The sequence below is a fragment of the Takifugu flavidus genome, chromosome 11 (genome assembly GCF_003711565.1).
Source record: "Takifugu flavidus isolate HTHZ2018 chromosome 11, ASM371156v2, whole genome shotgun sequence".
NCBI lineage: Eukaryota > Metazoa > Chordata > Actinopteri > Tetraodontiformes > Tetraodontidae > Takifugu > Takifugu flavidus.
In genome coordinates, this window is record NC_079530.1 from 13,995,377 (window position 1) to 14,206,335 (window position 210,959).

The 210,959-nt window shown below is 46.1% G+C and overlaps 11 protein-coding genes and 4 long non-coding RNA genes across 35 annotated transcripts; 9 read left to right on the forward strand and 6 right to left on the reverse strand.

Annotated features, from left to right (window-relative positions):
• Positions 1–542: 542 nt before the first annotated feature.
• LOC130533749 (uncharacterized) lies at positions 543–19,908 on the forward strand. Its single transcript, XR_008952649.1, has 6 exons — positions 543–1,399; positions 1,487–1,597; positions 6,833–6,921; positions 7,056–7,173; positions 18,786–18,917; positions 19,022–19,908. It is a non-coding gene; the product is annotated as an uncharacterized LOC130533749 (long non-coding RNA).
• A 9,027-nt stretch (positions 19,909–28,935) lies between these two features.
• On the forward strand, positions 28,936–77,484 carry LOC130533725 (Kv channel-interacting protein 2). Of its 6 annotated transcripts, XM_057047385.1 has the most exons (9): positions 28,939–29,392; positions 73,465–73,567; positions 74,184–74,304; positions 74,437–74,506; positions 74,836–74,906; positions 75,031–75,138; positions 75,237–75,341; positions 75,413–75,475; positions 75,597–77,484. In XM_057047385.1, the coding sequence occupies exons 1-9, from the start codon at positions 29,320–29,322 to the stop codon at positions 75,642–75,644; spliced, it is 762 nt and encodes a 253-aa protein (XP_056903365.1). In that variant the 5' UTR covers positions 28,939–29,319; the 3' UTR covers positions 75,645–77,484. The 6 variants fall into 6 exon arrangements, with proteins under 6 accessions (XP_056903370.1, XP_056903365.1, XP_056903369.1 ...); XM_057047390.1 differs by lacking the exon at positions 73,465–73,567 and having other exon boundaries at positions 28,936–29,392; positions 74,180–74,304; XM_057047389.1 differs by lacking the exons at positions 28,939–29,392; positions 73,465–73,567 and adding an exon at positions 47,208–47,706 and having other exon boundaries at positions 74,180–74,304.
• Positions 77,485–80,597, reverse strand: LOC130533701 (cytochrome c oxidase assembly protein COX15 homolog). Its single transcript, XM_057047342.1, has 9 exons — positions 80,290–80,597; positions 79,607–79,800; positions 79,398–79,520; positions 79,133–79,319; positions 78,847–79,014; positions 78,674–78,755; positions 78,416–78,570; positions 78,216–78,329; positions 77,485–78,135 (listed from the first exon to the last, which is right to left on the reverse strand). The coding sequence occupies exons 1-9, from the start codon at positions 80,362–80,364 to the stop codon at positions 78,004–78,006; spliced, it is 1,230 nt and encodes a 409-aa protein (XP_056903322.1). The 5' UTR covers positions 80,365–80,597; the 3' UTR covers positions 77,485–78,003.
• A 105-nt stretch (positions 80,598–80,702) lies between these two features.
• cutc (cutC copper transporter homolog (E. coli)) lies at positions 80,703–83,061 on the forward strand. 2 transcript variants are annotated; one of them, XM_057047377.1, is made up of 9 exons: positions 80,703–80,857; positions 80,953–81,032; positions 81,199–81,258; positions 81,353–81,562; positions 81,711–81,746; positions 82,026–82,189; positions 82,270–82,297; positions 82,371–82,476; positions 82,559–83,061. In XM_057047377.1, exons 2-9 carry the CDS (start codon positions 80,963–80,965, stop codon positions 82,668–82,670), a joined length of 786 nt encoding a protein of 261 aa, XP_056903357.1. In that variant the 5' UTR covers positions 80,703–80,857; positions 80,953–80,962; the 3' UTR covers positions 82,671–83,061. The 2 variants fall into 2 exon arrangements, with proteins under 2 accessions (XP_056903357.1, XP_056903358.1); XM_057047378.1 differs by having other exon boundaries at positions 80,753–81,032; positions 82,056–82,189.
• On the reverse strand, positions 81,121–82,155 carry LOC130533748 (uncharacterized). Its single transcript, XR_008952648.1, has 2 exons — positions 81,977–82,155; positions 81,121–81,558 (listed from the first exon to the last, which is right to left on the reverse strand). It is a non-coding gene; the product is annotated as an uncharacterized LOC130533748 (long non-coding RNA).
• Positions 83,062–85,608: 2,547 nt separating the features above from the next.
• abcc2 (ATP-binding cassette, sub-family C (CFTR/MRP), member 2) lies at positions 85,609–98,176 on the forward strand. The gene is made up of 32 exons (XM_057047228.1): positions 85,609–86,041; positions 87,497–87,673; positions 87,805–87,951; positions 88,035–88,172; positions 88,272–88,394; positions 88,509–88,564; positions 88,637–88,880; positions 88,958–89,145; positions 89,534–89,711; positions 89,881–90,135; positions 90,632–90,697; positions 90,858–90,995; positions 91,071–91,217; positions 91,288–91,372; positions 91,475–91,541; positions 91,969–92,095; positions 92,284–92,460; positions 92,576–92,743; positions 92,839–93,022; positions 93,097–93,226; positions 93,330–93,426; positions 93,510–93,729; positions 94,178–94,332; positions 94,606–94,761; positions 94,865–95,064; positions 95,150–95,276; positions 95,357–95,458; positions 95,547–95,690; positions 96,218–96,376; positions 96,449–96,615; positions 97,040–97,234; positions 97,853–98,176. Exons 1-32 carry the CDS (start codon positions 85,997–85,999, stop codon positions 97,977–97,979), a joined length of 4,689 nt encoding a protein of 1,562 aa, XP_056903208.1. The 5' UTR covers positions 85,609–85,996; the 3' UTR covers positions 97,980–98,176.
• A 271-nt stretch (positions 98,177–98,447) lies between these two features.
• LOC130533704 (pyrokinin-1 receptor-like) lies at positions 98,448–102,050 on the forward strand. The gene is made up of 7 exons (XM_057047348.1): positions 98,448–98,631; positions 99,118–99,277; positions 99,365–99,461; positions 100,158–100,363; positions 100,694–100,915; positions 100,986–101,163; positions 101,356–102,050. Exons 2-7 carry the CDS (start codon positions 99,128–99,130, stop codon positions 101,670–101,672), a joined length of 1,170 nt encoding a protein of 389 aa, XP_056903328.1. The 5' UTR covers positions 98,448–98,631; positions 99,118–99,127; the 3' UTR covers positions 101,673–102,050.
• Positions 102,051–102,152: 102 nt separating this feature from the next.
• LOC130533692 (rho GTPase-activating protein 19-like) lies at positions 102,153–107,041 on the forward strand. The gene is made up of 11 exons (XM_057047323.1): positions 102,153–102,238; positions 102,501–102,754; positions 103,197–103,277; positions 103,658–103,867; positions 103,961–104,187; positions 104,285–104,371; positions 104,613–104,678; positions 104,779–104,970; positions 105,048–105,143; positions 105,228–105,331; positions 105,698–107,041. The coding sequence occupies exons 1-11, from the start codon at positions 102,192–102,194 to the stop codon at positions 105,711–105,713; spliced, it is 1,380 nt and encodes a 459-aa protein (XP_056903303.1). The 5' UTR covers positions 102,153–102,191; the 3' UTR covers positions 105,714–107,041.
• Positions 107,042–109,682: 2,641 nt separating this feature from the next.
• Positions 109,683–174,293, forward strand: slit1a (slit homolog 1a (Drosophila)). 4 transcript variants are annotated; one of them, XM_057047229.1, is made up of 37 exons: positions 109,684–110,243; positions 118,342–118,413; positions 120,479–120,550; positions 121,980–122,051; positions 145,593–145,664; positions 146,160–146,231; positions 147,273–147,344; positions 148,037–148,200; positions 151,467–151,614; positions 154,988–155,059; positions 156,431–156,502; positions 156,588–156,659; positions 156,915–157,058; positions 157,550–157,713; positions 158,579–158,602; positions 160,929–161,073; positions 161,158–161,232; positions 161,299–161,442; positions 161,520–161,663; positions 161,754–161,920; positions 162,629–162,761; positions 163,774–163,842; positions 163,930–164,001; positions 164,105–164,176; positions 166,871–166,942; positions 167,895–168,058; positions 168,135–168,259; positions 168,329–168,420; positions 168,500–168,639; positions 168,722–168,815; positions 168,892–169,029; positions 169,106–169,334; positions 169,411–169,541; positions 169,634–169,827; positions 170,488–170,776; positions 170,947–171,158; positions 171,238–174,293. In XM_057047229.1, the coding sequence occupies exons 1-37, from the start codon at positions 110,035–110,037 to the stop codon at positions 171,474–171,476; spliced, it is 4,641 nt and encodes a 1,546-aa protein (XP_056903209.1). In that variant the 5' UTR covers positions 109,684–110,034; the 3' UTR covers positions 171,477–174,293. The 4 variants fall into 4 exon arrangements, with proteins under 4 accessions (XP_056903210.1, XP_056903209.1, XP_056903211.1 ...); XM_057047231.1 differs by having other exon boundaries at positions 169,634–169,788; XM_057047230.1 differs by lacking the exon at positions 158,579–158,602 and having other exon boundaries at positions 109,683–110,243.
• LOC130533747 (uncharacterized) lies at positions 120,739–121,496 on the reverse strand. The gene is made up of 2 exons (XR_008952647.1): positions 120,945–121,496; positions 120,739–120,870 (listed from the first exon to the last, which is right to left on the reverse strand). It is a non-coding gene; the product is annotated as an uncharacterized LOC130533747 (long non-coding RNA).
• LOC130533750 (uncharacterized) lies at positions 154,591–160,201 on the reverse strand. Its single transcript, XR_008952650.1, has 2 exons — positions 159,986–160,201; positions 154,591–159,905 (listed from the first exon to the last, which is right to left on the reverse strand). It is a non-coding gene; the product is annotated as an uncharacterized LOC130533750 (long non-coding RNA).
• Positions 174,294–174,440: 147 nt separating the features above from the next.
• Positions 174,441–195,084, reverse strand: wu:fc17b08 (nascent polypeptide-associated complex subunit alpha, muscle-specific form). 3 transcript variants are annotated; one of them, XM_057047224.1, is made up of 7 exons: positions 194,900–195,084; positions 188,460–188,525; positions 187,928–188,007; positions 187,692–187,824; positions 187,216–187,530; positions 187,036–187,132; positions 174,441–180,399 (listed from the first exon to the last, which is right to left on the reverse strand). In XM_057047224.1, the coding sequence occupies exons 1-7, from the start codon at positions 194,994–194,996 to the stop codon at positions 175,956–175,958; spliced, it is 5,232 nt and encodes a 1,743-aa protein (XP_056903204.1). In that variant the 5' UTR covers positions 194,997–195,084; the 3' UTR covers positions 174,441–175,955. The 3 variants fall into 3 exon arrangements, with proteins under 3 accessions (XP_056903204.1, XP_056903205.1, XP_056903206.1); XM_057047225.1 differs by having other exon boundaries at positions 194,904–195,058; XM_057047226.1 differs by lacking the exons at positions 187,036–187,132; positions 187,216–187,530; positions 187,692–187,824; ... (1 more) ...; positions 188,460–188,525; positions 194,900–195,084 and adding an exon at positions 184,817–184,958.
• A 1,603-nt stretch (positions 195,085–196,687) lies between these two features.
• morn4 (MORN repeat containing 4) lies at positions 196,688–201,003 on the forward strand. Of its 3 annotated transcripts, none has more exons than XM_057048136.1 (5): positions 196,688–196,820; positions 197,489–197,562; positions 198,591–198,705; positions 198,782–198,891; positions 198,964–201,003. In XM_057048136.1, exons 2-5 carry the CDS (start codon positions 197,496–197,498, stop codon positions 199,110–199,112), a joined length of 441 nt encoding a protein of 146 aa, XP_056904116.1. In that variant the 5' UTR covers positions 196,688–196,820; positions 197,489–197,495; the 3' UTR covers positions 199,113–201,003. The 3 variants fall into 3 exon arrangements, with proteins under 3 accessions (XP_056904116.1, XP_056904114.1, XP_056904115.1); XM_057048134.1 differs by having other exon boundaries at positions 196,696–196,842; XM_057048135.1 differs by having other exon boundaries at positions 196,704–196,846.
• A 1,510-nt stretch (positions 201,004–202,513) lies between these two features.
• st3gal7 (ST3 beta-galactoside alpha-2,3-sialyltransferase 7) lies at positions 202,514–205,286 on the forward strand. 3 transcript variants are annotated; one of them, XM_057048020.1, is made up of 8 exons: positions 202,514–202,622; positions 202,758–202,914; positions 202,985–203,102; positions 203,164–203,501; positions 203,566–203,752; positions 203,818–203,958; positions 204,033–204,182; positions 204,249–205,286. In XM_057048020.1, the coding sequence occupies exons 1-8, from the start codon at positions 202,529–202,531 to the stop codon at positions 204,333–204,335; spliced, it is 1,272 nt and encodes a 423-aa protein (XP_056904000.1). In that variant the 5' UTR covers positions 202,514–202,528; the 3' UTR covers positions 204,336–205,286. The 3 variants fall into 3 exon arrangements, with proteins under 3 accessions (XP_056904000.1, XP_056904001.1, XP_056904002.1); XM_057048021.1 differs by having other exon boundaries at positions 204,033–204,089; XM_057048022.1 differs by having other exon boundaries at positions 202,563–202,626.
• Positions 204,395–210,532, reverse strand: hps1 (HPS1 biogenesis of lysosomal organelles complex 3 subunit 1). 6 transcript variants are annotated; one of them, XM_057048017.1, is made up of 18 exons: positions 210,272–210,532; positions 209,326–209,507; positions 209,113–209,247; positions 208,082–208,224; positions 207,900–208,008; positions 207,148–207,308; positions 206,932–207,034; positions 206,746–206,830; positions 206,608–206,663; positions 206,363–206,530; positions 206,084–206,263; positions 205,908–205,984; positions 205,697–205,834; positions 205,495–205,560; positions 205,249–205,393; positions 204,988–205,101; positions 204,826–204,908; positions 204,395–204,750 (listed from the first exon to the last, which is right to left on the reverse strand). In XM_057048017.1, exons 2-18 carry the CDS (start codon positions 209,440–209,442, stop codon positions 204,588–204,590), a joined length of 2,043 nt encoding a protein of 680 aa, XP_056903997.1. In that variant the 5' UTR covers positions 209,443–209,507; positions 210,272–210,532; the 3' UTR covers positions 204,395–204,587. The 6 variants fall into 6 exon arrangements, with proteins under 6 accessions (XP_056903997.1, XP_056903993.1, XP_056903996.1 ...); XM_057048013.1 differs by having other exon boundaries at positions 204,395–204,753; XM_057048016.1 differs by having other exon boundaries at positions 204,395–204,753; positions 205,249–205,389; positions 205,491–205,560.
• Between the last annotated feature and the right edge of the window lie 427 nt (positions 210,533–210,959).

Here is a 210,959-nt window from a genome sequence, read left to right on the forward strand (position 1 = left end):
CTGTTGTCGTCATCAGCAGCGTAGTCGTATGAAGTGTCCAAGGCTGCACAGCTGTCGTCAGACCCTCCTTTATACGTGAGCTTATAACTGATTAATGAAATCATTCTTGCAGGCACAGGCCTGACAGTAATGTGATTACACTCCCTCGGTATTCACACGTTTCATCTTAAGATAAGAGGTATCGCAGTGATTGACGGGACGTCTGAGTTCAGCAGATGGCGAGCGTTACAGCCCCCAGTTGACGAGCAGACGCTCCGTCGCGGCGTCCCGCCATCTTGAAAGCCTTTTATGATTCAGCGATCTATTACTGTGTTTTGGAGATAATGTGACTTTGGGGGGATTTATTCAAGTAGGTGTTGCGTTCCTCCCTCATGGCGGCAGGGTTTCGCTGGTGTGTGGTGGGAGGTGTTTGATTGCGAGCTGCTCTCTAATACCTTGGCACTGGCTGCTCAAACTGGGACTGGAGGATTTGGAAGGCCGCTTATCCAATATCAACGAGGATATGAGCCAGACTGATCTAAAATGCTGCGTGACTAATTGTAATGGGCTTTTCCAGAACTTAGTTGGCCAAGTGGCTCTTTTTTTAGGTTTAAAAAAGGAGGAAATGTTGATTTTTCTTTCATTTTAACAGGCATTATGTGTGAATTCACAGGTGGAATTACCTCCAGGTGTCAGTGGCATCAAAGCAGAAGCTGCCTGGAACATTTTACATCTTATTATTTTTTTCTGCACGCTATAGTTCACACACAAGTCCCATGTAGAAGTCAACTGAAACATAAGAGACCGTTTTGATTGTTGAACAACTTTAAGTGGCTCTTGTCAACTAACAGCGTTGTGAGAGTCAGTTTTAAGGACAGAATGTTTGAAGTTATCTTTGCACAGAGCCGGATTCATCATCATCATCATCATCATCATCATCATCATCATCATCACAGAGGTCTTTGAATTACGAAGATAAAGATGACACATGCTACATTGACCTGATCAACCTGCTGTTCAGTTGTGTTGTTTTCTTTGTGTTGTGTAATTTGATTTAATAATTGGATATTTGTTTTGACGTATCTCCCTCTCTCTCTCACACACTATGTCTCTCACTCTTTCTTTCTTTCTTTCTTTCTCACAGGCCCATGCAAAATCTCAGAATTAAACCAGTATTACACTCCCATGGAATCACGCGCTCACCCATTGCTCATCTAACTGACAAGCTGTCTGATGTTCGTTCGTTCCCTACCTGAAGGAAATAATGTGATGTCGATATAAAACCCCTCCACGCTGCTCCTTCACCCCGTGTAGCTACGCAGACATGGTGCTCGCTTTAATGGTGACAGGATGCTGAGATGGGAGCTCTCCTCCAATTACCCAATTATCCCTGAGGATAGCAGTGTGTGCGTGTGTGCCGGTAGGTGTGTGTGTGTGCGTCTATGTGCTCGTTTGTGACTTTGACCATGCGTATGCTTATGGATGACTCTCTGCTTCTCACTTGGAGATCATTAGGGAAGCACTTGGATCCCCGTGGGGAGAGGCAGGAGCAAGAGGTAAAAGGAGGAGGCGAGTGCTTCTTCTTCGAGGAAGGAGGAGCCTTTCTACCTTTGTCTGAGTGAGTTTGGATCTATAGGGCGACAGACAGTAAACCAGCCGTGCAGATGTCACCGCAGGTACCAACATGCCATCGACACCATCTGTCACACTTAAGGAAATACAAGGTTTTCTATAGCAGCTCTCTGTCTGTGGCCCACGCAGTTGAAGAGTGATCCTGCGTGGAGTTGGACACGCGTGCGTCTCCTTCTCTTGCTGCTGTGCTAAAGAAGCAAAGGAGACGTTACAATAATTGAGTGACGTCTCACAACGGCACAGTTGTGGTTCAGTTTAGCTGCTCTGTTCATCGGAGAAGCTTCGTTTTCACCTAGTTTGCTTCTCCATCTGCCCGAGTCTGGAAATGTGCTTTTGTGTTACTATTCCGGTGTAAAATGTTCATTTATGAGCACTTGTGCAGAGAATGCTGTTAACAGCCGGGAATAAGGGCACTAATGCTGTTGTACGTCCTGGGTTTCTTGAACTCTATTTCTCTCTCTATTGAACTCTATTCAGTCCTGCAGGAAGTAGCAAGTGTTGGCCATTTCCAGTTTTCAGACTCATTTTCACTGACCCAGAGGAGCTGTTTGAGGTACCGCTTGGGAAATAAAGTAAACATCATATTTGCTTTTGTGATAGTACAGCTGTCCTGCTGTAGGCAGCTAATGTTCTGGTGCACATAAACCGACATGAATTGCTCCTTAAGTTTTCCTGCTTCTTTTTCTTTCATGCAAGGAAAAGACACTCCAGGGTTCAGGAAGAACACTTATTAAGGTTTATTTCTTTTCTTTGCTCGACACCAGTGGCTCGGGTCAGCGCAAATACAGAAGGGAACTTTATTCAATATAATGAGCAACTAGGGCTGCGACTGTTCTAGCTTATTATGCTGCCCAGGGGCCCACATGTCTTTAACAGCGATACAGGACACACTTAACCAGATGGAGAGAGAGCACTTCAGATGACAGGTACAGAGAGTCCCAATGTTAGACATCATGAGGCTGTCACCCGGCATTGTTAAAGTGACATTAGTGTCATTGTTTCACCTTGAAAGCTTGTTTGTTGTCCATGTGTGGAGCAGATGAGGCTATTAGAGGAGTTATTAGTTAATGTCACTCTGAATTAACGTAGGAAGTTCTGACATTAGCTTCGCTCCTCACATTCAAGCACTGTGCACTCGTGCCTCCTGCACACAGCTCTGCAACCTTAAAAGGTTAATCCAGGACAGCTGATTCCAATGTTTGTTTGGGGATTTGAAGAAATTTCCTAATTATCTGATGCATTTCTGGAAACGATTTCTTTGTATTCCTGCATATCTATAAACCCCTTCACTGTTTACCTTCCACCCAAACCCAACAAAATGAAAGTTATACAGGAAAAAGTGTAGAAAGTTCCATGGAATATCACAAATGGCCACTAGGAACAAGGAAATCAGCACAAAGAGTAAAGCCAACATGCTAATACACTGATTACAGGAAATACACTCTTAACCCTGACAATGTTTCAACTCCAGAATGTTAAATACTGTATAAATAAAATGGAAAACTTATATACTGTAGGTTCATGATGTAAAAACAGCACACTGGAGCTTGCTGAAGCATCTTAAGGGTATCTTGAATTTGTAATGATAATAACAATAGTATTACATTTTCATACTATTTTGATGTAATATGCTTTATTTAGCTCTGTCCATGGTGCTGAATTCTCTTTCTCTTTTTTAAGGTTATATTAACGCGCTTTATATCTAATATTTAATGGTAGTTATGCAGCTTTTCTGAATGTGAACCAATTTCAAAATTGTTACGTTGAGAATAGATGCATCTGAGGTCCCGAGATAATGCAAAACCTTTCAGAGGAATCTATTTGCAAATGTGAGAAATGTCAAAAGCTTTGCCTTTTTGAGGTTAAATTGGCCTTTTCAGTGACATCATGTGTTTGAAAAGTGGGTGAATTTGAGGAGTTTTGAGATTATAAATAGTTGCACAGGCTCACAGATAGAAGCTTCTGAGTTACCACCAAACCCTCGAGGATGTTTATGCAAAGTCTGAGTGTTCCAGACAACCGTAATCAATATTTGGCCCTCATTAGTGGATTTTAAATTATTTAATTCCTGCCGTCTCTAGATATCTTATCTGTGTAGCTTTATATTGCTACTCTGGAGCTGTGCTGCTTTCATTGGGGGGGAGGGGGGGATGTGATTAAAATAAGAGTGAATGCTAGTAGTAACCTTGGAAAATAATTGGGTTATTTTTCAGCGTGTGCCAAAGAGAGTGAGTTGTAATAATCTGCTCTAACTCACAATTTCCCTCCATTATTTCACTGACGTCAGCGATGAATCAAAATACACACACAGAGCGCATATTCTTCCACACATACACATCTACATACAGACAAATCTTTCTTTTCTGTTTGCAAAGCAGGAAAAAAAAAAGGAAAATTTGAATTAATTTTTGGGGTACATTTCCATAAAAACAGAACGATTTCCCGGTTCTCTTCTGCTTCAGTGAGTTGACAAAATGGAAGTAGTTCTTCAGCTGAATTTTGGTACAGCCTGGAGGTTGTTTAGCCACCAGCTTGATTTACTGCTCTAAAAACTCCACGTGGTGTTTGTCCCTGCGGGCGCGGCAGCTTCCTGCAGGTACGCAGGGAGGAAAAGGCGCGGAATAATGCATGAAGGGCTTTTTAGCCGCAGGTTAAAGTGCTGCAGAATGTGGAAGAGTGATAATATTTGGGAAGGTGTCATTTCTGGGTGGGGACAGCCTGTACATGCCACTCAACTTTCAAGAAGCACCTGAAAACAACAATCCCTTTGTATATACATTTTCTTACAACTATGAAGCAGTTTTTAAAAAAGAATACTTGGATAATGTCATCAGATGTCTCTGCACATGTGTTGCTGTCTGGCTGTTGTCTCCATCTGTATCCTGTTTTGAGTGTCATTTCCCCCAGTGCTCTTTTATATCAATTAATCAGCTCTATTATCAAAGCGTCTCAGATGATTATGACTATAATTTACTGTAGTGAAATCCCTGGTGGGTGTTTCACAGTGTAAACACTATTGAGAGGAAACGGCAATCATTTTCATTTGTGGTGAATAGAAGAACAATGAGACACGAGGAGGTCTGAAGGAACACCAGTTGGAGCCTGTGATACAGGCGGGATGCGATATCCTCGTAGGGATTAGTAATTAGTTTGATAAGTAATAAAAAATCACTTACTGGAAAATCATATGCAAATAAAGACTTAGAAGCGGGGTCACGGCAGTGGTGGTTATATTATATATAATAATTGTCTCTTTAAATATGCAAAACAAAGTCCAAATGACCAATGACCCGACCCAGTTCTGGGTTGTTATCATAGCTTCTGTTAGGAGTCCCGGGTGTTTTCCCTCTCTCCGTCTCCTTCTGTGTCTTGTCTGTCTCCCGTGTTTGTCTGTTTTCAGGCTGGGCAGAGCGGTTTCCTGACTCTCCCCCGTTGGGCAAGCAAAGCGCACCTGAGACCGATCTCTTGTCATTACCCACACCTGCCGTTCTCCATAAAAGCCCGATCAACTCGCCGCTCTTCACTAATTAGTTGCTAACCCCCACATGGAGCAGCCTGGCTCCTAAAACTCTGCTGCAAGTTTGTTTCCTCGAACCTGTTACCTGTCTGGAACCAATCGTCCGTCTTTCCCTCAGATGGTCTCTCGGATGCCTGCTCCAGTCTGACCGTGTTTGTCTCTCACCTGCACCCTTTGGCTCTGTTCAGAACTCGGACCTCAGTACACTTGTTTTCCACCGTGTGTGTCTGATTGGTGGCCGCAGATCCTAACGGCTTCTACTTGTACAGTAGCTCTAAGTGACATGTTCTCTTGTTATGTGCTGAAAGTCCATATTTGTGCAATTTTTGTACCTTCTAATTCTGCTGATTATGTCAGAAGAGCAACAGCAAATTCCTAGATGTCAGGATGAGTTTTACAGGGAATCCGGAAGCAGCTGTCTCCTCCATAGACATTTATGTGATGTTTTAACATGGTCAGCAGTATAGTAATTACCACCACTGACATTTTATCCGAATTTTTTTCTCACTTAATTGTTTTAACTTTGCTTGTTTTTCTTGTATTTGAATAATATTAAACGTTACTCATTACTTTCAGTGTTTGTTGGAAACTTGGATAAATTAGGGCTTTAACTTCAAATGGCTTTATGAATATGGAGGTTGTTTATGATTATTTCATGCCGTCTTATTTAGGTTCATGAATCATTGAAGACATGTCATGGGCAGAGAGGCTTGCGCTGCGAGGAACCCAGATATGTGTTGGTGGCTGAGGAAACGGGTTCATGTGAGGCTTTGTGGTGACTGCAGCGGTGGAAGAGGGAGATTTGGAAGAAATATTCTTATAGAAAGACAGAAAAAAGACAGGAAAAAAAGGCAACGCTGCTATTTAAACCAGATGAGTCTAAGTCTCGTGGGGTAAGTTTTAAAGTCACAAACAAGTTCACAAAAGACTCTGCACATGTCAGCAGAGGCTGTAAAAGTGTGTGTTTAATAATGCATCAGCTCGCCCGTCTTCTCTTTTGTGTTTCAAAGATTAGGCAAAGTTCCCCAGCACAAAGCCTCCAACCCAGACTGTTGTATAGTACACACGCCTGACAAGAGGAGGTCTTAAACACACACGCACACATGCAGAGCGGCTTGGCTTGCAGAATTTTAAATCAATTATAGATGTTATTGGAGGAAGGAGGAGCCCACAGCCTCACAGTCAATACGGCTAATCACTCTAATGTGTTTTAAAAAAAAATCAAAATCAAAATCTCTCGCAGCTGTAAATATAAATGCGCTTCCATCAGGCTGACTGATTGGTTTAACAAGCTTTTTAAGTGATTTCCGTTTTCCATGTTTAGTCTTTATTGATAAAAAGCCACAAATCAAATAATAAAACGTCTGCTTGTATTAGCGCGGTTGAGGTTTTTCATTTTTTCGCAAACTAAACCTTTTTATCTTAATGGTTACCGTTTTATTTAGAATTGATGTGCCTGTTGCCTTTTAACTGCATTTCAAATGATCTGGCCAACAGACCAGAGGAAGGTTGTTTAAGGGCCACCCTGCTGACCTGCACGCGGGTGTGTAACGAGTTTAAAAATGAGAGTTACACAATCTTTGGGTGAACATCTTCAGGAATCAGATTTAAAATGTGCTCTCTGCAGATGGTCCGTCACTTTCATTTTATCGGACAGAAAATTGCTTCATTGGGTGCCTGACTTGGGCATTTCTTTCCCCTCAGGATGTCTTTGGATGGGATCTCTCAGGCCTTGTGTCTGCTCCACGAAGCACCATCCTGTCGGTTTTTCAGCTTTTGTGTAAACATGAGCGGTGAGTATCGCTCTAAACCTTTTTTGCCTTCCAGTTTTCTAAGCTGCTCTTCACTTCCAGCCTTTGTTTTGGCCTTTTCCAGAAGGATTTTACTCTTTAAAGGACTCCTCCTCTGATTGCTGTCTTCTCCTCAGGTTGTTCGTTATCGGTTCTTTGTTCCCTGGGTCTGCAACAGCTTCCTGACAGAGATGGAGGCCAGGATCCCTGCAGCTCCTCCACGGCGGACTGATAAATTCATCAGGGTTCCTTCAGGTGCTAAAACTTGACAGTCTGCCAGAGGTTCGGATCAGAACTGTGTGTACTGTGATATTTATAGTAGCAGCAGTCTGCCATTCAGGAAATAAAGAGAGTTTAGATAATAAGGCCACGGGATAAGAAACATAAATTGGCAAGATTATGTTTCTTCTCAATGAAACAAACCTTGATTCATTTAGGTTATTCACATTCAGGGTCACTGAGCTGGAAATGAGAAAATAGCTCAAACTCAAACCACCAAAGTGAGAAACAGCACATTTTCCTCTGGATTAAAATAGGGAATAATTATGATTTTACAAAGAAGTGCTCATACTCCCAGACGGAATACAGTCGGCAGCAGTTTTTAATCAAAGATGGTACCTCTGTTAGTGTTTTTAGTGACATTCCAGTGAAATCCAATCCATCCAACTTGGCATCTGTCAGTTATCCTGTTGTGGGAGGAAAGCCTGGAGGCTCATATTGACTCATCACTCTTATAGTGCGCACGTGTATGTGCGCGCGCGTGTGTGTGTTTGAGAGGTGGCGTTGAATCCCCCATGACGTCTATACAGTTACACAACAACCCAGCACAGAACAGATGTCAGAAAGCTCCATCTGTTTTATTTTTGCTGTTGGAAGAAATGCTGGTAACAACATTTTGGCAGTTTTATTTGAATTGAATGTTTAAATGGTCCTCTAAGGGTTTGGACACATAAATGTTTCAGCATCTGTGAAGAGGAAGACAGCATGATGGTGTTTCAATTGCTTTTTGAGCCTTTAGGTTTCAGTGCTGGAAATAAGCTTCCGTTTCATCATTTTATGCTAAAGCTGCTCCAAACTAGTCTCGTTTTTCCTTTACTTTCCAAATGGGCCTGAGCCTGATCCCCATTTGTTATGTAACAGTGTATAATTATATGTTTTGTCCACGGATCTCATTTGTATCCTTCAGATATTTTTACATTTAACAGATTTTTTTCCCAGATTTTGAGTTGACAATCAGAACTTTTGAAGACATTTAGATGTATTTGTATAGATCCAGTGTTTGGTGGGTGGTGTCAGAAGGGATAGCCTAGCAAAAACATGCACGTCATGTTGACTTGTGTGTGAATTTGTGAATGAATGGTGTGTGTCCTGTGATGGACTGGTGTTCGGCCCTGGATGTACTTCTGCCTGTCTTTCAGTGACGGTTTGGACAGGCTCCAGCATCCCTGTTATCTTGATTAGGAAAAGGATGGATATCCAAGAGTGCCACATAGCTGTAAGCCAAATAGTTTACAGTAAAACAATTAATAATCCTCATCTTCCTCTACTGTTTAGGTAGATTTTTATCGAATGCTCAGAGCCTCCCTGAAATTAGCTTCTGTATCAATCCTTTCACTAAAGCCTCATTGTTGTGGGTGGACAGACGGGAGTTTAGGCTTTTTATTGCCCGCAAAGTTATTTATTAGATACGCTGCCGCGTCAGTTGGATTCATGACTGTGCATCGATCGTCTGTGGATGTATGTAACGGTATCTCACACCCGGAGTTGGTCTATTTCTCCGAGAGATTTTCCCATTAAACCGTGTGTGAGGCGACATTGACATAAAGCAAACAGTCGATTTCTTTTATTGGCGTTGTTGCTTAATTGGCCACAGTGTTAGCATTTCCACCGTATTTGCCTCTGTTTGTTCACAGACTGAAAAATAGAACAGAACTAGGCAAAGTTAAAGTCAACTATAGTAAATTCAGGTGTAAATGCTGCAGTTTTTCTCTAGTATATAACCGTAACGGAACCACTGAGACAAATGCAATTTTGTGCTAAAGATGGAATTTGTGCAGGAGAGAAAAAGCAATCAGTGGTCAGGCACGTAAACGGGGCACACGCACGGGGGAGATTGAGAAAAAGACCTAAAGGAGTCTGGGAGAAGGCAGAAGGAAGTGATACAGATAGAGAGAAGATGTTTAATTTGGCACAATGTTCCACCGAGACACTTAATCTCCTTCGGCTCTTGAGGAAGGTGAAAGCAGGACAGCACAGGATGTGTTATCTTGCCAGGCAGGGAAGCTACAGGAAAAACTGCTGTGTGTGTGTCCTCAAATATCAGATAATATAAAAATATTTCCCCTCGTTAAACACGCTTTCCTCCAACTGATCTGTAAATGACTGTTGACCCTGGTCGTTCTAAACGTGATATCTGTGATATCTGTTCTGCTTTACCTCCACCTGAGGACAGTGTGGTTGAGAGAGAGAGAAAAAGTAGGCCCTTCTCTCTCTCTTTTTCTGCCATCTTTCCGTCCAGCTTTGATCAGAGATGTCCTGGCCTGGTCCATATGGTTGTCAGCTACAGTGGGCTCCCTATTCAGGGGACCATATGTGTCCATTTAGTCAGATCCGGTGACAAATTTTCACCTATCCTTTGATGAGCCGCAACACTTTTATTAGTTCACCTTAGTTCACATTCACCTTAAAATGGGAAGACTGGCTTTTCCTTTTCAGGCGGTGGGAGACTCTCTAAGAGCCACCGTTGTGCTTCTGTGCATGTATGCTTTGCTGCTAAGCCACATCCTGCTTGCAAATCAGTTTTTTTGTTAAGCCATTACCGCTGGTGAGTCATTGCCGCTCCTTTGGCGTGCAGGTAATGAATGTCTGTGCGGTGTCAATTTCTTCAGGTTAGAACACGGGACGATGTAAAGTCAGGTGGAGTGATAAGTAGACGGCGTAATTGTGACATTCCTGATGTGTAAAACTGATAGGGTTACATTTGTTACCCTGGGGGGCAAGTATGCTGAGATAGGGGCTTAATTAGATGTGTGAAATACCTGTAGAGGGTGGGTGGATTGATCACCTGACCTTGACCCCACTGCACCGTCTGCTCATCCTCACCAGGGGTTTACCCAGCTCAGTCAAGGTGCAGATGGCCCAGCAGCATAAAAGACCTTTGTTGCGAGTCACTGAGCCACATAATCTGTTTCAGAAACGACTGATTTCAACTTTTTGTCGACCAAAGAAACGACAGAAGGAAAGCCATATTCTATATGAAGCATTTGACTGAGCATTTACGGCTTTTATCTCATTCAGAAAGCACAAATAAGCAAAGAGTGTAAATATACTGGGATATTTGTCAGAGATCCATATATAAAACTGACAATCAATGCAAAATTTGTTGCATTTTTGAAAATATACATTTAAGAATGTCTATTCCACTAAATATTGAGATACAAGTATTGTTTTTGCTGCATAGATGTGACTGTAACTCCAGTCCCTGCAGACCTACTTTAGCATTAGCAGCATATTGATATAATTTACCTCCTCTGTCGCATGATTTTATGTAAATGATTCAGAGGCTGTATGCTTTTTGCGAGACATTGTCCTCCTACTCATTTTGTCTGGCTTCGAATATATTGTGCGTGAATTATTGATAGGCAAAAAATAATGGTTAAGTACCACCCAGATGTCTCTATTTTTATGCAGCCAGTAAGGCACAATTAAAGTGCCAGCGCTGAATGGCTGATATGAAGGCAGATGATATATGTTGACGTTATGACTGCAGCGTTCTGCATTATTTGCACAGCTAAATGAAGCCAGACATACATGATGCTTTATTGATCACAGTTAAAAGGCAAATTAGGTTTTTAATGGTCATAGCGGACGGAACGTTTCATCCAATTAAAGCCTTTGTCAGCTGCTGGTCCCTCAGTGCCTCTCATTAATGTAAAGGCTATTTATTTCAGCCACGGCCTTTAGTGTATGAGAGGGAGAGAGATGGAGGTGGAGGTAATCAGACCTGTAATCGACAGCAGCAGGGTAGTGGTTTCAGTGTTTGGTCTGATTAAGGTTATTGAGCATGCATTTCGTTTTGCACTCTGCAAACATGGAGCACGTCACAGACACATTAAACTGTAAATGTACCTGAGGATTCGAGACGCTAACACCTTTGGAACAGAATGGAGACGGGCATGTTTGGTGTGAGATAAACAAAAAGTATCCTTTCTCAGGAAAGTGTTTTGTTTCCATGGCTACACACCTACAGCTCTCATTTATGAAGGTAATTTTATTTGCAAATGAAGCCAGCCCCGCCGCAGCAGGTCTTGAGAGACGCCACGGCAGCTTCCGCTTTGACTGCGGTTTATATTTTTGAGTTTTAAATAACCGTCTGTTCTATCTCCTGGATTCAATCAAGTGGCTGCCAAAGCTGGAGCGAGGGGGGGGGGGGGGGGGCGTGCCGCGTGCCAGGTAGAGAATGAGGTTGCTGTCTGTCGGCGAAGGTTAAATTCTGTGTTTAATGCATGAAGAGTCAGCAACGAGAAGAAAAGGGGCTAGAAATGAAGCCGAGAGCTGTTGAGCCTGTGGATCAGCGCGTCACAGCACAGCTGAGGCAGCACGACCCTGTTTGAACCAAAGCGATGCGGTCCCGCCTTACTGTCTTTATTTTATAGCACCCCCCCCCCTTCCCCCCCGAACACCAATGAAAATCCAAAATGAAAATCCCATTAAAAGTTTTAGCCCAGAGAGAGGAGATTACAAAGGCAGATGGGAGAAATAAATCAGGGATGAGAGAAGAGGAAGCTGGTTTACTACAACAGCAGAACATCTTTGCTTCACTTTGATTACATTTGATTTATTTAGCATCAATAATAACACGCTGTTATACCCACAGCAACACTGAGGCAACAGTTGGGAAGGAAAAACTCCCATTTGACAGGAAGAAACCCTGAGCAGAACCCTGCTCTAACGATAGGGTCGCGTCTCCTCGAGGTCGGCTGTCTAGAGAGATAATAAAGGGAGTTCGCCATTGCTGCTTCTTCTAAAAAAACAAAACGTCAAATTATCTGCAGCTCCATTCATAGATTCCTGCATAGATACAACCCTGCACAACCTTAAATCCTGCACACCAGTGTTAACAGGACGTAGGTCAAGAGGGCAAATGCTTGTCTGGAGCTGCAGCGCTCCCCAATAAGAAAGAAAACTTACAATCCTTTCTCCTAATGTTCGAAACGCCTGAGTCATAGTTGCCGATCTGCTGTGAAAAGGCTCTTTCCATCTAAATGTTCTTTCCTTCTCACTGATTCCTCATTTTCTCTTTGTGCTCTTTCATCTTTTTTGGCTTCGTTTTGGCACTTATGTTCTTTCTTTAAACTCTCCTTTTTTTAAACAGAATTTAATCATAGGATCATACGGATCACAAAAAAAATAAACACACAATCAAAACGGGAGGACTCACAGCTAAAGCAAATGGGTCCGTTGTAATTAGAGTTATAACTCAGTGTGTAGTAGCTAGTGACATACATCACATCTCCTCTCTAGGCTGCCTCAGTCCGCTGCTCCACACAGACAGCTCACCGCCTGTTTCAGAAATTGCTGTCTTGAGGAATCTGACTCAAGAAATAAAACATGACCTATTTCCACTTTTGATTTGATGGCATTTTTCCGCTTCATGGATTTTTCATAGAGGGAAGAAAAGGTGTTCCGTGTGTGTGTGTGTGTGTGTGTGCGTGTGTGTGTGTGTGCGTGTGTGTGTGCATTGTTTAAAGATTGAGAATATGAATCAATCAATGGCTCCCAGTCTCTGCTCTGTTTCATCCCAAAGGTTTTATTTTTTGGTTTGAGATCAGGACTCAGGACTTTGGTGGCACTGGTGTTGGAACCAAACTGTTCCCACAAAATTTGGAGAATGAAACTGTCCAAAATGCCTCAGTATGCTGACACACTAGTAGTTAATCTCAGGAATTTAGGTTGTCATAACAACCCCGCACCATAAACCCCAGATCCACCAAACTTTACACAGGTAGCATCCCCCCGACATCCTCCAAAGCCAGTCCTTTAGACGGCTGGGCAGAGAAGCGTGATTAATCACTCCATAGAACGTCTCCGCTGCTCTAGTGATGGCGTGTTTTACACCACTGCACCGACGCTTTATATCACACCCGGCGATGTCGGGCTCGGATGCAGCTGCTCGGCCATGGAAAATCTCAATCTGAAGGCCACGCGAAGTTTGGAGGCCTGCAGCTTCTGACTCTGCAGAACATTGGCAACCTCTGACCTTTATGAATATGAATCTATGGCCTCCGGTACTTTCATGTTTACTAGAAAATATATTGGACTATTTAAAGCACATAAGTCATAATCACGCAGCCCTGTTCAAAAATATCCGACCTGGCAAACGAATGTCTGATGTTTTGTCATTGAAGCAGAAATGAACTTCCTGCGCACACACACACACACACACACACACACACACTACACACACACACACACACAACACACACACACACACACACACACACACACACACACACACAGGCTCACAACCACATCTCCACTACATCCCCCCATGTCACTTCAGGCAGATAAGCGATCTTTGTGTTTATTGGTTACTCAGAAATCCTGGTCCGCTACATGGCACCCCCCGGAAACACTGCATATGAGTGACATTTGTAGATTATTAACACCCACTGCCATTACCATTGAACAAATGTGGTGATTAATTTTCCTGAAGTCAATTTAGTCACCTGACATTTAAACCTGCGGGTTTACGGGGGGCCCCGCAGCCCAGTCCTCAACCAATGAGCAGAGACATGTAGTTGTTGCAACGTATTGTGTGTGTCTGCGTGCAAGCAAAATGATGTAGCTTGGCTGTCAGTAAAGACTTTGTATAGCTAATCTCACCGAATGAATAATATGATTAATCCACGGATAAAAATAGCAAAAACAAAATGAACCCCTTCAGGTGTGCCCGTGTGCGCCCGTATCTGTGTGCGCGCGTGTGCGCAAGCGCATGCGTGTTTTTATTATTCATGGTTCACTATCTGGGAGGTAATTAAAAACATTAGCACACTTCCACGATCAATTTGTCAATGTTTCCCCTGTGATAAAAGCACAAATCTCTGTATATATTCAGTAAGTACACAACCTTATCACAGATGGGCCTGATATTTTCACACACACACACACACACTACACAGACTGTAGCTGTATCTGCATCTGCTATACCACCAAGGGGCCCTTGATTAATGTTAAGTTGCGCAGTGTCGGCGGAGCTAATCGCCGTGCACGCTAAGACTGCGTGAAGACCGGCGACACAATAGAATATGCAGCAAGCAGCTTTATGATATTCACCCAGCATGACGGAGCAGCAGGCATCACTCTATTTTTCCTTTTTCCCGCATCATCAAAACAATTTTTTTGAAGGTTGTATATTCTGTTGCAGTGGGTGGGAGGCAGGAGTTGTGCATGAGCGACAGCACTGAGCAGCTAAAACTACATTTCATAAGAAGTGCGATCTGAGCTGGGGGAATCTGAAATGTTCACTTTTTCACTCCTTCTTCCCCCCAGCCCTTCTCTGCCTGGCTGTATTTTTGGACTACCTGTTCTGATTGTGACTATTTTATCAGTTCAGACCGCCAGTATGGTTTTCAAGCTCAATACTCTTTGATTTCTTGAAGGAAATTAGTGGAATATATATTTTTTCCAACATCAGAAGCTATGAATAATTCATGATTATTTGATGGAGAGCAACCGGAAGTCGGACGCTCGCTGTTCCTCTTCTAATCAACAACTGTTACTGGAACTATCCAGTAAAATCAGACTGACTGTCACAGAACCTTCTTTTGATGATCTCAGATTATATCAATCAAACGAAGCCCCACTTCTAAAACTGGTAGTGCAGCTCGTGTCTTACTGTATTTGCCATAATGTTCTTTCCCTTAGATTAACAGAGGTGTCTTTTTTTTAAAAGTAATGCTGCTGTTGTGACCCTATGAGGACATCATTGATTGAATATTGAGCTTTTATCAACGGTACCAACAATGCTGGGATGGTGGTGTAAAAATATTCAGTTTAGTTAAACAGTATGGAATAACTTCCTACAGCTGCTTACTTAAAGTTACACCAGATCTGTTCCTTATTTAATCAGTTTGAATTGTGACTGCTGCTATCCTGCTGTTTAATTTAAATTTGCCTTGTATGAATGCGGCGCTGTAGGCTGGTTCCTTTTCAAAGTGCTGTAATTAGAACTGAAATAGAAAAGGTCTTGGAGAAACCTGTTTCCCAGGGATACTGGTAACATAAGAATCTGGAACGAGGTTTTGTCTTCTGATCATCATAGCAACAGTCTGCCGCGCTGCACCCGATTCCTTCCCCTCGGTTCACTTCCTGCTGACGCTACATCCACCTTCATCTCCTCCACCACAATTTGAGGTTTGTTCTGACGTTTGCCACTCCTGCTGCGAGATTAATTAGTTCTGTAATGTTGACATCGCCGTGGCAACCTGGTGTCATCCCGACTCTCATTTCAATTCCAAACAAAACTCCGCCACTGCAGATATGGAGAGGAAGGAAAAGATAAACGTCTACTTCATGCTCTTGAAGCAGGCTGCATTATTGAAGAGTTCATCTGCATTCCAACCACGCGGCCTCCTGCAGGGCTCGTGCTGTCTGCACAAAGGTTGTAAAGCATACAGCCACCAGAGAGAAAACCTTAAGCTTTTGTTGATAAAAGGATCAATCTCCGCGCTGGAGGGAAAGATCAAGAGGGTTCAGAAAGATTTGTAGCGTTGTTTGACCCATTAGCGATACGGCCGTGTTCAGGATTGTCAGAGGAGCGACGCAGAAGCGCATTTTCATCTCCTTCTAAATCAGAAGGCAGACGTCAGGCCCCGGCGGTTCAAGCACTCGGCACGTAAAAAATAGTTTCATATAATTTTATACTCTTGGAAAACCAAATTGAAGGGGTTCCTTGTCCTTTTTACATAACCAACAGCATTTTAAACTTTTATGTGCTTCCAGAGTGAGTGCACGGAGGAGAAAGCGCTGGGGGCCGAGGTCTTGTCATGCTACCTTCAGAAATTCAACCAGAGAGGTTTGATTGCTTTGCACAATATTTGGGCAACATCTCACATGTTGTAGGAAGCGTCATCTCATTGCTGCTAGAATAATGCCCAAATTGTGGAGGGGAAAAGACAATTCATTCAGACAGATCAAAGATGAGGCAGATGGAAGAAAACTGAGCTGAAGCTTCTCTCCGGCTGGTGTAAACTACGTTGCATTTCCTCCCACGTGTTGATTAAAAAACCAGAAGTGCCACTCATTCACTTTGCATGAGGGACTAAAAGGTTGAAATATTGATGATTTCCCTATATTTTATGTTTTTCACACGTGCAGGTTTGCAACACTTCGCCGCCAGGCTCTCAGCTGGCATGAAAATTTAAAGTTTGAGGTCAGAGGGGCAGTCTCTAAAACTCTTTCCTAAATCAACCACTGCACAGGATGGATTAAGTGGCATTTAATCTAATCTAATGGTATTTAATCTAATTATGCCTACTCCTGCATTCTACATTTACATCAGTTCAAACAGAGGTGTGAACCTTTGGGTCAGCCTTATGCTAGACTAGACATCTGAGATATTACTCATGTTTGTGGATGGTACAAGGACACATTATTGATAGGACTCGTGTTTATATCTGTTGCTTCATCCATGCTGACAGACGCTGATTTGTACCATTCACAGCCATGCGTGGAAGTTTGGAATTTCCCACGTCTTTATGGATATTGAGCCCCCTGTGATGAATCCAAATGATTTTTCTCCATTTTCAATCACACTGATCTCATTAGAGCGGAGTGTGATAAATGTAGCCGAGCCCCAAAGTGATCGCTGAGATTTGAGCTTTGGCAGGAACAATGCAGACGATTACTGTGCAGTCACACAGGCGGCATCCTCTCATTCTTTCCTTCCAGTCGGAGAACCGCAGCTTGTTGAATCCTTTCATTAACACAATGACAAAGCCTTACTGGGACTTTTTTTTTGGTCCAATTTTCCTTCCCTTAAGATCATCGATGTCCTTTTTGGGCTTTAGCTGTGCTTTAAAAGAGAATGCATGAAACAAAAATGTTTTGTTTCAACCCAATCACTGGCTATTTTTCTCACATGAACACAACTTTCCCTGCCTGCTGCCCTTTCATTCTCAGCCAGCCTCGTCACAATTCTATTTCTTTTTTAATTTGCTCTTGATATGAAGTCTTCGTATTGATGTCCAAAAACTTTGAAAGAATAAACTCATCCCAGCTCTCTTTATGTGCTTGCACTGTCTTGCACGACAATAATATAAATGTCATAAATCAATAGGTAAGAGGTGCTATGAACTGGACTGTTTATTAGATGCTATGAACGAGTCGGGTGGATGGCTCAGAGGCACAAGATTGAAATTGATTGTTAATGGTTAAGATCCAGTGGAGGTGTGCTGGTGATCGATCGGACGAGCCCGCTGGGCCCCAGGGCCCCAGCTTTGTGTGGGAATGTACTTTCACCTAAAGCCTAGAGGCAGCCCAGCATGTGAAAAAACCTACTCACGCCCACAGACCCCATGGACAAAGCACACAAAGAAAACCCCACGTCGTCTCTAAACCTGCCAGAGATCCTCATTCGATCAATGCGAACCTGTCGCTGAGCCCTTGAATTTATTACTTCACAGCAGGGGCAAACAGCAAGGATTGCTGTAAAACCTGGATTAAAGACTAATCCTTGACGGCATTTTCACAGTTATATTCTGTGAAACGATTTTGTCAGAGTTCTGGTGATTCGGACACATTTCACCAGGACAAAAATGCTGTTGCCACGTTTGGAAAGAGCACAGAACCCTCGGGTGGTTCAAAACTAGCAGGTGATTGACAGCTGACCTGCCTGGAGGAACAAGGGACATTTGCTGTGATAGGAAAGCAAGCGGTTGTCAACTGTACATTTCAGTTCAACTTTATTTATACAGCATCGTTACAACAGTTGTGTCACAGAAACCCAGAGCTTGACCCTGTAACAAGCAACAGGAATAAACCTAAAGCGGGACCACGCTGATTCGGAGAGCAACCCTCCTGTTGATGGCTGGCGTGTTCGAGGAGGAGGAGGGAAATAGGCTAGGATAGACACATACGTCATCCATTGGTTAGGTTCACGCTGTAAATGCTGAAGATGTCAATGAGTTTGTTAGTTTTTTTTGTTTTTGAAAGGTTGAAAGGTTTTATTTACACAGTATCTAATATATACAGGTATTTAGGTTTTTATTCTACTCCTCATCTCATGATATTGTCTCCTCACATGCAAAGTGGTGGCAACAATGTGTCTCGTGTCTGAACTAGCATCTTTGCTGTAGCGGTAGTATAAAAAATTCAAGAGCTGGACTGTTTTTTTTTGTAAAGTTAAGGTACCAGACAACCTCTGAAGCCAGAATGGGACCGTTCTCAATATAGATTTGGGCTCCAGTCTAAAAAAAAGGCACAGCCCTTCCTTCCCTTCCAGACCAGTAACCAGCCACCACTTCTTATGTGAAAGCAGCTGCTATCTGTTTCCCCCGCTCCACTCCTCTTCATCCTCGACCCCATTCCCTTTGGGTGTAATAGCCTCCACTCCTCTGCACATGTAGCTTCCCTTTTCTACAGCTCGTTTATCAAGCCGAACGGGAAACCTCGACTCCACGGGCGTCCCAGGGGAGGAGAGGAGAGGAGGGGGGAGGAGGGGGAGAGAAGAGTTGATGGCTAACAGATGGCGGTCCTGTTTCAGTTGCCATTGTTTTAGCTGTATGAGACTGGAAATACTGCAGGAATATACATCAGGCTAATGTTTCTGAGATCATAACTGGAGGCCTTCTCTACCTTGTCTTCAGATAAAAGAGAGGAGTGGCCCGTGTGATTTGTGTACATGCTCCATAGTGTGGAATCACTCCAATTCTGCCCCACCCAGACTCCTTCAGCATCACCAGCAGTATGAAACACTGGCGGAGGGAATAAAATAGTTGGTAAGCTGCCAAAGCGGTTTGGATAGAGATAAAAGATGTGCTTTTAATCACAATTTGTCTCCTGATGAATTTCTTGTCCATTTTGCCATTTATTCCTTTTCTAGCTCTCTCCTTCTCTCTTTGATCTACTCATTCGTATTCTCCTTTTCTTCCTGCCTGTCTCTGCTGTCTGTCAGTGTCAGACTCAGGGTCAGAGCCAAAGGGAATGCTGTCCAGTTTTAGATGTAGCTAACTCAATTAGGAGGTCTAGCCATTTTTGTATTTCACTCTGTTGTGTGTATCACTCTTTAAATGTCCTTTCTCTGTCTTTTTTTCGACTTGTCGCTACTTGTCCATTTTTCCCCGCCGCCAATATGAATTGTAAATATGGAGGAAATCCAGAAATCTTACAATGAAGTCATTATTTTAAAGCCAGTCATTATTTTTAGTCCTTATTTTTCGCCAACTCATCACTGCACCAATCTTTTAGAATAACCTCATACAGATCCTCACATAAGGATGTACAATTTGAGCCTTCTTAAAATGTGATTACCCTTATCTGTATAGCTGCATATAAGAAATGTGCTTCTTGTCCCCCAATAATCTACGCTGGGCCAAAAAGACGATTAAATGCTTCCCAAAGAAAGTGAAAATATTTTGGTGGGTGATGTATGTTCATATTAGAGTTTGGATTCTCTTGTAAAGATGAGTGTGTGAACTGGAAGGATTAATCCAGCCCACACCAGCCTGTAAATACAGAAATCCGCCAACCGATGGGGTCGGAAGCATGAAACAAAAACACAAACTGGATTATGGTTTATCTCCCTCCTTGCAACCTTCTCACGCTGCTGGATGCATATCTGCCACTGAACAGACGCTGTTTGACCTTCAACTTCCCTCCCAGCACCCACTTCACGAGTGATCTCACCTCAGATTAGCACATTTAATCCACTCCTCTTCCCATCGTCCCTCATTCCTGCAGACAGGGGTCTAGGGACCACAAACACCCAGGGATTAGAGGGGCCCTTTTCATTATGTAATTCTTTCACCTGCATGGGTGCGAGAGCACACGTGTGGATATTTATAATTGCGTGTGATGTGAAGTGAGTGACTTGCGCTGCTCTTTGGACACGGCGTGCGTGCGCTAATGTAGCTGGGCTGCATGTGTCTGTGTATTCATGCGCGCAGGTGTGCCCTAGCAAATGTTATCCTCCAGAGAAACCTCCATGATGGGCTGATTTATTTGTGGAGTAGATTCATCTTCTGGCTGGCATATCTGCTTCTCTACCGGGGGCCGCTGCAGATTAGTTGGCCCTGGAGTTGTGCAAACCAAAATGAGTCTGCATGCTGAGCGGCCGTGCGTAAGGCATTACAGCCCACCCTGGCTGTAATTGTGCATACATCGATACCTAGTGGCTCGGCCTGCCCTGCCTCGAAGTGAGATTAAACCCTGGTCGTCAATACTTGCTCGATGTGGAAGCATTAGGCCGTAATCCAGCAAATACTCAGCATGTGCTGAGCGTTAACCCCCCCGGAATTTTAAGATTATAAACAAATTATTACAGATTGAAAGTTGCGGTGTGCTTTTACACATGTCGTCGCGTCAATAATTCGCCATCAATGAGCGTAAGCGAGATTTCCTCCGTGTTTGTCGCTTCTAGAGCCGTTGCGTGTTTGCGTGGGGGATCTTTTCTTGGCACGTTTCTTGTGCTGTCGGAGCGTATTTTGTGTGAGTGATTACCTGTCATCGCCAGCCCCGAGCTCTTTTTACTCCCTAGTCATGCCTCTGCTGTTGCTTTTCCATCCCCTCTCCCACTCTCTCTCTCTCTCTCTCTTTCTAACCTCTGCCATCCTTTTGTCTTGTTTTCATCTCTGTTATTTTCTCAGGCTGTGTATCCTGCCAAAAAAAATGACACCAGGGTCTCGGGGTTGGTGGTTCCTTTGATCTGTTTATTATATTTGTGTGTGTGTGTGTGTTTTTTTAAGAATCCTTAACACCATTTTCGACCTGAAAACAACCACAGTAGATCTTCACAGTAGGCCAGGTTGCCGTTTCAATTTTTTACGCTGTACAACAGAACAGTCCAGAGGTGATGCTGATGATGGCAGGTCTATAGCCTGCCTCCACGGGGCTGTTAGCAGCGTGGGAAGATGACATTTTCCACCAGTGCTTTATCTTCGCTGCGTTCGCTTCTCATGATATACAGTAAGATGAGTGAGATGGACTGACAGAAGTTATAAAGCTGATTTGGATCTTCATTAGTCAAAGGTGTAGCACACAGCTGAGTGTTCCGTAATATCAGCAGCTAATGGAAGGCAGCCCAGTGCCACATTGATAGCATCGGTATGATATTTAGCATTGTGAAGACTGTGTGTATTTGTTTTTTAAGTATGCTGGAATCAATGACAGTGAGACCATTAAACTTTGGCCAAAACCAACAGAAACGCTACACAAAAGCGTATGTGCATGCCAGTGTGTGTTAGCCAGTGATCTCACAGCTGACGTTGCCATCTGGGCTGGGTCCTGTGCCAGGCCAACCTCCTGCAGCGGTGAGGGAGGTGGTCGTGTCCGAGTCCGTGACTGACGTTGCCGCTGAGGCTCTTCTGGAAGCAACAATGGCTCATGGGGAATTGACTTAGATTCTACGTATCAATATGAGGTGGAGCAGACAAGGTCTCTCCACTATAAATAGATCCTATTCCTTTGGTCAGGGTCTTTATTGATATGATGCTGGTTGTCCTGCTCCTCATCGCTGACGGCTGAAGGTCTGAGCCTCCCTGTAGGACAACTGTTGCCTGTGGGAGGAAACAGCAGGAAATCACATCCCCCTCTGCAAGGTGTGTGGAACGCTACGCTGCTTATCTGCAGGGGTTTAATGCAACCATAGAAACCAGAAAGCTAAATATCTGATGGAAATGACTTTCAAAATAAAGGTCAAATTGATGAAATATTCTCATTTGATGAAATATTCTCATTTGATGAAATATAAATCTCATTTATACTATCTATTAAAAATAATTTCATGTCTCTTCACCCTATAATTGAACGTCCGGAGGGCTGAATGATTCCTGATAGGCGGTGTGATGGTAGAGACATCTCTTCTATTTCACTGATTGCCGGGTCATTAGAAGTCCGAGCACACCCCCCCTCTACTCTTCCAGACGACATTTAAGGACAGATGGAAGCCCTGGGGCAGAAGTTTGCTTGCATTCAGACAATAGACAGGAAACCTATTTTCATTACTGTGTGTTAATCAGCGATGCCACTCACATGAATCAAAGAGATGACACCTCAAAGGTTTATAATGGTATCGACCACACCGAGTAAATGCCAGCCCTAACTGGGGTGACACAGAGAAATGGGGCTTTTATGGATGATAGAGTACAGCCATTGGAGTACGTGCTTGTGTTTAGATGGGTACGTTTGGAAGGTTGACAAGAATTTTTACAGCTTAAAAACACACCAATTAGGGCTGTGAATGGTTGATTGCTTTGTCTTTCTGTTTTAAAATAACTAATGTGATAACCTGACTGAGCTGTAAATTGGTGAAATATAAATGAAAAGACACCAGTGGTTTTGAAATATGTGGTTATGTATTTAAATGGGGCAGGTTGGAGAGCAGCTGGCTACCTTTGCTGCACATTCTCCACTTCTAGATGTTTTGATATTCAATATGCTACAGACAGTTTCCCTTCTAATGATTTAAAATCCCAAAGGAGTTGTGTGACCTCCTTATTTAGATCCACGAGGTGGGAGAGGTTATCAAAGTGCAACACATGCACAGCATTAAGAGACCAGTGATCAGTGGTGTGCTTCAGTGAAGAACATAATCAGTAGCTTCATGCTCAACTGCTTCAGGCAGCGCAGGGAAAGCTCACATACGGGCTGTGAAAAACCATGTCCAATAATCAATTTTTATATGTACAAGGCCCAACTCGTTTTTGTCCTCGCCTCTCTCTTTCCCCGGGATAAACACTTTTATCTGTATATCTGTCTTCTACACTGTCTTGTAGGTTCCTCCAGCAGATGAGTTCCTCCTTCATCCTCTTCCATCCGCTCCCATTATGTGCCGTTCATTTCCATCTACAGGTTTGCTTCCTAACAACCTTCAGCTGTGTCAGTCCTCTTTATCAGCTGTACTTGCCCTTGCTGGGAACAGGGGTGTGTGTGTGTGTGTGTGTGTCTTTGTGTCTCAGTCGTAAGGCTCATTAATGCTTATCTGCTAGTGCATCTCAACAGGAACCAAGGAGACCCCTCTCTCTCTCTCTCTCTCTCTCTCTCTCTCTCTCTCTCTCTCTCTCCTTTTCTCTGCTCCTTTCTGCGCTCCATTAACTAACTTTCATTCTCAACCAGCTCTGCTTTCTCCTGCCTCACTTGTGCATTGTTTTGGCTCGCGCTATTTTTAGCCTCGCCGTCATTCGCTAAATCACAGAAGCGTCGACCTCACCACGGAAAGAACACGGATGCCAAGAGTAAAAGCACATGAATGATGTTGGTGACAGAGATTTGTGATGACTAAATGCAGATGCTAATCCTCCCTCCCAAGCCTTTGGATGTATGGCCACTTAGGGTTGGCTGTTGTGTTCCCTTTCATCTACGCTGCTAATCTGCAGGCAGCTCAAGTGGTTGATGAGGCGTTTCACCGGTTCTCAGGGTATACGCAAACAATGCATCCACCAGAGCTCTTTTTGTTTATATTGTGCATACTCGTACATTTGTGTCGTACGTGTGCGCGTGAATGTGTGCGAAGATGCGCCAGTGTGAGTCACAGGGTAGGAATTAAAGCCTGGGATGATCCCTTCTTCGTTGAACAAACACTTCATTTTGACAGATCATTACCTAGACATTATTGTTCATTAGGCGCCTCTGCATTACTTATTCAACACCCCCAGGTCCCACATGCACATTCACAAGCACCGGCATTTGAACAGACACCCCCCTCCATCTCCTCCCACCAAATCTATGGACTGGAGGTGAGACTAGAACAGCCCTGACCACCGATCAGTGGGCATTTTGCTTTTGGTTAGATTTAACAAATTGTGCGTTAACATCAAATTTCTCTGGCTTCCATTCTGAACATTCATTCCCCAGCGGTATCATCACACGCTGGCCACACACCCACTTTACAGATGGTCAGAGTAATTAGATTGTCAATGCGTTTAACAAGAGAGGAGCCGGCAGATTTGCAAACAGAATCCCGATTAAAAGAAGCGTGGCGCTCTTAATACTCGTGATCAGAGAGCATTACATCATGCAGTGGTAATTCAGACGCCTGCTGCTGCGCATGGAGCGGGAGCAACAATGCTAAGTAATGCAGGTCTCCCCCGCAGTAGTATTGGCACTTATTGTGGCAGCATGAGAAATCAACCCCGCCGGCGACATTAATGGGACCACACAGTTCAGAGAGGAGGATGGGGCAGTTTCTGACCCGCCAGGCTTAATCCATCTGTCTGCCCAGCAGATTGGCGTCTTTCCTGTGTACCCTCCACATCACATCCTGCACCCGGCCAGACTCCTCCACCTCTCATCCATCTCCGAAGCGGCTCTCATCCCCTACCTGGGAGAATAAAAAAACCCCGCTCCTGTCTCGGTCGAACACACCCTGGTCATCTATCAGATGGTGATTTTATGGGCTTTCCCCACTACTGGTAGATATTTAGCGGGCCTTTATCTGGCCAGGATGATTCCTTATTGTTTGTGTTTTTTCGACACAAGCGCGCTTCTTAGTCCGACAGCGTGGTGACGAAAAACGGGAATGTTTTATGGAAAGTTATGGCAATTTATTACGCTGAAGGATCCATGAGACCCGAGGGAACAGGGAGCGATAATGAGATTGTTGCGAAAGGATATTGAACATATAACAGATCGAGTTGAGGGCTGTGAGGAGATGTTGAGATAAATGAGTCTAGACTCAAGGATAAAAGCTTAACAGTACCTCCCCACTTAAATCCCACCTTTTCTTTCTGGTTTTGGAGGACTTTAACAGCTGCAGTATGCCTGAGGGTCGGAATTACCATTCAGAAACAAGACCTGGTACCTGGTACTATTATATCCTATTTGCTTCAAGTGTCAGACGTGTTCTTCTTCATTCTTCAGTCACAACAAACTGTGACTTGATTGTAACAAGCTGTTGCATGATTTACCTGGTCACCATTCTTCTGGCTCCGTTCTTTTCTTTTTCTAATCACTCTCTTTAAATCACAGAAACGGTTGTGTTTGAATCTTAGTAGATCATCAGTTTCTAAAATGTGCAGAGAAAGCACCCGACTATGGACGGGTCATAGAGATGTTTAACAAAACCACTTTGGTTTTCCCACCATCAGCCCGTACTTGAAGGACACGTGGTGAATAACAGATGGAAGATTTTGTAATTGACAACAGTTGATTAGGCATCACAGAGGGCACCTCTCCATAATAATCATCAATCTGGATGTAAGTGTGTGGGTGTGTGTGTGTTTATGTGATTTAAACTCAAAGGCCTCAGGGCAGGTATAAAAAGTTAAACAAATACACACACCAGCAATTGAGGATTACAATATGATGCTTTTTATAATTGTTACAGCTTTTCTATAAAGCCCAATTAAATCATTAAGCAGCAGTTCTAATCCTGAAAGATGCATCACAGTAAATCGGAACCTGCAACCACAACCGCGCCGTCACGAACTCGGCGCTCAGATGAGCAGCCGGGTGTGCACGTGACACTCTCAGGGGGCGTCGTCCCTCAGGCATGAGGTGACGTCGGTAGCAGCAGCCCATCTGACACCTGCCAAGAGCTATCCCAGGTTTTAAATGCTCCATGAGACGGGAAGAGTACCTGAGGGGGGAGGTTTGATGTTCTGCCTCTTTTCCCATGAGAGAGCTAAATAAAAACAGTTATGCCAAAGTGCTGTCAAAGAATAATGCAAATGTAAGACAGGAGAGAGGTGATCAGTGGATGTATCCTGAAGGTCACAGACTCGCTCTATCCTGATCAACGGGGACCTTAGAGGGCCAACAGGAGAGCCAGAGATGTTAGGGAGATAGGGAAAGGAGGGCGGGCAGTCACTTTGGATTAGGCTAACTGCTTTGATGGTATGTTCAGATGGTAATGTGGATGAAAGAAAAGGAGGGTGCAGAGGAAATATGATTCTTTCAAACATTCTGATGCTGAGAGGACACAGCTGTTCGGTGCTGTTTGGAGGATTCTTATTTCCTGTCACTCCTCATCATGTTAATATTAACCAACAGCGGTTTATCTTAAAGTAAAAGGCTTTAAAACTGACATTTTAATGCTGATTGGTCAGGATTTGTGTGTGTGTGCCACTCATTTGACATCATCAATCATTCCTTGGACCATATTGGCTGTTTGACTCCCAACAGGAAGACAGTTGGTCGTTGGAGGTCGTGCCCTTGGGTGAATAATGAAAAGAAAGTGCCATTCAGATGTTTGAAGTGCGTTTTAATGCTGCTTAATAAGGACGGTTTCCCTTTCTGCTTTCGGAGGCTGGAGCCTTTTGAAATACCACTGGCGACAGGTTTTTCATCGTTAATCCTACTTATTCCCTCTTTTTTTTGCCGAGGAGCGGAATTGTGCTGCCAGCGAGTCCTCTCTCCACCATGACGACACAGAAATGGTGATAAAAACATCCAGCGGTGAAGGAAAAAAAAAAAACTGGATCAAATCACTCTGCATTGTAATTTGCAGCCTTGTACCGTTGTGTCTCGCACACGCGTGCACACACGCACCCACACACACACACTTCAGGATTATGGAAATCCCAGTGTCCTCTGTTTCTGTTGTTCCGACAGATTTGGATGTGGGACTAACCTCGGCTTTGCCCTGAGAGCCAGATGATGCACGTCAACGGTTTGATGAGGGCTCTCTTTGATTTTCCCTTTCATCTTGCAGCAGCAGACGCCACCTGCATGTTCGCGTGTCTTTTGAGCCCCTGAGTGTAAATAATCCGGTAACAGTGGGTCTTGAATGAATTTCTACTCTCGCACTTACCGTGCACGCTCATGACTTGTTTATTTGTCGCGTTGTCATGTTGTTTTGACCGTCCCATTAACCGAATCGATAACATTTCCAATCATTGAACAACAAAGTGATGGTTTTGTCCTTTTGCATTGGGGTCCACTTAAAGTCCAACCCTGCTCCACTGCACGTGGACTTTCTCAAGATAATTCAGCAAAGAGGGGATGAGCTTGAGAGCTAATTCTCTGAGATGATGCATCAGGATGCAACTGTAATCCCCACTGACATAAATTGGCCGGATTAGTTTCAAGAGTAATTGGATGTCATCTTGTCGGGCTATTTGACCTTGTATTCCTCACTGGGGGACATGTTGAGGCCACATTCACAGGCAGCCTCTCGACCAAAGACTGAATTTTCTCAGGCTGAAATTCTTTATTTTGGCTCTAATTCTCTAAGAACCACCTAACTAACCATGAATTGATCTCTGCACTTAACCCGTCCCTCTTTTTTTTGCACTCCTCCTCACTTTAATTTAGAATCCACCCCTACTTGTCTCCTTTCATTTACTACACACAGGAATCCAATCACCAGCCGATCGTGCGTGTCTGTGAAATATTCAGCTGGTATTAGATGACAGAAAAAGTAGGCCTTTTGATTATTATGGGCCTCACGGTTTGTTTTTTTTCCCCCAGACATACCGTTTATAAATGACCTGCAGTTATAAGTAACTCACCCCTTCTCAAAGGGAAATTGTTGGCTTTTGGCCATTCTACACTGAAAATGTAAATGATCTCAAATAAATCAACCATGCAGGCATTTATATGGTAATGAGAAAAGTAGCCAGAGTACTCTGTATCAGGATGTGGTCATCCATCTGCTGCTCTTAAGGTTCCATCAAATAAGCAAAGTTATACAGCATTGGTGCTTTTAAAGCTCTGGGATGACTAAAAGGTCGACGTCATAACAGATATGGACCAAGTACTTGTCTATTTTTGCACATTCTAGATGATTTCTAGCTTCTTATTCTTGTCACAGTTGCCTGTTTCACATATTAAAACAGTCGCTTTTGCTCTCTGTTAAATTAAATGAATGACTTTCATGTTTCCATCGTGATTCTTATCCAGAGAATCAAGCTTGCAAAGGAAAACTTTAGCCATTTGTTTCATACAGGATTAGTTAAGTGTGGCAGACAGCCCACGGACCTTCATCAATAATGTCACTTTTAAATTGCAAAACTTGTGACTGTCATATTGCCTCTAGCTAAAAATTGAAGGAACTAATTTGAAAGGGAACTGGAGACAGAGCCAGCCAGCAACCAAGGTCAAATGACTAATGGTCCGGAGTGTCACAGTGCACGGGCAAATAACATCACCCATGTAAATATAATATTTCCATCCTGTAATGTCAGTAACGTGTTTGAAGTGTGCTTTATTTCGCTTGAACTGCACATTAACACAAGATTTTATGACACATTTAGATGATCGAGTGGTAATTTTAATGACAGACAGGAGACTTAAAACAGCTATTTCTGAAAACAAGGTCCTCTGGATCAAACAAGACCAGCAGATAAAGCAGATCAGGATGGATGACCGAGCAGACGGATGGAGGAGGAGAGAATGTATCATCCCACATGCGCCTAGCTGACACATTCCCTTGCAAGGGTGCAAGGGGCGTACGATTTTAAATGAAATAACCCCACTGCAGAATGAACACCAGCTCTCAAGCCTGAAACGAACAAGTTAAAGGACGGAGCGACGGGCGGGCAGAGTACAGTATCGAACGTAAATTGCCTGACAAAATTGTGACCAAACGTGGAGCGCAAGCAGGAGCAAGACAATGTGAGGAGAGGATGTGGGTGGGGGGGGGGGGATTCCCTTGTGTGTATTTATAGATAAGATATATCAGAAGCTAATTCAGTGCTCCTGGTGATGTTGTACTCATCTGGAGAACATTAGGACGTGGGACGGGGGGGGCACGGTGGATGTTCTGCGTGAATAAAGGCAGAACTGGAGGAAACTTCTGTTGCATCTGCTGCTGATGTTGATGGAGGCAGGCGGCTCAGAGGTGACTCGCGCACGGAGAGGAACGAATTGTGCCAAAGAGGAAAGAGTATCAAACTCGAATGACTAAAAACCTTCAAAAAAACCGGAGCGGATTAGTTTGATTCTTGCTGTCCTTTCGCGCGTGTGCGTGCGTACGTAGGTGTGCACTCGCGCGCGCTCTTGGCAGCCCGTGCCAGAGAGTGCCGAGCAGAAGCGCGCGTGGCTCACTCCGCTCCTCGAGCCTGAGGGCGCACGCACCCAAAAGAAAGATACAAGCGGCAGGAAATTTCAGCCTTTATCAGACACCAACTATGATTTAGACACAGTCTCGTCAGTGTTCTTCGTGAGGGACGACGGCAACAACACTGGTTGTGTTTTAACTGAGGATCCACCAAACAGTTCGACATTCCGGCGCACACGGGGAAAATGAAGGCGAAAAACCGTGACCAAAGCTTGTCGGACTCCAGAGAGCTGGACGGATCTTATGACCAGCTGACAGGTAAGTGAGACGGGCCGGTGGGTGTCCCGAGTGCCCCCTAGAAACTAAGAAAGATTCAATTTGCCTGGTTTCCACTTCGAATGGAACCCTGAACATCCAACTTCGGCATATATCGCAACCTGTTTTCCATCCCCTGAAATGTGACGTGTAGTTTATTTGAGGGCGCGAATCAAGCCTCAAGTTGATCTGGTTTGCATCGTCAAAGGGGAACTTAAGTTTGAGATTTTTCTTTAAAGATGATTTTTTTCTGAGAGGTGTCACCAGCATGTTGAATCTTTTGTCGGTGTTGCATGTCCGTGTTGTGTAACGCCGTGCGTAATGTTGGTGGATGCTCGGCTTTGGGAGATCACATTGTCGCGGATTTACTGTCGCGGAAAGCTGGTTCGTCTCGATGGAGGCTAAATGTGTTGGTCAGATATTTTTCTGCATCGCTTTGGCTCAGGAATGGTGATACTTGCGTGTGTTTGAGTTTATGGAGATGCGTTTGCGCGCCTCTCCGGTTGTGTTTTCTCTTCTGTGAATTTAATGGATGGCTCTTGGCACAAATGAACCAGACAATCGGCTGTCCCCATCTTTGGCATTACTTCATATTAATTCATTAAAGTCTCTGAAGAAAGTCTGGAAGTGCCGGTCCTGTTGGGTGAGTGCGGTTATTATAGTGTGGACTTTAATCCGGAGGTGATGTTTGATGGGGTTTTATTCAGCGTATGAAAGGAAATTTTAATTAAAGTTCCAAAAGTTGTAGCAGAGATCCATCTTTCTACCCCGCATTTTCTTCAGCAGCAATTGCTCCGTCCACTGACTTTGCCGTGATTTTCTCTCCAGTATGTGCAGATTAACCCGAGATTTACAGTATCAGATTTATGGGCTCTTAAAATGGAACCCGCGTAAGCCCCATTTCTCTGATAAATGCCAGATGCTTAGATAACAATTTGTTGTTTTATGCTTGAGCACATTTGGGGCCTGCAGAGGGCAACTCAGTGTGTTGGAACAGCTGCGTGCTCGGAGTTCAAACAGTCATCATCTCATGCACGACACAGGCCCGCACCACAGGCTGAAGAGCTGCCTCTGCCACAAGTTCCAGATGAAGAAGAGATTGCCTCAGTGAGGCCAGATCGATGTGATTCATGCCGCGATTGCTGCAGACACACAACACTTGTGAAGTGTGTGTGTGTAGTCCAATATTGCCGAGTTCACAAGGATACACTGACACAAGGACCTCAACTTCAGGAGATTTTCTTTCTTCTTAAATCATCACAACTGTGATGCAGGAATGCTCCTCTGTGTCTGACTGTCCTCCAGAAGTCATATTGCATTTTGTACTAGGAGTGTGTGTGTGTGTGTGTGTGTGTGTATGGGGGGTCATTCAGTGTGGTGGAACAATTTACTCCTGGCATACTTTTAATGACTTTTTCAAAGCAGCTGATTGCGCGGTTAATTCATCTTTGTAGACGCTGACAACTCTGAAGCATTCTTAGCCCTGATAGCTCGCAGGGTTATTAAGACCCGCTGCCTCTGGAGGCGGCGGGATGAAGATGTGCTGCTCTTGAAGCTGCTGTGGAGGTATCCCTGCTCTTTTGTTTATGACATTTTTCATCTCGTGGAAGTGGCTGGCCATAAAAATGGTTGCGTGTGTGTGTGTGTGTGTGTGTGGCTGAGTACAGGGAGCGGCTGACAGAGTTTCTGCATAATTCCCAGGAAAATGAAAAAGGTACAGTGCCACAGTGTGATGTAAGGGCATGACTTGTGAAAATGTATTCTTAAGTGGGCTTTTGTGTGGGAAGGACAGCTACAGGTGAGTCATTCTTCTTGCTTAAAAAACAATAAGACAGAGTGTGTGTACAGTGAGTGTGTGTGTGCTGACCTGCGTTGCTTCAGTGTACCAGTGTGGGTGGTCTCCAGTGAAATAACCCTCTAGAAATATCTCCCTGTTAGCTGGCTACACGGTACTGAAGTGTGCCCCACAGTGTGTGTCTATGTGTGTGTGTGTGTCAGTGGGGTGGCCTGGTATTCCCCGTTGTGTATAAGTGCACTAACAGAGATGAGAGGTAATTATAGAAGTGTGGTGCACTAATCTACTCTTCCACCTCAGAAAACACACTCGTATTCAAGAGGAATCGTACAGTAATCCTGACTCTGTCGCTCTCCATCTTCCTGTCTCTCACGCACATTTTCTTTTCTGCAGCTATTACTTCAACATTTTATCTTCTCTCCTGCTCAACTTCCAAAATATTATCTAATAACTGAGTCATAAGTGCATGGCTGAGCTCCAATCATCTCTGTCTCATATAAATAGTGTGTCTGACTTTATATGAAAAGGCCCAGGGTGTTTATGTTCCTGCACAGGGGTTCGTGGTTGGTTACTTAGTTTAATCTGATTAGCACTAGCTACATCTCTTCTTGGGGCCTGGTGCAAATTAAAATAATATTCTTGAGCTGGCACATTCCTGCCTGTGGTCCATTTCCTCTGGTCTTGATGAAGCTGGGTTGTATCCAAACCACGACCTTCCCTTAAAGAGTGGAAGTAAATAGTAAGTTTTTTTTGGGGACGTTTTGGTGAGTCAGGTCCCATCTTATACTGTGTTTCTTTCATGCACATGGGTGGAATGCATTTTGAATTACAGAGCTGTGCATGGAACTCAAGCAGGTTTTAAATGCATCAGGCGAGTTGAAGCTGGTGGGTTTTATTTTCATCTGGAACTCAGCTGCCAGTCAGGTTTCTGCATTTAAACGAGTGGCACCTGGCATGATCACCACTGAGAGCCCGAGATGCTTTGGCCTCCGTTTTGTCGTCCATCTTTATTTACACTCTACGGTGCACACAAGAATAGACCCAGACGGGCAAACATGCTGTTATTGCTGTTTAAGTGATTGAATCTGCAGGCTGCGCAGACCTTCGAGGTTAATTCAGGTGCCATTTCTACCCATTCATTCCGGTCTCCTAAACTGGACGCACTATTCCTTCCAGAACCGTTTCCACATCGCTATTTTTAGCGCTGCTGTTGAAACGGCTGCTTTTCACAAGGCTGCAAAGTAGCGGCAACAAGAAAAGTCAAATCCGTTCTTTTATGGAATCAGAATCATGTTTATTTTGCCAAGTATGTGCACACAAACAAGGAAGTTGTTTTTTGAAACTTGTAAACATATGCAGAATGAGGACAACAACTGATCATTGGTACACTACACATAATAACACACATAATGATACATATAATTAAATCTAACTTATTTAATAAAGTGACCTGTGGATTCAAGTTGGTAAGGAGGAATAGTGCAAAATAACAGTCAAGCAGTCGGGCAAATAGCCTTTGGGTCTGGCTGTGCTGGCATACCAAGTTCAGTCGCCCCCCCCCACAGGGGAGGAGTGAATAAAGGTTGTGTCCATTGTGTACAAGATTCAGATCATCTGCAGAGAGGAAGTGCATCCTCTGTTGGGCCTTTTGAGTTTATAGTGGAAGGCACTTCAGGTCCTGGGAGATGACACTTCCCAGGAACCTGACAGATTCCACAGTGACCACAGCGTTAGCAAGTATGGTGATGGGAAGTAGTAAAGGGGGGGGGGGGGGGGGGGTCCTACCATCTCCGCTGTGGTGACTGGGCTCAGCTCCAGGGTGTTCTGACCACACCAGCTGTTCAACCCCTCGTCTGTATGCAGACTGGCCGCCGTCTCTGCTCAGGCTGATGCCTGCTGTGCCATCTGCAAACAGACGGTCTCTGAAGTGCAGTGTAGAGGGCGAAGAGCGGTACACATCTTTGGGGGGGCACCAAGGCCGATTCTGCCCCCTATCTGTCGGGTAGGTTGGTATCCACTAACATGTTGAGGCTGGATCTGTGAGCTGGGGCACTTTGGTGTGGAGGACTTCTGGGATGGTGCTGATGTTGCCTAAATCTGTTGCCTTAAATCCGCGTCCTTCATGGATTAGAGCTTCCTGTTTTGGTTTAACCATAGTTCTGATGTCGAGGTAAAACTATCGGTTGGCCTCGCACAGGAGCCATCTTGCTGATGGATAAAGAAACTCCCGTAGTGAAAACAATTTACAGTCACTCCGACAACCCGACTCCAGGAATCAGATTGCCTCTGTAATTGAGTCTGTCAGAAGGAGTTTAGCCTGGAGTCACCTTCACGGCATGACGGTTTTCACTGTAGATACAATCGTGATGGCCACTGGCACTAATTAAAAGTGGTGATTTAATGTTATCTGATTTGCCGGGACATGGGTGACACACGGGGATCATTGGGGATCATTTCTGATATCCTGTACTCCTCCAAGTGCCAAAAATGCTGATGGAAGGCGAAATGTGGAGAGATTGCAGGGCTTTACTCCAGTCTGTCTGTCAAATAAATAATTGAAGTATTTTTTTCCATGTTAATGAAGCCTCACTTCAGCCGTCCATCCTGGAATAACTCCCACCTTCGTCCCCCTGTCCTCTGTTTCAGCCACGGCAGCACTGTAGCACTAAGAACCGCGAAAACCGAAGTGGATCCTAATGAGTTTTAATCGTTGAGTGAATCTGAGGAAGGCCAGCTGATCGTTAACTCACCTCTACCCTGCCCCCCCCTCCATCCTCTTCTCTTTCTCTGTGAACCAAATGCCTGCAGGGGATTTGGAGAGAAGAACGGCGGGGGGAAGCAAGGGGAGATGGGAAGGAGTGCAGAGTTTGGCAGGGGGGAAAGAATATTTTCCCAGAGTTAATGAGGAGCAGGGAGGAAGAATCGAAACGTGTTTGATCGTGTGTCTTACAGCTTCTTCTGATTCGTAACATGGAGCCGTCTCCCTGCACAATATCACCAAGCAGTTGGTTGATTGACAGGTCTCAGAGCCTTGTGCCATTTACCGTCTCCGCCACTCATATCGGTCCATTAGCTCAGCTATTCCCTGTTAGATGGATCAGTCTGACAGGGACCGTCCAGCAAACCGTATTTTCTTGTAGGTCACGACCCCATTTTCTGTTTTAAATCACTAAATCAATCCTTTTTTTACATACGTATTTATACACGGAGAGAGATTTATATGGGGAGTTTCCAGGGCTAAGTAATTTGAGAGATAACCTAAGGTCCCACTGGATGACATTATTTATTTATTTATTTTGCAGGGAAAAAATAAGACTATTGCCTGTTGCAGAGGAATTTAGATTCATTTAGATATTAAATATTCAGCATCCACTTTCATTTTAAGTGTAGCGTACTCTTTTATATTACATCTTGTGAAATTCTTTATTTATAGCTGCAGTTATGAGCTGCACAGCCAAGATAATTATTATGTTCAGTTTTCGGTGAACCAATGTGACAACCTTTCCTTTGCATGTATGCTTCCTCTCCTGTAAGTAGATTGCCATCAGGTCCCTCTTCACCTTTACTGCAACTCATATCTCAGTTCTCCAGCTGGATATTGACGCCTACACAAGCCACATAAGCTCTTTAGAGAAGAGCTGGTGTTTTCCAGGTTGCTGGAATATTTAAGGGAGCAGGTTCTAACTTCCAATGCTGTCGGCGTCCTCGTGTCAGCCGGCGGACGGGCCGTCACGGGGACATTTTCTGACCGCTCGGTCTTGATCTCTCCCAGGAGAGGTGCTGAAGTCAGCCAAATTTTCTGACCACACATGCAGCGTGACAAGGTGGAGGGACCCAAGGGTCCAATTTTATCTCCATTACGGTTGAAGATAGGCCGGGTCAGATGGTTTTCAGAAACGCTGAGACGAGATTTTTGTTTTTAAAGGCTCGCAACCTTACTCGTGCTCCCTGTCAGGCAGCCATCTTTAATCCAACATCATATTTGTGCACGCTGACTGCTATAATCACCTCTGCTGCACATTTCTGGTTGGCTGTTTTAAAATCCCCCGTCTCCTCCCCAAGCTTTTGCTTTTTCCATCTGGCAACGGGTAAACCGATTACTCACGCCGCAAACCGACATGCGCGTCTCCCCAGACACTGTGGCCTAGTACCAGAGTGGAGTCTACTAATCAACACGCACGCGCTCACGTGCACGCGGTTGACTGATTGGTAGTGTGACAGCGATGACAGCGGTGAGATTGTTGTGGACCCCCCCCCCCTCCCGAAACTGGAGGTATAGAGGAGGTGTGCTAGATGGCGCCTGTTATATTGTCAGGTACTAGCTGGCAACTTATAAATGAAGAATTATTGCACGCCACAAAAGGGTCGGACTCGCACAGCTTCATAGCCTGAAGGTCCCGAGTTGGATTCCAGGCATTGCCAAACTTACGTGTCTATGTACCTCATTTTTTTTGAGTCAAATTCAGGTTCAACATTTATATTCAGTGTGGAAAGTTCTTGAAAAAGTCTCAAGGTCGCTTATTTTGTCGCTGTGGCTTTCTTTGCACTCTCGAGATGATGAGATGCAGCACAGCCGCAGGTCATTAAGAGGGGTAACGAATATTAATGATGCCCGTATAAAACTCATGAAATGAGTTACGGGCCTGTTGTTGCCGACCTGTGTGTCCATGACTGAGCGAGAACCTGCTAGATTTTGGCGTCAGAGGGGGCGTGGCGGGGCCACGGAGCATTAGCGAACGCCGAGGCACGAAGCATCCGCAAAAGCTTCAGTGTTTGTGTCATTGTCAAGCCATTTTTCGGATTTGACGCGATCGTTTGTTCTGTGTTGTCCAGGCCGCCTCATTTCAGTCTGGAGTCCGGGCAGTTTTTCCCGCTCAAACGTCGCCTCTGTTCTCCGTGTGCAAAACCGGAGTGCTCATTTGCAAATGCTGTGCTGCCTCATTGTAATTCCTGACCAGATCTTGACATTAGGCTGCCACTGGAGTTTGACAAGGAGGAGGCAGAGGGCCATTGCCGAGTCTTCACTTTTCGCCCTCATTAATCTCTGCCCGCAAACTTTTTGGCCTCCACACGCAGTGGTTTAATGAATGAGACGCTCATTAAAGGAGAGTGTCTAGTCATGTATACATATTTATCTGACGGCGTCTCTCTCAACATAGGTTTTAAGCCGGCAAACCAAATAAAACTTAAGCAAATGACTGCAGCCTCAGTTTGCACAGCTCCAGAGCATCCAGCCATCAGTCAGTAGAAGCAACATGCACCTCTCCCGGCGCCCCCACCCGTCAGAAGCGCGCTGATCTGTTGACTCTGAACTATAATACCACAGCTGCTCTCTGTCAGCGCCTGCACGCAGCTAGAAAAGAAGCTCTGTCACCACTCGCCTGCCTCGTAGTCGGGCTTTACGTCCGCCTTGCTAGGGAAATATTCATAACACCTTTTTAATTCTTTCCTTTGAAGCGCTGTATCGCAGCAGTTGCATGTAAACATGTCTTTCAGATTGGATTTGTCTTAAAAACCATCCGTCTGTCACAGTCTAATGCCGCCATGGAGCCATGCAGGAATTGTAGATGCTGTTTCTCTTCTTAATTGTTTGTCAATTTTAGAAACGATTAATCTCCGAGCAGTCGTTTACAGCTTTTAGGACACAAACGTGATGTGATGAGCTCTTAGTTTGAAGACCAAGGGTACTGCCGGAGGTATTTTTACTCACTTAGTCCCACTGCTTCAGTCCTTTGAGAAATATTTTACATAAAATCTTGATGGGACGCCAGCGGGAGATAAAAATAACCTCAATGTTGCCTCATAAGTAACTGCGCGTGTCTGTTAGCATCTGTGTGTGTCTGCAGCAGAGGAGTGAGGAAAGACTTGACAGCCGCTCTTAGTGGAGCATCACAGCCTTAACAGAACCCCTGTGCCTCTTATTTTCTTCAGTCAGAGTTGCAGCCGTCTGGACCCAGTAGGAGCGCCTCCCTCTATCACTTTCTCCTGAATTTGAAAGCAGCATTGTGGAAGCAAAGCCGTGACAGTAATCCCCCCTCCTCTGTTCGTCTCCTCACCTTCTTTACCAGCCTCTCGGCAACAACAAAGCCCGTTTGGTGCCACGAGAAGACAGCTGCCGTGTTGGAGGTTTCCGCTACACTTGCTCAGGCGGGAACGATTATCATATTGTGTTACGGCTGAAGTGTTGAACTTCGGCACACTCGGCTGTCGCCTATACACTCACAAATGGTTCCGCAGGTCCCTTTTCGGGCTTTGTGTGGCTCCACCCTCCATCCTCAGCAGCCTGCACACTTCTTGATGCTGTTTTTGTCGACCTGACTCATCTAATGGATGCAAGTCCTTCATTTTTCCACCGTGGAGTCGGAACCATGTGAAATTTTGGCTAAATACGAACAGATGTTTTTGATTCACTGTATTTTCTCCCCTCCTTTCACATTTAGAGTTGTTTGTCTTCTGTCCTGTCTCGGTACGTGACGGTCCATCTACATTTCGAGTCATTCTTTGTGTGAGTCACACTCGCTTTGAGGGACACGGCAGATTGTTCTTCACTCGTGGTTGGCCTGGGTGGAGGCTGACATTTTGAGCACTGTGCTTTAATGAAGGAAAAATTTATAGGGAAATAAGGCTCGATCATGACTCAATTGCACTTTCTCACTCTCTTATACACACACACACACAGATGTGCACGCGGGTCCAATGTAGGACTGATAAAAGTCTGACATTTGCCACCTCCTCCTCTCCTCCCCGCACTTTTTCTCCTCCACTGCTCCCATTCAGCTGCGTTCTAGTCAGAGAGCCGGTCGGTCTTATCTGGTTCAGCCAGCTGGGTTTGGGATTGGAGATCTTGGGGGTCTCTCTGCCCCTCTGCTCTCCCTACACTAAAATGGGGACAAACGGGGATGGCGATGATTTGGCACGCTTCACGCAAACTCATCAACAAATACAACGGGCACGAGGGGAGCACAAAGGCGGACAAACACGGACGCGTGCGCATACATCCCAATTTTCACAGCGGCGAGTTAAGCAGAAGAGAAGAAGGGATATTGAAGAGAAATTATTGTTGGCTTTTCCTCCGTCCTGCTGTCATTAGGTGTTTATTTTGTTGGAGCGTCTAATGCCACCTGTCTGTGGCTCTTAATGACTACAGCTGCTCTCTATTCCCTCATTTTCCCCACTCACTTAAACACCTTAATGATCCACCTGTACCGCGAGCTCGCCTGTCCATGCCCGTATGCATCACAACCAATTATCTTTACTTACTTCTGTCGAACAATCGCGTTCTAGAATGAGAGTTCTGAGAATCTTCTGGCAAGTGCAGGCAGCTTATTCCCCCGCATGATTCAGGCAGGTGACTCCAGCAAAGAATTCCTTTTTTAAAATATATTTGATTTCAATTGCCAGTCTTTTCCTTTTCTATTTTAATGATATATTATTTAAATCTGATTTTTTTCTCGCCTCCCTGGCTGCTCACATAAATTATAGCTTTTATCATACATCAAAAGTTTCCAAATCATAGAACCAAGAAATGATCATTGATGCTTTAAGTATTTTTCCCTTTTTATGAGAAAACTAAGAAAAAGAATGTTCAACTACTTAAGTCACTGTGAGCTTGTCGTTCATCACTGTGAATCACAGGACTTGAGCACTTAAAACCCCCCTCGAAGCCACATTATCTTACTTTCTGGTGAAGTATTTGTTGGTTTTTAGCTCAACACGCTGCATTTGAGGTTGGTGAACGAGCTACCAAGATCTTCTGATTCACCTGTTTCCTTCCCTTACGTCACAAACCTGTTGGACTGGTCAGTTTGTGGGCTAGCGGTCGACCCAACACGCCAGACAAAACAGTCACCCGGCCCGTTAACATTATATAACTTTCAGTGCAACTTTATTCATCTTAACATTTGGCTGTGTTTAGCACTAGAGGACAGAATGCCATGAGGAAAACAAGAGCAAACTTTTTGCCTGGAGTGGAGGCTGTAATTAGATTGTCGCTCAAAATCTTACCCAGGGCTGTCTAATTATCCCTCCACAAACTGCAGCCATTTTCCCATTACTTCGTTCCTCCGATGAGATCTAAAGACTGCATCATAGCGCCTTTGGTTGCTTCGCTCTTCATCACTTTCAGACTATCCAAATGGCAGAGGCGGCAGCTCCTCTTCACTCCATACTCATAATAAATGAAGAGGGTTTATTCGCTGCCTCGTAGCACCAATATGGTGGCGGACTCAGGTCAGTTTGGTGAAACTAGACTCAGGTTCCTCACTATCAACATATAGTCTATATGGTCTTGTATTAAAATATACAGATGGAAGGAACTGGAGAAGGGTTAGGGTTAGGGTCTTTAAGCAAATGTCTTTAAGCTAATTCATGCTAATCGTCTTAAATCTCTTCTTATTCTATGGAAAAACCACGAGAGGTCTCATTTTACCCAATGTGGAGTAAAGAGATTCTGTGTTTTGGTGGGGGGGCGGGGGGACAGCCTCAGAAAGTCAGCTGTCATTGCAGCTCTCCAGATGGAAACCTGCCCTGAAAGCACCTTCAGGACTCCCAGACAGTGAGCAACTAGATTCTCTGGTCTGACAGAACTGAGAGGGAAGCTCCTGACGTGCACCCTAAGTATCATGCTTGGAGGAAACCAGGCAGCAGCATCATCAGCTGTCCCACTCCATCCCTGCAGTGAAGCCTGATGGTGGCAGCATCCTGCTGTGGGGGTGTTGTGGAGACTTCGTCGCACCCTTCGGGAAAACGGTGGACCAGCCAGAACCTAATGAAACATCTCTGCAGAGACCTGAAGACCAACGGCTCTGATCCAACCAGACAGAGTTTGGTTATTGTTGGATATGGTGAGAGTCCTAGGTTTTTGGGTTCTTTTTTAGCATAAAGTTGCAAGAAAGTAACAAGTTAAAAAGTGAAAGGGTGTGAAAGCTCCTGATTACATAGTAAATATGTCAGGCCAACAGTGCGTTCGTGCAGACATCCCATTTATTTTTAGATTCTAGATGACATTGTACGTGTAATTTCAGCTCTCAGCCTGATTCGTGGCTTGATATCATCTTAGATCGGGACAGTCTCAGCTCTCTCTCTGTCCCTCTCTTCCCTTCTCTCTCTCACACACACACACCCTTGTGTGTATTTACCGTATGCGCGCTGTGTTTTTCACCGTGGCTTAAAATGTGTCCGTGGTGTTTGCTCAGATAGAGGTCATCTCAACAATTAACCTTGTGGGACGAGTGTGGAAGCAAACAGAGGGATTGATGCTCGCTGCCCGCTAGCAGCCAGACGGCCTGAGCCTAAACAAACAGACGTTTATACCTATAGGCCTGGCACACACACACACACACACACACACCACACACACACACACTAGAAGACTGATGGCTGTGGGTGAAGGTTTGTGATCATTCCATCATATCCTCTTTGGTCATTTCAGCAGTGGCCTCAGTCTGACAGCGAGCCAACAAAATGAAGAGTCCGCACCAACACAGATCTCTCACGACAGCACGACACAGATACGCGCAGTCACACTCATACACACACACACACATACGTACACACAGATGTCAGTCGATGCCAGAATGGCCTTTGTGTTGAAATGTCACACTTCTGCACTTCCTACTGCTTCCCAGTCTGTGTCGCACCCACACAAATGCTCTCAGCTTATCCACTGTATCATTTACAATAAAGCAAAAAAAACAAAACCTATCACTTGGGCGTTTATATTACAACTTAATCGTTTTAAGACAAATTCCTAAAGCCTCAACAGTGTCGTGCTCGACATTGTTAAGGCAAAGACGGCGACGAGCAGAAGTGTGGGCGAGCCTGTAGAAATTGATCGTCTGTTCCGCTGAAGTATCGAGTGTCAGACTTATTCCCTCAGAGAGGATGATTGGTAGTGCTCACTGTCAGAAGACTGACATTTATTCCCTCTGTAGTGGAGCCTCTCTTGCCTCCCTCGGCGCCTCTGCTGTCGTTTCCACTTACTCACCCACTCGGTTTTTAGGTCCGGTTTGGAGGTCTGCCTATCGATCGGCTCTATCGATCGGATCGATTATGAGATGATGCTGTCGACTATTGATGTAGGATGACCATACGTCCTCTTGCATGCTAATGCAAAGCTTGCTACAGTAAACCATCTTGGAACGTGGGAGGGCGTCAGCGATGCGTCTCCAGCCACATCCCGGCCCTTTGCTCCGCGCATGAATCTGCAGGAGTGCGTTTCCTAATCCTTCTCATTATGCCTCATTATGCCGAGCTTCTAAGAACAAAAGCAACGAAGCGTCTGGCAAATTGTTCATGACAGCCACAGCATCAATCATCTGTGCAGCTCTTTTTGATACCATGAATTTACTCTCTCCTACAATTGAACCGTTTTGATGCTCCCGAGTGAGAAATGGCTGCTCTGATAGACCAAATGGCTTGGCAGAGATGGGATCAATTAAAGGCGGATGGACACAGGATCATAAAAGGAAAGCCTCGTTTTGGTGCAGCGGAGTTGAAGCTTGGACTTTTCACAGACAGGAGTTTTGGAATGGAAGAGCCCTTTCTCAGTGAAGCCTGGAGATGAGGGAACACGGGCCCGTGCTGCTGCATTTCTTATGAGCCACATTGTATAGAACACATAGAGGGTCCAATGAAAAGGGTTTCTTTTCCTGGTGCTGCTGGCCTGCGTGGGTCACCTCGTGCTGCTTCTGTGCCATTCGCACAACGAAAGAGGAGAGCGGGGAAAACACATTAAAATACACAAGGCAAACTTCAGTAATGTACCTGAGACCTTACATTTTTAGATATTTATTGAGCTGAGTGCTTCTTTTTGCGATAATGAGTCTTTCTCAGAGTGAAACACAGTCGTTAATTACGCAATCTGGTGGTTTTGTATTGCGAAAGAGTTAAAGATGGGTTTGACCCTTCGTCGGCTGGAGCAGGTTTTTCTCCCACGGATGACTGTTGGACTCGACCGCTCGGAACAGCTTCAGTCATTTTGGCGCGAGGAAGAGAGACGAGCAGAGCGTTTGATGTTTGTCAATTATAATCGTCCCGGGATGTCTGTTAAAGTGCCGCAGAGTCGGTTAAATGTCAAGACTGTCATCAATGTGTTGTCACAGTAGGAGGCAGTTCACCCCTCTTCACCCCTACTGGCCTCAGACAGGGACACACACACACACACACACACACACACACACACACACACACACACGTGCCCAGAACCACTCAGTAAAACAGGGAAAAACGAAAGCACTTAAGAGTCCCAGCAATAGATGTGAGGCAACGCTAAAACAGAGTTGAGAGCGGGGTGGAAAGTTCAGCGGCGCCGAAAAAGACTGATGGGAGCGGCTCTTCGCAGCAGCTTAACGTGCTGTTGAGAGTTGCATTAGTAAAGTTTGCAGTTTGCTGGCACTTGTCCCGATCAGAGCTGCTATTAGCGCCGATCGAATCCAACGCGTGGATGGAGTAATACGAGCCTTGGCGGGGAATTTTAACGCATTTTCCTTCACATTCTGTTGAAGCGCGTGGCTTCGTTTCAATGTGACAAAGCAGTTTCTGTCTCAGGAAGTCACCCTAAATGCCCCGGCTGGACTCGGGTTCAGTGCAACTGTATTAACTCTGCCCTGATGAACTATCCCCCCAGGTGTATTTGCAAACACCTCCCTGACGATGCACCCGATGCCAGACCTGCATCACAGGCTACAACTGAAGGGTGGAGCGGACGGACGCACGGCTTCAGGCACGTTTAACCAGCAGTTGCTTCCTCACGTAGAGCGAAGGTGACTTTGTGTTCTGTGATGGCTGGCCGCGTTGGGATGGATCTGTCCCACTTTTATTAGAACTGATTGTTTCATTTAGATACAGATGGGTTGTTTAACCCAGCAGCTGCTCATCAGACTGAGCTGCCTGGTTAATGACCCCCAAGAACTCACGAATCTGGCAGAGAAGACAAAATGCACATTTAATGGAACAGTGGGACCAGCAGGCGGGGTTGTTTCTCAGGTAATGTATGTTTCTGGAGGTCCTTAGGAAAGAAGTGGTCTGGGATTGATACCTTTGGAAATGAAAGACTAATGAAATTCATAAAACTGCTCACAAGCCTCATTAGCAATAAGCAGTGGTTAGCAGAAGCTTAACGAAAGCTTAGAGAAAAAGAAGAGAGGGCATCACCGAAAGCCATTTCAGGTCAGACATGAGGAAAAGCCCTGCTTAATCTGCATTTTTCTAAATATTCCAGCCTCACAGTGGATGGAGGGATGGGCAGAGCAGATAGAGGAAACCAGGTATCAGCATCAGTTAATTCAACACTAACTTCTTATTGGTATTGTTACTTCTGCAAAGACTCTTTTTAAATAGCGATGCTAAATAGAAACGCCGCTGTGATTGCACGCACAGTTGCGGGCCAGTAAACGTCTCAGAAAACAAACATTCGGGGGGAATTAATTGCGAGTCATCCTCCAAAACAACCCAGCTGCATCGCAGATCCCCGAATGTGCGACTATTTACTGGAAACATTTCCGCAAGATTAGGCAGTATATTAAGTGGCGTTTAATCCAAGGGCAAGAAATATGATTCGCTCTGCATCTGTTTGAACGGTTGGAATTAAATATCCAAAGGGCAGCTGCGCGGGGGCAGGTTAATGAAGAAGGTGTGCCTGCAATGTTAGGTAGATTGGGACAGTGATGTGGTTGAGGGCAGGAGCAACGGAGGACAGGATGGAGGGATTAATTTCAGCAAAAAAAGCGCTCTCCTCCTCGCCCAACTTTCACCAGAGGTTAATATCTGTCGCTGCCTCTCCGTCTTTCCTCCTCCTCTTTCCCGTATCAGTGGGAGCGCGCATGCACCCACGCTGCCTTTCTCCCTAGTGACACCTCAACTTAGCAGCCAGTAGCTCACATGTTCCTTGATAAAAGCAGCTCCTCGCTCGGGGCTCTATTTTAGTGCTGCGCAGCGCCAGCCTCGGCACAGGCGCGGGTGTGGGTGTGTTGGTAATTTGGTAGCCAAAGTGCCGCTTTCTTTCTCCAGATTGCAAAGGGAAAGTTCATTAAAGGCTCTGTGGAGCTGAGGAGACACATCAGACGCGTCCCCGAGTGTTTTCAGGACGTTCTCATTGCTTCTGCACCGTCTTCCGTGCAACAGTTCTCAGGAATGAGCCGTGTCAAAATCCAAGAAGTTTCCCACCTAACCAAGCCGCCACTCCGCAGATACACCAGAACACCGAAGTGTGCACGTACATGTACTGAGCTCCTCCTGTGCTGCCCACGGGCGCATGGAAATACAGCCCCCGGTCTGCAAGCAACAGTCGTGAACGTGTAACATACGTGCACTGAACCGGTGCTGCTGTTATCTGGGGGTGGGATAGGCGAAAGGAGAGACTCTGAAAATGGAAGCATTTTCTCTCCTCCTACACAGGCAGTGGAGCTCAGGGGGGGCCCGTCTCTCCAAGATTCTCTGATCTCCGAGTCACAAAACACCTGCTGCCTGCCTGACGGATAATGGGGAGGGGAGACGCTGGGTGCTGCAGCGAGCGGAAGAGAGGCACAAGTTTCTGAGGGACAGTGGGTTAGAAGATAACCTTTAAAACCAGAGCGGGGAAAGTTTTTTGGCAAAGGCGAGAAGGTGCATGTTGTACGCAGTCACTCGAGGAGTATCAGGCACCTGTTCTGTTTTGCAAGGCTTAAAACGGAAGCGGTTTCTGGGGGAGCAGGATAAATCTCCCCTGTGGATTATGTGTACCCCTGCTGGATGCAGGATGTGCTCCTGTCCCCATTGTGAGCTCTTTATCTGTCATTCTTGGCTCCAGAGCCCATATTCATTAAGCGTCCACTAACCCCGGCTTTCTCCAACAGAATAAATAAGACTGTCCCATGGGGTTTTAAAGCTGAGAACAGCAAAGAACAATGTGTCTGTGCCATCATAATGGCAGATTGTGGGGTTAAGAGCCAGCCAATTAGGTGAGTAAAAACAGTCAGCAGTAATGTGGAGGCAGGAGCACCCCTCTCCCAGTCACCACACTACCAGTATCACAACGTATATCATTTGAAAGGTATCTTAAATGCCTTTTTTGTTGTTGTCTTGAGTAAAATGGAATTCAGATTAGCAGCAGTTATTAATTTACTGGTTTTAGTCTGCCCCCTAGTGTTCCATATGCGCTAGTACAGCAACTTTTCAATTCAGTGCACAGATTGTCCCCTTCAGAAAACCAGGTAATGGATGTTCATTTGAACTTTCAGTCATTCGTTAAAAATCCGTTTCACTTATACTATGTAGAAAGTTATTCTAAATATTATGATGTGGTTCGAATGCTGCTTTCGTTATGCAATTGGAGGATTTGACCGATAGATGGCAGCAGAGCCCCGGAGTTTGTGCTGCTGTAGGGAGACTGTGCCAGGTGAGGTCGTAAAACATAAACCAGTTATGATCACATCCCAGTTTCAATACACGTACTCCGCAGAGTTATTTTGATATTATTTTATAACACACACACATGACTCCTTTTCACTGATGCACCGTATTTGGCTGCACTGGTATCAACTTGTGAATCAACCTCCATGACATTTTAATTGTTACTGACTGGCACTGATGCTGTAGAGATATGTGGCAGTTATTTATTTGTGTTTTTTCAAAATCCTATACTTTTAAGTTTTATTTTGATTTAGGCTGTTGAAGACAGTTGAAATTGACTTTTACTAATGCAAATGATTGCTTTATGAAGCACAAACTCCAGCCTGTCAGGACTGTCAGGACTTCAAATTTGCTTCATGTGTGATGCTGATTTTAGACCAGAAGATTATCGTCCCCAAATATGTCGGAACACGGGATGCCGAAGCAAGAACCAGCTTCATCAAGACCCCTGTCAACAGTCAGAAACAGTGATTTCTAACGAATCACTCAGAGTTCCTAAAGACATCCTTGAGTCCATGTTTGAGCTAAAGCCTTGATTATTTATTGTCTTCCTGTATTCTTGCCGATGACTTATTCTTATTTATAGCTGGCCAACTTGCTAACTCTAACCAGATATCTACGAAGACTGGTGATGTCGCGTATCACTGACGGGAGCTGCAGGATGCATCCGAGTCTCCACAGTGAGGCAACAGAGTTCTTTCTGCTGTTTCTGCATCCTCTCAATACAAGTATCCTTTCTCTGCTTTGTGGTGCATTTACAGGCCAGACTGACGTGTATTCACACTCTGCTCATACTCCAGCCATCAGGCTCTACTGTGTTGTATCGTTAGGATGTCTCGCTGTTAAACTTTGACTGGTGAGGTTGTGCATGAGCAGGAGAGTTCATCTACAGGAGGTGACGTCTTCCTCGTGTCTGATTGACTAGCTGTCCGATCGAACAGGAGATGTTGGTATATTCAAATCCAAGTGTGTGTGTGTGTGTGTGTGTGCGCATCTCTGTCAGACCACCGGTAAAAAAAAAATCCATGGGGTTGCTGTGGTAACGGCAATCACTTTTAATCCCGCTTTAGGGAGGAGGAGAGGGGATAAAGGTGGAGTGACAGCAGGTTAACAGGGTAATTAGGGAGTCGTGGGTAAAAACAGTGAAAGGCATCGACAGGGAAAAGGAGGTGAGCACCATTCCTCGTGCACACTGAACAGATCTGAGTGTGCATGCAGTAAGTGCGTTCCTATCTCCACACCTGCAGATTTAATGCGCCTCAGATTTCTCCTTCCTCGGCTTCTTGTGAGATGTGTTTTTCCTCTTTAGTTATAGCACACAGGAGACAAAAGGGAAATATAAATTATGCATTCCTTTTTTTGCCCCATCTTCACCTCACCTTCTGTCTCCCTTCAATTTGTCCTACCCCCCCCCCCCCGTGTGACCACTAATGAGCGAGTGAGGGACGAGTCGGAAGAGTGATGTTTATTAATGCTATATCTGGTTTCTTCTCCCTGCTTTACTCAACCTCCTGCTGTATAAACACACCATGATGCCTCTGTATGAACCATGACCTCATTATTGAGGTCATCACTGAGGTCATCGTTGAGATCGAGAAAAACGCCACCTGCCTTGTGGTGCTTTACACACCCCTACACCCTCTCCCTCTCTCTCTCTCTTTAACATGTGCACCGGTCTGTAATTCAGCCCCGCTCCAATAAGAATCCAGAACGAGACTTCTCAGATTGTAAAAGGGGGAGGGGACAGTGCGCTGCTGGCTGATTGACAGCTGGAGCCCTACAGGTGGAGACAAGAGCGGAGGGAGGAACACAGAAGGGGGAGAGTGAGGACGGGAAGAGAGGCAGCAGCAGCCTGACTTCCCCACATTCATACACACTCACACTCACACTCACACTCACACACATATACTGTACACCGTCACCAGCAGCGCTCCGTTCCTTCCTTCCTTCCCCTCCTACCTGGAGAGCTCGCGTCCTCCTGGCAGACTTGCCCACTAACAACACCACCACCGCTGTCACCTCCGCCTCCAGCACAGCTGCACCAAGATGAGCCAGTGCAGGAAAAGGTGCAAGAGGCAGCTCACCAAGGTGGCTCGTTATTTCTACCACTTCCTCATGGGAACGCTCACCCAAGGTAGGCATGCAAAACTTCACTCAGATTCATGGGGGGGGGGAGGGGGAGAAGTTAATACTGTACACGGCATCAAGGGTGTCCAGACACTGGCGCTCTGGTCCTGGTGGGGTTCTGCAAACACATCGCAGCTTTTATCAATAACTTAGCAACTTTGTTTTTGAGAACGGCAGCGCTGAATGATTTACTGAACGTGTGTGCGTGCACGTGCGTGTGCGTGCTGTTTCATCTCCAGACAAAAGATTCTATTAAAAGCAAAGGCGGATTACAGTATTCACTGCACAGTCCCTGTTCACGTGCACTTAATATGTCTACAGCATATATGTACATTATGCCAAAAATGCCTGTGGCCATTAGATCATTCATAATGCATCACATGATCAATATGCACATAGAATTAGAAAGTCTTTGGGGCTGAATGAACAAAGTCTCTTTTCTCCCAGCCTTTTGACCTCCCATCCTCCTCCCCCTCCTGCTCCTCTCCTCCAGCTTTGACTGTCAGATTGGCCTCTGGAAGCATGTGGCAGCCCACTTCCATTGAGCATCTCTCTGTGGGTGAAAAGGCTCACACGTTCACACCTTTCATCCACTCCTGCTAGCTCACAGTATGACATCAGCTCAGCTACCCAGCGCGTTAGCTCCAGCGACAACTTTGCCATGCTAATAATGTACAGTCCCACCACAGCCTGCTCTCAGAGGCGTGGAAATGCTTATTTCCTATCAGTCCTCGGTGTCGTTGACATTTGTAGAGCTATGAAAGGAAGCGATCAGAACAGAACTGGTGTTCAGGGAAGTCTTTATCCGTCACGGTGATTCCATAAATAGTGTACAGAAGCAAATGTGTGTGGTTCTCAGAGTGTAGAGACTCAAAATCAAATTTCTGTGCCGGCTGTGTAGCATTCTACTGTACTCATCCCGGTGTTGCTGTCAGATGAGTGAGTGAGTCTCCTTGTTAGCCGTAACATCCAGGAACATGAAGTCCCCAAAGCTTTTCGCTCTTCTTTCACTGAATTAAAGTTTACAGCTCATTTTTCCACAGTTCCTCCTTCATTATGTACACAGTTTTTACCAGGTTGCCCACACCTGCCTGCTCCCCCCCCCCAGCTCTGAGTAACCAGCGCGGTCAGATATGACGTCATATAAATGTTTAAAATGTCTAACTTGTTCCTGGATGAGCCGAGCTGAAACACGAGCTACCCGGCGTCAACACGCGGGTGTCTCCCGGGCGGTGCGTCCATCCCAGCGGAGCAGCTGCGCCACGCAGCCCTCTTGTGGCCCGACGCCACACTTACTTAGACAAACTCAAATCCTGTGACAGAGTCGGCGTAGTAGGTAACAATAAGCCCGGGCGCCGCTGATGTGGCTCCGCAGCCATGGGCAGCTGTCAGTGAGTGTTCTGGTGAGGATAATCTGACAGCCCGGATCAGATCCTGTCTATTGAGATTAATTAGGCTTCACCATTATGGTGATTTCGACATTAATGTGGCTAAATTTAGACACATGGTGTTTACGCGCTGTAAACAGTTTGATCCGGTACAATGGGCAAAGCCCCACCTTTGTTGTTCCGGATTTAGTTGTGGAACCAGTTCTCTGTTGAACTTCTCAGGTTCTCCTTGGCCTCGTCCGTCTACAAAGTTTACCTTCTTCTCATCCGTGTCCATAAAGCCCAACCCTTTGCATTCATGGCAAACGTGCGTTATTTGGACGGAGCAGTTGGTGGTTTCTGCGCTGGGTGCATCAGCCCTCCCAGCCTTGTTGTTCTTCTGCAACCCCTCCTGGGTGGATCTTTTAGAAAGAAGCTATCAATGCGATTTATTGTGTCTCCCTCAGACTTTGTCCCTGGTTATTGAATTGCCTTCCTATGTGTTCTACGGTGCTCATTGAAGTATATGAAAGGGTTTAATAATTGTATTATTATTGATATTAGAGCCTTTGTGCCTAACAAAGCACCCCCCCTCCACACACACACACACCACACACACACACACACACACACACACACACACACCCTGCCCCACCCCACCCTGCCACTCCTTTACCATCCTCCACCCGTGAGGTATTTATTAAAGCCAGTCATTTGTGTCTATTAGTGCACGTATACATGCAGCACCCGCTGATTGTTAAGTTTACTCAGAAAAGGAGTTGCCATGACTACTGGCTTTCTGTGCGAGGGAGAGAGAGGGAGAGATTTGCCTCTGTGCAATGGCAGTGCGCGAGGGTTGAACTGTATAATGACTGTGCTACATGGAGACTTCATCAAGGCCATTCACAGTTTGGTATTTAGGTTTTGTGGCGTTTCTGGCTGAGCGAAAGTGCTCAGGGACGTGCCATTTCAGCCAGAATTCCCCTCTGAGCGGTTGGTTGTGCCAAAAGGGCAATTGGCCATTTGGCCTCCTCTAATGATTTAGGTGGAAATGTATTTATGATATATAATTCTAATTACATGCATCTGTCCCACTGCAGACAGTGAAAATGAGCTCAACCATGTGTGATTATAAGCTGCTGGTGTTTGTCTGGAGATTACTGATGACAGTAATTTGGAGCCTCCCCACCCCGTGCCCCGACAATACCCACTTATTAGTTTGTTTCATGAGGGAAAATAAGGTTTCTCTGCTCCGTCTGTGTGTGTGTGTGTGTGTGTCCACCCTCGATCTTTATGTCAATTCACCTTAGCAATGTATTAGATATTGTTAACCTGGTCCCCAGCGCACACATTTATTAAGCAAACACGTTTAGACCACAGAAAATGGCACACACCCTCACAATTTAATTTTCCCGTACTATTATGGGAAGTGTTTTCAGTGCATGTGGTCTCCATTATCTGCCTCTATGAATGTGGCACCGGTGGTTGAGACCTGGGAAATAAGAAAAATATTGCTGTAAATTAAAGATCCTCCATTTGAAACACATTTTAAAAGGGGGGAAAGTATTCAAATTAGTTTTATATGGCCAGACACATAATGAAAACCCTTCTTGATTATGAGTACATGGCATAATTATATCAGTTGTTTTTACATGTGTAATTTATTGGTCTATTAGTATTTCTGTTGCTTCAAAATGACCATCGATGGAACGATAAACCTAAATGTGAAAGCCTCGGTAGCTGTGATGAGATTGTGGTGGCTGGAGACGGCATCTCCAAAGCCGAGGCTCCCGCGGTCCAAGCGGTGAACCAGCAAACAATTCAGACCCCCGGAGGGCCCCTCTCTAAACCCATCTGCTAACATCTGGGCGTCAGCTACACCAGCCAACCTTAGGGGCTCCAGCGGAGCCGAGTCGGGGCTGTTTTGGCAGGAAAAAGTCACTTTCATTTTCCTTTTTATAGAGCTGAGTCATTTATTAGCCACTTTGACATTTTTCTTAATGAAACTGTGTGTTAGTCTTCCTCCAGAGGCTAATATGAAAAAGTAAGTACTTTTTAATTAATAACCTCAAATAACCTCCACCATATCCTATTTCAGCTACATTCCCTCTCAGGGCAGATTTACAGAGAAACTCAGTGCACGACGCCTCGTGCTTTTTCTCTGCTTCTTTAAAACACCTGTTTAAAGCAGTACAGTACAGTATCAGTGTGTGATGTCATCACACATCGGTCTGGCCTTTATTAAGCTCACGTTCTAACCAAAATGTGTCATTAAATTTCAATTTGACAATAAATAAAAGACACACACACCCACACACACACACAGGGGGCTGTGTTCGTATCCGTGTGCACCGACCCACATGCCAGTGCGGGGTAATGGTGCTCCCGGTGGGGGGAGCGTCGTGCATTACCATAAAGATAACTTACTCTACGCGTGTGTGCTTTGCCGTGTGATGAAGAGGAACCCCGCTGCTGTCTCATATCACTGCACAATAGGCAATATGAAAAGCCGGCAGGAAGCCGAGCCGACGCTTCGGGCTTGGGTGGCGGACGACTTTGTGTTTGGCTTGATTTACGCGTTTTTTTGTTCCACTCCATTTGAAGCCTCGCCTGCTGCACGCTGCAACAACTCTTTTTGCCATTTAAGTTGGCCGGGAAACCTAAAAAAAAAAGACCTTGAACTGTGAGACAGGAGGGCTAAAGTGGCCCAAGCCGAACGGCGCTCGTTTCCGGTGAAATATCGGTCTGGTTCTGCACCAGACAGGGAGATTCTGATTTATCCTGCTGGTGCTGATTGTTCGCTTCTGCCTCTGTTTTCGGTACCTCGTGACTTGTTCTTTCCCAGGCAAGATAAAAAAGAGAGCTAAAATAGAACTTTAAGGTCAACACTTTGGCAGAGGGGAAAAAAAGTGATCCCTTTTAAAAAAATCTCTTTCCCGCAATCTGTCTCAGCACCAGCAGTGGATTTCCAGATCCAGCTATTTAAAGAAACGCGACAGTTGGTTTACAGTTATTTGTGTTCCTTGTACGAACAATCCCTCCACGTATCTGTTGCTTCCTTTTCTTTGTCCTTTGTTTTACTCTGGCGTCTGTCCCACTATTTTAGTCCTGAACAGCTTCACGCTGTTTGTGTTTGCCGACCGCGTGCGCGATGCTGTGCTGCCGACGTGTCCGTTGTTTTTCCTGCTTCGATTACCCCCCCATCCTTCTGATTTGAAACAGATTCAGACTCCTCGCCTTTGACCAGCTGTCAGACTCTCCTCCCCGTGAGTAGGCAGCTGAAGACGAGACGCCAGAAACTGAGTTAATTTCAGTCTTAGCCCAAAGTCCGTGCCAGGATGCTGCTGTACGCTGTGTTTTAATTGGCTGGTGCTCTGGGCTGGTTCTGTCAGCCCTCATATGTCTGAAGAAGAGCATGAGCAGCCTGTTGAGCTTGAGCTGCCAGGTCAGCTTCCTGTAGTGGGGAGGCTTTTATCTGAACGGCTTGTGTTTTTCCCCACCTTACACCCTTGAGCTCCACACTTCCTGAGCACTAAAATCATTTCTAATCCTCCTCCTTGAGTTCCTCTTTCAGACTCGGCTACGTTCACTTCTGTCCCTCACTCCAGAGAGCGATGGGAGCGATCGCCTCCATCCTTCATGTGTGTACACACACACACACACACCTATTATGTGCTAAAAATAATCCCCTATTAGCAGCAATCTTGAGAGAGAGGGGTGGCGGGGGCAAAAGGTGTGACTGGTGCTGAGAGGTGAAAAGTGAAGTGTGGTGCAGAGAAGAAGAGGGAGGGAAAGATGAGGCTTTTATGTCTTGGTTGTCTTTCACTTATTGGAGTCTCTTCTCACATGAGAGGATTGATGATGTGTGAATGCATTTATGGCTTTGATATATTGGCTCCAGAGATAGCTGCTGAAAGTTGATATTCTTTTAAAATGTGAGAGTGTTTTCATTGACTTTTTCCATCCAGAGCGATCTTTTTTTTTATATTTGCACCCGTTATTTGCATATAAATGGAGTGTAGTGGTGACAGTGAGCAGTGATGACAGTTTTAGATCAGGTCTCGCTTTTTGTGTTTTCTTTTGGTTGTTTTTCTTTAAAAAAAAGGGTCCAAAGTGTACTTCTTAATATCGTTCTGCAGAGAGACGGAGCGTATCGATGGTGCAGTGTTTCCCAGAATCACCTCATAGCAATTAGGTTTTAGGTCTGTCTCTCACCTCTCTGTGTTTCCATCCACAGTCCAAAAACAGGAATATTAGATTGGCTAGAGACTCTAAACTGACCCTCAATGTGTGTGAGATTCAGTTATGACTAGTTTAGAAATCTGAATAGCTACGATACACAGCCTGAATGAAAAAAGCCGCAACCTAGATTCGAGTGTTCTCTTGTATAATTAGTGCAGGGGTGATCATCTTCATCATCTTTCAGCTGACAACAAGTCATTTCATGATAACTGATGCGATGAGTCTCTTCTCATGAAACAACTGTGTCAAAAGCCGCATCGTGTGGTCATGGAAAAGCTGTTGGTTTGTTTGAGAAGGTTCAGAGAAAACATCTTCGGACAGTGGTCTATGAAGTGTCCAACTCAGTGGAAGGGTAGCGGGGAACCATCGTCCGGAAAAATTCTGAATGATCGGGATTGGTGGATCACTTCAAGCTTTGGTGAAAACAAATCGTAGGAAGACAACAGCAGAACTCATTCAGTAGTGAAAGTTAGAGCCTGTCCACCTGCAGAAGGGAACTCAGGGGATTGAGACGGAACAGCTGCGTAGCCTTAAGAAAACCACTAATCAGTGAGGCTAATCGGAAAAAAGGCTTCAGTTTGCTAGGAAGCAAAAGATTGGGCTCCGATGCAACAGAAGAAGGTCATGTGATCTGAGGAGTCCAGATTTACCCTGTGACAGAGTGATGGGGCATCAGGGTAGGAAAAGAGGCAGATGAGGTGGTGCAGCCATCATGCCTAGTGCCTCCTGTACAAGCCAGGGGGCGCTGCTATGATCTGGGGTGGAAGCAGCTGCGGAGCTCCAGCTTCAGCAACATCATGTGCCCAAAGGAGGAGGCCAGACCTGAATATACTGGCTGACCAGGTTATGGTGCAATAACCGGGCATATTCCAAGATGAGAAAGTCAGTACAGAGAGGTTCAGGGAGCATGAGACATCATTTTCACTCATGGGAAAAAAAAATACTGTGTATATATATCATTACATTTACACCATGAACACCTGTGCAGCTGGTGACACTGAATCTAAAGAAGTGGAACAACAAGCCTGTTTCCATGACCATGACCAATCAATAACTAGGATTAGCAAGATTACTGATCTGATGCTTTTATATGCATGTGTGAACTGTTATTATCTAAAATCCCTTTTTCAGTCTATTTCTCTGATATCACGTGTCTGCTAATGGATTCAGGGTCGGCTACACACTGCTGCTGTCCTTCATTGATCCTTCATGCCTGTTGTATTTTGTCTTCCAATCACATTGTGGTTGCGTCACATTTTCTACTATATTTTCCCACGTGTAAATATAATGGAAGAAAATAAATCAGAGTAACGGAGACATGCACAGAGCTGTCAGAGAATTGGAGAGAAATGAAGGCGTGTTGAACTGATTTCTCATAATCGGATAAATTCCTGTATCTGATGAAGCATATCGCATCCCGCTGTTTACAAGATCACTGGAATAATCGGATTACTCCAGAAATCGGATGGTAATCGGCTCTTATGCTCGTCTAAACAGGCCAAAGGCAGGAATGGCTCCGTGTCTCTGTCCAAGGTGCTAAAATCCAACCACTAGTGAACTACTACAGTGTGTCAACATGACTGAGTGAGAGGCTGTAAAGATCCAAATTAAGGATGAAATTTGTACTTCTTCATTATACATTTTTGAACTTGTTCGCCTTAAATTAACTAAAGACACAGAACTATAAAATGTACACACTTCTGATATTCCAGCTTTTGTTCAACACCCAACATGACTGAGGCAGCAGCATACCGTACAGAAACTCTTGCACACATGTGTATAAAAAGAATTAGAGACTTGATTCACACCTTCCCCACTTGTCCTCAATTTTTCAGCTTTCCTGGGAAATTTTTAGTAGTGTTTTGATAAATAATTAATTTTCTAATCAGCTCGTTCTAGCAGGCCCCTCAGTCATTAAAGGCCAAGTAAGTCAAAGTAACCGCAAGTACGTTTAACTGTCTTTATTGACAAGTTCCCTTTGGAACGTAGATAAATGAAGTGCTAACTATAGAGATCAGAGACGCAGCTAATGAAGGTCTCTGGGCGGCTCCAATGCTAATTTGTGTGTTTGGTTGAAAGGCCACGTGTTAATTAAAAATCATAGTGTGATTAATCTGAATCTAGCTAGAACCCCCCCGATTGTTGCGTTAACAATGACGAAAAAAGAACGTTAACTTCATATCTGGATAAACACAAAACCCATCATGAACAGAACCGGACACCCGCTCCTTATAGAGCATTGCTTTAGTTACCAGGTGTAAAAAGTTATGGAGAATACTTGCTTCTGCACAAGTCATTTAATTTCCACCATCCGTATCCTCCTCCCCCCATCTTTCCATCTGTGTCTCCCTCTACGTAATGGACAGGGGTGAATGGTAACAAAGAGAAGATGCACATCAGAGCCAAACCACACGGGAGGCCAGTGGTCAGAGTCACTAAAAGTCCGACGGTCCCCAGCTGGGACAGAACTGTCGGTTCCACTCAGCCACCCAGGCATGAGCACGCCACACCTCAGACAGGGACAACCTTGAGAGAATGTGCCAATGACCTCTACAAATGCAGAGGTACGGAGGGGATGAGAGGAGGTTCATGGGGATGGAGGCACCCCAATGACAGAAATGATCCCAAACTGAAATATACACATATTCATAAATAAATGAACTGAACATCAACACTCTTTTCACACACAACACCTCTCTCCTGAGGTGTTTGTTGATTGACAAATCCTGACAAATTATCTTAATATTTCCCATCATCTGTGCTGTCAGCCCCCCCCCAACTTTGCGTCCCTCAATGTCGCATCACATGATCCTCTCAGTCGTAGTGATGCTGTCAGTCTGCTTCACCCTCCCGCTGTTTTGTCAGCTGCTTTGTCTCCGAGTCTGCATGTCAGTCTGACTCCCTCCCTCTCTCTCTCACACACACACACCACACACACACACACACACACACACACGGTGTAGGGTTTATGTGTGATCTCATCAGTTACCACCTCCGGTTCTCTGAATCTGATTCCTCTCCAGCTATTTATAGCCACGGCGCTCACTTCACACTGTGTGACACGTCACGGCTCGTGTTCCTGAGCGTTTGGCACTTAGTGGCAATTTCGGGAGCGCTTTGTGTGTCCGTCTGTGTCGGCTCTGTAGCAGTTTGTCTGGAATATTCTCCACCCGTGTTTGTTCCTGAATGCGGCGCTAACGGTAACGTCTGGGGCTGCTGCGAAGGCCTTTGTCATATAATAGATGCAACAGATGGGGTAGGGTTTAAATCCCTACGTTTTAATGTTAGGAAGTCAAATTCGGTTCAATTCAATTTCATTTACATAACGTCTGTTACCGGCAAGATTGTCGAACAAGCAGCAGGGAGGAACACAGAACAAGAAAAAACACTCCCTTTTAACAGGAAGAAACCTCGAGCAGGACCAGGCTCGTGTCAGTGTTAGTGATTGGTTCATGTGATTGGTCCTGCAGTCTTTTGATGAGTTCGCCACCCAAGAGTTTGAGTTTGACCTCCCCCTCTGATGTGGAAGCCACAGGCCTTTTGCGAGACTTATTTATTATTTTTCCAAATGTTCCAAAGCCCGTATCGCTGCCACACCATCACACAGTGGTTTGAATACACAAACCAAAAGCTAAGAACTAAAAAATATAAAGTTTGACACTTTGGGATAGAACCTTTATCCCAAAACAAGAACTCAATAACTGAAACAAAACCCTACACCAGGGGTGTCCAAACTTTTTGCAAAGAGGGCCAGATTTGATAACGTGGAGATGCCCGGGGGCCAGTAGATCCTTCTGATGTTTTTTTAACCAGAAAAGTTACATGCAAATGTACACTATTATAAAACAATTTTCATTGTCACAATTCTCTTTATTTTTCAAATGGCAGTGTAACCAAATATAAGCCACTCAGGCAGACGTGAACAACTCTAAAAACACAATTCTGCCTTTAATTCATATCTGGAGAGTCAGATAACATTGAACACTGAACTGAATGGAATACCTTAAATTTCCATGAGTTTGATAAATGTAATGCAAAGTTGTCTGTTATCATTCAAGTTTAAAACAAGTAAATTTTGCTCTTGTCTTTTACAAGAGCTACAAGAAAGGAGGAATTACATTTTAGTGATTTATTTATTCTGTTAGTGCCATTGGGCCATAAATAATACATTGGAAGACTGAAGTTGCGGGCCGTATGAAATCTTACCGTGGGCCGTGATTGGCCCCCGGGCCAGACTTTGGACATGCCTGCCCTACACCAAATAAAGGCAGTACGTCAAGTGCGATAAACCTCACTTTGCAACCCTGTGTAGAGTAAATGCATTCACGGATACCTTTGTGGCTTTTTCCTGAGGTGTTGAGCTTTTCAAACTTTTGCTTCCTTATATTATAAAAGCCAAAGGGGCTTCTAAAATTTAACCCCCTCTCTGGGTTTTTACATTGCTTCATCTCTACAAACTGCATTATTTTCCCAGCTGGGATGGCAAAATATGAAGTCATTTGTAGAAATGTCATCTCAGTGCAACAAACATTTGATTTCCTCCAATTGAAATCATATATACATTTATACATTACACAGAAACCTCCTGTGATGCTCTATAGGTCTCCAGTATGTGACTACTCCACATTTAAGTGGGACAGGCTGCATGCAGATATCTACAGTATGGCTGCATTCATGTACTGGAATACTGTGCAGAATACTAATGACGCCATGGCTACGTCAATCAGGTTTTTCACATCCGAGAGGTCCAGCGACATCGAGGAGAACTACAGTGTGTGGAACCACAACCAGTGATGCGAGTGTGTGTGTGTGTGTGTCTGTGTGTGTGTGTGTGTTATAGCGTGTCATGTACGCAGGATCGATATGCTCATTGGCTGCAATATCACAGGTGAAATGGGAACGTCTGCCTGTCATTTTCACCAATAGAGCAGAGGGAAAGTAGATGAGGTGTGTGTGTGTGTGTGGTGTGTGTGTGTGTGTGTGTGTGTGTGTGTGTGTCCAGCTTTGTGTGGTTGCACAGACCTGGGGAATTGATGCTATGTGTCGTGTCCATGACAACCGCCTCTCTTTCTTTTCCTCTCCTCCCTTCTTCCCCTCACCATTAGCCCCTCCCCTCATCAGGAGAAGCTTGACACTTTTCCTGCGACAGAGGACTGAAACGGTATCGACTCGTCAACACAATCACCATGCCACCATTCCTGATATTTACCTTCGTCTCCACCTGATTGTGCACTAAAGCCCGCATTCACGAGTGATCAACATTGCGTTCCTCTCGATCAATCCTGTGTGTGTGTGTGTGTGTGTGTGTGTGTGTGTGTGTGTGTGCAGGTTTGTCCTCTGCTATAGGTTGAACCACTTTGCACCTTCTGTCCTGTCCAGTCAGCCTGTTCCACGCACTTGTTGTCATTGTCCCCTCATCCACTGGGAGTAATTGAATCCAATCACGCAGAGTTTTCTTTTTTAATGAGTCAGGCACAATAATTAAGGATGAAAAGAGTTTGTTTTGTCTGCCGCACCTGTCTGATCATTTGTTGCGGGGTGTTTTTTGAGGGGAACTGATCTCAGCGTCTCTTCACTCATTACTTTATCTTGCTGGGCGCTGGGCTGCCCGCCAGGATGAGCTTAAAGGTTCACCAGAGGACTCACTGCTGATAAGATGGAGAGACAGACTTGGCATCGACTCAACAAAAAGCACAAAATAAGAGTTTCTTTTCCTATCGCATTTACTGTAGCCGTGCGAGGGAGCAGTGTCTGCCTAAATAAAGTGTTTAGGATGTAAATGCTTTAATCTCTACTGACCTCAAGTGGATGCTGATTGAAGTTGCAGGCGTTTGGACTTGAGTGCCATTAACAAAGTTGATGTTCTCGCTGTATTTCGCGGTGCTTTAACACCAGGTTTTCCATTCCCTCCCCACTCCTGCCTTATTTTGCTATTCTCTTTCCTCTCCTACAGTTTGTTGGTCTATCTCTTCCCCACAAACCTCTCCCCCATTCTCTTTCTTCTTTCCCTGCAGACTTCGAGCTATCCAGCACCTGTTCTCCCGCTTCTACGAGTTCTCACTCTGGGTCCGAGCCGCCCCATAAATAATACATTGTTTACTTCACACCTTGCAAAGTCTGCTGTATAATTTTCACACACACACCCCCCCCCCCACCCCCCCCCCCCCCCCCTTTCCGACTGAAGAAGTGGAAATTTCCTTCTTATCGTCGGATCTGCAGGTATCTGCCCGGCTGTAAGCTCCTGGTGAGTGTGTGTTGTGTCTACTCGCGGAGCAGCGGTGACACAAATTAACGAAACACACTGTCAGTGTAAGAAAAACAGACCTCCAGGGTCATATTCAGACTGTCTGAATAGGTGATTTAGAGGTGGCGGCTCTATGTAAACATATAGAACACACACCATTATGTGGAGAAAACTGCCCTGCCAGACAGGTGCTATTTCTTTATAATATATGTGCAGGTGTACTTGAGACAAATAAGACATGTTTAATATAAAAATTTGCTTCATATTATAATAACTTAAGAGAGGGGAGAGGTATAAAGATACTTCATCAGAATATGGAAGCCACAGCCCACTAAACTATGGACGCCTACGCCCACTGAGGGAGGTGGAAACGCCGTCCTGCTCCCTGGATTAGTTTTCTTTTTATACAGTTTTAACCACTTGGTGGGACCATGTCAGCCGCGGTCAGCTTGAGCACCTCTGAAGAGGACATGGGAGGTTTTTACGCACTCATCCTCATGTCAGTTTTCCCACTGTCTTACCTGCTGAGGAGGAAAGGTGAGAGGCACTTTCTTCTGTCTGTGCAACCGTCAGTAACGCCATAAAAAATGTATGATATTACTGTTGACGCCCACCATATGGCTCCTTTCTGGCTGAGCAACCATTAAAAGATTTCCAGTCACGTATGTGAGTTTGCCATCCGTGGTGTCGTATCGCTGCTGCATTGATCGTCTAGATACAGATCAGCTCACGTTTGACTAAAAACGACATGTTGTCATGGATAACTACTCGGTTACTACTGACAAACGTGTTCTGCTAATTCACAATCTCACGATATGATTTTAGTTTGCATGAGTACCTGTGGCTCCTGTTTTAATCAGCGGTATCTCAAGAATGGAGACCATCCATTACAGTATATGTGTGTGTGTGTGTGTGTGTACATGCTACGTCATGAGGAGCAGAATTTGCATTCCACCTGCAAAAGGGAGAACCTCAATGGCCTGTTTGAAGGTTAAGGGTTTAACCTTGAGGATACAGTTTGGCAATTAGCCGTGATATTCCGGGACAAGATAATGGTGTGAGTCCTCACAAAGATAGGAGTACAAACATGGTGTGTCAATAATCATGTTGTTCCATCGCCATTTTCTGTAAATAAGAAACGTGTCTCGATCGATCCACCTTCCTGGCGCCATAGCAACGGCACACCTGTCTCGGTGTGGTATCAAACAGGTATCAAACAGACTAGCCGTCAGGTAGCCGTGTGACAAATCTCCGGTGCATATGTCAGGAGGTATACAACGCAGGCTTCCCCTGCCAGCAGCAGATTGATCAACACTCCGGTATCAGCTGACTTCACCTCTTTAATCATTACTTAGCGTATATTTAGCAGCAGAAGGAGTTTGGAAAGATCGATAATTGCCTGATGGGAAGCCGCGTAACTTCTGTTAATACAGGTCGAGGACATCACATATTTGTGTGTAGAAGGATTTCCTGGTGTTGAAGGACATTGGTAATCTGTTTTGACACTCATGGGAGGGATTGTTTATGTTATATTTGCACCAGATTATTCTTAAGTGTCTCTAACGAATGACCTCTGCTGCCCCGAGTGGTTGCCCGGACTGTTGTGACTCAATGGATCTTCCCGACGACTGTCCGTCCCCAGGAGACTAAAATCCGTCACCTTTTAGTCGCGCCAGCCTTGACCCTCAAACCGCCGTGGCTGACGTTCTCATAAACTTGATGAGGAAAAGAAGAGGACTCGGGGCAGCAGATAGAGTCGGGGACACATCTGCAGGGCCAATTTTCTATTGTGACAACCAGAATGAGGTGAAAAATCCTCCAGGAGGGGGGACGTGCTGAAGGGTAATAAAGAATAGATGCATCTCTCCTTGGCGCTTTAAAGAAAGCTGCAGATGGATGTAACCTCCCTCACTCTCCAGTTTGTCCTTCCTTTGTTCCTTCGGGTTCTGCTTCTCCCTGTCTTCTGTTACTTATCATTATTCTCCCGCAGCGTCCCGCACCCCCTCTCCAGCCCTCCTCCTCTCTGTTTTTCCACTCAAATGGCACATTTCTCCAGCTCATAGACGACATTTTCAGCCGACGTGTCAGCCTGGCGTCTCTGGTGCCGCTCTGCGTTCATAAGGTCCTCGATCGCAGCCCAACTTCAAAGCAGCCAGCGCGCGTTAGCCAAAGGACGAGGAGGGTTTGGTCCGTGCTTGTCTTTGCGCCGTGTCACTGCTTGGGCGGCGTGACATCACCAGAGATTAGGTTTCCAGTCACCTTGTAGATGACGGACCGTCTCTGTAATGAGGTCCTCCGCTGCACCGTCCAGCTGGAATTGGACAAGAACGTCACCAAACCAGCGACGCAGGCAGTGGATGCAGTCACAGCCCACCTGTCAGGATTCATCTGCCCCCCCCCCCACCAAAAAAAAAGCAGACGTGGATTCATCGGGTGAAAACAAATAACGAGGCACCACCCGAACTTTTTTTTTCCAGTTTCTGTTTCTGTTATTTTTGCAGCCGTGGGTGAAGTGATACCCTCGCTGGGAGGCCTGCTGGGACGGCACATCGACTGGTGGCTAAGAGTAGCAGCCTGCACCGGTTCGTGCTGAAAATTTGATTAAACCAACTTCACCTGATGGCATACACAATGGAAATCCAATATTTAACTCCAGGTTCTTACAGTTCATGGCTGGAGCTTCGCTCTGGCTCTTTACCCGTCTATCCTACATAAATGGAAGCCAATAAAAATCTACTTTAAAGGCACCTCTATAAGCCCAGTTAGAGATGCTGCAGCTATTCAGTGGATACACCAAATGTATCTATATATAACATCGTAATATTCTACTGGTCATTCCATGAATTATGAATCATTCCAAGTGCATAATGATTGACAGGCAACCTCATAATTTGAATGATGCAAAGCAAAAGTACCTTCCCACAAACAGAGCAGCTCATTAATGTGCATTTACATATTTAAAGAAGCATTTAAAGGTTTTATACAGCTCACGTGAGTGAAAATTACAGAAATAAAAATCAGGTTGCCGACGGAGACCAAATTTATTTAATTAATCAAAGATAACACTGTTTCGTAGAAGTCTGTCTTCACTGTTACCTTTGAATCAATGGATTTAATTAAAAGGATGTTGTTTTCCCTCCATATGTGTCTTCTAAACATCCCGCTTGCATAACTCCAACAAAGAAATCTTTTTTTTTCCACATTCATCTCGGATGGGAACTTATTTCTGAAGTGTAATGAGGCGACGCATCGAGCGGGAGAGCTGCAGAAGCAGATGCGACAGCCTCCGACCGTCTCCACCGCGTGAACGTGCAGTTTGAGATCAGACTTGATAGTTATTTTCTTTTCATCTGTTAAATCTGGGCCTTTAAAAACATCCTCCAGTTACCAAGGAAACCGCGTTAGACAAATCAATGTAGGTAATGTCACTGGATAGCAAGAGTTTGCTCTCTCTCTCTCCCCCTCTCTTTCCCCTCTAATTTTCATTGCTTTCTCTCCCACTCATCCGCTCCCCTTGCCTTTCTCTCTCCATCCGCTCCCTCCCTCCCTCCCTCCCTCCCTCATTCACTCCTACTCCCCCCTCACAACACTCCTGACAACCACTGCCAAAGGACTACCAAGCACAGCACATCCCAAGTTTTCATACCTCATCGGGGGCCCTGGTGCAAGAGGAAAAAAAGAGGAGAAAAATAAGAAAAGAACAGGTTCTTCAAACTTTAGTTTGGTTTTTTGACAGTGAGTCCTGCAGCCTGTAGCTCCAGCAGCGCTGTGGCCTCCAGGACATGGGAGGAATTCCCCATCTGCGTTTCTCAACTCACAACATTGGATCAAAGTGAGTAAAAGTGAGGACGTCGGACAAGAAGGAACGCTTCAGAAAAGTTAGACAAAGTCCTCAGGTTGGCTCTGGGACTTGTTTCGGTGGCCCGACTCGGCCCGACTTGATCCGGGGCGGCTCCCCGGGGCAGTGGTGGGCAATGACAGACGGCGGTCTCCCAAGATGTTGACTCTGGATGGCCTGGAGATCATCGCTGTTCTGGTGGTCATGGGGCTCTTCATCAAAGTCCTGGAGCAGTTCGGGATGTTTGAGCCTGTCGGTGGGGAAGGTAATGGAACTTATGGCAGATTTGACACTTTATTAACAATTGACAAGTTGCGGTTTGAAGGCAGGGCGGGTGTGTGGGTGCGTATGTGAGTTGGCACTTGGATCTGCAGTCTCCAGTCCCTCCGGTCCTGAGCGGCTGCAGTCCTGTCTGAGGGTTTTAGTTACTCCAGTGCATCCCAGCATCTTCCCTGAGCCTCTCACACACACAAACATATACAGAGTAACTTTAGCTGTTTGTGAGGCCTCCTTTGCCCCAGGGGTGAGTGCTTTTACCCTTTAATCAATAACACTATGGGCAGAGTGGGTCTGAGTGCTGAGAGGGAGTGTCAGACAACCTCTCAGTGCTCCTGTTAGCATATAGCCTCGTATGGAGCTGCGGCAGGACTGAATACAGAGATGTTTCATTTGCATCTTATCTGACCTGATACCAGGATTAATGGAGTTGAACACATTTTTTCATTTGCTTTGAGCTTATTCATCTGTAGGTAATCAGTTCCTGCTCCCATGGTGGCTCCATTCACACATTAGTAACACAACGATGACCACTGCTCCGCCCAGTCGACTGTCCTGTCTGCTCTCTTATCTGCTCTCTGTTGGTGGCGGTAGGGAAGATGACATTCTCATTTTAGCTCAGATCCTTTCCCAGGATGCACCTAGTCGCTCTGGGTATATCAGACAGCAGCTGTACTCGCAGCGTATCCCAAGTTCTGGCCCGAGGAATCTTTTCCCGACCCACGTCACATCACGCTCTGCAGATCGGACATGCGCTGTCATTGTAATCCCCGGATTGTTGGGGGATTTGCTATGGTTGGAGGTTCTGGACACCACAGTGACACACCTGCTGGATCGAACCCAGCCATCAGCTTCTGCCAACACCTCTGCTAATGCCAGATCACCTTGGAAACACGTATACACTGTTTGACACATGCATTATCAGTGTTCATTTGACAGTTCTTTACAGAACACCGCTGACCTCATCGCTGTTTGGGGGTGTGCCAGCTTAGTGAATACTTAAACTAATGAATTTTGGGTAACTGAGAGCAGAACCTCATCCAGTTGACAGAATGCAACCAGTGATTGGAGTCACTTCATTTTATTTTTCACCATTTCTTTGATTCAGTTTGATCAAAGTGGAGTTATAAGAAAGCTGTGAATTGTCCATTACTCTAATGAGCACTGTGGCAGATCTTCTCCTCCGCACACACACACACACACACACACACACACACACACACACACACACACACACACACACACACACTGAATGTAAAACATGCTGATGTAGGTGATGGGCCAGTGCACAGTATATGGACAAGGTGCACTCCTGTCTGTGGGTTAACATGGAATTGATAGATTCAGAGCTAATGGCTAATTGCTGCAGTGAGTTTTTAAAAGTTCAGGATGTGGAAACTGATGTCTGAATGATGGGATGTTCTTCAGACTAAAAGAGTTTCCAATAACAACACACCGGTGTAGCCCCCCCACCCCTGCTATTGGAACGTGTCCGGTATAGAATGTGTGTACCGCTAAATGTCTGCAGTATTCAGAACAACCGAGACAACATAGCAGGTAACAAAGCTGCCTCTAGAATCTCTAAAATTAGATGTACTTGACATTCAGATCCACTCCAAGGTGACTTCCACCTTGCGGTTAGCTTCATATTTAAATGGTGCCCATGCTCACCTCATGACGTATAATAATTGTTGCCATATTTTCCCCTTTCCTAATCCCACCAATCAATGGCCATACCTAATTATATAGGCAAAAGCTCTCTCTCTTAATCTTTTCTTTGATTGGGGGGTCTGAACTTGATTGGGCACGTCAGTAAAAAGAAAAACAAATAAATTAAGGCTGTCAACTATAATTGATTTCAGGGAGATGTAAATATTGAGTATCATTAAGTCGTTAATGAAGTGAATATAATCTCGCTCCGAACTAGAACAGCATTGTATTATTACCGTCTCCATAGATTTACTGTATTAATTAACTACGGAATGAGAGACACGCCGGGCTGAATTCAGGAACACTCAGTAAAATAATGATTAAACAATCAAGAAAAACATTCCCAACAGTAACAGCAACGCGATCCTCTAAAAACGTTTTTCACATTCAGATTCGCAGCATTTCTGCAGCATTTCAGCAACGTTTCACCAGTAAACAAAAGCTAATGATATATAAACTAACAATTTACAATCCTGGGTGTAACTGCAAAGAACAATAAATGAACTTTATAAATGAACGCACCATATCTGAGGTGCAGCTAAACACATTCTTATTTCCTGTTAGTAAATCAGAAAAAAAAAGAATCTATGTGAGGAAAACTTTCTGAAGCAGCGTGTGGAGGAAACGGTCCTGTTGTCCCTGTGTGTCCTCTCCCTCTGATGGTCAGCCAACCACAAGATGAGACCCTGGGACGATCAGGCCGAGGATATTTAATACACAATTCACTCCATTCTCTGCTTCTTTCTGTGTTGCTTCCCTGGCCCTATCCTTCCATTCTTAAAGTGTGTGTCTGTGTGTGTTTGTGTGTGCGTGTGTGTGTTTGAATCCATTAGTTTGTTCTCAATGTTATCATCTTTCTGCAGACATGTGTCAGATAAAATAGAGCAGAACCCAACAACTGTTGTTCTTTTATCCATATAGACACATCTCTCTCTCTCACTCACACACACACACACACACACACACACGTGCGTGCGTGTTAAACCTGTTCTTGAATCCATTCCTCGCTAACTTGTCTGGGAGATTTGCATTAATACAGCTTAGCTTTGTGTCTCTTATGCAGCCTAACCTGGAACCGTTCAGCACTTTTTAATGTCACATTTGAAATGAGGCCTGAGATGCTGAAACAGACAGAAGGCAGCTTTAAGGAATATTGTTGCATTTCTCTCGGAGCGATCAAAGCAGGTGAAACTTGGTCACCCTTGCTGTCCATACAAAGGCAAACTAACTGATTGTAGCAAGGAAAGTTAGCAAACATTTCCAGAGCAGAAGTAAATGTTGGAACAGCGTAGACAAAACAACAAAATGTGTGCAAAGGTTTCTGAATTTTTGAAATTGCTGTTTACCATCAAAACATGGCTGTTTAAACCTCATGTACCTGTCAAAAGAGGCTTTACCCCACCATAGCACACGCTCTTAATTGCTAATTTTGTACACACACACAAACAGGCTGCAGATGTTGTTATTCAGTGATCAGTTTAACAGCCAATTTGTAGTTTATTCTTGACTGATTCCTCATTACCATTCTGGATGGTGCACTTTCCTGCGAGCGGCTGCCAGCTCATTTCAATTAACTTTACATTTAATGTTTGATTGTCTTTCATTCCAATATTGTGATGCTTTGTCTGGCTTCAAAGTACTGCTGGCTTTCTCCCTAAACCAATTTCTGTGGCAGTAATTTCCCTTTTAGATTTGTCTGACTGGTCTTTCAGGAAGCAAACGTTACAGCGGCCGACGTCAACCCTTCAGAGATTCAAACGCCGTTAGCCTCCACAGTTCCTAATGTTTGATGTGTTGTTCTGTTTCTGCATATCGACCCGTTTACCTGAGTGTGCTCCTGGCAGGAAACAGTGTTTATGATGTGATGGAAATAAGTTTAGAGAGAATGTTGTCGGCTATGCAATTAAGATTGACTACTTTGGGCTGTTCGGGCACACAGGATGCCTTCTTAAAAGCTGAGTACCAGAAGAGGAACTTCAAAATAGCGCAGCTCTAATGTTGATTTGCCAGCTGTGGCTTGATCTGAAGGGTTATCAGAAGAGCTGACATCATTTTAAACATGTCAGGAGCATTTGAAACGGTGCAAAAGTGGCTCATCTATAATTAGCCTCCTCCATTTGGTGTGTAGGACAAAATAAAAAACATTAAGAGGAGAAATGAGCTGTACTTATAGTAGGGAGAGAGCGCCCTCTTCAGGTTAAATATGTCATCACAGCAGTTTTATAGCCCGATTCAAAAACCAATATAAATGGACTACTTTTAGGATTTTATTTTATTTTTACAACTAATCACCAATGTTACAGTGTGACCTCTTCCCTTCAAGGAGAGATGATCTCTCCCACATCTGCGTCTCACCCCATTGAGTTTATGCTCCTCATTTTCCAGCTGTTTGCAGTTTGTGGGGACAGAATCAGGCCTCAGCAGGATCAAGTCTGTTTTTGTCTCGCGTCATAGTCATAAAAATATCCTCAGTCGCTAATTATCCGTGCAGACGGATCGCCGCTTTCGCTTCTCTAATTGGAAACACACAATCCAGTTGTGAGCACCATTTAGCGATGACCTCCTCTGTGAGCAGAGGAGCGTGTGCACACGTGTGTGTGTGTGTGCTCGCGCTTCTGAGATGTTGTAATCAGTTTTGTGCGAGGTAATTGCCCAGGTAGACATCTAAATCTGGAGGTATTTCAATTATTCTGGGTCTGGCTGCAGGCACGATATGCCTCACAGAGACTAATCAGCTGAGACTCATTACCATACTGTAATGGTTTATTACCACCCAAGTGTGTGTGCGCAGGGGTGTGTGTACCTGTCAAAATCTCAAATTAAAGCCCAAGTAATAAGCTGGCCCATGTTATGATGCTGTGACCTCTCACTCTTGGTCACATGTGATGCTTTTTTACCTGTTCTTCAATGTTACTGTATTGAGTGTTGTGACAATATCAGTAGATGGTAAAAGAACACTGAACACAAACAGGGAAACCCTGAATCTGCGTTATTACGCCGATAACAATCTGTGTCCCCACACCATGAAGACCAAGGAGCTCATCATTGATGTCAGAAGGAAGGCCTTCACCCACCATCCCATCCACATCGATGGTACTGAGGTGGTATTGTCCCTCGTTGGGACACTAAATTGCTCCAACAACCAAATCCTGAGAAGGCCACGTCTTCAGACATCCTGCTGCACTATTGAGAGCATCCTGACCAAGTGTATTACTGTCGGATATGGGAACTATTGGGACCTGTTGTTGCATAAGGTGGTGAAAACCTCCCACGCCTCCTCACCGCATCGCTGGAGCATCACTTCCTTTTATTGGAGACATCTACAGAAACACAACGTCCTTTACTAATGACTCCAACCTGCAGACAGTTTGTTTGCCCTCCTGCCCTCCAGAGGGCGCTACAGGAGCCCCTAACCACCAACACCAGGTTCAGGAACACCTTTTTATCCCTCATCTGTCTCCCTGCTGAGCTCTGCCCACCAGTGCCCGACCCCACGCACACACGGATATCCATCGAGGACTGGTATAAAGTTTACTGTAGGTCATCGTGACAGCTTTGGCTGATTTCCTCTTGTGTAGGTTTTGATGCCTTAAACTTTTAAACACACCCAGGCTTCAGAAAGTGGCTCTATGTGGAGTCCTGCTGCACAGAGTCTCTAAAAGTGTTTGGAAATGACCTCCAGTGCTTCAGCCATCTTGTTCTGTCTTGTTCGATGATAAATACACAACCGGAATCTCTCAGACTCCCTTCCTTGATTTGACTTTGGCTGCAGACTCTGCTGGCCTGAAAATGTCACCATAATTAGGAATTTATCCGGCCTGTGTGATTAAGTGCACCCATAAATACATGTAAGGTACATGGTACCAATTAGGTAAAATAATTTGGCTCTCAGGTGATTAAAGAAATCCAATTAAGCACACGACTGCTGATTAATTACATCGTAGAAAATCAGTTTTTCAAGTTCAAGTCCATTTTGATAAATAACAGTCAGAAATATGAGCTGATGTGTGGAGGAAACAGCGTCCTGCTGTTTGAGATGGAATTAAATCAGATGGCATGAAAATGCTTCCGTGTCGAGACTGCTGAGACTAATGTCCACTCATCCGTCTTCTGTTAGCCGCCGCTGGAGGCGAGAGGCAGGAATCCACCCTGGACAGGTCATCACTCCATCACAGGACACACACATACACACACTCCAGTCAACCTGATGTGGGAGGAAAGCAGCGTACTGCGGCGCTGTGGCGTAGATAAACCAGTACTGAGCAACAATTTAGTCTTTCTGCAGCGTTTTCACAAAGATCTCATTCTGGATGAAATGATTACCAACCGGCTCCACTCCTCTAAACGCGCTGCTCTTTTTGTTCCATTACTTTTGAGATGAGTCTCTGTCAGGGCGCCAGACGTCGACAACAGAACCCCCCCCACACCCCCCAGTCCCCACCGCACATGTTTTATATGTTATAGCCAGATTTACCCTCCAGGCCGTGTGTGTGTGTGTGTGTGTGTGCGTGCGTGTCACTCGGGAGACTGGCACATCTGTGAGTTTAGCTGTTGGGTCAGATGTTTCTCCTCTCTGTCGTCACTCGTCTCTCTCACTCTTTCTCCACATCATCTACTTATTTTGTCCTTTTTTTTGCTTTTTCTTCACCCCTTCACAGGTTTCTCTCCCCTCCTTTGCTCTTCTTGTACTCCTCCTGTGCATCCCTCCTTTTAACTCACTAGTAGCATCCTCTTGTGGTATCCTCTCCCCCTTTTCTGAAATCTCTCCTCCTCTTTCCTGTTCCTTACTCAGTCCAATCAGTGACCCAATTAAACATGGGGAGGGACGCAGCAGAGGGAGAGTGACGGGGTTTGGGTGAGAACAGGAGGAGAGGCAGGACAGGCGGAGAGAGCGCAGGAGACAGTTGGAGACTGTGTAGCTGGAGAATTGGAAGGAGTCAGAAGAGAATCGTGGCAGGGCTGCCAGGGTGCTCCCCATCGCCCCAACTTCGCCTGGAACTTAAACAACCTCTGACAGGTTCTTCAGCAGCGGGGGTGGAGCAGCCGGTCCACAGTCCTGCTGCGACTGACTTGCTGTTTCTGGATGAAGAAATGAGGAGAATAACAATAAACCCTCAGTGAGAGAGCAGGCGGAGAGCCGCGCAGAGACAGGATGGCCACATCCCGACACATAGACGGAGACTGAGGCGACCGAGGCGGTCCGTACCTGGCTGGAGCCGCACGGCTGGAGGGACGTGCTTCTCCTCGCGGCACGTGAACAATTTCTCTAGGCAGCAACAGAGAGGGGAGAGGGGGAAAAGGATGCATCTGTTTTTCCGAGAGAAATGGGAGGTGGAGGGGCTGCAGACAGTAGGCATTCTGTTGGTGGTCTGCAGCTCCCTCAAACTGATGCACTTTCTGGGGCTAATCGACCTCACTACGGCAGGTAAGACAAATGGTAAGAGAGCAAAGCAGAGAAGTCCGAAGTCCGAAGTCCAGATGTTGAATATGGTGAGGGCTGCTGCCGCTGGGATGTGGAGTGTCTGCGTGTGTTTTTCTAAAGTGAATCGGACGCAACAAAGTGAAACGGCCTCATTTCGTCACTAAACAGCCGTCTTTGTCGCACCTATTTATGGTTCTGTCACCTGTGTGTGTGTGTGTGTGTGTGGGGGGGGGAGGGGGTGCTTTGACTGAAATACAAAAATATCTCCTGCTTTGAAAATGATTTTTCTGAATTGAAGACAAAAGAAAATCAAACCTTCATCAGCCAAGTGTGTCTTCATTAAACTTGCAAAGGTGGCCCCTGAACCAGCGCCACCGTAGCTTAATAATAGGAGTCCCAACCTTCTGGTTCAGTCTCACCGCAGCACCAGCTGAGACGTGGTTTTACGGCACCTCGAAAGACTCCAACTCTCCAGAGTTTACAGCACGCACAGCTCCTTCAAAAGTTCTTGAATATCGCCTCTAAACAAATCGCCGTCGTGCTAAAAATAGAGCTGCCCCCCCCACCGATCATCTGTCATTGCATCCAGGGGCAGACTATCGCGATCAGGCCACTCGGGGTGCGAGTCTCATAATGCAGCCAAATAAAGTGCCAAGAGTTGCTTTTTCTGATATGATGACAAATGAATTTTATTTCCTACCTGGTCTGTCTCAGATAAAAACCATCTGATCTGGTTGTCAGGGCCACAGCAGCTTTAGAGGGGAAAACCAGCTGTTTTATGTTCATGGACACACCAGCAGGTGTGGCATCAGACACAATTCCGTGTGTCTTTATGTGTAATAGAGACCTTTAAAGTGAGGCAAGCCTTTCCCTAAAATCAGGTTGTTCCCGCTGAGATCCAATATATCTTCCAAGGCAGCTGGGGAACATTTGCTCAGAGACAAGCAAGCCAGAAATTTCATCACCAGCAAAGAACAAAAAACCCTGAGACAGAAAGAGGCAAGATGGAGAGAAGACTGAGGGACTGGGGAGGAGGGTCTGCCTGCGTACTAAAGCAAGCATATATAAACATTGACAGCTTCTGGCTGATTCGGCTTTTATGGCTCTCACAAATATCTGCAGCTCCATGTTTCATGCAGAGGAGGCTGAATTTATGTTGTTAATGTTGTTTTAAACTGCGTTGTTCAGGACTTCAGTACAAATGCTCACAGCCTGGGAAAATCACAGCTTTGGCACTTTAACTTTTTCAACAGTTATGACGCGATTCCTCACTGAAACTGGTTGTGTCGACTTCTGGTTGTGAGAAGAAGTGGAAAGATCCTTCCAAAGCAGTTTCTGAAGAGGGCACGTGTGTACGTTGGGTCATATATGCATTAATGAGGGCCCCTAGCTGGTCCTAAAGACCCTCAGAGTGGTACAGGGACCTTCTGCGTTATCTGCTAATAACATGCAAATGTCTCTCCAGTAAAGGCGCCTGGATTCTAACCACTGAAGAAAGTAAATATATTCAACTGTTAAGGGAGGTGTCCCCAGAATCACTTTGCACATAATTCTGTTCTTCCTGTGCTTATGTGGGTCGGGGTCAAAGGTCATTTCAAACGGGAGCCCAGCCCTCTCCCCAGCCGCCTCCGCCAGGTAGCGAGCTGCTCCAGGGCGAGATGGGAGATGTAATCCCTGCAGCCTATCCCCGGTCTGCCTCTGAGTCTCCTCCAGGCTGGACATATCTGAAACTCCTCCCCAGAGAGATGTCTAAGAGGCATCCTAAACACAAACTGCCTCCCCTGGAAGAGAGGCAGCCCTCAAGTCTCTACTTCACGGTTCATTTGTTAATCCAATGTTCTTCAAACCAAATCTCATCCACGTCGGCTTCCTCCATGCAAGTGACAGCACAGGTTCCCATCAAGGTCGCTGCGCAGCTTTCGTGAATTTTGTCCCGGCTTGCAATTAGATTTCCTCTGTTTGCTGAGTACAGGCAGAAGCTGAATTTGAATGACTACCAGTACTTTTCCAAATGGCTTTTCCATGTAAATCTGAGCCTTAATCTCAGTCCTGTCGCACATGTAGACAAACAAGTGTCCACAGAGCCTGGAGCATGCAGGGGCCGCGTGTGTGTGTGTGTGTGTGTGTGTGTGTGTGTGTGGCAGTGAGATGTTCAGTATTAATCTGGTAACCACTGAACGGTGTGTTCTGTCTGCTCTGGCAGCAGCGGAGCGCTTCAGGCTCTTCCAGATGACACGGTGACACATCACAGAGGCCGTGGAGGCTCCGTTTTTCCTTGTTCCCCCTCTTTCACCTCTCAAGTTCTTAAATCTGTTGGGTGTGCATGTGGGTATTGCTTCCTTTTGGACTCGAACATTCTTTTAAACGAAGCAAAACGCGTCAGAACTGCTGTTTGGGCCTGAACTGCGGCGGAGTGTGTTTAGAACTCGCTGTTTTTTTCCTCGCTGTGCGTCCCCCGCGTTGCTCTCGTCTACTTTTCGAGGCGATAATCGTGGTCTCCCATCGCCGAGCCAGGTCAGCCGGGACGTCGGCGACATGTCCGAACACGCAACAAGCATGTGTGTTGTTGCATCTGTCTGCTGCATGGAGTGTTTTCACCAGGCATGCGTGTGTGTACGTCTGCTGATGTGTGTGTCTAACGTTTCTGCTATGGTTGGTGCTTGCAGGGAATCCTTCCACCAGCCAAAGCAAAAAAACCATAAAGCAGCGATTCCTCAAGCTGCTGCCGTGCTGCCAGCCCTCGGCTGCCCCCTCAGTCAGTCAAAGCAAGTGCTCCTTCATTCTCTACACATCTCTTCTTCCTTCGCCGTGTCTGGTCGTTGCGGATGATTGAGCAGATCCTTTCGCTGGCGCAGTCGCGCTCACACCCACACACACGCCCCCACACACACGTCAACCCGCACACGGAGCCTCAGATTTCAAAGGGCGTGTGTGGACGCGTGCGTTCGGCCACCGAGACACCGGGATGATTTAGGTGCCGTCAGAAATTATGTGCTGTAAAGGTCAAAGAGACTTTTTTTGTTTTGTTTTTAAAAGTGGCCTGGGATGAGCTGACGCTTCCTGCTCGAGTGACAGATGAGGAGAGGCCTCTTCACTTTAAAGGTCTCTTCGTTAGTGTTTCGGGTTTTTTTCTCGTGGCTCTGCTCACTTTGTCCACTGTACTTGAACTTTACAGGACACTACTGTGTTTTTTATCGTGGTCTACTGTTCAGGTTTTTACATATATAATAAGGAGGTTCCAAGTGTTTTGATGTTGACTTCTGTATAGTTAACGTCTTCCTTTTGTCCATAAACGAGTTCCATATCATTCCGGGAGGTTGTCCAGGTCACGGCGTTGATGGAGTGACGGTAAATGCTAAAGGCGTTCTCTTTGTCACACAGACAGCGTGGAAGATGACTTCGAGCTATCCACTGTGTGTCACCGACCTGAGAGCATGGACAAGCTGCAGGAGCAGACAAAGTTCACCAAAAAGGAGCTGCAGGTGCTCTACAGGGGCTTCAAAAACGTAGGTGTGGCAGCAGCCTGTCCAGTCGTAGCTCCGTCTCTATGGAGACTCGGGATGGAAGAGACTCAACTTGTAAAAGTGTGTTAAGATTGGAACTAGTGATTTCTTCTAAACTCTCTTTGTAAACTCCAGGAGTGTCCGAGCGGTGTGGTGAATGAGGAGAACTTTAAGACCATTTATTCCCAGTTTTTTCCACAGGGTGGTAAGTTCTGCTACTAAACCTGGAGCCATTCTTTTTATATCTCTCAAACAGAGCAGCATAAAATCTCATTTAGGTGACTGTGTAGATACACGTGGAGCTTTTGAATGATTACAAAGAGAAGAACTTAATTAAGCCATTAAAATCAATTCCTGTCTCCTTAAAGAGGGTGGAGACAGTTTGATGATATTTAATTTGATGAGACTACTCGCCTCTGGTTGTATTTGATTTTTTTCATTCTTAAATGTGGTCTATATTTAGCAGGCTGATAATCCAAACTGTACAAAGGATGTGCTTCATGTGTCGCCGCGGGTAACTGCTTATCGTTGCAGATTCCAGTATGTACGCGCACTTCCTGTTCGAGGCCTTCGACACGGACAAGAACGGCTCAGTTAGCTTCGAGGTGAGCTCGTGCTCGCTCGATTTGACATCAGACATGTAGCCGCTCCAGACATTAGACTGCAGGGTTCCGCTTTCATTCCGTCAAAAATGTGAATATTCGCTCCTCTGTCCCATTTCTGGATCAGGACTTTGTGTTTGGCCTGTCCATCATCCTGAGAGGGACGGTTAACGACCGGCTGAACTGGGCGTTCAACCTGTATGACTTGAACAAAGACGGCTGCATCACCAAAGAGGTAAACACATGAACCATCAGGGGAAAGTGGGCGTGGCATGAAACTGGAATGAACCAATCAGGGCACTGGGATAAAACTTTCTTTCATCCATGTTTCAGGAGATGCTGGACATCATGAAGTCCATCTATGACATGATGGGGAAGTACACATATCCTACGATGCAGGATGACGCCCCGAGAGAACACGTGGAGAGCTTTTTCCAGGTCAGGAGCGACAGCCTGGATATTGATACCTCAGTACTGAGTTTCATTTTTTGGTTGTTTTCTTTCTTCAGAAAATGGACAGGAATAAAGACGGGGTGGTCACCATCGATGAGTTCATTGAGTCATGCAAAAAGGTCATTCTCACGATCTACTCGAGCTTTTCGCTGTGCTTAGAAGAAGCAAATCTCTGCAGTTGAATATACATTTACAGGTCACATTAGGAGACGGATACTGATCTGCCTGTCGTTTCTCTAGGACGAGAACATCATGCAGTCCATGCAGCTGTTTGACAACGTCATCTAAGGAACGGGAGCAGAGTTCACTAGCACCAGTTGGTGTGTGTATGTGTGTGTGTTTCTTCTGAATGGAAAGCTGGTGCTTGTGCGTCAGTCAGGAGCTGGGATGGCCGAGGGTACAGAGAGGTCCTCTCCTGTCTTGGACCTCCAGTGACATTTCTCCAGGCAACAGTGGAGTTTACCCTCACTTCATGATTTGTAGTTGTACTTCAGAGACATAAAGACAAGCAGCGGGCCCACAGCCACCGGCACACTGGAACCCAAACGATTCTTTTACGTGAACTTTTATTTATCCCCGTCGCTAATAGAGAAGCCTGTAAACACAGAAGGAAGAGCTTCTCCCTAATGTTGTAATAGGATTACAGTACCTCTGTATGGCTGAAATTTGGAATTTTCAACCTGATTCTCCCTCTGCATGTGGACAAAGGTCCCCCAGGGGCCACTGGATTGTTCCTGACACGAGCGTCAATGTAAAAAAGAATTCTACCACCCCCTAGTGGAGGAGATATGGAACTACAGCGACAGCCTCCTGAGGTTCAAATGTGAGGAATTGATTTTAATATCGCATGATGATGTCACTATATCCAGTTATGTATTTACAGAGATACTCCAAAGTCTGCTTGTCTGTCTGCTGTCCCTAGTCATTCACAGGTGCCTCACCCTCCGTTGATATGTGTGTGTGTGTGTGTGTGTGTGTGTGTGTGAATGCATGTGCAAAAGAAAGAAATGTCATTTACCTGACCTGTGAGGTTATAATGGGACTGTGGTAGAATAATTTCTGTCCTTCCAAATGATCCACGTTCTAGCTGTAGGTGTTGACTGTTGTGCATTTTATAGCATTCCCCCCCAAAACTGTGATACGAGGACGGAAAACGTGGAAAATCCACAGGATCATTTTGACCACCCAAGCTTTATTTTAACCCAGTTCATATCACTGTTTGTACATTCATTCATTTTAGGGAAAAATCTGTTAGATTACAGTGTCTTTTGCCAAAATGTCCTGTGATAGTAACCCGTTATACAACAGAAAAAATGAGCTGTTAAATTAGACTCACCCACTCATCCAGCGGGAGCAAAAAAGCCCGAAACATTTGTCATTGTTTTCCTCTCTCCTTTCTCTTCCCTTCCTCTCTCTGTGACACCAAAGAAAAGATAGAAACAGAAGAGGTATAAAGAGTTAAGACCTAACGCCCCCCTGCGGGATTAGGAAGGGGGGAATGCCATCTGGCGAGCAAGGCAAGGAGCAATCAGAGGCAACCCCCCCCCCCCCCCCCCAAACAGCTGTTCATTGTGTTACGTCTGCAAACCGTTCAAACATAATTAGTTTTAGTTATGATGCTTCAGATCTGTCGCTTTTGCAACCGCTCCATGATGTGGTTTCCTTATCCAGAACAACCGTCCCGGTGGTATAAGTTGTACAGTCACGTGATCAAGAACAAAGACCAGTTTTGTGTCTTAAGAGCGGCGATCGTCACATGGAAAAGCAATAAAGTCCTCCACCACGTTCAGCGCATCTCCACTCATCCGACCTTTTCAGAGCACAGCGTAAGGGTGCACCCAGACCCTGATGGAAATATGCACTCTCGACCATGTCGCGTCCCGCTTTTTCTTCTGTTTCAGGAAGAAAATTGGCTCTGGTTGGCTCCTTGCAGCAGTTTTTAAGCTTCCATGCCTGACCACCGGTAAATTCCATCAATACCCGCATGTGCTGTGTCTAGAACAATGAAAAACGTACTAACCCGTTGTACCGACTGTCTAGTTAGCTAGCCTCAACTGGTTGCATCATGTATTCAAAATGTGTATATTTTGTACAGAGATGATAAAATAAATCACAGTTACTATGCAAATGGGGCAGTTTTGGAGGATTTATTTATGTTGATGAGATTAAATTAAGAGAATGGTTTTTCAAAGGCGGTGGCAGCAAAAGGCAGTGTGTTGGAAGGCTGGAGATCTACTCCTGAATGTCGACACGTGCTCTACGCGCCGCGATCTCATCCCAAATCATTACTGATTACTCGATTACTGATGTTGTAGCTGAAGCCGTCGCTCGTACTTTCATCACCTCCCATCTGTATTTCTGCAGTGGAATCTCGTTTGGGCCTCCCAGCGAAGCCCCTGGACTCCGCAGTGTCCGGAAGTAGACAGCTGGAGATGGGAGCGTCAGCAAAGCTGGAGAGAAATACAAACTTGCACGATAAACACGAGGTTGTCGTGCTTTAACGACAACGTGCATCTGTTTCCTTCATGGATGGATTATCCAAAAGTCCACTGGGAAATGTCGAGCATTTAAAATAAAAACAACAACCCTAACACGGCCTTTAAGCGTTGCGTGTCGGGATTAGCTTTGTCCAGGAAGCAGAGGGTGATCATTTGGGCATTTTGCGGAGCTCTGCCAGAACCCAAATGGCCAGAGACAGAAGAGCCACGGAGCCAGACTGGTGAGTGGCTGCGAGGGGAGTGGGGACGTAAAGCAACAGGGTGGAGATGCCCAGCACAACCTACAGAACACCAAGGTAAAGTTTAGTCGCACTGCAGAACAGACCAAGTCTCTGTGTTTGTCGGAAGGTTGCCAGCGTACCTGGAGATACGCCATTGATGTGAGAAGGCTGATGGCCAGCTTAGCCCTCCTGGGCAGCACCATCTTTCTTGAGAACAAGTAGAGGCCTGTAATAGCAGCCAAGGCTGACGTCCCCTGGAAACAAGCAACACAAGCCATCAACACAGCTGAATTCTTTTAACAATGTTAAGCAATTTCTCTATCGTTTATCAATAAACTACCAAAATCCTGTGATCGAACTGCACGGTTGTGGGATTTTCAAAGAAATTTTTGAGGGTGGGAGAGAAGGCCAGTAGATCATCTGGGATCCATCGATCGCCCATCTTAGGGAAGGAGTTGTACACCAGCCCGGCGTCCAGCCCAGCAACAAAAGCCCCTGTGTGAAAGTGCAGGTAGAGTTTGAAGAGCATGTGACATTACACTCATATTAAAGTCAAACGCTTGAAGCACGTGACTGAATTTACATGTGTACCAAGTACCTGAAAGGGCAGTGAGGAAGACAAGCCCGCCCGTACCCTTGGCAAACCTCCGAAGTTGCAGGAGACGTTTGGTTTCTGTCAACTGGGAAGTAAATGATGGAATATATGAGAATACTAACAAGGGAAATACGACATTTAGCTTTAGCATTGAGCTAAAGAGCTGAGCTAATAACCTTCTGTACAGGCAGCAGCAGGGTGAGACCCGTCCAGAGACTGGCAGAGTACAGCAACAGGGCAGAACCGAGGTGAGCGCTCAGACGATACTGGCTGACCCTCGGGATGTCGTGAGAATCTGGCTTTTCCTCCAAACCACTTTTTACCATGTACCACCCTAGAAGGCCCTAAGAGGATACACAGTCATCTGTATATTCCCTTCGTTTACATCCAAACAGCTTGTGGTGAGATTATGGTAACCTGACCATCGCTGAGGGGTGCAGACTTCCTCATACTCAGTCTCACCTGGAAAAAGACAAAGCCGCAAAGCCCCAGCACCTTTGCCTTCATGGAACGATTAAAGTAGCCTTTTCTCCAGAAGTAAATGGTGGGGAGGATGTAAGCAAGTCCAACCAGCCTACCCCACATACGATGACCCCACTCCATGTAGAAGATAAACTTGAACTCTGGAAGGGTCATGTCATGGTTCATACTGGAAAAACATCATGAAACCATATTAATCGCAAAATTTGGGCCCAGCCAAGCATGTACATCAAAGGTGACTGCTTACATTTTGAATTCAGGAAACTGCTGGTACTTGGAAAACTCCGCCTCCCACTCTGCTTGTGACTGAGGCGGTTTCATCTCCCTCACTAGATGCCAATCCACCATGGAGAGGCCAGATTCCGTTAGCCTGATGGAAAGAGATGCACACATCAGGTGAGCCCTTAAGAACAACCAAGCCAACGGCGCCAATATACAATACAACCACACAGTTACCTTGTGACACCACCCAAAACGATGGCCCCGACGACCAGCCCGCTGCAGCCCAGTAACCAGCGACCTACTATGCGATTGGAGGCTGCGTTGGGGCCGGTGGCTGCAGCGGCACCAGAAGCGGCACCAGCTTCTGCCGTTAAGGTGCTCTGAGTCCTCCTGACAAGCCATTGTCGCAGCTGTGGGCTCTGATGGATCTAGATATAAATATAAAATAGATGGTGAAGTGACAATATGAAAATAGCTTGAAAATCCTGAGGCTTTCACATTCAGTACTGAGCACACTACTTTCAGATTAGACAAACAGGAAACATGTGACCCAGAGAGAAACTAAACAAAAATACATCTTTGTTTTAAATATGAGTTTGCAGTTACAATGCCTCTGGTTAACCTCTAAAGCGATCCCTTAACCCCAAATCTAATTCTTGAGTTGGAGAACCATCTCATAGGAGAAAAAGGACATTTCAGGTGGATTTGATCTCCTGGCTGTTACAGCTCATTTCGATGTTACTCATCTGTCGTGCGGACGTGACCGCAGCTGCGTGTGTATATACGGCCGATTTCGATCAGAAGCCATAAAAATACGACGGGAACAACAATGAGACCGATCACGCCTCGCATCCATTTAGCGCTACGACCTTTTAATACTGTGCCTAACTGCAGCGTTTAGCTAGTTGTAGACTCACGCTTCTGGGCTGAAACCCCCTGCTGGCATTTCTCCAGCAGCAGAAATAGGTTGTCCGTATTGAAGATAGCAACATCGTTATAATGCCCGCCGGTACCGTTTTGTTGTCAAATGATGGGGGTTTAGGTAATCGCCGGGATGTTACGCTGTCATGTTTCCTAACTAAAAGTTCAACTTTGACCTTTTTGCGTCATAAAAAAGGGACGCCACAAATACGTTACCACAATTTAAGCTTTTCCGGGCCATTTTTACACCAATATCACATGGTATATCCCATTATATGAAATAATCGTTTCACAATCGTTAGACGAATGAATCCAAACATGTTGTTTTGTGTTTATATGATTTCTATTAGCTATAGCTGTGACTTCCACCGGTTGATTTATGTTTTAGGTCTCGGCGTCTTCCGCACGGGCGGTCACCTCTTTGTTTGTATGGCACCGCCCGTCCCATCTCCTCCACGTGTGGCCGGAGTTAACTGCGGCCAGTCACCCAAACATGAAATGACTCCACAACACTTGCGACCGACTCATAAAGTCTTACGGATCTATAGAAAGTGGGATCGACAGGTAGCTTTTACCGATGCCTAAAAGACTGTGAACCCACGCACTAACATATGAAAAGCGAATCTCTGTCCTTCCCTGTGCGTTGTTTTGTGTCACAGCCCAGAGATTATGGCAGCTGGCTTCCTAATAGAGGTGTGTGTGGACTCCGTGGAGTCTGCTGTCAATGCCGAACGCGGAGGTTTGTACTGGGAACACTGGGTTCTGTCCACTAACGGGGATGGGATCCAACACATTTAAAACAAACAATAAAAAAAATGCCAGAGTAATACATTTGCAGTTAATTTATTTCTCATAAAATGTTTTGCGTAAATTGGTGAAGACTGATCGTTTGTCTGCCCTGGCAGGTGCAGGTAGACTTGAACTGTGTTCCAGTCTCACTGAGGGAGGCCTCACCCCCAGTCTCGGTAGGCTGATGGACAGCAGGAAGCCACAAAATGCTGAGTTCAGACGAATGCACGATGAAAAGTCACATGTGTCGCTATTGCTGCGTTTCCACAGGTCTGCTGCAGGTGCTGAAGCAGTATGTTAAAATCCCTGTGTATGTCATGATCCGGCCTCGTGGGGGGGACTTCCTGTATTCCGACCAGGAAGTGCAAGTGATGAGGAAAGACATCGAGCTGATGAAGAAACATGGAGCCGATGGGCTCGTGCTGGGAGCCCTGACGGAAGACGGACAGGTGGATGCGGAGCTCTGTATGGAGTTACTGGGTAATGGAAAAGGGACACAGACACTTACGTCACAAGCATGTCTGTTCTCATACATATCACTCAATATCACACTGTTCCTAAATACACATTTTAAGAATGCTCAAAGCTTCCTCCTCTATCTCTGATTAATCCCTTTTGCTCCCTGCAGCTGCTGCACGCCCGTTGCCTGTTACCTTCCACAGAGGTAACGTTTTTATCTTTTACTCATGTTAGATTTAAGAATTCCCCTTTTCCCCCCCAGCTTTCTGTAGTTATAAATGTGGTTTTTGTACCAGGGCACATCATACTCATCCCTGTTTTTGCCTTTATTGAGATATTTCTACAAATACTAAGTCTGGGATACTTTATGTATCCCAGACTTAATTATTTACATTCAATTAATCACTCACCAGCTTTCACAGCTTCTTTACTTACTTTTGGAATTCTGCCACTAACTCTGGCATCTGGAAAACCTTTCACAAAGCTTCACCTCTTCTTCTGACCTTTGTGAAAGCTTTTGACATGGCTCGTGACCCAGTGGGCACCCTGGAAATGCTGGTCTCACTGGGGTTCCAGCGTGTGTTGACGAGCGGCTGCGACACCTCCGCTTTGGAGGGACTTCCTGTCATTAAACGCCTCATCGATCAAGTATGTCTAAAGCGGGGTGTGTGCACATGTGTTACATGTGCAAATAAGGGAACTCATTGCTTATCTCCATATGTTCGCAGGCTAAAGGGAGAATCACTATCATGCCAGGTGTCCTTAAGCGTTTCCTTTATACTTGATGAGTTTGATTTTGGATGTTTTATTGTTATTATTAATCTTTCAGGAGGGGGTATCACAGAAAGGAATTTGCAGAGGATCTTAGAGGGGTCCGGAGCTGAGGAGTTTCACTGCTCAGCGCGCTCCAGTAAAGATTCTGCAATGAAGTACAGGTCTGATAAAAATAAGCCATGAAACGCACAATAAGAAAGCAATGATTTTTTTCTTGACCCCTCTTGATGTTGTTTTGTGCAGAAACACCTCTGTGGCCATGGGAGCCTCTTTGTCAGCGCCTGAGTACAGCCTGAAGGTGGCAGACGTGAGCAAAATCCGCACTCTGAACGCAATAGCCAGGAACACCCTTTGACCTGGTAGTGAAGCCGAGACTGAAAGCCATGACACGCGCATCAAACACATACCTCAGAACTGGTCATGAGTGATTTGACTCATATTTCCCTGAAGATATTTTGGAAAGATCCTCTTTTTCCCGCGTTATTGCGAATTAAATCTGTTAGAGCTCAGGGATAGCATTTAAACCCTCTGGGATATACAGGCTCAACGTTTCTCACGGCAGAGAGCCATGAATAATGTCAGCTTTCATCAGTGTTGTTTAATACCGTCTGTAATCATATTCACCGTCAACAATGCCGCCAATGTGGCCCCAAACTGCACTGTGACCCACGTCAGAAATATTGTGACTTGATTCTTTTTACTCAAAATATTGAGTTGAAAAGTAAATAAAAATACTTAACATGTAACGTTGCCTTTGCAGTTATTGCTTATTCTGTCTGTCATTGTAGAAATGTACATCTAAAAATCCCATAGTGTGCAAACTTTGCCCCAATAAGCCTCTGTTCACCCACTGTGATTCAGCCAGTGTAGCTGTGATGACTATATTACATTTTTACAACTGTCAATTCATAAAAATGTCAAATTAAGGCAAAAGAATAGGATTTATGATAAAACAATATCAGGACTGTAGTAAAATTTCCTGGGCAGGTTGTTGGGAAATTCTGACCTCATTAATGGGCGTTCCTTTCCTTAAATCAGGGGATCAACAGGTTGGTCCTTGACCTCTGACCCCACAGATTGTGTTGAAGTATCCTTGTAAACAGTAAAATTAATCCCAGGTCTTGTGATCTTAAACCTATCTACAGTCAGTGTTTAAGTCAACTTTATTCATATAGAATGTGTTCCAGTAAAGATTGGCTCTCGGTGCTTCACAGAGTCCCAGAACCAGACCCCTGAACAAGCAACAATGGCATCAAAAACTCCCCTTTAACCTTGAGCATGGCCTGGCCCATATGGTGCAGATGCAGGGTGAAGGGGAGATGGGGTGGGGGGGGGGGGAGAACAGACACGTCATAGATGCACACACAGCTGACAGAGATCCAACACTGAGGAGAGGAGAGTCTGGTCTAACTACTAGCAACAGTGTGGCTGTAGTAATAACCAACTATTGAAATGCTGACTGGAAGCCCTCTCAAACACTCATCATGAATGATGTCATTGTAAACAACCAGGGTTCGAGCCTTATTTAGTGGCGCCGTCGAGTTTTAACATTAAACAGTTTACATTTCTGTAAGTTTGCCTCTGGGACAGTGAAGCTTTCTATGAGAGAAACTCAGATATGCAGTCAAATGGTTGTTTCTATTCTATTTAAAGTCAAAGTCATGACAGAAGAAACACTTGTCAACAAAAGCTAGTCAAATTTATCCAGGGAGGATGCCGTGTTTGTCTATCAAATGTTCTCATACATAAGAAGATGTGTAGGAGAACATCTCTCTCTCTCTCTTTATACATACATATAGACACACAGACACACACACACGTGTATATATACAGTTTATATTTGAGATGTGCTGTTGTTGCCCCTGGCTTGGTTTTCCACAACATATAACATTTTCGTGACTGATCCACATCGTGACTGTGGATCTTCAGATTTTTATATTCAACTTTCACTAATACTTCCTTAAAATTTCCATATGTATGTATGTAACTCCTGTTTTCATAAGTAGAGACAGAGAACCGATGTGCTTATCTCATACCTGTGATGTAAAAAGCATTAATTATCATAGCTTATTAGTCTCAGCCTTATTTATAACACCATAGATCTGTATGAGATAGTAGCAGTGTTTCATTTGCACAAGGCTTCACTTTGCTCACGTGTCTTTGGCAGGATACACCCACACCCACACACACACACACACACACACACACACACAAACACATATAGATGAGTCAGGCAACTTTTGCTTGTTATCGGACACAGTAATGATTAACCATTGCACAGTACAGCTAATCTCAGCACTGTCTAAAAAAATGAGACTTTTCACTCACATTGCTAAAAATCAGTAACACCTGTAATTGCTGCCAAGCCAATAAGTGACTTTAGGAGGGCAGTAATTGCTCATTGTTTGAGTGGAATGAGGTGTTGTATATTTTAAGTAATTGTAAAAAAAAAAAACAATCGATCCGATTGAAACATTGGTCTAAAATTTTGTCACAACTAAACTGAGTAAACTGTTAAAGTGGTGGTGGCTTCACTGGCGTTTATTCAACAGCAGAAATACAGACTGGACGAGAGCAAGCGTGACATTTAGATGTCCATATATTGCCTAATCTTTATTGAAACACAAGCAGATTAAAGACTAGTGTCACAGACTTCAGGTCTGCTGTGTCTCACTGTATCAGTCTTATCTCCACATGTGGACGCTGATATTCATGTAGGTTGTTTTATCAGCTTTCCTTCCTAACAAGCCTTTAAATGAAGCTGGTGATTTATTTCTGCCCCCGTATTTGCACATACACGCTAACGCAGGCCCGTGCGTGCATGCAGACACGAGCTGCTTATTTGTTGCCGTGCTTAGTGTTGAACAGGCATCTGGTAGCAATTTACCTGTGGACAAGAACATGGCGTGCATCTGTGGGCTACCTTTTGAAGTCGGGCGTTCGGTTCAGCTTTCATTCTCTCCTACTCAAGCCTCTTGTGGAGAGTGTGATTGAGCTCAGCTGCTCCCTGATCAGAAGGTAGCACTCATGTGAAGCAGTCCTCAGACCCTCGCTACCTTCCCTTCGGCCAACATTCATATTTATATATAAATGTATGTGAAGCTCAAGAAGCGGGAGGATATGGTCCAAGCACGAGCGCACTGAACCTAACAAATGTGATGTCAGAAAATGGGTCCCCCTCTTGGAATGCAACAGGAAAAGGGGGTGTAATTTGCCCACTCCCTTCCACATAAACACATTCCCTTTTTTGGTGGGCCGTCCCATCACCAAGCGCCGCTTCTGCAAGTCATTCTGTCTCATTGTTTTTTCCTGCCAGATGAACTTTAGACATGTCAGTAACATTGGGCAGATATAAGGCTGGACTAACTCAATGACGGCGTCTTTTGTTACTTATTTCTCCACTGGTTGGACTACACATATGCACTTTCCCCGAGGACAGGGGAACCTTCTTCAGGACCTTTCTTCTGAAACAAGAGAAATCAGACGTGCGGCACTGATGTGTTTTCTCTGTATGAGGTCTTGAGGTCGGGTTTCTGCTTTGAAGCCATATTGTTGAAAGTCCTGCAACGTCACGTCCTGCGATTGTCTTCGGCGTGTGGGTGGACGGGGTCAGGGAGCCTTAAAGGGTGAGCCTGGGCAGCGGTGAAGCAGAGGGACGAAGGAAGGCAGCCAGAGAGGACCATGTGTGCTGCTGCTTTGGACCAGTACTGTGGGTCCCCCTTCTGGGTGAGTACCACAGCCAGGTCCTTGAGGCTGGACAAAGATGGGACTAACCACACATTTGTTTGAAACCAGAAAATCAATTTGACTTTTTATAACCTTTGCCAAATAACCGTCTTAGGCTTAGGTCAATGTTTACACACTGATTAGTTCAGTGAGACAAAATATGAGACAACAGAGGCCGTCACGTCTTTAGATCTTGTTTGTACAGTTGATTTTTAATCAGCCACTACAATAAATGCTGGATTCTGTCGTCCCCTAGAATTTACAGGGTGTTACAGCTTGGGTTTCATTCAGTTACAACAACCAGTCCTGGCAAAGTCAGAAGTATTTAGAAAGTTGGTACAAAGAAAGTGTCCATTATAAAACCTTTTTAAACAACATTATCTATTCAAACAATACGTCTCTGATTACGTCAGTGACAGACCAGTAAAAAATGAGTAAATACAAAAGCTCACACTGCAAAAAATAAAAAATCAAACACTTCAACCCATTTTTTTTTTTAACTTTGGTACATGATTGAGGAAGTATTATTTATTTTTTGACATTTGAATCTGACAGCTCCATAACCTGTTCAAGGGAGGATCAGTGAAAGATGGGTGGATGAATGTGAAAGCACGGTTTCACCTCTGCACACAGTGAGATCAGAGGACATGTGACTGGCCTGTAGTAACTCATGAACATGTCCTGTCATATCTGAAAACAGCGACACGTGCACACTGTAAAATATAAAAGAACACGCCGTAAAAACCTTTAGTGTTGTGATTTTTTGACCCAAAAAGACATAAAGGTGTGACTCACATTACTCTCTGAAACTGTGAAAATAGTTCTACATAATTTATGGCCTAGAAACAATGAATTCTTAAATATCTACAGTAAATACTTGAGTATATTTGACAGAGTTGCCTGCATTCCGTGAGTAAGATATTTATTGAAGCGGGTCCCAGCTGCAGAAGCTCTAAATGTTCAAACCCACTTGAATTCAAGCTTTGAGGCTTGCAAATATTCCACGTTTGCAGTCAAAAAATGTGTTTTTTTTTAAAGTCTCAGAACAAATTTCAATGCACCTCTAAAAAAAGAAACAGTTGTGAAATATTACGAGCTGTTTCCTCTAAGGCGCCAGGACTCATTAGACCGCTCAGCGTGTGAAACTGATCTTCAGGTCTTTCATATAGCCATTTGTGTTCTCTGCACGTTCCTCTCATTTATATTTCCGTGTTCCCTCTCTTCATTTCCTTCATTACAGAGGAAGTTGTTGTCTGTCAGCAGAGATTTCGCTTTTAATTATATGTGAGGTGGTCTTGATTAAATTTTGAAGCTGGGGTCGTGGCATGTCCCTGGGGATACATAGTATCTCCTGCCGTCTGCAGGAAGGCTGGCTGTGTTTGCCTTTCGCTGACATCAAAGTGACCATGTGATGTTTGGTGATTTTCTTTGCCTGTGTGTGTTTGTGCACCTCAGAATGCATCATATTTGGATAGAGAAGACCCAGACCTCCCACTATGTGTGGAGCAGACGGTGCTGGTCTGGGTTCCCCTGGGGTTCCTGTGGATCTGTGCTCCGAAGCACCTATTGTCTCTCTTCACGAGGTGCTCGGTGAAAAACAAACACATGTCCAAGCTCTACATGTGCAAACAGGTAATAAACTCCTGAGACTAAAGGATTAGGAAGAGCCCCACATGTATCCAGATCATCCTTTAGACATGGTTCCATTTCAGAAGAACCCGACCACAGCCTCTCAGTGTCGTCTCTCACGTTTTTCTCCTCAGTTTCTGACATCTCTGCTGTTCCTGGCGGCCATCGCGGCCCTGGGACTCACGTTAGGAGAAGATTACGGTCCAACCGAGGGCACGCCTTCCCCGACAAAGAACCCCACCGTGTTCTATGCAAACCCCGTCCTGTTCGCTGTCACATGGGTAAACACAGCAGATGTTATCTTGAGTGCTTCTGCTGCTCCAGGTGGGATTACTCATCGTGCCCTGTGATGTTTCCCTGTCAGATCCTTGTGCTGTTGTGTCAGGAAGGGGTGAGGCGGAGGGAGCGAGCCGTGGACTCTGCCACGCTCTTCCTTTTCTGGCTCCTCATTGTTGTGTGTAATATATTTCCTTTCCAGTCCCTCATACGGAAGGCGCTCACGGTATGAGATCAAGTATCATTTCTCTCACAGACTCACCTGCTTGGATGCATCTAGTCTCAGTAATCATCAAGTGCCCCCTGTATCACCTCTGACCCTCAGGGAGAGATCTCTGATCTCCCTCGATTTTGCCTGTTCTTCATCTCCTTTGGGCTGGAGGTGATCGCTCTGATCCTCTCCGCTGTGGCCGACATCCCACCAAATGCAAAGGAGCACATAAAAAGGGTACCTGAGAGCTCATTTGATTTCACTATTAACGTCACCGTGTCATCCACCAAGTGTTCACCGCCCCAGCTTGTTGTCACTTCTGAGATGGTTTTTTGTCCCTTTGGTCTACAGAATCCTGAGGCGGGGGCAGCATTTCTGAGCCGAATCACATTCAACTGGTTCAACAGGTAACATTTAACTTGCCACGTCAGAGTCTGGGAAGGCACAGGTTGCGTTTTGAACCGTCTTCGTCTTTTCAGTATGGCCTTCAAGGGCTTCAGGCAGCCCCTGGTTCAGGAGGACATGTGGGACCTGAATGAAAAGGACAGCACTGGCTACATCAACCAGAAATTTCAGCATCATGTGGAGGCAGAACTGGCCAAAGCTCGAATTCGTTACCAATTGCACATGAGCAAAATCAAGAAAAAAGACCTGGATGGGGAGCTCAGAAACGGCGTCTCCAGCGGTTTGGCGAAAGGCATCAGTCAGGATGTGCTCATGCTGGTGAGAAGCTTTACCACATTATCTTTTATTATTTTATGCAACAGTCACATGTGCTCAAACAATTTCCCCTTTTTAAGGGGGAAGTGGGAATAAAAGAAGAAGAAGGGAAGACCAAGAAAAAAGACAAAAAGAAGGAGGAAGAAGACTATCCTAATTCCTGGCTGGTCACCACCATTTACAAGACCTTTAAATTGATTCTGTTGGAGTCGGCCTTCTTCAAACTTCTGCAGGACGTGTTGGCCTTCGTCAGCCCTCAACTCCTAAAGTGGGTTTGAGATGAATGCGCTTGTTTTCATCCCCAAATTTGGCTGGGTCACTTTTAACCTTCAACAGAATCTTCTCAGCTTTCTCAACTTTTATTTGGCCATCGGGGCCATTCTTTCAACAGCAGCTTTCACCATTTTTTGTCCACACACATCCAGCGTTTCTCACATCGGTAGTCTACTCCTATCCCGTAAACACACTTTCATGTGTAATATCAATAGAGTTCCCATTTTGAGAAGCTAAAATAACAGCTATTAGCTATTGTCCAGCACAAACGCAGTGTGCTTATGAGAGGAAACAGCGAGGGAAGGAGAAATGTAAACAGGATTAAGACTGAAGCTGGGCGATTAAACCTGCCTGTGATAGTTACTGTCTGGTCTCCTGTCCAGGCTGATGATCTCCTTCACTGAGGACAAGTCGAGCTACAACTGGGAGGGCTACCTCTACGCCGTGCTGCTGTTCTTGGTGGCGCTCCTGCAGTCGCTGTTCCTGCAGCAGTACTTCCATCGCTGCTTCGTGCTCGGAATGAAAGTCCGCACGGCCATCATGGCCGCTGTGTACAAAAAGGTAAAAGCATGAATCACACCACAGTGACCTTTTCTGCTTTCATTTCCACTTCAGTTTGCTCCTGTAGTTACACTTAAAAAGGTTTGTCGTTATTGCGGCCTTTCCAAAAATATCCGTAACATTTTCACTCTTTTTTGCCATCTAAAATAATGTAAAACAATTTTCCAAGGCACTGCTGGTTTCTAACGACGCCCGTAAAGAGTCGACCGTGGGGGAAACGGTGAACCTGATGTCGGCAGACGCCCAGCGCTTCAACGACGTGGTCAACTTTATCCACCTGCTGTGGTCCTGCCCGCTGCAGATCATCCTGTCCATCGTTTTCCTGTGGCTGGAATTGGGCCCCTCGGTCTTAGCAGGACTGGCGGTCATGGTTCTGATGGTGCCCATCAACGGTCTTATAGCCACTAAAGCCAGAAATTTTCAGGTGAGTAGACATGTACACATTTCGTATTATACAGTACCATATTTATTTTTAAGCCAGTTTTTTTTCCAGCTGGATGTTTGTTATCTATCATTGACTATAATCTGACTTCTCACCTTGTTATAAACTCTTATATTACTTTATAGTACATTACTCTGACTATGATGACTCAGTATTTAAGCGGAACCCAACCACAGTCAAATATGTTAGTAGACATCATATATTACTCAATTATCAAAAGTTATGTGCTAATGCACATTAAATAAATGTTATAAAAGTGGCTACTCCTGTGTGCTATCAGATGTTGAGAGAAGGTTTGTGATCCTTCACTGAGGTCAGGGTGATATAAGTCCACTTATATAACTCTAACACCAGATTGCCAGCTTTGAAGATAGCGATCTTTTTTTTATTGACATAGTCATCACACCTCAATTAATACTTATTACTGTCTAAATCTTTTTGAAAGCAGTTATGTAATCTGTTGTGCAATTCTTATTAGGTGGAGAACATGAAGTTTAAAGACAGTCGACTTAAGATCATGAATGAAATACTCAATGGGATGAAAGTAAGTGCCTCCATTCACATTTTAATTTCCATTGCTGGAAAAATCAATCATCCATAAAACAGACTGTACGTGCGCCCTGAAAAGTTCTTATGCCTTCGGCTGTGGATTCTTATTATCCAACCTTTCTCCTCAACCTTCATTTTTCACGTCGTCCCATCAGATCCTAAAGCTGTACGCGTGGGAGCCGTCTTTCCAAGTCCAGGTAGAAGGCATCAGGGAGAGTGAACTGAAGGTCATGCGTAAATTTGCCTACCTGACTTCTGTCTCCACCTTCATCTTCACGTGTGCTCCAGCATTGGTGAGTTTCCAGATGCAGGAAAGTGGCAGCCGGTCAAGTCCTGTCCTCCGTTTCTCATGGTGTCTCTGCTCCCAGGTCTCTCTGGTCACCTTTGCAGTATACGTGAGCGTGAGTCCCGACAACATCTTGACCGCTCAGAAGGCTTTTACTTCCATCTCTCTTTTCAACATCCTCCGATTTCCTCTCAGCATGCTGCCCATGCTCATCGGTGCCATGGTGCAGGTAAGGAAACCCTCGCCTAAAACAGGACAAAGAACCTCTCCTTATGCTAAACTGGTCTTTGATGCCTCAGACGACCGTGTCCAGGAAGCGCCTGGAAAAGTTTCTTGGAAGCAATGACCTTGAAGCAGACACGGTGCGCCATGACTCCAGTTTCAGTAAGTTCACTGTGACAGTTTAGCACTTTACTTTGTTGCTATATTGTAGTGTAGCTACAGTCTCAGCCTGTTTCAATGGTTCCACCTGCTTTTCTCTTTCAGACTCTGCAGTGACTGTGTCTGATGGTTCCTTTGCTTGGGAAAAACAGGCAGAGCCGTTTCTAAAAAAGTATGATTATTCTTTCACAACCAAAAATAACCAAAGTTACCCTGAAAGTTATTTGTCAATATGAACTTTTTCTTATTCATTTATTTAATTTTTTGGGGAGTGGAGTGGGGGGTTAGTAGTGATTAGAGAAGATTAGAGAAAATAAGAGGGGCAACTAAACTACTGTACTTCACGTATAATCCAGGTCAGTTATGGTCAATAAGTTGGAAAATAAACATTGAATGGAACACTGCTGATCTGATGGGGTGTCATGATGACCTGAAATAACTATTTATACCAAATTATAGCTTAAATTTGTACATTTGGCCTACTAGTTGGTGCCACTTTATCAGGACAGATACACAATAAACTCCTTCTGCAAGTAGTTCTCAGGCTCTCAATTGACATTCCTTCTGTACTTTATTTATTTAATATGTGTGTTTTGCAGTCTGAATTTGGACATTAAGCCGGGGCGTTTGGTTGCAGTAGTGGGAGCTGTGGGTTCTGGAAAATCCTCCTTCATGTCGGCCCTCCTGGGAGAGATGCACCGCAAAAAAGGCTTCGTTAACATTCAGGTGATTCCTTATTTCTGTCTTCATGTCAGTATGTTTAGTGATTCTAGTCAAGGGCACCATGAAAAATTAAGTTAGTACCCACAGAGATTTGTTAAAAAATTGTAATTTAACCACGAGAACCTGCTTGTAAAACCAGTGGCTCGCTGTTTGGAAGCTCTGTGTGTGATTGTTGATCTGGATTCTCCCAGGGCTCCCTCGCCTTTGTGCCACAGCAAGCCTGGATCCAAAATGCGACGCTCAGGGACAACATCCTCTTTGGCTCCCCCCTTGAGGAGAAGCGGTTCTGGCAGGTGATAGAAGCCTGCGCCCTGGCCCCCGACCTGAAGCTGCTGGCTGGTGGTGAACTCACAGAGATCGGGGAGAAAGTGAGAAGCAGCTGAATTAAAAACATAAAAATCAATGTTTACCTTCAATACAAGAAATTCTGCTTCAGAAAAGTACTTGCGGGCTCATCCTGTCTCCTTTCCTTCCTCCTCTCAGGGCATCAACCTGTCAGGAGGCCAGAAACAACGCGTGAGCTTGGCCCGTGCAGCTTACAGCCAAGCAGACATATTTTTGCTGGACGATCCCTTGTCTGCTGTAGACTCTCACGTTGGAAAGCATCTCTTTGAGAAAGTCATCGGACCTAACGGAATGCTGCGAGACAAGGTCTGTTCTGAAATAAGTCATCACGGGGATGCATTCTGGTCCCTGTGGGATGATGTTATTCATACCTAGACCACCTGTTGCTGGCCTGTGTGCAGACTCGTATCCTGGTGACTCATGGCGTCAGCTTCCTACCACATGTGGATGAAATAGTGGTCTTAGTGGATGGAGTTGTGTCCGAGGTCGGCACTTACAAAAGCCTGCGCGCCAGCAAGGGCGCCTTCTCTGAGTTCCTCAACACGTATGCCCAGGAGCAAAACAATAGCACCCAGTCAGAGTCAGGTAATTACCCCAAACTGCCCGTTGAAATGTTATATTTCTTCACCATTCTGAGATGCTGTGGCGTTTCCGTTAAGGCCAAGACACTGCCGACATAGAGCTCATTCCTGAGAGAGAGGACACTCAGCTGGATTCTCCACTGGAGGACACAGTCACTGCGACACTGAAGAGAGACCACAGCATCCGCCGCAGCCAGCGCAGCAGCAGGTTGGTGAAGTGGATGAAGTGGATTAGGAGAGTCTTCTCAGTCTGCGCATACCTGGCTTCACTTGTTTCTCCTTGTGACTGTGTTGTTTGTTGGATTTTCTAGTGTCAGACTGAGAAAAGGTTCCGTCAAAAACCCAGAAACTGATGAAGTCAAGCAGGGCCAAAGGCTCATAGAGAAGGAAACTATGGAAACAGGACAGGTGCTGTGAGATGAATCAGTAGAATTTGGTTTTTAACCACTTGAGATTGTTTCTGAGCCTTTTTTGTCCCCTCATACATCCAGGTGAAGTTTTCAATGTACCTCCAGTACATACGTGCCATGGGCTGGGGATACACCATCATGGTCTTCGTAGTCTACTTCATCCAGAACGTTGCGTTCATCGGTCAGAACCTGTGGCTGAGTGACTGGACCAACGATGCTATGCGGTACAACAACACAGAATACCCCGCCTCAGTGAGAGACACCAGGGTGGGGGTGTTTGGAGCTCTGGGAGTGGCTCAAGGTATGTCGCTGGTTTGTTTTTTCATTTAGGTGCTTTGCATTATTAACCATTTCATCATTATTGTACTTGACGGAGCGAGGAAGCAGCGACTTATCCTCTTCTTCAGAAAAAAAGACACTTTCAGATGTCAATTTAAGCAGATTGTGACAGTGAAACTGAACCACCACAGTGAATTGAATATGAAATGGTGTAGATTACAATTTGATATAGACCAAAATGCAGCAAAATAATGTTTAAAAAGCACTATGACATCATTTTATTTGCCAAAATGTAATATTTCTTTATTTTTCATTTCATGTAGACCTATTTTTATTTTAGTCTACATAATTGGACAGCTTGCTCTCAGAAGTGGAGTAGTTCACCACACTTCCTGATCATTTACAGTGGTCAATTTCCTGTGGCTTTCAAAGCCTGGTCCTTATTTAGAACATCTCTCCTTCTGCCGCAGGGATCTTTGTGTTCTTTGGCACACTGCTCCTGGCCAATGCTTCGGTTAATGCCTCTCGTATGCTGCACTCAAGGCTGCTCAACAATATAATGAGGGTTCCCATGATGTTTTTCGACACCACGCCAACTGGGAGAGTGGTCAACCGCTTTGCAAAGGTTAGATTTATAATCATATTCCATCAGAATGTTTTGTATATATGAGAGCTATAGGTCTCAATTGACGTCAAGGCATCCTTTTGATTACCAGGGAAACTGAGTTCCAGTTAATAAGCTCCCTCCTCCTACTGAGCTGTGCTCATGAAAAAAAGAAATTTTAGATTATTCATGAGAAAAGGGTTCACGGATCATTTTGACTGCAGTTTAGGCCATGAGTAGCATTTTTATGAGTGACTTTTGTGATAAATGCCTCTGTTTTTTTGTGGTCATTAGGACATTTTCACAGTGGACGAAGCCATTCCGCAGTCTTTGCGCTCTTGGATCCTGTGTCTGATGGGTGTGGTGGGGACACTCTTTGTTATCTGTTTAGCAACACCTTTCTTTGCCGTCATCATCCTGCCTCTGGCTCTGCTCTACTACTTTGTACAGGTAAGCTGGCTAAAAAGAGCGACGGAGGGGAAAAAACGGGCAAATTTACCTGAACTGGAATCAAGCAAAGACTGCCATATTTGACCTCACTGTGCACTTTTAGCGCTTCTACGTAGCCACTTCAAGGCAGCTGCGTCGCCTGGACTCGGTGTCCCGCTCTCCCATTTACTCGCACTTTGGTGAAACAGTGTCTGGTCTGTCAGTGATAAGAGCTTACGGACATCAGGAAAGGTTCCTCCAGCACAACTCAAAAACCATTGACGAAAACCTCAAGAGCGTCTACCCGTGGATAGTGTCAAACAGGTTCTGCGCTCGCACCAACACAACTGTTACACTTACTCTAATCCTGCTTTTGTGTGATGTGCTCACGTGTTTGGGGGTTCTGCAGATGGCTGGCCATCCGTTTGGAGTTTGTTGGAAACCTGGTGGTGTTCTTCGCTGCCCTGTTTGCTGTTATTTCCAGGAACTCTCTGGACAGCGGCTTGGTCGGCCTCTCGATATCCTACGCTCTCAATGTGAGTCACACATAGTGCAGCTAATGAGGATGACGGTGCCTGTGGTCACACTGAGGAGTCTGGTTATTGTTGGTTGGCAGGTTACACAGACACTCAACTGGCTGGTGAGGATGAACTCAGAGCTGGAGACCAATATCGTTGCCGTGGAGAGAGTGAGCGAATACAGCGAGCTTGAAAATGAGGTGCGATGATTGTGGATCATTTTCCTTTAATCCCTTCTTTGTAGGGCAGAAGAATACCATTGTTTTAATACTATTCTGGGCTCCACAGGCTAAGTGGATTACACACACTCGACCTGATGAGAAGTGGCCCAAAGACGGAAGGATCGACTTCCAAAACTTTAAGGTCCGTTACAGACCTGAACTGGACCTGGTGCTGCATGGAATCACCTGTAACATCCAAAGTTCTGAGAAGGTCCGTGCACTTCTGTCTCTAATCTGATTATCGAATATTATTTGACGATGTTCCACATTTATTCTGGTTCTGAAGTGTGTTGAGTTTCCTTCTTTTCGGTAGCTGCTGTTGTGAAAACCCCAACACACATTTTGTTTTTAAGTCTACCACATGACCTTTTGTCAACCTTGAACAGAAAAGTACAATAGATCACATTTAACGGCATTAAAGACTGCCAGAGGACTGCACTCTTTTCATTCGTCTTTTCACTCAGCAGTGACTAATTGAACAGAAGGCACCATTAATAGGTGCTCATCAAAGATAAATCCTGCAGCCCTAAATGCTGCTGCAGTTTTCTAGTATAAAATAAAGCTTGGTTGATTCTAGCAGATTTAGTTAAAGGCTTTTAAAACCCACACAATATACTGTTTTTGTACTATTGAGGTTTCTCACACATCCAATCAAACCTCTGGCACATACTGTACATATATGGAGCGTATTAAACATCCATGTAATTTTTTTCTGTCTTTATTTGCCATTCTATTCAGATTGGTATTGTTGGACGCACAGGAGCAGGAAAATCCAGTCTGACCAGCTGCCTCTTCAGGATAATTGAAGCTGCTGAAGGCAGTATCCTAATTGATGATATAGATATCGCCAAAATTGGCTTACATGACCTCAGGGGCAGACTCACAATCATACCACAGGTACCGCAGACGCTGTAAACACCTCAGTCAGTCTTCAGACTGTGCTCTTAAGCATCTGACCCCCTCCTGCAGGATCCGGTGCTGTTCTCTGGTTCCCTCCGCATGAACCTGGATCCATTTGACAAGTTCAGTGATGAAGATATCTGGAGAGTGTTGGAGCTCTCCCATCTGAAGGAGTTTGTGTCAGGGCTGCAGGAAGGATTACAGCATGAAGTCGCAGAAGGAGGAGAAAACCTCAGGTCTGCCATAAAATTTTCTACAGTAACACAAGTTTATAAATTGTTGATTAAAAAAAAGAAGCAAATGATGCCATTTAAAAACATTTTTGGTGGTGATTATAAGGTATTTTATATGTATTTAGGTTTAGGGCATTCACATATGTTCCTGCACAGTTGTAACCTTACAGATTCTATCTATAGTGCTGGCTAAAGTACTGCTGATCAGTCACCCTTCTGCACATGCTGGTATAGGTAATCATAGCCCTTATAGTGCTTAGTTTCCTTTTCCAGCCAGTTGCCCATAGAAACAATATTACTCATATTGTAGCTCAAGTCATTTTGGGTAAAGTGTTTTTCCCAGCAGGTTACAGGATTTGAGCCCCCCCCCCCTAGTTGATCATATCCATCTCTGCCACTCTTCCTGAGCAAGTTTCTTCTCTTGCAGTGTGGGACAGAGGCAGCTCGTGTGTCTGGCTCGTGCCCTGTTGAGGAAGTCTCGGATATTAATCCTGGATGAGGCCACGGCAGCCGTCGACCTGGAGACAGACAACCTGATCCAGAACACCATCCGTACAGAGTTTTCCCACTGCACGGTCCTCACCATTGCCCACCGTCTGCACAGCATCATGGACAGCTCCAGGTGAGTTCACGTTCAGTTTCATCCTCCGCAGATCCAGAAATATAAAATGCACCATTTAAATGACAATCCGACAATGAATCTGAAAACCAGATAGCGCTACATTCATCATGAGCATTATATAATCAATAACCTGTTCCAGCACTTGGGATAGACCCACTTTTGCAGCAATGCTGGATGGACACCTGTGCCATCTGGGGGTGGGGGGGGGGGGGGGGGGGGTCTGCCTTCAAAGTGATTGGCTTTGGTGCTGAAAAAGGCTTGAAATGCTCTCCACATGAATGTATTCATTGTATTCATTATCAACACAACTGGGAACAAGAAAGGGACCGTTGAAAGCGCTGGTGGTGGGTTGCATTTGTGTAGAAAAAGCAGCGGGAATGCTTCCTTTTACACAATCATGATGGTCCTGCTATCTGTCGGTGCATTACATGTGGCAGGGTGGTCTTTCTAACGGTTAACCCATCAAACATTAAATAAGAAAAGCCAAGAGATTTTTTATTGTGGCCTCAAGTGGTTTAAATTAGGAACACTCATACGTCGCATCTGCCACCTTCATCAGCATTTGAATTGATTCAGCTCAGTGAGTAACGCCTGCTCTTCCTCCGGTCCACTCTGCAGGGTGATGGTCCTCGATGCTGGGAAAATCATAGAATTTGATTCTCCGGACAACCTGCTCGAGAAACGAGGTCATTTCTATGCTATGGCGAAAGACGCTGGAATAACGCAGGAGGACACCATGATGTAAATTGTGTTGATGTATTCTTTTACTTTTGGTTTAATTCCATAAGCTGTTTGTGGTTGTGATTTATATGGGTTGATTTTGCTTTGCTATTAAAGAATGTTGTACCTTTTTTATTTATACAAAGCCATACAAAAAAAATCACATATTTCATGTAAATACATTTTTATATGAGGGTAATAAACATTCTTTCTCAAAAGCTACTTGCTTTAATTTCATAATCTTCCTGCAACGTGTCCATTTAAATCCTTTTTTACTATTGAACATATTTAAATACAAGCCCTCTTTGAACATTAGACCACTACCTGAGATGTTTTTGTCACGCTGGGCAACAAGGAAGCCATTAGCTTTAAATCTCTAGCGCTCCCACATGACTGCGTGCACAATGGATTTAACTCAAATGGCAAAATGATGTGTTGTTCTCATGACAACAGAATTTCTCCCACTTGTATTTCCCGTCCTATGGTTATTATGGGATGACAGTCTTCAGTGTTACCTGCTGAAATGTTGGTGTGGTTGGGTTCGTGTGTGAGCAGAGGTGGAGAGTGAGGGAGATGGTGGAGAGCTAAAGAGTAGAGGCACAATCAGGGAGGGAAGCAGAAGGCAACTGCTGCTGCGTGAATCGCTCACGTCCCTCCTCCTGCTCTCCCTCTCCAAGGTAATTCTCCATCTTGATTCATTGCAGTTTAATTGTTTGAATGAGAAGTTTTTAGCACAGACTGAAGGATGTCGTGTGTAGATGTATCATAGATTTTCCTTAAAAATGTAGCTTTTTTTCTGAAAGAAAATGCACAAAAGAATATGCTCATAGAATTTTAAGTACTGCTCGTATTCAGACACTGTTTCTATTTGATTGTCATATCTTGCTCAAATACATGGGTTTTCTTTTTTGTAAAAATTAACGTGTTTTTTTGCCAACTGCTATTCCTGTAGTCATAGCAACGTAGGAAATAGTTATGTATGAGAGCACATTTTTCAACAAGATAATGCACAAAACAGCTAAACGTAAATTCTAAAGTGCAGACAATCTAGTCTGATTGTTTACTGGCCAATTTAAAATAATGACATGCTTCACTTGGGCAAAGCAATAATGTTTCCAGTCCAGTCATGAACTGTCCCCATCTGGTTTTTGGTCCCCACCCAGCTGCCTCAGCATGAACCTCTCTGAGCAGATCTCACATCTCTTCAGCTGTAACGTCAGTCCGAGCGAGATGCCACACCTCGATATTGGTGTCAGCAAAAGGGTACCGCTGGAAATCGCCGTCCCCGTGACCATCTTCTACAGCTGCGTCTTCATTTGTGGGGTATGAACTGATGCTTTGAGAGAAATCGCTCACAAAGGGACTGAGTATTTTTCTCCCAGGGTCAGTAAGAACTCTCCTATTTTACAGGTGATATTCAATGGGGTCAGCATCCTGACCCTTCTCATTGATGCTCACATGCGAATCAGTGCCATTCGGTTCTATCTTCTCAGCCTCGTCATATCAGGTACATACCATTATGTATGTGCTAAGTATGAATACTGTCAGGATTATAGATATATGTATTTAATCAATCAATCATTTATTTATTGGAATTAAAGAGCTCTGTTAGAGTTGAAATAAGATGAATTCATTATTTGTTTAGAACTGACGGGGAGTTTCCAGGACTCCTCAACACCCTGCAGATGATTTAGCAGGTGGTTGGTGACACTCTTAGTGTGCAAGGTCGAAGAGGTCACTGGGCGTGGGGTGGTGTTGCCTCACTCCGCCGTCGTGTGATGCCTGTTCTATCATTAAACTGACAACTGGCAGAGGCGGCAACTCTTAGCCACGGTCTCCCCATGACTTCCAAGTCTGTTGCACTTTGAGGGCACGAGAGCAGATTTGCTCTGCGGGCCTGGACGTGTAATTGGTCTCCACATAATAGGGTTGATGTGATGACATGAGCACTCTGCAAAAGCCAAACATTAAATAAGAGCATGCTGCTCATTTCAACCAATGTGTGTGCATTTGTGTGTGTGTGGACGGGGGGGTTGCTGTGTCTGAATGGCAGAGGGACCCTTTGCTTGAGCTCTGAGCTTTATCTTTAGTCTCTTCACAGAGGTAAAAGACAGTGGGCAGAGTTAGTATAGCACTTGTCATAGATGTCAGATCGGAGTGAAGTTAATGATGAACTGATCATACCTCTTGTTTTATTTTTTAGACATTCTACAACTGCTGACCATCCCTGTTACTTTATATCGCTACTACTGGGAGAGCTACCCGTGGCGCCTTGGTCAAGTGGTTTGCAAGATATACTTCATGGTCCGACAACTGTACTGCGCCACCACAAGCTGGGTTATCATGACTTTTAGCACTGAGCGCTACATAGCCATTTGTCACACCATGTGGTCCGTCTCCAGTCTCAAGGTTGCTGCCAACATGGAGTTTCTTTTTCTCTATGCATGTTTTTTTATTCCTAATTACACAAATCACACAGCAGTGCTCAAAGGTGTCGTCTGTTATTAGTTATTTAAACATTTGCATTATTTGTTTGATTATGGTGGGTCTTATTTTTAAAACCATGGTCAACAATTGCAATTATTATACAAAGGGAAAAGTACAATCAGACAAATTGCAGTTCTTTGTGTCGCTGCTTTTCACGCCACATGAAAAGAACTGAAAAGCAACTTTTCATAAAACACAAAAGCTAAATCTGACTAATAGAGTTTCAAACTCTCTCTTCTTGTTCTCCAACAGAAGTCTCGTTTGCCTTGCCTACTTTTAGTTTGGATCCTTTCGTTGGTCTCAACGGTACCGTTTGCGATTGTATACGACCAGGCTCGCGCCTGTATCCTGGATTACACCGCTCAAACCCCAGAAGAAGCCTTCCATGTCTCCACCGTGTGTGAGATGACGGAGCCCGACCCTGCACACATCTACAAAGGGGCTTTGCTCCTGAGAGCGGGGCTTTTTTTTATGGTAAGTTACGTGCTGATGGACGGTTTTACTGTAGCATGGACCATCATTCAACCTGCCTCTCTGAATGCAGATCCCGCTGATCTCCATCTTTACCTTCTATCTACTCATCCTCATTTACCTGCAAAGGCATGGACATCAGAGGAGAAACATGGGTCTTATACGGACATATCCTGAAAGAAGGCAGGATATTAAGTCTCTTCAAAATGGAAAGCTACTTTTAAGTGAGAAGAGAGCTCTGAAGCTCATGGGTGAGTCAGTGGCTGTCGGACTGAGACGGAACAACCGTCAGTTTCTTTGTGTCAGAAGATGCTTTGGGTGTGTGATCAGAAATCATTGATAATCTCTTAAAACACAGAGACTAAACCTGATAAAATTGTAAATGTGAAGGCCTTGTTGAAGCCATTGAATATATGACATATGGCCATTTTTTTGTCTTACAGGTGCAGCTGTAGTGGCCTTTTTTGTTTGTAATTTTCCAGATATTGCCTCCTCGTTGATGCAGGTGTATGTGGTTGTTTGGTCCGACACCGTCCATTCTGTCTACAATGTCCTGAAAACCTACCTGTCACTTCCACTCTGGTATATCAATGGAGCACTAGACCCTCTGCTCTTCTGCATTTCCTCTCACACGTTTCGCAGAGCGTGCTTGAGAACACTGCGTCGACTGAAGCATTACTGCATTTGGAGGAAATGTAGTCTTTCTGGACTGAATCAGAGCACCACCAGCGAAAGGGCAAGGAGTGAAACAGCCAGTTAAATGGGAAAAAAAGGGACCAGAATTGAAAATCTGTGAATATTTCATAAACTTCAACTGAAAGAATGTTGATTGTTGAACATGGCTGCATTTTTTTTGTTCTTTTAAACTGTATACTGTAATGTGAAATGTGGGCCCATGAAATATCAGAAATATTTAACAGTTCAGGTTTGATCAGATTGTTTTCCCTTTGCTTGTATTATTGTCATAGCTTTACGTATATTTTTTAAATATATATTTTGACATTATGTACATGGTTCTTATTAAATATAAACTGTGATGTACAGTATTAGGTTTTGTAACATTGTATTTCCAGACAATTAAATATGTTCTATTGTGATTTTTAAATGTAAAATAAATCTGAAAAGTACTGAAAAGAAATAGTCTTTAAATTTGACATTTCGAAGCAGGTCCAATCCAATGTTCGGAAATAAGTGGTGACGTAAGCGTCGCGTATATTTTAGCCAATCACAGCGCGGTGGGCGGGACTAAACATGAGGCAGCGGAAGATTCAAAAAGAAGATGGCGACTGAAACTGCTCCCCAAACTATTTGCAAACTGGAAAGAAGGTGCAAATTTCTCGTTGTTAGATAACTACAAACTGAACCTATCATAATCCTATTTTCGGCTTTTTAAACTTTTATTTTATTATTTTAATATTTTGTGCATGAGCATCGCCCCAGCATGACCGTACATCACTGTTTGTTATGCTAACATTATCATTACGGCTAATGCTAGCCTCACTGCGGTTTGAACCGTTCGATTTTGGATAGAAACTTTAGAATCTCTCACTTAAGATTCACCCAATAAACGTATTTCTCTTGTTATCAGGGGGACAAAATGCAGTGTTTTCGTCACCCAGGAGGCGCCGAACGCCAGCCAGCCTGTCATTTTTAACCCAGATTTCTTTGTGGAGCGGCTGAAACACGAGCATCCGCAGGTCTTTACTGACTTGGTGCTGAGCAACATCACCCGTCTCATCGATCTTCCAGGGGATGAGTTTTCCCAGCTTATTGGGGATTCTGATCCTAAAGTACCCGCCGCAAGTGGCTTTCTACGCTCCCTTAACTTCCTGAAACGGAAAGGTGGGAATCGGAGCCATTAATGTCCTTCCAGATGGTTCACTGAGATGATGCTTTGTGTTGTTCATGTCTGGTCACTTTCACAGTCACAATTAGAAGGGAGAAACAATGTACTTTACACACTATTTCCATATTACTATTTTACTGTTTTATTTACTATTCATAGATGCAGCATTATTTGCAGACTTTAAGCTGTATAATACATAATAAGTTCTTTTACAAGGAGTCCAAAATCTCTATTCTATTCCAAACAATAATTTGGAAACCAAAATATGGTAATAACAACTTCACTTGATGATTAGAATAATTATCTTTGATCTGTCCTCTTGTAATTTATGCATCCTACCAAGATATCAGGGAGAATAAGATGTTATTTAACCTAATTCTCACTATAGTAACATGATGCATCAAATTTTGTTTTACATTGCTGTTTAATGCCTTTCAGAAAAAGGGGTGGTTTTTGGTGCACCGGTAACTGAAGAAGGAATAGCACGGATCTATCAGCTCATTGAATATCTGAATAAAAGTGAGTATGACCTGCATGTTACACAAAAAAACATTAATTAGTTGCTAAAAGAATCTCTGCCTACCCTGTGCATAACAAACAGGGATCCAAGATTTTATGATAATCAGTATCTGCAGCATACTCGAGCTTAGTGTGAAATAAGTGTATAAACTTTAGGTGATGGTTTATTTCTAGACAGGGATGATGTCATTCAGTAAAAATGGACGCTAAAAGAAAATGCTTTAGTCAATAATTTATCTGAAAGCACTTTGCTCCTGCTGCCTCTCCTCCTTCATTTCATTCACTTTCTTTTCCACCTCTCTTCCGCCTCCCGTGTCTACCCAACTACTCACAATCTCTTTCTCCATCCCTCTCTTTTTCCCCCTGTCTTCCCCTCATAGACCTACATGTGGAGGGGTTGTTCCGTGTACCAGGCCACAGCCTGAGACAGGCTGCCCTGAGGGAGATGCTGAATGCTGGAGCAGATTTGGATCTTGAAGCGGGAGACTTCCACCCCAATGACGCAGCTACAGTACTCAAGGCCTACCTGGGAGAGCTGCCAGAACCTCTGCTCACACACAGGCACTATCATGCTCACCTGAAGATTGGAGGTGGTTGCTGACATTACTGCACACCCTTCTCCCCCTCAGATTATTGAGTTTATTTTCTTTTTCTGATTAATTTTTTTTATGTGCTGTGACCAGACCTGACCCACTTTGATGAGAAAGGGGACAAGACAGATACTCCTGACAAGGATCGTCAGATTGAAGCACTTCAGCTGCTTTTCATGCTGCTGCCTGCAGCCAACCGCAGTCTTCTGAAGCTGCTACTTGACCTGCTGCATCACACCGCCCGCAATCAGCACCTTAATAAGATGTCCGCCATCAATCTGGCCACAATGTTTGCTCCACACATCATCTGGCCAAAAAATGTGAGGGCCGTAGATGCACCTTGGATGTCTGCTCTTCAGCTTTGACTAGTTTTTAGATTGGTGGGGTTTTTTTTTGTTTGTTTGTTTGTTTGTTTAGGTGACTGCGAGTGACCTGCAGGGGAACATTGAAAAGCTGAATAAGGGGGTGGCATTTCTCATCAGGCATTCACAGCGGCTGTTCAAGGTAAACACAGTCCTGACACTATTGGGGTTTATGCAAAATGGTCAAAAAAAGTTTCTCTCCTATTTTCTACTGTGATCATTAGATAACACCCAGTTGTCAAAATCACAGAATTAAAATAGAAAATAGGATGCATTAATGTTTAATTAAGGCTGTGACTCAAAAACCACCATGCTGTGCGTCACTTCAATTCTCCAAAATGACCTTCATGAGGACCTAATATCCAGGTGTGTTTTTATTAAAGGCACCAGCGTATATTAAAGAACATACCCACCTGTACTTCACTGGATCTAGATCTCTGCAGTCAAAGGTGAGTGGAAATTGATTGTGATCTTTTTTTAATGAATATTTTATTCTTTACAGAAGTGATTTAATGAAGCTAACTGCTGTTTCCCATCTGACCTTCCTAGGATGACTCGACACTTTGTTCTGGAACCACGGGTGGAACCGTGTCTGCAGTAATGCCAGCTTCCCCCTCTCCATCCATAGGAACCTTAAGAGGGGGGGTCTCTCAGGATTATACTGAAACTGCGCTCAGAGAGCTTTACCAGCAAGTTAACAGCATGCCTGACTCTGCCAAAAAGAAGAAGCTGATCAGACAGGTACCCTCAGCCCCCGCTGGGACTGCAGAGCGTGCCAAGAGAACTGCAGCCAATCTCGCTCTTTCGTTTTTGCACAGTTTGAGAAGCAGCCGCTGCAGACGGGGGCTGCTGACTCTCGGTCGCCGTTCAGCAGGAAACACTGGCGTTCGCGCTCTTTGGGAGGAATTATTAAGGTAATCGCCTTTGGTCAACAACAGTTGTGCAACCAGTTTCTGAAGATGGGAATTTTTATTTATTTATTTTATATGTGAAAACAGAGGAAAGTTTTGGGAGGCCAGGCTTTAGCAGAGAAGGAAAACGACAAACGGAGTCCGTCAAGTGGTCCTTGTGATGGCCGTGGAGGCGGAGCCGCTGCGGAGGAGTGAGTATTTAATGACAAGGGTGATTAGGAACGGTTTGGCTGGAGTTTGATGTAGTTCGGTCTGTGGTTGGACTCTTTTAAATCCCTGGTGACAGCACATGCATGAAGGTGCAGAAGGTGGCAAGTGTTCTTCACTAAAAACCACCAAGGAGAAGTTGAGCCAGTACATGAAAATCCAGCCCAAACAGATGCAGCCAGGAAATGGACTTGAGATGATGATTTCCATCAGAGTCTAACTTTTTAACATGATGTCAACATAAAGAACAGTTAGAATTTCCATACGTTGCTGAGAGTCTGCTGACCTGATGTCCTCTCTTGATAACCCCATCTGTCTGTCTCTCCCTCTGTCTGTCTCTCTCACTCCAGGGTTAATCGTATTTAAAAAGAACTCTCAACCAAGAAGACGCCCCCTCTGCCTTCTGTTGCTACACACCGCTGTAAAATGCTTTGAGTTCTTTTCTCATGATTAGTTAGAGATGGGAAACCAGCTGAAGTCATTTTTCCACTTTGGTAGAGCAAAGAGTCCAAAAAAGGATTGAAATGCGGTTGTTACATGTGTCATGTTAACTGGAATGGAATGAATGGATACAGTCTAAATGACCAGGAGAAGTTAGATTTTTGAAGTTAGTTTGTGTAAGATATTGTAACAGGAAGAAACCCCCCCTTTTAATATAGACACTCTTAATACTTAATCTTTTAGTCTTGCAGACATCGGGTTCATTCTTTGAAAACCTTTGAGCGGAGCGTACAGACTACCTCTGCAGAAGAGCTGTATGTTCTCTGGTGGAACAGTGGAGCCGATGATCTACCAAGCAGGGCAATTCACTTTCATTTGTGTTGTCTGATGTGGAAGTTTACTGTTTTTATTATGGGCTGAGGTGCAGCACTCATGTTATTGTCTGAACGCTTGGTTCTTAGTGTTCCTGCAGTCCAATGCAGCTAAATTTTAAAGTTGGAGAGATGAAGACAATTTAACAGTGCGAGTTAGGTGTTTTATCTATGCATTACATGTGCGTGTTTCCATTTGTTACATGTTAGGTTTGACTGCAGTATTTAGTTTAATGAACTGTCATTTCAGACGAGTCAAGACTGATTAGAACTGTGGTGAATCCACAAGTGTGCCTTAAGTGAATATATCTCAAGCCGCAATATAAAGTTAATACATTTTTTATACTTGTAGTTTTTTAGTGATTAAAAATGCTTTAAGGTTTGCCAGTACGAAGACAAAGAATAGAGAGGAGCAGGTTAATTAGTGTGTAATATATTTTGTCTCATTAGTTTCATCAGAGGGGAACCTCTGGGATCTTTAAAACCACTCAATGCTTTTTAAATGTTTTTTTTTTTAATATCTTTTTTTGGAAGTTTTGGTTCCTATGCAACTTTGTATAGTTTTACTGACAGAAATGTGAGCTTTCTTTTAATATATACCGTTTTATTCTCTGCTTTAGTGTGGGATAACTGTGGGATAACTGTGGGATAACTGTGGTAACTCTTTTGGGAGATTTTTTTTTTTCTTTTTAAGCAACTTTGTTGTTTTTTGTTTTTTCAGTGGTGGTTTGGATGCCACGCAAAATAGTCGTTACACAACTGTTACACTTTTCTTTTTTTTAAATTTATAATGTGATCTAAGCTGCGGGGTCAACTTAACCAACCGTAGCTGATGACATCACTGTGAAGTTGTGACGGTGAAAATAAACGACAGGAATTGTTGCTGCAGTCGTCTGGGCGTTTGTCACAAGGTTTACCTGTAGTGTCATTTAACGCCACATGATGGCGATGTTTAGTAAATATTAGAGCGAGTATGAGCCAGATGGAATCAGCATCCGAATTCTGACCACATTTAACAGGTGATAAGCACCTGAACTCATCCTAAAAACATTCTGACGCTGCTTTGCATCAATGAAAGTTAGTTTGACGCAAACAAAAACTCACGGAAGGAAATCCTACGCCCTGTGTCGCCTTTCCGGTTCTTCCCAGTCTGATCTAAATATGGCTAAAAGTGAGAATAAATATCCAAAAACATGGCAAAGTATTTGTCAATTACAGATTTTTTTTTTTAAGGAGTCAGGGTTTGTGTGGGAGGATTTCCAGAGGGGAGGCAGCTCTCACAATAGGAGGAATGTCTAAGTGTGTCATTATGGTGACCATGTCAATGCATGTTTGGTATTGTAAGTGTACGTTGTAAACATTTGCGAACATGGGTCTGTTTTTCCCATGTTCTGTAAATACACAACGGCATTTTCCAGGACAGTTATGCATCGTTTTGCAGCCAAAACTCCAATCGGGCTTTATTTAGCATTTTTACTCCATGAGTGTGACGGCTGCAAAATGAGTCCGACCTTCTAATCCACTTGACATTATCGGCCGTGCACAAAACTCTCAGGGCATATATGATGGGTTCCAAATGCATAGATTCAAAAGTCCCTCAAAATCTGCTAGATGGGAAAACAACAGGTCACGTGTGTTAGGAAAGAAGGAAAAGAAGTGAAGCTGGAACGTAACATACTTCAGCCGCTGCATGATAGCGTTGGATTTCCATTAGTACTGGACTGGAGAGAGGCTTTTTCTCTTCCCTCTTTCCCTCCCTGAAATGCAAATAAGCAGATTGGAGTTTTTGAGGATGCTAAATTTGGTTTCTTCCTGTTCTCCCTCTCTCTGGAGCTGAAGTCAAGCATGCAGCTGCGAACAAATTGATCCCTTTGTTCCATCCCTGGTTGCTGGCTGCTTTAATTTCGAACCTTTTTAGATGCAATCTGGATTAAAATAGTTGCCCGACGGCCACGGAGCAGCGCTCAGCGTTTACTGCCGTTGTTTATGTCGGGGTCGTATATTTTCCCCCTCTTAGCCTAATTGTAAATTGCTGTATGGCCTCCCACAGCTTTCAGAGCCACATTGTAATTCTTGTTGTGTATTTGTGTGTATTCCTATCACGACTGCGAGAGCAGAAGGGGGGGAACCCCCCCCCCCCACACACACACACACATTACCACTAAATACCACTGTCTGCTCTTTAATTAGCCATTCATAGAGGGAAGGTGCACACTGGGTTGTTGCTTTACTCACACAAAACGGTGTTTTTTTAATTGCTTTTTCGGTGGATCGCAGATGCAAGTGTGCAGAGCTGAACCCACGAATCCTGATGGTTTTCTACATCTCCTCGTGTGCGTGACATCACGTTTTGGGTCCGTCTGAGAAGCTCCATCTATGTCTTTACATTCATGCTCTCGGGGTTTAAACTGTCATGACCTCCTCCTCAAAGCAGCGTTTATTCTCACATGCGAGCAGCAGGTCAGTCGACGGTTCGGTGACGTTTGGCTGCCGCTCCAGCTTTGTGTTTTATTAAGTTTGTTCTGAAATCTACAATAAAAATGTCAAGAAGAAAAGTTGTTGCTGGTTTTTTCCCCCCATAGGAACGACTTTACTTCAGATTACTGAATAATCTGCTTTGATCCGAACCCATAAATACGGCCTGAATATTAACGTCCTACAGAGTCCAAACAAAGAACGTGTTGGAAAAGTTTATGGAGTTGCAGTGACGACATGGTCTGGACTCCTAATATATCTCCTGTTTTACAGAAACATGCCAACATTTGCAAAATATTACCTGCTGAGAATTCATTAAAGTAAATAATGTCTTACGCCTTGTTTGACTTTCTTTTCTTGACGCAGACCAGTCCTGGACGGAGCTTTTGAGTGCATTTCATAATTCCAACATCGGGAGAAGGAACGTTTAACATGATCTCTCCTGAACTAGAACAAGTGGGCAGGTACGTGGGCGGGTATACGCGTGTTTATTAAACTATAATCGTCTGGTGGTTGTGCAACAGATTGTAAATATGTTTGTGTGTACTTTCCTGTGCCGCAGCTTCTGTGTGTGGCCACTCATTGAGATCCACATTTACAGATTATTTAATCCTCCACTTTGCCTCCGAGGACAGAGGTGTTGATTCTCCTCTTCCCCAGTGGGTTCTCCTTTGTCTCTCTGTCTCACACACACACACACACTCACACACACACACAGCCTCTCCCTTCAGCCAGGGGTTGTGCAGGGTCCTGCAGGTCTCGCTCGTCACATGTGACACAACAGAATTGGGTGAAGGAAGAGACGTACGGAGAAGATTTGTGTGGTGGATATACAGAAAAGAAAGAAGGACCTTGAGAACCAGTGTGAGTTCAGGCAGGGTTCTGGGGGTGTGTGTGTTGTATGAGGAGTGGGGGAGGAGAGGAGGGGTAGGGGTGGAGTCGGGGGGAGTGGGGGGTCTGCTATTTGTAGATCCTTGTGATGGATGACTGGTGTGTGTGTGTGTGTGAGAGAGAGAGAGAGCAGGAGAGAGAGACAGAGACAGCCTTTTTTCCGTTTCTGCACTCTCCCTATTCCCTCTCTCTCCGGGCGAGCAGAGCAGAGAAGGAGTGAGCGAGAGCAGGACAGCAGACGTGTGCAGACCAGAGCGCAGAAACTCCACAAAGACAAGAGAGGGGCAAGAGTTTTCAAGGAGAGAATAAGAGACAGAGCAGATCTGCTGCCATCAATCCCACAGCTGAAAACATCTAGGAGAAGAAAGGACTCCCTTTTGAAGCTAAAAAGATAGGATTTAAAAAAAACAAAAACAAAAAGTTCAGTTCATTCTTGCAGAGGGAGCTGCAAGGTGTAGCAGGAGTGTTGGACCTTGAGTGTGAGGTAGCAGGCTTCAGTGCTGGTGAACATGCCCTTGAGAGGGAACCGTTTCGGGGCATTCCTGTGCAGGCAGGCTGGACGGCCACTCTGGATGTGGCTGGTGATGCTCTCTGCTTTGCTCATGGGGAACGCCGGCGCCTGCCCAGCCCTGTGTACCTGCAGCGGCACCACAGTGGACTGCCACGGACTGGGTCTCAGGACCATGCCAAGGAATATCCCCCGGAATGCTGAGAGACTGTGAGTATCCTCTGTCCTCCCTGTATCTGAAAGTTGGTTGGTTCATGGTTCTTTTTAAAATCGCATTGTGTCGTTGGGTTTAAATTTGATTGGAGGGGTTTGTCTGACTTTGCAGGACATAAAATAGCCTGCGTGTGCGTCTGTGTGTGTGTGTGTGTGTGTGTGTGTGTGTGTGTGTGTGTGTGTGTGTCACTCACCGGAATTCCAGTCAGGTATAAATAGGCATCATGGATTGGAAAGCGCTGGAGCAGATGTGCACCATTCACATGTGTCCACGATTCATCTGACTGCTCGATGTTTGAACGTTCTCCAGAGCGGAATTTTTTCACTTTTTCAAATAGAAATCTTGGTTGAACTCCCGTCTTTTTTCCTCATTTGAGAATTCCTGCTTGAATCACACGTCCTGTCTCTGCTTCTTCTTATCTCTCCTTGACTTTCCTCCACTCCTGGGCCAAAGTCTCCTCGCCCCCCCTTCTTGTGCCACCGAACGCTCTCTCCGCAAATTGTTAAATCATGTAGAAAATTAAGCAAATCTGCTACTTAAGTGAGTGTTGCGCGCGGATCACGTAGCTGCCTTGTAGAACACGAGCAGGGTGGGAGAGGCGAGAAAGACGGCGGAGTTTCTCTGTCTTTTCTGACATTCCTCTGAAATATTCATCAGTAAATCAGATGTGAGGAGTGCACGGGGGGAGTGTGGGGGGGGGGGTGGATTGTTCTATTTCAGCTTTTCGAATATCAAGCCTGAATAAAACATGCGGTGGGAACGAGTGGAGCCCGTGTCAGGAGCATGGAGGGAGCCGGCGGCATGTTTTTGGGTTTAATCTCAAATTCCAAACAATTTGTTGCCTGATGTGCCCGCGCCGCTCCCCCAGTGACGGAGAGGGTGCAGGAAAGGTGCCCTGGGCCCTGAAAGTTTCTTATTCATCCATAGCTTGGGTACAACAAGTGATTTGACTGTGAAATCTGTTTTTTTCTGTAGCTGCCACATCTTCAACACGATGCGTGAGATCAGGTGTGTTTGACTTTGTGGTAAAAAAAGAAGTAAAGATGGAAACATCCTCATCTGCAGGGTGTTCGGATGATTCATCAAGGTGACGCAGACCGCCCATCCCCACACACAGCTTTGTGTTTACATCTGGGGGATGTGTGTTTGTGTAAAAAAACACTGTGAAACCACAGCTGAGGTTAAAGACGAGGGGGGACTGTCCCAGGTTAATATATCCGAAGACATATTTGCCACACTTTAATGGAAGCCTGAGGGTTAAATGTTGAACTTTGGTGTGAGGTGTGTGTGCGCGGGTGTGTTTGCTCCTCATGCAGGGATGCTCGGGGGAGATGGCGCATGTGTGTAGATGGAGGGGGTTGGTCTGACGATTGTTTGCTGGGCTGGGTGTGTGCATAGTGAGTGTGGAGGCAGACAGCAGAATCCCATTTGCACTTGTCAGTGTGGGTCTGGATCAGGTCTGACCCCTGTGCTCCTCTGCCTGGAGCCTTGTAATGAGACTGTGCTCCGTGTATTAAAATCACACCCTTGCTCAGGGGTCAGCGGCCACTCCCACCCTCTCTGCCTGCGTCGTCTCTGAAGAGGACAAGCAGCATCTCGGGCTGTTAGACAATGAGGCTCGGTGGTGGTCAGGTTTGTCCAGACCTGCTTTGTCTCGGAGCTGCGGGTGTGTTTTATATCTCCGCCTGGTTCGATTTGCAGAAGGGAGACTTTATGGGGGGTTTTGCAATTACAGATAATTGCAAAAAACCACTTTATTCATCTCGGCGTGCCAAAAAAAAAGCCTGGGCTGAAATGTTGGGGTGCATTGGATCCCCTCCAGAATGTGGAGCATTGAACCAGAAGGCTGCGTACCTCATGTGCGACTGTTTTCATGCCTGCTTTTATAAATCTGATGCTCAGACGTGTTTGGTCATTAATAGGAACATGTGCCTCCGTGTGCATGCTGAGAATGAGCGCGTTAGACGAAAACTCACGAGGTTTGATGGCGGCAGTTGATGAGGGGCCCCCTCGCTTCGATAACGATGCTTATGCATGCGTGTGTGGAGGGGGGGGGGGGTGTGTGTGTGTGTGCCAGGGGTTGCCTCCTGCCTTTTTTTGGCAACAACAGCGTTCAGGTGCAGCTGACAGCTTTTCCGCCGCCTGATCTATAATTTAACCTGACAAGATCGAACACACATTGGCCGCCGCCTGCCAACCTCGGCTACCGCGTCGAAGGCTGACAGTGAAAAAGGCGTGGACCCGTGGTTGTGGAGAAGAGGACAGGCGTGGGCATCTTAACCAAGGCTTTAATCACTAATGAAGGGATCATGGCAGACAGGAGGGTAACTTCATCATAAAGCTATTAACAGATGATGGAACGATGTGTTATTTATGACATGGAGCAAAAGAGGTCGAGCCCAGAGGCAGAATGATTTTAATTCAGGACATTTTTTTTTACAATCCAATATATCCATCCTCGCAGTCGGTGCTCCCAGGAGGAGCGATAATGCCTGGAATGAAAATCTTTGGCAGAACACTTATGCTCATCGGAGGATTGCAAAATTACAGGCACGGGACAAGGTACAATTTACTGCCTGGTCTGCACAGCTGTGGTCTTTCCTCCTGAGCTCAGTGCCGAGGTAGGCTTTGAGCTCTGTTGCTGCATTAGGAGCGTTGTGTTTTCTTTAACATTAAGAGGTAGAAATATTAGCGTCGTAGGTCAACGCGGGTCCCCGCCAGCCCGGAACAGTTTAAACATCCACCTTTCTACATTCGCCATCTGCTAAAATCACCCCACTCCCTCTGGTCCGCTCCACTGACGGAGGCCGCTGCTTTATGGCAGCCTTTGATTGCGCTCACGAGACGTGCACCCACAGTCAGGTCGGCCCCATCAATGGGACGTGTGTGTCCGAGAATGCCTCCATTCCAACTCCAAAGCGCTCCACGCTGTTTTACCCCCTTTAAGAGACTACCTGTCATCATTATAGACTATATATGATGTGTGTGCATGTGCAGATGTGAGTGCACATGCATGATTGCTTTCCATGGCTATCTGCAAGGGGATTTTATTTCAGCAGACCATGAAAATCACATTAGGAGTCCACCTTTCATGTGTCAGGAGCTCCTTTTAACCCTCCTGGTCAGTCAGTAAGATTTGAGAAGAGTGTGCGTGCGTGTGTGTGTGTGTGTGTGTGTGTGTGTGTGTGCACGCGCATGTTGGTGCTCGTCAAGATGCGTTTGATGTGATGCAAAGTTTAGAGGAAATTATGGGCATTCCAGATGTGGGGGGGTTGTGTGTACGCGCACGTGTGCATGCATGCGTGTGTTTGAGGGACAGAGATAACTTTCCAACACTTTTGACTATTAACCTTAACTACAAAACAAGCAATTTAACTCTCCCAAAAAGTCGATTTTGACTCAATCAGTAGTTTGCTTAAAGGTTATCTGGTAGCAGATTTGTTGACCTCCCCACAGAACTGCAGGTATTTTGCTCGTGTTTCACCGAGGAGGGAAACAGAAGCGAACACTGAAGCTCTCTTCATTCGTGGGGATCGGCTGACAGTCTCCAGCACACACGCAGCATCCATCAAATTACCAGTTGTCAGCACACATCTGTCAGGCAAACATCTCCTGAATCTCGATCGCTGTGCAGAAGAACCGAAACATAATGTGCGGCGGTGTGGATGTGTTAGGCCCATAATGCGTTTTAGTCAAAGTATGCATTCATGCGCTCCAAAATGCTTCCAGGCTGGACTCGAAGCCACAACAGAACCTCAGCGTCTGTCACCGAACAAACTGCAGAAACGCTCTAAAAGCATGAAAGAGTCTTCAGTCTGTGCTTCCACGACAGCCCACCCTGCGCGCGCTCTGTTTTCAGGCCTGTGGCAGCGGCGCACAACAAAAACAGATGTTTAATTGATTCACTCATCAGCCTGACAGTGTCACAAGTTATTTATGTCTGATCAAAACGAGCTGAGCGCCACTTTCTTTGTCTTCCTGTCACATCTTTCTGTCTAACTTTTCCCAACACCCCCCTCCCCCCCAAAAAAAACCCCAAACCCTGCATCTGCTTCCTTTAAGGAAACTCTTTCAAGGTTGTTGCCACAGTGTGAAGGTCGGGTAACGCTGCAGGACAGATGCCCGGAGTCATTAACGTTGACCTTCAGCCACGTATGAAATGATTCGAAGGTTCCGGGTTTGTTTATGTCTGTGTGTTACGGCCCTGCAGGATCTGCCTGGTGCACATTATACCTGCTCTAATAGTAATCCTGCTCCCGAGGCCTGACTGCAGAGAATGCAAACTGTAAACAGACTCTGAGGAACCCAGAAGCTCCGAAAACACTCTCAGGTGTCTGCGCGCGCACGCCCACACACACACAGACGCACACACACACTGGAAATGTGTGGTCGAGGGCCTTAACTGCTTATCTGAGAGCCACATTTCAATGGAGTGAATGTTTTGTTGGAGCCGAGCAGAAATCTGACCTCTCGGTGTGGATAGAAGGGTTCCTGTCGGGTTTAAGTGTGTGTTATTATGCTCATGGTGGTCTTTCTCTTCCTGCGCTCCCTATTTCTGTGAGTATTAGGTTGTGCTGATCCCGGATGGTATCGCTCCTTTTCAGTAGTCGGTGGGACCAAGTGGAGTATGTAGGTCACATTTTCTCCACCGGGCCCTCGGCTCCGCGCTGACATTTCCCAGACAGTCCGTCGGCTTTTCACAGCTCCGCGGCTCCTTGCAACAGTCGCCACGCTGCTCCACGCCGTCACTTAACGACGCTGTCGAGGCAGCGCTGTCCCTTTCTGTCGCTCGGCGACTCTATCCAACCCTCCCCTCTCTCTCCTCCTGCGCGTTTCACGGCTGTCAGGTCCATATGTTGTCGAGTTTGAGGGAGGAGAAACGCTCCATTCTTCTGCCTCCCAACCTGTTCACTTCATTCATCCGGGAGAAGCATTTGCTTGTCCCATCAGACAGCATTATAGCAGCGTGATTGTGATTAATGAGCTTCCAAGCTCCGGCTGTAGAGGACCTCGGGCTCCCGACCGTCAGGTTGTTTTCACTGTGAGGAGTTTGGACCTCGCCGCGCCGCTGATCCTAGATCAGCTGCTTTCGGTCTTCCCTGCCAGGATAAATCTGTTTAGGACAAATGGTCCCGCGGTTTTTCAACGCAGTAACTCACGAGTAGCAATGCTGCAATATCGGCACCTAAACTCTCATTTTCAAAGTAGAAACTATCACATTTTATGTAGTTCTAGTTTTATTTTTGGGCCTTCTGCTATAAAGCAAATAACAATTCCTCTCTTTCCAAAAACATCTAAAAACATCCTCACGTCTGTTGTTCAACCATGAAAAAAGGGACGGGACACTTGCACGGGTGAATTTGCAGCAGGGCCAGTGTCTCTCGTGACCTTTGTCTACACTTGGAGTTTTATTTTACGTCCCGTTGCTCAATCTGAACTGGACTCCGGGACTCCAGCAGCTGGCAGAAATAAGCATAATGGCTTTTTCAGCGTTGTGGCAGAGTTCCGAACCCTTTTGAGTTATGGAAAGGTAGATCAGATCTGCCACGTGTCCACCCTGGGGAAGGTGCAGGAGGAAGTACTCCCAGGCATCAATCAACCCACGCCGGGACCATGAAGAGGAATTAGATAGTGATGTCATAAATCCGTCTGGAGCGCAAGGAGGTGTGTCGGTGCTGGAATCCTTGCAGACTTAAGTTTTAAGATTTAAGTTTTAAGAATTTAAGTATTTTGAACAGTTTTTCTTGAGCAGAACAAAATAAGGATAAAAAAAACCCCAACTAGTATTGATCTAAGAATGGATTCGTGTTTACATTCAATTGAAGAAGGCCTCCAAGTATCGATGCTGAGCTGACCTTCATTGTTTCTGGATTATGATTGAATATCCCCTGGAACAAGATGGCCGCTGCACAGTGAAGCTGTGGCTACGTTTATATTCTCAATGCTCACTGGACTCGGCACCAAGCGAGTTCATCTGGAGGGTTCACAAACGCACAAAAAGTGCAGCGTCATCAAATTCAGATTAATGGCCATGGAAATCCATCACTGTAAAACTGGGATAATACCTAATAATTTTCTGCCTCTAAAGCAATGCAGCAGTCACAGAGTCACGTGAAAACCCACAAGAAACATCTGTCTGAAAGGGTGAACGTGCCTTTTCTGCTCTGCCAAAACCCATAGATTTGCTTCCTTTGATAGTAAAACAAAGAAAATAGTGGTGAGTGATATTATTAGCTAATAAACCGCAGATTTTTGGTGTAGGTACTGAAACCATATATCGCTGCCTCCCGGTGTAAAGTGCCCCAAAACGACTCGTGTTTGTTTCAGGCTTTATGCACATCTAAGGTCTATTTTCCATTATTCTCAAGTTCTTTTAGCAGCATCCTCACATACAGCATGAGTTACATAGAGTCCCCTGAGATGGAGTCAAGATAAACAGCTGAAGCTCTATTTTGAGCGGTCTCATTATAACAAGTGAGTATTTTATGGAACAGTGGATTTTATAAATGTGCCATTTACAGCTCAGGATAGGTTCACTGCTGAAGGTCGTGTCAGTATGCAGAAGCCGTCCATCCTTGCAGCCGTACAAGGGGAACTTTATATTTTTGAGGATCTGATTAGCATCCAGACAACAAGAAGTTGGGACACTCCAGGTTTACTGTTGTGAAATGCCACTGGAAAAGGTCACTGTATGTCATAAAAAGTGCGGATTGGGACTAGTTAAAGCATCACAGCCAGCCGGTGGCATTTATGTATTAAATGTCACAGCGCTTCAGAGCAGGTGTGTGGTGGCAATATGAGCTTTAAGATAGGCACCTTCAGCAGGACCGTTCAAAGTCATTTTTCCTGGGATGAGGTTCATGGTTCAGTCTTCCAGAAAGAGTAAAAACACTTTTGAGATGTTCTTCAAAAATGCCTTTGAGACAACAGAGAAAACTTTGGTGCTTCTTGGTGGATTAGACAGCCTGTCCTCCTTTTTGCTGGTCCTCTGGGCACCATCAACAGTGACCACCCAGAAGATAAGACAGTCACCGTCCAGGAGTGTGTGTGTGTGTGTGTGTGTGTGTGTGTGTGTGTGTGAGAGAGAGAGAATACCTATTTGCACAAGTACCTGTAATGAGCAACATGTGTGAGTATCAGAGCCTTGGCTAATGAAGCCCAGTCCATTATTTATTTCCCGTGACTGTGTCGTTTGGCCTATCGATGCACCTGTGTACACACACACACACACACACACACACACACATGCACCATCTGTCTGTAATGACCGTTCTCTTTCCTATTGCATAGTGCAACGGTCCCTGGAGTGGTCATTAGAAGAAAGGAGAGAGTGACTGAGGGAGAGAGATCGGGGCCTTTGGCGTCAATTTGGAACCGTTTTTTGGGTTGTGCTTCGGGGTGGGGGGTGCGGAGGTCAGTATAGGGTGGACCTGTACTGCTTACAGCAGGGTAGTGGCAGAGGAAAGAGAGTTGTGTTCTTTCCTCGCTTTCTTTTCAAGAATATTGAGGAGCTACAATCCACAACAACAAATCATCCGCAGCGTTGACCTTTCACCATCGAGAGATGTGGCTGAATCTTAACCCTTTGGGTCTCTCCCTGGATTTTTTAGCAGCAACTGTGGGTTCCTCAGCAGGGAGGCAGCTACTATTATATTGACAGCGCTTAGCTTTCTGGCCCTGTGGTCCTCCCTAAATCCCCTTAACTGGCTCCTGCTAATCCCTAATCGAAGGAGCACAGGGTAGACGGGGAGGGAGGGGTGTTCTGTGGGTGTTGGTGAATGGAAAGACAAACACAGTGCTCAAATCCAGCATCCATTTTAATTGGTCTCCTTAATGTCTCCCAGTGGTACCAGAAGCGAGTGTGAACTTCCCTCTAAACAGCCTCTCTGATTGTACCGATTGGGACGAGAACCTCAGCTTATATTACCCCAGAATAACATTTGTGTGTCCGAAATCATGTGACTGTGTGTTCAGGTATCAGTGGGCAGAGGAACCTGCACGTTACACTCTCCTGCCTGAGTCTTCAGGCGTAACAGGTTCAGAGGGGGAATATTGATGAATTATTGATAAATGTTTGCATGTCTTTCTTCGCAGGGAGCTGAATGGGAATAACCTCACACGCATCACCAAGAGCGACTTCGCCGGACTCAAGTACATCCGAGTCCTGTAAGTACTTCCCTCCATGTTCTTGTGTGACGGTGGAACGTCCGTCCGTCTGTCTGCGGCGCATGTTGGCGTAGGACTTTGTCTATTCATGCATGCCTGAGCTGCATCTGAGTTGTGCAGGCACGCTGCTCAGATTAGCATAAACCCAGTGAAGTGGAGATGTTCAGTGGAGAGTCCTACTCCACAGTACATTAAGCTGCCGATTGAAGTGAAGTAATGGACTTCTCTCACTGTATTCTGGCCATTTCGGCTGCCCTTATTGTCACCCTGACACAAACACGCTCACTTGCCCTCTGTTTCCACATCGCATCAACATGTAACGTGCATGTGCGCGCTGCTTCTGAATAGCCTCTCAACACCCTCGGCGAGCTCAGTCGATGCCACCGACTCCCTGTTCGTTGAAACGAAACTGCACTTTTGAACCGATGTATCGGAGTCTCTGTAAAGGAATCCATATACGTGCACACGTCCATGTGAGCGGGGCTACACTAAAGTGGAAGTTATAAACACTGCAGGGTGGAAGCTATGTGGACCTTAAGATGGTTTAGACGTACTGTAACCTGAGCTACATATACAGTATTTCCACTATTTCTCAACTTCATTACTCACCCATCCCCCTGTCTGCCTGCTTGCTCCCACTGTTCCTTCTCCCATCTGGCCTTCGTGTGCATGCCTCCAGTTCTGTGCTGCCTTCCAGCCCCACGTGGAGGTTAAATACCTTCATGTTGGCGGCTTGTCACTAGCAAGTAAGAATGAAGCAGCTCCTGGCAGGTCTAATAAAGACAACTACCCTTGCTGCGACGCTACAGCTGCGCTACATAGAACACATAGCACACCGCTCTTTGATTTGCCAGATAATCTTGTGCTTGAGCTGTTTAGGGAAGCATGGGGGGGCAAAAGTATTAGGAAAAACAAAGGGCTGACCTCTGATCTTGCTGACCCGTGAGCAGGCCACAGTAGACGCCCAACAGGAGCAGAGGTTTATCTTTACGGTCAGCTGCCGTCCATGCTGTCAGTCTAAAATCCGCACAGCTAATTTGCCTCCATTCGTCTGGCACTGACTGCTTGACTGGTCTAAATTAGGTGTGAGCCTGCATCTACCGAGAGAGGCCATAAAAAGCACCCATGACCTGAAATGTCTAAAAAGGGTTGTTTTTTTTAAATTCAGGGCTAAACCTCCATCTAGCATCTAGCTCATGAGAAGAGGATCAGAGGTGAATTGCACTTTTCTCTCTGTGTTTATGGACTGCAAACAGTGATTAGCATTTATATCCGATAGAGAGGAAGCCCAGACTGGTGGGTCGCAGTGCGGCACGGCCTCACAGGAGACATGAGAAGTTGCCTTTAACACAGAGCAGTTGTGTACGTAATGAAGGGGAGCTCTTGTTGCTTCAAAAGCTGCTGGACGCTTCTCTGCTGCCTGGCGTAACACTTCCAAAGTGATCCAAACATTTTTTTTTTGTGCATTAGCTTTGGCAAAGCATGTGAAGGGAAGGGAAGTAATCCGACTTACAGGAGGGTTCTGTGTGTTTGTGCACATCCCTGTTTGTTTGCATATGACCAGCCTTGAAGTGCTGCCTGCATCTCACACTATGCTCACCAACGGGCAAAGATACACACAAGCAGCCTTGATAGTGCCAATTGTAGAAAGTTTCAGGCCCACCTCAGTTTTCCTTCTGTTTGACCCCCTGCCTATCCTTTCATGACGTCTCCACCCAGACGTTAGACCCAGTGGACCACACCAGAGCCCAGACCCTCGCTCTCTTTGAGCCACCATAGAAACTTTCCTGGCTGCTAATTCTGCTCCCCTTGCCAAGATTCCACACAGTGCCCGGGGTCCACACTACTGGCCTGCTCTCTCCCTCTTTCTTTCTTACTGTGTGTGTGTGTGTGTGTGTGTGTGTGTGTGTGTGTGTGTGTGTTTGTGTATGTGTGTGTGTGTGTGTGTGTGTTAAACTGAGAGAAGTCCTACCACCTAGATTCCAAAGTCTCCTAAACTTTCTCCGAAAGTAAAAGCCCAACTGGATCACATGGAGGCTAACATTCTCTTTCCGTTCTCTTACAGGCAGCTGATGGAGAATCAGATTACCGTGATCGAACGTGGGGCTTTTGACGACATGAAGGAGCTGGAGAGACTGTAAGTACCACCCAGGCTGACCAGAAACACCATATTTTTCATGTCTTTAAGTTTAAATGTAAATGCCAAACCTCTGCTGGGCTGCGCTGGTAATGACACTAACAGGAGGACCCGGCCATAAATGCCGTATCGAGTGTGAGGCACTTCCCTGTCATTCCATTGTGGTTAGATGGTGCTGAGAGGGTACATTGTGGCATGGGGTATTTTTTTATTAGCTTTGCTTGTCAGGAGTACCCACAGTGGGATGTGAGGCCTCGCCCTCACCGCAAACTCTGGCTCATCTGGACAGCACCAGGACTCCTCGACAGCTTGTTAAGCGGCTGGGAAAACACATAGACAAACAGAGTCAACCACACCTAAACCAGCTCATTAGCAAATCAATACTGCTACCCACATGAAAACCTGTGCAGCAGATGACTGGACACATGCCGTCATCCAGACACGGCGGTTAACGTCTCGCAGTCTTTCCCCTCATCTGAAACCCACATTAACAATTTATACTACCCAGCTCAAAGCCGTGTCCAGCTCCTTTTCCATTCTCTCCCGTATTCAACTGATCCCAAACATTTGGCAGACATGTACGCGGCGTGCCAGACCGATGTGGAATCTAAGCGGCCGTGTTCCTCAAATATTTACAAGCCACCAATCCGGGAACAGGTATAGTTCAACGCGGCTGTAAATGCGCAATAAATCTGCGCCTCAGATGGCCGAGCACTCTTCCCGGCGTCTGCTGCAGCGGGTGGCAGAGGTCCAAACATGTGTCCGAAGCGGTTTGAAGGATTGACAGCAGCCTCTCTCTCCCTCAGCCACCGCTCTCCTCCCTCCCTCTCTGCTCGTGGTTTCCAGGAGATTAGTAACAGTCTGTTCCTCGTTGACTTAATTGTTGTATTTGCATAAGGCCTGCCAGTGTCGGACAGAGGCTGTTTGACACGGAGTTTGTTGCCAATCTCTGTTCCTGTCAGTACCTCCTTAAGCTTCAGTTGGCTCATCTAATTCTCTTTTGTGTTTGAAAGCATCTTGTTTTGATAGTGCGGCCTATCAGTTCACGTTTGGTGCAGGTTCCAGTGGATCCGATTCACTTGTTTAAAAAAAGAATGTTATTATTCTCCTGCTCTGGGAAAGTCGGTGGGGGGATTGAATTCGAGCAGATGCGCCGTTGTTATTTAACTGCACGGAGATAATTTACAGCGCCGTCTCCGACTTGAAGCTTAATTTCCCTGAACTTTGGGTTTGATATTTATTTGACATCCAGAGCAGTTGAAACACAATAGCCCCTGGCTAGAGCCGGAGCTACGACAGGCCTGATTCCAGCCCATGTGAGGGCACACATCTGGACAGGCCGACACACACAGACCGACACACACAGACCGACACACACAGACCGACACACACAGACCCACCGGTTGATCATATGTTTTTCCTGCTGCAGGCGGCTGAACCGTAATCAACTGCAGCAGCTTCCCGAGTTGCTGTTCCAGAAGAACCCTGCGCTGTCTCGACTGTAAGTACAGTCACTTCCGAGTGTCTTTTCCCACTCTGCTGGCCTGCTTTCCTAACACACACACACACACACACACACACACACACACACACACCAACCTCCTCCCTTTGACCTTACACGCTCCTCGAGCCATCGGTGTTGTTAAGTCTTGCTGGATGTTGTCTGTGGTTTTATTTTAGCTTATGTGAAGGCTGCTGCGTCCTTTGAAGGCACGGATCAGTTATTTCGGTACCTTTTCCAACTTTGACAGACTTTGAATTGTATTCCAAGCCTGTCACACAAGAATTTCCCAGAGTTTACTATCCCGGTGGAATAAGACGTGTCATCGCAGTTTTCATTTACTTTCCACTTGTTAAGGCCGATCCCATCCTGTTAAACGCCCACTCATCCTCACACTCGCGCACCTCATGTGGTGACAAAATCCCCCAATAGCGCTTAACGTTTATCCCCCCTCTGCAGCGCGCCTCGCTGTTTTCCTTTCTTCTTTAACGTCATAATCAGTCTTCCTGTTGCTTGCCGATCATTCCAGCACCCATTATTCCAGTTCACATTACCTGCAGCATCTGGGAATAATGAAATACAGGGATGTGGAAAAATCATTTCCCACTCTTCAACCCACACGGTGGTACTAACCCGCGATCCTGGAACTCAGCCTTCCATATGTTCGTCTTAGGATCGATGTTTAACGCCATCTTGAATCTATCTGTCACTTCCTCTGAGGGATCGTTTCATGTCGCCTTCCATTATGCCAAACCCGACCTGCGGGGCTCCGAGGCGAGAGAACGAGGCTTCCCCCGCCAACACGGAGCAGCACTTAGCCGTCTTTTGATGGAACAGACAGAGAACAGGCCGAGGCCTTCCAGACCAGAGCATGGCCTTGAACAAGCGTGATTAGTCCATCTGGAGCAGCAGCCTCTGCCAACAGCGAGGGGATTGTGCTAACACAGCGCCGCTGTTTCGTCCAATCTAACTTCACGCTCATTATTCTCACCCGTGCAGGCTTTTCTGCCGTGATCTGTAGAGTTTGTTTAACAGTCCGTAATTGGTTCGCTATGTGTCTGCGTATACACTCATTTGTTCTTCATCCGCAGCCATATAGAACAGAGCAGGAATGGACCTTGAAGTTTTCCGTGTGGAGGGGAAATACATTTTTCAGCTGTAGCCGTGGATCTCAATGCATTGCAACTTTTGTTAGACTTTCATGTGATACTTGTTACAAATCCGGATGAGTGTTGTGAGAGCAGGAGGAGAGGAGACGAGAGGGTTTTTTAAAAAAAAATCTAATGTGACTCTTGTGTCCTGAGCTGTGTGTCTGGGTCAAAACATTGTTTTTCAGGCTGATTCAGTTAATGTTTGCAGACTCCTACTCCCACCAGCAGGTTTGAACAAACTTTTGAGTGTGTGTGTGTGTGTGTGTGTGTGTGTGTGTGTGTGTGTGTGTGTGTGTGTGGTGTGTGTGTGTGTGTGTGTGTGTGTGTGTGTGTGTGTGTGTGTGTGTGTGTTTGCCTTTTTCAAAAAGCTTACTGGGCCTTGTAGCATCTGGATTATGATCCAAACATGAGAGGTTAATGTTAGATAGTCCGACCCAAGATGGTTTCACTACTTCTGGGAGCAGAATTAATGTCTCTTCCCCCTTTTCCTCGACTTCTCTACTCTTCTTTGTACTCTGTTTTGGGTCAGTGAGGTTTTGAGGGAGAGCTTTGCAAAATGGCTGCTTCTCATAGACTTGCTGATATGAGGACAAATCCAAAAGGGGAACTTTTAGAATGGAAGCCGAACAGATGAGATAGCTCCCCTCACTGAGGAAAAGCCAGCCGGTTTAATGAAAGGCTGTTGGGTAAATGAGCAGATGACTGTTGTTTTGCGGGGAGATTTTACACACTCCACATACTTGCAGTCATTTAACTAATAGGATAATGAGGCTTCACTACAAAGAAGATAGTAAATTAACGCATGTAAGCTGGGAGTGGAAAGGGCAAGCTGGTGGGGTTGGTGGGGGGAAGTACAAATGAACTCGGTTTCAAACTTATGTTGAACATGCTTTCGCTTTATACTTTTACCTCTTTATCTTTTGCTCCTCTGTCTCTTCCCACGCGTGAGAGATACCAGAGACATTGATGCATGAGGGGCAAAGGAGAGATAATTGGAATTGATTAGAGATGATTACAGATAGTTAAAGCGGCCCGTGATGGATGACGCTGGCGAGGCAGCATGGGAACAACGGCGCAGAAGTGAGAGCCGCTGCGTAGAGCCGTTGAACAATAACAGTGAAAATAGAGTTGCATCCATCACTTTTAACGACCTGTTTGCAGCAGCCCACCACCTCTGAGTTCTCCTTATCCCACTTCCACTACATTTCAGACCTGTAATCTGCTCATCCGTGTCTGTAATTTGTGTCTTTGCGCAGTGGGAGAGCGGGAGGAAGGAGAGACTGTGGAATGGGGGGATAGGTGAGCAGATTCGGAGCAGTGCCGAGAAGTTAGCTGGATAGCCGGCCCCAGGGAATAGCATCTGTTTTTGGGCTCGGTTGGGGGTGGTGGAAGAAAAGAGACCCAAGGGGGCATTTTGGGTGTGTGTATGTGTGTGTGTTGGGGGGGATTGCTGCACCAAAGACAAATATGCATTTAAATGGGTGCTGCTTTCGATAATGACTAACGCGCAGAGTGACACGGTGGGGTGAGGGCTGTTTGCAGAGGTTATCCCTTGTGTTTCTCCCCAGGAGGTATTAGGAGGAGGAGGGCGTGGTACTACCTGCACTACAGGGGAGCCAAGGAAACCCTGCAAAAGACAGAAGGGTGGGAAGTTTCTTTTCAATATTTATGCCTGACAACAGGTACTCTGGTACACGCAATTTGAACACACCCGCTTGCAGGATGACACATGACATTGAGGATAAAAAGAGGAAGACGCTAATTAGGCACAACCCAATAATTACATCTGAGTGCACTAATGTGTAGATGGCAGGCCAAGAGTGAGGGAGTGCATTCTTTATACGGCTTTTTTACTGCGGATAAAAGAGCGGTTTTATCTTTTTGTCGAACCTCTGTTCCTCCTCTGGAGGGATGCAGTGTTTTCTGTTTGTTTGATTCTTAGGGAACGGTCGCTCAGCAAGAGAATTATAGGCAATAGCTGAGGGGAAATGATCTAGAATAAATAATGTGCACTATCATTAAAATCTGTAAATCGTCTGTCTGTCACAGTATGTAACTGACTTTGTTTCCACTCGATGCTCAGCCGCCTGTTTTCTCCTTTCATCTGTTCCAGTTTGATTGCTTTAGAAACTCACTCTGGTGTTCCAAGCCCTTTTTTGTGCCACAAAGCAAGAAAATTAACTCTTTTTTTGTGTATGTGTGACTGAAAGACTGACTTGAATGTGCCATTTTATTTCTTCTTTGTGGCTGTTTTTAAGTGTTTGTATAGTACGCTGCTGTGTGTGTGTGTGTCTGTGCATGTATATGGGTCTGGCAAGCCATTAATGGTCCGAGCTAGTCTTGTCATTTCCTTCTCTTTGTTTCTGCTTGTGAATGACCTGCCTCGTCTCTCTCGTTCCCTCTCTCTCTCTCCGAGGACCATTTGAGCCAGTGCTTGGCAGCAGTCCCCATGGCAACCCGTCAGGAGGTTTCCGTGCCATTGATGGCAGACATCCTGATTTCTTGACTACAGTTTGTCTGACACTAAGTAAACACTGAGAGCAAAGACTTCAGCAGAGTTAACTTTAGGCACATTGAGAGCAAAATGCGCACACATGCTCGCATCGGGCAATCTGCTGACTTAAACAGCTGATAGCTCAACCTGAGGAGTCAGAAATGGTGCTTTGTTTTGGTTCCCTGTTGTCGAGGCACAGCACTAAATGAAGATATCGCATAACAATACCAACTTAGCAAAGTTCTTTTTTCTACATTTGCCTGTAAGGAGCAAACTCCAAACAGCAACGCTTGTAGAGTTCAGACACTTGCAGGGGCGTCTGAGCTGAGGGGGGCCAGGAGGTCTTGCCTCTGCCCCTCTTCCTGCCTCTGTCCTCGTCAGCTGGTAAAAGCGGGTTTTATGGCTTGTCGCTGTTTTCTTTACGATTCGGACCGTGTGTGTGAGAAAAGTGCAGACCAAACCATGTGAGGACAGCGGAAGCCAAAAGGGGGTAATTTAAAAACCACTCCGCCATCTGAAATATTTAAAACTGCGTCAAGAGGAGAGGAAGAACAAGGGAGGAGAAGAAAGTGAGGGAAAAGTGAATGAGAGGTGCAGGAGGAGCGAGGATGTGGTTAAAGTGGGAGGGAAACAGCGGTGTTTATATTTACTAACGATTCCGTGTCCTTCCCCATGAATAATGGAACAGATGGATTGAAGCCTGTTAAATATTCACTCTGAAGCGCTGGGACATCGGCGCTCTGTTGCGTGTGTGTCCAGTGTCTGGTACACACCGCTCCACATACTCACTCCTACCAGATCACCATGTTCAAAATACACACACACTTCTGAGATGACCATGTCACCCTGCGTATTGTTTGGATCATTCATCCGCTGTATAAGTGTGTGTGTGTGTGCGCACATACACACATAACAGTCGGGACTGATCTGGTCATTATGAATTGATTCGGCATGAATAAGACATCACAGTGTGGTCTAGATCCGTCATGACTATACACACACAGGGATTTCACACAGTGAGGTCTCCTCCTCCTCTTCCTCTTCCTCTTCCACCTCTTCTTCCTCCTCCTCTGTGCTGCTGTTGACAATTTGCCACCGTAATGGCTGGCTTTGACTGGTCCAGATTGGAGCTGACACAGAGGGGAGAAAAGACTGCCCTCACGCCCTCTCTCTCTCTCTCTCTCTCTCTCAGACCTACGGGTGTGTTCACTCACACTCAGGGGCTCGTGGAATGTTGCAAAACCTTTCAGGAATAACGACCCACATAGTGTTAGTTGCTTCATCCAACTTGTGTATGTGAAGACATGTTCTGTGTGTGCTACATCCCTGTAGAACAAATTCTTCAAGACATAGAGTGTGATCTCTCCGTGATGGCTGTTTCCCCTCACTCAGCGCGTCTGTCTATCTTGTTACAGTTCTGCAGAAGATCTTACTGGTGTTACTTTGTACGCGCTCATGTGTGTGTTCTTGTACTTGCTACATACTGAGTACCAAAATCCACCTTCGACTAACACAATGAGGACATTTTTGGGAAGCGAGCACATTTTAGACAGGTTAGACTGTGGTTTGGGTAAGGTTAGAGGGTTAGTTGGGATGTTAGGGTAACAAACTGGGTAAACCATTAGGCCTATGAAAGCCCTCACTAAGATAGAACTACAAGTGTGAGTGTGTGAGCAGCATTGCAGGAAGAACACTGTCTGGGTGGAATCTCCAGTTATTAGCTGTTAGGGTCTGGACTGGGGACTCTGGGTCTCATTGTTGGAAGCAACCCAAGCAGACTTAAATTCTGCCTCTGCTCCCTTTAGGTGTGGGGAGAGAGGGTGTGTTTCCCTACAGTCGAGGAGGACGGAACACACACACCAGTTTTGCCCAACAAACCCAGATGCGTGCAGCAAATGAGTGTTCCAACCCCCCCATCCTGTGGCCTTGGGCTTTGTCTCTGATTTTAAGATTAAAACAAAACTAACAAACTGCACACTTCCACACAAACAAACAATCAGACAAATGCCTTTGCTCTGCCCATTCCCGCTGATTTGCTGCCGTAGCAACCAATGCTCTGTGGAGGCTTCAGGTTGGGGCTGTTTACCTCTTCAAAGCAGCAGAACACACACAGACAGACAAGGGAGGCTAAATTGTGCACAATGAGGCTCATTTTCTAAATGAGATCTGGGCTAATTGCTTAGAGAAAGTGAGGTGTAATTGATGCAGACAGGGTTTTTTGGGGTTCTGTGTAATTATATAAGATTCAATACTCATCTCTGTATCTTCTGGCTCTGACTATATTTCCTCCGACTATATTTCTTGTCAGCTCGTGTGCGAGTGCTGGGCTCCGTCTCCTCTCTGTCTGTGGCGAGAAGGTCCATTCTTAGAGCTTTATACTTAGTACACCTCTGGGCCTTTTGTTCCAAAGGCTCCACAGGCTGCCACATACCGGCGGCTGAATGTGAAAACCGGACCAGGACTGACACACAAAGACTCGCTGTGTGCCACGAGTGCTATTCTGAGCTTAATAAGAGTGCGACCGTGTTGGTTGGTGGTGAGAGGAGCAAACTTGTGGCAACAGGTTTGCAGTTGGGACACTCTTGTTTGGGTAAGTGAACCCAGTATCTCAGGTCTTCTATTCCTGCAGCTGCCAGCTTTGGAGCGATTTAAGGAGGATTGCTTAATGAATTGTTTGGAATTGAATTTTGGAGTGTATTCCGAAGAACCTGGTTGCTAAACGTTGGCATGCGATTTTCATTGTCAGTTAATCTGTAATCAGTTTATATTACGACATATTAGCTTCCAACCACTAACATAACTACTCATGTGCATTTATATAGCAAAGGAGCACCATTGGGTTCCATTATGTCCCACAAGGATACTTTAATATGTAGAGGGCAGAGGTCAGACTATTGACCGTGCATACATAAACAATGTGTGTATAGGCTTGCATCCAATAATGCACATTTATGCGTGTACTGAAAAAATGTGAACAAAAAATGGGGAAATATTCAAATGTCTCCACGGCGTTGACTCCTTGCTCACACTCCTCCATGTTCTGTCCTTTTCCCACCTATTACAATTCTCATTACACAGAAAACACGTGTCTGCTCCGGTTTGTCGACTGCCCACACACACACACACACACACACACACAGCAAGTTGTTGGATGCATGAACAAAGCAAGAGGGAAAGAGGGAAAACTGAATTACAAATGCCGTTCGTCTTCCAATATTGGCTCCCACGATACTTTCCTGTCGGTATCACAGTGAGAAGCGGTGATCTCATTAGCCCCCGACTGTATGTGTGTGCCGACTGCAGACACACTTTTTGATGAAAAACAGTGTGCTGTTGGGTGTGTGTGTGTGTGTGTGTGTGTAAGAGTGGTGGGCAGCTCTGCTTTTTAGTTGTAGCAAGAAATAACTGGGGGTGGAATCAATTTGTTTTTCTCTGCTGCCTGTGAGATGTGCGCAAACACACCTGCCACGCCCAAATAAGAGCTTCCAGAAATGAGTGTTGGATGTGAGATAGGACCTGTTAACCTGCAGTAACAGTTTCTATGCCACCAATCCGCTGACTGAAAAGTGGAGATGGCAAATGCAGTGACGGATTTATAATCCCTTTGTGTTTATTGTGGTCCGTGGAGGCAAAGGAATGAAATGTGGAGGAGCAAACGGAGGAAGTGGTGTGATCAACAGTCTAGGATTGAGTAAATGAGGTGGGCAGGTAAGGAAAAAGATGCATGAGAGGAAAGATTGGTCTTATCTATGGACCTTGAAGGGATTCTAATCTCTTCTCATCTCACGTGGCCACGCTGGGAGACAGAGCGTGATGGAGCCGGGGGCACCTGCAGAGGAGCATTAGCCAAAAGCCCCATTATCACTTCAAAGCTGGACTCTGGAGGAGGCCTTAGTGGCACCGGGAGCCTGCAGAGGATGAAACGCTACAGAGATGGCAGTAAAAAAAACCCTCCTCAAGCTGTCAGATTTTCTCCCTGTCATATCCCCCTGCCCCCTTGGCTGTACCTCACTTCCTCTCTCATCTCCCTTGTTCTACTTTCTTCCTTCCTTCCTCCCCCTTTATTAACTCCTCCCTGTGTCTTATCTCCACCTTTAACACCTGGATGCCTGGATGGAAAGAAAGCACCCATTCTCCTTCCCCCCCCCCCTTCCCAAATGAATTTCTCCATCCTCTGCGGCTTAGACAAGGCCCACGGACTGGAGGCCCTGGTGAGCCCCATCTGTAGTAATGAGCTTGCAGACTCTTTCATGTGGAGATCAAGCCACTGGTTTGGAGGGGTGTCGTGGGTGCTGGTGTTGGTGGAGTGGATATTACCCGCGCTGGATTGTGAAGAGTGAGGGTCAACTGGAGCGTGGAGCAGACCTGGAGATGCAGACAGTTCCCATGAAGTCAAGACAGCCCTGGGCCAGACACAAAGACAGTCCGTGCCACCAAAGAGTAGAGCAAATATTATGGTCTGTCTAAATTAAAGCGTTCCGCTGTCCAATACATTATCCCAGAGACCTTTCTCCTTATTTGCAAGCCACCAAAGGTCAAATACTTCTAGCCGAGCAACACTATAGGCCAGAAATCAAATGCAGGCACACAAATTCAATTCTTTCACCACCCTCTGTTTCTTTTCTTGACATCTTTTCTTGTCATCAAACTGTCCTGATGAAATCCAGATATGAAAGCCCGACGGACGGGTTTTGATTGGAGTGATCAAAACTAAATTCTTCTTCTCTGCCCTGTGACACTCCGTCATGGAAGACGTTGGCAGACCTGACAACCCTCCATGCTTCCTCAACATTTAGATGTTTCATTTGTGCCACTTTTCTACCAAACCTTCTCAAATTGTTTGATGTAATAACAGAAGCACAATCGTGATACAGGAAACGTTATTTACGGTGTACCTGATGCGTTCTATTGCATCTTGGGCTTTTTATAGTAAAGTTCCTTATGGTTTCCATGGAGACTGATTTAGCAAAGTATGGCTATGATGCATTTGGTCTCACGGCTTTTTCGCCCTCATTGACCTTCGTAGCGATGGTGATGTATCCGCACTAACATTCTCTCCAAAGAAAAAGAGACACCGGGCTGATAAAAATTTCTCATGCAGTTTGAGCTCAGCCAGTGTCCTTGTTTTTGTCATAATGTTGTCCATCTGCGATAAGAGAAACATTTCAATGTTTCTTGGAAGAGGACACGGCTTCTATAATATCTTATTTTATAATAAATTATCTTTGAAATAGTTTTTCTGAGATGTTCTCAGCATTCTCATAATTCTTGCTGTACTAATTAGCTTGACCGTTTGCTCCCAGTTGTGTGACCGAGTCACACAGCAAAAGTGTCCAGCGAGGTTACTGAAGCGCAGCCTCGTTTCCCAGGCAGCCTCCATCTTTGTGACGCGGTTAAAGATGTGTCCTCATGCCATTCCCATCACCCCTCATCCCCTCCTCTTCCCACCTTGGCTCCTATCCCTCCATCCCTCCCTCCATCTCCAGAGAATAGCCTGCCCTTTGCTCAAGCCATTCCCTCTCCTTGGAGCTCATTGTTCTGGGGTTGCTAGGCGATGGTTGGGGCCTCATTTGGATACGGGGGGCAGCCGGGGTGTCGGTTATAGGGTTAGCGCTGATGGAGGTAATGTGAAGGTGCATATGTCTGTTTTTAAAAATAAAACAAGCTTTGGAAGGAATAGGAGCATTTATTTGGACACATAAGTGGACAAATGATCTGTTTTTTTTTACCGCTGAAACTTTTCCCTGAAACAGAAGTTAAACTTGCGCAATTAATCCTAAAACATTTGTAAGAATACAAATTGAACTGAAATTGGCAAATCCAGAGTAGCTTTTGTGCATGTGACTGTGTGTGTATGTGTGTGTTTGGATAAGGGTCAGGCGTGACAGCACTGCTACAATAGACCGGGGTGTGACCAACCCCTCCTTCACCATTTATTAGGCTATTCAGTCGCCCACTCCTCTCCTCCGAGCCAGGCTGGGCCAGGAGGCATCCGAGCTGTCAGTCACTGAGTAAGGGGGAGGTGCAGAGAGGGGCTCCCAGAAAACATAATTAATGTGTAACACAGGAGCTGCTCTAAAGAGGAAATTAAACAAACAAGCAGCCACTGTTAAAGCAATTACACAACACTCAAAAGGCCCCTGTCTATAGCAGGCGCTCGCACCTGCTCTCTCCTTCATCTTCTAGCTCTCTCTCTTTCTCTTGCCTTTCTCTGAAACACACACCGGAATAACGTCGTAATGCTTGAATTCCTGTCGTCAATCATCAAGATGGCTGTGACCATGATGAGAATTGGGGTCTCTCTCTCCCTCTCCCTCTTTGAGACTGACAAAATAATGATCTAGAGGTCTGTTCTGTAAAGATTCTACAGTGCAGCCCTTAAATTCTGGAGTATTTCAACCTTCCAGTGTTTGTCTGTGTTTAAACAGTGTTTCATCTCTTATCCAACTCTCATGCACAACACTGCTAAGCTTTCTCTGGTCCTCCCGACATTAAAGGTCCACATTTCACAGCTCTTATGTGAGTCCCAGCTGACGGTTAAGTAAAAACATACACACTCCAAGTCAGGAAGGCCCTTCCTCGGAAAAACGCAGCATTCGGGAATCACGGTCTTCACTGCTGGCTCTGTGTGTGTTCCAAAAATGGTAGAGCCAGAATAGTTGTGGATTACCAGCTAAGTCCCTACTTTCTGTTCTCGGCACTCATAATGAGCCAGTCGGAATGCATTGTTTTCACCTGAGCCGTAACTGATAGCGGAGGTAAAGAGGATCCAACGTGCCCCAGCAGAAGGCATTGTGGAGGGCATACCTGCTCTGTGAGGTAGGGTGTGTCTGGCTGCTCTGGTTTAACACACACACACACACACACACACACACGGATTTGGAGTTTCTCATATTTGTCAAGAAATGAAAACCCGGTCAGAAGAGAAGAATGCCTTCGTTTAGTGAGTCATGTGATGTTGACCTGAGTGCCGCCACGAGCTGCTGTGAGTGTAGTTTCATGGGGGCAGTGCTAACCTCTCTTTGTATCCCCGTTTTGGACCAGTAACCTTGCTTTGTTTTGCTGTGTGTGTCAGGGTGTAGTGTGACTCTCCTTTACCATAAATCACTGTCAGATTCCGGCGGTACGAAACAAAGCCCTCTCCCGAAGGTTGGATAATGGGGTTGCTGGTGTGTGCCACCGTACGCGCATGTGTGCCGAGCCTTTTATTTACCAATCAGCACCAAACCGAGTTTATGAAAATTCATTGAGTGTGAGACGAGCTTGTTTCTTCAGATGAATATTGCATGAAACGCAGCGTTGGGTGACAAAACACTCCATCGATTTCGGGGGGGGGGGGGGAGGGAGGTTGTGAGGGAAAGGAAGAGGGAATGAGGTTGATCGTTGGAGCGTGACGGAAGAAACTGCAGAATTTCTGTCACCGTGTCTGTATGTTTGTGTGTGTGCGTCCCACGCGAGGGATTAATAAATAAATGATGTTTGAAATGAGAGCAGCTCTCCACAGACCACCTCAACTTCAGGAAAAGTGCGTGTTTACAATCCGGCCCGCGCACAGTCACATGCGTCCACGTCTGCAGGAGCTGAGTAATACCGCCACTCTCCTTTCCAGGAACATGTCTGTGCTGAGTGTGTGTTCTCACAGGGTTCCTTCTTATTACAGCTGGCATTCTGTCTGTTGATGGGGCTGGGGGAAGCTCTGCCACGAGGGACAGAACAAACACACATGCATATAAACATCTACCTTGCGAGAGACGCTAGAGAGCATTACTGAGCTCAACAGAGCAAACAGAGCGATAAAAGCGGGATTTGGGCTGAGTCTACGGAAAGGAAGTCGTGGGGAAGGGAAAGGATTTACCCCGATATCTCCGCAGGCCCAGGCAGGACAGGAACTCGGAACCTCTTAACCAAACAGTCCCTGACTCACCTCTCTTGTATGTGTGGACGGCTGCTTACCTGAAAAGGAAGTGATGCCATTAACCCCGATGTGCTGGGTTCAGATGAGTGAAGGGAGGAGGATCTGGGGTTAGCGGGACGATACCACACAGTGCTGGTGCTTCCTTAATGACAGACAGACGGACGCGCTTTTTAAATATTTAGAGCAGCGGTGAGCTCTCTGGTTTTGTGAGTGTTGGAAATTGCGTGTGCACGTGTTTGTGACTGACTCATGAGATAATGAGAGCTTATGGAACATATGGAGAGTATTACATGTGTTGGGTGCACGACGGGCATATGGAAATCTATACTGATAGCCTCATTATCTCTGCACTGCCACTTATGATTAAATGCAAAACATGTTCAGAATACATTAAACTCTGTGGCACAAATTAGATTTTTTTTTATCATTAAAAAGGCACAAAGTTGTCACTGTGATCTCAAATTTCCCCAATAAAAGGTGAATCTCTGTCAGCCCATTTTCCAGCCTAGAGTTTCTCTTTCACACTCCTTTTCAGTAAAACCTTAGCTATTAAAGTGTGAATATAAAAGCAGAAATAGATCAGACTAATAGTATTTTAGAGACTACTTGATTAAAATCTGGACCCTGCGTCTCCTGTGCGAGACGAGCCCCCCATGCTTGTGGGGTTCTGAGCGTCTACGTCCGTCCGACTGGCGTTTAAGTGCAAAAAGGATGCGGGGCTGCAATCCAGCTATTAAAACTGGGATGTTAAGAGACGTGACTCCCGGCTGTGAGCACTAATCAGGAGAATAGCAGACCTAAGAGGAGCATGAACGTGTGAGGATGCTCAGCTTGTTAAATGGGTGCAAACAGTCTGTAACTGCGTTGTGTTCCAAGTGATGCCGAGGTCAGTCCAGGCTCAGACCACTCAATAGCTTGTAATTTTGAAGCCGAGGACCCTTCTCTGAGCCCGCATTGATCCGTCATTGACAAAGTTAATGAGCGTGGACGTGAGGCATGAAGTCACCCCACAAAGACATCAAAGTCCCGCCGCTACAGCACGCCCGCTGTGAGACTGGCCTTCAGGCAGACATCCAGGCTGCTGCAACCTCTGTCTCCCCGGGGGGGAGGGGGGGGCGTAAGGGGAGGGGACGGGATCTTGGCAGAATGTGTGGAAGACTTTGTACGTCTTCATTCTTTGTCGCCTGTAATCTCTGATGCTCTCTCACATTTCTGCTGCATGTTTGCCAACCATTCGCAGCACTAAGCAGGGTTAATAGCGAGAAGTGGCGACTTTTGTGGGACAAGATTACTTGATCTGTGTTTTTTTTTTTTTTTTTTTCCCCCACCACCTGCTGCTTGGGAGTCTGCTTGCACACCCCCAGATGCATATGCAGATGCGCAGCATTCTTGCTACTAGGTAACCCCGCTGGCTATCTTCCTTTTCATTCCTCTCTGTCAAAGGCAAATAAGAGAAGGGGGAAGAGCAAAATCCAACAACAAATATTAGCCTATGCAGACAAAAGCATTCCAGACAGTGTTGTCACTCTCACTCGCTCATCCTTAAAGTTCCTCCTCCCCCTCCTCCTGCCGCTCATCGCTCCGGCTCCCCACCTTTTTGCACCGCCACTCCTCTTTCTGACTGAGCTCTCTCTTTTCCAGGACCTCAGTGTCATTGAGTGGTTATGGAGATATTTGATTCTCACAAAGTTACTCTTTTGTAGCTGATATTTTTGTTGCGACGTTCAGCTTTTGATCCCATTAAGTCGAACCAGAGTAAAGGAAAATCTAAAGCAACTAAAGGACAGACAAAGTTATCCTTGTGCCATTGATTTACAACTAATTAACAAGGAAGTCAGCTCTTAAAATTGATTACTGAAATGTAAGGAAGCTCATGTCCCCCCAGCTTTTCACAGCCCTCCTCGTGTTCGTCATCTTCCTCCCTCCCCTCCCCTTTGTGGGGGTTCAGATGTCATCCTCATCCTTGTCACAGGAGTCTAATGGATCAGTCACGCTCAGGGCGCTCTCAGCCTGACTCACAGAGCTGGGGTGAAAGGTCAGAGCCCGGGTGAGATAGGAACCTCAGAGAGAGGACATCCGTTGGGCTGTTCCCAGCCGTGAATGTGTCTGCAGCCGAGTGTGCTTGTTTTCTCAGTAAACAACCTCTGCCAGGCTGCCGAGGAGAGATGGTTCGCAGGGAATAGCAAAACACACCAACAGGAGAAAATAAATGGCAAAGTTCAGCCACAGGATGTAGCAGGTAAACACCCAAACGTGTATATCACACACGCCACGTCTGGCATATCCATCACAGCCTCTCAGGAGTTCGCGTTCATCCTGGAGGTCAAAGTTGGCGTAAAGGAAGGCTACCTCATAGGGGGTACCTGATCTACACACAGTCTGTCTCATTAGAACTAGGTCATGCATCGGAATGATCTATTGCCATCACAAGAAACATAAACCAAATGTACGTCTGGCCACATGGCGAGTCAACACATACAATGATATATGGCTTGAACTTCTCGGGGTCAGCGGCACGTTTTCTCCAAACAGTTGAGGGCTGTGGTTTTTGTATAGCTGCAGAAGTTTCTTTTTTGTCTGACAGTCTCCCTCCCCAGATGCAGTTGCGGCGTGGAACCATTTCAGCAGGCATCATTAATGCAGAGCACATTCCCAATGTCCCGTAGCAAATTTCCTTTGTTTGGTGACTGACTGAATATTGATGATTTTACAGTGCCAGTCATTACATCCTGTCCTGCATCTTTATTATTATCCTTTGTTTCCTCCTATCCCCCCTGACTACTTCTCTCCCATTTTTCTTGGTGCTGAGTTTTAATTTCATGCCTCCTGCTCTGGCATCGGGTCCTCTATTGAGTGCCAGGATGGCTTTGCGACACACAGCTTACCAGCTTCCTCCGGGGAATAGGGGGGGTGGGGTGGGGGCCACTCTTTCTGACACACAGGCATAAACGCACACAGACGCAAATGTGCAGGCTGTTAGCCCCTGGGCTGTGCATCGGCATCCATGCAGAACTCATGGCAATAAAACCATCCAGAAAGTTGATTTGGAGAACACACAAAGACACATGCTGTCAGAGAGGGGATCATACAAGCGAGCGCAGCGGCGTGCTGGCTCAACTTAGACTTCTGAAGAACAAAAAGCCACTGTTTTTCCCATGAATCTATCATATCTGTCTTTTCTGAAGGTGCTGGCCTCATCTGGTTGGCCGCAGCAGTTTATGCTAACTGTCCTGGCATGCTTTCATTACTGAACACAGATGCGTTGCAGCTCTGGGGAGTAATCAGTCTTTATGCTAATGATTGTGGATGATGATCGATGTGCTTCCACCTCCAGTGTGTGGCTCTCCAGAGGCAAAAAAAATATTTTTTCTCATGTAGGAATATAGTTATCACCAGATTCTCTTTGTAAAGACTCCAGAATATGTTGACATATTCTATCTTATTGTTAAATTTGAACAAAGTGACTCGAGTATCTGCATACGAGAGGGTGTTTGTCCACCTTCCTAACCTCTGCAGGGCTTTATTAGCCCAGAGAGCAGACTTTTCCCCTGTCTCTTCCTTATCTTCTGAGAATTGCAGATCTCATCTGCCGCTCTAGGCTGGCCACTCATTAAAGAACACAGCCTGAGGCCATATGAGACACTTTTGAAATATTTTAAGCAATGCCAGACGGTAACGAATGGTAGAAAAGTCGAACGGACGTTCGCCGTCTCCTCTTAATGTCTGAAGGAGTGAAATAAAAAAGTATCACAAAGAGTCGAGAGGAAGCAATCCAAAGATTTCACGGCAGATGTCTTTCATTTGAAGAAAGTGATCTAATGAGAACTGTTTATTAATTCATACCAAATGCAAGAAGCAACTGCAAACTCTTGGAGGCCACGGTCGGAGATAATTCACACTCGTGAGCTAAATGAATCTCCTTTGTCACTCTGCAGCGGTACTGAGGTTCACTTCACTCGCCGCCCTGCCGGTGTTGCATGCGGGCTCTCAGTTTCAGAGGATGCGGGTGTTACTGAGTAGCAGAGGACAGAGGAAAGGTCCGGAGCAGGCAGTGGTGTCGATTGTTTGCCTCTCAGAGCGACTCCCACCCAGCGAAGCACAGCTGGGACCTGCCTAATGGTGCTCTCCCTCCTCTGCCAGCCTCCATCAGACAAACACTCCACACGAACGGACTCTTGAGGCTTGGTCACAATTTCTACTGGGTACCTTTTGCCTCCTTCACCAACCAGCAGCTCTGCAGTGTCTGACCTTGCTTTGATAAATCACAGAACATATCAAGAGTCATCAATAAAGCACTGACACTGCCATGGGTTATCTTCATGATAGCCCCCTGTAATATTCATGAAAGGTCCCGATAGTGTCAAAGACCCTGCAGCTGTTTATCCAGGTGTCAGAGGAAGGAAGCGTTGCCATCTATGACCCATTCATACAAACGGGACAGCACACAACCAGAAGCTAACCTTAAAATGCTCCACCCATGTAATGGGCTGTCTGGATCTGGTCATGCAGATAAGCAAGCACATGGACACGCACATCCCCAGATACCCCAGAATGAATAACGGAAGAAGTTTAGATGGTGGAAACCTTCTGTTTGGTGAGCAGACATGCGTAAATAGAGAGAGATGGCAAGAGAATAAAGGGTAATAGAAAGGAGCTGAGTGCAGCGATAGGAGCACCAGAGGTCTGACATGCTTCCGATTACGCTGGACTCTTGCATCTGTGTTTGTGCTGCCAGAGATAAGCTGATTTGTGTCCGGGATGGACGGTTGACTTGATGTCTCATACATCAGAGCACGGGAGGCAGTAAAGGTGAGAGGAAAGAGCCTTTGTTGTTGTCATTTCACATTCATGGTCGAACTCGATCACCTCCGGCTGCAACAGTGAATATTTATCTGATATATCAGTAGGAACTGACGCGTTTCCTTCTGTTGGGCTTCATGGATGTCAGACTAAAGGCTCTGGACTGTGTTACCAACTTTGGACTGGCCTCAAATTTAGATTTCATTTGAGAGAGGAGACCCAAAATGAAAAGGTGGATACTCTGTTCGCCTTCATTGGTGTGTTCTTCTCCTCTGCTGATACATTCCATGTGTGATGTGACTTCTGGAGCTTTAAGGACGGTGTGGTTTTGCTCTCAATTACAGCGAGTCTGGGCGATTGAACAGACTGCCCAGAAAACACGAGAATATGATCCACACAGGAGATTGTATTAGAAGAATGTGTGTAAAAATGGACGACGTGACCTCTGCTAAATGATGTCACCAGTTCAAAGTGGGAGAGTCTGTGTTTTGTTTAATGGTTTCCCTTTTTGTACAGAGGAAGGAACTGGTGATGCATCATCTCAGTCAATTATGTCAATGGACACCATCCATCAATCCGCTGCACCTCCTTTGAATGCGTCTCGGTGTGGAGTGAAACGCCTCCCGACCACGTGCACCTCAGTGAAAGTCGTCTGGTCTGGTATCAGTCGCCTGTGGTTAGCTGTGCTGGATCCATCGTCATGGCACCACAATAAATCTGACCTCAAACAAGTGTTTTTTTCTTTTCCCCCAGGAAATGCTGTCATCCGATCTTTACGATCAGATTTCCACTTTCTCGCTAACCTGCCATTCACGCAGAGACATCTTTAATTAGTTTAGTAGGACCACACACTGTGTGTGTCCGTGTGTGTGTGTATGAGAGTAAGAGCAAGTTACTCCCGCTTGATTTTGCCAACTTCCTTTTCCTTTTTTTTTTCTTTACCTACTCATTGTAAAGCATTAGTCCGATCCAGAAAAATGCTTTTGGGACGGCATTATTTCTGGCTTATTTGAGCCCTCCGGCTGATGCAAAGGTGGTAATAGTAGTAATAATAGACCTGTTGGGGGGTATGTTTCCCTCACCCCCTCTCTCCTTTCATCTGCTCTTCTCACACTTTTTCTTCCATTGTCCAGCAGGTAGACAGCGTGATGGATGGACAGGGCTTAGCCGCAGCCCTGCTTAAAGCGCTGCCACCGTACACCCAGGTGTCAGCCGATAGCGCCCGTGAGCGTCGTCCGTGATTGATGCCGCTCAGCGCCGCTCCGCCATTCAGCCTGACTGCCCGTGAAAGGCTCAGACTCGCTCAGAAACACAAGTAGACATAATGGCAGCAGGAAATTGGGGTGGATTGAGAGCCCTTCTTTTTTTTTCTTTTATTTGCTGCCCGGGTGGCAGAAAAGTGCAGAGCCAAACGTGCACACTCGTATGGGATTTTAAAGCCTGCATACACATCATGAATCATTTACAGTCAAAGAAGAAATATGAGCAACAGTTGAACTAGTTCGGTCTTGATTCTCGTGTGTGTGTGCATGTGTGTGAGCCCTCATGTGGGCTTGATAAGTTTTACTGACATTGTGTTTTCTCTTGGTGGTTCCAGTCCGGGGACGCTGCGTGTTTCTCATTGGTTGGCAAGCTGTAGATGATTACAGTGCAGTCCATCCATGAAATCCCGTCACTAAAAAGGAGACAGTTTGTGGACGTGTGTGTATTATGAGAGCGAGGAGCCAAGGTCGTCGAGCCCGCCGGCGTTTTCATGGAGCGAATACATCCTGGGCCCTATTCATCCGGGTCGACTCGTGGTGTCCCTTTCAGCCTCGAGGTGGTTAAAACGTAGAGAGGACGGCGGCCTAGCGGTTAAAAATGAGACGACGCTGCTCATTTCCCAAAGTTCCGCATAAATAAAGAGGAGATTCGGCCGCTGAGGAGGGAGACTGAAGGGGAGCGGCGAGCAGCTCCGCTCCATCGCTTCTGCCAGTTTCTTGTGACATTTTCGGAGAGGAAAAACAGATCTACAAAGATAAACAGATGCTGTTGAATTATGCTGCCGTCGACATCAGTGCAGTGTTTGATTTTCATTAGTGTTCTTCATCCAGCCTATATTTAGTCCTAAAAAGTGAGGAGGCTGACTCTTGGGGGGTGGGGGATGATTATTCCTAGACCAGCCTGTTTATTTCTCTCTGTAAAAGAAGCCCTGTCTCTTCCCACCAAGCTCCATCGTCCGTCCTCTGATCTGGACGGCGAGGGGACAGGACAGACGTCCAACCCCCTCCACATGTCTGCGTGTGTCCTCTCACTATCCCCACATGTTCATTTGCGTGTGCACACATTTTCAAGTGTGGTTTTTGGCCTCTGTGACGATCATTGTAATCACCATGTCGATAGCCACGACGGGTGTCTGGCTCAGTTGTCCTGGGCTGCCCGGCGGTAACGGAACAATGGGGGGGGGGGGGCAGGAGAGGGAAAGTGAAGCGAGACGCAGCTCAGAGGCATGTTTATCATAATGAAGGTGCAGAGAGGAAGAAATGAACGGATGGGGGTGAGAAAGGAGGAGAGGAGTCAGTCGCTCTCTGCAGGCCACACAAAGAGACAGACAAACATGCCTGCATGCTGGCAAGTGGCCAAATATCTGGCAGCCTGAATCCATACTCCATCTCAACCCCCCACCCTGAACACCTCGTCTCCTACCTGATGCTCCTCGATTCTCTTTGCCTCGTCCAAACACTCGATGCGTATGAATGAAAGGCAGGAATTCCGAACAAAGACTTGAAAGTGCGATTTTTGAGGGTTACCATGCAGCGAGTGACGGCTGTTATCGTGGCGGATTTTTCACTGCGTCTAACCCGACAGACGTCCCCGACTCGTCTGTTTCGCGTCCCGTTTTACACTATCTGCGGCCGCGTTTAAGTGGCCTGCAGGGGCTTTTTTAGAAGCTCTTTCATCATCGTTAACCTTCCTGGAACTGTTCTGGTGTCTGCTCAGAGGAGTGCGCCTCATGCGTGGGGACAGTCGGGTTACGGGTTTTCAGGCCTGTGATGCGTAAGGGGGTTATGTTATGGATCAAATATGATTAAACCAAGAAAGTTTGGAGGCTCAGAACTGTTTCCCGTGTGTATGTGTGTGTGTGTGTGTGTGTGTGTGTGTGTGTGCCTTCTTGTGAGGGTTTTATTTTAATGGTAAAGGCAGGAAAACAAGTAGTTAGCAGTTAGCGGCAGCACACTGCCATTCTTTCAGCAACCTTCACACACCTCATTAACCCTCCTAATGAGAATGTAATCAGCCACACTCCCCGTTTTGTCTTTCTGTCTTATTCTGCTGCTGTAAACGGAGAAAGAGAATCAAGTGCATTCAGCTGGGATAAACACTCCGCTATCATAAGATCCAGTCAAGTAATCAAGAAAACAAACACTTTTTAGACTCGCACTGGAGTAAATGTTCTGGCGTCTAAATGGTGTAACTTTTAGGATTGTTTTTTTTTGGGGGGGGGGGTTGCTAAAGTGTATTTTTATATCCTAAATATAAAAAAAGGCAGTATTCTTTTCTAGTGGAGCTTGAACCTTTTGACGTGCACGGTAGAGCGGGCTCCGTTCTCAGCGGCGTTTCGCTGGAGGCGCTTATGACATCGTCGCAGTATGAAAGGAGCAATTGTTTATGTTTTGATTCGTGCATTCGTGCATTAGAGGTTGACTGTTGCTCAACTGTGAAGAACGGCGCAGTGGAGACTCTCGCCACAAGCTGTCTGTCAGCGCAGTGGTTCTGCTCCTGCGGCCTCCCCAGAAACTCCCAGAGAACAGTTTTGCTGACTGCAGTCCGCCGTTGGAACCGTGATTATCAAGCGTTGAAAATGGTGCCAATCGGTTGCCGCTGCCTTTTGTGGCTGGTGGAATCCGAGACGGCCACAGTAGGTGTTTTGTGAATTTCCAGGGAGCGTTTTAGCTGTGTACAGTGTGCCGAGATAGAGATCGCAGGTTAATGACGTGAATCAGACAGGAACCAGACATTCGCTTCAGCATGTGGTTAATCTGCAGACCCAGGCGCCTTCAGCGATGCCTGATAGGATTGTTAATTATTTCAAATACGAGTCCTTTTGTAATCTGTCGTTCGGCAATTTACGCCGAAGCCATTGTTTGAGGTCTGAGCACAGTCGCAACTTCAAAAGTGCCCTGCCGCTGTGGGCTACAGGCCGCAGCTCCGGCGGCGAGGACACACCTGAAACCATGTGTGTCACCTCATCATTAGGGCCACAAAGGGAATGAACTGCGAGCGACGTCACCTAAAGGGAGCCAGGCGACGTTAATGAACTCTCTGCCCACTTAAAGGTGCGCAGCGCATTAGGGCAAATGCGTAGCAGGTCGCCGCCACTTTTGCTCAGGCCGCCATTGGTTCACACACCTGTAATGAAAGAGGGCTGGTTGTCGTGCTGTGAGCAGGAAATAAGGAAACACAAAAGGTTTGGGTTTGACATCATTAATCTGTGAGCAGCCAGGGGGCTCCTGGAGCGGGAGCAGCCACGCTACAGTAAAGTCTTCATTACACTGTAATAAGTCCATAGAGGAGGGTTAACAGTTGCTCTGGTGGTTTCCATGACTCCTTCCACCCTAATCGCGGTTAGTGACATCTGGAGATTACCCTGCTGTCCCAGACACTGAACCAGGATCTGCTCCTGAAACACTCTGGCCGAGACAGTCGCGTTTCAGCCGCTTTGGGAAACAGATGCCTTTCCTCTCAAGAAAGGCTCGGAAATTTCTAAAGCTCAGTTCAGTGATGGATGTTTTATCGTTTTTGCTGTAGCCTGGAGAGTTTGGTGGCTAATAGGTGTCTTTGTGGTCACCGGTTTCACATAGATGTGTCTGTTTGTGAAATAAAAACTTTACATTTAAACTATTCAGAAACGGCAAACACGCACTCACTGACACGCACACACTGAGTCAGGACTGATCTTAGAAAATACCACTGAGGGGCAACCACAGACTGTGTAAAATACAGCATGGTCTCCCACAGAAATGTCCTTTTTGCCATTTTAAGAATGTGTAAATGCAGAAAATGTCACGTTGCTAAATTTAATATCGCTCTGGCTCCTGCAGGAGTCAAACCCATCAATAAATCCTTGAGGGAGAGAAAAGAGTGCAGACTCCAAACCATGACCACTGTGATTATTCTATTATAATTGACAGAGGAGAGAACAATCTAGGCAAATGCAATATGAGTAAATAGGAGTATGACAGACTTTCTGGCACTGCCTTTTGCATCATTTAGTGCTATCGTGGGACTTCTTTGGGAAATCTTTATCCCAGTTTGCAGCTACAACCCGACCTCCCAGAACACCAACATCGAATCAAACAGAACTCTGATTGGGGGAAAAATGGATCCATGTAGCCAATCCTGTTATGGTTTACTATTGGGATTTGGGAAGGGGGGGGCCTTACAGTCTGCAAATTCCACCTTTAATTTTAGCAGTTGCACACAGAGGTGAGCATTTTGATGTCTTTACATTCCAGCCTCTCATGGCTGTCTCCATTTCTCTGACTTACCTGCTCTACTGTAGTCTTTGGCACTCCAACAATATCCTTTCTTGTCAGAACTCGAGAGCGAACACACGCAGGCAGACTCAAATCCATTCAGCACTGCTGCCAGATGTCCAGGGGCGACGTATGAACGGCGTTAGTGAAGCTACAGTGTCTGTTTTACTGTTACTGGTAGTGTGCAGGCGGGGGGAGGGGAGGGGTGAGGGGAAGGTAAAGACATTTTTGTCATCACAAAGTTGGTCCAGGTAGACCAGAGAGCATTCCTCCAGCATGGAGCCACTCTGATAAGAGGCACCAATATAGCCCCGGTAGCGGTCTGACTCTGCTTTCAACTGCTTTTTTTTTTTTTTTTTGCCTGAGATAAGAATGCAGGAGCTGCAGGGAGCACATTTTCGGGCACGAGTGCAGACAGGAATTTGGTTTTGATGTTCGGGATATGTTGCTGCAAAATATCTCAGACTGACAGAATTGTAATAACAGATATGATTGTTGTCTAATTGCAGAAATGGCCTGTTTATCTTGATGATAGCTTATGATACTGAGGTTCCTGAGAGGACAAACTTATAAATCCTGGGTGACAAAATTAGAATCTATCATTAGAAAGAATGTTTGTCTTCTCTTTAAACAAAAGCCACTGAAGGGAGTATGGCATTGTCACGGGATCCTCACTCTGAATATATGAATATGAAACACTAGACAATAGTAGGAAAACAACAAAACAGCTTCAGGCCTTACGATAAACAAGACAACGCACATTCAGTTTTTTAATTTACTCTAATTGCAGTGGCCTGCATCATGACGCGTTAATTGCTTCTACCACCCGGTTCGTAAGGGAGGTTGCACAACGCAGGCCTGTGGGTCTTGTTTTGTGACTCATTTTTATTGTCATAGTTGAAACAATATGAGCAAATTTGTTCCCGAAATCTTCCCATGGAAGGTGAACCAGCGGGGACCCCATATGTGATCGATCACGGGAAATAATCCAGTTGAAAACACGATCCAGTTTTAAACATTAACCACGGTGTGTGGCGACTCTGCCTGTGTGTGAGTGTGTATGATGGGAATGTGTGTTGTGGTGTACGATAAACTCTGAATAAGCAGAGAATGGCTGAGTAGTGCTGTTTGGATGGTGGTATTTTCAGCCTCGACCACAAGTGCTGTGTTAACGTCTGTCCGAGCTGAGGGAGCCCTCAGCGTGCGTGCGTGCGTGCGTGCGTGTGTGTGTGTGTGTGTGTGTGGTGTGTGTGTGTGTGTGTGTGTGTGTCCATTTCCCTATTGGCTGTGGATTTGAGCAATGGTGGCTCCATTTAAATGACAGTCAACTGTTGCTGATTTAAACAATTTTTATATTTATATATATATATTACTGTAGCGTCCGGTGAATGCTCCCCATCACGGGGTTAACGAGGAGCCCTGCCCCGGTGCTCGTTTTGCTGGTGCGTGCTCAGGCTGGGAGCCGAGCACCTTTCACCTTTTTAAAGCACCGAGAACAAACTCCACACTCCGGTCAGTCTAAGATAAGCTGTCCACTGTTGGCAGAGCTCAGGTAGTTCTGCACCTCCGGGCCTCAGCTAAGCTTGATGAATGTGATAAAGGTGATTTAAACGCTGATAAAACTGGTACTGTTCTTTTAATGTGCAACCTTTGTTTCATTTGCAGGGACTTGAGTGAGAACTTCATCCAGTCCATCCCGAGAAAAGCCTTCAGAGGAGCAACAGACATCAAAAACCTGTGAGTTTGCCGCCGCTGCTGGTAGTATTTTATATCTCCATCACAGGTAATCACAGTCTTTGAGGTTTTCAGCTACATTTTAGAGCGCTATAATTCAAAAACTGTGAAAAATAGAGCTTGTGTTGCCTCCTGTCATTCAATGTGAGCGTAGCATGCTTATTTATTTTCTTAATCCAGCAAAACATGATGTGCGCGCTGGTATTTGTGTGTGAACGCGTGTTCGCAAGGCTGTAGATCATCTGGGCGCCGTCACACGGAGCTCCACAAATCTTGTAGCAGCCACGATCTACATCAGACATCTGATTAAACGCACTCACATGCAGTCACGCAGATTTATGAGGCGGTATCAGTCATGATGCACAACCAGCACAGCTCTGCACTCAGTTCCTGGGAGACTCGGGGAATTATAATTTAGCGGAGCCCATTGGAATAAGGTGGCAGAAAGCTGTGCTTTGCTGACCAAGTGTTTCTCTCTGCCTTTCGTGTGCTCTGCAGCCAGCTGGATAAAAACCACATCGGCTGCATCGAGGACGGAGCCTTCAGAGCGATGAGAGGCCTGGAAGTGCTGTAAGTGTTCCCCTGCATCCAAACCCACATTCAAATGCTCCCGTGAAGCCTCTACTTAATTTAAGATATTGTTTTTTCCCCAACAATACCTTCAGTGAGGACATTTAATTAGTCCGGCGCCGCTTATGACAGAATCCCCCCACAGATGACAGGCGGGGGGGGGGCTACATCATGGAGACCATTAGCTCATTCTTCAGCACATTTGCCATCAACACCCACCCACTCCTGTCTCCATCTATTCCCCATCCAGCCACACTGGGCTTTGGCCAATTTGATCGAAAACCCAGCTCTCCGCCTCACGTGCACGTTCTTCCATCAACAACAGCAAAGTCAATTAATCAACTCTTGTCAAAAAGCATAATCGGGGTCCTTGGCGGAGCTCCCCACCTGGAACAATGGAGCACAGCAGCGCATGTGGAAGGACAAAAAGACAGACTGACAGACTCGTCATTTGCCAGCGAGAGGCTTTTGTTATTGTGTTTGTTGGGTGTTCCAGGGGGTGGGGAGGGGGGGAAAAAGCCATTATGGCGACTTTCACGGCACGGATGGGTTGCAGATGTATCGATAGAGTTGTCATAATGGTGCAGTGGGGGTTGGGGGGGTTGTTTTCGTGGGGGTCTTTTGTGGATAAGTTTTATGGAGGAGGAGGACAGGTTACAAAAGAGGCGGGGGTGGGGCTGGGGTTATTAAGCTGATTGAAACTACCTGATTTTCTGGCTGCAGCTGAGGCCCGGGGTTTGGGGGGAACCACGTACGCACGAGCGCGAAGCCCCGCTCGCACCTCATCTCGAGGAGGCCTGTGATCGTGCCTGTGCACGCACATTTGCATGCATGGCTGTAGATGTGTGTGGGAGGTGCGAGGGGTTCCCATCTGTGTGGAACGAGGTGTTATATTCCCGATGGGATGCCACGAAGAGAAAGATCAGTGGGGGGGGGGGGGTTCAAAAAGAGGCAGGGACAAAGGCGAATCAACGCTTTTAGAAGAATTCTTCCACTCCACAGCGCCACCTATGTAATTTTTGTTTCATCTTCTCCCCCCAGAACGCTGAACAACAACAACATCAGCAGCATCCCTGTTTCCAGCTTCAACCACATGCCCAAACTACGAACCTTGTAAGTCACATTTTCCTCTTCCTCTCCAGACCAAAAGGTCTTTAAAATGACTCAGAATTGCGGCCCCCTATACATCAAGGTTTTTGACGGCCTATATGATCTGAGGGGGCATGAATGTCATTCCAGGCCGTCTTTGGGAGGCGGCCATAGCCACAGACCTCCACAGGAGGGTCGTAACAATGCCAGGGGCCATTATCCCCTCCATCTAAAGCGCACACAGCAGTAATTGGCTGAGATGGACGCAAATCATCCCCCAAAACCTATTTTGTAATTTGCGTTGTGTGTGATTACTGAATCTGAAGTGAAAGTAATTTCGGCTCCAAAAGCCGTGACTCCGTGCGGTGAAACCGTTGGGGTTTCTTTGCGTCCAGTGGGGGTTATATTGTACCGTTTTTCTGTTTCTGTAGCGTGCAGAATGGGTCCGCGCACGTGGTGTTCGCAAGTTAGTATACATGCCCCGGAGGTCAACCACAGCACAGCAAAAGTTATTATGGACAGTCAGGACATTCCAGAAATGCCATGTAAAATACTGGGTTCAAAAGTGCTTCTCCTTTATGGAAGCTACCATTTACGGTCCTCAGACCCCGCAGCGTGTCATTTGGAGCCTGGAGGCATTCGATCGGGCCAGTTTTTCCAAGAGTAGATGCTTTTAGCGCATCCCCGCTCATATTTCATTTGGCCTCTTTTAACAGCCGCCTCCATTCCAACAACCTGCACTGCGACTGTCACCTGGCCTGGTTGGCGCAGTGGCTCCGGCAGCGGCCCACGGTGGGGCTCTTCACCCAGTGCACGTCCCCCGCTGAGCTCAGAGGCCTCAATGTGGCCGAGGTGCAGAAACACGAATTCAGCTGCTCAGGTAAGAGTTGCCTTCACTCATTTACACGTCTGTTGTTACAGCAAAAGCGCGTGCCCCCCCCCATTTGTGCCTGGTCACCACCTGACAGCTCCTTCGCCCCCTGGGCAGCCCTGCGGCTTTTTTCAGGCCCTTTCATGTGTCTTCACTTTTCCGGAGTTGGCGAGCAGATTCCCAGGCAGAGCAAAACCCCCCCTAATTCGTAGCCCCTCACCTTCCCGCACAAGGATTATTGTGGCTTTGAACTCGCTGGTTTCTCTCCGGCAGACTGAGAACGCACGTGCGTGCGGGTGTGGCGCGGCGCGTTTTTAGGATTATCATATCAGGAAAATGGGAAAAACAGCATGAGAACCTCCACTCCCCACAAGGCCATCTCGCTCTCCACGCCAGCTGCGACGGCTGTTTGTGTCTCTGTCTGAGTGCACGTGTGTGTGTGCGCGCGCGTGTTCGCATCTCTTCATGGTTTGTGATTTTTACGCAGCCATACGGCGTGACAGCACAGATCATTAACTATTCATCTCCCATGGAAAGCGTGGGAGTCTATTTCTTCCTGTTGCAAACTGCAGAGAAGGGGGGCGAAACTTTAGGCTCCGGTAGGAAGCAAATACTGAAAGTTTGGATGTCGTGCGGTTCGGGCCAGTATTAGCCTAAAGCATCGTAGCATTTATGGAGCCATTCCTTCTTTTCAGAGGATTGCAGCACCCGTTCCCAGTGCCTGGATACAACAGTCTGCAGGAGGGAAACAAACATTGATGAAACCATTAATGCTTCTCTGCCTCTGTAGCATGAACGAGTGACCAGAAGTTGAACTCCCAGAGAAAGGATTAGTCGAGACCAGTTCGCTGGTGCACACACGCGCTTCCATCTAACCTCCGTGTATTAGCATCTTTTTTTGTATCCTCCAAATTGGGTTGCTGCGTGTTTGGGATGTGCCGGGTTTGCTTTGTGTCCAGGCCACCTGCAGGGGATTTGGGATGGGGCGGCACTGTATCTGGGAGAAAAAAAAGGGGGAAATGTTGTGAAATGTAGAAAGGAAGCTGGACAGTGTGTTATCTGCTGTTGCATCATGACTGATTGCCTCCGACTCCCAGTTTTTCCAACAGAAAGTGGCTCAGTAGTGGCCTTTTTAGCAGCAATAAGCGTCATTTTCTGCCCGTTATTAACGGAAAAGTATGACATTTTTCCCCGGCAGCTCCAGCCATTAAACATTTCGACTGATCCAAACCCTAAATATGGGGCTCATTATTTTCTTAGAAAAACACATCTAGGTGAAAACACACTGACTTTTTTTTATCCCTTCACTTCTAATTAGCCATGAGCAGGACTAAGAGACAGGGTTTGTTTTTTTTATTTTGCTGCCTGTGGCCACAGAACATTTCTGAATATGTGGTTAGCTCCGTTCACAAGAACACAACCAGTTTTCTCCCTTTTCCTCCCTTTTTTTTAGCAAAACAGCTGACTGAGTTGATGATTAGTATGAAAGGTTTGTTAGAAGCTCCTTGTGGCCCTTTAGCCTTACGTGACAAACAGTAAATGATGAGTATTTTTGTGTTTTCTGTTCCCAGGAACTAAATATAAATATTAAAGGGGAGAGAATTTGCGGACACAATTATTTTCTGGGCAGGAATTTGCTGAAGGATCAAACTGGGACGAAAGCTGTGAAAACATTTTGAAATGATAAGAAAGATGAGTTAGAGGGATGTCGTGTGCAAAAGGCTGTGAGCAAACAGACGGGAGGTAATAGGTCGCAGTCAGTCCCGGAGATAAGAGGACAGAGAGGCTGATAATAAGGAAGCTAAATGGGAGCAGACAGAGCAGCCAGGCGAGAGGGGAGTGACAGAAAGGTGAAGGAAATAAAACAGGGAATGATGGGACGATAAAGACTGATGGAGATGGCGGGTGGGAGAGGACGGGGGTAAGGCAGCAGGGGATGAGCACACATCAAACAGCTTCACCACCAAGTATACCTGTCAGAGAGCTGTCATTGTTAAGGCTGCTCCAGCTGTGCTCTGCACTCTCCCTGATCCCAGGCCTGTCAAATACGCCATGTTGGATCAGAAGGGAGTTCTTTTCTGCCCTGCACCCGATCCCAGATCTGTCAGCGCTCTTCCAGCCTAGATCACAGGGCCTCAGATCACATGGGCTGAGCGATTGTGCCATTGTTTATTCACACTCCGGAGGATTTTGTTGTGTTTGCGCGATTCCCTGATCTGTCAAAGCATCGTAACCCTTCAGGTAATCGATCATCAATGGCTCCATACACGAAATCTGACGTTAAACATTTTGTTTCTGGCTCAACAATCCGAGAGTCTGAGCCAGTGATTTCACGGTAAAACACGCCGTTTGGCAGCGAAGTGTCTCTCTGTTTAGGGAGTGCATGTTTTTTTTTTTTTTCTGATGCTAACTTTCACCATCACTCATTCCATCTTCCCCTCCCTGGCTCCCCCGCCCCCACCCCCAGCTCTCCCTCGCCAACATTTTCCACACAGGCAGAGCAGATAGATAGGAAAGTAATCAAATATTCATGGTTTGAAACTTGGACTAGTATTGCTGTGTAAATGAGGCCATTTAAAAGTCTGTTTTATTCATTTTATCTGGGTTAGAAACACACACGCGCACACACACTCGCATGGGCGCGCACGCACAGTGGCGTATCTTTGACAGCGCCGCCGCTATTTAGGCAGGTATCGAGAGACGCTCTGATGGGTTGCGGGTTTGGGTGCTCTTGCTCTATATGCAAATTGAAAAGTTGAAGTGTTTTACAACAAACGAGGAGGAGGGGGATCTAAAGCTGAATGTGCAGAATGGCATCAATTCCACCCAGAGAACGCAGACTCAGGAGGAAGATTTCCAACGAGATCAATGGTTGTTATTGGGAGGCCTTCAATCGCCGCTCCGCCTCTATTATTCATGTCTTTCTCCTCTCGATATCCTGTGGCACGCCTTTGATAAATAACCTAGATTTTTGCCCGTTGATTCTCAAGGATGTATGGTTTTACAATAAAGTCAGAATGGGGGCGTTTCATGTCTTCCCCTCTCAATGTCAGAATCTCCTTGGGAGCGCGTCTTCATTTGCAATTCAGTTCATCAATCACAGCGGATTGATGCTGTTAACAGCGGCGGAAGAGCTGCTCATTGTCAGTCGCATCCCATAATCCCTGCTCAATCCTGCGCTCCCTCCCCCACCAGATCCACTGGCGCTCGCGCACCTGTGTGAGTTTTTACGTTCCCCTCCTGATATTTCCCCCACCCTCTCTCTTTATTTCCAGGCCACCAGGAGTCTTTCGCCACGCAGGCGTGCAGCGTCGGCGGGGGCTCTTGCCCCGCCATGTGCACGTGCAGCAACAACATCGTGGACTGCAGAGGGAAGGGACTCACGGCCATTCCAGCCAACCTGCCAGAGAGCATGGCTGAGATGTAAGCACCCCGTTTCCTCTGGTATCAGCAGCCAGGAGCCTGCGTGCTGTTGTGCAATAGTAAAAAGAGCTCTGGCTCTCACTTGGTTTAATCACTCAAGATCCAGGTACTGTTATGTATGTTTTTTTAAGTAGATATTTTTACAAGGGTATACTTTAATAACTTTCCGTTCGTCCAAATGCAATTACTTGCATTTCCCAGGAGGACAATGTCAGACTCAAACGGTATATAATTGTTTCAACATTTCTCCTAATGTAATCAGTTATAAACACAGCACACCGCTGATCTCATTTGGACCACGTGGGGGCAAAAAGCTCACGTCTGTTTTGGAAAACTTCGGTGGCCCTAAAAAAAGAGGCAGATGTCAGAAAGATCTGCATCATTATCAGAAGAATTGAACTGGTGCTTCAGTCTGCACCTACTGTATGTGACTGTCTTTGGTTTCTCCCTGAGGGTCACCCAGCAGGGGGCCCGACTGCGGACTTAATCCAGATCTTAGACTGGGCGCTCTTATCTGCCGTGAACAACCGCATGCAAGCACTTTCAAAACTCCCCCCCCCCCCAGTTTATCAGCTCTCCAGCATCTGTCTGGGCTTTAACTGTTTACAGCCCACTGTGATTCTTGGGAACGCGAGGCAGGGCGAGGCGGCGTGCGTTCCAAGCTCAGACAGTATCACAGATTTATGCGAGGAAGCCAGCGGTTGCATTGCGTGTGCAGTTAAGAGGACGCAGTAAGTTTCTAGGTCTTCGGCTCCCCATGAGGTCTGTTTATAAATACCCATCTAGCATGATCCCGTGTTCTCCTACAACCCTGACCCAGTTCTCGTGCCGTCGTGTGCTGGATTTCCTAATTTGGACAAAGTCACACATCTGTGCGTTCTATTTAACCTGAATGACCACCGTCAAATTAAGTCTCTTAAGGTGTGATTAATTCAGCCTCGCAGGTCCTCCCCCCCGTGTTTTATGGTTTGTAGATACTTTCTGTGTCCCACAACTGGGGGGAGGTGAGACTGATGTGTTTGGACCCTGTAGGCAGTCACCAATGGCAGAACAGGGGAACAGCTGAGGGGCAGCACTGCCATCCATGCATTTACACACTGGATTCTTTCAGAGGAGATTTTAAAAGCGTCGCCGACCTTCACATCTCCGACCGTGTCCTGCTAATAAACTCTATTCTCACCGGCACATATGTTCCCCCTGCCCTCCACCTCTGCAGCACCTTTACCTGTAGCGGCTCTGAAGCTGAGGGGAGTGTTTGTTCCACGCTCTCTGATATATACGCTGTCTGATAAACCCCCAGGGGGGTCAACAGTAAAAGAATAACTACAGGAAGGGGAGCAGATTTGATCTGAACATGAAGTTCATTATAAAATCTGTTATACTTATAGCGGGGGGGCTGCTGTGCATCCAGGCCAGCCCCTTGCCTGGCTAATGAGGCGCTCGGAAACTCACACACGCAGACACACACATGCTGCTTTCATTACGGCCAAATCGAAGGCCTGCAACCCCTCGGCCCGGCTCTCCCTTAATGAATGCCAGTGTTGCGTTTAAGGTTGCGAGCTTTCTGCGCTCTGCTCTCGTGAGACCGATTCAACCTAACCGTGACACCAGAGATTATCATGCCCTGTAGTCTTTATCTGCAGTGACTGGACTGAGGAAGAAACACGTTTGACTCGCATCACCTCACAGGCGCAGCGTGGAGACCCACCAGACTCCAGACCCACTCGAACGCTAATGGAAAGGATGAAGATCATTGATTGGGCCGACACAATCAGCCCCTCACACGCACCTGCAGACACCTACAAATGTCCAGTCTGATAAATTGGCCAGGAAGCATCGATCTTCCATTCCGCTGGTGAACAATTGTTTCTCTTTTCTGGAGCGATCAGATGCGACAGTCTCTTCGCTGGTTGTGAGGATCAACTCTTGTACACTTGTCACGGATCTGCCAGGAGCCGAACGTGTGCAGAGCCGTGTGCAGACGGCGTGTTGGGCGCAGGACTGATTAGTCAGACAGTTTTGTTGGCGAATAAAGTCGGCAGAGTTGCTTGGCCCCGGACGCTGTCCCACGGCGGAGGCAGAGGACCCAGTGTTGTCACTGCTGTAAATTCACAGGCACATTGAGACACACGGACCGAAACAGACGGCGAGAGCAGGAACGCCGCAGGAATTTGTGGTCTGGAATCACCAACATCTGATGTATGTCAGCTACGCTCCTGTACTGCTCCATAAAGCTGGGCCACCCCTTTGAGGGGGGCGGAGGCTTGATTGGAATATTTGGAGAGCTGAACCTGTTAAGTGGCTGTGGTGGATGTGCAACAACAACCCCCCCCCTTCCACAGAAAAGACACACGGTGGACCTGAAATGCTCCTAATAGCATAATGAGTTCTGTGGAACTGGTCCTGCGCCAAGATATCCCACATTTAACAAGACAATAATTGCATCTGTTAACAGTTTGCAGCTTGCTGGGTTTTTTTTCTTTGCGGTGACAAAAGTTTTTGTGTTTTTAATAAGTGTGTTGCTAAGAACTGGATGACCGCCCCTCGCACAGGCATTGTCCTCCGCTGAGAACCTACGTTTGCTACGGGGCAACCAGACAGGCCCACAGCTGGCCCCCTTTGGGTCCTGCTAAGCCTTGTTAAGGACAGTTTTAAAAGCTGTGAAGTGACCTGCAGATAAACAGCCCCTCTACCAGCGACACCAGGGAATATGTCTGGGACTGAGCCGGGGCCCAAGTAGCAGCCAGTGCCCGAAACACGCAGACACGCATGCCTACACTAATGGCGTGTCTGTTTCCCCGCGGCCATCTGAGACTGATTAGATTCTGTGACTGATGTTGACTTAGTGACCAAGTGCGTGTTCTCTTTGTATCCATTTCATTCTTTTTTGAGAGTATTTTATGGTGCTATTATGTTAAATCCTTTTTTTTTTCCGCGTCAGCTTTAAGGAACACAGGGAAAAGTACACTTAAGGGATATTTCTCTAAGGTGGGGGCACATGTTTTAATAGAATATCCGACTCTCAGAGAGGCAAGAACAAGCAAATGCATTGATTTCATGATCTGGAATGAGAACATATGTGCTGGCTGCTTGAATCAGGAGGAAACGTCAGTTTTAGTCAAACATTCGTTCCCAAATTAAGACCAAACCGTTCCCCCGTCGGCCTGTTTCCACAGCACTTTGCTGTTGCCATTGTTTATTGGTTCTGTGAATGTTGTGACTCTGACTCTACCAGCCAGGCAGCACATCTGCCCTAACATAATCAGACCAGTCACCAAAGGTCAAAGGTTTTAGGATTATACCTACGTGGCCCTTTTGCTGTGTAGATATCTATTGTTTGGTTAACTGGTGGTCTCGCTTCTTCTCTCCTCAGACGTCTGGAGCAGAACGGGATTAAGTCTGTTCCTCCCGGAGCTTTCTCTCCCTACAAGAAGCTGCGTAGGATGTGAGTACAGCAGAACATTAACCTCTGGGCTATAATAATACACACAAGAACAAGAAGTCTGGAAACAAGAGGACTGGAAAAAGAAGCAACTTTCTTTTTTTTTGCCCGGTTCCTTAGAAGCATGAAATATTTATTTTGTCTGCAGCCGGAGAACATATTCTTTTTCTCAGAGTTGGGATGGCATGGTTCAGCAAGTGGTCTGAAGCTACACGGCCATAATAACCGTTCTCGAGTGTCAGTGCGGCACGCTGGTATTCCCTTGGCCAGCGCTGTGTCCGGTTGTGTTGTGGTGCCTTTTTGGGCTGTGCTGGGAGGATGATCGGGGGACTGGAGTTGGACCGATGGCTGAGACGTTTCTCTGCGAGGGGGCGACAGGCCGACTGTTCAGAAGCCCCAAAGAGGGACCCACAAGAGCGAGGAATCGGAACACAGGGTGGGGGTGGGGGGGTTCGCTGTCCTTCATAGCAGATTCCTCATCATTTAAGCCAGCGGGGCAGGTAACAACCTTTAGGGCACTCCAGAAGTCCATCACAGATATTCAGAAACACTCAAATCGCTCTTTAGTTGACATACAATATTCAGTAAACCCGTAAGCTAAACGGAGATGTTTGCGTTGGCACGTGTGCTTATTTGTAGAGGCTCCAAATGCGTGCAGTGACTCCGGTGACCCTGCCGCGAATGCCAACCACACACATCCTCTTTCAACTCGTCTTGGTTTGCGTGACCCGCACCTGAACCGCCCCGTGACACGGGGGACGTGTGTGACGGCCTTTACGTGCCCCGATACACAACGCCGGCTGTCTGAACCCTGAGAGGCGCGCCGGCGCACATGTTGACCGCGACTCCTTTTCCTGGAAACCCCAAACCTTCGCGAGAAGACAAATGCGTACTTATGCAACTATTAAGAGACCCCCCCCCCCCTTTACAAAAAAAGAAAATACCACTTTTCTTCACCACATGATGATTTTCTTTGAAAGACATCCAGCTGCCTGGAGTTCAGTCCACATACTCCGTTAAGTTTCTCCCTCCATCTGTCTTTTTCACTCTCGCTGTTCCTCATTTACAGTTGCATTTACTGTCTCTTACACACACACACACACACACACACGCACACACATGCACACACACACACACAGGCTTAGGGGTTATCCTGTGCTGAGAGGCCTGTGGATCCTATTAACAGCTAGTGTGTTAAGAGGTGTGCTACTTTATTCCACGTGAAGATTCTGCCCAAAAATCCAGGACTATCAAATATTCCGATCAGTTTTGGCTCCAGCGCCACTCCCGTCCTGCCGAAGCACCATCGCCACCACGGCCACCAGGTTTTGCTTGTTTTTGTCTCCCTGCTGACCAGTTCTTCTTCTACAACAGAGACCTGAGCAACAACCAGATCTCAGAGATAGCTCCGGATGCCTTCCAGGGGCTGCGCTCCCTCAACTCCCTGTAAGTAACCTCTAAGCAAAGCCTCTGCGTGTGGGTTTGCATATATACATCAGGTATCACTCCTGTCTGTGTTGTGATTACTTAGTGTGCTGTATGGAAACAAGATCACCGACTTGCCGAAGGGGGTTTTCGACGGCCTCTATGCCCTGCAACTACTGTAAGCACAACACATCCACACGCACAGCTGATCCAGTACAGACACATACAGGCCTGAATACCACGCAGGCATATTTTACTCCCACTCAGCCAAGGAGTCGTAACCTTGAAATAAACTTTGTACCTGTGCATACTTTCCCAGCTGGAATGTATAATGAATGAGTGAATAAAGAAACTCAGTTGACAAGTTGATCCGCCCTTCCTTCTTTCCTTCCTTCCTTCCTTACTTACTTACTTCCTTCATCCACACCCACAGGCTGCTGAATGCCAATAAGATCCACTGCGTCCGTGCCAACGCCTTCCAGGACCTGCAGAACCTCTCTCTGCTGTCGCTGTACGACAACAAGATCCAAACCCTGGCCAAGGGCACCTTCACCTCCCTTCGAGCTATACAGACCCTGTGAGTCAAACCGGCACGCGTGACCCCCACGACACGCATAAATAACGACAGACACGGTGCTTGTTTATTTAAAGCTCTGGGATCATAAGATGGCAAAGAGGTATTCTTTTTGAGTTTCAGGACCAACCTTTAAAGCTTTACATTCTCTAAATGTGCCTTTCTAACACGAATCACCCCTGCATGGATGCTAAATGTTGCGCCACCGTGTTACTGTTCACTTTTGCGGTAGAAAAATTACATTTTATTGCTCATTTCTAAATATATCTTCCTCATAATGCTTCTAGAGTGGAGATACTTGATGACGCAGTCGTGGAAAAGTCCATTTATTGTCAGCAGCCACAGAGTTTATGACACACTTAGAAGGGGGGGTTAAGGACAGGTTCAGGTCCACATTCTTACTGCTATAAGCTGCCAGATCATACACGCTAGGTCTTAAAAGGTGTTTGTTTTACGATGGATCACTCACCTTCCCCTCCCTCTCTGGTCCGCAGTCATCTGGCTCAGAACCCATTTATCTGTGACTGTAACCTGAAGTGGCTGGCCGACTACCTGCGCTCCAACCCCATCGAGACCAGCGGCGCCCGCTGCGCCAGCCCTCGTCGCCTTGCCAACAAACGCATCGGGCAGATCAAGAGCAAGAAATTCCGTTGTTCTGGTATGCGGCTTACCCCCCCTTATTTTATTTTTTACCTGAGACTTTTTTGCCCCCCCCCTCCCCTTGTCTGTCATGCTCTGTTCTTTCTGGCTCCTCTTCTCCTGCTGGGAGTGGCTCTTATTTCTCTCTGTAATGAGCGATCGTCTCAGGCAAAAGGTTTTATTTGGCCTGCTTTTTTTCTTCTTCTCCTGCTCCGCAATCAATATCTCTCCAGATGAACCTAGGACCGAGGAGAGAGGGATTGTTCGCTGTCTCTCCATTTCCACAACACATTACCACATTATGAGTCTGGTTTCACGCTCAGACCGCAGCGGGCTGAGATCACTGGTCCAGGCTGCTGTAAGGTTTAAGGTTTCCCTTTGCGCCCAAAAATCCTCTGCCCTCCACCATAATCAGGCCCTGCTCATCACTCGCTGTCTGCTCAGGCTCAGATTTCCTCACTCTTCCTCCTCTTCCTCCTCCTCCACCCTGCACCCATTACATTTATGCACCATGTTACACTGTCTGGCACTCCGCACCGCTGAGGTTTCACACTTTTTTATAGCCTCGTTTGTTTGGTTAGTCCTGCCCCAGCCCGGACGCCACCAGTTTTGTTCTTTCCATTTTTTTTTGGTCTTGTTTTTCATTCTCTCACTCCATTTATATCACTCTTCCCTGGCAACAGCCAAATATTTACCACCTTGGAACATCATTGCGTGTTTGTCTACATTGTCATATGCAGAGACAGCCCCAGGCTTCTCCGCTTAGAATCTGCCACATGTGTTGTCATATATAAGCTTTATATATGACGCATAGCATCACAGCCAGCTATGCGAACCAGACCTCTCTCACTGACATCCGTCCCTCTTTCTTTTCTCCATCACAGCCAAAGAGCAGTACTTCATCCCAGGTGAGTGGCTCGTAAAATGTTAACACCTATCATCATCACCACCAGCGGCCGCCCGGCTGCGTCATCTTTTCCGATGACACGGCCTTCATCTACCTTAAATTACAAGTTTAAAGGATAATTTCCTGTTATTACAGATTGGCTCTTGTGTTCAGTTATGCCATGATTCCGTTTGGTAGTAATGGCTGAAAGCTGTCTGGCAAAGCGTAAAAGTAAACAAGCAAGTAAACATAGCTCGTGTTCAATGGAGACCTAATGACCTTCTGATATTTAATCTTCAGTTATGTATTGTTTTTGTGGCAAATAGGCTATAAAGGTTTAGTATAAGCAGACACATCTGGTTATTTGATGGTAAATAGATATATACCTTCATGAGATACTAGCTAATTGGTTCTGTGGCTTAAGTGTTTATTTTAATTTGATATCCATGCAGGGGGTCTGTTTCTCCTCACCTCTGTTTTGCTAAGTCTGAGCAGACGGAGTCAAGAGGAAGTGGCTCTTTGCTTTGGACTGAGCACAGACAGTCGCTCAGGAGGGGGGGAGAAAAAATGGGAGGGAAAGAGGGACAGACAGGAAGGAAAGCGTGTCCGTTCTATCAGTACAAGCTTAGGAAAATAAAGCGGCCAGAGGACCCAGATTCCTATCGAGGGACATTTCCAGACCTCTTAAAAAGAATTCTTCTAGACATGGAACCCTGTGCGTGCGTGTGCATCCGTGCAAGTTAATGTGTCGTTGTGGGCTGAGGTTGGATAAAACTTTTGCTCAAGAACAAATGGAGAAGTATGAAAGCAGAAAGAAAAGCAAAGTGGGATATGATTAATTAGAAATTCACCCTCCCTCCCTTAAATCAAAAGCCTCCACACACACACACACACACACACACACTGACGATGCAGGAACACCAAGTTGTGTTGGAGGAATAAAGATTTCTTCTCCATCGATGAGTCATCCTGCACCTGAGGGGGGGAAGTCCTCATTCCGCTCGGATTTGCTGACAGTAAAAGTGTCGGCACCACGCAGACGTAATGATTGCAGTGACTCACGCTCACGACTCTCCCTCAGCTCCTCCGATCAAAGCCTTGCCCAGCACTTTCGTTGCTTCCTGTGTGGCAGGAAAGGCTTTTTCCTGTTGTCTGGCCTGGTGAGGGAAAGTTCCGTTAATGACCCACATTACAGCGTCTATCTTCACCCTCCACTGAGCCGCCCTGAGAAGTGACGCAGCTCCAGAAAAAGTCCTCGCGCAAGCAGCCAGCGGAAGTTGTTTCCCCGCCCGTGCGCAATTTGTTCTCTTCTGTCCAACCGTGCTCTAATAAAGACGAAGGTTCGGGGGTTCGGTTATGGTTTTACATACCGCTCCATTTATTTAAACAGATTTCTGATACTCACGTCTTGGATCTGGTCCTGGTCGTTTGAGGTTTTCCTGCTCATGATTGTGGTCTGGGTGCCCCACGTCCCACTGACGTAATTACCCAACCACGGGCCAAGAGGTGCGCCGGCGTGAGCTTGCAAAAATGGGACATAAAAAATTATATCCCAGCAGCATCGTCTGAGCTGTTCGCTCTTAAATGGAGCACACGGGGAAGGTCCACACACACACTGAGACACAATACACACTGTTCTGAGTGACTCCCGGTGCTGTTTCATTATTGAGCAGTCATGATGTAACTGGCAGCACGCCTTTTGGCACGTAATGTCTATTCATAGACGGAGGCGGCGCAGGATGACGTCCCAGCTCCCTTTGCTGCCTGCTTCTTATCGGAGGAGGCGTCTTCCCACAGCGCCCACCTTTCCGGTCTCTCCCACCCGGCTTTCTGACTCCTTTAAGGCCTGCGTGCGCGGGTGCTCCCTCCTGCCCTCCATTTCTGTGTTTCTCCCCAAACTCTCCTTCAACCTCACCTGTCTGCACCTGTTTCCTGCGCATCATTTCACTGCCGCTGTCTGCCACACTTCCACATCCTCCCCCTCTCCCTCTCTTGGGCCGCTCTGCTTCACTGAAGCCTGCAGCCTAAATTCTCTCTGGCATCCCAATCTCAATCTCCCCTGCCACTGTTCTTTTCACCCCACTGCTCCCACTCTATCACCTCTAAAATAACACACCCGCCCTCCCGTCTTCGCTCCCTCGCCATTCATCTCTCGCCTCTGCAGGCGGAAAGTTGCAGGGCGTTTCTGAAGTGCACCTGAGGTTAGAGTTTAGGTAGGAGGAGTGCCTTTTAGGTCGAGACAGGCTGCAGACACGCAGCTTTGCAGCGAGGGGGGAGGATGCGTGACGAAGAGAGTCATGGGAAAGTAAGGCCAATCGCATTGAGTGTTTGCGTTGTCTCCCGTTCAGGTACCGAGGACACCCGCCTGAGTAACGCCTGTAACAGTGACCCGGTGTGTCCACCTAAATGCCGCTGTGAGTCCAATGTAGTGGACTGTTCCAACCTGAAGCTCACCAAGATCCCAGAGCACATTCCTTCATCCACCAATGAGCTGTAAGAAAACAAGCCTTAATGGTCTCCAACCATTGTTCCAAAGCAACCTGTGTTATGGGTAAACTACATTTTTGTTCTCTGCAGCCGCCTCAACAACAATGACATCACCACCCTGGAGGCCAGTGGAGCCTTTAAGAGCCTTTCCCAGCTAAAGAAAATGTAAGTGAAGCTTTTCTGCAGTTCGCATCACGTTTTGTTCCCGACATGACGATTCTCCGCCTACAGTAACCTGAGCAACAACAAGATCACGGAGATTGAAGACGGGGCCTTTGAAGGAGCCTCGTCCGTCATTGAGCTACACCTCACAGCCAATCAGATCGACTCGGTCCGAAGCAGCATGTTCCGCGGGCTGGAAGGGCTGCGTATGCTGTGAGTGACGCCCACAGGGACAGGCAGCCAGGCCAGGCTGCGCTTAACCTGTAACGCTGTTCGTCTTTACTCTTTAGGATGCTGAGAAACAACAAGATCAGCTGCGTCCATAACGACAGTTTCACAGGGTTGCACAACGTCCGGCTGCTGTCGCTGTACGACAACCAGCTGACCACCATCACTCCCGGAGCCTTCGACACTCTTCAGGCCCTCTCCACCCTGTGAGACCAGGAACACTGTCTCCATTAACACGTTGTACGCTGCGGTTGTGCTCTTTACCGCCTTCCTTATGCTCTATTTCTCCAACTTAGCAACCTGTTGGCGAACACCTTCAATTGCGACTGCCGCCTGGCCTGGCTCGGCGATTGGCTGAGGAGCCGGAAGATCGTGACGGGCAACCCACGCTGCCAGCGTCCCGGTTTCCTGAAGGAGATCCCGCTGCAGGACGTGGCTCTGCCGGACTTCCGCTGCGATGAGGGTAGGCCAAGACGCGCAGCTGCTCACCGCGACACGGTCCAACCTCTCGCTCCGCACGCCCTCCGTTAGGCTTCCTCGGAACTTTGGTCGCAGCTCGAGCACTTTAAATGAAGCAATCTGCCTCTTTTAGAGGTGATTAACATCTGCAGGATTTGGAGGGCCTCCATTCTGGGTGAAGCGAACCCTTCTGGCTCTGAGTGATGAGAATTCTAATTGCACGACACTTTGCAATACGTCAGGCGAGAGCTGTTTAAAGTGCCTGAGATTGTTTTAAATAATGGCCACTATTGTGCCTCTCTTTTGTTTACTGAATAGATTGATACTCAGCAGTTCCCGGGCTGCTGGTCGATGATGGGCTGAGTGGACCTATTGAGCTGTTTGCTTTATTGAGCGGTCAGCCTATTTGCACCTGAATGAATGTTAGACTTGTCTTCAAGCCTCGGGCTGCTTCCATTCTTTGCTCCTCCTGGTCGATATTACATTAGCGAGGCACCTCTCTATCTTGCTGTCCCATTTTCTGCCTCAGAATTTTCATTTCCTCTTTTTTCATTGTCTGACTGCCTCATCATCTCCGGGAAGAACGATGCTGCTTGGGCGTTTTCTTGACTTTACCTGTGCTTTATCTACATTCCAGGAAGACCAGCTCCTTATTGCGGGTCATTGGTCCTTCCTTCTCTTCTAATTCCTATTTTCTCTCCTTCTTTCCCAGGCCAAGAGGAGTTAAGCTGTGTCCCCAGACCCCAGTGTCCCAGTGAATGCACTTGCCTGGAGACCGTGGTGCGGTGCAGTAACAAGCACCTTCACGCGCTGCCCAAAGGCATCCCCAGAAACGTGACTGAGCTGTGAGTTCCTTGGCAGCTTTAATGCCTTTTTGCTTCCAGTTCCAGGTGTGATTGCTTCATTTTCTTGCGCCGATGGAGGCAGGCATTGAACAGAAACCCAATGAGTTGCTTCAAATGTGTGGTGGAAGGAACGGTGGGGGTATAAAAGAGATAAGAATGAGTGAAAACAGCAGAAGCAATGAAAACAGATGTCATCTTTTGGAGAAGGGGAAAGGAGTCAATAAACCCTGCAGTTATTCTCTCAGACATTCTTCTCCCGCGTTCCCTGTGGCCCGAAGGGCTAACACTGATGTCACTCTCACACTCTGAGCCAAGGATTAAAGTGTGTGAGAGTCCGTATTCGTGTGTATGTGTGTGTCTGCATATTTGTGTGAGGGCCAAAAGCCTGTCCACAGGAGCATAGGGGAGCAAGAGGACGTTTTAATGAGCAGTTTTCAATGGAAAGGGGAGGGTATGGAATAGGTCTGGAACTTTCCAATACTGCATCTAGTGGTGCAGACTGACACACACACACACACACACACACTCTCACACACAGATGCTGTGCTAGCTTTCAGGCCTGTCATTGTCCCAGCAGGTGTGACCAGGTGTGCCCCTGAATTCTGGGCTTTCATCTTCTCATCTGGAGCGTTTGCAACTCCATCATTATCCCAAGTGTCCCCTGCACCATCATTACCTATCATTAACTCTGAACCCAGAGCCCCACCCCCCCCACTGCCCTGCCCTTCCCAGCTCTCCCAGTACAGTCAACAGCAATAGCCAGAGAAAGCCCCCGCAGCTGCGCTCAGATGGACCTGGCTCTGAAAGTGCTGCTCAAGGTGGCGCCCAGCAGGTGGTTACACCCCAGCAGCCACAGACTGTGGCGGCCCGAGGTGCATCCGTGCCACAGGGACGCATCCCAGCAGATGATACTGGAGTTTTTTTGTATTTGTGCGCACGTGTAAATTCGGTCTTGTCACTCTCTGAAAGTTTAGACGTCGCCTCATCATTCGAACGTTGTGCCTTTGTTCAGGTATCTGGATGGAAACCAGTTCAGCATTGTGCCGAAGGAACTGTCTGGCTTCAAATACCTGCAGCTGGTGTAAGAGCTTCTCTGACCGCCTCCTTTGAGTTGGCGTGCACATTACAGCAGTGACCTCACTGTCTTTACTATTCATTTTTCTTTCAGAGATCTGAGCAACAATAGGATCAACTCCCTGACCAACTCGTCCTTCTCTAACATGAGCCAGCTCACCACTCTGTGAGTCCTCCGTCAAGACTTCATGTTTTATTCCTCTGACAGCAGAATGGAAGTATAACACACGCCTACTATATTGTCTATAATTACTTTTGTATTCACGCAGAATCCTGAGCTACAATTCCCTGCGCTGCATCCCCAAAATGGCCTTCGGTGGTCTCCACTCGCTGCGTCTGCTGTGAGTTTGTAGAAACTACATTTCTGTTATTTGACGTCCGTGTCATATCCTGTGAATGCGTCTTGTGCGTCACGCAGCGTCAGTACATCACACGCAGCAGCTTCATTTGAAGCATCTGAAGTGAGTTTGAAGCAGGAAACACTTAATGAGTTATTGAACAGGATATTTTTACAGCTTCTGTGACTACAGAGACTGAGCAGCAGATGCTGAGAATCTTTGATTGACTTCAGGGGAAGGAAGCAGTCTACACAGTTATGGCAGCCCATGAATTCCCACACGCACGCACACACGCACACACTCCAACCCATTTACCCTGTTGAAATGGCAGCAGAGATGTTCCAGCTAGAACTTCTACTCACACCATAACTTTAAACATCTTCCCAGTCTGTCTGTTTATCTCCGAAGGCCCCAAAATCATCGCTGTCTCACCATTGGGGCCAACCCCCTCCACAGCGACACACACACACACACACACACACACACACACACACACACACACACACACACACACACACACACACACACACACACACACACTGCTGCACAAAATCACCCTGACAGTGATTACCAGAGAATGTTTGCACCGCTAACCGTAATAGCTTTGACTCAGCCTCCAGGCCTTCGCGGAGTTACGGACAGTCTTTGGTCGTGACCATGGGCTTCCTGTGGATGAATCGGTCTGCTAAATAACTGAGATGTAGAATGTAAACGCGTCCGACAGATGGATGACGACACAGAGGTGTGCGTCCAAAAAACACAGCAGCTGGATGTCCCACTATTTAACTGAAATGTACAGTTCAGCCCTGCAAAGCAGAAACACAGACCAGGCCCACCAACACTCCTTATGAAATTACGTGTGTGTGTGTGTGTGTGTGTGTGTGTGTGTGTGTATGCATGCTAAATGTTTGTCATCTTCTGGCTCGGGGCCCATTAGTCTGTGTGTGGGAGTAGAGGTATCGGCCCTCCATGTGCACTCATAGCAGGCGCACTTATTTTACTACTGACAACAAAGCTGCAACAAAGCTTTTTTTTCTTCTACAGTCCTGATCATTACAGGGCATAAAGCATGAGAGGCCTTTTAGAGCGGAATGGGAGTGAAGCTCGGGCGTCATTAGCCGATGCCGCCTCGCACACGCGGGTGTGTTCCTTTGATCTCTAATGAAGCTACGTCCGTTATTTCTGCTCTTGCTCACTCACGCCACCTTCACTTTTAAAGTGCTAGACGCCATGTGAGGCCCTCCCCAGCACACACACGCCCCGTCCAGACTGTGAACTATGTACAGGCTCAGACAGCCACCCATATTCACACAGGCTGTCTGCATTAGCCTATAGTGTCAGACAGACGGGAGTCCAAACGAAGCATAAATCTTTGATCTATTTATTGCTGGAGTGATCAATCATAAGTCTCCTATTAAATGTCAGTTGGTGCCACGGGTTTCTTTTTAACCGCGCCACGCAGTGGGGGAGCAACGCAAAATGAAGCGACAATAAGCTGCATTTAATAGTTCCAATATAAAGACCCCACACGGCATTCAACGTTCATTGTCGGGAGCTTCTTAGAAACAAAGAAAGCAGATGCAGGACGCACTGGTGCATACTGAGGTGCCAAACCCTTCATAAAGCTGCTCCTTCGGCTTTAAAGACCAGTAAAGAGGAGAGGAATCATTAACGCTGCCGGCTTCAAACGCACCAGAGGTCTGAATCTGGCAGGGATGTGCTACGGTTCGGTGCTACATATGTGTTGTAGGTGTGTGTGTGAGATGGTTGGGTTTTGAGTGGCTGGTTAATAAGCTGTTAATCGGCATGCTGGGTGTGAGCAGACTAAAGTGAGGGTTCGCAAAGGCGCGGATCATCGAGGTTTGTGCCTGAGGCTGTGAGAAATATGGAAGATTGATAACAGAACAACATAAAAGCTTCGGTGAGTTCAGTGGATGATGTTTGGTGGACTAAAACCACTGGAACACCAGCAAATTACTCACTTTTCCGAAGTTTCCCAGCAGCTTTATCACCTTATATATTATCCTTAAATTTCCTTTTGAGGGCTCTGGTTTTTCCACAGTTCAATGCTCATTTACACACAAAAAAGGGAAACGTTGAATGTTTTTCCTGCTGCGAGCCGATCTGCTGCAGTTTGGAAGGTGGTAACGAGCTGTCATATTACAACAGCCATCAGTCATCTGCCCATTAAACCACGTTAGCTTGTCACCGCGCTTTGTGATCAGACAACAGCGCAGAAAATGACAGCGTTTTCTAGCAGACTCGCACAAACACGGGAAAATATTCGTTTTGCCCAAATATGGAAGAGCCGCCGCAGTCGTGCCAATGTTTTTGACTGTCTTGCTTGTGGAGGAGGTCTGTTTCCCTACTGTAAACGCTGGGCCCTGCCAGCCAGATACACACAGAAAGCCGACACCAGTCGTTTCCAGAGACAGACAGACAGACATACGACAGACACAGGCCCACGTCTTTGCTCACCTACCGCCCCACAAAAAGATCCGTTAGCATTTTTCATGATGGTTAATGAATCGTGTGCGAATAAAACTCAGGATTTTACAGCTGGTTTGATTTACTTTAATTATTTTCTGCCCTAAAAATGTATAGTAGTTTGTCGTGTTGTAGATTATTATGGACTATTCTGCAACTATTACACCTCTATTCTGTTATCGCCTAATTTTTTTTAAACTCCTTCTCAAGGTCCCTCCATGGCAACGAAATCTCCGAGCTTCCCGACGGCATCTTCAATGACGTGACCTCACTTTCCCATTTGTAAGTTCTGACACACATGCAACTTTCTGCCGCCTGCACTTAACTGCTGAGCTCGTCAAGTCTGCACACGTGTTGAACCCACACACACACACACACACACACACACACACTCACGCTAGTCTGGTCAGACAGCTGGAGAGTGCGGCCCACAGTGGCCTGTCTGTAGTCCTCTTTGGTGGGCTCTGCAGCAGCCAACGTCTCTCCTGATCAGCCACAGCCCTGCGGTTAAAGCAACACACTGACGCCTTTACTGTCTCATCTCCCTGTCACATCTCTGAAACACAGATGTTCCTAATACGCGCAGATTCCGCACAGTCTGTGGAATTCCGTGTTTGTATATTGGTCTTTAACATGGTGAGTTGTAGTTGTTATGTGGTTGCGGGGGTATGTGTATGCCCTCTGCCCTCTAACCAAGATATTTACTTAAACAGACGTATCAAACTAATGGGAGAAAAGATGAAGAATCAACTGAAAGAGTGCTTTTTTTTTTCAAAAGAAAAAAAAGGCACTGAAACAGATTGGTGGAAGAGAGACGGGTCATTGATCAACACTTGCAGTCAAGTGGTTTTCATGTTAGCGTATGTCAGGTGTCAGCCATTGGCCGGGCCTGAAAGATGAGCTTGTGTTCCACCATAATGGAACAGCATCGATTCAGGCGTGTTTGCAGCGGGAGCACAGAGCGGCATTGATTCGCCGCCACCACAACTGAAGTGGTCAAGAGTGCCTTCTGTTCACACCTATAACTGGGACGCGCTCCTCCGGATGATAAATGAAACACAAAGTGTCGTTCAGCACTAAGACGGGCTCAACTATCACAGAAACGGCTCGTGTGGCAGTAACGTGCTTGATTTTACACTGGGATACAGAGACATCTGCTGGCGAGAAAGTGTACTACAGCAAGATTTAGATTATTATTACGCGCGATGAAATAATCGTGTTCATGTCTTTCCAGGGCCATTGGTGCCAACCCCCTGTACTGCGACTGCCGTTTGCGCTGGCTGTCTGACTGGGTAAAGACTGGCTACAAAGAGCCCGGCATTGCCCGCTGTGCTGGCCCACAGGGCATGGAGGGCAAACTGTTGCTCACAACGCCTGCAAAGAAGTTTGAATGTACAGGTAAGCTGTTGTTTTTGACATGGATGTATTGTTGGCTGCCTGATCATCAGGATTCTGAGTCTGTCTATCTCCACAGGAGATGTGGACCCTGAGGTCCTGGCCAAGTGTAACCCCTGTCTGTCCAGCCCCTGCCTCAACCAGGGCGTCTGTCACAGTGACCTGATGGAGATCTACAGGTGCAGCTGTCCACCAGGATTTAAGGTGAGAGCCAGTCTGGGGACTTGTCACATGTGGAGATTCAAAAATGAAGTAACCTGCGCTCGGACTCAGGGCAAGAACTGCGAGACGGCTCTCAACGCCTGCGTGAGCAGCCCCTGCGCCAACGGAGGAACCTGCCGAGTGGAGGCGGAGGGAGACTACACGTGAGGAGCATGAGCTTTAAAATCTCACGATCCTTATATTCTGAAACTAACTGGACGCTTTGGTTGCACGCCATCACAGCTGCAAGTGTCCTCTGGGCTTTGAGGGCCCGACTTGCCAAACCAACACTGACGAATGCGAAGACCACGACTGCGAGAACGGGGCCACCTGCATCGACGGAGTCAACAACTACACTTGTTTTTGTCCCCCCTACTACACAGGTCAGCTCATAAAACCATAGCGTCGCCACTCGGCGATATAGTTTCAGGTTTGATAAAACGGCGACTTGTCCTCTGTGCACAGGGGAGATGTGTGAAGAAATGGAGGATGTGTGTGCCCCCGGCCGAAGCCCCTGCAAACATCAGTCTACCTGCCTCATCGCCCCCACTGGACCCAAGTGAGTGGGCTGTGCCCCAACGTCTCCGCCCATCAGACAGGAAGTGGCCGCCACTCTAATTGACGTGCGTTTGCAGGTGTGTGTGCGCTCCTGGTTATGTTGGCGACGACTGCAGCGTAGATTACAACGACTGCGAGGACCACCGCTGTCAGAACGGCGCTCACTGCGTCGACGAGTTGAACGGCTATTCCTGCGTCTGCCGCCAAGGATACAGGTGAGAGAGTCCCGCTCGGCGTGCGCAGACGTCCGTCTGGCCGTCCCCGCTGAACTAGCGCCTCCTCTCTCCGCAGCGGTCAGCTGTGCGAGGTCCCCCCGTCTCCGCTGTCCCTGTGCGAGCTCGCCGATTGCCAGAACAGCGCCCCGTGCGTGGAGCGGGGAGGACGCGCCCTCTGCCAGTGTCCGCCGGAGTTCGGAGGGCCGCGTTGTGAAAAATTAGTCAGCGTCAATTTTGTGGACAGGGACTCGTACCTGCTGCTGTCTGACCTCAAAAACTGGCCCCAGGCTAACATCACGCTTCAGGTATTTCGAGCGGGGGCCGGTGTCTCCTGGCGTGTTTCAGTTCAACCGTGAAGCCTCATACAAACACTCTGTGCAGGTGTCGACAGCGGAGGACAACGGCATCCTTCTTTATAACGGAGACAACGATCATATCGCAGTGGAGCTCTATCAAGGTCACGTGAAGGTCAGCTATGACCCCGGCAGCCAGCCAGGACATGCCATCTACAGGTACGCTGCCACCTTTATGTTTTCCGACGCTGGTCTCCGTTGGTTTTCCCTCATTTTTATGCGTCCTGACCATTATCTGCTCTCTCCTGCAGCACTGAGACCATCAACGATGGCCAGTTCCACACAGTGGAGCTGGTGACCTTTGACCAGATGGTGAACCTGTCTATTGACGGGGGTCTCCCTACCACAATGGACAGCTTCGGGGCAGTGCGGACCCTCAACGGAGAGGCTCCGTTATACGTGGGGGGTAGGGGCCCTCTCCAGAACACACCTCCCTCCTCTGCAGGCACTCTAACTACTACACTACTGTCAATCACCACCCTCCCCCTTCGCTTTGTCACCACCGCAACCGACCCCCTCCCCTCAACCATTCACACCTTCTGTCCAGTTCTGTCTTCACTTCCCCGTCCTCGCTCATGCCATCCCCCATCTTCACTCGGGACTGTGTTTGGTAGTAGCTGTCCAAATGGTCCAATGACAGCCACTGAAGGACATAAGCTAGGACAAAACTTTATGTGAAAATGGCGCCCCCTGCTGGGGATTGTAAGAACTACCAGACACAGTCTTCACATTTGTTGCAGTTGATGGCTGTGCTTGCTGTGAATGGATCTGTTCCTACCTGTTATCTGTTGTGTCTAAACTGTTAATAATTACAAAAAAAATGTATCAGTGAAGTGCTGTGTTGTGTGTCACTCTTCATATATCATCCTCTTCTTTCTCCTGTTGTCCCCTGTTTCAAGGATGTGTCTTCTGGTGCATATTCAAAATTTATTTTTAAAAATTAAGGGAATGCTGTAAATTCCGCAATTTTTGCAATGCACTGTTGGACACGTGCGTTTGAATGTCTTCCGCCATCACACCCATATCAGCCCTTTGGTGGTCGTGTTTGTGATCCACCGTGCTCGGCTTCACACCCATCAACATAATCCTGTCTGTCTTTCTTCAGGAATGCCGGTGGACGTGCACGCCGGCACTTTCCGCCTCTGGCAGATCCAAAACGGTTCCAGCTTCCACGGTTGTATCCAGAACCTGTACATCAACAATGAGCTCCAGGACTTCACAAAGACCCAGATGAAGCCCGGCGTGGTACCCGGCTGTGAGCCCTGCAAGAAGATTTACTGCGTCCACGGCATCTGCCAGCCTGATGGCATCCAGGGACCAGTGTGTCACTGCCAGCCAGGCTGGAGCGGACCTCACTGTGACGAGCCTGCCGCCAACCCCTGCCAGGGCAGCAAGTATGCTAGCAAACAGAATCCTCCTGCTGTTGTTGTTTATGGGGAAGTGGTGGAAGAGATTCTGACAAGATTCTGACACTTCAACACGACCATTTTCCTTGAAATTATTAGTCTGAATGCTCAAAATATCCTCAAATACTCAGCTGGAAATGTGTCTTGTCTCCCGTTAGGTGTGTCCATGGAAGATGCATCCCACTGGACAGCCAGTCGTATCGCTGCGAGTGTGACGAGGGCTACCGAGGTGCCCTGTGCAACCAGGAGGGGGAGCTGTTCAACCCCTGCCGTCGTCTGTCGTGCAAACACGGTCGCTGCCAGATCTCAGACACTGGAGATGCCTTTTGTAACTGTGAGAGCGGCTATACTGGGGAGCTCTGCGACGCCGGTGGGTTTGCATTCAAACACCTCAAACCGAAGGGCGCGGCGCCGCCATGACGCTGACCTCAGACGTCTCTGTCTTCCAGAGTCCGAGTGTCGAGGAGAGCCCATGCGAGACTTCTACCAGGTCCAGAGAGGCTACGCTATCTGCCAGACAACACGCATGGTGTCATGGGTAGAGTGCTCAGGGGTGTGCGACAAGGGCGCCTGCTGCGCCAGCCAGCGGATGAAGCGCCGGAAATATACCTTCGAATGCAGCGATGGCACGTCCTTCAGCGAGGAGGTGGAAAAGACCATCAAGTGTGGCTGCGTGGGCTGCATGTAGCAGCGTTCGCTCAGATTTCCTACCGCCGCCACCAAGGACGTGGTAGAAAGGAAGGAAGCAAAGAAGGAAGAGAGAGAGGACTGGAGGAAAGTGAGGGAGGGAAAGAGGGTATAAAGAGTATATATAAAACCTCTATCTATATATTATGGACAACAATGTTTGTAAAATAGGACCTTTCCTCCCCTTCCAAGGGCGTGTTGACCTATAGTAACACCAACATCACGAGCAACAATGTAAACGCGACAAGAGCAGCAACAAAACCATTGTATCTGCAACATTGTTCCAAGGGGTTCACTGATTTTAAAGTGTTGCGTTCAGACCGGAAACATCCCTCCGAACCCCCGATTTCCCCCCATCCATCCGCGAGGCCTCCGGTAGCCGAGCCACCATCCACCATCATTGCGTCGTGGGGGCAGTGAGGACAGCGGGGTGCAGCCCAGCTAGAGAGGAAACGGAGGGATGAGAAAGAAAAGCTGGACTTTTGACTTGGCAAAGCTTTCTTGAGTTGAGCTTGGCTGGGTGGACCTGGACCGGGCCAGGTGTAGTTTGGCTTCGTTTGAGTCGGCGTAGCACTTTTCTCTGCTAGGATACAGGTCACCCATCCACGCATGCACATGGGGAAGCGAGCAGAGTCAGGGTCGGAGTGGCACATAATCCGTCTGTGGACGTGGTGGCTTAAGGCCAGATGGTCCGGTGTCACAGCTCTTTGCTGTGAGGGAGCGCGAGACGAGAAACTCCGCACAAAGAGAGACTGCACTGACGGGCAGCACTGGGAACGGCAGCCGTTCACGCCACTGAAGTACGCGGTCCCGCAAAAACGGCACCAAACGCCGTTTCACACAGTCTTAGCGCCCGCAGGGGCACCAGGGCAGACGTAGAGCAAATACCCACACGTTCAAGCCGGTGTGGCACTAGCGGTGCCCCCTGGTGGTGATCAGCCCCCAGTATTGGACTGCCCCGGGGGCGAGGATCACGTGGATGCCCCTCCCCCCTCTGAGCAGACGGCTGCTAAGCCCACTCCTCTTGATGCCTGCAGTATTAAAACTTGTGATAACTGTTGCATGTGTGGACAGTTTGCCAACAGAGTTCCTTCATGTCAACATAAATAGTGTTACACAGCAAACGGCTACAGCATCCGTCTGTTTTGTTCTACTTCCTCATTTTGTTTTATTATTTTAGATTATATTTTGTTCTAATTTGTCTCATGATGTAACCTAACTCCGTTAGTCATCCCCGGCTACCCTTTATATAGAAATGCCTAATACACACACACGCACACACACACATATTATATATATATATATGGTATTTTCTATGTTAAAGAGTAAGTCGGTTTTCTCGAAGCTTTGGAACTGGAGGAAAGGTGTTCCGTTGGTTCTTTAGGTGTTTTTATTTGTTCATTTCACTCGCGCCAGCACAATAATTAATGACATTAACTCGCCAAAAGTGCAGCAGCGGGTTGGCCTTGTTGTACAGAAGGCAGTATGGGTTAGAGCTATGTTTAATGTTGTATATGTTGTCTACCATGTGAATATGACATCTAACTCGTGAGCGTCTGTGCTCCTTCTTTTATTTATTTGATGTAAAGGCAAAAAGAGCCCCAACAGGTCTGTAATGCGTCGGTCATGTCACACGACGTCGAGTCGCAGCGGCGTTTTCCTCCGGCTCAGACATCCCTAAATTGCTGCAGGGGTCGGAGAGGTCACGCCCGCCCCGCCGCCATACTTCCCTTCCAAACCTCCAGATTGTCTTCATATGCATTTTGTTGACGTGTCGTGTTAAAGTTGAGAGGGAGGTGTCGTCACGTCAAACGTAGTCAAGCTCAACTGATCATAAGCTGCTGTCAAGCCAGGAGAAACGGCCGCGCTTCTGCGGGCGAAGTTCACGATATCGCGCCATCCTAGATCTGCCGAAGAGGTCACCGTGCTACTGAGAAACGGCCCGGACGTCGTGGCGTCCGTCGCTTCCGACCGGCTTCCTAAGCGGGAGGAGAAACGGTGCCATTTGCAGTGAACTCAACAGTCATACCTGAATGTATAAATGTGTATAGATAAATATGACTATGCTTATTCATGAAGTGGTAACTTTTAGCTGTTATTTAGTTTCCAATGTAAAATATATTAAAAAAAAATAAAAAAAATCACATACTGTTTATTGAGTGGCAGCCCGCCAGGATGGGTTAAGGCATTGTTCTTCTGGACTGTGACAGATTTTTTTTTTTTTTTTTTTTTGGCGGATTTTAAATAGTAAAGTGTCTTGAAAGGCTGCAGGCTCAGATCCCAGAGTCCCCCAAACACACACACTTTGTTTTCTATGCCATTGTTGTGATCCCAGTGGTGTACAATAACGTTCAATGGTCTCATACTGGTGAACAGTCGCTGTCGTCCGTAGGCCGTGTGCCTCCCGAAGGCGCATCTTAGTCAACTGTGGCTTTTTCTTTGCTCTCTTCCTCTGCGCTGATCTGCTATGGACCAGCGCGTTCAACTTCCTGGTAGACATCTTAGTGGTGCTTGTGCTATATTGAGATGTAACTCTGGTCACGTGACCAGAAACACCGACTTTCTTTTCCCGTCCTATGAACTATATACATAAAACATGTTATTGTATACAACACAACGTCTCTGGTGTATTGAACTGGTGCAAACTGTAAGAAATGTCTGTTGTTTGGTTCTATTTGCTTTTTGTTACAGGATTGATGGTGGGATTAAACTGAAAAGCTCCCAATGATGCTGAATGTATGTAGTACCACCGACAAAATGTTTACCAGACCTCCACTCTTTTTCATTAATTAAACTTAAATGTGTGTGCTTTTAAGAACGGGGCGTCTTCTTTCTCCCCTCTGCACCACTTTGGGTGTTTTTTCCTGCCAATGACGGGACTGACGATGGCATCGCCATGGATACCGATGCAGCCCTAATGTTCGGAGGAATATTGGTTTTGGTGACCAGAAAAGGGGCCAAATGATAAAATCCAAACATCTTTATATCAAGTCCAGCAAAAATACAAAGATTTTAACATAAAGATGCATTATTCTTAGGATTACCACAAATAAAGCAGTTCTTTCTTTCTAATATACAAAATCAAATTCTTTAAATAGCAAACGTAAAGATAAACAGGTTCAAGTCTGATATTTGGTGGACTGTTGAACTTGCTAAATACATCAGCCTACACACGGTTCTTAAATAGCAAAAAAAACAAGATTGAATTTTTGTTGTTGTCCCCTCTAAAGAAAAATGACCATAAAAATACTGTGCTAAAATGACATTTTCCTTTAAATACACTAACCCCAGTTACTATTGTGGAAGTAACCCAACTTCACATTATGAGAACATGAGCCTAAAGCAATTAAAAAAAACATAATATAGTAGTAACTCTGAAACAAACGTGAACATACATCTCAGCGGCAAGACTAGACTACCCTGAAAACGTGACGTCCGATCCCTCCAGATTAACACTAAAGAGAACTTCGACTTCACCACTGACCAAATATACAGATTTTTCAGGTTTCTGTTGTTTTAAAACATCATTCATTCCGTCAATCAAGTCATTCCAAAAAATGTACATACAGCTTCAGGAGTGTGACGCACAGGCAGGACAGCCGCGGGGCATAAATATAGACACCGGTCAGGTTTCTCAGTCAACAGTTTCAACAGTTGTCTTCACAAAAGAGACAAAACAAACATGCAGAAGAAGTTAAAACGACTCCCGAGGGAGCAACGGGTGCAACAGTCGCCGACTGTGGAGGTACAAAATGAGAACTTCATCATCCGACACGCACCGGTCTGCTTTTAGCAACACTTATTCAGATTTGGTTACGGATGTAATGCAAATACAACAGGAGCAGATTCATGTTGACGTTTAGGTAGAGAGGGTAAACAATAAACCTGTTAATGCCTTAGAGTCATCGTAAAAACTTACCGATGAAGCGTGAATGACATGATTAATGCTACAGAAGGAACGCCGTTAGGACTAAAAGCAGATGGGTTTTCACATTTTACACATTCTATTACTTTACACATCATAAATAAGGCACCTGGTCACAACATCACAGGTCGTTGCGATTGGAAGACGGGCGGGAGACACAAGCCGGAGAGCAGGTTCTCACGCCGACAGATGTGGGACAAGCTAGCGCCTAAAATAAATATATACAACTGGGGAGGGAAATAAAACAAGATGGAGAATCGAACAGCAACCCTGATAACATGGAGCTGGCTACTTAATTAAAATAAGGTTTTAAAGCCTCGCAAAGTCCCCGAAGATAAAGTACGTCTGCAGGCGGCCGTCAAGCTCCGCTGCTTCCTGAAAGAGCAAATATGCATCGTCAGCATCTTCACGCCGAGGCTCTGCAGGAGCCGCTGATCTACATCTGAGAAGGTCGCCCCTGGAGAGCGGCAGAGAACGACTTAGACACTTCCTGTCCCGAGTTCACACGCGCTAAAAGTAAAAACGGTGAAAGGACCGCGTCCCTACTCGTCCTCGTCACTTGAGGGACGTCCTGGTGCGCTTCGCCGGGGTCTCCGCGGGCTCCTGACTTCTCTTCGTCGCACTCCGCAGCGACGACACCCCCTGACCTTTCTTTGCGGACGACTTTACTCTGGCCAGCGCGGCCTCGTCCGCCTTCCTGGCCGATTTGGCAGACGGCGCCGGCGGTTTGGTGGCCTTTGATGTCCTCTCTGGAAGCGCCGTCTCCATTTTCCTCTGAGACCTTGTTAGTACCTGGTCAGGCGACTGTGCCACCTTGACGACCGTCTGATGGGGGGCTTCACCAGCACTCTCAGCACCCTGGACTTCAGCATCTGGAGTTGATTCCTTTGACTGGACTTTCGCCGCGCTCCCTTTGCTCACGGAGGGTTTGTCCGGATCCGGTTTCTCCGTTTGTTGCTTGCTCTTCGACGCGTCGGCCAGCTTGTGTTCTGAAAGTTTCGGAGACCCCAGACGTTGGGAACTTCTCTTTGGCGGTTCTTTTTTTGCGAACTCCCTCGGGACCCTCCCGCCGCTCTGCTCCTTCACCACCTTCCTCTGAGCCGGAGGCTTTGTGGCTTTTTTGCCACTCAGCGTTTTCGCTCGGACCAGTCTCGCCGCAGACGCTTTGATCCGTTTGCCGTCGGGCCCGTGCGACTTCTGCGCCTTCAGAGACGGTTTCAGACGGGATTTAGCAGCGGCCTTTGTGGCGCTCAGTCTTTTTATACCGTGCGTTCTTAAGGATTTCGAGGCCTCCTTCAGTCTACCACTGCTTTGCTGGACCTGCATCTTTTCCCGAATGTTTGAGTATTTCCTCAAAATCCGGGCGCTAGCCGGATTCTTTGTTTTGCCGGAGGATTTCTGGGATTCGCCCGCCTGCATCAGAGCCTCGGAACGGCGCGACCTGCTCAAACTCCGAGGAGCATTTTGACCTTCTCTCTTCTCTTTGCCGCCCTTCAGCGCAGCGGCGTCCTGCTCCAAAGCTTTGGCGATCAGTTTCCTGCTCTTGGGGTTGCTCTTGACAGGCGAGGCGATTGCAAACTTTTTCAAATGTTTCTTGAGTCGCTCTGCCTGCAGACTGGGAAACACCCCCTGGGAGCTTCCCGCGGCGTTGGACGAGGAGTGGAAGCACAGCTGGTGCTCCGATGGAAGACGCGTGTTCATTTTCTTGACGATGACCAGAGACTTTGTTTCTGTTGATTCGAGGAACCAGCGGCAGATGCTGGAGAGATTAAAGCCCTTCATGAACAACATCTGGACCGGGGAGTACTTCTGGTGCTCCAGGCCCTTTGCCTTGCGTGCCCTGCGTTTGCTTTTCCATATGGCCGCCTGTCTGTCTGCTCTGTTTCTGTATTTGGCCACGGGTGGACACTCTTTGTCTATCTGTACCCAGCCTTTTTGCATTTTGTCATATTTCATGTTCAAATTTGTGATTAACTGTTGGCTTTCGTCTCCACTTAGAAGCTCAAAGAATTTGTTGGCGGTTTGTTTTGGGGGCTCAGATCTCAGAGTAATGACGGGGCCACCTGAGCTCTGCGGGGCCTCAGATGTCACTGGGGGCTTCAGCTGTGCTTTCGATGTTTTTTCTGGTTTAATTCTGCTCGGGGAGGCCGTCTCCCCCTTCTTTCCTGCCACGGCCGCAGCGCTCGCCGAAGGTGCTGCCGCCCTCTGAGATCTCAGCACTGATTTCTTGTCCACGGGCGACTCGGCAACAGTCTGATGGGACGTTTCTGGCTTACTGGTCTCACTCCTCAAAGGCATCCTTCTGGGTTTCTCTGAAACAGCAGTATCATTGTCAGCTGCAGACACACTTCCTAAAGAGGCCGACTTTGGTGGCAGAGCGTTCTCATTGGTTTCTGAATCCTTCCGGAGAGCACGTTTGCTCCTCAGCGGCGTGACCTGTGCTTCCATTTCTTCGCTTGGCTGACTAAGATTTTCTAATGGACTTGAATCCTCGATGAGCGGTTGCTTCTCACTCCTACTCTCCTCTGATGCCTCCTCAACCAGCCCTTCTTCCTGTTCAGTCGGTAGTTCGGTAGCACCTTCTTGTTCTTCTTTAGAGGTTGTTTGTGGTGACTGATGGTCTGTGTCCATTTGTGCCGTGGTTACTGGGACCGCGTCCTGGTGGGCGTCCGCATTAGCAGCACAACACGGTGTGACTGGAGGACTAACGTGTAGCGGAGATGCAGAGGGAAGCACGGGGGGGTGATCGTCCTGTGCGGGAACCTCAGGAGCTGGGGGTGGGATGGAGGCGACAGCGTCCGGTGTCGGTGGTGATACTGGGCTTTCAGTGGGCTTCTGGCCAGCTGATCTGAGCTGTCGTTTGGACTCGGTGCTCTGAGGAACATCCTCAGACTGATCAGCCAGGTTGTTCAGCTCTCGCTGAACCCTCTTGGAGTTCTTCTGGCCCTGCTTGGCCTTTGAGGGGCATTTTGTTTCTGGGCTTTTTGATGCTGCCGGGGGCGATTCACTCTGAACTACAGCCAGTCCAAACGATTCCGAGGGAGGTTCAGGCACAGCTTTGTCTGAAACTTCATCCTCTGCTTTTGAATCAACAGTTAAAGTCTTTCTATTGGATTTCACGGGCGTTTTATGAGGCGACGTGCTGCCGTGACTGGACCTACGACGCAGACTTCTGTCAGAGGCCGATATGGGTCTGCCGTTAAAGTAGCCCACGACCACCGTTTCTGCCTGCCTTAGTCTCTTCGGCAGAGCAATGACGGTGCCTTTTTTCCTGCGCCAAGGAGGCAGCTCCTTCAGTAGTGCGTCGAGCGTCTTCGAGGACACGTCGTAGTCTTCGTCGTCATAATCTTCCGACACTGCGGGCACGACGCCGCCGGCTTCGTCAAAGATTTTAATCTCCTTCGCCTCCATTTCCTCCGTCTCACCCGCCCCGTCAACGCTATCCAGCATCTGAGTGTCGGGTTGACGCTCCAGAGGCCGGTCGTCTGTTTTTACACTTTCTTTCGCTACTTCAGCGACCGGGTTGATGGGCGATGTGGCGCTATTCTGTTCGAGAACCTGGACGCTGTCGGGCAGCTCCTCGGAACGTCTGGGCTCAATTGCGTCTGTGGCGCTTTTCTCTAATGCTTCTACCGTCTCCTCGCTGCCTTCACATTTGTCCTCCTCGGGCTCAGAACTATTCTCTACTTGAAGTGGATCCTGGATAACGTCGTCCTCTTTTTCTGTGGCGATGCCCGACTCAGTGGCTGCATCCTGTTTATCTGCGTCCTGGCTTACTGGCAGGGACGGCGCTGGCGAAGGAGGGACAGAACAGCCCTTGCTCTGAGACAGCTCTGTCTGACTGGTTTCTACAATAACGTCTACCTCCCCGTCTGCTACCTCCACCATATCTCCTGTCCCTGGAATGACGCTTTCGTCCGACTCTTCTGTGGTCATTTGTTGCTTCAATGATTCCCTGCAGGCTCCAGCAAAAGGCCTATCAACAGGCGGCACACCCTCAGGCTTGGACAGTATTTGTTTTGGGGTGACCAGAGTGATCAACTCCGGCATCGGATTGGGGCAGTTGCCCTTCCCGGCTAAAGTGCGGACAGTTTTCAGCTCCCAGATTTCATCTGAATACATATGTCCTCGGGTGCTTTTTCTAGCATTGCGCCGCGGGAGCATGCTCCGCCGTCTTTCCTTAAAACACTCTGTAATCGGTTTGTCAATAAATACAATGTCGTAATGGCCTAGGTCCGGGTCAGTGAGCCGCCGGCAAACCGAGTCCCTGATCCGATGATCGGATGTCCTCATGGTCTTCCTGGCAGTCCGGGGGGAGTCTGAAGGGGCGGTCCTGTGCGCCGAGGACATTTTTGTTGATCTGTTTTTGGCGTGGCCCAGGGTTCCTCGATGCCTGGTGTGATGGCTGTGTCTCTTTACAGAGGAGCTGAGTCTGGCGCCGTGAGTCTCTGCTCTGCCCGATGGATTTGAGAGTCCCTCTCGGTTCTCTAAAGTTTCAGGGTGCGTGAGTACACACGACAGCTTCTTCCCATCGGCAACGTTGCTGGTCATTATCTTCATTTTCAGAGGTGCGTGATCTGCAGGGTGGCCGTCCGCCTCGGGCAGCTTCGACGCAGGGCTGCATAGATCCAGGGCGGGGCCAGATGTGACAGGTGTTTTCACCAACGCCACACTCCCGTCTTTTTTAATGCCAAAGCTGCTTGGTATGGAATGACCAACCCTCTGTATGTCTGAAATGGAAAGAGCTTCCCGTGGAATCCTTTGCTCGGGGCTATCTGCACAGTACTTAGCAGTGGAACAAGCACTTCCCTGGATACCAGAGGTAGAGGTGGAGTCCTGCTGTCCACTCGAGGATGCGAGAGCTTTAACCTCGGTCTGTAGGAACCCTATTGCGTCAACCATTTGTCTCTGATGGTGGACGCAGAGCTTGGCCATGAACTGTTCCAGTGTCGATGCTGACTGCAGCTCCTTTATCTTTGAAGCACCCGCGTCCGGATCACTGAGGAAAACGAAAAACACAGTTGCATATTCATTAGTAGGAAGTCGAAGTCCCAATACAGGAAGTGCGATCGCTAACGCGGTGAAATCTGTCAAATAATTCATCAAACACAATGGCTGTCGTTGCATATTTATTAGAAGAATATGTGATTTTAAAAGTGAGTATATCACTTTTCACTTTCATCCAGTGAACCTGACCAATTACAGTGTTACAGCAATTACATTTTTTTTTTCATCATACAGTGGTGCTTTTTGTTACAGCATACATCAAGTTTAAAATTCACACATGCACAAAACATTTAGTAACAGTGGCCAACTTTGAAAAAAAGCCAGGTCAGAGACACGTTCACCACTTTAAAGAGCAAATACAATGAGGGAAACACAGAGCAATCAAAGCATTTTTCCATGAATTTACCAATCAATGCAAATAATAACATTAACAACTTAACACAAAACCTACTAGCAAGACTCAACATATGAAAAAAGACATATTCTGATACCTTCTGAGGTCTTGATATTGCAGATGCAAATTTAATCAGATACATAAGATTCTGGGGTGTATATTTTTAGCTAAATATTTCTCAGTGAGGTAGGTCTATTAGAAAAATCCTGCTAGCTTTAGAGCATATATAGCATCACATTAAGCCCATACTGATATTACACTTCTAATTCTGAACTCTCCACGAGAGCCTAGTCAAATGTACTATGAAACTTTGTTTCCTGAGAGGTGTTTCAAGGCTGTATTGTGTGATGAAAGAGAAACTGCTTCGAGGATGTCGGAGCTGCAGGCAACCAAAGGATGAACATGGATGACGTGAAAAGGCAGGTAACTCAAAGGTTCTTATACCACTTCTTAGGTGTTGGGCAGGAATTCCAGAAATATGTAAATAAAAAGCCGGGGTTTTTAATCCAAAACTAAAGATAAATGCCATTTATTTATGTTAAGTGCAAGCTGGTGAGGCACTGAGCTAAAGGGAGGTGAAATAATTATGCATAGCTCAACACGAGCAGACAGCTAATATTAACATTCAGAGTATAGTGAAATATGGCTGCAATGCAACAGAAGAGATGTACGGTTAAATTTCTGATAAGCTCTCTCATATATAAGAGATTCATATATACATCTGGGATTTAAAAAAACAAACCTAAATATCTGGTACATGTGGGCTATTTTCCTGTTAAGATTATTTTGGTAAATCCCTGCTTTTACAGCTGTAAGGAGTCCTGTGGAGTACCTGAATGAGTGGCGGTTCATCCCTGAGAGTCTCGTTTTTAACTTTGCATCGCAGAAACCAATGAAAACTACATGCCTGTTTCTTCCAGACAAACCAATTAACAACCAACCAAAAAGTGGAAGCCATACCAGCTCACATCTCATGTCCACAATATTTCATAAGCACACAATAGATGATGTGGAAAATAATCTGTAAATATATCTATATACTGTACATTATGGAAACAGTTAGATCTGGTATTTGTGCTTCACCGCACACGAAACCTTTAAATCAGATCTTTGACAGATTCCTGTTCACGGTCCATCTGATAATATTGCTGAAATGAGGCTTAATACACGTTTTAGGACATCGTCCTCCAACCAAAAAAATACTTCACCATAAACAAACCACGTTCCAAAGGACAAGTATGATTCAGACCAGCCATGCAAATACAACCAGTGGTGTTCATTTGTACAGTGTGCCGATTATAAAATAGGAACTCTTTTTCCATTGACACGGTTCAGCAGTGACCTCTGTCCTAAATTCTGATATTTTCTCCCTAAATTAACTTCAACATCCGCGCCCTTATGCAAGACAGTTAAATATACATCATTTGTGACAGTTATGTTTGGTTTCTTTCAATTAATTTACATTCAAGGTTATATAAGCAATGTTAAATAATTACTTTGAGTTTAACTTTAAAATAATCTTTTTTTAAAACTCCTCTGACCTCAGGAATAAAATCGCTCATCCAAAGTCGATACTCAAAAATGCTTTTCCACAAGTGTCAATACCCCCCCCCCACCCCCCGAACATGAACCATCACAGTGCAAGGAAACAATAATTAAAATAAACCAAACAAACAGTAATATATATTTACATATTGTTGGACTCTGAATGCTTTTTCTTGATTTGGCTAATTACACTACTGTTCTCTCCTTGTACAATAAACTGCATATTGACACACAGGCTACATGCTAGAGCACTACACAAGAGCAGGCTGAGATATGGGCGCTCCCGATGAGGTAGCAGATATTTGCTACAGTTTACAGTAAGGGAAGAATATACTGTATATGAAAATAAAGCCGGAGCACTCGTCTCTCCTCCCCGTATTCCTACGTGGATAACTGCCAGTGTGAAAAGAAAATTCTAACAGTACGTCGGTGATTAGAAGTGCGCTGTTCTTCGACAAGAAGAGACAACCGCTTGAAATGAGGTTATTTTGTTACAGCTTGCGAGTGTTTTAAAAACCGCAGAACAGAAAAAAGTCAACAGGTTGCTCGTGTGTCACCTGAGCAGATGACACTGCCACAGCAAAAGACCTGAAAGTTAAAGTTCTCACTTTAAAAATGTTTACAATCCGTGTTAAATACTAAGGAAACCTTTCATAAAACACAAAACAGGCTTATAGAAATAACACTATATGCTTAAAATCCTGTCAGATCAGTAAAAAATAATCACCAAGATGTACTAAAGGTGGAGATCGACCTGATTAGAGAATACGGGCTACAATCGCGTATTCCGGAATGTCCTGAGGTAACAAGTGATCACGCAAAATGAGGCGTCTGGAAGTATCCGTCAGTGTCTGACCCGTTAGGTTGGGGCTGTTTTTGGTATGAAGTCTCACATCTTTGCAGGTTAAGGTTAAATTCTTTAGGTTTTTTTTAACTCAAATGTGGGGAAAAGGTGGATACGGTCTGCAAAAGCTCAAAGGCTTTGTTTAGTCTGGAGGCCTTTAAATGTTCCATCATAATGTGTTTCTATCCCATAATCACTGTATTGATTAGGTTTCCCTTTTTGCACAGACAGGAAATTGGCTTTCATGAAATAATCGCCGTAGGAACTGCACAAATAAATAGGAGGGAATATATTTGTTCAAGTAGTTGTTGTTTTTAAAATAATCTTAATGAAGGGATTTTATTTAGCAATCTTCATATAAACCTTTATATATGTTAAAGAGCTCCTTTTGTCCTCATCATGAATGCTTTTAAAGTAATTCTGATTAGGCTGAAGGGATCGTTCAATTCTGGTATTGGCAAGAAGGACTTTTAGGGACGCAAATATATGATCACATTCTTGAATCTACTTGATCTTCCATTTTTAAACTTCTAGAAACATTTCTTGGTTATGCTGCCCCTTCAGAGGCTGTTAATGAGGGAATGATGGAGCTATATACATCTGCATTAGGGGATATGATCCTCTATAGTCATCTACCGGATCTATTGTTTGAAACTGGATTTTAATCCGGACGAATCTGCCCCAGTAAAGAAAAACAATAAAACACAGATGGGACGCTTGTGTCATGCTAGTTAACTCTGAATTTATAAGTTAAACAGGATTTATTCATCAAAACCACACTATAACAGACTAGATCATAAATAGATAATAAATTATTGGGACTTTAAATAAGAGCGGACGCTTTTACTTCTACTGTCCTAAGTGCATTTAAAAATAACGTGAACTTAATCGCCAAGGTTTTTTTTTATTTTCCAGAGGCTAAACGAGAGCGGAACATTGTGTAAATACCTGATAAATAATGAGGTGAAGTATTCCCGTAATTATTTTCAGCATTAAAACATTGTGTAAGTATGCAAAAATACAATGCTGTAAATAAATTAAAGGAACACTTGCACCAATAAATCTATTTCTATGTATACGCGAAATAACCCTGAACAGTACTGAGGGGAAACAGCGAGGGGCGCCACATCCTTTATGTTTAAAACCATCCCGTGTGGAAAATATAGCCCAAAACATCACTACTCCTTTTAAAAATATAGCAAACAAATGAACACCATATTTTAGAACGTATGTTTAACTGCTTAAGCATCACATCCGCCTTCCAGGCGTTCCACGTGGGGCAGGTCTAAGTGCTTGAGAGGCGACCAATGAGGTTATAACAATAAATACGAGCGTCTAATTCACCAATTCTTAAGGTTTTGTGGGGAACCATAATGGTGGGACAAATGCAACAACTCTCTGGTTTGAAAGTACATCGTTATTATCACATCACATATTTTCAGAGAGGCTTCCAGGGTGGGTCCCGTCCTCAGGCGTGCTCTCCTTTACCCCACAGACAATATGCAGGGAGTTTTGGGTTCCTTTAGCTTCGGGGGACAGAGACATTTTCTGTTCCTCTGCCTGGTTTATCATCAGCTTCAGTTTCTTTTTGGGGGGGTTTTTTAAGGTCCCCAGACGCTCTTTCACCTTGTATTCCAGGGTGCTGTGTGGGATGCCGTAGATGGACTGGGCTTTGGACACGCTCATCTTCCCGTCCATCACCACCACGATGGCCTCTTCCAGCAGCTCAGTGTTGTACTGTCGGTATCGCCCGCGCTTTTTCCTCGGCTGCTTGTTATTGGGATCCGACATCGGATCCAGAGGATAGGTTCCCCCGAAGGCCTGGCTGTCGTGATCATACGGCCAGCCCTCTTTTTCTGTGCCGGCGCTAATAAAACCCACACCTCTCTTTTTCTTGAGTGGCTGTGGTAAAAGTGAATGCAGCGTCTTTCCAAAGTCATTCTCGGAGAGTAAACCCGAATTCCCGTTGGGCAGAGAATCCCAGGAAGTTTCTGTTCCCGTTTTAAAAACCCGCACTTGGGGAATCTTGAGGTCAAAAGGTGAGTGTGAGAGCGAGAGGCTATCGTCCCCGCAGGCTTCTGGTGGGCTGTTTCTCTCAAAGGCAAGTGATTTTTCCAAAAAGCCGGCGGCTTCCAACAACTTCGGTATGTCTTTCAGGCGCTCGCTGGCTTCACTGTTGGCTTTTAGTTTGAGGAGGGCCCCCAAGTGAGTTTTAGAATTCCAAAAATCAGATCCGTTTTTGAAAAGTTTGGTGGGCCTGGAGCCGTGGTTTTGGCCGAGAGGCGACTCTGGGCTGCCCTCCAGGTCGGCTTCCTCTTTGATGTGCAGCGAGTATGCGAGAGACGGGGAAGGCTTATAAGAGGTGGAGTGGCCGACACTCTCCCTTCTCCTCCCATCATGTAGGCTCCTCATGAGCAGCCCGACTTGTCCGTCCACTCTCAAGGATCTCCTGATTGGATGGAAGGAAATTGGGTGTAAGCAGATCTTGCACAGTATTGTCTTTTCTAAAGGAGGATGGGTTGGGGAGGGGAGGATGTTGGCCACTCCTTTATTATATGACATTGCTTTGATAACATCACTATCTATAAAAAATAACTGTGTGGCGGTGGTGGTGTGTGAATAGGAACCAAAAAAAGGCTCAACCTTGAAATATTTTTATTGGCTTGCTGTGATGACTGTGACAAAATCTGCATTAACATAAGAAATGAAAAACAAAATGAAAGGGGGAGAAACCAAAATATAAAAATAAAAACAAAGGAAATGCATTTACTGCTGTAGATAAAGGTCTTCCTGCGACTCAAGCTTAGCCAGAAGGAGGGATTATTTTTCATAATAGCACAGCTTTGCATCTTGCTGTGAAGCGGGGCACAATAACTGTGCCGCACAAACGGCTACGGCGAACGATGCTTTTGTCTGCGTGTGACGTTACCACTCAACAACCACAGCAATAAGAGAGTAAGCCAGCAGAGGGGTGTGTGCCCTTTAAACCAGAATAACAAAATTGTGGTCGTACGACAGGAAAATGATGTAATTTTGTAAAAATAAGACGCAGTTATAGCATTTTCACTGCAATTTTATAAATATCCTTGCATCAACCGCCGTTGTTTGCCAGAGCATTGGTGTTTAGGCTGCATTATTCTGCCTAAAATGATGTGCACGCAGCTTCCAAAGCCACAGATTAGGAGAAGGCAAGGATAATTAATCCAAAAGCTATCAGGAGAGTCCTTTTCTGTTACAGCCACTGCTTTTAGAGGAGAACCAAAATCAAAAACCCTATCCAAAATAAAACCTGATGCGTTATGATGGATACATCATTAAATGAACAAATGAGGTGAAGGAATGAGTTGGACTGTAGTTAATGCAATGAACTGAGATGTAAATGAGGATTATTTACGTGCTTGAGTCACTGACTGTGCACCACGAGGAAAACCTAAAACACCCTCAACTGATTTATTCCACTGAGAACCTCTTAGTTTAATAGTTTTAGATTTAGAGCCCTGCAGCAGGACAAATGAAGTTTGGGCCATTAACTGTAGATAAAACCAAGTTAAATGTTTTGCTTTGCAACATAACTCTTCTTATTTAAAAAAAAAAAGGCAGAACTTATTGACTTTTCTTTAAAAAAGTCATGACATGAGGACATTTTAGAAATTTCAGGCCCTATAGGATTACTAGAGTCTACTGCACACTAAAGTGATTTGTGTAGTGATCCAATTCACTGAAAGCTTTGTGCAAAGACAAATAGAATTTTTCCACAATAACCTTGTGACAATAGCGACAAAGCACAGAATTCAGACATCTCTGTAACTGTTCAAGGACGAGCAGAAGGCAGGGATTGGCCTTACCCTTTCAATGTGGCTGTAGATGGAGACAGGCAGGAGCGGCGGGTTGGTGGGCTGTTGCTATGGCGATTCTTTTTAATAGACAAATCCAGAACTCCATCTGTTCATAAAAAATACACACATTTTTTTTTTAAAAAAAGGCCTTAGCTCGTTACCCAAAACGCTGCTTTGGGATCAGGTTACCTTGACTGCAGGGAGGAGCTGCAGGCTTCTTAACGGTGAGGTCAAGAGGAGCATCTTGGTCGGCCATGAGGAGCTTGCTGAGGACGGGGTTCTGGTTGTGTGCAGGTCTGGAGGCGGCGGCGCTGGAAGAGGGAGGGGCCCCTGAGAGCAAGGATGGGCTCGTTAGGCTTTGGTCAGAGTGAGGCTGGGTGTCAGAGGGGCTGTCCTGAGGAGAGCTGGTTTTTGAGGTATATTCGGCTGCAAACTGTCGGATCATTCTTTGAAGGATCTCTCGAGCCACTACTGGAATGTGTGGGTCTGAGAAATTTGGTACATCTGATGAGAAACAGAGAGAAGATTATTCACTTTGCTACGGTAACACATCGCAAAAATGAAAATGCATTTTTAATAGGGTGCAATAACTGCAGCAATCGGAATACAAAAGTACTAAATAATGCATTTCCTTCTGTCATTTCCACAGAAGCAGGAGATCTGACCTTTCCTGCAAAGAATTGCATTAAGAAACTCTTCAGCTTGCTCCTCAAGCCTGCTGATTGTGGTCTGGTCTTTAACCACTACAGGTTTGGGTCTGTCTTCGAGCTCCTCATCACTGAGACCGATCAAGTGTTCCTGCCAAATGACAACAGTCAGTAAACGGCGGGCAAATGCACCGTCTGCATAGCATTATTTAAAGAAAGAAACAAGAAAATCAGAGAAAAGAGGGTTTTTTTACCTTTACTTTGTCTCTTCTCAAACAGCAGAATACACAATTTTCATCAAATGACCAGTCCGACACTGCTGTAGGCTCAAGGTCTATAAAAATGAAACACACCTTTTATCATCAGAACATACCAAACGTTCATTATTCATTCTATAAATATGAATGAGGGACACTGAAGGTGTCACAGACACCGTCACACAACCTCTTGTACCTGTGTAATAAAAGTGGCTGAAGTATTTTAGAGAAACTCCACTGAGCAGGGTAGTCAAATATAGTTGCTCTAAAATGTTCTGCAGCCCCAGCTGCTCTACTTTGACTGTGCAAAGCATAATGCAAATGTAATGAATGCCCAAATAAAAGCCACTATTGTCCCACTTACAACATGCATTATAAAAACAGCTTCTTTTCTGCAGCCATGGGAGTGAATGTAGGATGGGGGTACCAGACGGCACAATACAGCACTATTGTTGTAACGAACAAGTGATTTATTACATTCATATGTTGTGCAGCCACACGCTTCAATAAGAATTAAGAGATTTCTTACCTTTAAATAATTTTAGGTCCTCCAGCAACTCTGCATCAAGAAGACCTTCGATGATGCTTTCAAAACCTGGTGGAGACATTAAAGATGAACAGAAATCACATCACTGGGAAGAGATCTCCTGTAGACGCAGATACCAAATTTAACAGGAATTTCTTAGTTTTCTATACTACATAGAAATAGGTGTATATCTCAAAGTAGCGTCTTTACTTTTTGAGCTCGTCTTGCCCGTCTATCTCATCATAAACCCCTATAAATGCTCCTTTTAAGACTGTCATCAGCTTTCACTCCAGGTTCTCCAATAATAAGTAGACACACTCTATCCTCCTGTTGCCAAGCAACCCAAGAACATACAGAGTTGGGAGTGCCTGCATGCTATAGCATTTAAATGTGCACGGCCAGAAACTAGACTTTCAGCTGCTGTCAAAGTATCCTTTAGAAAAACGGCAACGTCAAATCTTAAAGCTACAGAATGTCAGAAACTGCTCCAAGCTCTCGAGATAAATATCAAAACGGATGATAACACATTTGTGTAGTGTGCAAAGTGGGTTTGTGCAGAAATTTAAAGGCGCAGCAGAGTAAGTGGGACAGTAATGTATGGTGAAAGTGTGCATTAACACGACGCGCAGTGTGTGCTTAGTGCTGCAGGCCAGTATAACCAATCCAAAACCACTGCATGAATGAAATCAAGCATTAAAGAGGTCAGGCACAGAGGTGCATCTGTAACATCAGCACTGCATCTTAAAGGAGAGCAACCCATATGGATGTGTGCCTGATTTGTTAAGGGGGAAAAAAAAGTAACATGGGAATTAGCATAGAAAAGTGAAATATTTAGAGGCATGAGAATAAAGTGTAATTTTCTAAATTGCAGAAGAGTAAAGGCCTACTTACAGCACGTCCCCCGGGTTAACCAGTAAGGAAAGCGTCAGCCCTCAACACTATATGTATTCCAAAACTACCAGGGAATTCAATAAAAGCCCTCATCTGTTAAAATGCACTCCCTCTTCTTCCTACAGATTCCCACCCACTTTTCAGCAGCCAAACATGACGAGGGTAGCGAGGGGTGTGGGCACGTGGTGGAACGCAGCCTTGCCTATAGCTGCAGCGTGATTCTGTTTCTGGGTTAGTGCACAGGACTTCAGCTGGAGCCATCCAATCCTGTTTCTGAAATATTTCAGGGGCTGGCTGGAAAAGTAGGTCATCCCCTTTCATTTGACAGAACGGTGCTGTGACATGGAACTACTCTTTAGGAATTAAGTTAAAGGCATTTAAAGATGCATCATGCTGTAAACCATGACTGTGAGGCATTATTAACACTCCTCCTGACAGCGCATGAAGAGACGTGGCCATAATAAAGAACGGCTTCAAAAGCAAACTGATTTGGGAGGCGCAGTTTAAAGCAGGCTTTCTCCTTATACAGTGAATTAATTTTTAATTGTATTTAAAGCTGTCATGCAGCCTCTACAAAATTAATAAATTGGAATCTGCGCCACAGATATACACAACAATGTGGGTAATGCAGCGTTGTCGCTTCGCGGTACGTACGAGTGTATCCGCTCATGAGGCAAACGCAGCACTTGTAAATTAAGATTTTATGGATGATATAGACCGCAGCCGTGGCGCAGCCCGAGCTCTGATGGGTGGGTCAACAACTAAAAGTGCCAAAGTCTTGCAAGAATCCGCAGGGGGGGGGGGGGGGAAACATCACCGGGTCAATTTCAATTTGGACCCAAAAATCAAAGGCGATGGAGTCGGAGCCTCAAACCTGAGAAACGGTGGAGTGCTGGGAGGAGACAAAACTACAGGATTTTGTCTTTTCTAACTGCTTCACTCCAAAAGTGGCATGAAGAAGAAAAAAAACAAACAGGAAAAATAGGAAAAAGGATCCATCGCAGCACCGAAAGGATGCAATGAATTAAGACTGCTTTCATTTCAAATTTATTTCACCACGTCTGACGTTCTCCCTCCCGACTAAATTGATTTGAAGTGGACAGTTGTTGTCTTTTAGGTTTTTTTCCAACCACCCACTGGTGTTCCCTAATAAATCATAACGCATTCATTAATGAAACAAGGAAAACTCCCCACAGATCTGAATCCATCACATTTTGCTCTTCCTCCCATGCATCTAAAATCGTCACGATCACTTTAGCTTTCGACTATTTTGGGCCTAGAACAGACCATCAGCTGTGCACAGGGACATGAACTGCAGATTAACGGAGGGAAAGGCCCGTGGCACCTGCTGGGACCACAGGATCTTCAGGTGTGGCCGTCAAACTGCAGCACCGCAGAAACACGTCAAAAACACGCACGCTTGGTGGATTTATGGAGTCTTTCGGGTCCTATTGGATGAGCCTTTCTCCTCATTCTGACAGTCACAGTCGTTTCTTTGCCCCCATTTTACTAATTAAAAACGCCGAAGCAAACATCTGCTGGTTGCATTTTAATGTTGCAGCTGCAGATTTCTTTTCGAATGGATGACCCACCCTTTCTGCTGCTCTAGTGCTGACGGCGTACAGTGCTGCATCAAGCCCGTCCAGCCCATCCCCCACGCTATCTACTGTACATGTTATCTCAGGAGGAGCACCCACAAACCCTCACAAAAGGAGCCTGCACGCCTGATGCGAGTGTACAGCCCAAACAAACCATGCATGAGTTGAATGGGAATATTCCTCTCAGTCTTAAATGCGCGTTGCATTCATGCCGCGTGCACGGGAGCGTCGTTTTTGCATAAAAGCAGTCGACGCCGTCCCCATTCAATCCTCTAGATAGAATGCAAACATTTCTTGAAGCTGAAAATAACCAAAGAGACACAGGTGGACAAATAAGTGGAGCTCCAAAACACCTTTTGATTGATTCACCTTCAGAGCAGCGTTACAATATGCTTATTACAGCAGCACATGGCCGAGGTCATACAAAGGCTGAAACACCAGGGCTTTAAACGCACCGTTCATAGCTACACTGTGTGTTAGGAGGAGAACGACGGGGGGCAAATGTTGACTTCAGAGACTAAAATTAATTACAATATTTCTTTTACTGATCTATGAACGCGTCTAATCACATTACAATTCGTGCGTTAATATAACATTACGCAATAATAGTTAACGGCTGTGAACCCTGAAGCTCCAAGTCTGAATTTATTCTGCCTGTTTAAAATGCTGAACATGTGAAAAGCAATACAATAAAAGTATGATTTAGGTTGGAAGATCAAAATATAATATCGATATACAAAGACAATTCAGTGTTTGGTGCGTTTGGTGCAGCCAAATAGTGCAACGTTGCAAAATCCACGATTAAAAACACAAATATTACACAGGTAAAGACAACACAAACCCACCGTCCCATTTGACAGCGTCTTGGTCACAAAATGGCAACAAAGCTCAGCCGGTTTTTTTGGAAAATTATGGAAATGTGGGACAAATGAGCACCAGGGTGGAATGTTGCAGGGGGAAACGGGCCACGCTGACATTTAAATTATAAACTAGACAATATGTCTGACGTTGGGCTTCAGCGGGGTGACATTATTTAATCATGCAAATGTGAAATTCTTGACTTTAGACCCAAATCTCTCCCAAATCCATTCAGAACTCACATTTGCAATGACACAATTTGCATCTGGGGGCAGACTGACCCCAAACATGTGTAAGAAAACATACAGACAATTGTTGCCACCGATGAATGGAACAATTGCCCTCGTCTCTGGCCTGCAGTTTTACTGCTCACATTAAATACACAAAGACAAAATGTCCATTCCGGCGTCAACAGGACCGTGGTGGCAGAGAGCCCTTTCCACCAAAAAGCCAAACAATAGTCCATCCTTGTTGTCATGGCCACAATATAGCGTTCTGTTAGCAGCAGACAGATGCTGTTGTCATGTAGTCTGCAGCCTCACAACTACAGTGCAAACACAGGGAACATTTGTTCATCATAAAGGGCTGAAATAACTTATGGAGCAGTCCTGGATCTGAAGCTAGCAGCCACTCACAGCCTCCAATTGTCTCTGATCATTTGTCTAGATTAACCTAGATTCCACCTAGTCAATGACGTCGCTACCAACAGTCCACCTTGAGGCCAAAGTGCTACTTAAAAATGCATAAATTGCTTTAATTACATAGTACTTTTGTGTGTCGCCCCCCTACCCCTCCGCTAGTAGGCCCGGCATGGTTTTAAAGAACATGATAACAGAAGCCAAATTCTATCACAGATATGTAAATATCGGCTTATAGTTGCAGCAAATTTAACTTATTAATGGTGTTTGGACAAAATGCAGCTTTAAAAAAAATGGCCTTGAGCAATGGAACCCAACAAACCAAACGACTCCTTTGAGAGCATTAAAAGTAGCATGACGCTGTTCATTTAAGAGGATGAGAGCACGGCCAAAGCAACGAGGCGCTAAGCTGGCGGCAGATGATGCTACCACTGAGCCACGGCGGCGTTGGGCATGAGTTCCATTTGCATCCATATGGATGTGGTACTGTTGTTTCTGCATCTCCCCTGAAGCTGCTTACACAGGATGCACACTGATGCTTCAAAGAGGGGGCCCCTCCTGAGGAGATCAACGTTTCATTATACTCAGCTGCTATGGTTTGGAGCCAATATAGAAATAAAATATCTTTACAATAAATATGACTAAGACGGAGTTGTGGAGTTTTGGCTTCAGTACTGAAGGATGTGGCTATAGTGACTTTCAGTAAGGTTAATTAGCTGATGTTAAACACGTTTAAAGCCCCGAAGCCTCCAATCTCTCCTCGGCATGGGGCTTGGTAAGGCTCCGTAAGCCAAGTCACCAACATGGATGCTGCCTCTATGACCTATGCACAGCAGCTACTTCCAGTCAGACTGATTTAATGTGACATTTTGAGATCAGCATCATCAGTGCTCTGTGTTTGAAACGGTCGTTTATGTGTGTTTAAATGTCATTTTCAAATTTGGCTTCGTCTCCTGTCAAGAGTAATAAGGAAAAACACTTCACAGGCAACATGAACGTTTAAACATTAAGACCGGAAAACACTCTTTGGAAGATTGCGGCCGAATAGAGAACTTATAGATTTATGTGGGCATTTATGTTTCTCTTCTCTTTATTGCTGTAAAATAAAATCAAAGTTCAGACTGCATGAAAAGGGACAGACTTTTCATTATCTTATACATGTTGGTATTTAAAATAGAGCCTTCAAGATTGACTCTGCATATTCTCCGGTCAGGTCCTCACTGTTATCTTTAAATTTCCAAGTTTACCAGCGTTATAAATGGAATATTTACGGAGCATTTTCAGGTGCTGGGATCCGCTCTTTCAAACAGAACGTGTTCTGTCGGTCAAAGTCCAACGGCATCATTATGACTTCCTACTGCAGTAAAATTAGTTCCACAAAACCGCATTTAAGATGAGTAAATAGAGATATGTGAGGAAAACACAGGCTGGTCCCGTGAATGAGCTGACACCGTCACGGCCATTTTTAAAACAGAATCCCTCTGTATCCTGAATAAACTGGTTTTAGAATTGGCGATAAAATGCTCTGCATCTACTGTGTGTGCTCCCATGTTCCTCTTATACAGGCACATATACATCAGCAGCCATCTTTAATCAGACGTGTCTCCTCTAATATTCAATTATAAGCTCTGAACGCATCAGTGGGAAAATATGAGATGACCAGATTTACAGATAAACCGTTCCTGGTGGTGTTCAAAATGATTCTGCATTACTTCCACAAGGAAGCTTATGGCTAAATCACCTTTAAGCACATTACATGTAAAGAGACATGGGAATAAATGCTTTACCACCGAGGTTTTAACAAGTGTGCACATTTCCTGCTATATATTTACATATTTAGCTATTTGCGCGGTATTTCAAGTGGGTTTAGAACAGATGTTCCTTCGTTAATGGTGTTGAAAAGGCCTGAAATGGGGAAGTTTATGTCCAGCGGGGTCATGGTTCGCATCCCCAGCGGTGCCGCTTCCTCAGTGCCGTAATGCGCGCGCCCAAAGGCAACTAAACTACATGTTAATTAAAAGCATCCACTGCGCGCGCCCGCCACCCTCCCCCATGTCAAAATACAGTATCATCCCACGGGGGCGCGCATTTTGGCAACAAGGGGCTTTAGCCGACGCAACGCTGAGACACTCCCTTTAAAATAAACACGGTGCCCTTTAAACCAACTATGGCTACGCTAGCGACGCAGGGCGAATTAAGTTTACATTTCGGCTCCACGGTCCACACAAACGACCCAGAAACCCGGGGAGTAGCTAAACACGGTGACAAACTACAGCCCTAAACTACCGGTACCGCTCGGGCAGGCTGCCGTGAGAAGGAAACAATTGAGGACAAAAAAAAAAAGTCGCTTAGCTGCCCCGAGCCGGAGTCACGGGTGCATATTTACACCGAGAGCGGCCGAACCGAGCCCAAAATCCGCCCTGCAAACCCCACAATCGCTCCCTGCCACGGTTCTTACCTACACAGTGAATGAGTTTGTGTCGCCAAGAGTCAAGTTCCTGCCGAACGCCGCGCCTGTCGAATGTGCATTGCTGCCTTTTGCACTGACTCGCCATTTTCTAACGTTCTTCTGTGGCGGGCACCAGCACGGGAAGAGGAAGCGGCAGCAGAGACGGGCTGCGGCCGCTGAGGGGCGGTGCTGTCGGGCCCACCGCTGTGAACGCGCCTGCTATCGCCGCGGACGCCAGGAACTTGCTCCTGCGTCGATAAAAGCGTGTGTCACTTTATATCATCAATAATATATGATGCCGCTGGGTCGTGGGGGCGACTGGGGGTGTTGAAAGCAAATAAAAGATGTTTCTCTGGGTCTGACTGGTTTTAGTGGCAGTAATGTGATGCAGTAAGAACGGGCTGAGTGGCCATCATAGGTTCCATGAGTGGTTGTGGTTAAAGCTCATCAGCTCAGCAAAGGCCCATCGAAACCACCTGATGGGGGAGGGGGGTCAGACATCCCAGGACAGACACCTCGTGTGTTTACCTGTTTGGGGGAGAGCAGTCAACACTGTGGGGGTGTTTGGGTGGATGAAATGTTGGCCACCTCCACCTCTGTTTGGATATAATGGTTCCAGCTCCTAGCAAAGCCCTGATGGATTAGCAACACCATTCCCCACTCAGCATTCATATTTGACTTTTATGGCTTGTGCCATGTTTGTCCTTTCAACAGTATTACGTTTTCCTTTATTGTTCTCTCACATCTTACCTTTTACAGCAGTGAGGAAGGCTTATAAGGTGAAAGCAAAGCACAATATAGGAGAAACTTTATTATAAACCATATTAACGTCTTTAAAAATAGAGGTGCGGTTGAGGTTTGACTCTAAAACAGTCAAATGGAGAACAAAGGAAGGAAACTGGGTCCCCCACTCAAACTTACACATCAAAGTCCATTCTTACTGAAATTATTGTTAGTTCCTCAATGTTTGTGGTCCAAAATAGTCGATATTATCTGCCAACTGTGGTATAGCTGCATGACAATGAAATGTAGTACCTGGGTTAAATTTACAGATACATTCATATGACAGCAACACAAGAGGTGTGTGGTGTTGTCTTTATGTTTTGGTGTTCAAATTAGATTTTTCTGAGATATCAATTCCAATTATTCATCTACTGCTCATTACAGGGATGGGGTAAACGTAATAAAATGAGCAGGGGAAACATCACATAGCCCAACATATTTTGAAGACAACACAGAGTAATTAGAGTGAGTTAAGATAATAGAGAGAGAGAGAGAAAACTGATTATTGTATGGTATGTTTGGGAATTTTACTAAGCATAAAATGTGAACCAGGAGAAAGATCTAGCTAATATATTGGGGAAACAAAACAATTCAGACGTATTTCAATAAAAAAAAAAAATTCATGCTTAAAACTGAACTGAAGAAGCCTTCTGGATAGAAGGCGAAACGTCTTCAAGAGAAGAAACCCAGTCCAGTTGACAGAGAAAACTACCTTGGATACAATGACCTGGATGACTGAGAATTTACACAGACATGCTTAAAACTACGTGGCCGACAGGTTAATTAGATGTTTTTCAATGAGTCCGAATCCGCTGAAACCGAGGAGCGACCAGTGTACCGATGGGGTTGTGTTGCCTTCGGAACCATCGGAAATAGAAAATATAAACACCATTGCACAATAACCTCACCCGCCTGCGATGCAGCACCGTTCTCTCTGTATTTTAGAGAGCATTATAAAATATCGAACGCACCCTTGTTTCTCATGTCTTGCAAATACATGTTCCCCACGCCCACGAACAAATTGGACGCTGGAGTTCACGGGGAGTCCGTGAACGCAGCACTGAGGTGCCTCCGCCGGTGTTTTCATATTTGTACGCCTCTGTTCTGCTCCCATCCATGCTGCAGAATCCACAAACATAGCGTGCAGGTAAAGGGGATTCCTCATTGAGGTTGGTGCGTTTCTTTCATACTTATAACGTGATGGGATTTGTCACAATCAATTGGTTGGTGTTGAAAACCGATCTCTCGTCGGGCTATAGGATATCTGTTGTAAACGCTGACTGGAGCGCATCACATTTTAGCCTCCGATTGAATTTCAGTCTATACTAAACGCGTTTTCTGTATTATCAGGCGCTCGTACATTATTTATTTACCTGGCTGCGTTTATGCAATGTTACAACAGCGCCAATCGATGAAATGGTCATCAGGCAGGTGGATTACCTGCAGTCCTTTTTTCCTCCTACTCTTTCATAGACTGTAAAATTTCTAAGCAATCGCCCTTCTATGTGTTGGCCAGTAAAAGTCTTATTTGGTGGACACAGGACGTCTGGGACAGCTTCCTTCTTTGATTTCTTGATTCTTAGTTGGCCTTAGTGAGATCAGAGGTCACAATTAGCCAAAGAACTTTGGCACCCAGCCAGCCAAAACCAATTACGCAACAATATTATTGATATTGCACGCAGAAGAAATATTTGGACGCACTATGTTAACGCAGGTGTAGTTACCACATCGATCAGCGCGCCCTCTACATGTATGACTGCCAGAAGGGTTGAACGTAAAGGTGTTTGCCTGTGCTGTTTGTGTGTCTTGACCCAGGGGTGACATGACTCTGACCAGAGGATCGTTCACCTATGCCAGTGGGGAAGAGTACCACGGCGAGTGGAAAGAAGGTCAGACGGCCATCTCTGTCAGTTTTCAGTGGTGTCCTCTGGTCTGTGCATTTAAAAATAGTAACACTTAGCAAGCCCATGAGTAAAGAAGTGTGATTAAGAAATGATGCTACCCACCTGCGCCTAAATGCAGCATAAACGCATACGGCGCACTCTAATACGCTGCTATTGGGGAGAATGGTACGCACACTGGAACAGAATCAGTATAGATTCAGCCTCTGAGTTTAACTCGTGGCATTAGTTTGATAATCCACCAGCACGTGCCTACATGTGAGTTTGCTGCTACGCTCAGCCGTCTGAACCGGAGAAGACAAGCGTCACCTTGTCACCTCCCACACCAGCAGAAGAATATCAGTGCTGGTCACGTGCACGATCAAGCTATTCGAAACGGAGCTTTGATAGGAATCTTCTGGATGAATCCTCTCAGGAAACCTTAGAGAATCCCTCCATCGGGCCTTCGCATTTACTAAGCGTTCTAATTTTAGTTAAATGGAAGTGCAGCCTGCACCCTTTCCCTAGTCCGCTGTTAGAATTCAAGTCTAAAACTTTGATGATGTTTGCCATCTAAAATGATTCTCAGCCTTGCTGGTGGATCCACCCTGGGAGGTATTTAGAAGTACATTACAGGATTGTTGCTCCATTCTGAAGCCTGCAGTAGAAATCCCCACTAAAGTCTGCTGGATTAGAGTAACTTAATGCCAGGAGCAGAATGGTCCGACTGGTAGATCAGTAAAAGTTAACCCGAGGGGAGGGGCTGGATGTACACCAGTCTGGATTTAGGGAGTAGCTTGGCATCAAGGCTAGAGTGACTGGTAAATAATAACACTTTGCTCTCGTTTTACAGCTTTTAAATCCTTTTACATCTTAACATTCAGTCGTAGGTCTGATGGCGTAGTACAAGGCTCTGTATTCGGCCCACTTTAGTGCGCATCTGAGGTCTCTGTATCTCTGAAACTAAATGCAAATCAAATCAGTGGGTGCTGTAAGCGCGATCATGTGACTTGTGTGGCGGTTATTCCATCCTGCAGGCCGGAGACACGGCGTTGGCCAGCTCAAGTTTCAGGACGGGACGTGCTACAGTGGCCAGTTTGAGAATGGACTCTTCCACGGATCTGGTGTGCTCTTCTTTACGGACGGATCCAGGTGGGTGTGTGAGCGGAAGCGGTCGCCCCGGTTTTGTGGTTACAAATGACACGCCGTTGTGCCGTCCCTGTGTCAGATACGAAGGGGAATTTTCACATGGGAAGTTCCACGGCAGCGGAATCTTCAGCCGCTACGACGGGATGAAATTTGAAGGAGAATTTAAAGACGGGCGGGTTGAGGGATACGGTAGGTCTGCTTCCTCGCAGGAACCGTTGGTCCGCCGGCAGCGCCTCCCACCGTCTCTGTCTCTGTCTCCAGGCCTGCTGACCTTCCCAGATGGGGCCCACGGCGTTCCGAGAAACGAAGGATTGTTTCAAAACCACAAGCTGCAGAAGAGAGAGAAGTGCCCGGGAGCGGTGCAGCGCGCCCAGGCCTCGGCCTCCGGCGCTCGCAGTCTGGCTCTTTAACTGCCATGGAACCTGCGGTCAGAGTTCCAGCACCTTCCAGGAGCACCTCAGGGATGTGTGTTTGGACACGCCCCTTCAACAACAAGCTCTTCTCTCGCTCTTGCTTTCTTTTTTTCACCATCAAGTCTTTCGGAGCCTTTAAACCGGCTCCATTCTGACCGACAAGGGTTGCATTTTGGATGACGGGTGTACACGTGCGACACCGCGAGGACTTCGGTTTGAGGACCTGTTTGGAGAGGCCCCCCTCGGCTTTATTTGGAAAGTATCTGAAATAAGGAAAAGGTGCTGTTTTTGCCTTTTAGCCACAATGTCTAAGTGTTTTTCTCACGAGCGTTTAGCTTCATTCAGAAATTGACTAAGGGTCAAAGGTTGAGGCCTCGCCTTAAAGCCTTACCAGTGTTTTTCCACGTGTTTGAAGGGAACCATCAGTCTCTTACACGCACAGTTTTCACTGTTAAAATGCTGCAATCCATCACAACATGACCACGTAACGAAGGTTAAGACCCCTGAGAGGACCACGGAGTTTTGTTTTGATGGTGCGCAGGCAGGAGAGGAAGGTTTCACGCCGTTCACACCAACAGTTCAGTTGTCAGAGAAACACTTTGAATGTAAACATATGGATTTTTAGAAAAAAAAAAAAAAACATCCAGAAACTCAGCCCAGCACCTTAAAGATCCACCTCCAGCAGCGCTGCTGCAGGCTCCATCCTCCAAATAATTCTTTTTGTCATGTTTTTTACCCCCTTCTGCGCATCTGTTTTCACATTTGCCTTAAAGACGTTTTGGTACCGTTCAATGGGTCCATCTGAGATTTCAACACTGCCCTGTTTCCTCTCCTCTCATCTATGCATCATTCACCCTAAGGAGTCTGTCGGCACCATCACTTTGACATTTGTTTCAAATTACGTTGAGATCTGTGGCCAAAAAAGCCCTTCATCTCTCTGGAAATCATCCCAACGGGTCATTTAACTAAACGCAAACAAAGCGTGATGCATTTAGAGATGTAGATATTAAGGCAGCTGCATTAAAGGTGAATATTTAATATATTTAACAGGTGGTTCTAATGTAGGTTTTCTGTGAGGTGCGTAGATGATTGTTACTTTATGTTCCGGCCTTTTCCAGATTACTTCAGTGGACTTGGAGCAGTTTCTAGGCCTTGCAGAACATCCGTCTAAGGTAGAACCTCAACCACAGACAATCAGCGATAATATAGGAAGATCGTAGGAGTCGCGTTAAAGTCGGGTCCATAAAGAGGAACCCGGTCGGTGCTCCACTCTGTCGGGACAACAAACGGACCTAAAACTAAACACTGAAGGGAAATTGGACTCATATGTAAATATTCAGTGAGTATTTTGCCTGAATTGTAGACGATACTTGAAGTTTTTATTGATGTTGCGAGGAGGAAAAGATCTGTCTGGGACCATTTTGACTCCAGTGTGGTTATGTGACATTTTAAAGCACATTTAAAATCAACCAGGTTAACCAAAGTGCTGAATAAATACTGTAGTAACAGAATAACTGGGTCGAAAGCCAAAGAGAACAGTCACCATTTAAAGGACCAGAGCAGTGAATGTGCCCGGACCGATCCGGGCCAGGCGCTTCAAAGTCTGTTGGATGTGCAGAATCACACCATTATTGTTCCATTCAGCCCTCCGGTTCTACGGGCAGCGCTCGCACAGTCTGAGTGGAAATGAATCCATAAAATCCCACCTCCACGGAAACAAATGGTGCTTTCAAAGCGTGCCTGTCCAGACGTTCGCCTGCCTGGAACGCCGCCATCGCCACGGTTACAACAAAATAACGTAATGCTTTGAGTGTCTGTACAGTGTAAAACTCCTGAAATGGGGTCAGTTGTGATGGCTGTGTTCATTAAAATGATGATGAAACAGGAATTATTGAGGAAGTGCTTCTTTTATCATTGTGCAATGGTTTGAGATGTTTACAGACCTTAAAACCCGTGACATTTCCTGGATAAACTGGTAGCTCTGGTTCCTTACCAGTAGACAAAGCACAAAACCTGCAGCCCCCCCACCCCACCCCACCCCACAGTGAGAGAATAACATGATAGAAATTTGAAAATGATAGAAACAAGTGCCTGAACCATCACATAATTGGCAATTCCGACATATGACCTTTATTATTTTACTTTCAGGAAATATTTGGTGACGTAACACATAAATTCTCTTATTAGACGGACGCCACATAGTTACATTAACTTCAGAATCAACACAGAAGCCAAAACGTGCATCTACGCTGCATGTGTGTTCCAGGAAAACCCACATTTACTTATCAGGGCGGTTCAGATCCTCCCCGCAGCTCTTTCAAACGCTCCCAGTCTCTCCCCTTTGCCGGCCCAGTATGCAGCTCCTGAAGGTCCCAGGTGAAACAGGCGCCTCCTATTTATAGTGCTGACTTCAGGCACACTTTAGTGCATGAAGATAATCTGGCTCAATCTCATCATCATCTTTACAAACAGGCAGCACACTCGCACGTCTAATCTGATCTTTAGGGTTGATACCAATAAGTCTCGTCAGGGTCATCGTCCAGAGAGGTGGTTGGTGCATCTCCTCCGCCTGGTTTATGTATTCAAAATTCAAAATGACATCATTTATGTCTAGTAGTTGTGAATCTGGAAGACAACTGTTGAAATTGTGTTGGCATTAATAACCTTTAACCCACACACACACACACACACACACACACACAGTTCATCAATGGGACATGTCTAGTAAAGTGTTATTACTGGGTAATAAATTGTGACTTTTCCACAATTTTAAATTGTTCGGCTGCTCCTGGGCCTCATCTTTCTGACGTTTAAGGCCTTTAAAATATATTTATGGAGATTAATATGGACCCATACCCTAACCCAAACCTGAACTGATTCTGACCTTTAACCTTAAAACCAAGCTCATCAACAGCCACTTGAGGTCGTTGGTACGGCACATACAGTATATTTATATATAACCTTCACGAGGTCCAATAACTGATGGCACAGTTGTTAGTATTACAAATTATGCCCCCCCAAAAAATGTATAAACGAATCAATGATAAATCTTTTCTACTAAAGTACACCGTGCATGTGGCTTTACCATCCTGTGGAATAAATGCTAACATAACCACAAATATGATAAATATTCCTCACTATTTTCTCCACCTTCCGCTCAAACGCTTTTATATGTTCAAACGGCCAAAGGGGAGATTTTTACACAATCAAACATGAACTACTGACCCACATAACGAAGCAAAATCTGCATAAGCTGTAAACAAACCTTTCCTTTTCTATAAGTCAGTGTCAAAAATGAACGTCATTTGATATAAATGTTTCATATAAGGTGAGTCTTGTCAGTAAGTGATAGCATGCTAATAGGTCTCTCTCACACACACACGCTTATTTAGAAGTGACGGAGTAACTATTTAATGGTTAACCAGTGTTCCTGGGGGAGCTGGAAGTGTTCCGCAGCCATTTTGGCTGCACTGGATCGACTGCAAACACAGGTCACTGCAGCCGACTGTGCGTAAGTTACTCATGAGGTTTATTTTCTCTCCTTCCTGATGCTCTGCTATCGTTGTAACGGTCAAATATTCTCAAGGAGGTTTTGATCTTTTTAAGGGTGCTTTATCTGCTTCTTTGTCATGTGTGTTTAAGGTGGAATACCTGCTGCTATGGTAACGATGAGCGTGGAGGACCCGGGCGATGACTCTCCGCTGCTGCCCGAGGCTGTGGAGGCCGGGACACCAGGGCGGCTCGCTCACAGGCAGCCAATCACCAAGCCCGGTTCCTGGGACTTCTTCTTCCTGAGCAGGTAGCTCCGGTGTCTTGAGCTGAACGTTAATGTTTGGCTGATCCGCTCTGTAATGCTGTTGTCGCTCCAGGAGCCAGAACCTGGCCCTCGGTGCTGCGCTGCTCTTCGGATGCTACTCGGCTGTTCTGATTCCTGCGTATTTCCCACTGAAGAAGGCGATCTTCAACGACCCCCGACCCAAGAACCTGGTACAGATGCCCATCCGGCCACGACCGTAGCTCGTCCCTTCACATGCGCTCCTCTCTTCAGGTCCTGTTCAACCGATCCGCCTCCCTCCTGTTGGACCCTTGCCGACCCCGCTGGTGCCTGAACCGCCTCAAACGTCTGCCCTGCTCCGAGGGTCTCCTGGACATCCCGGTCTTTGTGCAGCAGGACGTGCCCTCGTCTTGGGATCTGCCGCCTCCTCTCGGTCTCCGGGGCAGCGAGGAGCATCTGGCCCTGGCCCTGGCCTCGCTGCCTCAGCTTGGCCTGCCTCCATCGCTGAGGGGAGAGGGAGGCTGCAGGAGATGTGTGGTGGTGGGAAACGGAGGGGTCCTCCACGGGAGCCACCTGGGAGCTCACATAGACCAATACGACGTGATTATCAGGTCCGTTGAGCAGTTGGTAAACGAAAAGATGAATCCGTGGCTTAATTTGCACCTCCGACCCCAGGATGAATAACGCTCCTGTGAGCGGGTTTGAGCGGGACGCCGGATCCCGCACCACCGTTCGACTGCTGTACCCAGAGGGGGCGCCGCACTCTGGGAACGAGTATCGAGAGACCACCACCGTCGCCCTGGTGGTCTTCAAGAGCCTCGACCTGGACTGGCTCATCTCAGTCGTGACCAGACGGCCGTTGGTAAGAGCCTCACAGAAGGCAACAGGAAACAACTTCTACCATCACGCCATCAATGTTGCCACCAGGGCTTCTGGTCCAAACTGTGGTTCTGGAGGGAGGTGGTGGAGGACATCCCTCTAACCCGGGAGAGCTTCAGGATTCTGCACCCAGAGATTATCCGCAGGACGGGGCGGGTTCTGCAGCGATACACCCTGACGCGGGGAAAAGTGAGTTGAGGACGGTTCCCGTCAGCTTGTAACCAACCGGCAAAGGTCACTTAAACACGACGCTTGATCCACAGATGGTTCCGACGCTGGGCGCCAGCGCCGTGGTGATGGCTTTGCAGGTGTGCGACCAGGTGAGTCTGGCAGGGTTCGGCTACGACATGCAGCATCCCCAGAGCCAGCTCCACTACTACGAGGCTGTGCCCATGGACGCCATGAAGGCTCAGGTGGGGCGTCCGCACCTCCTCACCCCTCGCCCTTCATCCATGTCACCCCGCCTCCTCTCCCTGCAGGTGGTGCATGACATCGGCGCCGAGAAACTCTTTCTGAGGGACCTGGTGGCCGCCGGAGCCACGACCGACCTCACAGGAGCTCTGTGACCGGGAGGATCCCCGCCGCCAAGGCAGAGATCATCTACCAGCAGCTACCGCACATTCGATCCAGTTTAATAAGCATGTTTTTTTATTTATAGAAAAGTTATTTCAAACAGCATTCCTAATAAATAACAGGAAGTAGCACTCAAAAGTACAGCACAACAAAAGGATCAGTAGAGCTAACTATAGGGCAGTTACAGTGTAGAGACACATTCCTCCCCTCAGGAAACAGATGTGTACTGGGGGGTTTGGGATGGGCTACAGCAGCGGATTACGGGTCGGCTCCCACAGTCGGCTCGCCAGCTGTCTGCAGTGCTGCAGGATGATCTCGGCGGGGATGACTCCCAGGTGGACGGTCAGCAGCTCGTAGCACTTCACCACCTCGCCTTGGTGACTCTTGCTGTAGTATCGCAGCAGCTTTCTCCTGGACAAATGACTTCCTGTAGTCAGCCGCACGCGATTTGGATTAATCGCATGGCTGCGCCCAAATGTTTACCTGTAGTAATCCCAGGCGAGCATCCCGATGGGGGCAAAGTCATCAGGAAGGACGGGTATGTCCCCGGCCTCTAATTTGAAGCCCTTATTGACCGGAGCAGAAGCTTTCTTTATCGTCTGTTCACCTTTTTAAGAACACTAATAAATGGTTACAATAACTTACAGATTCATTTTCAAACCAGAGGAAGTAGCAGAAGAAGAAATCTCCATCTCGCAGCGTCACAGTGGAGTAGCCTTTTTGGAGATAGTGGCGTGTTGTGCTGACCAGCTTCCACACCTAAAGGACAGATTGGCAAAGAAGGTTCATTTAAAGAAAACTGTGTGTGAGAAATGCTAAAACCTCTTATGACGCAACGGATTGAGGTTCTGCTGGACAATCAGCAACACCAATGTTTCCTTTACGTTGTGGAGAAACATAGCAAACCTTGTTTTTAATAAACTGGGCCACTGGCCCCTTCCCCAGCTCAGAGGTGGTGCGTTCAGTGACAGAAAGCGACGGCGCGATCATTTGCCCAGTGGATCGATCCACGCAGATGAAATGGATGAGTCCTGGGAAATCTTCCAGGTAAGTGAAGATTAGTCAAGGACGGTGACCTCGGGAATGTGTGTGTGTGTTGTTCAAAGAGGCATGCACTTCTGAAATATCAAAGCACCACGGGGAAGAAGATATGAAACCATGGTGATATTTCTTCTGCTTTTCACCAGCAGGAAGTCTTTCCAGTCCATCAGTTTCTCCCTGAGACAAACCAAAAAACACAAAATAGAAGAAGAGAAAGCAGAGAATAATTATAGAAGTGAAAAGATTTTTTCTCTTGTTCTGTAGCACACTATGGTATTTAAATAAGAAAAAGTTCACTCAGATTTGCACATACTGCACCATGGCCTGGGCTCGTTCCTGCAGGCTGGTGGAGAGATGCTGAGAATTGTCACCGGGCCCAAAGTCAGTGAGAAAACACTGCTTGTATATGCCACAGAGCTGGGTCTTCATGTTCTTGCACCACGGGATGAGACTGGAACAAAAACACCAGCGATCAGGCCACCGCTGCGCTATGAGCCGCACTGGCCAGCAGAGGGCGCGCTTACTCTTTGTTGAAGCCGGGTCCGCCCCGGGAAAAGGCTCGGTTCTTGAACTCAGTCCAAACATTTTGTAACTGCACAGTCTGGAGAGACGATGAAGAAACGGATGGATTTTACTTTACCATAAACTAGAAAAAAAACAAGTGAAGTATAAAAGTACAAACTCAAATGGAAATTTAAACCTGTATCTCTCTGGGTCCCAGCAGTTTAATGAATTTATCCAACTTGTTCCGGACTTCGTGCATATTAGGCTGGCCTCTACTTGCTGCTGACCCTTCTTGGCCTTCCATTAAACGTTTCTCCAGCTTTGCAAAGGCTTCCAAGTACTTATACACAGACATGGCCAGTGCACCGGTCGGGATCTAAAGTAAAAATGCTTTAATTGTATTAACAAGGTAGAAATGTCCAAACTGCACCCCCTGCTGGCCACAACATACTGAGCCAAAAGAATGAGCCCAAACCTTTGTTATCAGCACTAATGTAATGCCGGGCCAAAGCGGCAGACAGTACATGGAGTGAGGCATCATGGGATATAGCCCCTCTTTGAGGGAGACCTCTAAGAAAACTCTTCGAGGCGTTGAAGGGTCAGGTGGAGGAACCTCCAGCGTCTGCAGGCTGTCCTCTGCCATCTGTGGACGTGATGTTTGTGTCAGGCTGAGAAACGTCCTTCTAAAGAATCATTTTACTCCAAAGTAAAACATCAGACCTGAATGTCCGGGTCAACGAACTCAAACACGGGAGTGCCTCCTTTCCTGGCCTCGTCTGCTGGCAAACATAACATCACTAACGAAGCACTACATTCTGACAGAGAAGCTCCTTTTTTGGGGGGGGTGTTGCTACACACCTGAGCCGCTGGAGTCTGGGTCCGTGGGGGAAGGCTCTGGGGTGTAAAAACTCTCATGGCCAGAACCAGATGTACTTTCACCCTCCTTGATGGATGTAAACAGACCAAAACAGTTAAGATGATCAGGAAGACGGCGAGGAACATGTTGGACTGGTGCCGAGTCAGCAGTCGGGAGCCATTCTCTACCTCAGGACTTGGATCCTCTAGTTCCATATTGCTAGGGTACATGTTCTGGGCCATGATGATGAGAGCCAAGAGGTCTGATGTGGAGAGCGTGCTCGCATTGCGGCTATAAAACCATCAGGAGAGCAGGGGAAAGATCTAAAGAGCGTCTCGCCTTATGACGACATTTAAAAAAAATATAAGCAGGCTGGAGGATCAAAGCGATGGCTCGACCTGTACCTGGAGTAGAAGGCGAGCAGCTTGGTGTGAACCAGGATGAAGGCGTGCAGCACCTCCTCTCCTGCTCTCTCCACACTGCCGTTGAGCTGCTGAACCAGGCGGCGCTCCAGGAACTCGATGCACTGCTCACACAGCGTGGGGTGGATCAGCCTCTCCACGGCCTGAGGGAAGGATGAGAAGAGAACCACATGAGACCGGAGACGATAGAGATGATTTGAAGCAGTTTCTTATCCAGCTCACATCTTCAATCTTGCACTTTGACGTCCCGTAGCAGGGGCCCTTATCTGTTCCAGACCCGGTCTGGAGGCTAAGAGGGACAAAGCTTTTTAAATAGGGGCCCTGGGGCTCTTGAGGACCCTGCATTAGACAGGGGCTTTTTTAAATCTGTGTTTAAAGCAAACCAACTTCCCTCATTCTCTCTTAATTAATTTGCAGGCTAATCACAACAGATAATGAGTCCAAGTTAAAGTTGCTCTTTGCTGCTGCGGTTAGAAGGTGTTAGATACACAAAAGTGCTGTGACTGTTCCCAGGGTAAATGTGCACACTGCAGCTTCAAGGTTTGATGTTGTCTTAATGAATTAGATGAGGACTGACCATTAACATGCACGCGTACGACAAAAGCTCACCGACCAATTTAAATTCAGCAATTCTTTATCTGCACCATCAGCCCCTCTGACTTGACGGACGCTGCTGTAGAATACGGGGGTAAGATGTGGGGGAAATGCCCTCATCTTCTCCTTTATGACCTCACCTCCACTAGGAAGCTCTGGTCGTTCTGTTGGAGGTGGCAGTAGGTCTCCAGCAGGGTCTGCAGATGCCTCCACAGCCTCGCTCTGTGCACCGTGTCCTGAGGGCGCAGCCTGGTCACAGACAGCACGCTCGAGGAGTCAAACTCAAAACCCTTCCAGGGTTCCTAAAGCAAAAGTGGCTTACTCTCTCCTCAGGAGGGTGCTGCTGAGGGTGACCATGCCGAACAGCACCTCAATCATCTTCTTCAACACGTAGATCTTCCTCCTCAGGTCATCCTCTCCCTCCTCACCGTCTCCATTCACAGCGATGTAGAGATACTCGTCCATCTAAAGAGGGAGGCAAATGGCAACATGGTATAATCAGATATATCGATTTTATGAGGAGATATTAAGAGAAATTTAAGCAAACGAAACATGATATGAAAACAAGTACAATCTCTTCCTTATCAGGAGGCAGCAGAGGCCCTTTTCCTCCCTCAAGTCAGGAACAGTTAAATTTCAACAGACCCGAGTCATTATTACTTCAGTGTATTGCCGTTGCCAAATGTCTAATGTCATTTGTGTGTCACCGCATGCCTGCGCAATCTAATCTGCAGCCTTTCATTCACACCAGATGGAGATGCGTTCATTTTTGCTGCATGCTAACCCCACCACGACGCTGAAACCGTCGAGTTCATCCAGCATTCGGGGAGCCTTTCTCACATGTCTTCCATTTTCTCCCCTGCCTTCGCTCTTCGCAGCGGTCCTCCTCCACTTTCTGACCCCAGGATCTCTCCTCGGTGATAAGACACATTTCGACAAGGAGGCGGGCTCGCACGGGACTGAGAATTAAGGTCACGTTACGCCTCGGTTTCATCACAAGGGGCGTCTGTGAGGAACTGTGATGAATATGCTTTTCATGTGCTTGGGGAAGAACATGGACAGGAGGCGGAGGAGTGTGATTGGCTGCAGGCGATAGCTGAGCAAAGGCAGGTCTCACGTGACCATGACACAAAAGACGTTAATAGGTTTCGGGTCAGAGCCCCTCAGCTCCAGAACCATGACGATCCCAAGGTACATAGAATCATTAATAACTTTATTAAAGGGCAATATATTATATCCCATCCATCATTCCAGACTGGATTGCTTTGAATATACAGCATTTATCTGCCAATCTGTGCCATGATTTCCAATTGTTTTGCAAACACAGCCTCAGTGGAATGCTGAGCCAGTTACCTGGTGTAGGACATAGACATGGTTGTTTTCTGTGGTGAAGGAGGTGTAACTCTCATGCAGCCTGTCCACCATGGTGCTGCAGGAGATGATGATGGGGGCAAAGAGGGTGCTGATACTGTCCTCAAAAGCTGGAAGCTGAGCATTGAAAGAGCAGTGAAATCAAATATTGAACCACGAGCAAGGTTTTTATCCATGCTAAATCCTCATCCTCACCCCCTGACCCTCCTCCTGAGACTCCCCATACTGTTGCTGGACAGTTTGCTGGAATTCTCTGTCCGTCCAGTGGAACAGGACCTCTGCGCTCTCGCTGGCTATCAGCAAACACTTCATCTGGCCCACAGACACACTCCCGTCCTGCTTCACTGCGGCATCCTTTTTATTCCACAGTCATTGTGCTGGGAGGAAGAAAAAAAAAAGAGAAAAAAGATTAAAGCAATGGTGCAAAACAAACAGTGGTCTTATATTCACAGCTGCGGCCTGTCCACTTTACACATTGCTGATTGCACACAGCAGACCCATCGTTCACTGTGGTCTGCAGTTCAGAGGTGTGAACGTCAATCCAATTTTTCTGTATATTTTTCCATTTTGCTGATTAATCCTGATAGCTGTCAAAATAAAGCCCCGTGACTCCACATACAATCATCACTAAAATGTAAACACTGAATATGAGCCACGACTTTATTCGCTGTGTAAGACTGGAGATTCGCGTTTTAACACATAAGCCCCTGGAGGTTGTGAAATATTTCACCAGTGAGACAAGTGTCCTTTAACTGCACCAGAACAATCCAAACATCTTCACTGCACCCTTTTCGAGTAGTCGAAAACCTACTTAAATCTTCTAAAAAACATATAATCTACCAGTGAAATATCTCCGGTTTCTTTCCGTGTGATTCAGGGTAATTTAATCTTTTACGGGAAGCATTATCGTATTAAATTTAAACTTTGACTAGCACAGATGTACACAACTTCTAGTGCCTCTTTAATTGCGGTCCGATGCGGAAACGTTTCCCTGAGCTTTATTTACAACTTAACGTCAGTTCCCCCCAAACTTTAAACGCGCATTTCTAAACAACTTTAAATACGCGCATTTCTAAACAACTTTAAATACGCGCATTTCTAAACAAATAAACACACACGTATACGAAACGTTACTACTCACTGTGTATATTTTAAAGCCACGCCGGACAATAAAAGCCGCTCACATCTCTGCTCTGTGGCCTTTCTTCACGTCTTCCTCGCGACTTCTGTCCTCTTCCGCACGACACCGGATGGTCATGTGACCCGAGCCAAACAGGAAGTGTTGTAGTCAATAAGATAAAACTTCTAGTAAGCGAATGGATAACAGTTTTTTTGTCAGTGTGCGTTGCCTCTGGGAGCTCTGTGCGTGTGTGTACGTGCGTGTGTGTGTGTGTGTGGGGGGGGGGGGGGTGTAGGCAGAGTCATGTGCCCGTGTCTAAAGTACCCACATGACTGAGGGTTTGTGCTAGATAATAGTAGGAATTTATGGAATGCAGCTTAGTTTGTAGTTAAACCTACAAGAAAAAATATATATAAGTTGGCCAAAGCTCAGACGAAATAAAAGACAGTTTATTCCTGTTTGGATGCAGAAATTTCTGCTTTTATGGAATGTTCTGCGTTGGAAGTGTATTAAATGTTCCGCCACATATCGCAGCAACTGTACTTAAGTAGGGGAAGATATGGCTTTATTTTGGTAAATACCTTCTATTTTCTGCAGTCACCTTTTTAGAATTCTTTGATCTATCTATTTATTTAGACATTGGGGTAACAAAAGAATTTCAATGCCTGTTTGATTTTACTTTACCTAGTTTGCTTCACTAATTTACCAG

Coding starts and splice junctions, on each gene's coding strand:
- st3gal7 (XM_057048020.1), top strand. CDS start 202,529: ATGGTTAACCAGTGTTCCTGGGGGAGCTGGAAGTGTTCCGCAGCCATT. Junction 203,753..203,817: donor TCGTGACCAGACGGCCGTTG/GTAAGAGCCTCA, acceptor TGTTGCCACCAG/GGCTTCTGGTCCAAACTGTG. Junction 204,183..204,248: donor TGGACGCCATGAAGGCTCAG/GTGGGGCGTCCG, acceptor CTCTCCCTGCAG/GTGGTGCATGACATCGGCGC.
- morn4 (XM_057048136.1), top strand. CDS start 197,496: ATGACTCTGACCAGAGGATCGTTCACCTATGCCAGTGGGGAAGAGTAC. Junction 197,563..198,590: donor CCACGGCGAGTGGAAAGAAG/GTCAGACGGCCA, acceptor TCCATCCTGCAG/GCCGGAGACACGGCGTTGGC. Junction 198,706..198,781: donor TTCTTTACGGACGGATCCAG/GTGGGTGTGTGA, acceptor TCCCTGTGTCAG/ATACGAAGGGGAATTTTCAC.
- LOC130533692 (XM_057047323.1), top strand. CDS start 102,192: ATGGCGACTGAAACTGCTCCCCAAACTATTTGCAAACTGGAAAGAAG. Junction 104,971..105,047: donor AGAAGAAGCTGATCAGACAG/GTACCCTCAGCC, acceptor GTTTTTGCACAG/TTTGAGAAGCAGCCGCTGCA. Junction 105,144..105,227: donor CTTTGGGAGGAATTATTAAG/GTAATCGCCTTT, acceptor ATGTGAAAACAG/AGGAAAGTTTTGGGAGGCCA.
- hps1 (XM_057048013.1), bottom strand. CDS start 209,442: ATGAAGTGTTTGCTGATAGCCAGCGAGAGCGCAGAGGTCCTGTTCCAC. Junction 206,664..206,745: donor CCCAGACTCCAGCGGCTCAG/GTGTGTAGCAAC, acceptor GTTTGCCAGCAG/ACGAGGCCAGGAAAGGAGGC. Junction 205,394..205,494: donor AGAAATATCACCATGGTTTC/ATATCTTCTTCC, acceptor ACTAATCTTCAC/TTACCTGGAAGATTTCCCAG.
- wu:fc17b08 (XM_057047224.1), bottom strand. CDS start 194,996: ATGGCGAGTCAGTGCAAAAGGCAGCAATGCACATTCGACAGGCGCGGC. Junction 188,008..188,459: donor GGACCTAAAATTATTTAAAG/GTAAGAAATCTC, acceptor TCATTTTTATAG/ACCTTGAGCCTACAGCAGTG. Junction 180,400..187,035: donor TCTACAGCCACATTGAAAGG/GTAAGGCCAATC, acceptor CGTTTTCCTCAG/TGATCCGGACGCGGGTGCTT.
- LOC130533704 (XM_057047348.1), top strand. CDS start 99,128: ATGAACCTCTCTGAGCAGATCTCACATCTCTTCAGCTGTAACGTCAGT. Junction 99,278..99,364: donor GCTGCGTCTTCATTTGTGGG/GTATGAACTGAT, acceptor CCTATTTTACAG/GTGATATTCAATGGGGTCAG. Junction 101,164..101,355: donor GAGAGCTCTGAAGCTCATGG/GTGAGTCAGTGG, acceptor TTTGTCTTACAG/GTGCAGCTGTAGTGGCCTTT.
- slit1a (XM_057047229.1), top strand. CDS start 110,035: ATGCCCTTGAGAGGGAACCGTTTCGGGGCATTCCTGTGCAGGCAGGCT. Junction 162,762..163,773: donor CCCAGAAACGTGACTGAGCT/GTGAGTTCCTTG, acceptor GCCTTTGTTCAG/GTATCTGGATGGAAACCAGT. Junction 170,777..170,946: donor AACCCCTGCCAGGGCAGCAA/GTATGCTAGCAA, acceptor GTCTCCCGTTAG/GTGTGTCCATGGAAGATGCA.
- cutc (XM_057047377.1), top strand. CDS start 80,963: ATGGCAGCTGGCTTCCTAATAGAGGTGTGTGTGGACTCCGTGGAGTCT. Junction 81,563..81,710: donor GCTCTGTATGGAGTTACTGG/GTAATGGAAAAG, acceptor TGCTCCCTGCAG/CTGCTGCACGCCCGTTGCCT. Junction 81,747..82,025: donor GCCTGTTACCTTCCACAGAG/GTAACGTTTTTA, acceptor CCTTTCACAAAG/CTTCACCTCTTCTTCTGACC.
- LOC130533701 (XM_057047342.1), bottom strand. CDS start 80,364: ATGTTGCTATCTTCAATACGGACAACCTATTTCTGCTGCTGGAGAAAT. Junction 79,521..79,606: donor GTTTTGGGTGGTGTCACAAG/GTAACTGTGTGG, acceptor TCTTTCCATCAG/GCTAACGGAATCTGGCCTCT. Junction 79,015..79,132: donor GCGGCTTTGTCTTTTTCCAG/GTGAGACTGAGT, acceptor GTATCCTCTTAG/GGCCTTCTAGGGTGGTACAT.
- abcc2 (XM_057047228.1), top strand. CDS start 85,997: ATGTGTGCTGCTGCTTTGGACCAGTACTGTGGGTCCCCCTTCTGG. Junction 89,146..89,533: donor GTCAGCCCTCAACTCCTAAA/GTGGGTTTGAGA, acceptor TCTCCTGTCCAG/GCTGATGATCTCCTTCACTG. Junction 93,227..93,329: donor CGCAGCCAGCGCAGCAGCAG/GTTGGTGAAGTG, acceptor TGGATTTTCTAG/TGTCAGACTGAGAAAAGGTT.
- LOC130533725 (XM_057047385.1), top strand. CDS start 29,320: ATGAAGGCGAAAAACCGTGACCAAAGCTTGTCGGACTCCAGAGAGCTG. Junction 74,907..75,030: donor ACGGCTCAGTTAGCTTCGAG/GTGAGCTCGTGC, acceptor TTTCTGGATCAG/GACTTTGTGTTTGGCCTGTC. Junction 75,342..75,412: donor ACGTGGAGAGCTTTTTCCAG/GTCAGGAGCGAC, acceptor TTCTTTCTTCAG/AAAATGGACAGGAATAAAGA.